Source organism: Pan paniscus, chromosome 16, assembly GCF_029289425.2.
Source record: "Pan paniscus chromosome 16, NHGRI_mPanPan1-v2.0_pri, whole genome shotgun sequence".
Lineage (NCBI taxonomy): Eukaryota > Metazoa > Chordata > Mammalia > Primates > Hominidae > Pan > Pan paniscus.
The window spans coordinates 68,407,595-68,651,387 of record NC_073265.2 but is presented as its reverse complement, the minus strand read 5'-3'; the positions used below and the strand labels follow the sequence as shown (position 1 = coordinate 68,651,387).

At 43.2% G+C, this 243,793-nt stretch overlaps 2 protein-coding genes, 1 long non-coding RNA gene and 1 pseudogene across 8 annotated transcripts; 1 reads left to right on the top strand and 3 right to left on the bottom strand.

Annotated features, from left to right (window-relative positions):
- Positions 1 to 10,381: 10,381 nt before the first annotated feature.
- TMED3 (transmembrane p24 trafficking protein 3) lies at positions 10,382 to 86,228 on the bottom strand. Of its 2 annotated transcripts, none has more exons than XM_057299941.2 (3): positions 85,880 to 86,212; positions 83,292 to 83,540; positions 10,382 to 12,155 (listed from the first exon to the last, which is right to left on the bottom strand). In XM_057299941.2, exons 1-3 carry the CDS (start codon positions 86,045 to 86,047, stop codon positions 12,105 to 12,107), a joined length of 468 nt encoding a protein of 155 aa, XP_057155924.1. In that variant the 5' UTR covers positions 86,048 to 86,212; the 3' UTR covers positions 10,382 to 12,104. The 2 variants fall into 2 exon arrangements, with proteins under 2 accessions (XP_057155924.1, XP_003810768.1); XM_003810720.5 differs by lacking the exon at positions 10,382 to 12,155 and adding an exon at positions 74,459 to 75,324 and having other exon boundaries at positions 85,880 to 86,228.
- Positions 86,229 to 99,024: 12,796 nt separating this feature from the next.
- ANKRD34C (ankyrin repeat domain 34C) lies at positions 99,025 to 120,847 on the bottom strand. The gene is made up of 2 exons (XM_003810719.6): positions 114,008 to 120,847; positions 99,025 to 104,023 (listed from the first exon to the last, which is right to left on the bottom strand). The coding sequence occupies exon 2, from the start codon at positions 103,977 to 103,979 to the stop codon at positions 102,372 to 102,374; it is 1,608 nt and encodes a 535-aa protein (XP_003810767.1). The 5' UTR covers positions 103,980 to 104,023; positions 114,008 to 120,847; the 3' UTR covers positions 99,025 to 102,371.
- LOC129394064 (uncharacterized) lies at positions 113,189 to 202,638 on the top strand. Of its 5 annotated transcripts, none has more exons than XR_008621256.2 (4): positions 113,189 to 113,587; positions 132,786 to 132,927; positions 133,332 to 133,404; positions 138,822 to 139,127. It is a non-coding gene; the product is annotated as an uncharacterized LOC129394064 (long non-coding RNA). The 5 variants fall into 5 exon arrangements; XR_008621258.2 differs by having other exon boundaries at positions 133,327 to 133,404; XR_008621259.2 differs by lacking the exon at positions 138,822 to 139,127 and adding an exon at positions 135,183 to 135,813.
- On the bottom strand, positions 156,041 to 157,762 carry LOC117976070 (heterogeneous nuclear ribonucleoproteins C1/C2-like; annotated as a pseudogene).
- Positions 202,639 to 243,793: the final 41,155 nt, after the last annotated feature.

Genomic DNA, 243,793 nt, shown 5'->3' with positions numbered 1-243,793 from the left:
AACGAAAACAGGAAATATTATCAGGCCAACAGAAGACAAAGAAGGAAAGAGAGTAGAAAAGAATGAAAAGATAGAGAGAAATAAGTCCAACTATATCAGCAACATTTTTCCACTTATATAGCTTGATAGCCTATAACACAGTGCTTTATCATATTTATGGATACATAAATAACATATATCAAAAGTATAAAACAACATGCACGGAAATGATGCTCTAATTTATGACAGTACTTACCTTTGGGGAAGAAGAGAGGGTACTAGCGTTAGGTACTATTACACAGGGGGTCTCAATTTCTCTGGAATATTTAATTTCTTTAAACAAAGTTCAAAAAAATAGGATACTGTGTTAAAACTGGATAAAACTGGAGTAGTCAGAACATAGGTATGATATTATTCTCTATTCTTAGTTGTGTGTTTGAAATAGTCTCTCAAAAATAAACGTAGCAGGAGAAAGAATGCAAGAACCTCTCCATTTGTAGCTGCTTCTTTGAGCCCAGAGAAGGCTGCATCTATGGGACCTATAAATAGTGGGGAAAACCCATTTCGCGGGCATTTCACAGCAAGAATGAAAACTCAGACTGGAATGCCAGCCTATGGATCTAAGAACTGCTGCTCCAGTAACAATTAGACTTCAAAATGCAAAATCTGTTTGCAAACTTCCCTCCCCATGTGTATTTTTTAGGAAACCTTGGGTTGCCAACAGAAGGATGAGTCAGTCTCTCAGCCTTCCTAGCCAGAGACACAACCAGAGCCAAAAGAAACTTGTCGCAGTAAACACATGGGAATGGTGGGCGTTCTGCAAAGTTAACATTCTATAAAGATCGGCAAGGCTGATTTTCTGACAGTCTATGGGGAAAATAAACCCTTTTAAAGTATGCCTTTTCGAATGAGCTTTTTAGAGACTTGGGACACCTTCATTAATTTATTATGTAAACGCCATTTGGTCCTAAATGTGCACTAGTCCACCCACCCCCCTATTCCCCAACTATGCAGACCCTCTTCAGCTCTCAGCATTTTAACAGCACAGTCATATACATTTTGGTGTGAATTCTCCCTCAGAATGAGGCCTACATCCATGACTTAAAAATTAGAGGTAGAAAGGAGAATATGAAATGTCTAAATGGGCCGGGCACTGTGTCTCATGCATGTAATCCCAACATTTGGGGAGGTGGAGATGGGAGGATCGCTTGAGCTCAGGAGTTTGAGACCATCCTGGGCAACATGGTGAAACCCTGTCTCTACAAAAAGTTTAAAAAATTAGTTGGGCAAGGTGGCATGCACCTGCGGTCCCAGATACTCAGGAGGCTGAGGTGGGAGTATGGCTTGAGCCTGGGAGGCAGAGGTTGCAGTGAGCTGAGATCACACCACTGCACTCCAGCCTGGGCAACATAGTAAGACCCTGTCTTAAAAAACAAAATTTTAAAAATGCTTAGATGAACCAAATGGGACTCCTCTGTATTTCTTCTAGGCATTTATCATTTGCTGACTATTGCCTTTTCTGTTTCTCCAATCTATAATATACCTATCATAACTACCCTTCAAAAATCTGGTTTAAAGAACACTTCCACTTGAAGTTTTCCCAAGTGTCACCAGGCAGAAGTGAGCTTCCACAGAACTTTGATCACATATATCTTTTATAACATCTTGCTTTTATAGGCAGCATAGTGCTCATGTGTCTACAATGTCTTTCAAACCCAGTCCCAAGTGCCTTGAGGAGAGGTACTCTGGTTGATTCATTTCTGTATCCTCTCCTGGCATTTAGCAGAGGTACTTACAGATAGTAGCTACTCAGTTTTTATTGTCTTATTAACAAAACTCGGCTCTAGTTCCTGCAAGCCTATCACCAGTTATGCTGTTTTATTTCCTGGAATCTAGGCCTAGAAATACTAATAGCTTCCAGTTCCAATAATTGCAGACTAGATGTTTTTGACCTTACCCTCCAAAAATTTTGGATAAAACTTCCCAAAAAGTTGTTCAAAATCCAAATAGCTTCTCTTTAAAGGATCAAAGAATAAAGAAGAAATGGAAAATAACTGAACTAAAACCTTGGGTGAAAATGAAAAGCCAGAGAGCTAAGTCTAGCTCTTTTGCTAGTGATAAGGGAGAAGGGAGAAAATTGCTTCAAAACTGAGTTTCACTTTTGGGGATCCCTGAAGCCAGAAGGATAAAGATTCCAATTTAAGTTGGGATGCCAAAGGTCTGCAACCTCACAGAAGGATGAATCAGAAGTGAACCAACTCTTGTACAGCCTTTAGCTTTGTGTCACTGGAAGGCTCAAGCTTTGCAGCCAGATAAGGGTGGTACTGAATGTGTAGTGTCATGTACCTTTTAGAAGAAAAGAAAATGTTACCTGAAGGCCTCAAATTACTTCTCCAAATAATTTTTCAAATATGAAGTCCAGAACAAAAATTAACTAAGCACATTATCAGACAAGACCACATGAGCAAAAAATCAGCTAAAATAATAAACAGTAGAAAGAGTTGCACAATTATTTGAAATTTTGGAATTAACACTAGCCTACTGTATTCAAAAAGTAGAAGCCTGGGCACGTCGTCATCAGATTATCTAAAGTTAAGATGAAGGAAAGGATCTTAAGAGCTGTGAGACAAAAGCACCAGGTAACCTATAAGGGAAAACCTACAACAGCAGATTTCTCAGCAGAAACCCTACAAGCTAGAAGGATTTGGGGCCCTATCCTCAGCCTCCTGAAACAAAAAATTATCTGCCAAGAATTTTGTATCCAGCAAAACTAAGCATCATATATGAAGGAAAGATACAGTCTTTTTCAGATGAACAAATGCTGAGAGAATTCACCACTCCCAGGCTACCACTACAAGAACTGCCAAAAGGAGCTCTAGGTCTTGAAACAAATCCTGGAAACACATCAAAACAGAACCTCTTTAAAGCATAAATCTCACAGGACCTATAAAACAAAAATACAATTTAAAAAGCAAAAACAAAACAAAAAAAACAAGGTACACAGGGAACAAATAGCACAATGAGTGGAATGGTACCTCACATCTCAATACTAACATTGCATGTAAATTGCCTAAATGCTCCACTTAAAATATACAGAACTGCGGAATGGATAAGAACTCACCAAACAACTATCTTCTGCCTTCAAGAGACACACCTAACACATAAGGACAAACATAAACTTAAACTGAAAGGGTGGAAAAAGGCATTTCATGCAAATGGACACCAAAAGTAAGCAGGGGTAGCAATTCTTACAACAGACAAAACAAACCTTAAAGCAACAGTAGTTAAAAAGGACAATGAGGGACATTATATAATGGTAAGAAGCCTTGTCCAACAGGAAAATATCACAATCCTAAACATATATGCACCAAACACCGGCGCTCCCAAATTTATAAAACAATTACTAATAGACCTAAGAAATGAGATAGGCAGCAACACAATAATAGTGGGGGGCTTCAATACTCCACTGACAGCACTAGATGCCATCAAGACAGGTCATCGAGACAGAAAGTCAACAAAGAAACAATGGATTTAAATTACACCTTTGAAAAAACGGACTTGACAAATATATGCAGAACATTTCATCCAACAATCACAGAATACACATTCTATTCAATAGCGCATGGAACTTTCTCCAAGATAGACCATATGATAGGCCACAAAACGAGCCTCAATAAATTTAAGAAAATTGAAATTGTATCAAGCATGCTCTCAGACCACAGTGGAATAAAACTGGAAATCAACTCCAAAAGGAACCTTCAAAATTATGAAAATACACATAAATCAGTTAACCTGCTCCTGAGTGATCACTGGGTCAAAAACAAAATCAAGATGGAAATTGAAAAATTCTTCAAACTGAACAACAATAATGACAAAACCTATCAAAGGTGTGGCTAAGAAGAAAGTTTGTGGCCCTAAACACCTACATCAAAAAGACTGAAAGGGCACAAACTGACATTCTAACTGACATCCAAACCTGAAGAAACTAGAGAAACAAGAACAAACCAAACTCAAACCCAGCAGAAGAAAGGAAATAACCAGGATCAGAGCAGAACTAAATGAAATTGAAACGAAAAAAAAATACAAAAGATAAATGAAATAAAAAGCTGGTTCTTTGAAAAGATGAATAGAATTGATAGACCATTAGCAAGATTAACCAAGAAAAGAGGAGAGAAAATCCAAATAACCTCAATAATAAATGAAATGGGAGACATTAGAACTGACACCACAGAAATATAAAAGATGGTTCAAGGCTACAATGAACACCTTTATGTACATAAACTAGAAAACCTAGAAGAGATGGATAAATTCCTGGAAAAATACAACCCTCCTAACTTAAATTAGGAAGAAATAGATACCCTGAACAGACCAATAACAAGCAGTGAAATTGAAATGGTAACTTAAAAATTAAAAACAAAGTCCACAACCACATGGATTCACAGCAGAATTCTACCAGACATTCAAAGAAGAATTGGTACCAATCCTTTTGACACTCTTCCACAACACAGAGAAAGAGGGAACCCTCCCTAATTCATTCTATGGAGCCGGTATCACCCGAATACCAAACCAGGAAAGGAAATAACCAAAAAAGGTAGCTACAGACTGATATCCCTGATGAACATAGATGCTAAAATCCTTAACAAAATACTAGCTAACGAATCCAACAACATATCAAAAAGATAATCCACCATGATCAAGTGGGTTTCATACCAGGGATGCAGGGATGGTTTAACATATGCAAGTCAATAAATGTGATACACCAGATAAACAGAATTAAAAACAAAAATCACATGATCATCTCAACAGATGCAGAAAAAAGCATTTGACAAAATCCATCATTGCTTCATGATTATAACTCTCAGCAAAATCAGCATACAAGTGACATAGCTCAATGTAATCAAAGCCATCCATGACAAATCCACAGCCAACATAATACTGAATAGGGAAAAGTTGAAAGCATTCCCTCTGAGAACTGGAACAAGACAGGGATGCCCACTCTCACCATTCTTCCCTAACGTAGTACTGGAAGTCCTAGCCAGAGCAAGCAGACAAGAGAAAGAAATAAGCACCCAAATCAGTAAAGAGGAAGTCAAACTGTCACTGTTTGCTGATTATATGATTGTTTACCTCAAAAACCCTAAAGACTCCTCCAGAAAGTTCCTAGAATGGATAAAGGAATTCAACAAAGGTTCTGGATACAAGATTAATGTACACAGATCAGTAGCTCTTCTATACACCAACGGCAACCAAGTGGAAAATCAAATCAAGAACTCACCCCCTTTTATGACAGTTGCAAAAACAAAATAAAACTTAGGAATATACCTAACTAAGGAGGCAAAAGACCTCTACAAGAAAAACTAAACACTGCTGAAAGACACCACAGATGACATCAAAAAATGGAAACACATCCCATGCTCATGGATGGGTGGAATCAATATTGTGAAAATGAGCATACTGCCAAAAACAATCTACAAATTCAACACAATCCCCATTAAAATACCACCATCATTCTTCACCGAATTAGAGAACACAATTCTAAAATTCATATGGAACCAAACAAGAGCCCACATAGCCAACGCAAGACTTAGCAAAAAGAAAAAGTCTGGAGGCATCACACTACCTGATTTCAAACTATACTATAAGCCCATAATCACCAAAAATAACATGGTACTGGTATAAAAATAGGCACATAGGCCAATGGAACAGAATAGAGAACCCGGAAATAAACCCAAATACTTACAGACAACAGACCTTCGACAAAGCAAACAAAAACTTAAAGTGGGGAAAGGACACCCTTTTCAACAAATGGTGCTGGAATAATTGGCTAGCCACATGTAGGAGAATGAAACTGGATCCTCACTTCTCACCATATACAAAAATCGACTCCAGATGGATTAAGGACTTCAATCTAAGACCTGAAACTATAAAAATTCTAGAAGACAACATTGGAAAAGCCCGTGTAGACATTGGCTTAGGCAAGGATTTTATGACCAAGAACCCAAAGGCAAATGCAATAAAAACAAAGATAAATAGCTGGGACCTAATTAAACTAAATAGCTTTTGCACAGCAAAAGGAACAGTCAGCAGAGTAAATAGACGACCCACAGAGTGGGAGAAATTCTTCACAATCTATACATCTAATGAAGGACTAATATCCAGAATCTACAACGAACTCAAACAAATCAGTAAGAAAAAAAACAATCTCATCAAAAAGTAGGCTAAGGACATGAATAGATAATTCTCAAAAGAAGATATACAAATGGCTTGCAAACATATGAAAAAATACTTAACATCACTAATGATCAGGGAACTGCAAATCGAAACCCAATGTGATACCACCTTACTCCTGCAAGAATGGCCATAATCAAAACACCAAAAAACAGTATATGTTGGTGGGGACGTGGTGATCAGGGAACACTTTTACACTGCTGGTAGGAAAGTAAACTAGTACAGCCACTATGGAAAACAGAGTGAAGATTACTTCATGAACTAAAACTAGAATTACATTTGATCCAGCAATCCTACTACTGAGTATCTACCCAGAGGAAAAGAAGTCATTATACAAAAAAGATACTTGCACATGCATATTAATAGCAGAACAATTTGCAATTGCAAAATCATGAAACCAACCCAAATGCCCATCAATCAACGAGTGGATAAAGAAACTGTGTTATATGTATATACAAAATTGAATACTACTCAGCCCGTCTTAAAAAAAAAACATAATTCTCCTTGTTAACAGATTAAGGGAGAAAAATAACATGATAATATGATCATCTCAAAAAATAGAATAAAACATTTATAAAATTCATCATTCATTAATGGTTAAAAATAAGCTCTTAGTATACTTGGAATAAAAGCAGACTTCCCTTTTATTACTTCCCTATTGTCTAAAGAGATAGACCAAAAAGAAAGAAAAGGCTACCGAAAACATCATAATTAATGGTAAAATACTGAAGGTTTTTCCTTCTGAGATTGGGAAAAAGACAAAAATATTCACTCACTATCACCAGTCCTATTCATCACTTTACTGGGCATCATGCCAGTTTAAAATGGTAAGATAAGAAATAAAATATATAAAGATTGGAATGGAAAAAAATCCTATATTTTCAGATATTATGATTGTGCTCACAGACTGCCCAGAAGTACCGTAGGTGAATCATTAAAAGTTAATTTTAATATTTTTAATAATTTAGAAAGATTAGCAAAATTGTCAGAAAACAAAATCAATTTTACTTCTATATGCCAGCAACAAACAGAAAATGAAAATTTAAAAAATTCTACTTATAATAGCATCAAGAAGTATCAGGTATGTAGGAATCCAGACAAGAAGAGATGTATAAAACTCACATGAACAGAAATATAAAACTTTATTGAGAGAAACTGAAGGAAGACTCAGGTAAATGGAAAGGAATGGATTGGAAAACTGTCTTGCAAAGATGTCATTTCTCCCCCAGTCAACCTATGGATTCAATGTAATCCCAGGGAAAATCTGAACAGGGTTATAATACTTGTGCGTGTGTATGTGTGTGTGTGTGTGTGCAGGTGCATGTGTGTGTGTATTTTAATTTCACTAGATGTTTCTAACATTTTCACGGAAATGCAAACAGCTAAGAATAGCCAAGACACCCATGAAAATGACAAAGTGAGAGGACTTGTCCCACCAAATGTCAACACTTATAAAGGTTCAATTATCACGTCACTGTAGTATTTGCACAGGGATTGACAAATAGGCTAATGAATGGAAATAAAGAGTCTAGAAACAGATTGACACATATGTAGATATTTGATTCATGACAAATATAAGACTGCAAAGCAGAGGGGGACATATAATCTTTTCAATAAGAAACTGAAATAATTGGGTAGTCATATGGAAAAATCAAATAAAATTGGACCCTTACTTTCTAAAACACTAAAAACAATCCAGGGGGATTATAGACTTAAATATAAAAGGCAAAATTGTAAAGCTTTTAGTGAAAATGCAAGAGACTCTCTTCCTAATTTGGGGGCAGAGAATGTTTGGCATTTTGTAGAAGCCATAATTAGCCAGGCATGGTGGCATGCAACTGTCATCTCAGCTACTCAGGGAGCTGTGGCATGAGAATTGCTTGAGCCCAGGATTCAAGGCTGCAGTGAGCCTGGGTGCCACTGCGCTCCAGCCTGGGTGACAGAACGAGACATTGTCTCAAAAAAAAAAAAAAAAATTAAAAGATTAAAAAGAAAGAAAGAAAAGTGTTAGCCATAAACGAAAAAGATTGATAAATTATATTACATTAAAATTTAAAGTCCAGGCACAGTGGCTCACAGCTGTAATCCCAGCACTTTGGGAGGCTGAGACGGGTGGATCATGAGGTCAGGAGATCAAGACCAGTCTAGCCAACATGGTGAAACCCCGTCTCTACTAAAAATACAAAAAAAAAAAAAAAAAATAGCCAGGCATGGTGGCCCACACCTGTAATCCCAGCTACTCGGGAGGCTGAGGCAGAGAATTGCTTGAACCTGGGAGGCGGAGGTTGCAATGAGCTGAGATCGCACCACTGCACTCCAGCCTGGGCAACAGTGAGACTCCATCTCGAAAATAAAAAAATTTAAAAACTGTTATTCATCAAAATACTCCTTTTAGAGAATGAAAAGCCAAACCTCCAAGCAGGAGGACATATAGTCAAAGAAGCAGCAGCATATACTCAATGAGGAACAATGTAGCATATAATAACATAAAATGATCAGACAAACTTTTTGCTGCAAAGCCCTAGTGAGGTAGAGATGAGGAGAGTGCTCTGAAAAGTGGCCCCTCACCTGCAGAGAGTGAATACAAGTTATTTTGTTTTGTTTATTATGGTCAAAAGCACATAACATTAAATTTACCCTCATAACCATTTTAAGTGTATAGTTCAGTGGTATTAAATGTATTCACATGGTTAGACAATAGATCTTCAGAACTTTTTCATCTTGCAAAACTGAAACTCCGTACCCATTAAAATCTAATTGCTCCTCCCTCCAGCCCCCAGCCCTTGGAAAATACAGGTTATCTGTAATTCATTCAGTCCTTTAAGCCTGTTTTCTCTGTCTACTTTCTCTGATTCCCAGCCTCCATTATTCATACTACTTTCTGTGCAAATTTCTCCCCTGGTCTAGTGTTGTAGAACATGGGGGTTAAATGAAGACTGTGGATTCTGGTGGACCTGGGCTGAAATCCAACAGTTGTTTTATCATTTGTAAAATCAAGATAATAAATAGTACCTAATGATGGCAGAGGCTGCTGCTATCACACTGGCTGCGGCTGGCACTGCACACTCCATGAAGCCAGTGGGAGCTCTGCCCCTTCTAAGTTGGGGGTTCAGCTCCCCAGGTGCCACTGTAGCTACCCAAAGTGTGGCTGCAGACCCAGGCCTCCTGCTCTAGGGAGCAGAATGGACCCCTGCCCAAACTGTGGCTGTGGATCTGAGCCTACCTGTGCTCTTCGAGGTTGCCAGGAACAGGCAGGATCTGCCCTCTTGGGTGCAGCTGCAGGCACCCAACCAGTGACTGCAGACCTGGGCCTTCCACTCCAGGGAGCAGGCAGGAGCCAGAGACAAGCAGGAGTCCTGCTCCTTCCAGGTGGGTGGGATGGGAACTCCCTAGGTGCAGCTGCAGCCACCTTCCCAGGTGCAGCACCTCACAAAGTAAGATCCACTGGCTTGACATTCCAGCCAGCCACCGGCAACTGGGTGGAGGCTGCTTGAGATGGGATGGAGCCCCAAGAATTTGTGAGGTGCTGTGGAAGTGGGACCCACAGAATGATGCTGCTCAGCTCCCTGGATTCTGCCCCCCTTCCTAGGGGTAGGTGCGGACCTCTCACCTTGCCTGAGTTAGACACATCTGATGGGGATCCCAGGGCCAGAGTATATAAAGCTGCTGGGTCTCTGTGTATGCCTGAGCAGTTACTCTGCCAAGACTCCACACAGTTCTGTGTGTCAGCCCCAGGGCCTGGTGGTGTGGGCTCACAAGGGCATCTCTTGATCCACAGGTTGCAAAGATCCGTGGGAGAAGCATGTTTTCCCAGGGTCACACAATCACTCACCACTTCCCTTAGCTCTGTGTCACTCCCAGGTGGGCCATCACCCAACATTGCTTTTCTTCATTCTCCATGGTTAAGTTGTTTCCCTAATCAGTCCCAATGTGAGAACCTGGATATTTCAGTTGAAGGTGCTGTATTCACTCACGCCTTTCATTCCTCTCCGTGAATGCCACGGACTGCAGCTGCTTCTAATTGGCCATCTTCGCCCCTCTGCTGTTCATTTCTTATACAGATGAGGTCTCACTATGTTACCCAGGTTGGTCTCGAACTCCTGGGCTCGAGTGATTCTCCCACCTCGGCCTCCCAAAGTGCTGGGATTACAAGCATGAGCCACCACACCCAGACTGGGTTTTTAAAAATATGTTTTATAAGGTAAAGGTTAAATTTTATTTGATTTTTCTATATGGCTACCCAATTATCTGCTATTATATCCTACCTTCTTCCTACAATCTCATCACCTACTTGAGTATACACATGGTAGACAAGAGGGGAACTTTGTTGAGTTTGATTTCTCTTTGTCCCACCAGCTATACTGCCAGGGAATCACAGCATAGTCTGTGCCTCTTGGCATCGCATATGAAGCCCTTCCCTATCTAGCCCTTGCACCATTTCCAGCCTCATGTCTGACCAATAGACTCCCCCAGCTGCATAAGGCCCCTCATCATTCCCAGATGTGCCACACTCTTTCCTATTCCCACAATGATGTATATATCTTTGCCTTTACTTGCGGCGTTTACACGTCTACTCATTTTTCAAGATCCTACTCAAATATTACCTCTTCCAAGAAAACTATACAAATATCCCACACTACTATTTATTTCTACCCTGTTCGGAATCCCTCCTATCCGTCAAGTCCTTTGTTTAGTATTAATCACTGCCTCAAGAGAGTTCTGGAGGTTTTGGACTGTTGAAGGAAAGGGAAGATGTACCTTATTGGGTAACTGTGACCTTGCCAATGTTTGGGAAGAAGCTTTTAGAACCTCTGAGCCAGCTCAGGTCACACCACCATCTCCATAGGAACACTGAATTTCCTCCCACAGGTTTGCTTGATGGAACATCCAGGAGCTCTTTGATGATGGGAGGTAGGTTTCTCCGATCTCTTCTCTGGGCTGAATCATGCCCCAGAAATAGGGCCATGAATTATTGGGGTCTTAGAGCTTATGCAGTAAAGGATTAACCCAAAGAAAGTTTTGGCTCTTTACTCCCAGTTTCTGGAAGGTAACATTTAAGCCCTTCGAATGCCCTGGCTTTTAAGAGTGTCTTTATATACCTAGGACCTTGGGTCATGCCAGATAGTCTGTACTAACCATAAGATTTATGGTGAAGTCCTTGGACAACACAACATCAGCTTTATCTCTGGAGGGGCTAGAGATCAAAGTCAGTCGTATGGGTGGCTAGCCATATCTATGTGACTGATTCCTCAATAAAATCTCTGGACACTGAGACTCAAGTGAACTTCCCTAGTTGGCAATACCCTAGGCATATTGTCACACATCGTTGCAGGGAGAGATAAGTGCAGTCTGTATGACTTCACTGGCGAGCGACAAGTGGGAAGCTCCATTCCTGGTCTCTCCTAGACTTTACCTTTTGTACCTTTTCTTATTGTTGATTTTCAAATGTATTCTTCTGCTCTAACAAACTGTAACCATGGGTAAATTGGCTTGCTGAGTTCTGTGACTTCATCTAGTGAAACTCTGAACCTGAGGATGGTGTGAGGGACCTTCCAAACTTTCAGAGCTTCTACTCAATACATTTCTTTTCTCCATCTAAGGGCACAAAGGATCAAATAGATATAATCTTCAACAGCCTTAAAACATTTTCCAAAACAAGATAGCAAAGGCAGCCACATTGGAAATCGGGTAGCTGGATGGTCCCTGAAGATCAATGACTATACTGATTACCACGTAAGCAATAACTGGTGCAGGTGAGAGTGGACAAGGCAGGAAGTGAAGTGCACCATGGCAGTAAAGCTGTGGGTACCTGGCAATCTACAGGCAAAGAGCCATGTCCCGTGGAGCATGCACAGGAGGTAAACAAGCAGTTGGAACAGGTAGATCCCAGATGGTGATCACACTGGAACCCTTAGTGGTGGTGTTGGTGTTGGTGAAGCATTGGGACCCTTGGAAAGGAAATAAATCGTGTTTATGCCCTTGTAATTGACTTTGTCAATGGGAATAAAGACTATATTGTGTTGGTAAGAACAATAGTATGAGATACCCATGAAAGATAATATAAAAGAAGCTTCCCTGCCCCTATATCTGAAAACACTACTTCACAAGTAGATGATCTGATTGAAATTCAGGATGAGGAGTGGCAGGAAGGATAGGTGGCTGAAAAAGCCATTAGCCATACTGGTAGAAGTTCAGAGTGAAGTGGAGGACATAGAGAAAGGGATTAAGGTTTCCAGCCAGGAGTTTAGTGGGTAGAGGTAGTGAACTTCTGAGCCAAAGGAGCTGAGCACCCAGAAGAATTGTGAAGGGCAGACACAGCTTCTGGTAGCCTGGGGAAGGCCAGAGGGCCACTGTGGGATAGGTGCTGCCAGTGCAGGCCAGGCATCACTGGAAGAATGACCTCTCCCTTTGCAACAGAACTTTAGCTATGCATTCTGGCATTGGGCTCGTGTGGGTATCAGCAAGTAGCAGCTCCAAGCAGGTACTACTGTCAGCCAAGAGAAGGTAGGGCTAGTCACAACTGTTTTGTTTTTCAGTGAGGCAGAACACAGAGCAGAGTCTGGGGGTCCAGCCAGCTTATAGCCTCCCTAGAAAGTTCCTTCCAGGAATAATGCCTGCTAAGCTATTCATTCCAGTTCAGTTCCTCAGTAAAGAGTCAAAACTCAACAGTACCATGAACCCATGACCTGCGCATGGCTTGCATTGTGGCCTTGATGTCTATCTCTTCCTAGGACAGGCCTGCCATTCATGTTGCTGAGGACTGCCGAGAGGATGCGGTGATCTTCATGTCCATAGCTGCAGAGCACAAAACCCAGAAGGGCAGAGACTTCTTCCTGCAAAGTCCAGAAAAATCTAAGCCCTGTTGAATAATGAAGCTCCGCTCAAGCAGCTACTTTGTACACAATGCACATGATTTTACTAATGGGGAAACTGGGGCCCCAAAAGCTTAAATTGCTTCTTCATTAGTGATAGAGCTGGTCACCTCTAGGCTGTGATGCAATATTTTTAAGTCCATATGGATACTTCTGACAGCATTAAGACCCCAGTGAGCTCTGGAAGGAAGAAGGAAGGTGCTTTGAGGACAGGAAGGGCAGCTCTGACATTGTTAAGTCAACAGTCTGAGTTGACTTTGCAATCACAGGACACACAGCCTTTTAAACCAGTGAAAGAATCAGGCAAATGCAACTGTTTATCACCCCAGGGGAGAGCAGGTAGCTCTAATAAGACCAAGCCAGGTGAGAGTGGCTGCAATATGACTTGTCTTCTTTTGTCCCTATTCTGATGAGATACCAGGTTAAACCTGCCCTCTCAGCCTGGGCACCACTGGGCAGGGGAACAAACCTCTGTGACATTTAGCACTTGTTCTAGACAAAAGTTACCCAAAAGTGCTAATGGTTCAGAGGAACAATTAGGAGTTTGACTACAGATCACCTGCTACCTCCTTACTGCTCCAGAGGACCTTTTAACCTTCATCCTGTTTTGCTAAGTGTGCATCTCTCAAGCTGTTCATGCTGAAGTGAGCAGAAAATGAGACTAAGAGACATTCACCTTAGCTTCTGTCTGTTGTGGGTTTGTCTCCTTTGGTTCATGGGGTCTGTGTGCACTCTGCCTTGGCTCAGGTTCATTTGTTCAAGGCTGTTAAGGTTACAGACTTAACTGGGTTTCTTTCCTGCCTTAGAGCCCACCAACAACTAGAGGATGCTGCCACCTGGTGGTAGCAATCGCCTTGCATGGGACTCTATACCAGTGAGCATCAAATTGCACTAAAAAGTTAAGATTTTGCAAGAATACCCCTTGCACAGAGACTTGGAAGGGAATCAATTTCCAGGTGCCTCGACTGTCATTCTTAAAATCTGCCTGAAAACAGATTGGAATGATCAGATACAGTCTCCTTACCCATCTTCTCTTTAAAATGGCATTTTTGGACAAAAAAGAAAGGCACATCCTTATCCATCCTGAATCTTACTATTGTGCATTGCCCTGAGCTGTAAAAAAACTGCAGGATGTCAAAGGGACAATTTAAAATACTGTCTTCAAGGACAACTCCATTAGTGATTAATCAAAGCATCATAGGCTTGTCTAGGATTTGTCTCTGTCTGCAGGTCTGGGAGATATTTCTGTGAGGCTAAGTGAGACATCGGAGCCTATGTTGGCCTGTGCTAGAGTGTTCTGAATTTGGATATATTGTAGAGTACCGCAGTGAAGGGTTTCACCTCTTCCATCCCCCAAATATTGCCAAGTAGAGCAGCACTCTTGAGGGAGAGTCCTCTGAAAACATAAAAATGAGCCCCAGAAAATATACCCTCTCTCTCTATATATATATATATAACTATATATATAACTACATATATATAACTATATATATAACTATATATAACTACATATATAACTATATATAACTATAACTATATATAACTATATATAACCATATATAACTATATATAACTATATATAACTATATATATAACTATATATAACTATATATATATTTGAGACTCTCTTTATATATATATGTGTATAACTCTCTCTATATATATATAGTTGAGACAGAGTCTCGCTCTGTCGCCCAGGCTGGAGTACAATGGCACAATCTAGGCTCACTGCAATCTCCACCTCCGGGTTCAAGCGATTCTCCTGCCTTAGCCTCCCGAGTAGCTGGGATTACAGGTGTGTGTCACCATGCCCAGCTAATTTTTGTATTTTTAGTACAGACGGGTTTTCACCATGTTGGTCAGGCTGGTCTCGAACTCCTGACCTCGTGATCCGGCCCCTCCCTCAATATTTAAGTGATTGCTTTTTGACATATGTATACCAAGGACCTGCACATCTTAGTGATGCTGATACTTTTAAGCATGATAAGAATGTTTTCTGAGCTACCAGAATTCTCCAGTGTACACTGACTCATTCCTGCAGATAAAAACCTTTTGTGATCTTTCAGATTTGGTGTGTTTCATTCAATAATATAGTTAAAACCTATCACATAACACATCATATTATGAAATATTTATTCCAATTATTCTGCCATTACCTTATTTCAGCTTATAAAATGTTTAATATTTTTCTCTCTTTTTAAGAAAAAACAAAATTATATGCTAGCTGTCAGACTGATTCATTTATACACTTTCATTAAATACATAAGGAAAGTTTGATCAGTATATCTAATGTGATTAATAATTTCTGATTTTATACATGGTTCTTATTTGTTAATTATTTCAAAAAGCTAGCCACCACTGTTTAATACACAAATACATACACATTTTTCAAATAAATGCCTCATATACCTAGCTTCTTAAAGAACAAATTTTAGCCACACTTTACATCGCAGTAATATTAGAGTAATTATTAGATATATATCACTTCATTATTGATTGCTCGTAGTAATATGTCTTACAAGATGTGCTTTTAAGTTATTCCTTAATTGTTCTTTTGAAAATACTATTTTTTGAAACACATATTGAAAAATAAAGTCAATCCTTTCTAGTTTTATTAAATAAAGAAAGTAAACCTAATGTGACTGAATACTTTGCCAACAAGAAATTGGCTTTGCTCATTAGGTTATATAGAAGATATTTTCCATCAACTGAATAAGCTAAATCTGCAGTTCTAAGATTTCAATAATGATAAAAATTATTTATAAAGCAGGCAAGACAATTAAGACATTTGATAATATTGGACTGACAAAGGCATACTGAAAGTAAAATTTTAATTTTCCCCACTCTTATTGATTAAATATGGTGCCTGTGAGTAAAGGGGCAACAGTATAATTAATAGTCACTTAATACATGTTGGTAAAGTTTTTTTGGTTATACGTTCCAGGAATATAAATAAGAAATCACTTTATGAATGGGAAACATCATTTGAAAATAAGGTGTTTTCCAACTATTTGATTTCAACAACAATGCAGAAAGACCTAATTAGGTCATCAACTGATAATGATAGATAAATATATCACTTTTGCCATATTACTTGGAATTCCAAGAATTGAGTCACAATTCTAAAACATAATTTCTATTCCCACCTCCATATTTCTGAGAACAAGGTTTCTCAGTATTTGTATCTATAAAAATGAAAAAATAGAATAGATGCTAAATCATGTTACATTTTGGCCTAAGTAAAATTAATCAATGGAATATGATAACGTTTTTCCAAGCATTCATCTCATTAAAAGAATGTATTTACAACAACCTTCCCCTTTCATGTTGTAGTTGGCTGCCTGCCCACCTGTGAGCTCCCATGCCTCATCCTGTAGTAGAAAGTCCTCCCTAGAAAGCAGCTGCTCACCCAGTGACCTTAGGCATGTCATATGGTCATGTGACTACTTCTCACCCATAGAAACGAAGCAGTCACAGTGGGTGGAACTTCCAGGCCAAGGCTCTTAAGAAGGTCTTCCCTATACAATCCTCTTCCTTCTCCAGCTGGATTCTGCTAAGATGACAAGGCGCTCAAGGATGGAGAAGCCATAAAATCAAAAGAGGCATGAGTCTCCGAATCACTGGACAGAGAGCCACATGCCAACTAGAACATCCACCTAAGACTGGAAAATGGGCCAGAGATAAACTTCCATTGTGTTAGGCCACTGGAATTGGGGATTTGTTTAAACAGCCATCCCTACCGTAAATAACACAATACTCAATAATGACTTATCAATATTTATAATACATCTCTGTTGCTTTTAATAAATATATGCTAGTAATGAATTGTATTAATAATTCAATCTGGAAGAATTTTTAACGCTTAGAGCCTTATGGTCATAGGAAATTGTCTAGAAGTTTAATTTCAATTTCCATTCGTAATTTTGATACAGGGAATTTTGATGGCATGATCAATAAATATTAAAATGTATTATAGCATAAGCTAAAATTATGTATTGGAAGGGATGTGGCAAAATAAATTCAAGCAAATAAAAGGATGATATAAAACTTTTTAACATTATAGAACAGTTTGTTCAGCCGGGCGCGGTGGCTCACGCCTGTAATCCCAGCACTTTGGGAGGCCAAGGCGGGCGGATCATGAGGTCAGGAGATCGAGACCATCCTGGCTAACACGGTGAAACCCCGTCTCTACTAAAAGTACAAAAAATTAGCCCGGCGCGGTGGCAGGCGCCTGTAGTCCCAGCTACTCGGGAGGCTGAGGCAGGAGAATGGGTGAACCCGGGAGGCGGAGCTTGCAGCGAGCCGAGATTGCGCCACTGCAGTCTGGCCTGGGCGAAAGAGCGAGACTCCGTCTCAAAAAAAAAAAAAAAAAAGAACGGTTTGTTCATATGCAATTTTTAAAGATGATAGTTTGCCTTAAGTTGCTACCAGAGTCCTTCACTACTTCTTTAAAAATATTTAAGACTAAAAATCTATGCACTATGGTAGATATTTTTTAAAGTTATTAAAGCATGAACTGGCAAGTGACAGATCTGTATCTGAAGTTAGAGACATCTTTATAATCATTCACTACATGTGCATTTATTGAATACTCTCCATACTTCAGACACTGTATTAGAGACTGTAAAAGTACAAAAATAAGACACACCTACACTCAAAACTCCCTCCCCACACCTACACTCGAAAATCCCTCCCCACATTCTCTCTCTCTCTCTCACACACACACACACACACACACACACACGCATACACTCTCCACTTAGGGTTTGCTATTTTGAATACCTAGGATGGCATATCCACCTCACCCTAGAAAGTAGGCCCAATGTAGAAAAGAAAATAGGCCCACGTGAGCAAGAAAATGGCTCAACCTAAAATTGCAAATAAAAGAGTGATCTTGTTCATTTAGATATTCTGTACTTTTTTATGACACCTGTAATACCTGTAATCTCTGCTCCCTGGTATCCCTCTAGTTCTTCCCAAAGTGGCAATGCCAACAGCTAATTCCAGGTTTTCTCAGCTTCATGAAGACCTACCAGTAAGTAGTCACAGTCTTGACCCCACCTCCCACTGACTGAAGGAGCCACTGAGCACATCACGTACCTGAACTGGCCTTGTTACCTGAGGCTATTTGAATGGAAGTCTTGGAGGTCTGCAAAAGCTACCAAACTGACCCAAATCTAGACCAGCTAGATGATTCCAGGAAGGGGGAACAAACTCGGAGCACCAACTAAAAACAATAAAACAAACGCCAACAATAAAAATGCTAAACAAAAGATATTTTGAGGTTATGATGGATAGTAACCCAATGTCAACAATTCAGTGAGACTGCCAAAAGGTTAATGCTATTTTAGAGACATTAATGAAAGCCTAGGTTCCAGAACAAAGGAGGGGTTGTTTTTCATCTATCTGAGCTAGTCAAATAACAATTGCAACAGTGTGTTCTGCTCTGGGTAACACACTCTGCAAGCAGCCCTGACAAATTAACACTTCCCCGTAAATTCTCTCCACCACCTCCACACAAAGAAATGAGTAGTTATGGGATTAAAGTGCGAAATAAGTGGGGTGGGACTGGGGTTGTTTTTGTAATTCTGGAGTTTGCACAATCTTCTGACATTGCATAACTCTCCTAAAATACAATATGCAAAATGACCAATAATATCTATCTCTAATGGCCTCTGCCTCTACTCTTATTTAAGTTACCCAAGAATGCCAAAAGCTATCGAACAGGGTTCTGATCTTCATAGCATGGTTTATACAAATTACAGAGTGTTATACTTTAACTTAAAGAAATCTTTCTCTTGCGTGAACCCGGGAGGCGGAGCTTGCAGTGAGCCGAGATCGCGCCACTGCACTCCAGCCTGGGCGACAGAGCGAGACTTCGTCTCAAAAAAAAAAAACAAAAAACCTTTCCCTAGAATAGATGAAGTAAGTTTTGATACGGTATGTCACCTGACTTGGAAGTGATAAGCAAAGGAGGCATAGTAGAAGAGTAAATCGCTAGGTTAAATAATCCCAACTCTAACCCTATGTAGCACAGGGCTGCCATATTTTTGCCCTTCACCTTGGATGCAGAGGATGACAGGACAACAGGTCTGACCATCACCACTCACCTTCCTTCTCTGAAAGGCTTCTGATGTCACATAAAATCATGCACCCTGAATAGTTCGGATGTGTGTCCCTGCCCAAGTCTCATGCTGAAATGTAATCCCCGGTGGTGGAGTGGAGGTGGGGCCTGGTGGGAGGTGACTGGCTCATGCGGATGGAGTTCTTATGAATGATTTAGCACCATCCTCTTGGTGCTGTCCTTATGATAGTAAGTGAGTTCTTGCAAGATCTGGTCATTTAAAAGTATGTGGCACCTCCTCCCTCTCTCTCTTGCTTCTGCTTTTGCCATGTGACATGCTTGCTCCCACTTTGCCTTCCACCATGAATGGTAACTTCCTGAGGCCTCCCCAGAAGCGGATACTCTATAGCCTGCAGAACCGTGAGCCAATTAAACCTATTTTCTTATAAATTACTCAGATTCAGGTATTTCTTTATAGCAATGTGAGAATGGATTAATGTAAACTCTAAGCTCTCCAGATGACAGTGGAATTTGGCCCCACACAATACTCATTTCCCAACCATCACAGAGGAAGTCCCTGGGAGTAACCAAGAAAGAGATAGGTAAACACAAGGAATGTTAGTTGTTATCCAGACAGAAGGAGACCAAGCAGAGGTGGGACATTGTGCTAATTGGTGGCCTGAGGAGCATGGGACAGACCAGACCCTCTCCTCCTTCCTGGTCAAGGCCCAGCATCAGAGAACTGGGAAGTTGCACCTGGCATGACAAGGATTAAAGGGCCAGAGGGATGCTGCTGATAAGGGCCCTTTATATGAGCCTTTTGAGGCTTTGGGGATGAGACATTTTTTCAGGACTCTATGGAATTCTGAAGGTTATGAGAAGCTACGAGTGTGTCTAGCATTGTGAAGACATAAGATTAGCAATTTAAGGATGGCTTTGTTGTGAAGTCTTTAGGGAGGAGAAAGACCTTCATGTATCTGCTTAGCAACCCAGGATACAGAATCAGAGAAAAAGCTTGCTCTAGGAATGAAGTACACTAGTCTATTTGAAGCATCTCCTAGACTGTGTTTCTTGGGGTCCAGAATCCAAGGGACAACTTGAAAAAGGAGTTACGTGATCCAAAGCAGAGTTAATGTGATCCACCTGTTTGCCCTGGTCCATTTGCAAATTAGCTTGAACAAGAAGGCCTTTATAATTAACCATGCTTCATCCAGAAATATCCCTAACCCCCCAAGTCCTTGTTAATCAGGTAGACAATTTGGCAGGCATTTGGCAGAGAGACATTGGGGATGGGAGAGAATGTACTTGCATTTCGTCAGTTTCCACCTTGATTTTATGCATTTTTTTCATGTGGGAATTTTTAACTGAATCCACCTAAAGTTTAAGCAATTTCCTGCCCAACAGATCCTAAAAAATAATCTTGCCTCAGGCAGAAAAGTTCTCAAACGTAAACCAAAAAATAAAATTCTAAGCCCCCCAACTGACTGAATGGACTCCTCTTGGCCAAGGGCATTCCAAAGTAAACCTAAAAAATTAGTTCAGGTCATGATAAGAAGAGGGGACATCCAATATGCCTCATTATACTTTCCTTCCTTTGGAATTCAGGCACAACTTACTAGCATTAACATGAAAACAGAGATCCTAAGACTGACAAAACAGTCTCTTTGCAGCAATAAGATACCAAATTCCAACCTGACTCTAGCATAGCATCACATGGCAGATAGCAGTCCCCAGAAGAAACTGAAGTATTTTACTCTAAAATATATTTATTTGACATATTTTGAAATAGCCCTGCAACGTTACAGGGCCATTGGGGAAAATTTACATTCTGAAGAAAGTCCCCTTCTTTTTCCAGGTCTTTCCCCTTGATCCAGGAGAGACTTAACTAAGAGATTTAACCTTTAAGAGTCTGATAAGAGACATTTACTGAACCTTGCTGCCTGGAGGCTTCATCTACATAACAAGAACCTTGGCTTCCACAACCTCCCTTATCTTAACTACAAACATCTATTCCTGCTGACTTCAACTCTTCAGGCAGACCTTAACCCTTTCAACCAATTGCCAATCAGGACATCTTTGAATCCGCCTATGACCTGTAAGCCCCTGCTTCGAGTTGTCGTGTCTTTCCAGACCAAACCAATGTGTACCTTACATGTATTGATTGTTGTATTATGTTTCCCCTGTATAAAACCAAGCTGTAACCCAACTACCTGGCATGCATGTTCTCAGGACCTCTTAAGACTGTGCCTCAGGCCTTGGTCACTCATATTTGGCACAGAATAAATCCCTTCAAATAGCTTACAGTGTTTGACTCTTTTGCATCAACACAAACCAACTATATAGACCATGAAACCCAAAGCCGCAGCATCTCAGAGAGGCTGTCCACTCTTGCTTTGTATGCTGAGTCTGTCCTCATACCAGTACTTAATCTTCTGTTCATTTGCAGGAATGAAAGGGATAGATGATAAACTACTGTTGGGAGGCGAGGGAAATTCACTGAAGGATGGGCTTGCTCACATTAAACCATATTTATAACCTTTTGCAGTTGAAGACAATTGAACAGCCAAAGAAAATAGCCCAAGAGGGAAACCAAAAAGATTTAAGATGCCTTGATGGAAGATTCTTGACAAAGTTCCCAGACTAGCATAATCCTGTTGAAAATGCAGCCCTTTCTATCCATTACCAAGAAGTTTCTATGAATAAAAGAGATAACAGCCTATGACTGGTCTTATCTGCATGATTAGTGGTGTTTATAAAACACCAATTCATTGCATGGCAAGAGAATAACTATTGCAAACTTGTTTGCAGGTATAAAAATAAAACAGAATCTGCTAAAACCAGAAACACAAGGGCTCCATTCTCTTCTATCTCTACTTATTTGATCAGTCTAGGCTACCAGTGACCTAGGCTCTGGAGAATCCCATACAGATAAATCAAAAAATTGTGGATCTGTTATTTAAAGCTGATCAGACAAACAAGGAGAAAGCTCATTTTTCAGACATTGCCTGAAATTTGACTTGAAAAGACAGGAACACATTACGGGTATAGAAGGGGCACTGATAAGAAAGGAGAATTCTAAAGGATTCTGTTCAATTCTAACTACCTAGCTGGGAACTGAACGGTAGAGTCAGGGTTGGGGAGTGATATGGTTTGGCTGTGTCCTCACTGAAATCCCATCAGGAATTGTAGCTCCCATAATCCCCATGTGTCATGGGAGGAACCCAGTGGGAGGTAATTGAATCATGGGGGCTAGTTTTCCCATGCTGTTCTGCTGATAGTGAATGAGTCTCACAAGATCTGGTGGTTTTATAAAAGGAAGTTCCCCTGTGCATGTTCTCTTGCCTGCCACCACATAAGATGTGCCTTTGTTCTTCCTTTGCCTCCGGCCATGATTTTGAGGCCTCCCCAGCCATGCTGAACTGTGAGTCAATTAAACCTCTTTTCTTTGTAAATTACCCAGCCTCAGATATGTCTTTATTAGCAGTGTGAGAACAGACTAATACAGGGAGGGAGAGGAGACGAGAAGTCTCAGATATGGAAGATTACAGAAAATTCTGCAGAGAAGGTGAGGACCTTAGAACAATAAAAGTTAATTTCATTCAATTCAACATACCTGTACTTCAACCTCTTTACCTGCATCATCCCACATTACAAATTCTCCACCCTGGCAAAGACATCCACCCCTGCCCATCTCCACCATTTCCTCTGGACCAATAAGCCTTCTACTTACTTTACAACTTCCCTACCTATCTTGGTGAAACTGCCACTGCAGAATTATAAGTAATGAGAGAAACCTAATGTGACTGACTCCATCTTGCTTTTAACCCACAGGCTAAGGTTTTTCTGTTTGTTTGTTTGTTTGTTTGTTTTTGCTTATTCTAGCATGGAGGCCAAGAAAACTATGAGAAGAATTTAGTTGATAGTTAAACTTTGAGACAAGGAAAACTGATACCCCTTCTTGTTCAGAGATTGATGCCACATTCACAAGAAAAGGTAGAATTATGGTAGAGGCTTGAACTTTGCTAAAGAATAGGCATAAACAATGACCTGCCACTGCCTATCTTGTTTTTCTGTAAGTTGCTTACTGTCCCCAGAGGTGCATAACCAGAGGTTGCAAAATTTATAACTTCCCCAACTACTCCTATAGATAACATCACTATTGTAAAACCTAAAGAACTGGTCTTGGAAATATTTTTCAGAGTTGGCATTTCAGCAGACCAAGAGATGCCTCTAGTCCTGCGACCCCCCTCCCAGGAACTAACTCAGTTGCATGAAGACAGTTTAGATACCCCTGTGGTTTCATCCCTGGCCCTTTGATGGTTGCAGTTCCCTAACACCCTGCCCACCAAAGTACCCTTAAAAACTCTAGCCTCTGAACTCTTGGAGAGTCAGATTTGAGAAATTTCTCCCATTCTCCTCACTTGGCTGGAGAGCAATTATTAAACTCTTTCTTTGCTGCAACATCTACTGTTTTCAGTGAGTTGGTTTTTTTCAGGGCAGCAGGCAATAAGAACCTGTTGGGCTGTGACACTGGGGCCCAGGAAGCTGCAGTTCTATCACGTCTCACTGTCACTCAAAAAGTCACCAGCCCCAACCCTCATCAACAAAAGACATTTTATATGGATTTTCTTAACATAGCCACATCTTTAGAGATTTAGATATAAAACTCATTGGTATACATCATGTCATCTAAACCTACTTAGGGACCTCAATTTTAAAATATGCATCCTAATCAATTCCTTTAAGAATACACATCTTTGTGTATTTGGTTTTCTTGAAGTAGGGCCTACTTGGCACACTATTTGGTAAACTAAAAGATACATTCTTGAGTATGTTAGAGTTCAAAACTTAAGGCAGTTTCAAGCATGGGCAGATGACTATTCTTTCAGTTTGATCACTGTCAGATTAGTAACAGTTCATCTGCCTCTCTGGAGAAGTTGGCTGGGAAGACTTTACAGATGCCTTTCACACAACCTGTGACTGAGATAAGCTCAGTGCAGAGCTGTTTGTGTATTCAGGCAATGGAAGTCAACCACAAAGGAGAAATGCCAGACATGACAAGTGAAGCAATATGAGCAGAAGATCCTCAGCGAATGACTGTTTCATTCACACAACCATCAGAAGCCAAAGGACTACACCAACATTCCCTCCCATTTAAGAACTCACAGAGTCAAAACTATATCCAAGGGTTCCAGCAGTATATCTTTGGATTTCAAGGTCTCCATGTAAAAACTACCCCATTAATAACCGAATTCTGTCACTTAGGAGGTCATAATATCAGACACAGACATTTGACATTGAATGGCAGAACTAGTTATGAAGAGACATTATCAATCAGTGCCCAGTTAGGAAAACAGAAACCACTCTAGGTGTTTCAGAGTGTTAGCAGTGATGGAGGAGCAAAAGGGGATGGTTGAGGTGAAACCCATGTGACCGGGGAAGCAAAAGGAAAATTGATATTCCCCGGAGCCCATCGCTGGGGCTGATGGAACCCCTACTCCTGCCTGCCCCAATCTGTGGGATGCCAGGAGTCTGCACTCCTGTGGAAGCTGCAGGAGCTCTGGAACCTACAGTCATCAGGGGCTGCTCCTGCTGGAGCCAGAGTCCAAGCTTTGAGCTGCTGCTGCTATTGCAAAAAAATACAAAAAAAAAAAAAAATTAGCTGGGCATGGTGGCCCATGCCTGTAATCCCAGCTACTTGAGAGCTGAGGCAGGAGAATCACTTGAACCTGGGAGGTGGAGGTTGCAGTGAGCCGAGATCACGCCATTACACTCCAGCCTGGGCAACAGAGTGAGACTCTGTCTCAAAAAAAAAAAAAAAACAAATGCATATATAGCCTTTTACCACTTCTTCACCAGACATTCCCTACAGGGCAAGTTCGTCTAACTGTGTTCTCCAAGACAGAACTCTCCTTGAGAATTAACAGTGGATTTATAAACCAAAGAATGCCCACTAGGAAACTCAACTTCTGCCCTGCTTGAGCAGAATCCAGGAAGCTGCCCTAGCAGGGACCTGCTATTGCCACTTGCTGGAGGTGACTTCAGATGCAGAAGGGGAAAAAAAGGATCTCCCTTCCTTCTGAGAAACAGCAAAGCAGCCCCTGACAGCCAGGAGCTGGCCTGGCACAGCAGGGCCTTGGTGTTCTGTTAGACATAAACCACTTCACAGAACATCAACGTCAAACAGGGTTACTCAGGGCCAATGACGGACCAAGACAAAAACAAGACGACTCCATAATTACGTGTGAACACAGATGAAACATGAGCACTGTTCAAACTATAAAAATGACCTAACATTCCCCCATTCTGGCTAATATTGTAACTGAAATGAGGGTTAGTTGCTTACCGCTTGCAGAGTCCAATTAGCAAGAGCAAGGTCTGGTATAAAGGGACTTATTTCCAAAGCCAGCTTAGGGGAAGAAGCACAGGCATCCCATCTTTAAATGTACCACTTTGCTTTGGGAACAGAAAGTGGGCACTTTTAAAAAGCAGGGGAGGAAGCCAGCAAGGTGGCAGTCTGCATGTTAGCTTGGTGCCTTACTTACCAGGCGGTCAAGCTAGTGATAGCTGGCATCTTCATGGGCAGGACTAAGCTGGAAACTACCCAGGTAGGAGAGAGTAGCAGGCATGTTTTTCAACTATTATCTCTCGAGGCAACCCCCTGGTGGGTGAGAGTTTCCTAGTGGGCATGCTTTTGTTTATAAATCCACTGTTAATTCTCAAAGAAAGTTCTGTCTTGGAGAACATAGTTAGACAAACTTGACCTGTAGGGAATGTCTGGTGAAGAAGAGGTAAAAGGCTATATTTGCATTTCTTTTTTTTTTTTGTGAGACAGAGTCTCACTCTGCCACCCAGGCTGGAGTACAGTGGTGCGATCTTGGCTCACTGCAACCTCCACCTCCGAGGTTCAAGTGATTCTCCTGCCTCAGCCTCTCGAGTAGCTGGGATTACAGGCGTGGGCCACCATGCCCAGCTAATTTTTTGTGTGTGTGTTTTTAGTAGAGATGGGGTTTCACCAAGTTGGCCAAGCTGAACTTAAACTCCTGACCTCATGTGATCTGCCCACCTTGGCCTCCCAAAGTGCTGGGATTGCAGATGTGAGCCACTGTGCCCAGCCTTATATTTGCATTTCTAAAGGGTTAAGTAGGAAGTGGAGAATCAGGGGAACAAGAAGAGAAAATAATAAAATGATTAAAAATAATTAAACTAACTCTTAAAAAAATGGAGGTGCTCAGTTACAATATGACTGACTACTGCTTCTTTACCAATTACAGTTTTGGCCTCACCTAGTTTTCTCTCCTTCTAGATTAGATTTATTAAGATACCCAAACATAGAATTAACCCCCAATTCCTGACATCATCTAACATCTCTTCCTTAATTAAACTTTCCCCAAAAACACAGAATACAAGCCCAAGTCCTATCATAGGCCCTTTCTAACACTATCTTACAGAGGTACCCCATAATTCCCACAGTGTGCAAGCTCCCTCACAGCAAGAAGCAAACCCCACCTTTTTCACTAAAGGAGTTCTCAGTGGTCTTTGGCTGGAGCATTAACACTTCCAACTTCCAATCTGCTGCCAGCAAAGTATGTTGGATTCTGACCATCCACTGGGAATGATGATCAAAAAAGCATGAAAGCTTGAAAGTAAGCTCTAAGCATGAAAGTAAAGGAAAATCTTGAGTTCCCTCAAGGGAAATTCCAGGCACCTAGCTGGCCCTCAGAAATAAATAAGCAACTTGATAAGCAAGAAGGTAATAGTAACTTAAAATAATAGCTAAAGAAGCCAGAATCACATGTTTGGTTCTCCTATAGAAACTAAAAACAACATCCTAACATACGTCCCTGAGTTGTTTTTCAGAAACCTGGGTCCCCACCAAATGGATCCACTGGCACTGAGACCCCAGGCAATGGGGAGCTGAGGACTGAGCTCTGACCACTATTCTTTCTTCTAAATTACTTCCTGAGGGGCCTGGATAAAGGTATACTCACAAACAGAGCTAATTCTTTTCTACTGACCTCAAATTTTTCAACAAAGCGTCTCTTCCTTAACAAACTGCAAATTGGAAAATCTTTGAATCTACCTTTGATCTGTAAGACCCTGTTTCAAGACATTTCACCCTTTGGGGCAAAACCAATGTGCAATTTCCATATATTGATTTATTACTTTACATGTAACTTCTACTTTTCTGAAATTTACCCCTGCCTTTAAAAATCCTGTACCTGCAACCCATCGGGTTGTCCAACGGCCTTTGCTGGCAGCATATTCGGAGATGAAACTGTCAACACCTCAGCCAAAGACCATCCAGAACACCTGTGGTGGAACAGGTGGGGTTTACTTCTTGCTCTGAGGGAGCTTGCACGCTCTGGGAACTGTGGGGTACCTCTGTAAGAGAGTGTTAGAAAAGACCTATGATAGGACTTGGGCTTGTGTTAGGTGTTTTAGGGGAGAGTTTAAGGAAGAGGTGTTAGATGCTGCCAGGATTTGGGTGTCAGGACTGAAGCATTAGCTTCCCAATCTTCCTTGCTTTGTGCCCTACAAATAAAAACCTCCCTTTCTCCCACTGCAAACCCAGTGTGGATCGCTGGTCCTACTGTACCAGGTGAGCAGACTTCAAGTTTGATTTGATAACACCACCTGAGTGCTGGAGTAATTTCCACTTCACTAATCCAATTTTCTATAGTATCCAGTAACCTGCTGACCAACTCTGTTTTAGTTCTGCATCATATTGGACTTTGTTAGGCACCACATGAGATGCATTTGGTTAAAGATGCCTTTAGGTCTCCACCTAAATCCTTCACCCGGAAAGAAGAATAAAAAGCTAATTCAGGACCCAGCAGCTGGGGTCAGGTGAAAATGAAACTTGGTTTATAATCAGCTCCACTTGATGTAAATCTGAATTGAGATTGTGCTGTGCTTTTTGAAAACAATGACCTAGCCATCATTATTCTCTGCAACTGACTTGGAAGTTTCCATCTGATGAGTCAAAACCAGTCACTTGTATATTAATGAAAGAAAAAAAAATGCACCTTAAAGTGCAGCACATTAAATACACAAAGGGCTGCTGGAATGCTGAAAAGTGAAAAAGAGTCCAACTCCTTCCTCAAAGTCACACAGCTAATAAGACATTCACCGTCACCTTGGAGCTTTAGATTTGTGAAGCCATCCCCAGGCTCCGTGCCTAACATTCAAGTAGCTGCCACCACGAGCTTAGCTTTAGGATCTAAATGGCCAGCCTTTCCAAAGATGTGGATAATGCTGAGATGGAGCAGGGACCCCTCTTAGGAGCCTGCTGGGCACTATCCCCGAACCAAGCATGGAAATAAAGGAAAATCTTTAGTTCCTTCAAGGGAAATTCCAGGCACCTAGCTCGCCCTGAGAAGTAAAGGAGCAACTTGATAAGCAAGAAGGTAATAGCTTATAACAACAGCCATGGAAGTTAATCATGAGATGTTTAGTTCTCTATAGAAAGTAAATGTTGCGGATGAGCAGTGACTATCTGGGCCAGTGGCTCAGGGGTATAAGAATTTACCAAGGCAATTGTGGATAAAGAAAGGCAGATTCATTAGGAACATATAAAAATAATGTTGCAAGAGAGCAATGGGCAGAATCAGCAAGAGAACAGCTGACTGCAAAGAAACAAAGGCTTCCCGGAGATTTTATAGGCTAGTTCTTGGGCTGCAGAGTGCTGTGTACAGTACTGATAACGCCAAGGTAGCAGGAAGGTAACTTGCATTCTTCTATCAACCTAGGTGTTTGATGATATTGTGAGCTATATACATTACCTACACAGGAGGGCCCTATGTGCTGGGTCATAAAGAAAGGCAGACCTATAGCTTATCTCACCCTCTTTTTGTTTATATGTCCTGAACCACGCAGAAAGGCAGATCTATAGCTTGTCTGCTTTATCTCTTTGCTTTCCTCTGGTCCTGCCAGCCTGACTCCTTTTCCCTAATTAGGACTCCACACAAGATAACATCTTAACATATGTCTCTGACTTGTTCTTCAGAAACTCGGACCCCACCAAATGGATCTGCTGGCACATAGACCTCAGATATGGAGGGACCAAGAGGACTGGATTCTTGCTGCTGTGAAAGGAAAATAAAAACTTGGAACCCCAAATCTCTGTGCCAAAAGGAAAAAATTAAGCTGAAAGCTGAGTCATGCAAGAAGCTGCCTTTTCTTTTGCTCCTAAGCAGAGAGCTACAGATAAAAGGTTAAATATCTCCACAGATAGCTACTCTACGTTCACCTTATCTTACGTAAAGTGCTGATTTACTGAGCACCAGACAGACACATAATTGACTGTTCCTCTACCTGCTCCTTTTCTCTTGCAACACGTGGATTCAGTAATGTGACCATACCCTCCCTCTTTCCCCTCCAGTCTGCTTTTCCCCTTTTAAATATTGAAGCCCTCAAAATTACCTTTGGAGAAAGGCACAGACTTGTCTCCTGGGTACATCCTTAACCTTGGCAAAATAAACTTTTGAATTAATTGAGACCTGTCTCAGATACTTTTTGGTTTGCACTGCCGTTCTTTGTTCTAAATTTCCTCCTGAGGGGCCTGGAGGAGGTGATGTCCACAAGCCAGACCTAACATTCTTTTCTGCTGACTCCAAGTCTTTAGACAAAGCTTCTCGTCTTTAATCAGTTACAAATCAGAAAATCTCTGAATTCACCTATGACCTGTGGGCCCCTGCTTTGAGCTGTCCTGTCTTTTTAGTTCAAACCAATGTGTAATCCCCATGTATTTGAAAGTGAAACAGGAGAGTTCCCTGATCCCCCTCTCAGGACATTCCGCAGGGGTGTGAATCGCCTGTTCCCTCGTCTCCGCTGCTCAAACCCCTGAGGGGAGGGGGAGCATGCAGAGGGACAGATGCAGGAGCCCAAGTGGGTATGCATTACAGTGTGCCCTTTTAGCCCTGCCATCCACAGACAGCTTAAGTGTTAATCAGCTCAATGGACCCTCTGCCTTTTTGCAAGGGCAGAGGGCTGGTGTGACACCTTTCTGTATCCCAAGCTCTTTCCCAGTGTCCTGGAAGAATCAAGTCACACATGGGCTTGAAGGATGAACGTGGGGTTTTACTGAGTGGTGGAGGTGGCTCTCAGAGGGATGGATGGGGAGCTGGGAGGATGGAGTGACAGGATGATCTGCCCCTAGAGTTTGGCCATCCAGTGGCCAAACTCCTCTCTGACAGCCCCCAGCTGAACTCCTCTCAGTGTTCAGACATTCCTCCTCTTCTCTCTTTCTCTGCTGTGTTGTTCCACCATTCATCTGCGTGTTTCATCTCCTCATCTGCTTGTCTGCTTCTGGAACCTGGGGTTCAGGGTTTATATGGGTACAGGATCGGGGCATGGCAGGCCAAAAGACAACTTTTTGGGAATGAAAACAGAAATGCCTATTCCCACTTAGGGCCATGGGGCTCCAGGCTCGAGGGGTGGGGCCTTTGCTGGGGAACCACCCTCTTCTACCCAGTATTTCTCTGTCTCCTATCCGTATCAAAAGGAGTTAGCCAGCTTGCTTTAGGCAGACAGTAAAGAAAAAGCCCCCGGAGAACCTCCGACCTGTCCCACAAGTGCTTACACCAGATATTTTATGCATATAAGGGAACTTGCACAGGGGGCTTGCTTAAACATGCCCGCAGGGGACTAAGGGCCCACATGCACACTGGGGGAATGGGGGTGGAGCCACCAGGAATTCGTGCCTTATACAAATAGGGAACCCAGTCCCATCAGCTTCTATATAAAAAGCCTTTGTATTCAACTGTGAAGGGCCAACCGGCAACCTGCTTTTCAGGACCCCTCTCTTTGCTGAGAGCTTTCCTTTTGCTTAATAAATACTACTCCACTCACTCTATGGTGTCCGCATGCCTAATTTTTCCTGGTTGTGAGACAAGAACCTGGACCTAGCTGAGCTAAAGGAGCAAAAATCCTGCATTATATTGATTTATGCCTTTGGCTGTAATCTCTGCCTCTCCGACTTAAAAAACCCTTACCTGTAAGACATTGGAGAGTTTGGATCTTAAGCATGAGCCTCCCGATTCTCCTTGCTTGGCACCCTGTAGTAAAGGCCGTACTTTGTCTTGCTGCGATCCCGGTGTCAGTGTTGAGCTTTGCTGCACTAGGTGGGTGGACCCAAGTTCGGTTTGGTAACAATGGAAAGGAGTTTAGAGTACAAAAATAATCAAATCTGCCTTTGCTTTATGTTAAAACTGGAGAAAATTAACAATTTCCTTTTAAAAGTATTGTTTTGCTGCTCAGTTGTAAACTGTAATTGTTTTAGTAAAAATATTATATATCATCAAATAGGGTGAAGTCACTTTCATATACTCATCAGCCATTTGTGTTTCCTTTGTGAATGACTTGTTTCTCTCTTTGGCTGTCATTTTTCACTTGGAGATTTTTTTTTTTTTTTTTGAGTCATTGTAGTTCTTTGTCACTTGGAGTTTTAAAAAGCAAATTATAAGCATTCCTTAAATATAAAGTCACTGGCCATTTCTTTGTGATACAGTATACAAGGATTTTTCCTGGTTTGCTGTTTGTCATTTTTTATATTTGACATACAGAAGTTTTACAAGTTTTTAGTCTGGTCTATTAATCTGTTCTTATAATTTCTACCTTTGTTGTATGATTAGAAAGTTCTTTCTGGTCCCTCTCCCTCTCCCGTCTCCCTCTCCCTCTCCCGTCTCCCTCTCCCTCTCCTGTCTCCCTCTCCCTCTCCCTCTCCCTCTCCCGTCTCCCTCTCCCTCTCCCTCTCCCGTCTCCCTCTCCCTCTCCTTTCCACGGTCTCCCTCTCATGCCGGGCCAAAGGTGGACTGTACTGCTGCCATCTCGGCTCGCTGCAGCCTCCCTGCCTGATTCTCCTGCCTCAGCCTGCCGAGTGCCTGCGATTGCAGGCACGCGCCGCCATGCCTGACTGGTTTTCGTGTTTTTTTGATGGGGACGGGGTTTCGCTGTGTTGGCCGGACTGGTCTCCAGCTCCTAGCCGCGAGTGATCCGCCAGCCTCGGCCTCCTGAGGTGCTGGGATTGCAGACGGAGTCTCATTCACTCAGTGCTCAATGGTGCCCAGGCTGCAGTGCAGTGGCATGATCTCGGCTCGCTACGGCCTCCACCTCCCAGCCGCCTGCCTTGGCCCCCCAAAGTGCCGAGATTGCAGCCTCTGCTCGGCCGCCACCCCGTCTGGGAAGTGAGGAGCCCCTCTGCCTGGCTGCCCAGTCTGGAAAGTGAGGAGCGTCTCTGCCCGGCAGCCCATCGTCTGAGATGTGGGGAGCGCCTCTGCCCCGCCGCCCCGTCTGGGACGTGAGGAGCGCCTCGGCTCGACCCCGTCTGGGAGGTGAGGACCGTCTCTGCCCGGCCGCCCCGTCTGAGAAGTGAGGAGCCCCTCTGCCTGGCTGCCACCCCATCTGGGAAATGAGGAGCGTCTCCGCCCGGCAGCCACCCCGTCCGGGAGGGAGGTGGGGGTCAGCCCCCCGCCCGGCCAGCCGCCCCGTCTGGGAGGTGAGGGGCGCCTCTGCCCGGCCGCCCCTACTGGGAAGTGAGGAGCCCCTCTGCCCAGCCAGGAGCCCCTCTGCCCAGCCAGCCGCCCCATCCGGGAGGGAGGTGGGGGGGTCAGCCCCCCACCCGGCCAGCCGTCCCGTCCGGGAGGGAGGTGGGGGGGTCAGTCCCCCACCCGGCCAGCCGCTCCGTCCGGGAGGGAGGTGGGGGGGGCCAGCGCCCCCTCCCAGCCAGCCGCCCCGTCCGGGAGGGAGGTGGGGGGCTCAGCCCCCCGCCTGGCCAGCCGCCCCGTCCGGGAAGGAGGTGGGGGGGTCAGCCCCACGCCCGGCCAGCCACCCCGTCCGGGAGGGAGGTGGGGGGGTCAGCCCCCCACCCGGCCAGCCGCCCCGTCCGGGAGGGAGATGGGGGGGTCAGCCCCCCGCCTGGCCAGCCACCGGGTCTGGGAGCTGAGGGGCGCCTCTGCCCGGCCGCCCCTACTGGGAAGTGAGGAGCCCCTCTGCCCAGCCAGGAGCCCCTCTGCCCAGCCAGCCGCTCCATCCGGGAGGGAGGTGGGGGGGTCAGCCCCCCACCCGGCCAGCCGTCCCGTCCGGGAAGGAGGTGGGGGGGTCAGTCCCCCGCCCGGCCAGCCGCTCCGTCTGGGAGGGAGGTGGGGGAGGGTCAGCCCCCCCGCCCGGCCAGCCGCCCCGTCCGGGAGGGAGGTGGGGGGCTCAGCCCCCCGCCCGGCCAGCCGCCCCGTCCGGGAGGTGAGGGGCGCCTCTGCCCGGCCGCCCCTACTGGGAAGTGAGGAGCCCCTCTGCCCGGCCAGCCGCCCCATCCGGGAGGGAGGTGGGGGGCTCAGCCCCCCGCCCGGCCAGCCGCTCCGTCCGGGAGGGAGGTGGGGGGGGTCAGCGCCCCCTCCCGGCCAGCCGCCCCGTCCGGGAGGGAGGTGGGGGACTCAGCCCCATGCCCGGCCAGCCGCCCCGTCCGGGAGGGAGGTGGGGGGGTCAGCCCCACGCCCGGCCATCCGCCCCGTCCGGGAGGGAGATGGGGGGGTCAGCCCCCTGCCTGGCCAGCCACCCGGTCCGGGAGCTGAGGGGCGCCTCTGCCCGGCCGCCCCTACTGGGAAGTGAGGAGCCCCTCTGCCCGGCCACCACCCCGTCTGGGAGGTGTACCCAACAGCTCATTGAGAATGGGCCATGATGACGATGGCGGTTTTCTGGAGTAGAAAGGGGGGCAAGGTGGGGAAAAGATTGAGAAATCGGATGGTTGCCGTGTCTGTGTAGAAAGAAGTAGACATGGGAGACTTTTCATTTTGTTCTGTACTAAGAAAAATTCTTCTGCCTTGGGATCCTGTTGATCTATGACCTTACCCCCAACCCTGTGCTCTCTGAAACATGTGCTGTGTCCACTCAGGGTTAAATGGATTAAGGGCGGTGCAAGATGTGCTTTGTTAAACAGATGCTTGAAGGCAGCATGCTCGTTAAGAGTCATCACCACTCCCTAATCTCAAGTACCCAGGGACACAAACACTCTGCCTAGGAAAACCAGAGACCTTTGTTCACTTGTTTGTCTGCTGACCTTCCCTCCACTAGTGTCCTACGACCCTGCCAAATCCCCCTCTGTGAGAAACACCCAAGAATGATCAATAAAAATAAAATTAAATTAAAAAAAAAAAAGTTCTTTCTGAAATAAAGGATGTGTAAATAATTACCTATATTTTCTGTTGTGTGCAGTTTTTTAAACATTCAAATCCACCTGGAATTTGTGTTCATATATGATACAAGACATAAAACTATTTTTTCAAATAGTTACCTAATTATTCCTAATCTATTTATTCACTAGTCCATTGTTTCCCTCTGACATAAACTTTTCTCATCTAATGAATTACTGTGTATACCTGCATCTGATTCTGGACTGCTGTGTTTTGTCAGTCAGTCTACCCCTAATCAAACAATTTTCATACTGTAACTTGGAAATGCTACATTATCTGATAGCACACATTATCTTATCCCTCTTTTTTGTTTTTAGAATGTTTGCAATTATTCTTGTATTAGTCTGTTCTCATGCTGCTAATAAAGATATACCTGAGACTGGGTAATTTAAAAAGAAAAGAGATTTAATGGACTCACAGTTCCACATGGCTGGGGAGGCCTCACAATCATGGCAGAAGACAGAGGAAGAGCAAAGTCACATCTTACATGGCAGCAGGCAGAGATAAGAGTGCATGTGCAGGGAACTCCCATTTATAAAACCATCAGATCTCATGAGACTTAATCACTATCATGAGGACAGCACAGGAAAAACCTGCCCCCATGATTCAATTACCTCCAACCAGGTCCCTCCCATGACACTTGGGGATTATTACAATTCAAGCTGAGATTTGGGTGAGTACACAGAGCCAAACCATATCAATTCTTATACATAAATAAATATTTTATATTAACTTTTAATTTTTATTTTAACTTTTTTTAGAGACAGAGTCCCACTCTGTCACCCAGGCTGGAGTGCAGTGGCATGATGAAGGCTCATACAGCCTCAACCTCCCAGGCTCAAGAAATCCTACCACCTCAGCCTCCTGAGTAGTTGGAACTCAGGAAGACTGAGTAGCTGGACAGGCATGCCACCACCTGGCTAATTTTTTTTTTTTTTTTTTTGTAGAGGCAAGATCACACTATATGCCCCAGGCTGTTCTCAAACTCCTTGATTCAAGCAATCCTCCCTCCTTGGCCTCCCAAAGTGCTGGAATTGTAGACATCAGCCACTGAACCCAACTATATTAACTTATACATAGTTTGGTTAAGTACCCCTGCAAAAAATCCCAGTGGGATTTTCATTAGTATTATATTAAATGTATTAACTGACTCTGATAAACTGACTGGTTTACAACATTGAGTTTGTTATCCAGGAACTAAAATGTCTTTCAAGTCATAGTTCATGACCTTAGCAAAGCTTTGTATTCTTCCTATAGACCCTAAAAAGTTTTGGGAATTCCTGTGATATTTTATTTTTCAATAATAAATTAGATCTTTTATTTTACTGTTCAAGTGATTAATACTTTCTTTAAAAAAGGAAAATAATTTTCTATATTTATTTTATAAATGGACACATTCCGAAATCTCTTGTTAATTCTAAGTTGCTTACTTGATTCTCTTGACATAATTTCAGGTCATTAATTTAGTAATTATTTGGGCAAAATATGTATTGGTCATAATATTGAATGTTTAAATATTTTTATTTTTTTTTAATTTTTTTATTTCCATAAGTTATTGGGGAACAGGTGGTGTTTGATTACATGAGTAAGTTCTTTAGTGGTGACTTGTGAGATTTTGATGCACCTCTCACCTGAGCACTGCACCCAATTTGTAGTCTTTTATTCCTCATCCCCTTCTCACCATTTCCTCCTGAGTTCCAAAAGTCCACTGTGTCATTCTATGCCTTTGCGTCCTCATAGCTTAGATCCCACTTATAAGTGAGAACATATGACGTTCGGTTTTCCATTCCTGGGTTACCCGGGTTGCTGTGAATGCCATTAATTCATTCCTTTTTATGGCTGAGTAGTGTTCCATCGTATATATTGAATGTTTAAATAGTTTTAAAATGTAAAATAAAATTCTTTTACCTGAGTTACCTCACTTAATCCTCACAAAAATCATATGAGATAAGTTTTCTCATTCTTATTTTACAAACGAAGAAACTTAGGCTACAGAAACCTAAGTCTTCTGTAATCCACACCACCAGCAAATGGCAGAATTGGAACTTCAACACTTGGAATTGGTTAAAAATATCAGTGACATATGGGCAGGCCCAGTGGCTCACACCTGTAATCCCAGTACTTTGGGAGGCCAAGGTGTGAGGATGGCTTGAGGCCAGAAGTACAAGACCAGCCTGGGCAATATAGCAAGACTCTCTCTCTACAAAAAATAAAAATAAAAATAAAACACAATTAGCCAGGCTGAGCCGTGTGCACTTGTAGTTGTAACTGCTTGGGAGGCTGAGGCAGGCAGATCATTTGAACCCAAGAGTTCAAGGCTGCAGTAGTTATGATCACAATAGTGCACTCCAGCCTGGGTGACAACATGAGACTCTGTCTCTAAAAATATAAAAATTAAAAAAATAAATTACATGGAATATTATGTATTCGTTTTAAGTGATTCTGTAGCATACTGTCTAAATCAATGTTCCACGATTGTTTTTCGTTTTATGGCACACACAGAAAATGATAGTATCATCATTGTCACGACACGTAGAGTGGACAGCCAGCCTGGGACTCTGATCACTTTTGGACACCTGCATCGCTGGACATATATAATCCACTTAAGGCACTGCTGTTGGGATGCCACGGTCTAATTATATGTAAAGATGTCTGTTTTACAGTGATACACTACAGTGTACTGTTGTAAGGAATACATGAGTAAATTTGTAACAATGCCTGCAACAGCAAAAGTCCTCAGTTAGTAGCTATTATTGCCCTTTCTCTTCTGCCCTTGGGTCTACACAAAACAAGTCTTTCTTATGCGTCAGGAATGTCCTTTTGATAGAAGACAGTAGCTATGTGACCCCTGAAGAGTGCTTCCCCACCTAAACACCCCTGGTTCCTCGATGGCATGACCAAGTCTATCCCACAGAAACCTGGGCCCTCTACTTTAATATCCATGTAAGATGGCTCAAGATTCCATCCCACATTCTGTGTGGAGCCCACCCCACACCCAGCTCAACCCTCAACAGTTGCGTGAATTTCTAGGTGGATTCAACATCTTGGGGTCCTCCTGCACCTGCGGCACTCTGTGCCATGCTCCTGGCTATTGTTCTCGGATCCCATGGCTACCTGCCCTCTCACTGACCCGCTGTGCCTGTCCATGGCCCCAGATCCTAACTTTTTCTTCCCACTGTCTCACTAACAATTGAGATTGGATTTATTACAGTTTTGCTAAAGGTTTTGGGTAACAGTGGAAGAGTATAATATAGTAAAGTACAGGCAAGACACTATATTTATCATTAGACTTTAATGTCCTAAAAATTTATCAGACATTCCTCCCAAGGGCATTCTTGAAGCATAAGAGCAAGACCTCTTCTGTGTAGACCCAAGGGCAGAAGAAGAAGGGAGATAATAGCTACTACCTAGGGCTTTCGCTATTCCAGGCATGTATAATGATAAGGGCTTTACTTGTATTTACTCACTTATTCCTTTTGCTTGGTGTGATCAGCTGATTGTTAACTTTTTGATACTATACGTGCTTTCTCTCCATTTTCTGAGACCTTGATCTCTCAATCTCTTCAGCTGTCAGAAACAACTCCCAAATTCTATACCATTTATTTGTGGAGCTGTTTATTCCTCTTTTTTTCTCCTTACCCTTAAAAAGGTCATGCCCTGGACAGGGAGACTCACCTCTCAGCTGATTTTTCTATATAAGGAGCCTTCCCCTTCAAATTGGCCGGGTATAGTGGCTCATGCCTGTAATCCCAGCACTTTGGGAGGCTGAGGTGGGCAGATCACTTGAGGTCAGGAGTTCGAGACTTGGTCAACATGGTGAAACCCTGTCTGTACTAAAAATACAAAAATTTGCCGGGCATGGTGTGGGTGCCTGTAATCCCAGCTACTTGGGAGGCTGAGGCAGGAGAATGGCTTGAACCTGGGAGGCGGAGGTTGCAGTGAGCTGAGATTGCGCCACTGCACTCCAGCCTGGGCAATAGAGCAAGACTCCATCTCAAAAAAAAAAAAAAACTGGGCCTTCTCCTTCAAATAAACTGTACCTCTCCTCTGGTATGCAAATAAGCACACAGTCCACTTTTGTTTTGAGTTGCAATTTTGTTCCTTCCGGCTACATAAGCCTCCTCACTTCCCTTGTCTTCCCCCGTGGGCAGAATCCAATTTGTCTGAGTGCCTCTCCTGGGATGCCCAGAGCTGTACTCCTGACAGATGAGGTGCTGCTGCACTCTCTCTTGTTCCAGCCACTGCACTCCCAATAGATGCAGGTTTGGCATGCAAAAAGCCCCTTCCCATCCCCACTCCCTTTCTTAGTTATCCTCAGACTGATGCAGACTGGAGGAATCAGGAACCCTGTCCAGGTCACGGCTCTCCTGTCCCTGCTATCCACCACCCACTTATCTGAGAAATTCACAACAAACTTTTCCTTCAAGGAGCAAATAGGCCCAGCCACTTCACCCCAGGGAAAGCTGCATGGAAGCTGCCTGCTTTCTATGAAATTTCGTTTTAAGCATCAGGCAAATAAGAAAATGTTGGGGTCTTAGAAAGCATTTTTTCTTTGCTGAATATCCACTGATGGAAATACTGTTAACTGGAAGGCAGTGGTCAGAGGTCCTAGGGTGGACCCGTGACCTCCTTTGGGACCAGCCTGGGGGATGCTTCTGTTAACCTCCTAATCTTGAAGTTGGATCCTACAGATGGCTGTCGTAAGAGACAGACTCCACCCCCACCATCCCCAGCTTCCATCCCAGCCAGGTACCAGTCACTCTCAACCTGCTCAGTCTAGACTGCAATCCACAGCCAAACATAATTTTCTTCTGTCAGCAGCATCCCTGAACCATTTGCCTAGACACACACGTAGGGTTGTTGTCTGAAACCTCAGAAATAAAAAGTGAGCCATTTAAAGTTTTATGCTTTGAAGTGGCAAAATGATGTCACACTTGAAGGTGCTGGCCTCAAGTCCTGACCTTGCAGCTGTCTGCTTCTCCTGGCTGTTCACAGGGTTGTGAGACAGCAGGCCCCCAGAAAATTCCTCGGACAGAGCCTCCTCCCAGCCTGGCTCTGCTCACTGCGCTCTCCAGTGCCTTGGGCCTCTGATGGAAGACAACGAGTAGGACTGACCTCCACACTCTGGTCTTCCCCTCATGACATAAACAGGCATGCTTCAGTGGCCCATCCCGTTAGGGTCAACTTGCTGATTTATCTGATGAATGAACGTATGCTCACAGAGAAGCCGAGACGGGTACATTAATAGTGTGTTACATCTCCCAAGAAGGATGTTGATACAGAATTTTCAAACAGAGCAATTGGAGACTTAGACTCACAAGACCAAAGAATCCTAGGGTATGATGGCATGCAGGGACTTAAACAATGGTAGAAACCAATGCGTTAACTTCCCAGATGGGAAAGCTGAGGCTCAGAAAAGGGAAGTGAGTTTTTCAGCCCTTTGCAACTACTAAGAAGTACAGCCATGCTTCCTGATTTCCCAGCCAGTGTTCTTCCAACTGCCTTTGCAATCAACTGAAATCAGAGTGGACTCAATACACAGAGCGGAGGGCCCCCAGCTCCCTCTACAGTGTCCCAGACTCCGAATGCCCCCAGCACGGCAGCCCTCCCAGGAGGAGATGAGCATACATTCACAGACCATAGGAACCCAAGGAGAAGGAGGTATAACACTAGTTCAAGAAGACGTGTTCTGCTTTAAAAAAAAAAAAAAAGTTTAAATTCTAAAATTAATAATGTAATAATGTGCTTGCTTTTTTTTTTTTTTTTTTTTGAGGCAGGGTGGAGTACAGTGGCACAATCACAGTTCACTGCAGCCTCAACCTCCCAGGCTCAAGCAATCCTACTGCCTCAGCGTCCCAAGTAGCTAGGACCACAGGCATGCACTGCCATGCTTGGCTATTTTTTTTTTTTTCTGTAGAAATGGGAGTCTCACTATGTTGCCCAGGCTGGTCTTGAATTCCTGGGATCAAGCGATCCTCCCACCTCAGTTTCCCAAAATGCCAGGATTATACACATGAGCCACCGTGCCCAGCCATGTGCTTGTTTTTTTAAAATATGAAAGAGTATAACATAGAAAATGGATCCTCTTCTCCAGAAGTATTAGCTATTAAGCTGGTGTATCCTTTCAAATGCTCATACACATATAAACATATGCATATTTGTATATGTTTATATGTTTGTTCATAACTGTGCATGTGTATATTCTTTTTATTTTAAATGGGCTCATACTACACATTCTGTTATTCAGTTTGCTTTCCCTTTTTTCCCGGAATAGATCAAGCACACTTGTCTATGTCTGCACATGTAAATGTCCCTCTTATTTTAATGCCTACATAATATTCCACAGTGTTGCATATCTTACCTTATTTAACTTACTGATGAATATTTGGATTGTTTTCAGTTTGGGGAGGTTATAAATAATGCTGCAGTGAATATCTCTACACAGATCTTGGAGCACTGCTGAGATGTGTGGGGTAAATTCCTAAAAAGAAAAATGCAAGTTAAAGGGGATGAATGCTTTCAACTGAATTTTTTAGAGTGAGCTGCTCTGACCCCCTTGCGTAGACCTTCCCCATCCCCTGACACTCTCCATCCTTTTGCCCTGCTCTTTGGACCTCCATCACAGCACTGCACTCATCACCATCTGAGAGAGTGCATACGAATGTATGTGTTTGCTGTTCATTTTCTTCTTCTGGAAATTTCATGACAGCAGGGGCTTTGGCTGTCTTTTCACTACTGGAGCTGTTCACTGCTGCCATCCGGGTCCTAGGACAGTGTCTAGCATGTGGTAGGTGCCAAAGGAACATTCTTAAATTCATTTATTCTTCCATTCATTCACCAAATATATATTGAGCACCTTTTATGTGCCAACATTGTTCTAAACTCTGAGGATACAGCACTAAAGAAAACAGACACAAACCCCACCCTGTCGCTAAATGAATGAAAGGGGTTGTTCTAATGGGGGGACATTTGGGACTGGGGAACACTTTAAACTCTTCAAAGCACACAGCTTTTCCCCGCCAATCTAACAAAATCCTGTTGAACCACTTCATCCCTGCAGAAAGTGTCACGTGGACACATATTGATGCTGGGTCCAGAGGCAGTCTCTTCCATGTACTTTGCCACCCAGGACATGTGCTGGGAGCTGGGCAAACAGACAATCAGAATGTCCCATTAAGCTCAGTTCCCCCAACTAATGAGGACAAGCTGGACCAGAAGACTGTTATGTTGCTGACATCTCTGACATTTAATTTATAATAATGATGTTTACTTGGGCTGAAACATCTAAAATTAAACCTCCCACTTAAACAGTAAACTACATTTTCTCGAACTTTCAGTCAATTCATCCATAAAAACTAGCTGTAATGTGGGCAGTAGATGCCACCCAGGAAACCACAAATGGAAAAGGCAATGGATGAGCTCAGAGAAAGGGAGGACAAGCCATTCAGTGGAGGGTCAGGCCGGCTCCTTGGAGCTTGGTTTCCTGATGGCTCACACCTGCTGGCGTGCTCACCCCAGATCCCGAGACTAGTCTGATCCAAGGGGTGAGGACTGGAGCCCCTTTTCCCACCCTCAAATCTGTCCTTTTGCTGAGGGTTGCAGTGTATTTGCCAAGCCAAGGATGGATGCTTAAAATTGTGAAGCCATGTCAGACAACTGGTTATTGTGGATGTCTGGCTTGAAATTGCAGCACCCCAGGACTGGAGCCCTGCTTTTGATAGCAAGCTGGTTTTCTGAGACTCTGAAAGTCTTCTTTCTGGCTGAGTCACTCTGTTGGGTGAGCTGGTGTGGCTTTCTTTCACATACAGTTCCTTCCCTCCAATCAGCCCAGCCACCTAACCTACGGGCTGGATCCGCTGTTGCAAGTGACCCTCCTGTGCTGGGCACTCCCACCACCTCCAGGTTTAGAAGTGAGTCTATAGGGCCCCTTCTGGCAGCTGTGATCATACAAGTGAGCTATGTTGTTTTTGGATACACACTGAATAACTCTACAGAGTGGGCTTTTTGGATGTCACAGCTGACTTCCTGGTCTAGTACACAGTGTTTTAGAGTTACTTAATTGGTGAATTGGTGTAATATCCTAGCTCATTTCAGAAGCATCTGGGGTTCTCGATAATGGGATATTAAGAGGAATAAAGGGCTTACTTCCTGTATTACTGGTACCAAGTGGGTATGTAAACCCAGTGGCAGGGATTGGCAAGGGTAGGCAAGACCTCTGATACTCAACTGATCCCCTCTCCTGATTCATCCTGGCCTTTGCTGCTTAAATAAGAGAAATAACTCATAGAGGGCATTATGGGGCTAAGGTCATGCCTGATGATGCTTCTCCACCCCAACATCTTCACCCCAGAGAAAGATCAGAATCAAGCTAAAAACGGAACTGGGGGCAGAGCTTGAAGGGGAACAGTTGAAATTTAGAGCTTGGGCCCCCACAGGGAATGACCCTATGTGGCTTCGGCCTCCTGGGATTGGCAGTATCTTTGCTCTGCTTCTATATTGCTCCATGTGATGGGAGGGGTAAGATGGGCTTGAGGCTTCCTGCAAAAAGCCCCCTTTTTTCCTTAGTGAATCTTTCCTTGAATTTTTCTTTTTTTTTTTTGCCTCTTCTATTCATTGGAGTGTTTTCACAGGGAGTCTGAACTTAGGCACAAGAGACCAAGAGTCCAAATGGTTTGCTCTTAGCAAAGGCTAAGAACCTGTCATCAGCAGACAGAATCCATAGAAGAAGACTACATGATCTGCACCACACAAGCCCAATGGCTGAGGGTTCTGGCTGTAGCAAAGCCTTGGGTGGTAAAGAAAGGAGAATTTCCTGAGCTTGTTCTCTGTGCAGAAAACTTCCCCCAGGATCTGTCTAGTTGAGGCTCACTGTACTTAAGGAAACTGTTGGTCAAGGACTTGGATGTTCTAGATTATGGCTCCTGGACATTTCTGTCTCCTCCTCTGCCCTCCATACTCCCCTCCTTACCCCACAGAGAACAGCCAAGCCTATAACTTTCATTTTCTGGAAAGAAATTAGTGACAAGAATACTGGGAACTTTGCATCAGGCAAAATGAAGTTTTACACATCCCTAGTTAATCTGAGAAACTACACACCTCAATTCTTCTTAAAATTTCAAAGAATACATCCCAACTACTCATGCAAAGTCCTTTTCCTGCAACTATGTTCTTTTCTTTAGGCTTGTGTGAGGGCAGTGAAGGGTTCAGTACACAATCTGTTGCATTTCAGTCCTGACTTTGTGATCCCAAACACAAGCTTCCAATTGGGGCTCATAATTGTCTAGACAAGGATTCTAGGGGAAGCTGGGGTCACTTGGTTCTCCCTGAGAGATCAACAGCTACACAATGGGAAGAAGCATATGACAAAGTGTGAATCTGGGGACAGGCAAAAATGAAGGAGTGGCATCCTTAGGCTTTGCTACAGAGAATGTGTTACTTCTTTCTTTTTAAGGTTTTTTTTAATAACACAATAATGTCTTCATTTTTTAAAACAGTGGAAAAATACAGAAAAGCAAAATACAACACAAAACCTACCAGTTACACTTGCTCTGCCATCGAGAAAAAAATCACGGTGATATTTTGATGATTATCTTTTAGAATTGTTATCTAGGCAACTGTGTGTGTGTGTGTGTGTGTATTTTTAACCCCCAGTGGTTAAAATCTGCACATTTAAAAAAGCTTTTTCCCTCTAGTGGGAAAATATATAAAATTTATAAAATATATAAAATATATAAAATTTTGTTGCCATAGTCATTGGGACCTTTTGTCCCACATTAAATTTTCTAACTAGCTATTGTTGGTTTGTAAGAAAATATTGATTTTTATATATATATATTTTTTGAAAGACACAAAATTTTATATATATATATTATATATATTATATATATTTTATATATTATATATATTATATATATTTTATATATATTATATATATTATATATATTTTATATAAAATATATATTATATATATTTTATATATTATATATATTATATATATTTTATATATTATATATATTATATATATTTTATATATTATATATATTATATATATATTTTATATATTATATATTTTATATATTATATATTATATATATTTTATATATAATATATATATTATATATTATATATATTAAATGTATATATTTATTTAATAAATATTTAAATATATATATTTAATATATAATATATATATATAAAATTTTGAAGGATACAAAATTATCTTTATTTGTGGCTAAGATTTCTCAAAGCGGAAAACCCAAGATCATTAAATAAAAATCTATTATAACTAGCAAGAGTACCATAAAAAGTTGGGTGAAATATGTATATATATTCAGTTATATATATATATATATTTTTTTTTTTTCTTAGTTAATGACCTTGGGTTTTCCGCTTTGAGAAACCTTAGTCACAAAGAAAGATAATTTTGTGTCTTTCAAAATTAAGACTTCTATTTTATTTTCTTTTAGGGGCTTAAGTGCAGGAAGAAAACACAGTTTCTAAGAGGTATGTGGCACATTAGTAAATCCTCTTAGCTCTCCCCAGCTTTGATGCATCTGAAATCCTGTTGACATCCTTGTTTGGGATTGAGCACATGACACCTGACATTCTGGTGCTGGGCAGTTTGTCTTCTGAAAAATGGCCATGGACTCATGACATGAGTTCAGAGGCTTCAATGTTCACCAGGGACCAGAGCATGATTCAAATGCTGACCTTTCATGGGTGCCTTCTGGGGATGAAGCCAGGTCAAGGGAAGTTCAGAAACAATGGTCTATGCCAAATAAGTGTGTGGCAAAGAGGTGGGTGTTTCTTTTCAATAGCTTTTTGGGGAACATGTGGTGTTTGGTTACATGAATAAGTTCTTCAGTGGTGATTTCTGATATTTTGGTGCACCCATCAGCCGTGCAGTGTACACTGTACCCAATGGGTAGGTTTATACCCCTCACCCCCCCTACTCTTTCCCCCGAGTCCCCAAAGCCCATTGTATCATTCTTATGCCTTTGCGTCCTCATAGCTTAGCTCTCACTTATGAATAAGAACATATAATGTTTGATTTTCCATTCCTGAGTTACTTCACTTTGAATAATGGTCTCCAATTCAATCCACGTTACTGCAAATGCCATTATTTTGTTCCTTTTATGGCTGAGTAGAATTCCATCATATACGTATATCACGTTATCCACTTGTTGATTGAGAGGCACTTGGGCTGGTTCTAAATTTTTGCAATTGTGAATTGTGCTGCTATAAACATGTTTGTGCAAGTATCTTTTTCATATAATGACTTCTTTTCCTATGGGTAGATGCCCCAGAGTAGGATTACTGGATCAAATGGTAGTGCTACTTATAGTTCTTTAAGGAATTTCCACACTGCTTTCCATAGCGGTTGTACTAGTTTACATTTCCACCAATAGTGTAAAAGTGTTCCCTTTTGACCACATCCACGCCAACATCTATTATTTTTGTATTTTTGTATTATGGCCATAAAAAGGTGGGTTTTTAAAAATCAGTATTTTCCCGTTTTATTTTACAAAGTATTTTATTGTGAAAGAAGAGGAAAAGAACTGACTTGGATGTGCTGGTAATTAAAGGTTTTTTCATCTTTTCAACAGGCAGAAACAGTACTGCCAACTAATTATAAAACTGATCATGTAATGGATTTGTGTCTAAACTGAGAATGTACTTATCTGGGCAAAAGTAACTTGAGAAGCCTCAGAATATCAGAGCCGTAGACTCTTGGAAATCATTCAGTTCTGGTTCAACATCCTCATAGCACAGCCTAGTAAACTGAAGCCCAGAATAGACAAGTGGCTTGCCCATGGTCACCTGACCAGTTAGTAGTCATTATGTCAAGTTATTTTGACTTAAAAATAATATTGAGCCTCCTATCATGATGGCAACTATTAAAGAATGATAGGACTTTTTAAATACTAGACAATAAATACAGTAACATCGAGGTCACTTAGCCATGACTCCTCATTTTATTGAGGAATAAACGGGGCTTACAGCACACTTGTCACACAGCAAGTTAGCAGCCAGAGTGGACAAAAGAGACCATAACCCAAATCTCTTCTAATTTGACCAGGTGCCTGCTGTGCCATCAAACATTTCTAAACACAGCTTCTGCTTTTCTGGTGAGAGGTGGTGGCAAAGGGAGCTGATGTACAGCAAAACCTGAGATCAGTGAAGTCTGACTTTGACTCCCCAGACTTCTTGCTTTTTGGCCAGCCATGCTCTCCCTCAGCAGTGTCCTCCATTCTCCCATTCATTGTGATGGTTAATATTGAGTGTCAACTTGACTGGATCGAAGGGTGCAAAGTATTGTTCCTGGGTGTGTCTGTGAGGGTGTTGCCAAAGGAGATTAACATTTGAGTCTGTGAACTGGGACAGGCAGACCCACCCTCAACCTGGGTGGGCACCATTTAATCAGCTCCCAGCACAGCTAGAATAAAGCAGACAGAAGAAGGTGGACAGAGAGCAGACTTGCTGAGCCTTCATTTTTCTCCCATGCTGGATGCTTCCTGCCCTCAAACATTAAACCCCAAGTTCTTCAGCTTTTGGACTCTTGAACTTACACCAGTGATTTGCCAGAGGCTCTTGGGCCTTCAGACATAGACTGAAGGCTGCACTGTTGGCTTCCCTACTTGTGAGGTTTTGGGACTCGGACTGGCTTCCTTGCTCCTCAGCTTGCAGACGGCTTATCATGAGACTTCACCTTGTGATTATGTGAGTCAATTCTCCTAATAAACTCGCTTTCATATATACATATATCCTGTTACTTCTGTTCCTTTGGAGAACCCTAACACATTCATAATCCATCTAACCGTCCAGCTATTCATCCATTTATCTATCCAACTATCCATCCGCACAGCCACCTATCCATCTATTCATCCTTCAACCCAGCCCTTCAACAAATATTCACTGAGCCTCCTCTGTGCTGGCCACTCCTCTAGGCACTGGGATACAGCCACAAACACAATAGCCAAGCTACTTATCCTGATGCAGTTTATGTTCTACTGGAAGGAAACAGAAAACAAACAGGAAGAAAATAGAGAGGGATGCATGTAAAACAGAGAATTAAAATGGATCCTGGATACAGAGTAAGTGAGTGGCATCTATGGATGAGTGGTCAGAGAAGCTTTCTGAAAGGTGAGTTTCAAACAGGGATTAATGTCCTCCAATAGGAGGATGTTGAAAGATGGAGCCACTGAAAAATCAGATAGAGCCTTCTAGGCGGAGGAACAGCTGTTGCCCCGGCCCTGAGGGAAGGATGAGTGCGGCTTGTTCTAGGAGCAGAAAGAAGCCAGGCGGCTGGAGCAGGGAGGCAGCTGGGGAGCTGGGAGGAGACAATGAGGCAGAAAAGGATCAGAACACGTGATACATGCACGTCCTTTTGTGTGCCCAGAAGAAGCATTCTGAATATGACAGAGGCCTAGGGAGGGTTGCAGTTATGGCAGTAGTGGTAGGTTTTTAGGAAGAGATGAATAGGATAAATAAATTAAATTTTATTTGCTTTTTTACTGCATAATGTAACACACAGGTGGTTCGAAATTCACAAGAAAAAGAGGGACATGAATGAGATGTAAATCTCCACCCACAGCCTGTCTTCCAACTACCCAGTTTCTCTTCCCAGATGCAATCTCCATTACCAGAGATGATAAAAAAGTATCTTATACTTTAAAAAAAAAAATTAAGTTGACAGATAACATTCTACATTTTTATCATGCACTATATGATGTTTTGAAGTATATAAGCATTGTGGAATAATTAAATCTAGTTAATTAACAAATATATTATCTCACAGTTATCATTTTTGTGGTGAGGACACATAAATCAAAAGTATAATGAGGTATCACCTCACTCCAGTTAGAATGGCTATCATCAAAAAGACAAATGAAGCCAGACACAGTGGCTCACACCTGTAACCCCAGCACTTTGGAAGGCAGAAGTGGGTGGATCACTTGAGCCCAGGAGTTCGAGACCACCCTGGGCAATATAGGGAGACCCTGTCTCTACAAAAAATCAAAAAACTAGTGGGCATGGTGGTGTGCACCTGTAGTGCCATCTACTGGGGGTGGGGGAGGGCCTGAGGTGGGAGGATCACCCACCTGGGAGTTCTAGGCTTCTATAAGCCATGATAGAGCCACTGTACTCCAGCCGGGCTGACAGAGTGAGAACCTGTCTCAAAACAAAACAAAAACACAAATCACAACAAGTATTGTGAGGATACGGAGAAAAAGGAACCCTTACACCCTGTTGTTGGGAATGTAAATTACTGCAGCCATTATAGAAAAGAGGTTCCATTTTAAAGGTTCCTCAAAAAATTAAAAACAGAACTACTGTATGATTCAGCAATCACACTACTGGGTACATGTATACTTTCTACCCAAATGGGAGAATTCCATACATTATGGTATGCACCTTTTGTTTTTCACCTAACAGTGTATTTTGGAGATTGATTTCTTCCATTACACAGAGCACTATCTAATTTTTAGTAATAGCTGCTTAAAATTTCATTGTTGAAATATACCATTGTTTGCTAATGAGGTTTCTATTGATTTGTCTCCCTATATGAGCATTTCCATCAGCATTCTTATGTGTAAATTCACTTTCGGTTTTTTACTATTGCAAACAACAGGGTAGTGACTATCTTTATATACATATATTTGACAAGCATGAACATGTAGCAATAAGAAAAATTCCTAGAATTGCTGGCTTAAAAAGTATATACATTTTCACATTGATAAGTGTCACCATTTTGCCCTTTGAAGGGTGCTGCAGGCCACCATCTGTGTGACAAGTGACCTGTCTTCTGTGTTAGGCAAGTGACTTAACTGGCAAGTTTCTTCAGAGGGCATTGTGCCCTCTTCAGGGGTTAGAGTGAGGGTTAATGATTTAATGCATGTAACTTATTGAAAATATTGCCTGGCAACAGGGTAAGTGCTTAATAATTGTTAGGTCTCATTTTTATTATAGAGCTCTTACCATCTTAATTTCCCACAAGCAATCTATGACTGGCATTATTCTCCACACTTTGGACAATCTAGTGTTTTTTCAAACATTTTGATCTGGGTAAAATCAGCTATTTTTGTTAACTTTCAAAATGATATGCTTTTTTGGGTATAAGAGTTTTCTCCCTTTTTCTGTGTCATCTCTGATTTCTTTGAGCAGTGTTTTGTAGTTATCCTTGTAGAGATCTTTTACCTCCCTGGCTAGCTGTATTCCTAGGTATTTATTCTTTTTGTGGCAATTGTGAATGAGATTGCATTCCTGGATTTGCCTCTCAGCTTGACTGTTGTTGGCGTATAAGGATGTTAGTAATTTTTGCACATTGATTTTGTATGCTGAAACTACGCTGAAGTTCTTTATCAGTATAAGGGGCTTTTGAGGTGAGACTATGGGGATGTTTAGATATAGTATCATGTCATCTGCAAACAAGGATAGTTTGACTTCCCCCCTTCTTATTTGGATGCACTGTATTTCTTTCCCTTGCCTGATTGCCCTGGCCGTGACTTCCAGTACAAATGTTGAATAGGAGTGGTGACAGAGGGCAGCCTCGTCTTGTGCCAGTTTTCACAAAGAATCCTTCCATCTTCTGCCCATTAAGTATAATGTTGGCTGTGGGTTTGTCATAGATGGCTCTTATTATTTTGAGGTATTTTCCTTCAATACCTAGTTTACTAAGAGTTTTTAACATGAAGCAGTGTTGAATTTTATTGAAAGCCTTTTCTGCATCTCTTGAGATAATCATGTGGGTTTTTTGTCTTTAGTTCTGTTTATGTAATGAATCATGTTTATTGATTTGCATATGTTGAACCAACCTTGCATCTTAGGGGTAAAGCCTACTTGATCATGGTGGGTAAGCTTTTTGATGTGCTGCTGGATTCAGTTTGCCAGTATTTTGTTGGGGATTTTTGCACTGATGTTCATCTAGGAAATTGACCTGAAGTTTTCTTTATCTGTTGTGTCTCTGCCGTGTTTTGGTATCAGGATGATGTTGGCCTCAGAATGAATTAGGAAGGAGTCCCTCCTCCTTAATTTTTTGGAGTAGTTTTAGCAGAAATGCTACCAGATCATCTTTGTACATCTGGTAGAATTCAGCTGTGGAATACTTCTGGTCCTGGGCTTTTTTGGTTAGTAGGCTATTTATTACTGGCTCAATTTCAGAGCTCATTATTGATGATGTTTCAAGTAAGGCCACACACATACAACTATCAGGTCTTCTACAAACCTGATAAAAACAAGCAATGAGGAAAGGATTCCCCATTCAATAAATGGTGCTGGGAGAATTCGCTAGCCATAGGCAGGAGACTGAAACTGGACCCCTTCCTTACACCATATACAAAAATCAATTCAAGATGGAATAAAGACTTAAATGTAAAACCCAAAACTATAAAAACCTGATTAGTTTTTTCTCATGCTGCTAATAAGGACGTACTCAAGACTGGGTAATTTATAAAGAAAAAGAGGTTTAATGAACTCACAGTTCCCATGGCTCAGGAGGCCTCACAATCATGGTGGAAGGTGAAAGAGGAGCAAAGGCACATATATATGGTGGCAGGTAAGAGAGCATGTGCAGGGGTACTGCCCTTTATAAAACCATCAGATCTTGTGAGACTTATTCACTGTCATGAGAACAGGATGGTGGGAACTGCCCCCATGATTCAATTATCTCCACCTGGTCCCTCCCACGACACATGGGAATTATGGGATCTACAATTTAAAATGAGATTTGGGTGGGGACACAAAGCCTAACCATATCAAAACCCTAGAAGACAACCTAGGCAATACCATTCTGGACGTAGGAACAGCAAAAACTTCATGACAGAGACACCAAAAGCAATTGTAACAAAAGCAAAAGCTGACAAATGGGATCTAATTAAACTAAAGAGCTTCTGCACAGCAGAGGAAACTATCAACAGAGTGAACAGCCAACCTACAGAATGGGAGAAAATTTTTGCAAACTATGCATCTGACAAAGGTCTAACTCCAGCATCTATAAGGAACTTAAACCAATTTACAAGAAAAAATACAAACAACTCCATTAATAAGCGGGAAAATGACATAAACAGATACTTTTCAAAAGAAGGCATACATGTGGCCAACAATCTTATAAAAAAGAGCTCAACATCACTGATGATTACAGAAATGCAAATCAAAACCATGAGAAGATGTCATCTTACACCAGTCAGAATGGCTATTAGTAAAAGGGAAAAAATAACAGATGCTAGTGAGGTTGTGGAGAAAAAGGAATGCTTATACACTGGTGGTGGGAATGTAAATTAGTTCAACCATTGTGGAAAACAGTGTGATGATTCCTCAAAGACCTATAAGCAGAAATATTATTTGACCCAGCAATCCCACTACTGGGTATATACCCAAAGGAATATAAATTGTTTCGTTATAAAGACACATGTATGTGTATATTCACTGCAGCACTACTCACAATAGCAAAGACATGAAATCAACAACCTAAATGCCCATCAATAATAGACTGGATAAAGAAAATGCGGTACATATACACCATGGAATACTATGCAGCCAGAAAAAGAACAAGATCATGTCATTTGCAGGAACACGGACGGAGCTGGAGGTCATTATCCTTAGCAAACTAATGCAGAAACAGAAAACCAAATACTGCATGTTCTCACTTATAAGTGAGAGCTAAATGATGAGAACACATGGACACATAAAGGGGAACAACACACTATGGCCTATCAGAGGGTAAAGGGTGGGAAGGGAGAGGATCAGGAAAAATAACTAATGGGTACTAGGCTTAATATCTGGGTGATGAAATAATCTGTACAACAAACCCCCATGACACAAGTGTACCTATGTAACAAACCTGCACATGTACCCCTGAACTTAAAAGTTAATAAAAAATAAAGTAAATAAATTTTTAAAAAGAGCTTTCTATTTTTCTTCCCTGTCTGGATCTTTGGCCCAGTCTTTCTATTGAGTTGGTGGTTCTCTTCTTCCTGATTGGTAGCTCTCTATATTTATATGTCTTTCATTGTCCCCCTGTTTTCTCTCTTTCCATGAGCATTTCCATTAAATTCCCATATGCTGCTCTGTCTCTCAAATCATAAAACAAAAACAGTCTCTTCCACATCTCCTTCTGGCTACTGCTCAAACACAGCAAAGCTTTACAGTTAAACTCCTATAAAACACTGTCTCCCTTTCACACTGCCTCATCTCACTGGGCTCACTACAGTGAAGTCTTTGCCTCCAATGTTTCGTAAAAATTACTCTTGTTAAGTCACCAACGACCTCGACCTTGCCAGATCCAAAGTTCAGTTACCAGTTCTCTTCTTGCTGGCCCTCTGGGTTGAATGAGGTTCCCCCAAATTCATGTCTTCCTGGAACCTGGGAATGTGACCTTAAAAGAAAAAGGGTTTTCTGCAGATGTAATTAAAGTAAGGATCTCAAAATAATGTCATCCTGCATTAGAGGACCCTAAATCCAATGGCAAATCCTTATAAGAGAAAAGAGAGAGACCAAGAAACCACCATGTGAAATGGAGTTGGGGGTTTGGTGGTGTGTCATGGAACCTAGTCATGTATCCTAGCCTGGGGCCACCAGAATCCTGGAGAGAGACATGGAATGAGCTCTCCCCCAGAGCATCTGGAAGGAGCCAACCCTGCCAATACCTTGACTTTAGAATTATGGTTTCCAAAGCTGTGAGAGGAAAAAATTATGTTGTTTTAAGCTTCCCAGTTTGTGGTCATTTGTTACAGCAATCCTAGGACGCCAACACCAGCTCTCAGCAGCAGCATTTGACACCGAGGCTCACTCCTCACTCCTGAAAAGGCATCTTCTGGTGCCTTGTGGGCCACCACACTCTGGGGGGTTCCTTCTGTCTTTCCAGCTGCTCCCTCTCACTTTCTATTTGACCCTCTCTTCTTCTCAACCTCTATAAGTTGGAGGCCCATGGGATCTAGACCTGCTTTTCTGTCTTTATTTACTTGGTAACCTATGTAGGCCGAGTGTTTTTATTTCACCTTCTATCTACATATTTATGGAATCTCAAAGTTTTCTCTCCAGCCCAACCTACACTCTGAATTCCAGACTCATATGGCTGTTGAATTGCTATCTCTGCAGGACATCTAATAGGGATCCCTAACTTAACATGGCCAAAACAGAGTGCTAGATCTGCCTCCACCAAAACTCCATCCCCAAACTCTCCTTCCCACAGTCAGGCTCATCTCAGTAAATGAGACTACCTTTCACCTGGTAGTTCAAATTCACAAAGTTGTCATTGACTCCTTTCTTTCTTTTGTGCCTCATATTCAACCCAAGAGCCTGTCCCACATCCTTCACCTCTCCAGCTGATTGAATCCATTGTCATGTCTGCCTGGACTATGGCAGTAGCTCCTCACTCCCTGCATCCACTCTTACCCCTGCAGTCTACTACCCACAAAGCAGCCATAGTGACCCTTTGAAATATAAATCAACACAAATTTGAAGATTCATAGAAGCCCGAATTGTAATAGTGAAAATTGGAAACAACCCAAATATCTTTCAGTGTATGGATGGCTAAATAAAATGTGATACATCCATAGCATAAAATACTACTCAGAAATAAAATGAAAGAGCATATATTATGCTGAGTGAAGACAGATGATCTCAACAGGCCACATGTTGCATGATTCCATCTACATGACATCTTCAAAGTGACAAAGGTACACAGATGGAGAACAGATTAGTTGTTAACAGGCACCAAGGGTGGTAGAAGGGAGGGCAGTGCGTGTGAGTATAAAGGACTGGCATGGAAGAGATCTCTGTAGTGATGGACAGAGTGTCTTGGTGATGGAGGTTGTATGCACCGTCCCATCATGGCCTGAAAGCTTTCTGTGAGCTGGCTCCTGGGTACCTTGAACTTCACTTTTTAACCACTATACCCCTTTCTCACTGCCACACCGATTCTTATCTCCATGCTGTTCCTCAAACAAACCCTTATATTCCCATCTCCAGACCTTTGCAATTGCTCTTCCCCCTACGCTGAAATGTCCCCTGCTCAAACAAAATCTCATCGATGAGAACTTCCTTACTACCCAATCTCAGTAATACCTATTCTCACTCCATCTCACTCTTTATACCCACACCTTTGTCTTTATAGCACTTATCAGTACCTAATATTACATACATTTACTACTTTATCTGTTTATTGTCTGGCTGTTCCATGAGATGTAAGTTTCACAAAGGCAGGAACTTTGTGTTTTATGTTATTATCTCCCCAGTGCTAAGCAGGGCCCAGTGTAACACAGACACTTAACAAATGGTTATTAACTACTTAATTAATTAAGATGACTAATCTTTTGTGATATGAGTTTTTCCTCAGTTTGCCTTTTGTCTTTTGGTTTTGTTTATACAGTGTATATGTGTGTGTTTGTGTGCATGCTTTACCATGCAACAATTTTAGATTCTAGGTAGTTAGATTTATCAACTTCTTTTATGATATTGTACTTCAAAGGACTCCCTTAAGGTAAATAATATTATTTTCAAAGATTTTCCTCTAGCATTTAAATTTTTTTTCTTTGTAATGTTTACAATTTTTATCTACCTGGAAGTTATTTTAGCATAAAGTATGAAGCAGAGATTAACCTTTTTGATATAAAAGTTGTGACACTGCTTTATTTTTCTTTTTGTTCACATAGTATATCTTTGCCAACCCTTCTTCAAATTTGCTGGACAACTTGGTCTTAATTGTGTTTCTTGTATACAACATCTTGTTTATGTTGCACACAACATAAAATTGGGTTTTGCTTTGTGATCCAACATTTTCTCTTCTGATAGATGAGTATCATTTTTCCTTATCTATATGTCAGATATGGTTGACGTAAGATCTTTTATCCTATCTTTATTGTTTATATCTCTGCTTCAAACTGTTGTTTTGTAACGGCAATTACTTATTTCTTAAACTGATAATGACGTATTTAGTCATAATTTTCATCTGCCCCCATCCACGTTTTTTAGTTTTTCTCATCTTTAATGTGTTTTTATGTGTCATTTTTATTTTGTCACATTTTTGTACCAACCAAGGTTTCTCAGCCTAGCACTGATGACACTCTGGGTCGTATACTTCTTCATCAGTGGAGGGCTGTCCTGTGCCTTGCAGGATGTTCAGCAGCATCCCTGGACTCTACCCAGTAAGCGCCTCCTCCTCCCCAGTTGTGACAGCTAAAAATATCTCCAGACATTGTCAAATGTCTCCTCAGGGGCAAAATCACTGGTAGTTGAAACTGCCGAAAGAGATCATGCGGTCCTTCCTTTTGATCCCTCATCTCTGCAAGAAGTGAATTCTTCCTGCTTGGGGATGAGCCCACACTCCAGTGAAGTAGGAATTTTTCTTATGGCACAGGGAAGGGGAATAAATGAATTCCTGTAAACTTTTCTGTTCCGCAGCCTACTGGGCTTGGCAGCTGTTCAGCAACTCACAGAGCAGTCTCTCTTCTCCATCTGCCTCGCTAACAGCAGCCACAGTGATCTAAAAACCTACGCCTGGCCATGGGCTCGCCTACCTAAAACCTGTCAAAGGATGAAGCTCAAGCTCCCTCTTATGGGATTTGTAGTATATTATGGCAATCTTTATATCATGGTAAGGCTCTTTTGCTGGCCCTTGCATCCTCTCCATCTTTACATATACCTATTCCCATCTTACCTTCTCTTCCTATGGTCCAGCCCAGCCAAAGTCCTTGCCTCCCCTGAGTACTCAAGACCACATGAAACTCTGTGCCTCTGCTCATGCTTCCTTCCATCATCTGCTGTCTTTCTTCCCTGCTGGCTTTCTTTCTTCACCTTTTTTTTTTTTTTGAGACAGGGTCTTGCTGCTGTGTCACTCAGGCTGAATGCAGTGGCATGATCGCAGCTCACTGAAGCCCCTGTCTCCCAGGCTGAAGCGATCCTCCCACCTCACTCTCCCAAGTAGCTGTGACTACAGGTACACACCACCACACCCAGCTAATTTTCTATTATTTTGTAGAGATGGGGCCTCAGTATGTTGCCTAGACTGGTCTCAAATGCCTGCATGCAAGTGATCTTCCTGCCTTAGCCTCCCAAAGTGCTGGGATTGCAGGCATGAATCACTATGCCCAGCAAATTACCTTTTATCTGACCCCTCTCACTCAATTGGCCACACTCTACCTTAAGCTAGTACCTCTGTCACAATTCATACTTGATAAGTGAATGGATGTATGAATTAGTGAATGGATACATGAAGGAATGATGTATTTTTCTTATTGATGTCATTCTGGCCAGTAGTTTGGCTTATTGGAAAATTAATGAATGAATGCATCAATGATACCACTTCCAAGTTACATCATAATTGACATAATGAGAAAATGCTGGAAAAATAACCTCCTTGCATTTAATAGTCCTGAATAACAATTATGGCTAAATTCATTAACTGTTGACTACACGCCAGGTGTATTAGTGATCTTTTGCTGCAAAACAAATTATCTCAAAATTTTTTGGCACTTCACGACTGCAAACACTGCTTATCACCATCTCAATGGATCAGGAATTTAAGAGAGATTTAGTGGGGTGACTCTGGCTCAGGGTCTCTCAAGAAATTGCAGTCCAGATAGATGCTGGCTGGGGCTGAGGAGGTTGAACTAGATGGTTTCCAACAGCTCAAACTCCATGACACTCTGTGATATGTTGACTGGCCCCGAAATTCCCACAACCTGATCTCTTGCAGAGACCCACAGTTCTCCCTGCTGAGGAGCAGCTTCTTGAGTGGAGACCATGGCTTGTGCCTGCCCAATCCTTGAGGTAAAGTTGAACTTTATTGATGTTTCTCTACTGTCCTCTTGTGGTCATTTCTCATATTGCTGCAGTTCTTCAAAAAGATGAAATTCAAGTATTTCTAGTAAAAGCTAATTACCGTGCTCAATACAGTACTTTAAACAGTATTTACTAGGAGCAATGGGAGATACACATTCATGTAATTTGGCTTTGGAGGGTTTAGTCTTACTAGCAGTGAGACACACAGCCCTAGAAGTGTATGATATTATGCAGTAGTGTGTGTGTGGTGTGGCTCAGAGCTAGATCAGAGGTCTAACACTGCTCTCTACACACATCACCTCCACCACCACCACCATCCTAATCACCACCATCATCACCACCATCACCACTACCATCATCACCACCATCATCCTAATCACCCCATCATCACCATCACCACTACCATCACATTCACACCATCACCACCACCACCATCAACACCACCATAATCACCACTATCACCATCATGTCATCACCACCACAACACCATTGCCACCACCATTACTACCATCACCACCATAATCACCATCACTACCACTCCTCTGTCATCACCACCCGCTAGCAGCTGCACTGTCACCACCATCACTGCCACCCTCATCATGACCACTACCATGATCACTGCCAACGCCACCCCAAATTTGGAGCTATCCGACACTGTGCACTTTTGCAATGGAAGTTAATAGAATCGACAGCAAATGAAACAGATTAGCTTAAAATTTAATATTTGTACAGTGTAGGGACCAGCCCCACAGGGTCGGAGGGTCTCTCCCCGTGTGCGGAGATGAGAGAGTGTAGAAATAAAGACACAAGACAAAGAGATAAAAGAAAAGACAGCTGGGCCCGGGGGACCACTACCACTAAGTCGCAGAGACCGGTAGAGGCCCCGAATGCCAGGCTGCACTGATATTTATTGGATACAAGACAAAGGGGCAGGATAAGGAGAGTGAGCCATCTCCAATGATAGGTAAGGCCATGTGGGTCACATGTCCACTGGATAGGGGGCCCTTCCCTGCCTGGCAGCTGAGGCAGAGAGAGAGAGAGGAGACAAAGAGAGAAACAACTTACACCATTATTAGAGACTTTTAGTACTTTCACTAATTTGCTACTGCTATCTAGAAGGCAGAGCCAGGAGTACAGGATGGAACATGAAGGCAGACTAGGAGCGTGACCACTGAAGCACAGCATCACAGGGAGACGGTTAGGCCTCTGGATAACTGCGGGTGAGCCTGACTAATGTCAGGCCCTCTACAAGAGGTGGAGGAGTACAGTCTTCTCTAAACTCCCCCGGGGAAAGGGAGAATCCCTTTCCCGGTGCTAAGTAGCGGGTGTTTTTCCTTGACACTTACGCTACCGCTAGACCACGGTCCGCCTGGCAACGGGTGTCTTCCCAGATGCTGGTGTTACCGCTAGACCAAGGAGCCCTCTGGTGGCCCTGTCTGGGCATAACAGAAGGCTCGCACTCTGTCTTCTGGTCACTCCTCACTATGTCCCCTCAGCTCTTATCTCTGTATGGCCTGGTTTTTCCTAGGTTATGATTATAGAGCAAGGATTATTATAATATTGGAATAAAGAGTAATTGCTACCAACTAATGATTAATGATATTCATATATAATCATATCTAAGATCTATATCTGGTATAACTATTCTTATTTTATATTTTATTATACTGGAACAGCTCGTGTCCTCGGTCTCTTGCCTCGGCACCTGGGTGGCTTGCCGCCCACAGTACAGAGCTTTTAATTGTACAAGGAACTTTCACAAATATTTTATTATTGAAACCTTGCAATAGCCCTAAGAGGTGAAGCCAGGGCAATTACCATCCTTCTATTTACTTTGCCTTTGAGATGTTTAATGCAGAAAATACTAATGGTAACATAACAAACACCCACATATCTGCCACTCAGGACTAACAAATGCTAATATTTTGTTATACATTCTTCAGATTTTTTAAAGAAAAAAATACTGCACAGATAAAATGGAAATCTCCTTTGTACCCCATCCCAATTTCTATCTTCAATTCCCAGAGGTAACCTTTTCTTTACAATCCGTGTTTTTATAATTTTACTATATATTATACATGAACACATTTATTTTTCCCATGAGCTATACAGAATAGTGTTTAATGTGTGTTTTTACTGATATATAAGTGATACCACATTGGGTGGTTTTCCTTTTTCACTGTACACTCTGGTGTGTCTTCAATATTATTTCATGTTGCTTTATTGGGAGCTATTTTATTCATTTCCAACTGTTATAAAGTATCCCCATATACAAGCATGCAACATTTTGTTTATTCATTCCCCTGTCCATGTGCATTTGAGTTATATTGTAATGTTTTATTACCATACACAATGCTGTAGTGAATATCATTGTACATTTCCCTTAATACCACATTTTGTTACAAACGAGGAAACTGAGGGTCAGAGGGGAGAGACCATGTGGTCTGTTCATCCTCACACAGCTCCCAGAAGCAGAGTCAGGATTTGATCACTACTGAACTGTTCCATACTCCAGGAATCTTCTGTGCACGTTCCTGCTGATGCGAGTGTGTGATCAATATCTTATAAAAGAGATCAGGAAAAAGGGAAGTAATTCAAGCTATGAAATTCACCTAGTCTTGATAAAATAGTGGTTCTAGTAGAATATAATTTAATTTTTTAAAAGCAGCATAGATTGAAAGACTTGGATGGAATTTATCTAACACTGCCTATTATTGGCTGAACTGTGTCCTCCCCTTTCTCCCAAATTATTCTATTTTTGTTTTTTGTTTTTACCCCAAATTCTTATGTTGAATTCCGAACCCACAGTGTCTCAGAATGTTACTGTATTTGGAGATAAGGCTTAAAGAAGTAATTAAATTAACTACAGTGAGCCCTAACCCAACATAACTGTTGTCCTTATATAAAGGGGAAATTAGGACACAGACATGCACAGGGAAGGGACCGTGTGAGGACAGAGAAGACAGCCATCTGCAAGCCAAGGAGAGAGGTCTCAGGAGAAACCAACCCTGTTGACACCTTGATCTCTGACTTCCTGCCTCCAGAACGGTGAGAAAATTAATTTCTGTTCTTTAAGCCACCCAGACTGTTGGACACTTTGTTATGGCAGCCCCAGCGGACTATGACACTTTGCAACTGATAGCAGCTAAAGCAGATAGATCCAATAGATTCTGGTCAGTTCACATACAGGCTTGGTAGTAGTGAGGCCTGTTCCACCAGGGTCCACCACAGCCCAGAGCTTTCAAGCCCCTTGCTCTGGTGACAGATGCACAAAGCATTTGTTGTCTGTTATTATTATAACTACTTTGACACTTGGAAGTTGTGACATGGTAAGTGTCCTGAGTGTTTCATGTACTGGAAATATCTATGTCCCTCTATTTTATAAGTCAATCGACCAACTCTAGTGGGTGTAGTGGGTGTAGTTTGCTGGGTTGGATCCACCTAGAGTAAAAATATTAGCTAGGGTGCTAACGTGTTTTTTTCTTTGTTTGTTTTTTGTGTTTGTTTTGAGACAGAGTCTTGCTCTGTCTCCCAGGCTGGAGTACAGTGGTGTGTGATCTTGGCTCACTGCAACCTCTGCTCACTGCAACCTCTGCTCACTGCAACCTCCATCTCCTGGGTTCAAGTCATTCTCCGGCCTCAGCCTCCCAAGTAGCTGGGACTACAAGCACCTGCCACCACACCTGGCTGATTTTTGTATTTTTAGTAGAGGCAGGGTTTCACCATGTTGGCCAGGCTGGTCTCGAACTGCTGACCTCAAATGATCCACTCACCTCGGCCTCCCAAAGTGCTGGGATTACAGGCATGAGCCACTGTGCCCAGCCCTAATGTAGTTTGTTTTTGGCTCTATCAAGACACCCCCAGATCCAGCTCCACTAGCCAGCCAGTGGGGGCCTAGCTTTTTGATGTTTTAATATCTGCCTGCCAGAGCCACAGAGGTTCAGAGAAGGGAAGATTTACAACCTCATGTATAAGAAATGCCCCACCTCCGTGGCACCAGAATAAGAAAGGAGTGAATCTGTAGCTCCAGACTCCACAGCCACACTTCAGCTGCCTCCCTTATCCCTGACCAATTATTCCTTTATCAAAATTTTTCATCAGGAATGGCTTGTATTGATCTTACAAACTTAGTTTTCAGGGCCTCTTGAGATGACCAAATGGCTTTCCTTATTTTCCTTACTAGCTGCATAGCCTTGGGAAAAGATTAAATTCTCTGTGTCTCAGTTTCCTCATCTGTAAGATGGGAGTATTAATGGTTCCTATGCTGCTGAGCTGTTGTGAGAGATTAATGAAATGCCACACAAAAAAGCACTAAGAACTGTGGTTGGTGCCTAGCAAGAACTCAATGTAATTTCTTTTGTAGTCATTAATGTTCTGTCAGGAAAAGTTAGAAAGCTAGCGTTTACATTTTCTCTTACCTTCCCTCACCTCCTAATTCTCAATTTCAATTTGCTGTATTGCAATTTTTAAATAATTAGACTTCATAAAATTTATAGTCCCTAGATTGTTCATAGTTGTCTAGCCTCAGCTGTATATTTTAATGGATGAAATGATTGCTTACCACCTGCCCTTTTTGTGATGGCCCCTTTCCTTTCCTTACTCAGTAGAGTTTTTCCTGGGGTAGCTGATTCAAGAGTGGTTCAAAGGTGCTCTGTGCCCTGAATTCCTTCTAGTTTTAGAAAGGCCACCTGTGGCCTTTGTAACTGAATGACAAATTAGCAGTGTATCATTTCCCTGGGTCCACACTGTCTCTCCCAGCGTTCCCTGAGGACAGTATTCCAGGGTCTTATCCCAGTAAATGTCAAGAAATAGTTTGAGGTCACATGATTTCTCCCTCTGACAGGTTACTTGCTTTTTTTGTCTTTGTTGTTTGTTTGATGAAACTTCAATGTTGTTTGTTTGTTTATTTTTCCTAGAAGCCCAGGAATATCACCAGAATCTGTCTGTGTTAATCATTTTGCTTTATTTTTTCCTGAAACGCAAGGTACCTTTTTAAACTGAGGATTTAGGTCTTCCTTGACTTTTATTAAGGCTTTCTTTTTTTATGTCTTTGAAATTGTTCTGTTTTCTTCTTCAGGAACACCAATTACCTGCATGATGGATATCCTTGTTGTACAAAGCTGTCTGGCTCTCCCTAATAACTTTCAGCTTTTTGTTCTTTTTGTTTTCCATTTGTTTTTCAGACAGTCTTCTCAAGCCTTTCTTTAGTGTCCCTCCCTTGATTTCAGCAGTGCAGTGCCTGTTCTCATTTTGGCATCTTAAAGTTAACTATCATTTCTGAAATGATGTTTCCTCTTCCACATATTCCCTGAGACTGGACAGCTCCTTTTCATCTCTTTTGTTGTATTATAACCCCTTCTACAATTTCTTGTAACCTTCTCTGAAGTCTTGTTGCCTTTTTTAATTTTTTTCCTTTTTCTAAGACTATGAGGAAAAAAATGTGTGCAGTTTGACTTCCTGGAGTAATTCTTCTGAAATACATTTCCTGTGTGCCTTCTATTTGTTACTTTGCCGTGATCCTGGTCTTGAATTGTCACTTTTCCTTTTGTGATCCAGGTCACTGATTTGCTGAAGAGTCACACTGTGTGGGGAGAAGTTGAGGCAGAAGCAAGCTGCGAGTCAGAGGTGCCTTCTCCACATCCTTTCTCATCGGTTCTCCTGAGATTTGGGGCTATAAAGCTCCCCCCGACCCTTCCTTCACCTGCCACATCTCCTGCACACCTGCCTGAAAAGCTTCTCCTCTGACCCCACCTGCCCTGCCACTCTGAAATGAGGAAAAGAGAAGGGGTCACCCCTGCTGCTCACACATGGCCCCTAGATGCTGCCATTCCAAGCTCCACCATTTGGCCATTCAGGACCAAAACCTTCTTCTTTTAGGAAAGTCTTAACCCTCTAGGACTGTTCTAGTCCTCTCCTTCCCTTTAGTTCAAATATCACTGCATTTGACAGCCACTCTTCATAGCTAGTGATTTTTGACTATGGCTCTTTCCTGGTTTCAGTAATTTAAATTCTATTTTACTCTTATTTGCTTGGGTTGATTTTAAGGAACTGGATGTCGGGGGAAGACAGGGATCTTCCTTTTTACATCAAAGCCCAAGATAATTAGTTTAGAACAGTTACTCTTAAGCTATTAGTTCTATTAATTTGCTATTAGCTAATAGAAAATTAAGTTCTACTAATTTGTTATTGTCTGTGAGGCTACTCTGGATTTGTGATAATCTTATCTAACCACAAATGCTTAGGAGGAAATTTTCCCCAATTTCTTAGAGCTGAGGTGAGTGCATATATATTAATAAAATTAGTTTTGATTCAAACCATGTTTGAAGGAGAATCTGCCTGAGTACAGCCCTGTTTTACTTAGTTTGAAATATTATATTGTCATTTGAGGACTCTTTCCTACTAATTCTAATTCTCACAGTAGCTTTAAACAAAGGGTGTGGGGGCCTCAGCCACCAGGAGTCTATATTGAACAAAGGTAGCCAAGCCATTACTGTTTCCTGTGCACTACTGAAAGCTGAAAATAGCCCAACAAAACATGTGGAACTCTTATCAAGTTCTTGAACGATTTCTCCAGGATGTGATCAAAAGTATAAAAGTAGTTACTGGTGCAGAAGCCATATCTGAAGACTATTTCTTCCTATGGTCAAATATTGAACTGAAAAACACAAACCTGCGGAAGGAAAATAGCCTTAAACTATGTTAGCATCTCCAGAATTATAATGGCTGAGTAGTTTTGAGGGCATACAAAGGCTTATGTCTAGAGTTATATTAGGAAAAAGACAGTTGCTTTCTACATAACCTAAAAGTTCCAGTTTGCAGTTTGGTGGTGAGCAGGGAGGAGTTAACAACATTCTAGTCTGTCACTGCCACCAGAGCTGGAAAAACAGGTTCTCCCCAAACTTGCTCCATATCCTGTCATTCAACTGTGTTAGATTTTGCTTGCCTATGAGTTTGACCAAGAATGTTCTATCAGCATTCTTACAATTTTGCTTAAATAAATGTCACAGGGGAATGGTCTCCCCAGTAGACCTGTACCAGGTAAAGTCCTAGCACAGATGCACTCCGACTTTTGGTTCTTTGGAGATGAATGTCCTAGAATACACAGAGTTTAAAGACTGTCCCACTGCAGGCAGGCAGTCAGAATGGAGTGCAAGAGAAGGATTTATGCAAATGTCAAAGCACAGAGGAAGCAAACCAGGCGAGATGGAACACTGGGCAGTCAGGGGCCATTCATTCCTGCACAGACTGGGAATAAAGTGGCCACAGGCTTCACCTCAGCTATGTTTTTCCCTAAGGCTGGAGAGGAGGTGAGCCTGAAAGTTTGGAAATGACGAAGTTAAATTGCTAGACTCCATGTCCCACATCATACAATATAGAAGCCCAGAATACATCATAAACACTAGATCAGATGACTTTTGTTCAGAATGTCACCCAGCTGTGCTCCAGGAGGGAGATATTAATCCATGGGAAATCACAACCAGGTAGGTCCGTGGGCCTGGAAGGAGGCCACCATGAGACACTTACAGCTGAATGATAAGCGAGAATGGGCCTGCCGGTTTTACCTTGTCTGGAAAGCAGCCCGCCTTGCCCCAGCATACTGGCCAAGCCTCTCAGACGGCAACATCTTCCTGATGGCAATAAACTATGGGACTATTGCTGGAGGGTTGCCCTTAAGAGAAAAACCAAGTCTTTAACATGTCTTAGTGGGAGGAAGATTCTGGTAAAATAATAGCTTGAATGTGCCCCAATTGCCCTCTACTCCCACTTTTAACTCATCCACCTCACCAGGCTGAAGAGTTTCGCATTGGCCAGATGGCCTGTGTGAGCGAGGCATCACCACATCTGAGAGTTTTGAAGCAGCTGTACAGGATTGTCTCCCTTGGAGCCTGATGGACAATCCTGTCTGCTGCTCTCAGTTAGTACAGTTATTAATTCTATCCATTGATGATGGCGGTATCTACCTGCTCTATCATTCCCTCCATTGGTTCCTTTAACATCAGTATGTAATCTTCCTGTTCAGTACGATAGTTTGCCTTGAATTCTATTTTGTCAGATGCTATGGCTATTGCCTCACTTTTCATTTGGTTATTTCCCTGGAAAGTCTTTTTCATCCTTTTCTTTCTTATTTATGTATTTATTTATTTTTGAGACAAGGTCTTGCTCTCTTACCCAGGCTGGAGTGCAGTGGCACAATCATAGCACACAGCAGCCTCTGTCTCCCAGATTCAAGCAATCCTCCCACCTCAGCTTCCACAGTGTGTAAGAGTTCCCTTTTCTCTGCATCCTCACCAGCATTTGTTATTTTTTGTCTTTTTGATAATAGCCATCCTAACTGGGGTGAGATGATACCTTGTTGTGGTTTTGACTTGCATTTCTCTGATAATTAGTGATGTTGAGCATATTTTCATATATTTTGTCGGCCATTTATATGTCTTCTTTTGAGAAATATTCATTCAGATTGTTTGTCCATTGTTTAATTGGATTTATTTTTTATCTTTGATATGTTTGAGTTCCTTGTACCGTCTGGATATTAATCCTTTATCTGATGAATACTTTGAAAATATTTTCTCCTGTTCTTCAGATTGTCTCTTCACTCTGTTTCTTTTGCTGTGTAGACTTTTTAGTTTGATATTATCCTTTATTTATTTATTTATTTTTTTTGCTTCTTTTGCCTGTTCTTTTGAGGTCTTATTTATAAAATCATTTCCCAGACCAATGTCCTGAAGTGTTTTTCCTTTGTTTTCTTCTAATAGTTTTAACATTTGTGGTCTTACATTTAGGTCTTTGATCCATTTTGAGTGGATTTTTGTGTTGGGTGAAAGATAAGGGTCTACTTTCATTCTTCTGCATGTGGATTTTCAGTTTTTTCAGCACCATTTATTGAAAAGACTGTCCTCCCAATGAAGGTTCTCAGCATTTTTGTCAAAAATCAGTTCACTGTGTTATGGTTTGGGTTTATGTCCCCACCAAATCTCATGTCAAACTGTAATCCCCAATGTTGGAGGTGGGGCCTGCTGGGAAGTGATTAGATCATGGGGGCAGATTTATCATGAATGGTTTAGCACCTCTTGGTGCTGTCCTCACAATCTGGTTGTTTAAAAGTGTGTGGCACCTCCCCTCTTGGTCTCATACTCCTGCTTTCACCATGTGAAGTGTTGGCTTCATGAGTAAAAGCTCCCTTAGGCCTCCCCAGAAACAGATGCTACTATGCTTCCTGTACAGCCTACAGAACTGTGAGCCAATTAAACCTTTTTTCTTATGAATTACCAAGTATTGGGTATTTATTTGTATCAATGTGAGAATGTACTAATATAGCTATAGATATGTAGATTAATTTCTGGGCTTTCTATTGTGTTCTCTTGATCTATGTGTCTGTTTTTATGCCAGTACCATGCTGTTTTGGTTACTACAGCTTTGCAGTATACTTTGAGGTCTGGTAGTGTGATACCTCCAGGCTTTGTTCCTTTTGCTCAGGATTGTGTTGGCTATTTGGGGTCTTTTGTGGTTCCATATAAATTTTAGGATTTTAAAAATATTTCTGAGAAAAATATAATGAGTATTTTGATGGGGATTGCCTTTAATCCACAGATTGCTTTGGGTAGTATGGTCCTTTTAACAATATTAATTTTTTGATCCATGAGCATGGGAATTTTTTCCAATTATTTTATCCTCTTCAATTTCTTTCATCAGTGATTTGCAGTTTTCCTTGTAGAGATTTTTCACATCCTTGGTTAAATTTATACCTAGGTATTTTATTTATTTTATAGATATTATAAATGGGATTGCCTTCTTGACTTCTTTTTCAGCTAGGTTGTAGTTTGTATATATAAATGTTACTGTGTTTTGTATGTTGATTTTGCATCCTGCAACTTTACTGAATTTGTCAATTTTAATAGTTTTCTGGTGGAGTCTTTAGGTTTTGCTAGGAATAAGACCATGTCATTTACAAACAAGGACAATTTGAATTGCTCCTTGAATGACCTTTATTTCTTTATGTTATCTAATTGCTCTGGCTAGGACTTCCAGTACTATGTTGAATAAGAGTGGTTAAGAGTGGGCATCCTTGTCCTGTTTCAGTTCTTAGAGAAAAAGCGTTCAGCTTTTCACTGTTCAATATGTTAGTTAAACCTTAGCTGTTTAGTCATTGCCTTTCTTGGGGTGTGGTGAGGCAAGGAGGTGGGGAATGAGCACCGGGCATCTCTAAATAGCCATCCTGTTGCTGTCATTTTTAACATTCTACTTTTATATTTTTCATATATAGCATTTCTACTTGGTTCTTTTTATGACTTCTTGTTACAGCAAAATATTATTAAAATATTCTCTTGTAGAGTATATTTATCATGCTGCTTAAAAAAATTGTGGTCCACATGTGTCACACCAAGTGTCAGGTTCCAGCCCATGCTGAGGTCCAAGGGGAGTGGGTGGATGGGTGGCGGACAGCAGGAAGAACATTCGGGGGCTGTAGACAGGTGAAATATGGTTTTATTCAGCAGCTCTCTCATGCTGTCTGCTTTTATCTCCGCTACCTGCTCCGGCTCTGAGGCTCCTGCAGCTCCTGCGGCTCCCACACTTACAGCTGCATTCCCTGGCCTGCCAGGCCACCTCTGCCTTACAGGGTCAACAGCTTCACACTCTCTCCCTCTCCGGGCACAAGCTGTATGTGCAATGTCAGCAGGGCAGTTATACCTTTTACAAACAATAGTGGCTCTGAGCCAAGTACGAGCTTACACAAACAGGCTATATAACAAGTGGAGTTATGCGCCTGTGTGCTAAACTTGCTGAGTCACTCTGGCCAGGATGTCTGCCTCCGCCTATTCCTGACCAAAGCACATCCATTTACCTTACAACATGTTCCAGTGATTCTGGTATAACGATATTTTGTATCCATTTGTTGTATCTCCTGCAGTCTAGCTGTTTGGGGCTGTGAGTCATGCTCCCATGAGGTCTGGTGATGTGTATTGAGAAGGGCTAAAGGCCAGGCCCTGGTTGTTGTCTCTTTAGAGAGTTTAAGGGAAGGAAGGGAACCCCTGGACAGAGAAAATCACAGTGGAAAATCTCCATTTGCTAATACTTGACAACTTCATTCAAAGTTCACTTTAAACTCTCAGAAACAACCACTTTGGAATAAAATGGTGGCCTTAGTTTTTAATCCACCACCCCTAGGTATTAGAAAGGGGGGGATAAGGAGGACTGGATTCCACCCAGACAGGGGCTTTGATCTACCTGCTATCGTCCCATACGGCCACCAGCAACCTGGGCTGTGCCACTGAATTCATGGCAAAGGGGGCGGCTGTGGGTGCCTTAAGGCAACACATGGGAGAGGCAGGCACAGAATGGAAATGTTTTTCCTCCAACTTTGCTTCTCAGTGCTCTCCAGGGGCCTCTGCCCCCAGGCTACAGTGTCCTCCCACCCCTCTCCACAGACCCCTCTTCTAGTTTCTCACAGCTGTGTGTGAGAGACTTCCTCAGATGCAGGCTTCTCTCTTGCTTCTGTGGTTTCTCCAGGCTTGATGTGGAGGATGGTCACCTTGCCAGGTCACTACCTGAAGATGATATGGGGTCTTTGTAACTTCTCCTTGTCCCCAACCCCATCCAACACATACACTTACTCCACTGTTTTGCAGCTTCCAGATGTCTGTCCACCAGGTGCAATGCAAACCCAGCCCATTTTGGGGGGCTGGCTGTGAGCATGGCTAAACCAAAGGTCGTGTCCCAGGTGCAGCCCACCCAGGCTTTAGACCTGCTTAAGGCCCAGTTTTTTTGCATAGAAGTCAGGGGAATAGATAAATTTTAGTTAATATTTAAATTGCCTGAAAGATTACTTTATAAATTAAAAGGAGAATGGGGTTAATTTTTTTTTACAATTAAAAATGCAACTCAAATATATTTTCTTTTCGAAGGCAAGTGATACGAGAAGCCAGATTATCATCAAAAGACTGCTTGGTGATGCTAAGAGGATCAGCTGTGACTTTTTCTTCCTCCTATATCACACAACCCACTGGCTCCCTTGTGCTTCTTTCCTTTTGCGATGAATACAGTTACCAAGAAAGGTGACTTTTTTAAACCAATGTTGAATCAAAGTCCAAGAGAAAGTAACATGCTTTGGCATTCACTAGAGAGCTTGAGCAGAAGCAGCTTCATTTTCTATGAAGAGCAGAACAGTCTCCAACAGTTATATGTCATTTGGGAGTTCATAACTATATTATATTTACTTTCGTAGCTCTTAGAATTCTTACACAAGCCCCCAAACACATAGAAAAAGATATGGCCATTGGCTGAGTGCTGCCACCCTAACTAACCCCAAGGAAGCAACTATTTTCTATTTTATTTTAGAAGGGTTGTGATCAGATAAAATGAACCATCCCTCAAATGACTATAGCACATAACACTGAAACTCCAGGGAGAAGCAAATAAAAGCTGTCGAATTGCCAGTTCCAACAAGAAGTAGCAAGAATGTCTGACAATACTTTCTCATAGATAGATCTAGATGGTCAGACTCTCCCAGATACCATCACATCAAGTTTATTTAGTAGTGTTTCTTTGGGTGCGTGTGAGTAGAAAGAAGGAAATTAGTATTTGTCTCAGACCAGTATTGCGCTAGGCACATTTGCATACAGGATCAAACAGCAGGGCTGGAAGAAATACACTGAATACACAGGTCTCTGTGCTCGAACATTTGTACATTTAAAAGAACATCCAGCCTTTTCCCAGAATTTTCCAACCCAGGGGTGATTATATGTGTATTTGCAGTTTTGTTCTAATCATCCCGTTTTCTAGAGTTTTAGTTCATTTAGGCTACTATGACAGAATACCACAGATTGGGTGACATATAAATAACAGAAATTTATTTCTCACAGTTCTGGAGACTGGGATGTCCAAGATTAAGGCATTGGCAGATTTAGTGTTTGGTGAGATCCCATTTCTGGTTCATAAATGGCTGTCTTCTCACTGCATCCTCACGTGGCAGAAGGGGCTAGGGACCCACTATAGTTTGGATGTTTGTCCTACCAACCTCATATTAAAATTTGATACCAGTGTTGGAGATGGGGCCTAGTGGAAGGTGTTTGGGCCATGGGGGCAGATCCCTCATGGATGGCTTGATGCTGTCCTTGCTGTAGTGAGTGAGCTCTTACTCTATTAGTTCCCACAAGAGCTGGTTCCTAAACAAGGCCTGGCAACTCACCGCTCTCTCTTGCTGTCTCACCCTGTGATCTCTGTACACTGGCTTCCCTTTGCCTTCTGCCATGAGTGGAAGCACCCTGAGGCCCTCACCAGATGCCCCCACCTGCAAAACAGTGAGCCAAATAAACCATTTTTTCTTTATAAGTTACTCAGACTTGGGTATTCCTTTATCGCAACACTAAGCAGACTAAATAGGCCTTCCCTCAGGCCTCTTTTATAAGAGCACTAATCTCATTCAGGAGGGCTCCACCCACAGGACTCTGTCACTTCCCAAATGTCCCACCTCCTAATACCATCACCTTGTGGGGAAGAATTTCAACATATTAACTGGGGAGAAACAGAATATTCTGTCTATAGCACCTAGAATCTGCAACAAGTGATTGTTCCTTCCTTCTTCCCGCCCTCCTCCCTATTTTAAGTTGAGGAGAGTTTAAAGGAGGAAATATTTACAAAGGTTGGGCAGGGTTAAGGTAAAGCCCCAAGACTAGCAATAGCTAAAAGTTGTTCCCATCCCAGACATAAAGAGGCCAAGGGATGAGTCCTTACAGAACCAGAGAGAACATGGAACAGGTGGTCTTGCTATTAATTAAACTAGAAATCAATGCCGCTCCCCAGGGGCTGTGACAGCTCAGGAGCCCCTTTTGAAGTTATAGGAAAAAATGGTTTTAATAAAATAAACTACGCATTTCTGGACACCCCTCCGGGCTATTTGATTCTAAGCTTCCTCTTTGAGCTATTTTTGCAACTTTGTGTTTTCTCCACATAGCATATCCTTTTGGATTACTGATTCTAGCCTGGTTCAGTGTCTTCAAGCTGTTTTACAACTCTGTATAAATGCGTCTGTTCTTTGAATTATCTTTTGAATCATTATGATGTTTGTCTGGTTCCTTCATTGATTAGTACATAAAATAAAACCTCTAACGTGCTATGATGGTTAATATGAGGTGTCAACTTGATTGGATTGAAAGATGCCTAGATAGCTAGTATTGTTTCTGGGTGTGTCTGTGAAGGTGCTGCTAGAGGAGATTAACATTTGACTCAATGGACTGGGAGAGGATGACCCACCTACCCTCAGTGTGGGTGGGCACCATTCAATCGGCTGCCAGCAGTGCTAGAACAAAGCAAGTGGAAGAAGGTGGGATAAGATGGCTTGCTGAGTCTTCCGGCTTTCATCTTTCTCCCATGCTGGATGTTTCCTGCCCTTGGACATCAGACTGCAGGTTCTTTGGCCTTTGGATTCTTGGACTTATACCAGTGGTCTGCTGGGGGCGCTCTTGGGCCTCTGGCCACAGACTGAAGGCTGCACTGTTGGCCTCCCTACATTTGAGGTTTTTGGACTCGGACTGAGCCTCTACTGGCTTCCTTGCTCCTCAGCTTGCAGAGGACCTATCGGGGGACTTCACCTTGTGATCGTGTGAGTCAATTCTCCTTAATAAACTCCCTTTCATATATACATCTATCCTATTAGTTCTGTCCCTCTGGAGAACCCTAATACACGTGTTCATTTTATATAACACTTAATGATTTTATCCTTTTTTGGAAAATTATCTTTCAACAAAGAAAACATCACCTCCCCGCTAAAGTTATCCTGCAGAGAATGCCCTGCAGTAAAGTTGTCTAGGCCTCGAGGATTAAAGCTTTCTTACCATACAAAGCCATTTTACTTCCAGACAGTTGCATCGCAAGGGTTCAGAATCAGCACCACAAACCAACTCTTGGTCTTTGGAGCCAAGACCAGCTTGCCAGTGCAGATCCGTAATTATTTTATGAGGGAATCTCATCGCAGAAGCTCTACTGTCTCTTAAAATCTATGGTATGGAGCAAACCAACACCATTGGACCATTTTTGAAAATCTCTCATAATAATCCAGAACCTCAATTAGAGTCAGAGGTCCTATGTCTTTTCCCTGGGAGATTCCGTTTCCTATGTGAGCTAGCAGATGTGCCTTCAAACTCCACCTGTCAGTTCCACCCAGGCCTCAAATTTAAAGGGATTTTACTGAAAACAGGGTGAATCCTAATTCTGTTTACCAATGCATAAGCCTGAAGTTCCTGGCCAGTAAAAATACTCCCTTCTGCCCATTTTACAGATGAGGAAATGAAGGTTCAGAGAGGTTCAGTACCTTACCCAAGATGGCACAAGTAGCACATAGCAGACCTGGATTCAAATCCTGAAAGGTCAGCCCCAACCCAGTCCTCTTTCTACTAAAATGCCAGTGCTGACACCCTTTTCCACCAAGCTGCCCAGATGTCAACGAGTCTCTCCAGAAAATCCAGATGCAAATAGCCTCTCCTATTTCTTTTGCTTAAATATCCTCTAAAAGAACTTGAGAAACTCTAAAGCCTCATACATTTTTAAAGCTGACATCTAAAATATTTCATCATGAATTTAAATAGTTACAAGGGAGGTAATTTCTACCATATATTAAACATTACTTTTTAAAAAATTACATCACTATTTTAATTATATTCAGTGGATTCTAATTACTAAGATGATTTGATACCCATCATCATCCATAAATAAATGCTCAGAAATTTTCCATCTTTCCCCTTCCTTCTTAGAGTCATACTTCCATTTCATCTTTCTTATGGAATTGTATTACTCTGTTTGAAATTATATAGAGTACCCTATTGTATTTCTCTATAACAAAAAATCTTCAATTTCAAAATGTTTCATATGCTGTTTAACTGTAAAGCTGTAAGTGTTAAAAATATTTCTTCTGGGGCCGGGTGCAGTGGCTCACGCCTGTAATCCCAGCACTTTGGGAGGCCGAGGCAGGTGGATCACGAGGTCAGGAGATCGAGACCATCCTGGCTAACACGGTGAAACCCCGTCTCTACTAAAAATACAAAAAAATTAGCCAGGCGTAGTGGCGGGTGCCTGTAGTCCCAGCTACTTGGGAGGCTGAAGCAGGAGAATGGTGTAAACCCAGGAGGGGGAGGTTGCTGTGAGCCGAGACTGCACCACTGCACTCCAGCCTGGGCGACAGAGTGAGACTCTGTCTCAAAAGAAAAAAAAAATTTCTTCTGGATTGGGAAGTTATTTCAACTGTTATTAGTACCTAATTGATCAAAACATAAACACTGCATAAGCAGTACATTTTATTGCCAACATTATTTCCTAAATCAGCCAGTGGGGCAGGGTTTTTGTCCCCTCAATGAATCTACATATTTATGGATAAATGATTACAAGGTTATATAAATAAAACAGGTATCACCAGCAATCCTATTTTTTTTAAGGTTGAAAGAACCTAGTTTCCATAAAAAAGTGGAAGACAACGTGAGTTTTAGTAAAGCTGTGTCCTTCAATTCTTTAAACTCCTTTCTCAGTGCTTGATAAGCATTACATTCAGGCTGGTGGTTCCCTCAGAGGGTGAAGGAGAAGGGCAGGTAGAGAACATTCCAGAAGCAATGGGTCATGTTGCAGTGCTTAATCTAGGTAGCAGGAGCATAGGATTTTTGTATTGTTTTTCACTTTAGACATATTTCACCTTAGACATATTTCATAAGTAACCTTTTATATATACCCAGTACTTAATTCTAAAATAAGAGAAAAGAAATATCAAAAACATATGAAAGATAAGCAACATTTATCCTTCAATCAAGCTAAATAAGTGAGGCTTATGGGGTATCCTTTTAAAGAGATTATTTCGCTTCCTTTCCTACAATGCATTAACGCCTGTCAGACGGTGCAGGATTTCAGATTTGATAGGTTTCCTTCAGCGGAGACACTGTATCTTCCCTCCAGACCTACTGCACAGATATCTGATTGGTATGCATTCATTTCTTACTAATGGGCAAGGAGGACTAAGGGCAAGTGAGACCGTACCATCTTGAAGAGTGGTTGGGAGGGACTTCACTGATAATGTGCCTTTGGGTCGGAAGGAAATGATGGAGCAGGGCATGCAGATACCCGGGAGAAGGTATTATCAGAGGAAACAGCATTTGCAAAGTTCCGTTGTACAACATGGTGTGAGCATGCGAGGAGACTTCCTATTTTGTTTTCAGTCACCTGGGAGGGGTCATTTCTTGCCCACTCTATACATCTCTGCACAGCACCCCATGCACCTCTCCAGGTACTCTATGTCACATTCTAATTATTTATGCACACACCCATGCTCTGCAGTAAGCTCTGGAGTCCTTTAGGGCAAAGAAATAAAGGCACAAGTCTCCAGGATGCTCACACTTAGTTTTTATTAGCCACAGTTGCCCACAGTTTTCTACCTCCTAGGAAATACACAGCTCACCAAGGGCACCCAGTCACCATTCTGTCCTGCTTGCATGGCTGACACTGTTGCTCACCGAGGGTGAGCAGATCTGCAAAGTCACCCAGGGCCTGGTTTCCTCAGGTACAGAGAACCCCAAAGAAAGAAGAGCCAGAACTTAGAGCCCCTTTCTTCTCCATATGGGATAGGACACCCAAGACAAATGACCCATGCATCATGAAACAGAGGCAGGGCCCTAAGCTGCCCAAGAGGCCTGGGCACTTGGAGTTCCTGCTACCAGCCAGGCCACTGAACCATTGCCTGCCCACCCTCCCACAGTGGCTAATCCCTGGCCTAGTTGTAAATATCTTTTCAGCTGCACACTTAATGAAGTCGGATGCCTTCTGATTACTGGTCTCTGAGACCTTCAGCTGCTGAGGTGCAAGAATCAAGCATGGGCATGAAAGGCAAAGGGCTACCACAGCAGCATCGTTCTGCCTCCACCCTGGGCTACGCGACCCAGCCCAGCAGGCTGTGACCTAGGAGAGCTGCTCCAGCCTGGGGCATGAGGGGCCCTAGAGCAGGATGCCGGGGCTAGGAGTGGACTGCCCTGCTGATGGGTCGTTTTTCTGTGAAGAAGCTTTTCAACAGTAGCACCTGACTGAAGCTGACCACGAACAGGGCAATCGTCTCGCCAACAGACCAGTAAGAGACTCGGCTATTAAGGTCTTCCGCTCGGGCCCGGTCCTGGGCCTCCCGCAGCCGGTAATGCGTCTGGGAGTCAATCACCGTTTTCAGAGCCTCATGGATGGTCACGCAGGCGGACTCCATCTGGGCAGGAAGAGAAAAGCAGTCACACTGCTAACCCATAGACAAATGTGGGATCCAGCAAACAGCAAGTGCTGTTGTCAACATCCTAGGTGATATCCACTGAATGCTAACTATGAGTCTGTGCTAAGGGTTTTACGTGGTTTTATTTAATCCTCACAACAAGCCTAATTGAAGCTCAGAGAGGTTAAGTAACTTGCCCAGAGTCACACAGTTAGTATGTGGCTGAGTTAGAGTCTGAGTCCTGAGCCTATGCTTTCAAGCCCTATACTCTCTTATCCAATCCTTACAATACTCCTGATAGGCACGGATCATTACCCTCACTGTTAACGAGGGCTTATCCCACACACAGATGAGGAAACTGAGGCTCCAAGAGGCTACACGAAATGCCCAAAGTCATACAACTAATAAACAGCAAAGTGTGAACTAGACCACAGTTGTGTTTGGACTCTGAATCCACTGCTCATGCTCATTCTATTATGTAATTGCTGCCTATAGTTTTATGTATAAACATAAACACATGAAGACACACGCTTCATGTATGTAAGCACATGCACACACATGCAAAGACACATATATATAAACAGGCACTACATAGACACATACGCTCATGTGTAACACATACTACATCATAACTTTCTTTACCTGCAAAAATATTCAGTGTGGTAGGCAGAAGTCTGAAAATGTCCTTCCTACCACCACCAAGGTCCCCCGCCCTAATTCCAGAAAGCTGTGAATATGATGAGCCGTCACCTCTGTGACTGCATCATGTTAATATGACACAGCTGACCTGAAGATGGGGAGGTTATCCAGGCCTGATCCCATCACAGGAGCCCTCAGACACCAGGAGCTTTCTCCAGCTAGTTGCAGAAGAAGTCAAGACAGTTCTGAAGCATGAGAAAAATTCAATGTGCCACGCTGGCTTTGAAGGTGGAAGTGACCACTTGCCAGGACCAGAAAAAGGCCTCCAGGCGCTGAGGGTACAACAGTCAGCAAGGAAATGGGGACCTCAGTCCTACAACCACAAAGAACTGAACTCCACCAACAACCTGAATGAGCATGAAAGCAGATCCTTCCCCAGAGCTTCCAGGTAGGAGCCCAACCTGCCACCACCTCGACATCAGGCTTGGGAGACCCCAAAGAATCTGGCCAACCTGCCCAGGCTCACAGCATACAGAGCTGTGCGGTAATAAGTGAGTATTGCATTAAGACACTATGTTTGTAGTAATTAGTTACTCAGCAATAGACAACACATTATGCCTGTGGGAAAACGTTGAGTTCTTATTCACAGGCAGCCTCTAAACCACCATGTATCCAAGACCTAGAAAATTCTATCCTATCAGTGAGTTCTCAGGCTAGAGGAATTCACAAAGCATGCACCAGACACTCACTTCAGTTCCCAAACTCCGAAGGCAAACTATTTGTAAAGTACAGTACAATAAACTAGAAAAAACTAAGTCACTCTGTGACCTCCCTTCCTGTGGGCGGCAAGCCACCCAGGTGCCGAGGCAAGAGACCGAGGGCACGAGCTGTTCCAGTATAATAAAATATATAAAATAAGAATAGTGATACTAGCTATAGATCATAGATAGGATTATATATGAATATCATTAATCATTAGTTTGTGGCAATTACTCTTTATTCCAATATTATAATAATCCTTGCTCTACAATCATAACCTAGGAAAAACCAGGCCACACAGAGATAGTTGCTGAGGGGACATAGTGAGAAGTGACCAGAAGACAAGAGTGCGAGCCTTCCCTTTATGCCTGGACAGGGCCACCAGAGGGCTCCTTGGTCTAGCGGTAATGCCAGTGTCTGGGAAGACGCCCACTGCCAAGTGGACCGTGGTCTAGCGGTAGCGTCAGTGTCAAGGAAAAACACCCGCTACTTAGCAGACTGGGAAAGGGGGTCTCCCTTGTCCCAGTGGAGTTTAGAGAAGACTCTACTCCTCCACCTCTTGTGGAGGGCCTGACATCAGTCAGGCCCACCCGCAGTTATCCGGGGACCTAACTGTCTCCCTGTGATGCTGTGCTTCAGTGGTCACACTCCTAGTCTGCTTTCATGTTCCATCCTGTGTACCTGGCCTTTTAGATAGCAGTAGCAAATTAGTGAAAGTACTAAAAGTCTCTGATATGCAGAAATAATGGCATAAGCTGTCTCTCTCTCTCCTCTCTCTCTCTGCCTCGGCTGCCAGGCAGGGAAGGGCCCCCTGTCCAGTGGACACGTGACCTTACCAATCATTGGAGATGGCTCACACTCCTTAGCCTGCCCCTTTGTCTTGTATCCAATAAATATCAGCGCAGCCTGGCATTCGGGGCCACTACCAGTCTCTGCGTCTTGGTGGTAGTGGTCCCCTGGGCCCAGCTGTCTTTTTTTTAATCTCTTTGTCTTATGTCTTTATTTCTACAATCTCTCGTCTCCGCACATAGGGAGAAAACCCATCCACCCTGTGGGGCTGGACCCTACACCTCCCCAAAACCCTTGTTTCTCTCTCACATTAAACCACTTCCAGAAGACAAAAAGGAAACCACTGCCAAACAATGGTGTTACCCTTACTTGCCTCATTGGGTATCCTTAATTCTGGGCCATTCTAGGAGCTGAACTAGACTATGTAAGGAAGAACAAAAGCTTCCCTTCTGCCTCTGCATTACAGGGCAGCAGCTTCCCTCTTTCTGGCAACAGGTCTACCTCCCAAGGCTATGGGACTCTCCTGCACACAGTGGCTGGCCCTCTCATCCAGGTCCATGTGTAAGAAGTGGTGAAATGTCACACGTAGAAAGGTGGTATGATCACTGTGTATCAGATGGAACTGATAGAGTTAGACTGGGTACACCAGCTCAAGGAGCAATAGCAAGTGAAGAACAAGCCTATTTGTCCCCCATGAGTACCTCTGTCCTGTTTTCTCAGTGACATCCTCTATCCTCTATTATTTTGGGCTACATATCATCTTTCACAACTGGAGTGTAGTCGGCATTGGACTTCTTCACTTCCCTGCATTTGGTAGGTGGGCTATACCTGCAGACATTTGATATTGAAAAAGGAACAAATGATCCTAAGAAGGGTTCCAGACATCAGGAAGTTGACTCCAAAGGGAACTTCCAAAGCCAACTGGCTTCAAAGGCCAACCACCAGAAAAGAAAGCTCAGGTGTAGGCCTCTGCACTGGGGACAATGGTCGCATTTGTGGTTGCTCCTCCTAGCTCTCCGGGGAATGCTTCCAAAGCTCACTAAAGCATGTCAGCTGTCACAGATGGAACAGGACACTAAACTGGGAAGGAAGCAGGAAAGAGGTCCATGTGGAGTCGGGCTTAACCTATGTGAACCTGTGTCAAAGCTAGCTCAAGATATGCCATTTCTAGAAGCCTCCCTAGTGCTCCCTGCCAGGCACTACCTATACAGGCAGACTTGGTAACACAAATCCGTTCTGTATTTACATCACCCTGGTGATCCCTGGAAAATCACAAAGGATTGAAGGTGGGGCTGGGGGACTCAGGATAGACACTTGTAGGATGAGGTTACAAGGATTTCAAATCATGGCTGAGTTTGAATAGCTCACACTTCCACTAATTCCTTCATTCAAACATTTACTCAATGCTTACTTTTCTTCCAGGCACTGTGCTAGGCCCAGGGAATTAAGAATCAGAGCCAGACACAGTCCTGGGTCTCAGAAAGTTCACAATTTAAAGAAAAAATTACTCAACTAGAATGCAGTATAAACAGCCAACAACAGAAGGGTATGCAGAGCGGCGGGAACACCCAGGAGAAAGATGCTGAGCCTGCCAGAGAAGATGGAGTACTTGACATGGGACACGACAAGCTGAGCCCTGATGGATGGGCAGGACGTCACCAGGCTGAGAACACATCCCAAGCAGCAGAAGCACAGGCAAAGAACTGTACAGGGCCTGGTCTGGGATCAGGGACTGACATGGTGATGGGGATGCGTGGAGAAGCAGCTGTGGGGAGGTGGAAGCTCACAGTAAAGGGCCTCGAGGTCCAAGACTTTATCGTGTGGCTCTGTGAGCAGAAGATTGGCAAGATCGGAATCTCACTTTACGAGAATCTGCCTCTGGCAGCTATGATGCAGAAAGGGATGTATGCGAACCAGTTTAGAGGCAGGGAAACCACTTAGGTGGCTGCAATTCTACTGGGAAGAGAAGATGCAGGCCTCGGTTAAAAGGGTCGCCATGTCAGGGAAGAGTGGACTGGAGGGAAATTGATGGCACTGAAATCACAGGACTTCATAACAAAGTGGATCATTCTTGAAATCAGTGGGAGGGATGGAGACACACACATAAGTGTATACATGTATGTATCATGGTCATAGGTAGTATATGTGTATATGTATGTGTGGCACACACACACATATGTATTCATATGTACACATATGCATACATGTTTGTATGTACAAATCCGCAGAGAACACTGTGGAAGGGCTCATTTGATTTTCCAGGCTATAATTCCATTCTCCAAGTTTATGTGTCACAAACTCATTCAGAAACAAAGTGTACAACTAGACTCACTTGACTGGGGACTCCTTGGACCATAGGCCCTGGCCTGGGAATTCAGCAGCACTGGTCAGCATCTCCAGCCTTCTCCCAGGACCCAGAGTCACTGGAGAGGAAGGAGGAAGGGAAAAAGAAGAGGGAGGACACAGAAATCACAGGTGTAGACACCAAGACAGAGGATGAGTCAGATATTTATGTGAAGCATCACTTTAAAGGCCTAGATCCAGTGACACAGGCCAGAAACCGGCACGGAGACTGCATGAAGAGGCCTCGGTGGCCTTTAAAGGAACAATCTCAGATCAGATCAGTGATAGCAAAGGGACCAGTTCCAAGAGGGTAACGGAGCAACAGGTGATACTCTACAGCTTTCTTGGCAACTAACACCTGCAGACGCCTTCAGGACCTTGCACAGATGCTGCAAGAGACCCCAGAGCAATACATCCCCAAGAATCATCCCCAAGAATCACAGCTACCTGGATGCTCACCCTCACCACAAAAACATGCTACTTCCCCATCCGCTGAGATCTTCAGTTAGTGCTCATCTAAAGCAAACCTGTTCAGCCTGTTACCACAAAATTTCAGTTAGGCAGTCCCTCAGCCAGCTTCCCACCCAGCAGAAAACCAACAGAACCCCTCTGTTTTCAGGGTCCTGTTTTTCCAGGCCACAAGTCCCCAGGTCTCCTCGTGTGTGACCTTCCGCCCTGCTAAGACCACCAGTCCTGGCTGGCTTCCAGTGTCCTGGAGCCTCACAGGGATTATAGTTGCCACTTCAAGGTGACAGTCGGTCTCTAGGACACCCTGACCCATCCCACCTCTGGCACCATCCCTTTCCTCCATCTCCACGCTGACATCCCATCCTGTCCCAGCCACCAGCGGATGCCGAGGTCTTCAGTCTGTAACCACTGACAAATTCCTGCAGCCCTCACCTCATCAGGCCTCCCCTGACCCAAGTATCTGCTTCTTCAAATTCTTCAAGAACTCAAAGACAGGGAAGTAGAAGCTGGCCTCAGAGCACTTAAGAAAACCTTTAATCCTTCCTAGATCACCAGGGGGGTAGCTCTTGGCCTTTGACCTCTGTCAGAAACCTTCAGCTCTGACCAGGATCTTCCCAGATTCTCAGGAAGCCTGGAAGCCCCTCGAGCTTGGCTTTCCTGAAGTCGCATTCTCCTGGCCCAGGTCCTCTCCTAGGAGCCTGGTTTTCCTGAACTCCGGCCTGAAACAAGTCCTTCGGACCTGAATCCCTGGCCTGGGCCCTGGTCACTATGGAACCTGTTCTTTCACCTAATACTTACTTTCTTGCCAGAAACCATGGCCTCTGGCTCACCACTGTGCTGCAAGAAGTCTGGGGAGAGGCGAGACAGCAGCTGCTGGGTAAAGGGGGACCCATGCCAAGCAAGATAAAAAGCCCTGGCGAGAAGAATGAAAGTTACACTCCATAAATCTCACCTGTTCTCTTCACCTAGAAGGCCAAGCTTCTACATTTTCCAGTGAAGCCTTCCTGACTCCTGGAAGAATTCATCAGTGCCTCCTCAAGACTCCTGGCGCTTCAATTACAGCTCTGACCACAGTGCCCCATAGCCAACTGGCTTGCAGGGCTGCGCTCCTTGCAGGGTGCCCAGTACCAGGCACAGAGCCATCCACTGCTGGCACAATGTGTAGACTGAGTGAATTCTGGCATAAAAGCAAGTACTCTCAAAGGCAGGCACAGATGGTTCAAGGTGGCGGGGTCAGAGAAGTGGAAGGAAACGGCTCTTTTGAGGCTAAGCAGGAGCAAAGAAGAGGTTCTAAGATATAAGAAAAGGGAAGCATAAATCACCCTTTCCTGCAACAAAATCAAACTACTGCTCAGGCTCCAGGAAAGAATGTCTCTGTTGACCTAATTCTTTAAGGCTTTTCCTACCAATTTGTTTTCTACTGGTTAAGGGGGAAGTTCTTCAGCTCAGCTTTTGGAGACTTACAGAATCTTCCCAATAGAGGCTGTCTCAACAGTGGCCAACAGAACTCTCATGAGTATTGGTTGCAAAAGATCTTACACACAATACACACCCTCGGCTGGATCTTCTAACAGAAGTCATGTTGCCAAAAGCCCAAAGATCAAACCCAGTTTTGGACAATGGAACTTTCTATGCATGGCCACTAGCCACCTGTGACTACTGAGTACCTGGAGTATTGCTATGGTGCAGATGAGGAAGTGACTTTTTAATTTAATTTTAATTAATTTAAATAGCCAAATTTAGACACTGGCTACTGTACTAAACAGTGCAGCTCTAGCCTCCAACTGCTTAGGGAAGGTGGAAGACTGGGCAAGTGAATCCACAGGCACTCGTGAGTGTGCCCAGAGCCACAGAGGAAGGGAGCCACCTTGGAGGGCGGCCCAGAAGATCATCTGGCCTCCTTGAAAGTTCAAGACACTGTGGCTTTGGTTCTGGCACACGTGCTGCTATCGATGGTTACTCCTGTCTTACAGGTTTCCCTGGGCCCTGACAGTCATTTCACAAGTATTTGGTGAGCTCCTTCCTGTGCCCTACCTTATGAACTGAAGCACTGAGGATACAAAAGTAAATCATTCAGGGTCCTAGCCCTCAGGAAGCCCCCAGCCTGCATATGAAAGGGAAGGAGGAGCTTAAATAGCAGAAGGGAAGACAGATGAAGGAGGATGGGATCAGAGAATAATGAACCTTGACAGCCATGGGCGACAGACATGACTATCCCCCCAAAATGTCACCGTTTCTCCTCCATAGTGTGGAGCTGTTGCTAAGGCTCTACTTGCCAGCCTTCCTTTCATCCAGCTTTGCCACATGACTAAGTTCTCACCCATGGGACATGAGCAGGTGATACATATTCCCACTGGGCCCGGGCTTTTAAGAAGTAGATGGGCTTTTCTCATTCTCTCTTCCTTTGGCAGCTACAGGCAGAAGACCCTGAAGCCCTAAGTGAAGACAGAAAGATGACAAGAAAGAATGAGCCTGGATTCCTGAGTCACACCATGGAGGAAAGCTCCCCACCAACCTTTTCTAGATTATGCATGAGAATAAACTTCTATTCTGTTAAGCCATTGATGTTTGGTGTTTATTTTGTTACAGCACCTTGTGTTACCTTAACTAATACACCACACAAAGTAGGACTTTGGTCTTTATGATACAGGCACACATATAAGCAGAGACACATGACACAGGTACTTCGAAAGTGGTACTGTGCAAAAGACTGAGTGGGAATGAAAGAGTAGAGACAGGAATATCAGAGGAAAGTACTGCAGGGATCTGGTTAGAGAGTGGAAAGGAAGATCGAAAGAAGAGCATGGCATCCTTTAGGACTAGGTATGAAGAAAGAGACAAAACCAACCCTGAGACTTCCAGACTGGGAGCTGGATGGATGATGACTCCCACCACCAGCCTAGACAGAGGCCAATGAAGAGGAACACGCTAGGGGGTTCAGCAGCCTTGAACTGCTAATGTTCACTCACCTGGGTGAGAGCTGTGACCCTGTTCCCCATGTCTGGGAGAATGGGAGGCTCATCGCCCACTTGAAAGTCAAAGTAGACGGTCTTGTGAGAGAAGGTGGAAAACTCATTACTGAAGCAAAACTGATAAACGCCCTTGACTTCAGCCCGGTACGTGAAGCTGTCGTACTGCTTCTTGGTTTCTCTGTAGATGGTGTTCCCCTGGGGGTCCTCCACATAGCAGTCAACATCGTAGTGGCCTCCAGTGATGACCTGAAAACCATAAAAAATTTGCTGTTATCAAAGGAGCAACCACCACTTACCAAATGCCAACCAGACACTGTGATCAGACTCTACAAACATTTCTGTCATTTCATCTTCAAAACTTTCTAAGGCAGGTGCTACGCCACTTCTCATTTTACTGAGGCTGAGCAAGGTTAAATAAATTGGCTGTGGTCACACTGCTTGAAAGTGAAAGGGCTAAGATTTGAATCTATGCCTGCCTGACTCCAAAGTTTGCTCTGCAGGGGTTCAATGAGCCTAATCCTTTCCATTTTACAGAAGAAGAAACTGAGGTTCCAAGGTTAAGTAAATTCCCTAAGGTTACACAAGAGAAAGTGGTGAGATGAGATCTGCCTTGAGAACTTTTGGTTCCAGTGCCCAAACATTTACCTATTCCACTATTCTGAAGCATGAATGAACATACCCCAGGATAACTGCTCTTCATGAGATGGTGCTGATAAAGCTTCCCGAAATCAAGAGCAAGATGAGGAGGGATGCCCAAGAAACTATTCCAATGCAACTAGATGCCACCGATTCTTTATCTTTGTTCAATACTTAACACAAGACACGCAGCAAATCACTGATTTAGGGCACTGCCACTCATTAGCCATGTGACCCTAGACAAGTTACTTTACTCTCTGAGGATATGTCTTTATCCATGAAGTGAGGAGTCAATAAGTTATCACACCTAAAGTGTTTAGCACAGTGTCCAACATAAATTTAGCAAGGGCCCCAAAAGTGCCAGCCAATTACTGGACAATCGTCAGACTGCAAACTAACCCCCTGGGGTTGCAGTGGAGATGCGGGATCTGATTTGGGGGCCACCCTAGAGCATGCATGCTGCACCTCCTGCTTCTCCGTTCCAATAACAGACAGGTGTTCCCCCTCCCCCCACCAGCAAGGGTCATTCTTGGCTTGCTGAATGGGTCAAGTAGCTATTAACAATATATTATTAATGACTGAATGCAAGGAGAAGAAAAATATTGATCGAAGTATTCATGGAATTTCTGAGTGTCAGCGGTGGAAGAGTCCTTGGGAATCATTTAGTTCAAACTCTCCTTGTAACATAAGAAAAATAAGACCCACATAAGGCAAAATCTCACAGGTAGGCAATGGCTATAACCAAGATCCATCAAAGGACAAGGTCAATGGCCTCCATCTGCTTCCAAATTTAAATGGCCTCTTTGTCCGGACAAAAGTTACCAGTCCTGCTCAGCAAGCTTTGCAAAAAGCAGTGAGTATCCTGTTGCTAAGTGTGTTTAAACCCAGGCTGGACACACTTTGACACGGGATTTCCGCCCTGGCAGTGACCAGATGACATCTGAGGTCCCTGCAACCACAGAATTATCATTCTTTTTGTCATTGCACCTAGGTTGCCCATGTTAACCCAGTCACAATTTGCATGTTGTCCACAAAGACCTGAAAGTGGACAAATCAGTGACTGAGACTACCACATAGAAGTTGTCTCCAAGCGTAAGCTTCCTTCAGTGCCTCTAACCACAGAGGAGCTGGTCAAATAGCTTGCCCCCATTCCTGCTGCCCGTGGCCCCTCATTTCTGAAGTGCCTATCAGCATGCGTCCACAAGCAGATAGCTGTCTGAGTATGATGCCCACTTGGCCCCCAACCCTAGACCTGCTCACTAAATATCGGGGCAGACTACTCACTCAAGACCTGCTCCTGTCACCTGTGGGCCACGGGATCTCTCAAAGGAGACAGGAATACAGGAACTGAGCTTTTCTAAGCCATATGGCAAGAGCCAAGTCTTGCAGCCACACCGCTCCTTGTAAACACCGCCAGGCCTCAATGGCTGCACTGATCCCTCCTTTCCAAAGTGCCCATTCTCACTTCTGCTGCCCTCGCCTCACTCCAACTTTAAACGCTGGAGAGGGGAGGAATAAACTAAAACTATGAACCCACTTCCTCTTACTGCCATTTTTCAGTACTCGAAGGCACAAGGCGGTCCAAGAGACTGGGGTTAGAGAGCCTGTGTGCAGCCGATCAGAACTGCCGTTGGTTAGTGTCTCGGGGGCCTGCGGATATCTCTTTGGCCAGCTCCCCAGGCTGCGGGATCCGCCCTGGCGTCCCCATCCCGGGCTCGCACCTGTGGCGCTGACTACCTCCTCGCTGGCCAGGCTCGTCTCGGGTGGGCCCTGATGACCCAAACCTTCCTCCTCACGGGGAAGTCAACTGGTCTCCAGGGACTCCCACCCCATGCAGCCTCCCTGTAGCCTGTGGCTAATTCGAGCGCCTCCAGTCAGGGGCGAGCCAGTGTCCAGGTGAGACCTGGGAGTGGAGGGAGAAGGGAGCGCTGCCGGGCGCCCGGCCTCACCTGGTAATCCAGGGAGAACTTCACGCCCTGCTCCACCTCCTCGTGGAAGCACTGCTTGGCGTTGTCCGGCAGCTCGAAGGTGAGCTCGGCCCCGCGGGGCTGCTCGGCCCGGAGCAGGAGCAGCAGCAGAAGCAGCACGGAGGCGGAGCGCGGGACAGTGCTGCCCATGATGCTCTCGGTCCCGTCTCGAGGGCCGCGGCTCGGGCGCTGCGCCCCCGGCGGGCTGGGGCGGCGACTACCAGGTCCTAGGAGGATGTAAAGGGATAGACGTGGCACGAGCGGAACTCTGCGCTTCCGGGAGGGCCGGCGGCGCAGTGCGCAGCCGCGCGCTCAAAGTGGGCCCGGGCCCCTTCCGCCCGCTGCGCGTGCGCGCTGGCCGCGCTGGGCCAGGGGACACGCCCCCCCCCCCACGACTCTCCCGGCTCGGAGGGTGGGTCTCCCCGGAGGGGAGGTGGGGCTCCACCTAGCGCGCCCCTACCCAGAAGAGGGAGAAGCCCTACCCGCTGTTCTGCGCGCTCCCGGACCCGCAGGGCTGAGCATCCCCCCAGGTCGACCCAGGTCCACCCTCCAGCTGCTGCAGCAGGAAGCACGTGGGATTTTACTCCCTCTATAAGGCTCCGCTTTTGACAGGCTCTGTAACTTCAGTCTCACACTTCCCTCGAGAACCAGTCTCCTTGTTTTGAAATGGGTGTGCCCAAACCTAACATCCACAGTAGTTAGGGAGCTAGGTGAAAGATAAGGGAACGCTGGGAACCCGATTAACACTCCTTTCTTCATTCCCATACCCTTCCCAAGGTGAAAGAGTGTGCGAAGGGGGTGGGGGGTGGGGAGAGTAAGTAAAGACCCATCATTATACCTGCTCTGGGAAAAACACGAGCGTGCTCACACACAAACGATCTCATGAAAATCCAAGTAAAGTCTCGCAGCGACTTCAGGTATATTTTGGCTGTCAGGCTCGTTGAAAATTATTTTTGCACAGAACTGTCATTTTTGCACTTTGACTTCTTAAAAGCTCTGAAAGCAGATAAATTGGTTTACTGTCTTACCCATGACCACTGACTTAAGTTTCTTTTGTATAATCGTAACTATAGGTATAGTTTTATATTCACTGTGATCCAATAAACAAAGAGAAAAGACACAGATTGTGATGTCGATACTCAATAAATAACTTATTCAGGAGAGCATTACTAGACGTGGTATATCTTGACTTCAGGAAAGAATGTTACTGCCCATATAGATTTCCGCTGGCCACATTCACTATGGATGAACACGCTAATGTGTGAAAGCAATCTGTAGGCTTGGAAATAACATGCATGCATAACATAGTTAATAATATTGACTGGCTCAGTGACAGGCATGGAAGAGGTGTTTAGTAGTGTCCCTTAAGCTTCCTTCCCTGGCACTGTCCTATTTCACGTTTTTTTTTTTTTTTTAGGAACTGATAGAAAACATGGAAGTAATAATCATCTGATCTAGATGAACTTAGTGGAGAAATAAATGACAGATATAAAACCACGATTGGCCGGGAGTGGTGGCTCACGCCTGTAATCCCAGCACTTTGGGAGGCTGAGGCGGGTGGATCACGAGGTCAAGAGATCGAGATCACCCTGGCCAATGTGGTGAAACCCTTCTCGACTAAAAATACAAAAATTAGCTGGGGGTGGTGGTGCGTGCCTGTAGTCCCAGCTACTCGGGAGGCTGAGGCAGGGAGGCAGGGGTATTGCTTGAACCTGGGAGGTGGAGGTTGCAACCTGGCGACAGAGCAAGACTGCGTCTCAAAAAAACAAAACAAACAAACAAAAAAAACACGATTGCCCTGGCACAGGTGGAGTGTGCTCTGCTAAGACTAACAAAAAGAAATTTTGTGCTGGGCACCATAGCTCATGCCTGTATCCCAGTATTTGGGGAGGCTGAGGCAGGAGGATTGCTTGAAGCCAGGAGTTCGAATCTAGCCTGGGCAACATAGTGAAACCTCGTTTCTACAAAAACAAACAAACAAAAATTAACCAGGCATGGTGGTGTGGGTCTGTAGTCCCAGCTACTTGGGATGCTGAGGTGGGAGGATTGCTTGACACCAGGTGTCTGAGGCTACAGTGAACTGTGATTGCACTACTGCACTCCAGCATGGACGACAAAGGGAGACCCCATCTCTAAAAATCAAAATAAATTCCTCCGGATTAAATGTTAAGTCTTACATTTAAGTTCCAAGAAAACACCTGCATAAGTTCAGGGGAGGAGCTGACATTGAAGTAGCTCAAGTCAGAGCATGCAGGCTGTTGGCTGGGACACCTCAGTTCTCCTCCAAGCATCCTCTTACATCTAATAGGCTAGATTACTTCCTTATATGGCAGGTTCAGGGCAGCATCCCAAGAGGAACTAGGCAGGAGGAGCAAGGTCCCTGAGACCTAAGCTTCAGACCTTTTCCTATGACTTTCTCCACATTCTGTTGACCAAAGCAAGTTCAAAGGCCAGCCCAGATTCAAGGAGGTGGAAAAATGGAATCTACCTCTGGATTTGAGGAGTTGCAAAGTCACATTGCAAAGGAGGGTCATACTGGGATGGAAGGAATTATGGCTGTTAAGCCATCTTCTATAGTATCCAGACTCACTCAGCTTGTCAATGGCTAAGCCAGAAAGTGAACCCAGATCTGCTTAATTCTGAAGACTACCAGCTTCCCACTAAACACACTGCCTCTACCCATACCTCAGGGAACACTTGTCCTACATGTTCCATAGGGCAAACCTTGGACCAAAGCATGAATCTGACACTGAGGCACATTTCAGCTCACACAATAAATGATTTTCTGGAACCAGAGATTTCCAAAAATAGAATGGACAAGGATAGTACATTTTTCATACCCGAAAATATTCGAACAGATGCAGGTGAACAACCAACCACTTAGCAACAACAGAGATGATTCATGAGCCTGGGTGACAGATTATCGTGGTGTATGACCTCTACGGTTCCTTCCAACCTTGATATTGCATGATATATGGCAAATATTGCGTGATATATGGTACTAAAGGTAGGATAACTTGAAAGAAAAACCAAAAATGTTTTCTATCCACTTTAGTCCTGGGGTGACTTCTGTGAAGTCCTTTTAAAACAGTAAATAAAAGAAACACACACATAAAAATAGTAAATAATAAATATTAAAACAGTAAATAAAAATGAGGATCTTAACAGATGCAGGAAAAAAAGCATGTGACAAATTCAACATCCATTCATGATAAAAACTCTTAGCAAAACAAATAATAGACAACTTCCTTAATGCCATAAAATGTAACAAATTTAGAGCAGACATCATGATTAATGATAAACATGTCTTTTCCTTCAAATGTGGGAATAAGACATAAATGCCTGCTATCACAACTGCTATTTAACATTGTCCCAGAAATTCTAGCAGGAAAGGTTAGGCAAGAAAAAGAAATAAAAGGACAAGAATTGGATATATAAACACCCAAATAGTGCTTATATCTAAGGGGAAGGAGAATGCAGAAGTCCAGAAGTGGCACCCAAGAGAGACTCATGAATGTTCACATTCTGACTTTCATTAACTGAACATTTATGTTTTACTTCTCTAAGTATGTACAGATGCTCCTCGGCTTACAATGGGGTTATGTCTGAATAAACCTATCATGAATTGAAAACATCGTAAGTTACGTGTGTTATGATGAGATGGGCAGTATAAGGTGGACCCATCTATGCCCTAAAGCAGAACTTTATCATTGCTTCATGCAACAGGAGCACTCCCTAGCATGCTATTAGTATGTTGAAACAAAATCAAAGTTTATCCATGCCTCATGCAGGTAATTGATGGTGAAGGAAAAAAGCAATACAATCACTGTGTGGATTGACTAAAGCAAATGGAAACTTTGCAAACCGCTTAATGTTGCCATGGAGCTATAACCAATACCAGATTTTCCCTGAACAAACCAGTCAGAGACAGGTGACACACACTGCCCTCCTGAGACTCACAAACTTCCCCAGAACAACTGTTTTTGTGGCTGTCAAGCATTTAACTATCCTTCCTATGGGGAAATCCCAAACTAGGTGAGAAACCAGCCTCCCTCTCATCACAGAGCAAAAGAGGGGCAGATAGTCCCTCTCCCTCTGCTCCCAGGTCCCAAGGTATGTGGGCATGGGACCCAGGCTCTGCCAACTGGGTGCCCTTGTATCTGACTCGGCGGGGGTTGTCTAGAGAGGTAGAAGCAGAGAGTATAATGGTGGTTACCAGGGGCTAGGGGGTGGGGGGCTTGGGGAAATGGCCAATGATTACAAAATTTCAGTTAGATAAGAGGAATAAATTCAAGAGATCTATTGTACAACATGGCATCTATGGTTAATAATGTAGTCTATACTTGAAAATCACTGAGAGTACCTTTTAAGTGTTCTTGCCACAAAAAAATGATATATGCAGTAATATATATGTTAATTACCTCAATGTAGCCTTTCTACAATGTATGCATATTTTAAAACATTATGTTGTATACTTCAAATATACATAATTTTTATGTGAATTAAACAAACAAATTTAAATTTGAAAAAGAAGAAGAATGCTTCAATCTTTAAGCTTTGGACAGGAAAATATTGTGACTAAATGACTACAGAATGATCTTTAAAAATTGAAAAGCTTTTTGCAATTCACACATTATGTTGGATTCATGGAAATGACTCATATTCTCCCTTGAGTGTGAGGTAAAGAAACATTAATATCTTAAATATAGGAAGAGAATAATCCATGTGCCCACTCACCATGCATGAATTATATTTTCCTTGTGCTAAAAATTCAAACTTCTTCTTACCCCATTGGGTCTTTGTTTCTATATAAATAAGTATAATTTCTTCTGCTCTTAAAAAGAGAAAAAGAAAAAAAATCATATAACTTATTATCTTTGCTATAACATGGTGGAATGGAAAGAAAATGAAATTCAAGACCCAAAACCCTGGCATTAATGTTTTGACATTCTGTCCTTGTCTGGGAGTCCACGTCTGAAACTTTAAAATAGAGGTTGAGGTTGGGGATTGGGTGAGTTGATACCAAAGGTTTTCTTCTTCCAATTATTAAGACTTTTAATAATTTCAAACAGTGATCTTGGGCTTCTTTTCTTCAATTTAAAAGAAAAACATAAAGAAAATAAGAAAAATTAAGGGAGGAAGGGAAGAAGGGAGGGAGAAAGAATGGAAGGGAGGAAGGGAAGGCAAGGAAAGGAAGAGTAGCCTCATACGGTCTATGTATTAGTGAGGATAAGATATTCTGCAGTAAAAATCAACCCCCAGATTAAAGAGAGAGCTGTTTTCCTTTCTCTTTCTTTCTCTTTCTTTTCTCTATTAAACCTCCACTCCTAAACTCCTAAACTCCTAAAAAAAAAAAAAAATCAACCCCCAAATATCAGGACTCAGCAAAAGTTTATTTCTTATCCCTTCTATGTTTTTCACAGGTTCAAAGGCAGAGATCTCTTCCATGTAGTCCTTCAGGGAACCTGACTGACAGAGATCCCCATAATCTTGAAATTGTTGCACCTGAAACACACTTCTCCTCCGCCACAGCAACAGGGGAAGAGAATGTGAGAAGATCTCTTATCAGCAATTACATGCATCAGCTTAGAAGAGACACACACATTGCTTTCACTTGTAACCTATCATCTTAAATTGATCTCATGGCCCTGCTAAATCCCAAGGTGAATGAGATTTGTCTTCCATGTGTCCAGAAGGAGAGGAAAACTGAATGGTGGTGAATACTGGTTCTGTTTGCCACATCGCAGTAAAATGAGTAATAATAAAGACATAAAAAAGACTTGCAGTTTCTGGTAAAGACAAGTTAGATTATTTGAACATAAATTTCCCCTAAAAACAACTAAAAATACAACTTTAAAAATGTTTTCTGGGAGGCATCAAAAAGCTGGCAAGGGAGTAAAGAATTACCCCGCCAAAATTGAAGGGAAAACAATAATCTAGAAAGAGAAGCATTCTCAAAAGTTACTTTTCCCATGAGGGCATTGGCCAATCCTGAACATTTTTGAATTTTCATTTTTTACAGTCTCACAGGGAGAGTGGACAAAAACCAGAGCCTTAAGGAAGTTGAGGGCTCATCATTTCACTTTCGTGCTCAGAAACTGTTACCATCACTTGCTACATTAAATTCAAACTCCTGCCTTCACAGAAACAGCACATCCTCTCTCATCCTGACCATTTCAACTCATCCCAACCATCATCTCTATTCTACAAGGTCCAGTCTCCATTTGGGCCCCACATGCTATGGCAACCATGGTCATCTCCAACTCCGTGGCTGTGCTTGTGTTATTTATATGTCCAGAAGGATCTGCCAGATCCATTTGGGAACCCCATCCCACTCACACTCTCTACAAAACCTCTCTCTCCTAGAGCCTATGATGCCCTCCCCTCTACCTTTATATAATCATTCTTTGATTCTTCCTACTGTTTCAGGGGAATTCCTTATGGTACTTTGGTAAAAATTGAGGTTTGACATACAATACCTTGCATATATTTAAAGTGTACAATTACGTAAGTTTTCACATACACCTGTGCAGCCATCATCTCAAGCATGAAATAAACAAATCTATTTCCCACTAAGGCTTTCTCGTTCTTTTGTAATTCCTTCTTCTGTTGCTCTGCATCCTTGTCCTCTGTTCCTGAAACCATTGATCAGCTTTCTATCACTATACAATAGTTAGCATGTTCTAGAATTCTGCATAAATGGAATCATAAAATAGCACTTTTTTAGTATGACTCTTTAATCTTTGCATAGTTATTTTAAGATTCATCCATGTTGTAGCAGATGCCAAAATTCATTCCTTTTTATTGCTGAGTAAAATTCCATTGTCCATATATGTATGAGTTTACTTCTGGTCTCTCTAATCTATTCATTGATCTGTTTGTCTATCTTTATGTCAATACCATACTGTCTTGATTACTGTAGCTTTATAATAAATCTTGAAATCATGTAGAGCTAGTCCTCCAACTTCATTCTTTTTTAAAGCTGTAGTGGCTATTGTAGGTCCTTTGCATTTCCAAGTGAATTTTATAATCAATTTTTTAATTTATAGAAAAATACCTGCATAAATAAAACAAACATATATATGTACAACTGGTTTTTCATAAAGGCACAAAAGACAACTCATTCAACAAATAGTGCCAGCAAAATTAGATATATATATGCAAAAAAGATGAACTTGGACCAATATCTCACACCACATACAAAAATCAATCCAAATGGATCATAGACCTAAATGTAAAACCAAAAGATATAAAGCTTTTAGAAGAAAAATTGACAACATATTTATGACCTTGAATTAGGCAAATATTTCTTAGATAAGACACCAAAAACACAATCTGTGTAAAAGAACAAATTGATAAATTAGATTTTTAAAAATTCAAAATTTTTGCTTTTTAAAATATTATCTTAAGAGAATAAAAGGACAAACCACAAACTGGAACAAAATCTTTGCAAAGCATACACTGTTAAAGGATGATCCAAAAGATATAATGAACGCCCAAAACTCAACAATAAAAACAAATAGCATAATTGTTTAAATGAGCAAAAGATTTGAACAGACACTTCCTCAAAGATATATGGATATCAAGAAGCACATGAAAAGATGCTCAACATTATTAGTCATTAAAGAAATCAAAATTAAAATCATAATGAGATACTACTACACACCTAGAAGAATAGTTCAAATTAAAATGACTATAGCAAGTGCTGGTAAAGATATGAAGGAACTGGAACTCTCATACACTGCTGGTAGGAATGTAAAATGATACAATCATTTTGGAAAACAATTTTGTAGTTTCTTAAAAATTAAATATATATCTACCATTTGATTCAACCATCCCACTCCTAAGTGTTTACAAAATAAAAAAAAGGAAGCATGTATCTGTTCAGAAACTTGTATATGAATTGTAGCAGCTTTATTTGTAAAATCCCCAAACTGGAAACAACCCAACTGATCATCAGAAAGTGAGTGGATAAACAAATTGTATTACAATGTAATACTGCTCAGCAATAAAAAGGAATGAACTAGGGATACATGAAACCACATGGGTGAATCTCTAAATGATTATGGTAAGTGAAAGGGCCAGATGCAACAGAGTACATGCTATAGATTTTCACTTATATAAGACTCTAGAAAATGCAAGTTAACATGAAGTGACAAGAAGCAAATCAGTAGGTGCTGGGGATAAGATTCAAAGGGGATGTGCAGACTTTTGGTGGCAATGAAAATGTTCATTATCAGTGAGAACACATGGACGCAGAGAGGGGAACAACACACACCAGGGCCTGTTGGGGGGTAGGGGATGAGGGGAGTGAATTTAGAGGATGGGTCAATAGGCGCAGCAAACCACACTGGCACATGTATACCTATGTAACAAACCTCCATGTTCCGCACATGTATCCCAAAACTTAAAGTAAAATAAATTTGAAAGAAAAAGAAAAATATGAAAATGTTCATTATCTTAATTGTGATGATGGTTCACAGTGTATACATATGTCAAAAGGATCAAATTGTACATTATATTCACATTATTGTATGTCAATTATACCTCAACAATGCTGCTCAAAATAATATGTAAATAATTTTATTCCAAAACACGTATTAATTTAGAAACAATGGATAATTTCTTAGAATAATGTATCCCTCCAAATCTGACTCAAGAAGAAATATAACACCCGAATAGCTAGGAGTGGTAGATGCTGTTTGGGTGCCCTGTACAGATTCCCTTTACCAGATAGCTCACTCATCCCCAGCTGCTCTGTTAACTGCTAAGTTTTTACAGCTTCCCCCTTCTCCCAAGAATTACCCTAAATCTGGGTCAGAAAAAAATAGCATCTGCTCCTCAGCCCACAGTCTATGACTGACTAAAGCAAGAATAAAAATGGGAGCCCCCTTGCACTAAAGAAGGACAATTCTGCAGCGAGATGCATTCTCTCTACACTCCTCCTCTGGGAATCCAGCCAAAGCTAGACCTTACCTGAGATCACCTCTTTCTGGGCCTTTCCCTCTTCTCAATCCTGCTTCCCTACCTTCCTTAGAGGTTTTTCCTGAAGATCACTCCCTCAATACAACACAGCAGCCCAAATCACTGTCCCAGGTGTTGGTTTACCAAACCCAACTTAACCCCTATAACCATTAAGTAAATACAATTAGTATTTAAAATCGGAAGCTCAGGTACTTGATAAAAGAGAGGGCTCTGGACATAGATTGCCAGACTGGGGAGTTCCAATCCCAGACTACCACTTCCCAGCTCTATGACCTTGGGCGGGTCATTTAATCTCCCTAAGCCTTGGTTTCCTCATTTGTGAATGAAGACAATAATCATACCTACACACTATGAACATGTATGTATGAAGGTGTATGGATGAATGCACACACACACACACACACACACACACTCCCCCACCTGGTCCAGATGGTTTTACCAGCAAGATCTACTTACAAGAAAAACCTGTGCGTACGCAATCAAGAAACATTTCATTCCAAACTTAAACTTTTTGAGAGAATATAAAATGAGGGATCACCCCCCAGTTCATTTTATGAGACTGGTATAAACCTGATATCAAGTCAGACAATGAATATGAAATGGCAAAACTCTAGGCTAATCTCATTTATAAGCACAAATCCAAAAAATCATAATCAAAAGATTAGTTTTGCTTTATTCATTTTGGTTTTGTGCGTATAAGGGCCAAATTTCATTTTTGTTTCATATGGAAAACAAATTGTCTCATCACCATTTATTGACCTGCAGTGCCACCTCTATCATATCTAAATTTTCCACCTATTCAAGGTCGTGTTCTAGCCCTCTGTTCTGTTTTTGTGGGTCAGTTTATCTATTCCTGCGTCTTATCACAGTATTTTAATTACTGTAACTTTTTAAATCTTGTCATCTAGTACCATCATCTTCCAAATATCGTTACTATTCTTCAAAATTGTCTCAGCTATTTTCAGTTCTTTGCTCTTCTGTATGAATTATAGAATCATTTGTCATTTTTAATGAAAAATCTCGTGGATATTTTCATTGTAATCACATTAGAGGAAACCAAGTTATGCTATCCCAGCAATATCTGATGGTGTGGGAAAAAGTATCATATTCACAATAATGCTTGCTACCTAGTAATAGGATGAAAAAGAAATGTATATGATCTCTATGAAGAAAACTAAACACTTTAATGAGGGATTAAAAAATGAAGATGAACTTTTTAGAGTAACAATTTCTGTTTCTGGATTGGAAGATTTGATCTTTTAAAAATGTTAATTAGTACCAAATAACTAAATGATATCATAGAATCCCAATTATAATCCCAGTACAATTTTAATACTTAATAAAATGATTTTAAGAAATAATTTGTCCAGTGAAGAGAATTGAGAATGGACTTGACCCACAATTTGTGAAAGCAAATTGAAACTCTACAATAATTTAAATGATGTGCTGTGATGCTGGTACAGAAAGGAAAATACATCAATGGAATGTCACAGAATGAAACAGAGTGGGATGGGTGAGTTCAATAATTTTAAAATAAAGAATTTAGCATATGATATCATATTATAAAGATGGCATTTCAAATCAGTGAGTGATATAAGGATGCTTTTGGCTTTAAGTAAACTAAAAACCAACTACAGCTATATTAAATGATACAAGAATATATTATCTCACATAACAGGAAGCTCAGAGGTGGTGTGGGCTCCAGGCATTACATCATCAGGATCCCTTTCTCTGCTCTCCTCTTGGCTCTGCTTTCCTTTTCTTTATCCTTAGACTCTATTCTCCTATTGTTACAAGAAGATTGTCAAACCAAACTGCCGAACAAACAAGCAAATAAACAAATAACGTGTCTGTTTGGTCGTGTCCAGTAAAAGGGTGTCCTTCAGTCATGGGATGAATGTCCTTTTGTTCCCTCAATTGGCCTGACTTAGATCCTGTACCCATCTCTGGATCCAAGGCATTGATAAGGGGAAAGCCATGTGCTGACTGGCTTATACTGGAGCCCTTAACCAATCACTGGTAAGGAGAATGGAATTGCCATGACTAATTTGGAACAATCATGACTTCTCTTTGAGCTGAGGATGGGATCGACTTCCCTTGAGTCAAAAAGGCTGCAAAGATAGAGGGTGGCTACATGAACAAAGTCAGGATCTGATAGGAAGGAGAAGGAGGAATCAAACTGGGGAGGCAACCAATAGTGCCTACTGCAGCAAAAACAGGATTAACCGCTATTAAATTGTAATAGAGTAAGAAAAATTAACTTAGACCCTTAACTTTCAGGCATCCTTTGTGTCTAAGACCAGGAGTGTCTGTGATGCTGCCAGAGGAGACAGATGGCTCTAGAAGGGAAATCCAGGTGGTCTTATTTCATCAGGCTGATATTTGGATAGGTTCACATTGTCAGGACTTCGACCTCTCCTATCTTTTAATCACCTCTTTCCCTTCTCTTCCACTTTCCTCCAATCCTCATGCATAAGGATTATATTTTCCTTCATTGAGGACCACTAGATTTTCGTACTATGATTTCAAAAGGTACCCTTGCACAATCTCTGCTAGAATGGACCACAAAATCGCTTTAGTTTAGAAGTCTGGGTGAGAATTGTCAGACTATTTTCCTGTGTTGCAGTAATGAGATATTGTTATAGCTATAAAACACTGGCCTCCTCTTTTGATTTCCTGAGGTCCATTCCCTATTTTTAGCATTCATTGCCAGGCAAATTATGTGATGCAGATCCTGTCCTTCCCACTATGTGCATGCCATTTTGTAACTCAGACTAGAAGACACGGAATGCTATGAATTTCTCTGTATATTACCTTTGGATGTAGAAATACCCAACTTTTTTAGTTTTCCTTAGTAAAAGTAAAATTGATCCTAGGTTCATCTCCTTCTAACAAAGATGACAAGAAAGTCATCTCAGTCATCGTGGACCTCTCCCCGCTCTGTTCTGTGGAAGTCTTCAACAGTTCATAGCATTCAATTTCAGGGAGCCCGTTGATCTTCATGCTCATTAATAACCATGCTGATGTGTTCATTATCCAAGCAGCAGGGTTTCTTCAAGGCAGGTGACTCAGATGCCTTCCTGCCATGCTTAACACAGCCCTGCCTAGGAAGATGCACCATATGCCACTCCTCTCTAAGGTTTTCCTCTGAAAAGGAGCAAGTTCCACTCAAAAAACCCCAAACTTCTAAGCCTTTAGACAGACAACTCCAAGTTTGTTTTGTTTGATCATCAATACTTTTGTTTGGAATATTCAGATAAATTTCTAGCAATTGTAATTATAGAAATGGTATAATATGTAGAGCTTATGTGACAGAACTGTTTACTTTACAAATGAGTTTAGAGATCAATATTTATAAAAATAACTGGGGATCTCAAGGAGATACTTGAGAAAGAATGAGTGACAAGGTCAAAGTGGCTGACCTTGGAGGAGGGAGTGCATTCAATCTTGGGCATAATCTGAATTAGACTGTTCAGTGCCTCATAATCTCTCCTCAAAGGATCTAGAAACAATATGGGTCTCTTGCCTAAAGTTAGAAGTAGGGGAACAAACATCCTAAAACTAGTCCCTTTTTTTACTTAACTTAGTTTATTTCAGTAGTCTAGGAGCTAACCTAAGGGTAATCTCCAGAGTACCTGTTCTGGATTGGAACAGTCCAGAGAATCAGCGAGTCTGAATAAAATTTGAAGTACAGAGTACAAGAATTTAAGAGACCGCAGAGACTGTTGAGCTAATTCACTTTATACTCGCTGTCCTGCCCTTGAATAAGAGCTCATGGAAATCAGCTTACATTAACACTTATGAACATTAGAAATAGGGCCCAAGGAGGGATATCCACTGACGATAAGTCTCTGCCATTAGCAGATGGCAGGTGCAGCCCTGGGGGGGTTGAGCAGCAGGGGCCAAGTAAAGAAACTCACCCCTCAGAGTGGCAATGCACCTTCTCATTCATTGGGCTGTGCTCTTTTTTTAACCAGGAAAGATACCATAATACTTGTGTGATTAAAATCTAATTTTGTAAATTATGTGTTCCTAAAATATTGGGTGTGTGGTTGATGTTACTAGGCAGTCACGTCAATTCATCTTAAGGAAAAGGTAATACTTATAATTGAGATTTCACTGAGAAAAAGTGGAAAATACTATTGAAGGATTGCAATATATCATTTATTGACATATTAGAAACATCTAAAAGGTGTCATTACATGGATTTTGATACATCTTTGAGCACATCATCAGCTTGAGACTAGGAAGGAACACTGTAGAGAACCAGTTCAAGCAGCACATGATACATCTGAGGCACCAACACACAAAAAGAAGGAAGGTCAGACACAACCTACATTTGCAAGGTACAATTTGCTTGATGAAGTTCTAAGAGAGTTGACAATGGGCTTTTTAAAAAGAAAAAAAAAAGCTTTGGAATGTCTAGAAATTAAACCAAAGGTCCAGACTTTAAACTTTAGTCTCACATTCTGTAATATATTTTGATAAACAGTCCAGAAATGCTTAAGCAGTTGAATTACCGAAACTACAGTTTGCAGCTAACTTATAAGTGACTCCAGGATTTCAAAAAGACAAGTTAACCTCTGATCTAGAAAGCATGTTTGAATCTAAAATATACTTTTAAAAAGCATTCTTGTTAGGTTCATTGACATGGACAAAATTGCGTATTTATGCATAATCTATGAGAAAGTATTTTGGTTGTTGTACTGGTATAGAACAGTCTAATTCGGCGAACTCATCGTCAAGTAGTGATGAGATAAGATACTAGCCTGATGACTGTCTATTGAAAGGCTGATGCAAAGGTCATGACTGACTGATGCAGGCAATGAGTGGCATGAGAGTACCTGATATTACACATGTGTGCAATGGACCGGCTATCCTGAATGAGCAACTCATCATGTTTGGTGTGTCACCTAAGCTAATTACTATAAATAGACCACACTCACTACTTAGGAAATATTGGGTTTCCAAATCTTAGCTAAAGGTTTAGAAAAAAAATGCTCCTATGCAGTGTCTTACTATACTCACAACTGGATACTACCAGCAGAGATCAGTTTTAAGTGACACTAACAACAGCTGGAAAAGTATGTAAAATGTGTTCTCTCTCTCTCTTTGCGTGTGTGTATTTGCATTTAATGAGCTGCTGAGAATGATGGTTGTCTGTATGATTCTCTCTTGAATGCATTGGAAAGTTGTTTCTTTGCCTGGGATCACTTCTACTTGGTAAGAACTATTAATGATTAAATAGTTCTGAAAAGAACAGGGTTGTCCACACTAAACCAAGTTCATGAGCTATAGATTTTTGCTAGTTTATGTGCTTTCCTTATTTTCTTCCCTTCCTACAAAGTATGAGACCATTAGCACACATGTTGGAGTGTGTTTGCCGAGAATCCTGAAGGCCCAACACTAGTATTGATTAGTCCTCTTACTAAAGCACAATTTGAATTGTCTTAAGTTAACAGGAGGGCCTAGCTGTCCAGTCAGCACTCACATTTCCATACAGCTTTGTTGTTCTTGACATATACGATAGGTCTAGCAGTAGAGATCAACCAAGGTGATGCACCCAGGAGACATCTGGCCACGTCTAGAGACATTTTTGGTTGTCACAACTGGGGAGAGGGTGTAACTGCCATCTAGTGAGTGGAGGCCAGAGATGCTGCTAAACATCCTACAACACACAGGACAGACAGCCCTCCGAACAACACCGAGTTTTTTTGTTTAACCATCATTAACACTTTCGTTTGGAATATTCAGATAAATTTCTAGCAAAGGTAGTTATAGAAAAATTATATAATATGTAGAGTTTATATGGCAGAATTTTTTACTTTACACATGAGTTTAGAGATCAGTACTTATAAAAATAACTGGGGATCTCATGGAGATACTTGAACTTTTCCAGAGAAACTTTATTCCATTTTGTGTAGCGTATGTATTATTTGAGATATTGCTTCAGCAGTCTCAAGAAATACATTAAAATTAGCTACTTCTTATCCAGTGACTTCTACCTGTGCCAGGCACAATGGCAGCACTTTCATACATTGTGTCATTTAATTCTCACCACAACCTTGTAAGGTGCAGCACTACTAATCCTATTTTACAGATGAGGGAACAGAGACTAAGAGAAGTTAAGCTGCCTCCTCAAGGTCACGCAGCTGGTAAATGATAAGACTGGTATGCAAACCCAAATATGTCAGACTCAAAGCCCTCTTTCCTCTATATGATGCTGTCCTCAGGAACTATTGAACTTTTTAACCATAGAGCAAATAGATCTCAGCAGCACGAGAGGAAACATAAATGGAAATAACCAAAAATATATTCATCTAAGATGTGGCTACATTATACCAAATGTGCTAAGTCTCTGCTTTCCTTCTTGGATTTGCTCAAAGCAGCCTAAAAGGGTTGTGCAGGTTATTTCTACAAATCTCTTCTCACCTAGATAGTTCAGGAAGAGAAGAAACCAGATTTTTCTTCAATTATTTACATAACTGAAGGGGAAATGACAGTTTGCATCCCCTAAAATTTTTAGGCTGCAAAATGAATGGTCCTCACTGCTTCTCACCTGAGAACCACCCACTTTACCATTTAATCTATGCACATCTCATCCTCAGTTGTCATTCTGGTTTGGGAAGATCTCATCAACTTTTAAGAATAATCTGGAAATGCTTCTGATATTTCTAATCTATAATTGTATCACATTCAACTCCCAGTTAGTTAACCTTGACTGTTTTTCGCAAGATTTCAACACAAGAGCCTGTGTCAGGGGAGGGGTCTGGGGAAAGTTTCATTTCTGGAGCAAGATTTATCTCTAAGGCATCAGCTACTATGACATATCATAATTCAGGGGCCACATAGATGGGATATTTGGGTACTCAGAGCACATACAAATTAGTATGTGAACAAAATATATTACTGGATTACTGAACGAGTTCAACCACACCATGATTTACAGTGCCCTGACAGAGTCAGAGCCAGGACCCACAGGCCAGAGCCTCTTCCGTGGGGGAATTCTGCTTCTACTCCATCAGATAGAACCCAGACACCCAGATTTAGTCACTGAGGGGTTGGTTTGGGGCTTTTGTACATTCTAACAAATGTTAAAGCCTCGTTTTCTATGTAGGCACTTTATAGATTTATTACAAATGACATACTCCAAATACTACCTCCTGATTTAAATTCTTTTCTGTTTGTCTGATAGAAAACTACTGATGTCCCCAGCTTACATCATTGTACTTGCTGTGTTACCTTCGAATTCCAAAGGCTTTCTTCCTTTGCAGAATTTTTAAAAATTTATCTTCAAAACCCAATTATCCTGAGCTCTTTTCAAGTAGGCCTATAAAAACCCAGGGATTATTCTCAGAAGTGAAGCAGCATCCTGCTTTTATATCTTCTGAAGTGGCCACAGTTCAACATTAAGGAATGATCAGGAAGCAGTCTCATCCATAGTCCCTTCCATAAACTATATTGACTATTTTAAGCCTTTCTAAAGCTTCTAGGTCATGATTTCTTCAAAATCAGACAGCTGTTTCATTTGTTCAATTTGCATAGAATGCCTTCTGAGGAGCTTCTTTTTACTTCTTAAGTCAACTCTCTTTGGTGAACTTGGAGCAACAGGAACCATAGATTTTAAGCCACTAGCAAGAGGGCAAGAAGGTTTGCTGCTAGATCTAATATCCGGAATAGGCGGGTTCAGATTCACATTTAAAGGCGGCAGGAAGCCAGGCCTAGTGTGAGAAATGCGATCAAGGAGCAGAGTTCCAGAACCTCGTCGTTCTAGAAGATGTGGCGGCCTGCGGCGTGCTGAGCTGGGGGATGTGCTAGGTACAGTGTCCAGGGACTCCCGAGAGCCATGGAAAAGAGACAAGTGAGAGCTGTTGAGCTTCTTTCTATCTAAAGGTCCTTTGCCGGATTCAAGGGAAATGGAGTTGGGAGGGTCAGGCCCTGGCTGTATATCTAAGTCATAGAGGTCATTTTCCAGCCATTTGAGGGATGCAGGCTCTCTGAGAGCAGAGGGTCCTGATGGACCCATACCACATTTCTCTTGGTCAACAGGGAGAGTTCCTCTCCTGGCCAGACGTGGGTGGGGAGCCTGACCTTTCTCATAGGCTGCTTTCCAAGATGCCGATGCTGAAGAGACTGGAATCTTCAGAACCTGCTCTGTGACTGTGTGAAAGAGGGTGGGGTCTTTGCTATCGATACTGTTGGTTCTGGAGAGGGGCCCCCTTTTAGGGAAGGATATATCACTGATGCTCTTGATGACCTCGTTGTCTGTGCTGGCACCATGGGTCTCATCCTGACGCGTCGAGGCTGCCAGCACCGAGGGCGCTATCAGGCCCCAAGGTTCAGACTGGAGCCTCTTCAGTTGGGGCAAACGGGCCCTTTTGAGATTACTGACTTTCCTGGTGGGTGACCCAGGCTCATTAACAGCCTTGGAGGTGTTACAACTGCTTGGATGCCCTGCTTGGAGGCTGAAGAAGTCATCTTCCTTCTCAGTGAGTGGAGAGTCCAGGCCTAGAGCCTTCAGCTCTATGTCAGAGGGAGATGCACACAGTGGAGGTGAATGCCTGTCTTCTACTTTGGGTGAAGGAGGGACATTAAGATACTGTTTGGTGGTTTTGGTGCCTGAAGACGATTTATCTGTTGTTATAATAATCACCTCCTTCCCTTTGGCTTTGCAGGCATCAAGGAGATGTTTCAATGCATCCTTGTCATCTGCATTTATTGCATAAACCAGAGCCGAAGCCCCAGTGCGATCTTCAAGGCTGGGGTCTGCTCCATTCTCCAGTAATAAGGAGACCACTTCTCCCCCAGCTCTTCTGATACAGGCATGGATGAGGGCAGTCTTGCCAGACTTATCTTGGATATTGGGGTCTGCCCTGTTGTCCAGCAGGTACTTCACCATCTTGGACTTGCTGATGCTTTGCTGGTCCACATGTTTGGTGATGCAGGCCACCATGAGAGCTGTCTCGCCTTTGTCATTGCTTTCATTGATATAAGCTCCCCCTTCCAAGAGCAGCCTGGTCAACCTGAGCCTCCCCAGCCACACAGCCTTTAACAAAGAGTTTCCATCAGTCCTTAATTCAGTGTCATCATCCATCATATTGGCTACAGTTTAGAGGACCTGAGCCACAGTAGCAATCAAACCTAGCAAAGGAAGAAGAGGGAACAAATGTTATATGTTTTATAACAGATCTGTGCAGCATGGTTATTACGGGGTCTGGGTACAGTCATATCCCAACCTGATCCCAACTTACATTGACTTGGCCAACTTATCTAACATTGCTGAGTTAGTTTCTGCATCTGTAATAGTGTGTCATGACGTGGGGGGGTGATAGTAGTAACCTACCTCATAGGGTCATTGTAAAGACTGCATAAGAGAGTGTGTATAAAACATCCACATGAAAAGCAGTTAACATAAAGCCTAGCATAGAGTAAACATTTGTTTAAATGCAAGATGTTATTGTGTTGACTGCACAGCACTTATCACAAATGTAGAACTCCACATTCCTTAGAAAAAGGTTTGCGATTATTTTCTTCACTGCTATATCTTCAGCATTTGGCAGTGATTCACATGTAGTGAATAGGTGGCCTCATAAATAATTGTTTAATGTGTTGTTGTTGGTGCGCATCAAAAAGACTATTAGGAAACACACCAAAATGTCAATCCTTATTCTGGGCAGTAGGATTATGAGTGGTTCCGTATTCTTCTTTTTGCAGTTTTCCCAAAATAAATATGTATGATTATTGTAATGGGGGTTGATGAGGGAGGGACAGTGAAAACAACTGTAAAACCAAATCAATCTAGTTATCCCTTTCCAGGTTGTAGTCTTCACTTTTCCAGCAGATGTCAGAATTCATATTCTCCGTATTCAGAATAAAGCCATGCTATTCTCTTCCCTCTGGTTGAACTGATAGGAGGCAGAGAATGGAGAAGAGGATTGCATTTTTGTTCACAAATGTTAGGAAATAAAGCTCAGACCAAAGCTTTCTCAGCTGAGGTTGGTCAAACCTGAGTGTTCTGTTTTGATTCTTTTGTAAGTTCCCTAATTCCTGGACTCAAAATCTTCAATGTATGTGTTGCTTGAGAGGCCCTTCACAAATAAGAAGAGATGGGTGTCCCAGTCTTGATGCCCTGCCAGCCCACGGGTACCACACTGGCCATGTCTCTGCCAGCACAGCACCTTCACACAGGCTTTTTGTGCCTCCAGGTTCCTAATGAGCAGATGGCTCATGTGGCCTACCTGCCACAATGCCTGAGTTTCCTCCTCATCTGATTCACATCATTCTTTCTCTTATGCTATTTGCCTGAGCAGTTATTTATTTATTTATATTACTCTATTTAGTTGGAAGGCAAAAGCTTTTCTTGGTTGAAATTGAGAAATGGCTATATATATCCCTCTGAAAAAACTAATACATGAATAGATACTTGTTATTTAAAACAAAAACCAAACTACATGTAAGTATATAAAGAGGAAGAGGTCTCCTTTATTCATCCCCCACTCCTCCTTGAAAACACTGTCCTCTTCAGAAGTAACCATGGTTAAGAGTCTAGTGTGTATCTTTCTGCTTCCTCAAATGCATTGTTCTGATAACTACATGAGTCTGATGTTGTTGTGTTTATGTGTTCTGCTAGATTTCCAGGAAAACTACCACCATTCAAGGGCACTGTGTGTTTATTAAATACATTGACAACAAGTCTCCGTTTCTGTCTCTCCATCCCCTTCCTCTTTTCTCCTTAATTCTCCTACTGATCTCTCTCTCTCTCTCTCTCTCTCTCTCTCTGTGTGTGTGTGTGTGTGTGTGTGTGTGTGTGTGTGTGTGTGAATGGTCTTTCTCTCCTCTCTTTCTGTCAATTTTAATTATTTTTATTCCTCTGTGGTCCTACACAGCATTGTTGTGTTAAAGCCCTATGCATCAATAAGCTTTTCAGTCTCTGAACTCTGGAGATTTGAAGCAGAATTTCCAAAGACTAGATGAATGAGTGGAATGTCTGGAGAAAACATGCTTCTTTCCATTTCATCGAAGGGGTCCTTCTTCTCCTGGCCTCAGCCTACCTCTCTAGAATCATTCCCTGCCACTCCAGTCTTCTTCACATTCTATCTTCAAATCTCATTTCTCAAATGCACGATTCTTCATGTGTTTTTCCTCTTGGCACTGTTCATGTTTCTAACTATAAGGCGTCCTTGCTCTTCTTTAATTATTCATCATCCCCCAAACTTCAGTTCAAATGTTACTTCCTTTGTACTCAAGAGGAAAATCACTCAAGATCAAAGAGGGAGGGTTGAGTGAAATTACAGTGACTCATCATCAGACTATATAAAGAACTCCTACAAATCACTTCCTCCAAAAGAGGATACACAAATGACCAATAAGCACATAAAAAGATACCCAGCCTTATTAGTACTCAAGGAAAATCAAATTAAAGCAAAACAAAATACCATTTTAGCATGGCTAAAATTAGACAGACTGACAATACCAAGAGGCGTGCAGACAGGAAGCAACAGGAACCTGTTGGTAGTATAAATAAATTGAACTAGACTGAACCAAAGCCCACACTCTGACACAGTAATTCCATGCCTAGGTTTATACCTGTGGTAGTTTGCAAATGATGGCCATGAGGTCCTCCCGTCCTCGTATGTACACTAGGAGTCAGCCTTGTGTCTCGCTTTCAGCCATAAAATGTAACTGTGTGACTTCCAAGGCAAAGCCTAAGTAGTTCTTGCAGCTTCCAAGTTTGCTGTCTTAGAACCCAGCTGCTGTGTAAAGAAGTCTGGAATACCTACCAGGAAGGGCACATGAAGTTTTAGCTGGTAGCCCCAACTAACTGCAACAATGTGAGTGAGACAATCTCAGCCCAGCCAGCCCCAGCCAGCCCCTAGAGGATTGCAATTGCATTAGAGAACCCAGGTGAGACTAGTGGAAGAAACACCCACGGCCTGGGCCAAGTGTAGCAATATTAGAGAATAAACTAATATGTGTACCAAAAGACATCGGCAGCACTATTCATTAAAGACAAAAACTGGAAACAACCCATCAAGAAGAAAATAGGCTGGGCATGATGGCTCACAACTGCAATCCCAGCAATTTGGGAAGCCAAGGAGGACCACTTGAGACCAGGAGTTTGAGACCAGCCAAGGCAACATAGTGAGACTCTGCCTCTACCAAAAAAAAAAAAAAAAAAGCTGGGTGTCGTGGCTTGCACATATGGGCCTAGCTTCTGAGGAGGCTGAGGCAGGTGGATCACTTGAGCCCAGGAGTTCAAGGCTGCAGTGAGCTATGATCACACCACTGCACTCCAGCCTGGGTGAGAGAGTGAGACTCCATCTCTTAAAAAAGAAAAAGAAGAAGAAGAAGGAAATAGATAAAGAAAATGCAGTATCTTCATACTCTGGAATACCATACATCATATTTGTATATTCTCTCTCTTTTTCTTTTGCACACGTGCATGCACACACACACACAAAAACACACACATACATATACAAAACTAGATGCCACATCCCCTGTGTTACTTAATACTTTGCAACTTTCTTTGAGTATCAGTCTCGTTAATCACCTGGGTCAGACCCCTCCACAGAGCCCTGCACCCCTCAAGCTAGAAATACTGTCTTTGCTCCCTTCTCAGCTGTGTGATAATTAGAAAGTAGGATAAAGGAAAAGATGGAGGAAAGGAGAAAAAGGAGAAGGAAAAGAAGGTGGGAAGGAGGGTGGATGGATAATCGGGTTACCTTTTATGTTGTGTGCAGTGCAAATCACGTACCTCTAGTCTAGCTCAAAGTCAAGAGAGGGAGGAAGAGAGGCAGGAAAGGAGGCAAAGAAGAAAGAAATGGAGGAAAGATGGCGTATGTAGGAGAATCCTTCTCTCCTTTCAGTTGGAATCAGCGGCCTCCTCCTCCCCTATGCTCAGATCTTGTCCCCATTTTAACTCTTCCCCTTCAGCACCTAAGGAGGCAGCAGGTTGCAGACAAGGCATACAGGTTCTTTTCTGTGGTCTGGAATATTTATATCTAGCCCACCAATAGGCATAACATTCTGTGTGGTCAGTTCTTTTGCAAGTTGTCTATAGCCATTTTTTTACTGTGGGCCTCCCATCTGAAGTTCCTTAAGTGATGAAATGCAACAGCTTTGTCTGAGGACAGAATCAGGTGCTTACCTCACTCTTGTAGCCCAGATAAAATGTGCCAGGCTAACATTAACTATTAGCATGCTGCAATAATCGTACACTTTTCATTTTAAGAATATGGGGCTTGTCCAGGCATGGTGGCTCACGCCTGTAATCCCAGCACGTTGGGAGGCCAAGGCGGGTGGATCACCTGAGGTCAGGAGTTCGAGACCAGCTGGCCAACATGGTGAAACCCCATCTCTACTAAAAATACAAAAATTAGCCAGGCGTGGTGGCACACGCTTGCAATCCCAGCTACTCGGAAGACTGAGGCAGGAGAATCACTTGAACCCAGGAGGCAGAGGTTGCAGTTAGCCAAGATCGTACCATTGCACTCCAGCCTGGGCAACAAGAGCAAAACTCCAACTCAAAAAAAAAAAAAAAAAAAAAAAAGAATACTGGGCTTAAAAGACTGCTGTTTACATGGTCGCAGTTGACAATAGCCTTACAAATTACCACAGACTAAATTCATGCACCATCCCAGATATGCATAGCCACCATGCCTACTTTCCCTGTCTCTGGTGTTACACACTCACCTTGCTTTCTTGCCTGAGTGGTCTTAACAAAGTTCAAACCTTTCCCACAGACTTAGTGTCAGGTCACTACTGCTGTTGTCTGCTACAAATGGTGAACCCCCACACCTGGTTTCTGCTGACTAGAAGAAACTGACCCTGGCCTGACTTTCTCCAGGTTACTCAACCAAGAAGTATGAGGGAGTTAACCCTTTGTAGAACAGATGTTGACCAATAGAAAATAGAGGATGGGAAAGAGATATTACATAAATGCTTCTCCCTCTCCTCACCCAATTTCCTGTTCCAAGATGCAATAGATTATACAATTTCCATATGACAGAATAATCAGTGCATTTGCCATGAAGCTGTGGCTAGCTCAATAACGTATCCCCTATATTTGCTCTTCCTCCTCCCTTGCGTCACTTTTCATTTTCCTTCATTCCTACTCCCCAGGGATTATAGCCCAACAAACTGTTAATATGTATGTTTTTGCTCCAGACTGATGATAACTGCCTCCCATGAACCATGAAATGCCCTTTCAGGAAGGTTTTTCTACCATTTCACAGATGAGGGAACTGAAGCCAAGAGTGAAGAAGTGGCTTGCCCATGGTCATTTAGGGATCAATGAGCGACTCTGACTCTCACAAGCTACAGTGACTCTTTCTTTCTGATATTATTCCTGCCTTCCCCGCACACAGAGTGAGGCTGATGGTTTATATTATTTGACCGGCCCCATGTGCAGGGCTGACTCAACCTTGGGTGGATTTTGAAATTGAGGCTGAGAAACACCAGTTATGCTGGGCTGTTTGTAGAGAACTCTGGATGTAAGAGCTGCGTTCATGGGTTAGCCACAAGTGCACAGAAGCAGAAAAGGTGACGTGCAGAGGAAGAAGAATGAAGTAAACACACTGAGAAGCTGAGATGAGAGGCAGGGAGAGAGTACTTTTCCTCCTTCCTCTGAAGTTTCAACTGACTTTGGAGTTCATGAACGACTTAGAAACCTCCCAATAAGTCAGCATGTTTTTGTTTATGGTGGCTTGAATTAACTTCTGTTACTTATAAGCAAGTAAACCTTGACTAAACACTGGCATTACTTGCTCATTCATTCATGATCAAACATATATTAACTATCTACTTGCTCATTCATTCATGATCAAACATATATTGATTATCTACTCCAGGCTAGGTGTTAAGGATAAAGAGATGTATAAAATTCAGGAATGGCTGCTAAGTATTTACAATTTAGAAAGAAGGTGGATGTATATTTTAATGATAGTAATAAACATTTACGGTATGCTCGCCATGTGCCAAGCAATGTGCTGAACACTTTATATGCATTGTGTCATTTAATCTTTATAGTAATACTATGAGGTGGGTACTATTATTATCCCCATTTTATCAAAAATGAAACTGAGTCTCAGGAAGGTAAAGTCACTTACCTCAAATCACCCAGGCAATATGCTGTGGAGCTGGAATTCAGATCCAGGCAGTCTAACCCCAAAGTCCACATTCTTAGCCTCTACATGACATAACTGTAGTGCAAAGTAATTAATAAGTCCCAGAATGGAAGACAAATATAAAACAAGGAGACATGAGTGCCAGGAGGGACTCGGGGTGCAGATTAGGAAAGGGCTCACAAAGAGAATAAAATTGAGCTAGTACTTGAAAAACATGAGTGGAAAGTTGTTGAATCAAAAGGAGGAAGTCATTACACTTAGGAGTAAGTACAAGTTCAAAGGCAAAAGGTAGCAGAACATGGACATTTCAAGAACTTGATGGTTAGTGCACGGTGGTGGTGGGAAGTGCACTGACGGAGCAAGCAAATAAGGGGAGGTCTACAGAGATCAGATTCAAAGTTCCTTGTAGCCTTGTCCTGAAGTTTGATGTTTGCTGTGTGGACATAGGGAACCAGTAAAGAATTTTAAGGAAGAGAGTGACATGATCATTGGCCACAGTGTGGGAGATGGATTGGGAGGCTTGGGGGTCATCTCGGAGCCCCTGAGAGATGAAGAGGATCAGAAACAGCACAGCAGGGAGATAGAGAAAGACTCAAGCTGGAGAGATGTTTGAAAGTTAAAACTGAATAGTGGTCCACTCGATGAAAGTGTCAACCAAAATCTAATTTACCTTCATTTGAAAATTTATCTCCTGTTGTGCATCACAGTGAATAAATATTAAGAACACCTAATACTGGAAATATTAAATGATTTACAAGATCTCTAAGCTCGTTGGAGAGAAAAGAAACAATCTGGATTGAAAAAAGCTGAAGCATTCCTAGAATGTTGAGATCCCATCCACTTTGGCTGCTCTGGCCAGAATATTTTTGTCTTTAAAAATTAGCAACCATAAAGTGGGTTTTTTTCATGTCTTTCATAAGAAGAGTAAACTGAGAAGTGGGCAAAGTTTGCCTGGTTCCTCCCTTGCTGTACTCCCTGTCTCTACCAGCCAACCCCTCACCCCCACTCCACCCCCACCATCACTTTCACCTCTCTGGTCTGTTTTCTGTTGGACTCATTTCCACTATAATGGTGGCCACTATATCTTCCAATGGCACAGGGGCTGGAGAGGAAATACTGAAGATTAAAATATCACCAGTGTCAGAAAATTAAAATGATGCCTTCTTTCATGGAGGCAATAAGTAGATGCAAGTGTTTGCTATCTTTGTCCTGATGTCCTTTGATTATTTTATTGTCCCCAAAAGTAAAGATGTCTTATATTTTTTAAGCTGAGAGGAGCCATCTTGTTCAATCTTCCATGTTTAGAAACAGGAAACTTAAATACAGGGATTGAAACTTTTCTCTCTCTGAATCCAGGGTCTTTCACTCCCATGCCTTCTCAGATCCTTGGCCTGAGTAGTTTAGACCAAGATTACATATTAAAGGTCTGACAGCCAATGTAGCCCACAGTCATGTCTTGCTTGGCTGGCACTGTGCTTTAAATTTTCTTTGAATGTTTTAAGATGGATTATTCACTGTTCAGTTTGAAAAGGCCCTGTCATTCTCCATAGTCTTACAATTGGCCCGATTCACACATTCAGGTTACTTAACTGGCCTGTATAGGGATGCGGGTTTGTGTATGAAAGTAAAATATATAAAATCGCGATGCTAGGATTTTGTCCTTCCTGTCATTTTGTAGCTGCTTATCTCTTCAGAGTTGTTAGAAGGCCTAAATAAGCTAACGGATGTAAACCTTTATATAAACTTTAAAGTATGGTTTGCTCATGTGAACCATTATAAATTATGTAACTAACACTTAATTACCTGAGTGCAGATACAATGTCATACACTTTATTTCCCCTTCTTCAAGTCACACTGACACTGGATTTCCAGTTAAACATCCCTTGTTTGGCACAGTGAAGATCTCACAGAGGGCAAGGGATGGAATTATACAAAAGAGAAGAGTCTATGGACTTTTGCAAACATCTTCAAAGTTCCTAGACCTCCAAGAAAGTGCTTGGTTATACACTTTCTAGTACTTAGAGACCAGAGCAAGTTTCTAGGACTTTATAATATACATACTTTGTATTCCTTTTATCTGTGGCTATAGCCTTAATCTTGTTTCACCTCTGTTTTCTCGACTACTTCGAATACGTGCAAACCTGACATCTTGTGGAGCCTTATAAATTGCTTTAAATTCTTTGTGGAACAAAATAGAATATAATCAATAAACATTTATGAGATTAATCCATATGAAACTGCTGTTTCAAAATGGTTTAAAAACCATTAATGTCACATATTTATAGTACTTGTCTAAATACACTTTAGTGCTTAACTGCCCCAGAATTCAAGCTCCTGAGGATGTGCCAGTCCATGTGGAAGGATTATAAGCTAGAGAGGTGGGAGATCTGGATTCTAATCCCAGCTCTGCTACTAAGTACCTGAGTAATTTTGGGCAAGCATCATTTTGCCAAACAAGTAGAATAACCCCAGTCCTGCCTACTTATCAACATTGTTATAAGGATCAAATGATAGGCAATATGTCCACACTCTCTATAAAGTCCTGTTAAAAAATCTAAGAGGCTATTACACACTGAACTAAGCTCATCCAGAATTCCTCCCACTGAGCCCCGCTCTGTGCCCAGTCCCTTTGGAGTGTGCTGAGGGAAGTGTTCACCACCAATTCTCCTTCTCTTCTAATTACCTGCTCCTTCCTTTCAGCCCCTAACACCCAACCACAATTCCCAGTTTGCCAGTCTTTCCACACATATGATCTCCTTGGCCACCCTCCCCTGACACTTCTGCAAGGAAAGCATTACCAAGTATTTACAGATAGTTAAAATCTGAGGTTCAGACACATTTAGTAATTTTGTCTAAGGGCACACGTTTTTAAGTGCTACAGCTTTGATTTAAACTCTGTTCCTCTGATCCCAAGTTCAGAGCTATTTCACGCAGGGAATTCCACTCAAGCACATCCTCCCACCACTGCAATCTGGCAGTGTTTAAGAGCGCAGCCATACCATTTGCTAGTTCCATAAACCTGGACAAGTTACTCGGCCTCTCTTGCTTCAGTTTTCTCACCTGTAAAATGGGGATAATCATAGGACACAAATTTGTGGTGCACTGGCTTAGCACGGGGCCTTGGCACATGGTAAGCGCTTAATAAATGCTAGATTTTTAAAGAAGTTTGGGTACACCTTCCGAAACCCGGGGAGGCCACACCGTTTGGCTGTAGTTTCGCGGAAGCTTGGGAGATATCTTTACACTCCGCCTCTTCCTTCTGCAGTCACGGGAAGCAGTTAGAAGCAGATCAGAAATCGAACACGTTTGCTTTTGCGATTCGAGAGCCCTTTCTGGCGCGGAGCTAGGGGCGGTGTTACGTAGCTGCCCTGAACTGAGAGCAGCGTTGGCCGGGGGCTAGGGAGCCGGGCTGTTCCACGCTCACTGTGCGCCTCGGGCGGCGGGGCTCGGGCTCTGTCCGAGGTGCTGAACTCCGGGGCTCCGGCCGCGCCGGCAGAGTGTGCCAGCGTCCATTATTGCCAGTGTCTGTGGGCATCTTCCAGAAGGCCGAGCATGGGGGTCAGGTGAAACCAGGGCGGTAAGTGCTTCTCCCATCATTTCTCAGAAATGCTTAGGTGCCTACTTTTTACAATTTCGTGCACATTTTCAGGATCATAACCTCTCACCGCCAGTTCCTCACAGGTTTCTGCAAAAACTGACGACCTTTCTTCCCCTTCAGTCCCTGCAAAAATCCAGACACCTATCACCCAGCCCCGCTCCGCAACCATTTCCTACAAGAATCCAGGCCCCTACGCATCTCATCCCCACGCGTCAATGCAAAAATAAAAAATGTTAAATCCGCCTTCCATTCCCGTCTCCCACAATTTCCTGTGATAAAAGCAAGCTCTCTCCTACCAGTTCCCCACTCCTGCCTGTGGCTAAACAGCATGGACCGACTTCTCGGGAGCTCGAGGTCCCCACCCGGGTGACCAATGCAGACCCCTGGGGGTGCGCTTACCTGGTGGGGACAATCGCCGAGCGAGGCCACCTGGGTCCAGGCTATAGGTAGTGTCATTATTATTCCCAAAACAAAATCAGGGGGCGTCCAGCACCCCTACCTGCAGCTGCGGGTTGGCTGCCAGAGGGCACTGCCAGACTGAACCAGCGCCGGGAGCTGGGGCTACCCCGGGCCCCGCGGGTCCTGTTGAGTCACTTGCCCAGAACTTCTTCAAGGTTCGTGAATAAAACCTCTGCGTCAGTTCCTTCAAATCGGTCCACCGCTCCTCCAAGTTGCGGTGGGAGCAGGGGAGTTTTGGGTTTGGTTTAGTTTGGTTTGGTTTTAAGAAAAAGAAAGAAGCATGAAAGAAAGATAGGAATCGCCCCCGGTTCCGCGCTGCGGGTGTGCAGGTCTCTGCGCAGCCCCAGCCCTCCGGCTTGGTCTTCGGCCGGCTGTGCTGGCTGACGACGCGCTGCTGCCCGCTGGCGCCGAGAGCAGCTCTCCAGCCGCGACGGGCGAGGGTTGTGTGGGTGTGCGAGCTGCGAGGAATGAGGAAGGAGGGGGCCGCGGGGGTGGGGAAGTGCCTACCTGCAGCCTCGGCAGAGGCGCCTGCTGCCCCACCCCCTCGACCCTAGCTCTTGGGGCTCCGACTCGCTCAGCAACTTAGCAGGGGGCTCCTAGACTCCCCGAGGGTGAGCGCGGAGCAGGCGCGGCCACTCCTGGGGTCCGGAGAAGTGAGGGGACGCTCCTAAAGTCTGACGTTGCAGGTCTCAGACCGTGGCAGGAATTTGAACTCGTGTCCCCTTTGTTCTTTCTGCGGCCCTGCCCTCCTCGGCTTTCCTTCACACACGCCCTGGAATCTCAGACTGTCTGTCCAAGGTGTAGGAAAGAGAGGGATAGAGGAGGGTGCAGTGCGATCCTCAAAACTGGGAATAATTTGATGATCAGGGCTGGTTCCACGGCCGTTGGATTTCATTCCAAATCCATGTTTTAGCCCACCCGCTACCTATTCCCAGGGCCTCCTGTGGAGTCGTTCGCGGACAATCTTCGTTTCCTTTTTACAAAGTAGTTAATAGTTGCTGCATATGATTGAAAGCATAAGGCATTGTATTTAGAAAGTAAGTGGCTCATGCTTGTAATCCTAGCGCTTTGGGAGACCAAGGTAGGAGGACCGCTTGAGGCCAGGAGTTCAAAACCAGCCTAGGCAACATATTGAGACTTACCAAAAAAAAAAAAAAAAAAAAAAAAAAGTCTCTACAAAAAAAAAAAAAACTAAAATGCTTTCCAAAAAAAATAGAAAGTGAGTGCCCCCTCCTCCCCTACCCTGCAGTGTCCTTCCCCCACTAATCAGTTCCCCAGAGGTAACCAGCATTTTCGTCTAGATACATGTATATGCACACAGGGGTTCTATTTGCCCTATGTTTTTTAAATCCCTACTTCTTCAGTCATTTTTAGTAATTTATATTTTCCTAGGATATTGTCCATCTCATTTACATTTTCAAATTTTCTGGCACAAAGTTACAAATAGTGTCACCTTATATTTATTTTCATCTCTAATACTGTTCTGGGCCTCCTTATTGCTGATATTATTTATTTCTGTTTTCTACTGCTCCATTCCCAATTTTTTAAATCAAGCTTGCTGGAGGATTATCAATTTTATCTTTTAAGGGCAAAAATATTATTCCATAAGTTGCCTTTATCACTTAGTGTGTCTATAGTATCACTTAGAGAAACGTACTCTCTTAGTACCCAATATTTATAATGACTGCCTACTGTTTGTGGAGTTTTTCTCTCTAAAGCAGTTTCAAGGTTTATGTAGTCAAACACATGTCTTATCTTGCATGGTTTCTAGATTTCCCATCTTGCCTAGGGAGGCTTCGTACCCCAGAATCACCATACAGTTCCCTAAATGTTCTAGTAATGTATAGCTCTGTTGTTTAGATTACCATTTCATCTGGAAACTGTATTTGTGCACAGGGTAAGGTAAGGATCTGACAAAGATGAGAACCCAATTGTCCCAACACCAATTCAAAAAGTCCATTCTTCACTCACTGATGTGAATGCCACCTTTATAACACTTTATATTTCTCAAAACAAACTCTACTTGGTTAATGTATGTTATTTTATACAAATACACTGCTAGATTGCAATAATTTACTTATGTTAAAGTTTATTCCATCTATATTAATAAATAAAAATTGTGTTCTTTTTCCTTTTTAGGGGATGAGGGTTCTCATTCAGCTTTGGTGCAAGGTTATGGTAACCTTATAGAATGATTTTGGAAGCATTCTGTTTTTTCCTACACTCTGGAATATTTAAATTATCAAGTTAACTATCAGTTCATTGAGGGTTTAATAGAACATACCCATGAAACTGTCTGGACTTGATGGATTTTAGAAGGATAGATCTTAGATTATCTTCTCAAATCATTGATGCTTGTTGGCATATTCATCATCTGACCCTTCTTGAGTCAATTTTGGGTAATTTATATTTACCTGGAAAAAAGTTCATTTCATCTACCTTTTTTAATGTATTGGCATAATGTTACAAATTATGCTCCTTTATAATTTTTCATCTCCTTTAAATCTATTCCTATATCCCTTTTTTTATTCCTGATGTTGTGTTCTCCCCCACTATTTTTCATTAATGTTATTTTGCTGTGGTTGAATTATATGATTTACATCATTTCCATGTTGTGGTCTATTATATGACAAATAAAAAATACTCCACAAGCATTTTCCCTCATACTTAATGTAGAAAAAAATGTACATTCTGTGTTTTGGGGCACAAACAATACAAGTACACCTGTAAAGTTAATTGTACATTAGTACCTGTATTAGTCCTCTCTCACACTGCTAATAAAGACATACATGAGACTGGGTAATTCATAGAGGAAAGAAGTTTAATGGATTCACAGTTCCACATGGCTGGGGAGGCCTCACAATAATGATGGAAGTCAAAGGAGAAGGAAAGTCACATCTTACATGGTGGCAGGCAAGAGAGCTTGTGCAGGGGAACTCCCATTTACAAAACTGTCAGATCTCATGAGACTTATTCACTACCATGAGAACAGTATGGGGGAAACCGCCTTCGTGATTCAATTATCTCCACCTGGCTCTGCCCTTGACATGTGGGGGTTATGGGAGCTACAATTCATGAGATTTGGGTGGGACCACAGCTAAACCATATCAGCAACCTTTACATCTTTACTTTGGACTACAGGCAGTATAGTGTATTGATTAAGAGCACAGACTCAGGGGTCAGACTGCCTGTATTTAAATCCCAATTCCAGCACTCACCAGCTGCATAGTCTCTGATGAGACACCAAATGTCTTTGTGTCTCCGATGAGACACCAAATGCCTTTGTGTCCATAAAATTGGGTTAATATTAGTATCTACTTTCTAGAACTGGGATGAGAGGCAGCTAAGGTAAAATATGTAAAATGTTTAGCACAGTGTCTGATAGGGACTAAGCACCCTGTATGTGTTAACTACGTTTATCTGCCTGATCTATCAGTATTTAAATTAAACTGTTAAGGTCTCCCAGGAGGCTTGAATTCATTTTGGTTTTCAGCCAAAATCTACTATTGAGTCTGTGCTATGTGACCTGATCTGCCTTCTTTTGGAGTGCTGTATATTTAGAATAAGGCAGGCACGTTCTCTGCCTTTGCAAAGGAGCATTCTAAAGACTTGTCAGCATCTCTTTGGAGATGTGTGTGTATGTATGTGTGTAAGTGAATCAACTCACACTGTTCCATGAAGCAAAAGGACTTTTGCAACCTATTCCAAGTCTGCTTTCTTATGGATACATCAGCTACTTCCTCAGAGATGCACCTTACATGCTGGGCCTACTTGATTAAAAACAACAACAGCAATAGTACTTTTTTTTAAAAAAATTGCTAATAATAGTAATAAAAGCTTTGAATATCTACTACTATCAATTCCCTCCAGCTTAAGACCACCAGGGACTCAAGTATAGTTGAACAAATTGGCTGTATCACTTGTTGCAGTGAGGAAGGACACATACCATGGGTAATCGTGGGGTGTCTCACTTAAGAGGGTGCTAGAAAGAATGTGTGATGGAATTTGGGCTGTGGTTGAGAGATTTGGGGGAGGGTTGACCCACTCTTACACAGGCAGTTGGATCAGAAGAGAATCACATCAAATGTTATTTTACCACCTACAAGAAAATGATGACGTGATCCCAGGTGCCATGGTTCCCTGTGCACTCTGTTTTAAGTCAGTGAAAGTAAAGTCTTTATTGACCTCTTGAGCAGTTTCCCTCTCCAGAGTATATTACCAGTCAGTCATCATCCATAGGGAAGAGAAAGTCAGATTCAGAGGTGAGCACTGAGCTCCTTAGAGCTGTCAGCAAGAGTCATCTGATTCACTGAATTCACAGAGATTGGGAGGCTAAGTTCTAGGAGGAGGAGGTGCGTCCCTAGAATCACATGACAAATTCAATACAAGGCCTGCCTGGTCTCTTGAGACCAGCACTGTGTGATTAGATGTGTGCCAGAATATTGTAAATTTTAACATAACTTTTACTAGATTTTTATCACAATGTATTACAGGTATGTTCTAGAAAACACACATAAAATATGGACTTCTTTTTACCATCCTTCTATTCCACTTTTTAATTTTAAAAATTAGTTCCAAATATTTGTATTGCACATTTAAACTGGCTCACAACTGATGCAAATAACATAAAGCCACATCTTAAACAAAGAGGTGTTTCTTTTCTTTTTTTAATTGTAGTAAAAACACTGACCCTGAGATCTACCCTCTTAAGAAATTAAGTGTACGATACAGTATTGTTAACTACAGACACAATGTTATGTAACAGATCTCTAGAGGGCTTGTTTTCTCTGCATAACTAAAAGTCTGAAGGTAGGCAGTTGGAGATGATGGTTCAGAGGCTTAGAACTTTAAGGCCAGCAGGGCTGCTCATGGCCTTTCCCCTTGAGATTGCTAGAAGGCTGCTGATAGCTCCAAGTGTAGCATCCACTTTCCAGATAGGAAGAATGGAAGGGGCGGACACAGTCACAGCAGTCCCTTTTATCAGAAGAGCAAAACTTTCCCAGCAGTACATCTCCCAGTTGACTTCTTCTTGAATCTTTTGATTAGAAATGGGTCATTAACCCTTAATAGTTTAAGGTTAAAAAAAAGAAAAAGAAAAAGAAAAGAAAAGAAAGAAAGAAGGAAAGAAAGAAAGAAAGGAAGGAAGGAAGAAAGGAAAGAAGGAAGGAAGGAAGGAAAGAAGGAAGGAAGGAAGGAAGGGAGGGGTCATATGCAAGAGATGTTGGGAAAATGGAGAGCAAGCTTGTTATGATTGACTGAGACCAAGAAATGATTCCTATCCTTGGTCTGGTCTAATGCCATCTCAGATAAAACAGAGTTCTGTCAGAAAGACAACAAATGGGAAATGGATAATGTGACCATCACAGTGCTTTTTATGAAAAATTTGGAAAACCCTGATGAGCAAGAAAAAGAGACTATATATATATACATATATAACATACAATAAACATTAATTTACTCAAATAGAATTAAATAATGCAGCACATTATATTCATTTTATTCGTTTGTATCTCCCTTTTCTTCCTTAAAAATAAGCTATAAAGCTATCAATTTAGATTATAATTTTTTACTATCTTTCCAGTCATTACATGCTATTCTTCTACTTTATTGTTTTTTGTTTGTTTGATTGTTTGTTTGTTTGAGATGGAGTCTCGCTCTGTCACCCAGGCTGGAGTGCAATGGTGCGATCTCAGCTCACTGCAATCTCTCTCTCCCGAGTTCAAGTGATTCTCCTGCCTCAGCCTCCTGAGCAGCTGGGATTACAGGCACGTGCCACCACGCACAGCAAATTGTTGTATTTTTAGTAGAGACGGGGTTTCACCATTTTGGCATGGCTGGTCTTGAACTCCTGACCTCAGGTGATCCACCCCCCTCAGCCTCCCAAAGTGCTAGGATTACTGGCTTGGGCCACTGAGCCCAGTCGCTTCTACTTTATTGTTAATGGCTACATTATATTTTAGTGTATGCATGAATCATAATTTCTTTAACCAATTATCTGTTTAATGTTAGGGTTTCACATAGTTTCTATTTTAAATAACATGGCAATGAATAAATCTCAGTTAATCTTTTTCAAAATTCTGAGTTATTTCCTTAGAGCAAAACATTTGAAGTTTTGGACACAAAGTCTTAATACTTTTGATATAGATTGAAAAATTACTCTCCAGAAAGATTGTACCAATTTTCATTAATTTTTTATCATATTTGGAATGCATCCTCAACCACACTTGATCTAATCATTAAAGAAAGTTGGCAATTTGATAGATAAAAATAAAAGTATCAGGTCATTGTTTTATTTATTACTAGTCAGATTCAATTTTTAAAATGTTTACTGGCTCTCTTTCTGTAAATTGCCTATTCTTATCTTCTACTTATTTTTCTGCTTGTATTTGTGATTAATAGTTTATTATAAAATGTAAAGTAAATAATATTATTCATAATTTCCCTATCCAGAGAGAAGATAATCACTATTACTCATCTATAATTCATACAAATTCCCTCCCTCTCACCCACTATCTCTCTCTCTTTTTCTCTCCTCCCCTGCTCCCCTACCTATATCTATCTATCTATCTGTCTGTCTGTCTGTCTATCTATCTATCTATCTATCTATCTATCTATCTATCTATCTATCTTATAATTATTTCCTTTGGCTAGATTTCCAAAACAGGTAACAAAATGTTTAGGCTTTGGTTAAGAATGGTCAAACTGCTCTCTGAAATGTACCATGATAGACTCTCATGAGCACTACGGTAATACTATGTTTTAAAATATTTGCTAATTTGAGAGGCAAATTGGAAAGTCTTCTTGTCTGTGATTATGTCCTCATTTTGCTATTCCTAATGTTGGCTATTTGGGGTCTCTTTTCTCTTAATAAGACTTGGTCAGGGCTTATCTATTTTGTTATTTTCTTTCCAAGACAGACCTTTCATGCTTGATAATTATAATATTTTTCTATTTATAATTCATTTTGTATTACTTTTATCTCTATTAATTTCATATTCCCATTTTCCTTCCTTGGCTGTTTCTTTCCTAGCTTTCTGAGTTGAATACACACTTAATTCAGATTTACTCTTCCTTGTACACAGTTGAATTCTTTTAAGGATTCAAATAATCCCCAAGGTACAGCTTTGCCAAATCCATCCCTCCCCGCTTTTTTTCCCCAACAAAAAATAACTTTTTGTAAAAAAAAACAAAATGGTACTCTATCATAAGAAAAATTTCAAACAAGTCAAAGAAATATAAAGATAAAGGAAAATCACCTGACAGTCTATAATTCAGAGCTGACTACTATTGTCATTTTGGGGATCATCTTTCCAGAAATTTCTGTTTTATAAATGTACCTAAAAATTACGTGAAAATGGTGTCATACTATACTTTTAACAATATACTGTGTACTGAAAACCTTTTCCTGCCAGTGAACATAGTATACATAATAGTTTTTAATGGCTAAGTCATAGTCTATTGTATAAATGTATTATAGTTTATTTAACAATCCACAAGAGACGTACATTTTGGCTGTTTCCAATTTTTCACGATTTTAAACAAGAATTATATCTTGTATTTGTCCAACTATGCTCTTAGAGTAAGTACCTACAAAAGAAATGGCTAAGTAAATATAGAAACAATATTTAACTTTTTTTTTTTTGAGACGAAGTCTCTCTCTGTCACCCAGGCTGAAGTGCAGTGGCACGATCTCAGCTCACTGCAACCTCCGCCTCCCAGATTCAAGTGATTCTCCTGCCTCAGCCTCCCGAGTAGCTGGGATTACAGTTGCACGCCACCACGCCTGGCTAATTTTTGTATTTTAATAGATGGGATTTCACCATGCTGGCCAGGCTGGTCTCAAACTCCTGACCTCAAATGATCCACCGGCCTTGGCCTCCCAAAGTGCTGGGATTACAGGCATGAGCCACTGTGTCTGGCCACAATATTTAACATTTTAATAAATATTTTTACCCCATCCTCCTGAAAGGTTATAAAAATTTACACTCCACCAACAAAAGATGGTACTAAACATATTCATATACCCTCAGCAATTCTGGACGTTATCAAGCTTTTTAATCCCTAACAATCTGATAAGGGGGAGAAAGGGCCTTATTTTTACTTTCATTTCTTCAAAAATGAATATATTGATGAAATCTGTATCTATTTACAGATTGTTTGTATTGTGTGTGTATGTATATGTGTGGATTGGTTGTCCATATCTTTTTCCTATTTTTATTTCTCTTATTAACTTTTAAAGCTTTCTCCATATTTTACATTTTATCCTTAATCTGTCATACATATTTAAAATATTTTCCCAGTTTTTATTTGTATTTTAGTTTTATTATCTTGTCTTTTGCCATAAATAAGTTTTAGAAATTTTTTAACCTAAAGATTATGAGAAAATTCCAACCTTCTTTTGACTTTCTTATAATTTGATATTTTACAGATAGTATTTTGCTCCATCTGGTATTTATTTTGTGCAATTAACTAGATATGCACTGAGATCAGTTGTGTTCCAACAGACAAGTAATTTCCCCAATACAATTTTTTCCCAATATAATTTTTTAGGAAAATATTTTCCTACTGTTTTTGAATGTTACTCTTATCACACAATAAATTGCCAGAAAAACTGGAATTTATTTGTGAACATTCCTTCCTATTCTATTGATCTATTTTTCTCTCTATTTGTGTCACCTCATTCTGATTAGTATAAGTTTATGATACACTTCACATGTAGTGGGAGAGCTTCTCCTTAAACTCCCTCTCCAAACAATCTGAATTTTATCACAGATTTACTCTTTCAGATTAACTTTAGAATCATCAAGTAAAGTTATAAAAAGACAACATTGGGATTTTATTGGGATTATGTTGAATTTTTTATTTGATGAAATATCAGTTCACCCTTAATAAAGCCATCTTGCTTAATAACGTTATCTTTTTTCATATTAGAACTTTATATTTCTTGCTAAATGGATTCTGCTGTGATATTTTAAATTTTCTCCCAAATGTAAATGACTTTTCTTCTATTCTATTTTCTAACTTAATACAATTGAAAGATAAGACAGTTATTGATTTTTATATACTCATTTTGTAATTTGCCAATTTACTGGGCTCCCTAAATGTTTCAATTGGCCCCCTTTGTTTTCTAGGTATACAATCTTGTAATACGCAAATAATTATTTTTTCTGTCTTTACAATGAGTATATTTTCATACATCATTTCTTATCTAATAGCATTGCTTAGCACTTCAGAAATTATATTAAATAAAGGAGATGATAGTCCAAATCTATTCTCCATTTCTGACTTTACTGAGAAAATTGGTTACATAGATGTTCTAACATTGCCATCTTGGACTGGAAGACACCCCTAGAATTTACTGGTGATGTTCATGATCCTTTAAGGGTGTTCTGCAAGATTAATATGTGATGTGACAACTTTATGCATGAAGCCAGATGTTCTCAAAACAGATATAAGATTCATATCAGGAGTAAAAATCTGATAACACACACCATCTGTCACTATCCTAAAGTAAAAGATTACAGTTTTGATCTAATAGTGTTTTCCTTTCTAATCATCATGATACTGTTCAGTAATCTTCTTACTGTTGAGGATCAATTTGAGGTCTATATTTCCAGTGAAAAATCTTACATTGTTTTAAAGAATTATCAGCTCCAGGCTGGCATAAAACCTCAGTCTTTCTCAAGGTGATTGGTGACTACAGCCTGTAGATTTCCACAGAAAAGCCTATGTCTCCCTGACCACAAGTCTCCAAGGCTCAATCTACAAACACTTGACAGTAAGGCTTCTGAGCTCAATCATCTGAGTCAATTCATAGACGACTCTCTCCCCATGATGTGTACTTAGTCTATTTATTTGGATGAGGTCCCCAGGAGTACAAGAAATATTTTCTGACAATAACTACTAGCCTCCTTTTATCTCTTTGAGTCTATGTTATAAGATGGAAACATTTAGCAAGATTGGTTGGATTACCTATGCTGGTTCACTCAGCCAGTAATGGGAGTAAGTCACCCAATGAACATTATATTTTGAAGCAACCAACATGAGTAGCATCATGGAACATGGTTTTCTAAGCAGTGAGAACTTCCTGAAACCACTCAATACCTTGGGCATCAGCCTATGTAAAGTGATGACATTGATTTAAGATAGTTCTCATAGAAGCATATGTCAAACAATAATAAATATTGTGAGCAGAGAGTAAGAATTTGCCAACAAGGAAATTATGTTTTTTTTAGGTTTAGACAGAACAGGTCAGAGTGGCCAGAACCCAAAATTCCTTTTCATCTGTGCATCTCCCTAACCAGCTACTTGTGAGCAAGTTACTCATGAATAGAACTCCCCAAAGCCTTGGCATTATGAAGCTACTCAGTGAGAGTGTGTTGAATGGATATGCAAATACTGCAGACGCCACAGCTTAGATGACAGATGAAGGATATAACATCAGAGACCTTCAGGCCTGATGTGCAGCCCATTTTCAAGAACACTGGAAGGGAAGATATGTAGAATTTCTTTCCAGAAGGATATTTAAAATCAACTCTGTCTTTCTGCCTTTGATTTCTACAAATGATTGGGCAATGTTTCTCAATCCCAGACTCAGGAGCAGTTTCCTCTGGAAAGACATTTTGTATTTGGGCCCCCAAGTCTCTGGAGCCTGGTGCTGTCACCTATCACCTGGCTCAATGTAAAGGCTCTGGCATCAACCCTAGTCACCACAGTGTGAATTTGGGAACAGACTACCATGTGCAGGGATTTTTGCCTCTGAAAATGTATCTTGAATTGTCTGTTCAAACATATCGTTACCTGGGAAGCAATTTGAAAAGATACTTTAGAAAATTGGAATGTTCACATCTAGTGGTATGCTGGTAAATGCAACTGGTTCTCTGGTGGGAAAAATGGATGTATATGTGTATACATATATGTGTATGTGTATCTGTCTATCTATCATCTATCTATCTATCTATCTATCTATCTATCTATCTATCTATCTATCTATCTATGTTTGTGTGTCTACATATAGATACCCATATATTTAAGTTTAAACTTTACTAATATAAAGGATTATAGTACCTTATTTATAAATAATAAGAACATATACAATGGTCTTTTTCATAAATTCTCTATAATCAATTGATTATCACAGAATGGTTTCATTGAATGTTGACAAACTCTTGTATCTCTGGTCAACCTATGAAGCAATTCAACCATGATTTGACAGATGGAGTTGCATCCCAATCCACTAACTCTTTTGCTAGTAAATCTACTGTCATCACAGTCGACATATGACCTGGTGTTAAACTATTTCTCACTCTCATGCAAATTATACTCATTAACTAAATCCTGTTTCAGCTTTAGCATTAATTTTAAGCTTAATCTGCATTATTAACATTTTTCTCCATTGCTTACTTTCTTAAGGATAGGCTGATTCCCTAGCGTAGATTCATCTGTCATGGATGATTACAAGCTACCAATGGAATATTAGTAAATGCAGAGTTGGAAAGAGTTGCAAACCATTATACACTATTTCCACCATATGAACAAAACACACCTAAAGAGCTTCAAGAACATATACAATCGTAAAATGTACTCAATAATGTGGAAGGAGTGAATTTTGAGTACTTATTACTGTGTTTTTAATAAAATGTATTTAGTTGTAAGTTTGCATCAACTGTAAATAATGGTTGTGTTTTACAACAGGCAGGCAAAATTCCAGGAAACTTAATCAGTTCTCACAAGCTGTTAAAAGCCAGGTCCAACATACAGCTGTCCAAAATCCCCCAAATCTCAGAAAGGCCAAGCTTGAAGTGCCATTAGCAATGACTGGGTCCAATTTATTTATTTATTTATGTATTTGAGACAGGGTCTCACTCTGTTGCACAAGCTGAAGTGCAGTGGTGCAATCAAATCTCACTACAGCCTCGCCCTCCCAGGCTCAAGCAATCCTCCCACTTCAGCCTCCTGGGTAGCTGGAACTGCACATACCCCCCACCACACCTGGCCTTTTTTTTCCTTTTTTCTTTTTTTAGAGATACGGATCACTTTGTTGCTCAGGCTAGTCTCGAATTCCTGGCCTCAAGCGACCTTCCTGCCTCAGCTACTCAAAATGCTGGGATTATAGGTGTGGGCCACTGCACCCAGCCCCAATTTATATTTTGCATAGATGCAGCAACTGCAGCCATAGGCCTACCTAAGATTGCAGTTAACAGTTATTGACAATGAAAGGATCCCTCAGGTTCCTAGCAACTAGTCAGTATGCTCTACTCTACATCTTGCTACTCAAAGTGTGAGCTTGTCAGAAACATAAAATCTTATGTCCTACCCCAGACCTGTGGAATCAGGATAACATAATCTCCAGATAATTCATATGCACATTGAAGTTTGAAGGGCTCTGAATATCAAAGCAGTGATTCTGATACAGGTTGCCCATTACAATTACTTAGGATATTTTTTTAAATATCCATACCTGGGCCCCACCCTCAGAAACTGTTTAATTGAATGGGATGGAGCCCAAGCATGGATGGTTGTTAAAAGATCCCCAGACGACTTTCATGTGGCGACTGGAATAAAGATCTTGGCTGCACCGCATTTCCTCCCTAATGCTAGAAGCTGCTGAGGCCGACTTTTCCAGAGGAGCAGGATGAAAGTGTCCACACCCAGAGGTGGTACAGGGACAATGGTCTGGGTGGCTGGAAACCATCTTGGGCAAGCTGCCTGAAAACAAGATTGCAAGATCTGAATGCATTCACAGCTCCCAAAAGCCTCTTTTCCTCCCTAACAGAATGGGGCATGACCCCCTTGGAACTTCTTTACCATCACCCCTTCCAGTTGAGAAAATGAAAGCTATGGGAAACCAGCAGAGGCAGAGAGCTGACAATATTCTCTTTATGCCAAATGTGTGCTGCCATCTCCACTTGGGCTCTTTATCTCTTCACTCTAAAGAGACTGTATCGAAGGTGTCATTGCAACATAAACGCAACAATATTATGACTGCCCTCTTCTTCCCACCCTCTGCTAAAGGCTCCTACAGAAATTGCTTTTGTCTTTTCAGAATTAAATTTCTTTATAAAAATAGTCAGCAAATATTTCAGCAAAAATAAATGTCCCTAAATAGCCACTCTATCCAGTATAAGTCATCATCACCAGTGCTCCTCCAAAATGCCTAAAATAGAGTCCATGCTCGCAGTTCCCTCCAAGGAACGTCCTTGTTTAGCTAACCTAGTTAGAAGCTGTGAGCTTGTGCTTTTGGGTCCTGTGAGAGCCTTGTGTTTTTAAAATAATCTTGTCTAAAAACCCTCTCTTCTCCCAAAGGAGGTTCAGGATATGCAAATTTCCAAGAACTGGGAGCACAGAGTGGCCCTGTTTGTGTAGATACAGGCCTTGTTTGCAGGCCCCAGTGGGAGTGCTGTGTGAGCTTATACCAGGGGCAGTGTCTGAACAGAGGCCCCTCTGAAGCCCCTCCAGGATGCTTCCTTTGGGCTATGAGTCTCTGCTGGCGGCATGGGCAGGATGGGGTCAGCTGTACCAGTATACTCCAAGGACCCTTGTCCCTGCCCTGCATTCTTGTCACTCCCTTTAGAGCAAGAGCTGTGGAAGACAGTTCCTGCACTTTAGGCTGATTTCTGCCATGATCCAGGAAAGAAACGGGCATGTCTTTCACCTGTTGTGGAAAGCGCACCCTTGCAACAGAGGGAGGAGAGTGTCCTTCTTGTGGCTGAACTCAGCAGATGACTAAAACTCCTGGAGCGGCAGCAGTGATCCACTCACCCTGATTTGCTGGGCACTTTCACAGTTTTAGCACCAAAAAGCATCATTCCCCAAGAACCCTCCCAGTCCTGAGTAAACACAAAAATCGGTCACCTGAGGTGACAGCCCAGAGCTACCTCTCCTGAGGCCTGGAAGAGTAGCCTCAGCTGAGGTATCATGATGAAATTTTATAAAATTAAAATTAAAAACAAAACAAAGATTTCATGTGCATGAATCAGATGGATACAGTTATTAACCAAACCCCATTAGGGGGTGGGGGTAGATCCAGCTGCTGTTTCAAGACCAAAGGGCCAGAGCTAGGGCGAGGGACCCTACCCAAGGTAGCCAGCTATTGAGAGCACTGGGGAGTTGAAGCAGGCACAGAACAGAGCCAGCCTGAGTGAGAGTGGAGGTGAAAGGGAAAGGAGCCTTGCGATGGTCATGAGTTGGGCGTGACTGCAACCTTGCGGCTTACTTTCCTGGCCCAGCTGGCTGCGCATGGATGAGTCAGGCACCTACCTACCGACTGCTGTGCAGAGGCTCTTTAAACAACTAAAGGGAATGAAAACTGTTAAAGCATGTTCTCCTTTATTTTAAAAGTAATACATTCGTAATGAAAAAAATGGGAAAAGTATAGGAAAAAAATAGAAGAAAATTAAAATATCACATAAAACCACTGCTCTGAACAAACCATTTTAAATATTGCTATATATTTATTTCTCCCCTAAAAAAAGACAGGAATCCCTGTGGTCCAGTCCTGGAACAGTTTAGGAAAAAAAAATCTGTCTCCAAAAGTGATCAAAAGCAATTGAGCTCTTCACTGGAGATTCTCAAAGAAAATCCAAGGGAATACAATTTATAATCTATAGAAACACTTACAGATTTTTTTTGCCTGTTCTCATTCTCTTGCCACCTCCCGTTCCCTGCAGCTTCCCCAAAGTGCTCATAACACTTCACTCTCAACTACCACCAAAAACCATCCTAAATCCTGCCACTTTGGTGTTTCTCTCTTTTCCCCCCTCCTTTCCTTTTTTCAAGCTTCTCTTCTTCCTCTAAGAGACTCTGTTCTCATTCCCAATACTAAATTATTTTAACTTCTTTCACTCCTTGCAATTCATCTTTTCTTTCTACCTATTTTCTCAATTTTGCTTGGAAGATTCTGAACTTGGGGATCTATTCCTTCCCCTGGAAATTGTAGGAGAAGAGGCCATGCAATTAATGACAGAATATTCTTTCATGGGTGAGGGAAGGAAAAAATATTACCAAGTGCTCATAATGTAACATGTTTTATAAAAAACAATCTATAAATACTTTATGTGCATGTTTTACAAAACTAATACTGTAAATGCTATTTTATGTTGTGGTCTATAAACTTTATATTCCTTCATTTATTCATTCATTAATTCACTTAGAAAATGTTTATTGTGGGCTTATTATGTGCCAGACACTCTCACTGGGGAAACAACAATGGAAAAAAATAAAAATCAATGCCCTCATGAAGCTTAGTTAAGTGGAAAGAGACAGACAATATAAAAGGAAGGAAATTAGATATTATGCTAAAAGGTAATGAATACCCTGTAATTTTTTTAAGTAAAGTGAAAATGGGTCAGAAGCGCTGGGTAGAGGGCTGTTTAGTTCTCAGCAAGGTGAAATATGGACAGAGACTTGGACAAGAAGAGGGAGAAGCACGCAGATTTGGGGGAAGGGCCTTCTTGGCAGGACAGCACAGGCAGTACAAAGCAATAAGACCAGAATGTGCTTGGCATTTCCCAGGAATAACAAGAAAGCCAGTGTGGCCAGAGTTGGATGCACTGGGTGAAGGACAGAAGTTAAGGATAACTCCAAGTGTTTTGGCCTGAACAGTTACAAGAACAGAGTTGCCGTTAACTGATATGAGAAAAATGGCAGATGGAACAGATTCTTGGGGAAGTATCTGGAGTTTAGTTTTAGACAGGTTAAGTTTTAGATGCCTCTTAGTCATCCAAGTGGAGAAGTAGGAAATATAGTTGAGAAAAATATTTCTGCATGTCATTAAATATTATTTGAAAAATCTAACTTTTAGACAGGTAACACTTTTCTTATAAATTCAAAAAGTATGAAAGGGTATATAATGAAAATTAAGCTTATTTCCCTTTCCCTATCCAACCACCCATTTCTCCTCCCCAGATGCATTCTCTCTTACAAGTTTCTCATATATCCTTCCAGAAACAGTCTACACATTTCATAGGTATACATCCTATTTTTCTCCCCCATAAAATTTTTAGCATAATATGCACGCAATTTTCCACCATGCTTTTTTCACTTAATCAAATATTTTGCAGTATTTCTATATCAATAAGGATAAAGCATTGACATCTATACAGTTGTATAATTTTTAGATTTTCATTGTATAATATATACAATATTTTAACAAGGCCCTGTTGACAGACTTTCAAGTTTTGTTGCCAATCTTTGGCTATTATAAGCAGTATTGAAATATACAATGACCTTGTATATATTTCATTTAAATGTGCAACTACATTTCTAAAATAAGTATTTAAAAGTGAATTTTTGTTGAGTCCAAGATTATGTGAATTTTTATTTAGTTAGATATTGCAAATTTCAATTTGGCAATATATAAGATGATGTTTTCCCACACCCTCCTTGTGGGGAGGAGGTGCAATCACATTTTTGATAATTTTCTATCTGATATAGTAAGATTGAAAAACTTAAAAATGCATGTTATCCTATAGTCATATTGTTTATGACTTCTATATCATACTTTAAAGGGCTTTCCAATCTCTGAGCTTATTGTTTAACTCCTCTATCTTTTAAAGTAAGTTATAGTTTTATTTTTTCATTTAAATCTTTGATATGGAATTAATTTGGAGGAAGGTGTGAGGTAGGGATTCATTTTTCTTTTCAATTAGCTACCCAGGTGTCCTAACACTGTTTATTCAATAATAAATATATCTTTATCCCTGATGAGAAGTGCTACCTATAAGACATAATAAATTACCACATGGTTTGGGATTTATTGCTGAACTTTCTATTCTTTTCCATTTTTCTAACAAGACACATGTTCTACATTAATTACTCTGACTTTATATTTTATTTTAATATTTGGTAGGATTAATCAACCCTCATTTTTTTCACAAGTTTTCTGGCTATTCCTGCTTAAAAATATAATTTTAATGGTATATATTATTCCACATATGGTATCATAATTCTGTCATTTCGTTATAATTCACAAGCCATTTCCCTCTTGTTGGACACTTATTTAGAATTTTTTGCCATAATAAATCCAGAACTCTTTCTGTAGCTCAATTATTATATAACAACAGGTTCTAGGAAATTGGGGTGATTGGCTTTGAATGATTGGAAAAGTCTTGGCATATCAACAATTTTCTAATCAAGTGACGGGGGTGCTAATTTACTTTCCAACTGGTACTGTAATAATGTGCCTATATTGCTACACTTCTGTAAGTACTAAATATTTTACGGTTTTAAAAAAATTTCATTTTGTATTTGAAAAGTGATGAATATTTAATTTTTCATATGTTCATGGAACTCTGGTATTCCTACTGTGAATCATCAAGCCAGGACTTTTGCCCATTGTCATATTATATGCCCATCTTTTTCTTAAGTTTTTAAAAGATGATCACATAGCAAGGCTACAAAAGGAAACTTAGAAAGAAAAATACTCTCATTTATTCATAATACTTTCACTTTAAAGTAGGGATTGGCAAACTGGCCCAAGGGCCAAATCCAGCCTGCAACCTGTTTTTGTAAATAAAGTTTTATTAAAACACATTCATTAATGTACTCTTTATGGTTGCTTCCACACTACAGCAGCAGAATTGACTGGTTGTTAACAAAGACCATCTGCTCTGCAAAGCCTAAAACATTTACTCTCTGCCCTTTTACCGAAAAGTTTGCCAAGCTTCACTTTAAAGTGTTATCTAAAATTGTATTCAAATGTGTGTGTATTATAGCCCTGTAATAATCGTTGAGAATCTATTTCAAATTTTCTCTTTTCATTTGGTCATATAGCATTTCCGATTTTACCCCCTAGTCGTTGTTCTTATTATTTCAATGTCTGATTAATAACCTATCAAGAGGTGATCTCATAAGTGGCTTGACCATTAATTATTTGTCTCCACGCTGCCTTATTCCTAAAAGTGTTAAATCGGTGTATCCTCCTATTGTATAATTGTTTATAAATAACACTGCAATTATAAAGAATGTCTTCACACATAAAGTTTTGTCACGTTTTGAGAGACATCCATTGGAAAAAATATCCAGAAATAGTATTTGAAAATGAATTAACAATAAATATGAAAGATCATCAAAGTGACCATATCCTTTGACCCAGTTATCCTGCTTCTGGAAGTGTTTTCCAATTCAACAGAGCATAAAAAGGCTTTTATTCTAGGAATAAACATGCATTAATACATGCAAAGTACCTAAAGAGAGGGTAAGAGAAAGGATCTAGCACTGCTAGGGGCATATTCCATGCCTGGTAATTTATCAGCAATTTATACATTTCCTCCTACTTAATCCTTACAAAATCTTTTAGAATAGGTATTGCTATGCCCACTTCTCATATAAGAGACCGAAGGATAAGAGAATTTGGGAAATTTGCCCATGATTACACAGCCAGCAAGTAGCAGACCCACGATTCAAACTTAACCTTCCTGTCTCCAAAAACAAGTACTCTTTTCAGTACAGTTTTTAAAGATATACATGGAAGTGTCTAAAATAGCGTCAAGTGGACCATTAACAGCTGAGAAGACAACAGATACAGACAGAGATGACAGTGTCCTCTGTCGAGGGCCTCAGCACAGCCCCAGCCTCTCCCCAGTCCTTCCTTTCTCACTCTCCTCCCCTGAGCTAGCTGAGCATCAGTTTGGCTCCTTTTTCTCTCCCTGCCCTCATCCCTCCCAGGTTCCTGGCATGTCTTGGACCTGAGGTCCCTTCTCACTGCTCTCTCATGCAGCTCCCAAGCACCTTGCCCAGTAGAGCCCCCTTGCACCCTGCTTGGTTGGTCAGCACCCCATGGACATGCAGCCTTGACCTTGGCATGGGGAGCTTCCACTGTGTCAAGCCCAACATCCAGGCCTCTGAAGACAGTCATTCAGGTAGGACGAAGGGAGAATGGGGCCAGAGAAGGCAGGAGAACGTTGGGTGGCCCTGGGGTGCTTGTCATTTAATAAATGGGATAGACAGTGTGTGCATGTGTATGTATATGTGCATGTTTTAATGATTGTGAGTTATGGTGGGATGTGTGGCTGTGTATGTATGTGTGGCTTAGTAAATATGAGTATCAGCATGTATGCATGTGTGGGCAGCATGTACACTTATCTGCATGTGTGTGTTTACATGTATATTGGGGATGCCTTTTATGAATGCAAATGTTATTTTGTGTAAGCATATCTATATATGCTATCATGTAGGCAGGGATGATTAAGTTAGATGTAATGTCTTTTGCTTCTGAGAGTGAGAGGATACCAACAAATATATACTTTTTTTTTACTAAGTCTAGAAGCTGAGATTCTTGAGTATGACTGTTTCCCGGGGCAAGGGTATCTCAACTTTGGCACTACTGACATCTCCATGTAGGTAATCCTTTGTTGTTGGGGGCTATTCTGTATGTTTAGCAGCATCCCTGGCTTCTCCCCACTAGATGCCTGTAGCAGCCACCACCGCCTCTTCCCCAACCATTGTGATAACTAAAAATATCTCCAGATTTTGCCAAGCATCGCTTGGGCTACAAAATCATTCCCTGAGAACCACTGTCCTAAACCATCATTTTCATCTCCCGCTGCACATTAAAATCATCGCTCGGGCTCAAAAAGATCAGTGGTTTCAGGCAATAGTGGGGAGGGAGGGATGACTAGGCATACATAGCACAGAGGATTTTCAGGGCGGAAAACCACTCTATATGATACAATAATAGCAGATGCATGTCACTCTACATTTGTCTAAACCCACAGAATGCACAACACCAAGAGTGAACTCTAATGTAAACTGTGGTCTTGGGTGATAATGATTTGTCACTACAGCTTTATCATTTATACATTTTATTTTTAAAAATATCATTTTAAATTTACCCTCTGGGCAGGCGGTGCTGATAATGGGGAGGCTGTACACCTGTAAGGATGGGAGTATACAGGATATCTCTGTACCATCTGCTTAATTTTGCAGTGAACCTAAAACTTCTCTAAAAACTAGAGTCTATAAAATAAATACATAAACAAATAAAACACACATATGCAAAAAAATGCCTAGGCTCCCCTGGATCAATTAAACCAGAATCTCCTGAGCATTGCCAATTTTTAAAAGGTCCTAGGGACTTTTCTAACAATATTCTCATGGGCAGACTGGGTTGAGAACCCTTGCCTTAATCCAGTGGTTCTCACACTTGAATGTGCATCGGAATCCCCTGGAGGCTTCTCAAAACTCAGAATGCTGGGCCTCAAACCCAGAGTTGTTAACTCAGGAGGTTGATGAGGCCTAACAATTTCCATTTCTAACAAGTTCCCAGGTGATGCTGATGCAGGGACCACACTTTGAGAACCACTGCCTTTAAAAAAAGCGATTTGCAAACTTAATGCCCACAAGAATAACCTGGATAGCTTACTGAAAATGTACATTTCTGTGTCTAAATATTCTGATTCTGTGTATCCTGGGTAGGGTCCAGGAATTAACTTTTTAACCTTAACAAGTCATATCCCGGATTATTTTGAAATAACAGAAAAACCGAATCTATGCAGGGTTTCTAGAAAACCCCTTTTGGGAAATGCTGCAACATGTCAGACAGATCAACAACAGTGTGATGGATGAGGCCCTTTTTCTGGAAACAGGCTCAGTTGGGGGTGCTGCTGAGGCTGGGGCACTAGGAGAGCCATCTCTGCAGCAGGAGCCTAGGGCCCAAGAACTTCTCTCACAGATTTAGTGAAGGCGGGGGACGTTCACAGGACCAGGTCGAGCATGGAGGCACCAAAGCCAAACTCTAAAATTAAAGAAGCTCTTGGAACACTAAATGAAGAGGACCTGATGGCCAGTCCCCATTGCCTCCTGCTTTGCTCCCTGGACACTGCCTAACTGATAACTGACCTTCATTTCCCAAGGCCTTTACTCACACTTTCTTTCATTTACAGTAGTGTCAAGGCAGGCACAAAAATGGCCCATGTGTAGTCATGATGTCTCAGCCAGGCGTGGCCAGGCACACATACAAGAGAGAAACCCTCACCTTTCACATTATCAGGTTCTTACCCACCTCACGTATACCTGTTTACCCATTGGTCACATCCATTCTTTCTTGTTTACAAGCCCTCTGGTCTCCATCCTTGCTGTTTACTTTCCTGTTTCCATCCTTACTTGGGTTTCTTAGATTTGACACAGCAGTCTCCTGGCTTCACATATGGCTTCACTGAACAGTAATAGAGACTGATGTAGCCTTGGGCCAGCCTGGGTGTGGCCCTCCCCGTGGGATCCAAACACAAGACCCACTGCTTCTGAACCATTGCCTACAGTGGTCCCCATGACCTGACAGATGACAGTGCATGCATAAGACACCGAAGTTACTTGCCTTCAAGATGCTGTAATCTGGATCTGAAAACTAAGATGGAATGAGCAAGGCAAGAAAAAGGAAAGACATGAATATTAAAATGTTAGAGATTATGAATATTTGCAGATAATGTTATTACCCACCTTGAAAACCCAACACACTCCATGGAAAAGCAACTAAAAGATATATCAATAATTTTACACAATAAATGCACAAAAATGAGTACTTATTCCATATGCCACTGAAGTGGCATCATTGTCTGGGGTAAATACCTGGAGTTCGTCATCTCATGCCGAGAAGATTAACGAGACGACACAGAAACACACACATGGAGTGGGTTAAAGAGCAGAAAGTTTAATAGGCAAAAGAAAAGAGAGAGGAGAGCAGCTATATCTCGTGCGAGAGAGAGAGAGACTTCTGAAAGGGGGAAAAGTGGCAGACTGCAGCAGATTTTATAGGCAGGCTTGAGAAGGCAGTGTCTGATTTACATAGGGCCCACAGATTGGTTTGACCAGGTGTGACGTTTACATGGTGTGTGGGTAAGGCTGGTCGCCCCCACAATCTTATTATGCAAATGGACTTTCTACTTAGTCAACTGCCATCTTGTCTGCTCCTTGCTGTACACGTGGTTGGCAAGGAAAAGAGAAGATGGAGCCGCCATTTTGATCATGCCTATTCCCAGGTAGTTTCTTCCTATTGGCACAACTGTGGGCATTCACCTGTGCAAGCTTCTAGCTTGCTTGTCTATGTCTGCAGCTTGATTTTACAGGCTGTTCTTTCTTAAAAAGAAAATGATTTGGGGGCTGCTTTTCATTAAAAGGAAAACCTTACCAAGGACTCCCATACCCTCACTATCTTCCTAATTTCTTTTTAATTCCTATATCACCACCAGTAAGAATTAGCATGAGAAAGGGAGCCTATTCACAATAGCAATGGTTAGAAAAAAACTTTAAAAGGAATAGACAGGTTTTTGTGGGTTTTTTCCCCTCCTGACACCAACCAGTTCCAGCACCAATTGGGTGTCTAACATGGAATTCAGTTCTGACACTAACTACCCAGAGTTAGTACCAGACTCCACAGGTTTAAAGGCTCAGTCCCACAAGACCGTTCTCACTTCAGATGCCACCACAAGTATCAGGTCCCCAGAGTCCCCACACTTCTGTCTGACTTGGCTACAAGGTCAAGGAGTCCCACTTCCCTATGCCCCCACTCCAGGTTCAATAATTTGCTAGAATGTCTCACAAAACTTGGAAAAACATGTGATATGGTTTGGCTATGTCCCCACCCAAATTTCATCTTGAATTGTAGCTTCCATAATCCCTATGTGTCACGGGAGGGACGCAGTGAGAGCTAATTGAATCATGCGGGTGGGTTTTTACCATGCTGTTCTTGTGATAGTGAATAAGTCTCATGAGATCTGATGGTTTTATAAAGAACGGTTCCCTTGCACATGCTCTCTTGCCTGCCGCCATGTAAGATGTGCCTTTGCTCCTCCTTCACCTTCCACCATGATTGTGAAGCCTCCCCAGCCATGTGGAACTGTGAGTCCACTAAATCTCTTTGTCTTTATAAATTACCGAGTTTCAGGTATATGTTTTTTAGCAGTGTGAGAACAGACTTATACAACACATAAGTTACATGTGCCATTTCTGGAAGAGTTACACAGGGCAAGGTGTGGGTGGGGTTGGGGAGGAGCTTCCCTGACCTCTCTGAGTGCACCACCCTCTCAGTACTTTGATGTATTCACCAACCCAAAGCTCTCCGAACTACATTGTTTAGAAGTTTTTATGGAGGTTTCATGACATAGGCATGTTGATTAAACCATTAGCCATTGAGGAGTTGCTTATTCTCCTCCTCGGAGGTTGGGGAGGAGCACTGAAAGTTCCAAGCTTCTAATCAAGTCTAGTTCTTTATGGAGATCAGCCCTAACCTAAAGGTATCTGGAAGCCCACCAGGAGTCACCTCATTAGAACAAAAGATGCTTCTATCACCCTTATCATTCAGGAAATTCCAAAGATTTTAGAAGCTCTATGACAGGAACTAAGGACAAAGACCAAATATTACTCTACTATCCCACAACAAATCACAAATCACTATTTGAAGTGCATTAAAAAGACTTCAATAAATAAAAGAACACATTGTGTACTTGGATTAAAAGCCTTAATCTATGAACACATCAATACTCTAAGAATTAATCTAGAAATTTAACACAATTACAAAATCTCAAAAATAAATTTTTTGAAACTTGACACCAAGCTTTGTTAAGAAAGATACGTAAAATATTGAAAAAGAAGATAATGTAAAAGAAAGAGGTCCAGTATTTTTGTTGTACTAGAAATTTGCTACATAGATAATTAGAAGTAATATCTTACTGGCAAAGAAGTAGACTCATGAATAATAAAACTAAGTATATATAGAAAGTCAATGCATGATGAATATGTAATCATAAACTATTGGTGGTAGAATAGATATTCAAGACATGCATAAGTCACTTCGGGGAATGAATTAATTCTTCATTTCTGACACCAAATGCTAGATGGTTTAAAGTTTACACTGTAAAATAAAATCATAAATGTGTTACCAAAAAAATTAGAAAAAATTTTGTAATCTTGCTAGCAGGAAGAACTTTTAAAGCATAAAATAAAAGTTAGATGCTATAAAAGACATGATTGATAGATCTTCAACTAAAGACACCATAAATAAAATGAAATGACAGATGATGTACTGGGGGAAATATTCCCAACTTATATGACAAATGGTTGAATTAAAAAAAGATGAACACTCTAGTAGGAAAATAAACAAAGGACATAAGTAGACAAGTCACAAAAGAAGAAATACAAATGGACAATAAATGTATAACTCAATGCTTAATTCTATTAGTAATCAGAGAAATGAGTGTCAAATCAACAAAGGAACATTTTTACCCAAGGGATAAGCAAAATATAAAATTCAATGATTCAGTTGACCTGAAGGCTATTTGTGACCTATGTTGTCCAGATTTAAGGGATGAGGAGGGGGATGAGGGAAAGATGAAGGCCTTGGGACTTTAGTTGGCAATAAGATGAGAGCAGGGGCCTCTGTTAGGGTTGAGCAGGAGCAGTAACAACCAGCATCCACCTTGATGGAGCAGAGCACCCTACTAAGCTCTTCAACAGGCATTTGCTTTTTAATCCTCACAGAAACCCTATGAAATGGGAGCTGTTATTATTTCCATTTCAAGGATCAGGAAACTAAAGTATTGTATTCATTTCCCATTGCTGCTTGATATGGTTTGGCTCTGTGTCCCCACCCAAATCTCATGTTCAATTGTAATCCCCAGCGTTGGAGGTGGGGCCTGGTGGGAGGTGATTGGATCATGGGGGTGGTTTCTAATGGCTTACATATCCCTAGTGCTGTCTTGTGATGGAGATCTAGTTGTTTAAAAGTGTGTGGCACTTCCCCGCTTCTCTTCCTCCTTTCCAGCCATGTAAGACATTCCTGCTTCCACTATGCCTTCCACCATGACTGTAAGTTTCCTGAGACCTCCCCAGCCATGCTTCCTGTTCAGTCTGTGGAACTGTGAGTGAATTAAGCCTCTTTTCTTTATAAAATACCCAGTGTTAGGTATTTCTTTATAGCAGTGCAAGAACAGACTAATACACTGCTATAACAAATCATCACAAATTTAGTGGCTTAAAACAACACAGATTTATTATCTTATAATTCTAGAGGTCAGAAGTCAGCAATGGGCCTCACTGGGCTAAAATCAACAGTACAGCAGGGCCATATTCTTCTGGAGGCCCCATGGGAGAAGCCCTTTCCTGGCCTTTTCCAGCGCCCACAGGCCACCCACATTCTTTGGCTCCTGGCTAGTCACTCAGACCTCTGCATCTCTAACTCCGACTCTCTTTCTGCTGTCTTATAAGGATGCTGTGAATTACATCAGCCCCTGTTCTATTCCCCAATAACCCAAGATAATTTCCCCATCTCAAGATCCTTAACCACATTTCCAAAGTCCCTTTTGCCATGTAAAGTCACATCTTCATAGGTTTCAGGGATTAGGATGTGGACATCTTTGGGGGCCCATGATACACCTATGCAGAGGAGAAGTAAAGTGCCTAAGATCACAAGCCACCAGGTCCCAGGAACTGTGTAAACACTGAAAATAGGACAAGAAGAGGCTTGTTCCAAAGAGGCCCTCGCTACTTCACAGTCCCACCAGGAGGGCAGTGCTCTGTGCCCAGGGGCAGCCTGAGCTGCTCTCCCTGTGGGGCTGCCAGCTACCCTGACTCGTCTTCCCAGGCCCTGCGCATCCTTCCCTGACCCCTCATCAACCTGAGGAAAGCTCTGGAATGCCTTCTTCTAGGCTCTCACTGTAGTATGAGGGCATTTTTCTTACTGTGTGGCTTAATTCCATGTCTTTCTCCCGCATTGGACCGTGAACAGAGACCACATCTGCTCCTCTCTGTTCCCAGGACCCAGTACAGGAGTGTCAGCTTGTGCCTTCTGCTCTGTGTGACCTATCAGAACCCACACACTTTCTCTGGTCATCTTAACAAAGACTCTTTCTACATCTTACCCAGGAGCACCCTAACCCTTTGTCTAGAGCCCGGGCTCGGTAAATAAATGAATGGATGTCATCCACTGATCTACCCCATCACCCTCTTTCAGTTCTCATCATAGTACTTACCACCATGTGAACATGTTCTAACTTAGCAAGTGTATTATTTGTCTTTCCTTACCAAAATATAAGGTCCAACATGGCAGGAATACGTCCTGCCTTGTTGAGAGCTGGTACTGAACCTGGCACTTATGACAATAGTAATAGCAATAAGAGTAACCTATGGGGTGCTGCCTCTTGGTGGTATGGGATGGATGAATGAATGAGTGAAAAAAGTATAAATCAGAAAAGAAAGCATTTCTAATTAGAAAGTCATGAGATAACCTTTCTTACCTATTCATGAAAATATAAAAGTTGTGTGATAGATGCTGATGCCAAGACTGTGGAAAACCACTTTCATAGATTTCTGGTGGAGATACAGAATGACGTTACCCCTATGGAGAGAATTTGGCAATATCTAGCTAAACGTGTATGTGATTACCATTTGACCCACCAAACCCATTTCTAAGAATCTGTCAAACTGATACTCTGAAAAAAGGAATGAATTACATATGCATAAGTTATCCATTGCAGCACTATTTGTAATAGCCTAAAGGAAAAGTGAAACAGTATGCAACAGAGTTCTATGCAGTGGTAAAATGAATGAGAGTGACCAGAAATTCCATTTCTAAGAATCCATCCAATAGAAATAAAAATACGTGTTCATACAAAGGCATATAGGTCAGGCACAGTGGCTCATGCCTGTAATCCCAGCACTTTGGGAGGCTGAGGTGGGATGATTGCTTGAGCCAAAGAGTTTGAGACCAGCCTGGGCAACATGGTGAGACCTCATCTCTATAAAAACTTAAAAAAAAATGGCCAGGCATGATAGCATGCACCTGTAGTCCCAGCTACTTGAGAGGATGAGGTGGGAGGATCACTTGAGCCCAGGAGTTGGAAATTATAGTAAGCCATGATCACACTGCTGTACTCCAGCCTGAGTGACAGAGCGAAACTGTCAAAAAAAAAAAAAAATGACATATGCATGGATGTTGATAGGAGCATTATTCATAATAATCAAAGACTGGAAGTAATCCAAATAGCCATCAACTGGTTAACAAATAACAGATAAACAAAATGTGGTATTGTCATACAATGGAGTACAATTAGGCAATTAAAATTGACAAAGTACGAATACATGCGACAACATGAATGAAGCTTAACGAACGTGGTAAGTGAGAGAAACCAGCCACAAAATACCATATGACTGCCTGAAATGTTTAGAAAAAGCAAACGTCTAGAGACAGAAAGCAGATCAGTGGTTGCCTGGGGCTGATTTGGGAGTGGGGATTGACTGCAAATGGACACAAGGGGACTTTTTGGAGTGATGGAAATGTTCTGAAACTAGACGGTGGTGGTGATTGCATAACTCTATACATCTACTAAAATCATTGAATTATACACTTGCAATGGGTAAATTTTATGATATATAAATTATGCCTCAGTGAAGCTATTAAGCAAAAATGATTGAGGAAGACTTCTGTAGAAGTTCAGCTATGGAGTCATCTGCAGGCTATAATATCAAGTTTTAAAAAATTAAACAAGGCATAGAACAGTGTACTGAGTGAGCAAACAATTGAAGTATAAACCAAAAAATAATAAAAATTATTTATCTATAGGGAGAGAGAAGAAACAGAATGGAAGAAACATGGAAGGAAGCAAGATTCCTCTGAATTCTAAAAGCTAGACTTCTCTTGGTTTTAGTTTTGAATTTGGAAACAAGAAAATGTTTCATGTAATTAAAAATACAAAATAAAGCAAATTTCCAATTTCCTAAACTGGAAACAAACTGAAACAAAGTATATATCAAGTTTGTTATACAACTATAAGAGGAGTATTTCAACTGACTTTGAAACTTACTATTTGGAGTATGCATGTCCGGTAAAATAGATACTAAAACACCCATGCATAGCAGAAGAAGCAGTACAGCAAGCCTGACATGGGAGTTGAGGCTAAACACGGTGAGGAGGGTGTTTGGGGGTGGAGGGGGATGGTGGCAGTGGTAGCTACTCAGTGCAGGGTGTCAGGCAATGGCTGTTCATAGCAGATACACACTATGGTCCTTGTGCATAGCAGATACACGCTAAAGCATGGAGGAATGAAAGGGCATCATGTCAGCAACTCACTCTAAGATGGTTCAGCGGGGAAAAGCTTTTTGAACTATTCCTATAGTTTTTCTGTAAGTCTGAAATTATTTCAAAGTAGAAAGAAAAAATAATGGAAGAATGAACGGGGCACAAACTTATTTTTCTGAGAATTAGTAAATAAAGGAAAAGAACCAAGCACTTATCCTACTTTGTTCTGATTTCAAAGTAATCAAGTAGTTGATCAGGGAAAGTTATTCTTTAGAGAAGTAGACCGGCTAATTAAGACAGAAGCAAATTATTTAAATAGAAAAAAAAATCACCACTTTGCAACCCCTAATGATATAATGGATCCAGGCTACAATCATCAATGGGTGCTAAAACTTTCAGAAGGGTTGTAAGAGATCTTTAAAGTTGATGGGTTCATTTGACAACACTTGAACTCAGGGATCAATTTTAACATATGAAAGTTGGGGCAATCAGACATCAGGTCAATGTCATAAGAAATACTCAGCACAACCTATGACTTGTTCCTGCCAAAATGAAAGCTGAGCCAGAATCTAATGGAGTTTCTAGAGCAGTGGTTCTCAACCAACTGGGGGCGATTTTGCCTCCCAGACATTTGGCAATGCCTGGTGACATTTTAGGCTGTTAGAACTCGCAGCCAGGAATGTGCTACTGACATCCAGTGTCTGGAGGCCAGGGATGCTGCTAAACATCCCTCTGTGCACAGGGCAGCCCCCACGACAAACAATTATCTCCAAAATATCAACAGTGTGGCGTTGAGAAACCCTCCTCCAGATCTAACTCCCATATACATGGGAGACCAAAAAACACGTTAAATAACACCACAAGGATGAAATCAGCCAAACCTAAAATACTGGAAATGGTATAGCACAAATGATCCACTTTCTCCAACAAATACAGTAAATGGAATGAAAATGGGGAGAAGAGGGGGCACTGAAATAGATTTCTTAGAGACATAAAAAAATGCAATGTGTGGACATAATTTGGATTCTAAATTCAAACAAAGCAACCGTAAAAAAAATTCGAGGCAGTATGGGGACACACAGGCTGTGTTATTAGATGATATAAAGAACATATTATTAATTGTGTTCAAAGTGATATTAGTAGAGTGGTTACGTTTTGTAAGCTCTTGTTAGAGAGGCATATTAATTATTTATAGGTGAGTGATGTGATGGCTGGGATTTGCTTAAAAACAGCACTTTTCAAAGTGCAGGCCATAGATATCTGAGGGAATCCCCAAGATTATTTCAGGGATCTTCAGAATCAAAACTATTTTAATAACGATATTACAATGTCCCTTACCTTTTTCACTGCCTTGACATTTGCACTGATGATGCAAAAGCGATAATGAATAAAACTGCCGATGCTCCAGCAGGAATCAAGGCAGTGGTATAGAACAGTTCTAGCAGTCACTGTATTCTTTTTTTTTTTTCTTTTTTTTTTTTTAAGACAGAGTCTTGCTCTGTTGCCCAGGCTAGATGCAGTGACACAATCTTGGCTCACTGCAACCTCTGCCTCCTGGGTTCAAGTGATTCTCCTGCCTTAGCCTCCCGAGTAGCTGGGATTACAGGTGCCTGCCACCACGCCTACTAATTTTTGTATTTTTTTAGTAGAGATGGGGTTTCACCATCTTGGCCATGCTGGTCTTGAACTCTTGACCTCATGATCCACCAGCCTCTGCCTCCCAAAGTGCTGGGATTACAGGCCCGAGCCACCGCACCTGGCCTCAGTCACTGTATTCTTTATAGCTACCTATTCAAAGAAAAAAAAAGATAAAAATTAAAAAGGTCAATTTAACTTAAGAAGGTACTGGGCCAGGAGCAGTGGCTCATGCCTGTAATCCTAGCACTTTGGGAGGCCAAGGCGGGTGGATCACCTGAGGTCAGGAGTTGGAGACCAGCCTGGCCAACATAGTGAAACCCCGTCTCTACTAAAAATACAAAAAATTAGCTGGGTGTGGTGGCTCAGGCCTGTAATCCCAGCTACTCGGGAGGCTGAGGGAGGAGAATCGCTTGAACCTGGGAGGTGGAGGTTGCAGTGAGCCGAGATCATGCCACTGCACTCCAGCCTCGGCAACAAGAGCAAAACTTTGTCTCAAAAAAAAAAAAAAAAAAGGTACTACATGAAGCAATAGAAATTATTAATTTTGTTAAATCTTGACCTTTCAGAATACATCTGTTAAGTATTTCATGTCACAAAATGGGAAGTACTCATCAAGCACTATTAAAAGGTGCCTTCATTTTCCATCTATGGCTGTACGTGGGGCCAAATTTTCTTCACACATTTCAATCAAACAACAAATTGTAACCGATTGAATGTAGAAGCAGACACAAGAATCCAGCTTCTGGCCAGGCGCGGTGGCTCATGCCTGTAATCCCACCACTTTGGGAGGCAGAGGTGGGTGGGTCACTTCAGGTCAGGAGTTTGAGACCAGCCTGGCCAACATGGCAAAACCCTATCTCTTCAAAAAATACAAAAAGTAGCTGGGCGTGTGGTGGTGGGCGTCTGTAATCCCAGTTACTTGGGAGGCTGAGGCAGGAGAATCGATTGAACCTGAAAGGCAGAGGTTGCAGCGAGCCAAGATCGCACCACTGTACTCTGTCCTTGGGGACAGAGCGAGTCTCTGTCTCAAAAAAAAAAAAGATTTTCTCTATAGAGAATCCAGTTATCTTCCATTAAGCCAGACATAAAAGAGATTTGTAAAAATGTAAAATAATGCCACTCTTCTTTCTAGTTATTGTTTGTTTTGCAAAATATAATTTTTTCACTTAAAATATGTCATTTATATTAACATGTAATAAGTATTACTATTATTTTTAAATGAATTAATAAGTAAACATTTTAAAGTTTCTTTGTTTTAATATCTAATGTAAATATAAAAAATTTAACTGACAAAAGCTGTTTGGGGTCCTCAATATTTTTTAAAAGTGTAAAGGAGTCTTGAGACCAAAGAATCTGACAAATATTGCTTTAAAATTATCTAGAAATGAAATGAAACAAAACCAAACAAAAACTGTGGTGGAGAGAATGGGACAGATTTGATGGGATTGAATGGAATTTGAGTAATGAATGCACGGGATTCCTTGCACTCTTCTCTCTCTTCTTGGTATGTTTTGAATTTTCTGTAATAAATAACTTTTCCAGAGAGAGCATTTCCTTCATAGGATGTTAGTAACTACATCCGCATGTGACTTCAGGGCCTGGGAACCCAGTCAGAGTTAAGAAAATCCTCTGCAAAAAATATGGAACCCCACTCTTTTCTAAGGATGTCTAAGGTGGGGGACATGGGTGGTGAAAAGAAAGCAACGTCAGGTCAAAGCCCCCACCTGGGCCCATGCCTCTCAGGTAATGGCAGAGATGTCCCTGATGGCCACGTCTAGGGCCCCAGGAAAAATGACACTGTTTGGGAAGTGGGGAGGTCTGGGGTCTTTTCTCTGCACCACAAGAAATGTGCTAAGAAGCACAAACCCTTATGTGGGCCACAGTTGGACTAGATGATCTTTGAGAGCCCTTCCAGCTAAAGCATTTTGTGCAAAGCAATTATTCTTGGCCTCATGAGTTTTCATTCATTTAGTAATTTTAAGTGTTTGTTTTCTGTCAAGCACAGGGTCTGCCTTGTTCAGGAGAAGAATATGAAGCAGAGCAGCATCTGTGACTTCTGTGATATTAGGAAGGCCCAGCTGCCCCTCCACACCCCTGCCCCCATCTTCTCATTCCAAAAATTCAACCATTAACGTAACTACTGCCTTGATTCCTTTTGACAGAGTCATCACTGACACCTTAATAAAGATGTGATTCTGACCCTTTCCAAAGATAGAAACCAAAAAGAGGGGTGGGTCTGTATGGAAGGCACTGAACTCAGTTTGAGACACACTGATTTGATGGCTCTGCAGGTTGTCTTAATGGAGGTGTCCAGTTGGGTGTATCAGTCTGGAGCTCAGAAGAGTGGTCCCAATGAAAGACGGAGACCTGGGGACTGTCCACATTGACAAGGCAATGGAGATATGGATGTGGGTGACTTCAGCTAGGGTCTCAGCAAACAGAAGGAACCAGGAGACAAGACTGAGAAAAAGCACTCTCAGGGAAAGAAATGTATGAAAGAGATCAGGAAGGAATGGAAAGAGTAGGGAGAGGGATACCAGGAAGAAGGAGAGTGTGTGGAAAGTTTAACAAAGAGAGGAGCTCCCCACATTCAGCAAGGAGTTTTGCTTAATTTTTTAAATAGGAGAGATCTGAGTAGGTTTAAAACCAACATTGTAATCAGTATTATTGATTGGTAGAAGGAAGCCAATACATACAGAGAAGTTGATGAGACAACAAAGATGGTGAATTATCAAAGGATGGAGAGGTAGAAGAAGCAGATTACAAGAAACACAAATGACCAATAAAGAACTGCAAATTCAGGCAACAATGAGATACTATTTTGCACCAGCCAATTTGGCTATTTATGGATAAGGAAACTGAGGCACAGCTAGGTTAAAGATCAAGACCATGTCAGCAGTAAATAACAGAGCCAGGATTAGAGCCCAGGCAGTCGGGCTCCTGAGCCTGAGTTCTCAACCAGGATACTATGCCTTTTCTCTAAAAGTAGTCATTGCTTAATCATGCATTTCTATAAATACGTGTAAATAAGTACATGTAGACATACATATATGTGCATGTGTAATACACATTAATGTTCATGGAGAAAAGACTAGATGCCAAATTATGAAGAGTGGTTATTTCTGGGTAATTGGATTATAGCTGGTTTTCACTTTCTTTGCACTTTTCTATATGTCTGTGTTTCCTATAAAGGGTAAATTACTGTGGTAGAAGAAAAAGAGAAGTTATTTTTAAAAACAAGCCTGGGGAGGAGACTAGGATGAAGGCAGGGACCAGACCCCTTTGTTCCAGTCTGTTCTTTTGTGAAAGCTTGCAGGGAAGGGAGGTCAAAGTCTGAAGGGATGAGCCAGTGTCTTTCAGCAGCACAGACGGGACCAACAGGATGTCTCTTTGGTTTTCCTGCAAGTTGGCCCTACTGCTTAGCATCTGCAAAAGCCGGGAGCATTTTCCCTGAGGACTGCTGTCTCCTGTCTCCAGCAAAACTCCTCTGGTCTGAGGGGACCATCACACAGGATCTTAGCCTCTCCAGTAAGACTGGTCCCCATGCCCTCCCCAGGAAGAAATCATTAAGCTGCATTCCCTCTGAACCTGCTCCTTCCCTTGGTTGAAGGTGTGCTTTCCTGGCTCTCTGAAGAACCAAGACCAGGTCAAAGGCCTCCCCAGGCCCCTCTGCAAGGCTCAGGCCCCATGGTCAGGCTTCCAGGTGAACAGGTTCTCCATGACACCCATGCAAGCAGCCATTCCACTGACTCCATCTCAGGAGACCCCATTCCCTCCCCTTGGCAGCAGCTTTTCCTCAGGAAGACATCACTACCTACTAAGACAGGTACAACTTCTCCCTGGTGGCAGACACCCTGCCGTACTTCCTCCTCTCTCTGCTGCCTTCTCTTTGAACCCCCGTGGGAGAGAGTCCATGTCCAGGCAGTGCTTCCTCCATTTCCCATCTATCACCTCAGCAGCCATTATTTTTTTAAGCTGTGAAGTTTGGTATGAGCTACTTACAGCTACTGAATTCTGTAAGCTTCTGCTTGTGCTCAAATACTTTTTTTCTTAATGAAAGCATCTAAGAGAATAATTCCACACCAAAAAAAAAAAATTGAAAACAAGAAAATTTTGCTTGTCTTCTGAGAGTAGAAGAAACCAATCCACACAGACATGTGCACCACAGGATGGGGACCGTGACCCAAAGGAGGTGGGTTGAGTTCCAGGTCTGAAGGAAAGAAAGTTCAGTGTGAAGGGTGAGGGAGATGGGAAAAGCAAAAACTGGAGGTACAGGGCAGGGATGTCCTGAACACAGGGTGGCTGTGTGGATGGACGCGAGAGCCAGGGCACGTTCACGTCGCTCCTTTCTATCCCTTGTTCTGCTCTGGCCTCTAGTAGGTTTCCCATGAGGTCCCGCCCACACAGTGAGGGAGCATCCCTAGGCCCAAGGATGCTTTAAAGAATCTGGCAGATGTTGTAATGTGGTACATATCTCCCCTTGGAAGATTCAAATCCCTGCACGCACACCCACGATTTTGCACCCATGCCAGGGGTTTCCAGGCCAACTTGTGGTACTGTGAGCAGGGAGGGTTCCTGCCCTCAAGGCTATATTCACCAGGCCACTTCTTTCAATGGAAACACACCCCAGACTCTGTTCCTCTTCCCAGAGGGCCTATCAGAGAGGAAAGAACCAATGCTTCCGAGCCAGCCCTCAAGGCATGTGCATCTCATCCCAGCCACTCACCAACCAGCTGCTGTAGGGCCCCTCGCTCATCCACTCTGTGCCTCAGCATCCCCTTCCATGAAACAGGGACAACAAATGTGAGGATTAAATCGGAGGTGCTCTAGAAGCATCACTTCCTTTTCCAGCCACCCATGCCTTGACTCAAGACCATCCTCACCCATGAAGCCTCACTCTTTCCAACCCTCTGAGATAGCCTCATTGGCTTACACTCGCCATTGGCCTTGTATTCATTCCTCCTTCATTCAACAAATATTAACTAAGTGTCTATCTATCCTCAGGACCTGGTGCCAGATGCTGGGGTACAAAGGTGAAAAGACACACAGTCCCCACCCTAAAGGATGTAAAGGCAAGGCAGGGATGCAGGACATAACAGCCATGTGGTAAGAAATCTGAGAGAGCTCCTGTACATGTGTGAGCACCCACCTCCTAGGGGCAGCCAGTGCTAGTGCTTGGGGGTTCCTGGAAACATGGGCACATGCGGGTAATACCATCAAGAACATCAGCAATCTGTAAAAAAGTAAATGATATTGTCTATGTCTTCAGACTTTGTAGACATCCAAGGAATGCTAATAGGAAACAAACTGGAGGTGGAGAAGGGCAGAGGTGGGGTGTGGGATTGATGTTGCCGTGTGAGCTAAGACACTGATAACAGAAAGTAATGTTGGGACATGCAGAATACTTTCCTGTTCCTTAATAACTTAGTTTGGACCCCCACAGCAGACTCACAAAAGGAGTTGTTTTTGTGTTTTCTGTGTGTGTGTGTGTGTGTGTGCGTGTGTGTGTGTGTTTTAATTAAAAGCCCTACTTTCCTACTTTGCAGATGAGAAAGCATATAGAGAAGTCCTAACTCCGTCTCTGTCAATAGAAGGTGGGGATTTAATACAGATTATTTTGGCCTTGGTGCAGATAAGTGAGATAAGAGGGCAGCCAGCATCTTGAATGCTGTCAGAAAGGCCACATCTTTCCCAGTGGTTCTCACGCTGCCATGGCGACAGTCAGTTAAAAATAGTTCAGTCACAAGATGAGGAGTCAATGTGCACTGACACTCGGCGGTCTGGAATGATGAGCGGCAGGCCGCATTCCATCCCGGGGTAGAGTCCTCCTTACAGGGCGGGTGGGTGCAGATTGCAGATTTCCTTTTTTTCTTTTTTTTCTGAGATGGAGTCTTGCTATTTCGCCCAGGCTGGAGTGCAGCGACGCGATCTTGGCTCACTGCAGCCTCCACTTCCTGGGTCCAAGTGATTCTCCTGCCTCAGCCTCCCGACCCTAGCTGGTATTACAGGTGCCCGCCACCATGCCCAGCTACCTTTTGTATTTTTAGTAGAGACGGGGTTTCACCCTGTCGGCCAGGCTGGTCTCAAACTCCTGACCTCAAGCGATTTGCCTGCCTCAGCCTCCCAAATAGCTGGGATTATAGATTTTCTTATGGAAGTAGAGATGGGCTAGGCCCAGCCTGCAGGAAGGTTGTGAGCAAGTTTAGGGAGCCAGGACTAGTGCAGCTGCCTCCTTGCTGGCTTCCCTCTCCCTTGGCCTCTCTCACACCTGTAGCTGCTGCTTCAGTGGGTTCCTCTCACTGGACTCTTAAGAGGGGCCAGTGTTTGCTCCCTAGTGCTCTACCCATAGCCAGCAGCATGTCTGATCTTTAGTGAGTATTCCATACTTATTTATTGAGTGAATAAATAAGATGGTAAAATTACCATTTTAACTCCCTGTTTTGAAATACATTTTAATATTTCTGCTTCATGCACTGGCTAGCCATGATCTGTTTTTGTTGACTAGAATCACATACTCAGCATGTCTGAACTGGGTCTTGATGGCTCAGCTAGCTCAACTCCCTCATTTTACAGGAATTCAAAGGGAGCTTGGTCCTAAGTCTCCTGAGTCCCAGTGATATTGCTCTTCTTACCAGCTTTTTCTATCTGAATATAGAAATTGACCTTGATTGAACATCCTCACACCCAGAATGGTTTTAAGACAATTCTGATCATTAAGATCATTGCTTTAAAGAGATGCTGACATACAAGCTTTCATATACCTGCAGGAAGACAAGGGCTATGAGTTGGCAGCTGCAGACAATTCCAGAATACTGGGAGAGGACAGGAATGTGGGAATGATCTGCCTGCCCTGTCTGTGCCACAGAACAGGTTATTTGCATAATGAGCCCTGTGCATTCACTATCCTGAGAAGTCAATGGGTATTATTAGTGTCATATTATCTAGGTCATGCAAGAAAGGACAGAGTTTCCAGACGGTTCAGGAGGACTGGACGTTGCACATGTACCTTGAAGACACTAGCAAAAGCCACTAAACTATTCAGGCCAGTTCAACTGTCAACCCTCCCCTCACTCCTTGGGCTGAAGCCTCTTAACATTTTCATTCCTATCCTCCATTTGTTGCTTGTCCATTTCAATTGCCTTGGACTTGGAAGGTGGATGACACCCAAATATTTATCTCCAGCCCATGTTTCTCTCCTAAGTTCCAGACATTTAAATCTGCGGTGGTCCCAGGGCCCAAACAACACATCCAAAATCAATTGCAGCATCTCCCTCTGAAGCTGTTTTCCTGATTAAATTCCTGTCTTGGTGGTTGAAAATGCCTCACCACCCAGAGCCCAAGTGAGTCACCTCCTCAACCAATGAACCAATCACCAAATCCTGTCTATTTTCGCCTACTAAAGGTGCCTTTCTCTCCGTATCTATAGAACTGTACCTGCATGATACAGCGGCCCTCATAATGGTTCCCTGCCTCTGATCTTGGCCTCTACACCCCCTACCCTAATCAGTTCTCCAAAATTGCATCCACATGGAATTTCTGGTCCCACCACGACATTTTTCTGCATGACATCTTTTTTGGCTTCTTAAGGCTATGAGATGGAATCATTGGCCTGGCCCATGGGGCCCTGTGACCACTGCCCACCCCTTCAGGGTCCCCTCCACAACCCTTCCCGCACAAAGGCATGTCCCCTGGGCCTTGATATTCCCACTATTTGCAGGCCCCCAAATACACCCTGCCATCTCTCACCTCATCCTCTGCCCATAGCCAGAGCCTCTCAAAGACTGAAGCATTCAGTACTTTTAAAATATAAAGAAATCCTCATACAAGTTTTCAAAAATGGTAGCAGGGACCAGGCACAGTGGCTCATGCCTGTAATCCCAGCACTTTAGGAGGCCAAGGTGAGTGGATCACTTGAAGCCAGGAGTTCAAGACCAGCCTGACCAACATGGTGAAATCCTGTCTCTACTAAAAATACAAAAATTAGCCAGGCGTGGTGGTGCACAACTATAGTCCCAGCTACCTGGGAGGCTGAGGCACAAGAATCACTTGAACTTGGGAGGTGGAGGTTGCAGTGAGCTGAGATCATGCCACTGCACTCCAGCCTGGGTGACAGAGAGAGATCCTGTCTCAAAAAAAAAAAAGGCTGGGCGGTGGGGGGCAAAAATTTTAAATGTTTGCAACTAACCCACTAATGCCATTGGCACAAAAATATTATGATACAATTTAATTATGCTGGTCTGAAGATAATTAAAGGATTTATAGCATATAATAATTTATACTACCATTCCAGACTTAGTGACTAAGTGACCATCCACCCTGATCTGCTTGGGATTGAAGGGACTTTGGTGCTAAAATCAGAAAAGTTCTGAGTGAATGAGGCCAAGCTGGTCACCCTAAGTATGGAACAGTAGTTTATAGTCATATGATGATGACCTTCTTTCAAAACTGTCCATGTATCTCTGTGGCTGTCTAACAATTGGAGATAAAAGGCCACCTTTGAGGCACTTGGTGAATGGGAAGCCTGAGCTCTCCAGCCTGCTCCCTGCTGCTACTGGTTCGTATGCCATGTTGATGAGCTACTCCTGCCCCTCTTTCCAGGCTCAGCTTTTCTGGGCCCAGCCCACCCTAGCACTGGTCTGCTGATTGTTTGTTCCTATGTTCCTGCAGCATTCTCTATAGGCCTCCTTTCTAGCGAGGTTGCACTGTATTTTGATTTTCTGCTTGCACGTCAGTTTCCTCCTTTAGGTGGTGAGCAACTTAAAGTCCAGGTTGACCCATGGATACTCAGTGGGCAATGAGCAAATGGGGCCATTTTCACAACCCACCCCTTCAGTTCCATGTTGAAATGTTGGGAGATGGACAAGATGTTGGGCCCAGACAATTGTGTAGGCTTTCTTGAAACCTCCTCTGTGCTAAGTGGGAGGAGTAAAGAGATGGCTGGAGCAAAGCCCCAGCCTCAGGGAGTTCTGAACTGCTTGGGAAGATAAGGCAGGTGTCAAGAGAGGGAAGGAAAAAGTTAGCAACACTTGTTTCATGTCACTAGATGATGAAACACCATCTAATTACTATGGCACAGGGGACCAGAGAGGGACCAAGTGCCTGGGGAGGGCTGCCTGGATATGTGGAGGTGGCACAGACAGCACCTGCACCAGACATAAGTAGCAAGGAGGCAGATTTCTAATCTAAAGAAATGTTTTAGAAGAACCAGAAATACGAAGTCCCAGGAGTGGTTGCTCCAAGAAGCAAGACAAGAAAGCCAACTCCAGATAGCCCCTTCTCTGGATGGAGAGTTGAGCATCACGGCCTCTAAGGCTCTTGCCAGGTTCTCCAATTTAACCCTCAGCATTGCCAGCAGAAGGGTGCCACAGATGTTGTAATTGAGTGGGGCATTCAGGGTGTTGTGCAAGAGCAGACTAGGCAGGTCAGAGCATGGGGGAGAGGAGCCTAGAGAGGTAGGTTGGGGCCTCAATCCAGGTGTGCCAGGTGCCCTGGGATCTATAAACATTGAGGGCTTGGAGAGCAGGGGAGCAAGTAGCAAAGTATCTCAGGAGTGTCCATCCTGTTGAGAAACAACATCTCAGTAGTTTCTGGGACAGCAGAAACAACTACATTGTGAAGGCATGCTGGTATGCCCCCTCTGGTTACTTCTCTCCTCACCCATATTCCCCACATTAGCATTTCAGGGCAACCACTGAGATGGAAATCAATCCATCCTCTTTCCCCAATGGGCTCCATGCAATATGACAAAGCAGTCACCAAAGAGTCTTCCTCATAGCAGGTAAAGCTAAACTGGCAAAGGCACCTTGGATCTGCAGCTGCAATCGGGTTCCCCAATACATTTCCCTGAATTGGGTTTACCCACCCAAAACTACAGGCTTGTCCCTAACAGGGCACAGCATCAGAGAGGGAGAGGACAGGAGGAAAACTTGTGCTCACATGCATGAAGGCCAAAGGGGAAAGCACTTGGGAGGGGCTGATGGGTCCAACCTCAGGCTCTTTTTTCAATCTCATCAATTTTATCAGACCCTCCCTTCCCCCAGGGAGGAAGAGAAAGGAGTGAGCCAGGTAAGTGTGGCAGCCTTTAGGGAAGAAGAAGACCATAACCCCCGGCCCCAGAGGCAGCAGGTGCTGAGTCTTATGCAGAGTCCCCAGGTGATCTTTACAGCTACTGGTGCTCCAGACTCCAGCCTGGTTCCCCCTGTCAGGCCTCTCCTCCTGCACATGCACAGGGTCAGGGAGGAAGGCCCTGTTCCATCAGCACAGACACTCTGTGGGAATCCAATAGTTGAGTATAATTCAATTACTGGATCCAAACAGAGCATTGTGCTTAATTCCTACCTTCCCAGTAGCAGTAGTGATCAAAGTCTGTGACTGAGCTTTCCCCAGGAAGAGGACACTAGAGTTAGCCTTGTTACAGGAGCCCCTTAGTCCCCTTGATGAGAAAAGTATGGGATCATAGTACACAGACCTGGATTTGAACGGTTGGACCACTGCCAGCTTTGAGATGCTGTGTAAGATGTCACTCTCCAATCTTCTGTTCCATCATCAATACAAAGGGAATAATAGTAATAGTATCGCAAGATGCCATGGGGATTATGGATAATGCAGGGGCAGCACATAGGAGGCACTGAATAAATAGTAGGGGGTTTTTTTTGTTTGTTTTTTGTTTTTCCTAAGTATCCAGTTTATTTTCTAGTCACGGGTTACTTACTAAAAGTTTGTGTAACATGAGATCACATCAGATCAGAAAACATCAAGTGGGTAGTATTATTAACCAATTAACATACAAAAGAAAGTGCCTTGATATCATGTATCTGGGCTCCAAGGGTAGTCCATAGTTCAGCCTCTTCTTTCTATTCTGCTTTTTTCACCTGTTATATAAAATGATCTATAAAATCCTTATAAATAAGACATGAGTTTTGCCTGTAACGCGGTAGGATGAAAAAATACCAGTGCTGCATGCTATGAAACAATGGAAACTTTATAGGGGAATCCAAGGTTTGTGTGCACAAAAATTATAAATGCCATTTTCTGCTGTGCTGGAAAAACTGAAGTATAAAACACAAATGAATTAGGCCTTTCAAGGATGAGGTATCACAACACTGGTAGCTATTTAATGTATTCATCTTAAGAAGACTGGATGCTAAAAATGCAATCACTGCAATTAATAAAGTTGAGAGAAAACACAAAGATTAGCTAATATGAGTAAAAGATTATTTAGGGTAAAATAAATGTGTAACATTCTCTATGTTCTCAATCACCCGGGAAGGCAGACTATGGAATATCAGGAAATAAGAATTTTCTTGTTTTCAGTAACATTGAGGTAACACTTCAGAATTCAGAAGGTAACTGGGGCTATAAATAGTAATTAAAAAGACAAAATAGAAGAAAGCAGGGGTTCCATTTTCCAGCTGTTGCAGTTTTCCTGAAATCTTAATGTTTTTGAGCCTCTCCTATTTAAGGACAAAACAATTTAGCACACAACAAAAACTTCAAAAAGGGTGCCAGCTGGACCACAAAGCACTGATGAAAAGGCAGAGAGGATATACTTCCCAAACTTTCATTAGGATGTAAAAGCCATTTTGAAAAACAATCTCCACTCTCTGTCAAGTTATTTGACTCCTCAATGCAACATGCATCTCAATGAAATAGAATTTGAGTAGTGTTATGTTGGCATGCGTAATGATTATGACTTCAAGAAAAATATATCTAGTACATTCTGGGGTTTTTGTGGAGGACTCTGTAAAACAAAGAGTTTGAAGTAAACAATAATAAAATACAAAAATTTAAAAAACAGGGGTTTTTTTTTTCCTCCAAATTCCTGGTTTAATAAGGACCTGTTTATTTTGAGGAAAAAAAGTTCCCAAACATCAAGCTGTTCACAAAAATAACACACAGTATCAACTTTAGAAAACAAATCTTAAGAGTATAACACTCATTATTTTTCTAGAGGATGCATTTGACATGCCAACTCTCATTCACAAAAATACATTCTTACATTTGTGTTGAACTGCCCCACACAGCACACTAATGTAGGGGTGTAACACACATACTTCTAATCAAAGCTGCTTTCAGGAGCTACTCAACTAAATAAGATTGTCTTTGCAGTCAGGGAAGCAACTACTGAACTTATGTATGAATGAAAAAAAACTGTCCTCCCTGCATAACAAGAGATTATTTTGGAGACAGATGATAAAAACCATATATCCTTTTTATTAAGTCATAAAGAGGTATCAAAATTAAAAGCAAAAATTACAAGATAAGACTTAACAAAACTACTAAGAGTGCCAAAGGAAGTGAAAATGGGACTAGACACAGGGCAATATGAATTAATAAACATGGGAAGGACAAGGATGGGAAGGACAGTGAGCATGTGCCAAAGATACTAGGTGAGAGGATCTGGTGAAAAATTTGATCTTAGACAAGTGCCTAGGTAAAGAAATAATGGAATAAGATTTCTAAACCCCACTATGTGCTTAAGAGTCATCCTCGCCATTGGTGCTGTCTCTGTCATCCTCTCCTTCCTCAGCCTCTTTTTCATCATCCTTGATCAACTCCAGCTGGTCATCCCCCATCCTCATTATCATCATCATCCAGTAGGTCTGCCTTCTCAGCACAGTCATCTGCACCCCCCTCAGACTCCATCTTCACATTAGTCTCATCTTTTTCACGGAGCTGCTGCTCTGCTACTCTTCTGACTTATCATTCCTCATCTCTACTGCGTGTTTGCTCTGTTCCTTTTCAATTTTTTCCAGGTTTCCCAGGAGAGAATCCACTTTTTGTTTTATCTGGGTCAACTCCTTCATAATGGCCTGAAGGTCATCTCCTTTCAACTTTCCAGACTTGGAAGATCCCTGCTGTCCACTCTTAGAATTGAGGCCACTTTTGCCCCTTCGTGAGTTGTTTCCTGATACACGCTGACGTTTTGAGAGCACTACAGCCCAAGCAATAGGAGGAGGAGGAGGCACACGTGCTGAGTAACTGTACATCATGTCATCATAATCACCTTGATAGTCATAGCCCAAGTGAAAAGAGGAGCTATACATCTCCACTGCAGATCGTTTCACGCCTGCTTTTCCACGGTTCACTTTTGGCTCTGAGGCCAGGTTAATATCTAAAACCTGGCCAGCAATCATTCTACCATCCTCTCCTGCTCCAGCAGCCCGGGCATTTCTCTCTTTAAAATATTGAACAAAGGCAAAGCCCTTATGAACAGCACAGCCCACAATTTTGCCATACTTCGAAAAGATTGCCTCCACATCAGATTTCTTGACCACAAGAGTGTTGAGATTCCCAATGAACACACGTGAGTTCATGGAGCAAGGATTTGTCTTGTTGGTAACGTTGCTGGCCATTGTGTTTGTTGATAAGGTTTCTCACAAAGCTGAAAACAGGAGCGGAGAGGGAGAAGAGATTCGACTCTGAGTCTCCTACCCCTGGGTTCTACATGGAGAAGCCAACTGCTGCTCAAGGTCACCAACACGGCCATAACCACTCAGTCTTTGTCTCTTCACAAAAAAAATCAATAGTAGGGTTTTTTCCTCACCTGTGTAACATCTTGTCACTCCAGATAAACACCACCATCCCTGAGCTGGACTTGACCCAAGTTCCCTGGCCACATCTCCATGGCTTCCAAGTAGATGACAGCATCCTGGCTGGGCTATCAGGTCCCAGGATGCAATGATATTACGGAAATAGTTCCTGTGGCCCCATAAGTCTATAGGATTGAGGCTGCTTCTCTCCTCTGTCTCCTTCCAAATTGGCTCTGGAACAGGGATAGGCTGTAATATATAGATGGGACCCTCAGAACCTCTACCTGAGGGGTTCAGGGGAGCCAGAGGCAGGTAACACCAGGCAGGATCCTCCTTGAATTCATCCTTTATGCCTTTAACAAAGTAACCAAGCACATGCTGTAGCGATAATCAATTTAGGCACATCGCACAGATTCCAGCTTCTCTGCCACCAACCACCAGGCATGATCTAAGCAAGTTCTTTCACCTCTTGGAGCCTTAATTTTCTCATCTACAAAATGGAATAATGCGATCATCCTTGAAGGTGAGTTACGTGTGATCATGGGTGTGAGCAGCTCTTTGTAAGCAATGAAGGCCCAAGCAATTGGAAGGGGTAGTGATCATGGAACTGTCAAAGGTGGGTTTGTTGCTGTGAAAAACTGAAGGTACTGGACCATTTTCTCATCTTTCTACAGGTTGCTGGAATCACAACTTATAATTAATGCACAGTGATATGGCTTGACCCAGTTTCCTAAATTGGAATGTTTCAGCTAAAACTGATGAAAAATTCTTGTCTTCCAAGCAGAACTAGCTAGATGAACCCCCTCCAGAGCTAGTGAGTAAATATATACAGTGAAATATATATATATAAATGCATTCACTTATTCAACAAATATTGATTGAATGTCTACTCTGCACCATTTATTAAGCTTGGTGTTCTTCCTGACTTGTCTCATGTAATCTCCACATGAATTCTGTGAGGTAGACATTGTTATCCTGATGTACAACTGAGGAAACTAACAGGGATTTGATTATTGGATCAAAGCCATACACCTAGAAAGTGGGAGACAAACAGTGAAACCCATTTCCTTGACCCAGTGAACCTGCTCTTTTGTGACACCAGATGACTTCTGCAGGCCCCTCATAAAAGGGGTGCCAGGGTTATGTCTGGGCAGATGGGATTGTGTATTAGTCCATTCTCCCGCTGCTGTAAGGACATACCCGAGACTGGGTAATTTATAAAGGAAAGAGATTTAATTGACTCACAGTTCCACAGGGCTGGGGAGGCCTCAGGAAACTTACAATCACGGTGGAAGGTGAAGAAAACACATTCTTCTTCACATGGTGGCAGCAAGAAGAAGTGCTGGGCAAAAAGGGGGAAAAAAACCCCTTATAAAACCATCAGATCTATGAGAACTAACTCACTATCACGAGAACAGGATGGGGGAAAACTGTCCCCATGATTCAATTATTTCCACCTGGTCCCTCCCACAACACATGGGGATTATGGGAATTACAATTCAAGATGAGATTTGGGTAGGGACACAGTTAAACCATATGAGATTGGATGTTTAAGGAGCAAGTCAGGTGGATGACAAATTCTGGCTCATATGTGCCCCCCAGTTCTCCATCAAATATCCAGCCTTCCCTGGGACCCAGCAGCTCATCCTCCCTCTGCTTCAGCCAGCTCCCTGGGTGCCCCCATGGCCCCTGGAATGTATTTACTGCCTTTCACCCTTGCTAGGCTCACCAAGTTCATACCACTGGGTTGCTGCCTCGCCCTCAACCTTGGTTCTATCTTGTTCCTCTTCCCACCATCCCAGGCCCCTCTGGGACTGGACTGGCACTGGGGCTTCATCTTCTGAACTGGGCAGCCACGCCTCCCCTGCACCCTGACTCGTTGGCAGTCATTGGGCAGCCCAGGATGAGAGTCAGACAGATTGAGGCTCTTCTGATTGCTCCCTATTTGAATTTGAGAAAATAACTTGATTTTTCAAGCCACAGTTTCCATATCTGAGAGTAGAGAGTAATGGCTGTCTCACAGGGCTGCTGTAGGGATGAAATGAGAAAGATACTAACGTTTTTGACGTCTGGGAGTCACTCCCCAAGCGCTCTCTTTCACTTCTCCTACACTTCCAAAGAAGTATGGCAAATGGTAAATTGTGTACTATGTAACCTTTTTTCCCTATGATTTATCATCTTTATTTATCTTTAATTTCGGTGAGCAGAATTAGATTCGGTGAATCTAATTCCTTTTTCAAATTCAATCCTCAGTATTTCAACATGATTTATTAAATTTTCCTTCCATATTGCTTACTGACGTTCAGCTCTTCACACGTTATAGCCACCTTTCATATAATTTGATCTACTTCTGGGTCCTTTTTGTATGATTTATATACAGTTTTCTCTTTATGACTGCATTTCAGCTGTTTTTATCACTATTGCTTTAAAACAGGTTTTTGTGAAAGGCAGATAAATCTTCCCTACCTCTCCTCCCCCAACCCCTGTCAGAATTGTTTCTTATTCTTGGCCATTTATTCTTCCAGGCATACTATTCTGTCAAGTTTCAAGAGAGGTATTGGAGATTTAGATTAGGATTTACTGGGCTACATAGAGGATATAAAGGCTAGCACTTACTTTCAGGAATTTGTGTCTAAATCCCATGAGCCTTGAAATCTCAAGTGCTTGGCCACACACACACACACACACACGCACAGCCGACTCTGCTGCCTTCTTGCTCTTCCAATACTTCCCCACTGACAAAGTATAGAAAGAAGGCAGTAAAAAATGACAGTCACCTGCCAGGCCTGGCTCCTATTGAAAGTTACTGCGATTAAGCTGGAAATTTGTCTAGATTTAAAGGGGATCCCAAGAGCCTCGGAGTCCAGACTGCTCTGCCCATTCCGCATTACATTGACATTTGACTAATCCCGTGGTTCTCTAAGTCGAGTTCGCCAACCAGCAGCATTAACAGCACCTGGGAACTTGTTAGAACTACAACTTATTGGGTACCACTCAGGCCTACTGAATCAGAAATTCTGGGTATACGGCTCAGTAATCTGAGTTTTAACAAGCCTCCAGGTGATTCTGGTGCATGCTCAAATTTGAGAACCACTGGATTAAACAAGCAGAGATTTACTCAAAGGCTACCTCCACCTGGAATTACCAGACCTGGTAGTCTGGTCAGCTGCATAGAAGTAACTTGGAACCGTGCTGCAAATGTACAACAGTGCTGCAAAACCAGACACACGGCAATAGGACCACACGTGACCTATAAATGGATGTGAGGAGAATCAGTATCTTAACACTATTGTTCCCCCTTGCCAGGAGACTACAATTCTCTATTTATTTTGGTCTCCTTTAGGAATCAAAAGTAGTACGGCTTTCTCTACCTGGGTCACAAACATCCTGCACTGGGTTTATTCCAAAGTAGTTAATACACTTTGTTACTGTGAATGCAATCTCTTTAGCTGTAAATTTCCTAATTGATTATGCCTGGTGTTCATCCTGTATCCTGGACATTTGTGGGCAATTAGTCATTTTTCTAACCTCTTTATTTCTTGTCTTTTTTTTTTTTTTTGAGACAGAGTCTCGCTCTGTTGCCCAGGATGGACTGCAGTGACGTGATCTCAGCTCACTGTCAGCTCCACCTCCCAGGTTCATGCCATTCTCCTGCCTCAGCCTCCCGAGTAGCTGGGACTACAGGCACCCACCACCACACCTGGCTATTTTTTTTGTATTTTTAGTAGAGACGGGGTTTCACTGTGTTGTACTGTGTTAGCCAGGATGGTCTCGATCTCCTGACCTCGTGATCTGCCCGCCTCGGCCTCCCAAAGTACTGGGATTACAGGCATGAGCCACTGTGCCTGGCCTCTTGTCATTTTTAACAGCCAATTTGTCTGTCTTTTCAGGTTGTCTTTTAGCAGTATTAGTACTTGCTAACTATTTGTGCCTACTATTTACTACATGCATGTCTGCTTCAGGGAATAGCTGGGAAAGCGGATCTTGCTTAACAAAGGATGATGGGGAAGGGTATTTTAGGGGCCAGCTTGTGCTGGAACACATTCCCACCTGTCTACCTACCTGGCCTCAACTCAGCCTTCATGATTCACCTGGCAGGCCTTCTTTCGGCCCACAGTCCCCTGGGAGGATATGTCTCCTAGTGTTTTTTATCATACTCTTAAGGCTGTAAAAATTCACCTTTGTTCTTATCCAAGTTTTAAAATTTGTTTGCAGAGTTATGCGAACTACTCTGTAATCATTCTTTTAATTTAGCTTTAATGGTTTCATTTTTATATTTAACTCTTGGATCCATATGGAATTTATTTGCACATGAAGAATGAGGTAAGAAATCCAATTTTTCCCCCTTCAAATAACTAACCAGTTTTCTCAACACCGTTTATGGAATAACCCATCCTTGCTGATAAATTTAACGATGCCATTTTAATCAAATACTCAATTCCCATATGTGCTTGAATTCATTTTTGGACTCTCTATTTTCTTACACTGGTCTCTTAGTTTATTTCTGCCCTAAAATTATATTGTATTAAATATCTGTAGCTTTAAACAATGTTTTTGTTTTGACTTTGTTTTTGTATTTTGTTGTGTGGGTTATGACAATGTTTTGATACCTGATAGTATCATAGTCATGTTCATTATTCTTATTTTTTAATTTTTTTTCTGATTCCAATTATGTGTTCATTCTACCAGATAAAATTTAGTTTAACTTACCAAATTTCAAACAAAATTCTCTTGGTAATTGGATTGGAAACACACTGAATTTAGAGATTACATTCAGAAATTGAAACTGCTCTATTGAGTACTCTTCTAAAGAAAATCAAGGGAGGTTTTCACTGACTGAAATATTTTTTCTGGCTTTTAATAGGAATTTAAAGTTTTTAGCATAGGGCCCTAACATTGATTATTAGATTTGTCCCTAAATATTTAGTTTGTTTCTATTGTAAAAGGCATCTTTTCTTCTGATATGGTTTGTGTGTTTGTCCCTTCCGAATCTCATGTTGAAATGTAATACCTAAGTGTTGGAGGAGGGTCCTGGTGAGAGGTAATTGTATTATGTGGGTAAATCCTCACGAATGGCTTAGCACCCACCATCCCCTTGGCGATGAGTGAGTGAGTTCTTCCTCTGAGTTCATGTGAGATCCAGTTGTTTAGAAGTGTATGGCCCCCCCCTCTCTCTCTCTTGCTTCTGCTCTCACCATGTGACACCACTGGCTCCCCTTCACCATCAGCCATGATGTAAGCTCCCTGAGGCTTGCCCAAAAGACAAGCAGATGCTGGTGCCAGGCTTCTTGTACAGCCTGCAGAACTGTGAGACAATTAAACCTCTTTTCTTTATAACTTCCCAGCTTCCGGTATTTCTTTATAGTAATGCAAGAATGGACTAACACATCTTTTGTTAAATTTTCTAACTGGTTACTAATAATGAAGGTTTGATTTTTGATATAAATTTATAACCAGGTGCTTTTTCCTTTCTAAATTTTTTACCTCTTATGTCTTTCTCATGTATGATAATAGGAGTTCTTATTTCTGACTTTAATGGGAATGCTTTTGGCTTTTTACATTAAGTTGTGATTGTTTGGGGTGGAGGATTATAAATTTTTGTAATGCTAAGGAAGTATCTATTTTATTAATTTTTTTAAAAACCTAAAATGAAGATTGAGCAATGGCAAATGAGTTCTTTGGCATCAGATTTTCTAGTATTGAGCCATGCTTACATTCTTGGGCTTTATTTATCTTTGTGTATCCTTCTTTTAGTGTCTTATGCTTTCTCTCTGCTGATATTTTATTTAGGATTTTTGCATTGGTTGTCATAATTGAGATTAATCTGTAAATTCTTCTTTTTTCTATCTTTCATTTGTATCAGAGTTTGGTATAGTGTGGTGTAAGATTCTCCCATCTCTGGAAACAGTTTAAGAAGCACCATAGAGCTTGGTACTGTGGCTCATGCCTGTGATCCCAGTACTTTGGGAGGCTTGATGGGGGTGGATCACTTGAGGTCAGGAGTTCAAGACCAGCCTGGCCAACATGGAGAAAGCCTGTCCCTACTAAAAATACAAAAATTAGCAGGCTGTAAATATGGAGGCTGTGAAGTTTAAGATCAAGAAGCTGGCATTGGTTTCTGGTGAGGGCTGCTGTCTGTTTCCAAGATGGCGCCTGTTGCTGTGTCCTCATATGGCAGAAGGCAGAAAGGCAAGGGGATGTTCCCTTCAACCTCAAGCCCTTTTATAAGGGTCCTAATCTCATTCATGAGGACAAAGCCCTCATGACTCAATCACTTCCCAAAGGCCACAGGTCTTAATATTATTGGTATTGGGAATTCAGTTTCTGTATGACTTTTAGAGGGCTCAAACCATAACAGGACACAAGAATTATGAAGAATCGGGGAATCATGACACATCCAGAAAGCCCTACTAAAGCTGTAACAATGGACCCCAGAGAAATGAAGATCTATAAAATGACTGAAAAATAATTCAGAATAACCCTCTTAAAGAGGGTCAGGGAACTAAAAGAATATATACAGAGAAAATTAAATGAAATTTGGAAAAGAATACACAGACAAAATGAGAAATTTAACAGAGAAATTGAAACAATAAAAAATAGAAATTATAGAGATAAAAAATATAATAACTGAACTGAAAATTTTAATAGAAAGCTTCAACAGAAATTTTGATAAATAGAAGAAAGAACCAAGTGAGCTTGAAGATAGGACATTTGAAATTATCCAGTCAAAGAATAAAAAAAGAATGAAGAAAGCCTCCAGGAATTATGGGATACCATCGAGAGACCCAACATTCACATAATAAAAGTTGCTGAAGGAGAAAAGAGAGAAAAAGAGCCAGAAAGCATGTTTTAAAAAATAACAGCTGAAAACTTTCCAAATATAGGAAAAGACGCCAACATCCAGGTACAGGAAGCACAGAGATCTCCAATTAAATCCAACCCAGAAAGGAGTTCACCGAGATATATAATAACCAAACTATCAAAAATCAAAGACAAAGAAAAATTTCCGATAGCTGGGTTTTGACTCAGTTGGTATATAGTGTTCAAATAGCCAGTTAAACATAGAGTAAATAGTCATAAAAAAACAAAATGGTTCCTCGTCTCCTAGTAAATACAGTTTATCTGCAGAATGAAGATAAGGGCTTCTACATCTAAGGCGGGATCTTTACCTTGACACTATTGACATTTGGGACTGAATAATTCTTTGTTGTGGAGCACTGTCTGTCCTGTGCATTGCAGGATGTCTAGCAGCATCCCTGTCCTCTATCCACCAGATGCCAGTAGCACCCTCCATACCTCCAGTTGTGACAACCAAGAATGTCTCCAGACATTGCCAAATGTCTTCCCTTGTTGAGAAGCATTGACCTAGAAGAAACACTCCACACCTTTCTCCTAGGCTTCCCACTCACCTATTCCCATCAGTTGCCTTCAAATAGAAGTTTCAGAGTGAGATGTGTGGCAGAAGTGCTGCTTTGTAACAGTGGAGAAAGCCTCTGCTTTGACTTCTAGAAGCTTCTATCTCTGATGATACCTTTCAAATTTATGGTAAAAGCTTGTAATCCTTTATTTAGTTGAATGCTACCAATTTATTCCTTGCTGGCGTGTCTTCTATTTCAGTTTTTTTTATTAATTTTATGGAGAGGGAATTTACGTGTTCCTCTATACTCCACCATCTTTCCACACCTGTCTCCTCTCTCGGTCCCAGCTCCGAGTTCTTTTCACTGCATGTCTGACAGAGAAATGTCAGGTTACAGTAAAATTATAATTAAATCTATAGTCAGCTCTTATCAGATGGCATTAAACAGAGGAACCTGGAATAAAGTACAATGTTCTCTAAAGGGAGAAATATTTTTACATGAATATTTTGGTATTTGTTAATGTACTGGAGTTAATAGAGAGGTGTAGGAGGTGCTGAATAGACATCCAATTTGTAGTGATGATTGCCAAATTAAGATTAGCACAGAAACCTGTCTGGAGTGGGAGGTAAAGTCTGCTGTTCCAAAGAAGAGGTTTTAAAGGTGTAGGTGGGGAGAGTGAGAAAAACGGAACGTAAATGCTCTTGTGACAGGAATGAGAAAAGAGCCTGCAGGTCTCCTGAGAGCCAGGAGTATTAATTTAGAAGTAGGTGTGACAGCCAGCCCAGAGATGACCAGCAATGGCCATTCCTTAATCCTGACCTTGTTGACATCCTTTAAAAGCATCGGATAACTTACAGCTTGCAAAGAAATTTCATATATTTAGCATTTTAAGTAAAATGGGTAAATGCATGTGATGGCCTAATAAAAGGATTTGTAATGGGATCCCTAAATAGACAAGGGCATAATTATGATTAGCCAAGGACAATCACTGGGAAGAGGGACTTAGCTGAAAGCTGCTAACATTCAACATTCCCTGTAGCCAGAAGACTTAAGTGCTTCAGTCTCAAAGGTGGAAGAAATCTGGGTGGCAAATGACAGCATCCACTACAGTCTACCCGTTGTGCCACTCAGATCCACTTGTTTTGTAAAAGTCTTGAGAGCAGCTCCTTCAGGATTCTGGTGGGCCTCTTTTCCTGGGGGAAAGGCACAAAAATAAAGTAATTGGCTGGACTGTAGCTTTGCCATTGCCACTGGTCTCAAGATCATGACATGACTGGTCCTTATTATCTTCTTTCTCTATTATGCATCTGAGAGTCCCCTTACTCTTGGTGAGCACTTCTGATCTAGGTATTTTGCCTTTTGTGGGTTACTTGTGGTCTAAACCCCAAGTCATTATGTCTTTCTCAAGCTGTGGCAGCAATACTTGACCATTTCCCATGAAGATTGGACAGGGGAGTACTGACAGAAGCCCCAGTGGATCACTTTGGTCTCAAACACATTTTTCTCTGCTCCCCTTTGGATGACAGCAGCCTTAGTTTTGCCTAATCAAAGTCAATTACCACAGCTAGAATGGTGACTCCTTTCTTTTTCTGTCAGCACAAGTTGCCCACAGTGACCATGCAGCAGCCATAATATGAAATTTAATGGGACTTGTATAGCCGTTGATGGAATCATTTCCCCAACCTGAGATCAAGACCTCCAGACTCACAGACTCCAAACTTGTGGGAACAGGATGCAGACATTCCCTAACTGGGAGTAATGTAAGTAGGACCACTTCTCCCTCCACCTCTTAGTTCCCAGACCCACGTAACAAAGAACCACTGAAGTCCTCTGAGTAGAGAAATGGCAATTGCACTGCACTAATGTTGAGGATAGGCCATAAGGAATGTATCTGAAGCAGGAAGACCAGTGAGGAAGCTGTTAGAATTGTCCAGGCAGGAAATTATGTGGGCCTAATAATGGAATATTATTAGAGCCTGACATTTTCTTCAGCAGGAAAGCAAGCTCTTGGCATCCAATTAGTGGTTCTGGGTACATCAGGAGGCATACTGTAGGTTAGGAAAGACATTTTTTAAGCTTTCCCTGCACTCATATAAGCAAAACTATTACAGGACCATTCCAAAAATAACTGAGCCAAACTGGTGAGCTGCAGCTTGGCTGTACGTCAGCTTGATCAGCAGAGACGCAGAAATACTGTCACTCCAAAAAAAAAAAAAAAAAAAAAGATAGACAGGTAGACTCTCTGTATCAGCCCCACCCAGAGTGGGGCCAGGGATTCTGCCCCCAGCCCTTGTTCTCTGTTTATTCCTCTGTCCCAGAACGTTTATTACCATCCACCTGGAATTCAAGATATTTACCTGTGTAGTTATCACCTGCTCTAGACCCTGTGATCCCATAGAGCAAGAAGCTTGTCCTATACTATTCTCCACTCTGACCATGCCTATTACAGTCCCTGGCCCAGAGATCAAGCTCAGTAACTGTTAAATGGAATTTAAAAATCTTGCAAGTGAGATCATGAAACTACTATCAGTAACCAGTAATAACAACAATAATCATCATAATAGGTAACATTTACTAGGCCCTTCCTATGGGCCAGGCACATTGCTAAGGGATTTTGATGGATTCTCTTAGTTAGTTCTTCCAAAAACGCTATGAAGTAGGTGTTATGACCATCTCCATTTTACACAGAAAGAAACTTTAGCACACAGAGTTTAGTAACTTGCCCAAAGCCACCCTGCTACTAAGTGGTCGTCCCATTTGTCAAAAAAAAAAAAAAAAAAAAGACTTAGGAGGGTGCTACCACTATGGCCCTGCAAATGTGATACCCATTTCAGCAAGATTCCAGACCTATCTGTGAGATTAATAGCTACTAGGCACTTTTGGTGATTACTAGGAACCAGTGCATGTTCGTCAGGAACAAGCCATGCTAGCTTAACCTCGTTTCTCTTCCCGTTATTCATTCCACCCCAGCATCCCTGAAAACACCCTTCATCAATGGCCATGTATTCCAAATCCTGCCCCACGCCCCCAACCCTGCTGCACAACCTCCAGCCATATGCTCCTTTGAGAGTTTCACACATGCCTTTTACGTAGGCATTTATTTTCAAGGAATCAAAGGTGTCATTGCAGTTTCTCTGTCATTCCTCCTCCACAGCTGCCGCCCTGTCCCTGCACAGCTTCCAATAGTTCAGCCTTGGGTAGACTGCACTTGGAAAGAGGAAACCCAGCTGTCTGGGATCACGTGCACAGCAATATCGACTGGAGCCCTAGGACCAGAACAGCCTCACCCCACCCTCCTCACCCTGTGCCCAGCCTCTAGGTTTCTCGGCTTGCCCATTAGAAGGACAAGTTTGCTCACAATGGCCTGGGCTTTAATAAGAAGGAGGTGGAACTCCACCCCTACTGCTGGCCATGCGATTTGGCCATCACCTCAATCTCTCACTTCCCTCAGGAGTGAAAAGGTTGCTTCAGGGAGGTAGCAGTAAAGTACAAACATGGATATAAGGAACTCCTACAGCTCAACAGCCAAAAACCAAATAACCTGATTTAAAAAATGGGCAGAGGACTTGAATAGACATTTCTCCAAAGAAGACATACAAATGACCAACAGGTATATGAACTCACCTAATTATCACTAAGCATCAGGAAAATGCAAATCAACACCACAGTAAGACATCATCTCACACCCATTAGGACAGTCATTATCAAATAATTAGTGATCAAATAATGAATAATTAGAAAATAATGAGTGTTGTTGAGAATGTAGAGAAATTTGAATCCCTGTGCACTGTTGGTGGGAATGTAAATTGGTACAGCCGTGGTGGTAAACAGTATGGAGGTCCCTCAAAGAGTTGAAAATAGAACTACCATATGATCCAGCAATACTACTTCCGAGTATTTATTTAAAGAATTGAAAACAGGATCTTGAAAGAGCTATTTGCACTCCCATGTTCACTGCAGCATTATTCACTGTAACCAAGAGGTGGAAACTACCTAAATGTTCATCAAGGGATAAATAGATAAACAAAATGTGGTATATACATACGATGGAATGTTATTCAGTCTTAAAAGAAGGATATCCTGCCACATGCAACAACATGGATGAACCTGGAGGAATTATGCTAAATGAATCAAGTCAGTTACAGAAAGATAATACTGGAGGATTCCACTTACATGAGGTCTCTAAAGTAGGCAAACACATAGAAGCAGAAAGTAGAGTCGTGACTGCCAAAGGGGAAGCAGAATGGGAGTTGTTGCTCAGTGAGTGCAGAGTTTAGTTATGCAAGAAAAAAAGTTCTAGAGGCCAGGCATGGTGGCTCATGCCTGTAATCCCAACACTTTGGGAGTCTGAGGCGGGAGGATTGCTTGAGCCCAGGAGTTTGAGACCAGCCTGGGCAATATAGTGAGAGCTTGTCTCTAAAAAACAAAACAGGCCAGGCATGTTGGTTCATGCCTGTAATCCCAGCACTTTGGGAGGCTGAGGTGGGTGGATCATTTGAGGTCAGGAGGTCGAGACCAGCCTGGCCAACATGGTGAAACCCCGCCTCTACTAAAAATACAAAAATTAGCCGGGCGTGGTGGCGCATGCCTGTAATCACAGCTACTTGAGAAGCTGAGGCACGAGAATCACTTGAACCCGGGAGGTGGAGTTTGCAGTGAGCCGAGATTGGGCCATTGCACTCCAGCCTGGGTGACAGAGCAAGACTCTGTCTAAAAAAAAATAACAATTATTTTAAAAAAGAAAAAGTTCTAGAGATCTGCTATATAACATTGGGCTTATAGTTAACTACACTGTACACTTAAAAATCTGAGGGTAGATTTCATGTTATGTCTTTACCACATTTTTTACAGGAAAAAATGTGAAACGAATCCAGAATAAGCATCATCTGTTCCTAACCACATCATTTTTAGACTTAATTGAAAGGCAGGGGGAAGGACAGCATATAATCTAGAGCCATTTCACTCTGTCCCTCAAAATTTATCTTGACCTGGGCGGCAGCTATATGGGCACGTGTGTGTGTAAGAATTGGGGTTTATACAAAGAACAAATTCATAAGCTGTGTACAGCTTATAACATTTATATATTAGTGCAATTTCTGTGTAATGGTATACTAAAATAAAAATGGAAACTAAAGGGTAAAAAAACAACTCAATGCTTGAAGAAACTTGATTGACACGGTGAGGAGTTTAGACTGTCTCATGATCAGTGAACGTCATGGAATATTCTAAGCAGGGGAGGGTCCCACTAGGAGCTATGCTTTTTCTGGAAGCTTCTTGAAGTTTTTGGCCTTCTGTGCAGGCCATGGAGTCATGCCCTCACTCTCCCACTGCCCTAAGCCCCTTGAGGGCGGGATTCCTGCCTGCTTTATTGCAGCCCCCGCTTCAGTGCCTGGTGTAGTCACTGGCATCTAGCTGGCTGACTAATTAAGGGTGGGGACACCCTAATCGCTTCTGGGAAATCAATGGAGAAGGCAGGCTAGTGCTCAAGGCCAGCCCACTCAAGTCAACCAGCATCAATAGGGCACCTGCTGTGTGCAGAGTCATGAAATGTTGCCTAGAGAAGCTGCTTCGACAACAGAAATGTTCCCAAATTTCCCTCCCCCAAAATAAGGGCCCTCTGTCTAGGTGGATTTTCTTAGAAGCTCTGGCTGATGGTTTTCAATTTCGAGTCCCACCCAAAGACACTCTTTGATGTTATAGGACTTGCCTAAAGATGCAGCTTGCAGACTCCAGCTCAAGCAGGTTCCAAATGAAGCTTAATGAAGACAATTTTGGGGTTAAAACAATCTCTTGTTGCCATGGCAACACTGCAGGTCATTAAAGAGAAGGCATTTAGGGCTGGCTGGGCTCCTGCAGGTCCGAGGGCTGGTGGGAATCACAGTCCGTGGGGCAGGGGGAAGGGGGACCAGAGAGAAGACTAGTCAGAGAGGCAGAGGTTGCCAAAGTGCCCCATCCTCCTGCTAGGATGCAGAATGGAAAGGACTAAATATACGTGGCACACTCACACAGAATAATCCACCTCTCCGGACTGGTGATGTTTGCAGAGGGGTTGAGAAAAACACTCCTTACTCAGGGCTGATTCAGGAGGCTCCCTTAGCAGGCCCCCGCATCTGGACACTGCAGGATATCTGAAACTGCAACCAAAGAATAGGGAATGGGAAGCTGGAATATACACTCTCCTGGGTAGGTACCCCATCCTAGAGAGAGCTGAGGAAAGAGGGGAAAAAAGTGATAGAAAGAGGAAAGGATGATGGGAAGTCTTAAGACAATGAACACAGCCCTCTCTGCCTGGAGCCCCCAGGTAAATGCAGGAGAATCACAAGCCAGTGTGGCTCCGTAAGACTTTGTTGACCTCAAAACGGTCGCCAGCATTATGAGCAGAGTCAAAGAGAAATTTTGAACCCAGCTCAGAGGCAAAAGCTTTCCCAAGACATTTCAGCATCCATTCATCATCCCTGCCCAATTCAGGGCCTTTCCCGTCACCCTAACAACCTACATCTCATAATAATCAGCAGGACTCTTTATCAGGAGGGATGAACAAAGTCAGCCTGCAAAGGTAATTTACCCCCAGTTCAGAAGGATTTGTCGTCTGGGTTCTTCTAGAAAATCAGACATGCTGCTGAGAGTCCCAGCTCCAGGCAATCAGAACCAAAGGCTCTCGAACTTGGTACAAGGGACTCTGCTAGAGGGCAGGTGCCCATTGAGCAGGCACATCAATAGATAAGGAAAACTCCAATGCTCTATAGCCCCTAATAACACAAATGAGGAGGCTGAAGAATTTCAGCTCTAACTGCAGTTAATCACAAAGGGAACTACAGGATATTCTGCAATGAGAGGTTCTACAGGATGTCATCAAGAATGTGAGCTATCACAGAATGGTAAATGTACAATCCCATGACACAGAAGGGCACGGGAATGTAGGCCAAGCTGCTGGACCAGTTTGAAAGAGCCACTGCATGTGTTAGCCTCAAGCTGAGCACCCAATACAGCTCCCTGCAATGCTGTGAGTGGCCCTGCCCCATCATGGGCTTCTGCAGGAAAATAGACCTGCTTCAGGGCTAGAGGTTAGGGCCACAGATAGTGGCCTGGAGGTTGGATGGCCACAAAACTCCAGAGGTCACCAGCTAAAGGTGTCCCAGAGTCAGGCTTGGACATGGAGCACATGAAGAGGAAGAAGGGGCTGATCTGCTAAGCCTGGTCTTAGAGGGCATCTAAGTAACTCTAGGCAGAATGTCTGGGGGGTGAGGGTACCACAGACAGGGGGGACACCAGGCCACAGGCGCACTCAATGCAGCTGGTTCTGGAGGTAAATGGGGGCCGAAGCAGCCCCCAGGGGAGAGAGGACCGAGGTCTGGGGCAGGGTCCGGGGCCCAGACGTGGAGGCTGTAGTTAAGGGCAGGGAAACCAAGAGAGAGGCCCAGAGTTTGAGGGCCTCAGGGCTTTGGCTGTAAGTTTTCAGGAATCACCCAGCTGTTTTTTGGATGGGGAAGCAGAGACCCTGAGATCACACAAAGAGCCCCTTCTAGCCCCAGATCAAGTCCAAAGTCCAAGGTTCCAATGGACAGGAGCCTTCAGAACGTCTAAGAGGCCCCTGCAAAGTGTGGGGCTGGGGTGCCTTGCCATCTTGTAATAAACAGCAGAACTCAAGCATACCCCACTTTTACCCCAGGCTGTCAGGAACCTGAGAGTGTTCCAACAGCAGGAGATTGCCCTCCAAGGACAAGGTGCATTTTGCTAGTGAGGCTTATGCAGATTTAAAGCATGAAATACAAGAGAGATGAGGCTGTGCCACAGACCATCCTTCTTCTCTGCCCTTCCTTGTCAAAACACAGCCTCTCCTCTAAGTAACTTTGAGAAAAGTAGCGAAGACTAGTGTTTTAAAGGGGCCCAAATTGTTAGCATAATGGTAATGACCACATGCCCAGTCCAGCCCTGCTCACACACCTTGTTCCTGCAGCACCACAGTGGTTGAGTTACAAACATCCCAGAGAGATGGTTGGCCTGGAGCAAGAGCACCGTGCCTTGACTCGGGAGGCCTGGGATGATGTCCTGGCTTCTTCATAAATGGCCCCTGAGGACCCCTTCACAAAAGGATGTTCCAGTGTAACAGGGTGCCTGGTTGGAGTTTTCTTGTCGCTCTGAAATGCCAACTAAAAGAGACATTTGGGAACAAATGGTGGCACCTACCCCACTTTGGAAGTCCAGAGCACCACCAGCAATGGGGTCAGCCACTGGGTAAGAGGGTCAATTTAGAGATGCCATTTTGGAGACTAAGCCCTATAATTCCCCCTACCTTGCCCCCTGGACAGAGAGGAGGACAGGACATGGGGACAGGCACTATTCAGGAAACACTATATTTGTGAGAAGAGAGACTTTCATCCTCCTCTTCCCTGTGGGGGTGGGAAACAGGGTGTCTCTCCCAAGAAAACATTTAAATCTGGGGGAGTGCTTTCAAAATGAAAAGATTAGATTTGGTTCCCTGGTTAGGTATCTGCTTGGTCTCCAGACTTTCGTCTACCCCTGTATGACCAGAGCTGGGAGGAACTCTCTGGAAAAAGGGATGCCATGGGGACTACAGCCAGGAAGACAGAAGGTCAAGGTCACCACCTCCAACCACCAATCTCTAAGAGGGTAGAAAATGGATCCTACCTGGCTGTAGCTGGTGGCTTGGCAGTGCTGGCCAGGAAAGAATCAACTGCAATCAGGATGTGAAGAAAACCTGTCCTCCTCTCTCTCCTCCTGCATCTACTCCAGAGAAAGAGTGCCAGGATGGGGAGAGGAGGGGGCAGTAAGAGCAAACCATGCCCCTGCCCTTCACCCCAACCCAGCTGCCAGACTCCAACCCAAACAATGAGTGCTCCCAATCTCACCTGCTCTGAGGAGAAAAGCTTTAAATAGATGTGAGATCAACATTTAAAAATGACCAGGGCTGAGTACTTCAGAATTGCAAGTGACTGGACTTTCTGGAAGTAGGCTGTACCATTATTAGGGCAGCTGCCACCCGGAGAAACAGCATAACAACAGTCAGGGCAGTTGTGGGGAATGGGGCAGGGGACAGAACAACTCATTTCATGTTCATATCCTAATAAGTTGCAACTGCTTAATAAACCACTTATGCTAACAGCAACTTGTTGGCTCAGTTTTCTAAAGCCTGGAGGCAGGAAGGTGAGGCTCACGCTCAGGGACCCCAGATGTGACCAGAGATGAGGCTGCAGAGCAGAGCAGGGAGAGGTCCTGCTGCTAAGGCCAGCTGGAGTCACAGTGGGGAGGGACAGGAATGCCAGGCAGAGGGCCTAGATTTGAGTCCAGGCAATGGAGAGGGGAGGGAGAGGAACCGGGTGCCTACAGATTGAAGGGGCATTCTCACTGTGGAAGTTCATTCCCAAGGGTTGCCTGACCACCTGCATGTGCCCCAGGGATTGGGTCCCACTGTGTAGGATTCAGGCAGAACGATCTGGAGACGGTGGGCCATCCACACATCATAACACCTTTGGTGCAGCCACCAGCCCTTGGCCAGTGCCCTCCTCTGAGTTCACACAATCCCAGAGTTTCTGTCTTCCCACAGTGGGCATCACACTCTGTGGTGCTTGCTGTTATACTTATGAGACATCTCTTATCCCAAACTGTGAAAGTCTCAGTGACAGGGAGGGTTCTTATCATTTTTCTCTCCTCCCACCAGCAAGGACCCTGATTACAGTAGCTGTTCAGTGAATGTTTCTTGAATGAATGTCTGGATAGGTAATAGAATGACTGAACAAACAGATGAATGAATGAATGAGTGGATGGATGAATTAACCCTTTAGAATATAAAAAATATTTTACTCTATCACATTCCTACCATACAAATGTGTCCAGGCTCTCAACTGAGGCCTCGAAGAATAGGAGACATCTTTGTATGAAGTATCTGTGATCTTTAATATATGACTGAGCTAATGACAGGCCTGACTAAAGTAAACTGTGCCCTCCAGAATATCACAAAATGAAAGTTTCAAGTGTCCACCCTCTAGTGTCCAATTGCTAGACTGCACCACTGCTTTTTAAGTTTTATAAGCACAGCTGTTTTCCAGAAAGATGACGCAGGGCTTTAGGGACACAAGGAATTTGCTTGGAGTCGTTCCACTTTTCTGTCCCTGGAGGAAAAGACATTGATTTGCACGTCCTATGTCCCCAGCAAGGGGCTTGTGTGGCATTCCAGCTATCTTCAGGGTGACTGTTCTACCAAGGTATAACATTTGCAAAGTAGAGCCTTATGATTATTTTCTAAAACTTGATAAAGAAAAGTTGACTGGATTCAAAATTCATTCACAATATCCAAAGAAATATCAACATTGCAAGTGCCAAAGAAAGAAAAGAAAGGGCCATCTGATTCCTCAAGCATAATTTCAAATGATGAACATTGTTCTTAATTTTTTATCATTTACTGGGGTGGGAAAATTTCTAGTCAGTATGTATTGAATTTAAAAATCATAATCAGGGATTGCATAGAGACATTTCAGGTATAAAATCTAATTTTTTTTAAAAAGGTAGATGCAAACTCAAGTTTCTCATTAAGAAATTTGATAATTTTTATTGATAAGTTTCATATAAATTCAATATTTAGTATTTTTTGTGATATTTTCTATTATTTCACTCATCCTAATTATATATTATGGAGAAAATATAACGAATTTATTCACCTAGCCCCTTAAATGTTCCAAAATTCCCTCCAGTTTACCTTTATGTGCAAGGCAAATGTTTTCTGTGTGTGCCATGATAGGAAAGAATGTTGGAAAGCACTTGGATAGAGGTTGCCTATTTTAACTTAGAACTGCTAAAATTCTTTAAAGTCCTTGTTAAAAGTATAAAATTCTGGCATAGGCTTAGATTTTAATAACTCAAAGCTCATTTAACTGAAAAAAATAAGAGGTCAGCCTCTTTAGAAGCTGTAAAACTTGGCTGCCACGATTAATGTATGGCAGATTATGTTTTCCAAGGATGACTGCAACAACATCTCCCCTCCCACGTGGTCTTCTTACTCTGTGATTTTGGCATCCCTCCCATAATAAAATGGGGTCTGTGTTTTCTTTCTCTTAAATCTGGATTTGTGACAAAAATGGAAGATGCGCTGTTTGACTTCCAAACCTACATGATAGAAAGTAATACATATTCTTGCTGGTACTCCCGGTACACTGGTTTTTTGGAATTCAGCCACCATGCTGTGAGGAAGCCCAAGTAGCCCCATGAGGAAGTCATGTTAAATGTTCCAGCCAACAGTCCCAGCTGAATTTCCAGCTGATGGCCAGCACCAACTTGTCAACCATGTGAATGAGACATCTTGAAAATTCATCCTTTAGTCCCAGGTTGAGCCACCCCAGCTGACACTGCACAGAGTAGAGACAAGCTATTTCCAAGCCCTGCTGAAATTTCAGCTTTGTGAACAAAATAAATGAGTATTGGCATTTAAGCCACTAAATTTTACAATAGTTAGTTACACAGAAACAGCGAGAACAATGAAGAAACAAAACTCAGCTAAAATAGGTCAGAGAAGGATAAATTAGCAATACTTATGAAAAGCTCTCAAAGATATACATGCCCTTATATGCAACTATTCCACTTTTGGGAATTGAATCCTAAAGAATAAATTAAAGATATGCATCCAAGATTTCCCTACAAAAGTATTCTTCAAAACAGCAAAAAGCCGAAAAACAACCTAAATGTTCAATAGAGAATTGAGTAATTCAATTATGGTACACCTAATTCTGTTGGTCTAAAACCTGACCATCAGAATCACTTGAGGATCTTTCTAAAGAAAAGGAAAATGAATAGTCCCTCCTCGAGTTACTTTATTGATGAATATTAAGACTGTTTCCAGTTTGGGGCTATTACAGTCTTGTAATGTATTATACTTCTATTCTTAAGTACTGTTGCTTTTATTCTCATTCCTAGAAGTGGGCTAGCTGCATCAAAGGTAGGCACAACTTCAATTGTAATAATTTTCCACTAAATCTATAGCAATTTATATTCAATTCATATGACTTCCCATTTCTCCACACCCTCGCCAAACCTGGGTGTGACTGACTTCTTAGATTTTATCAATGAGATGTACAAACAATGGCTTTGTCTTAATCTGCACTTCCCTGATTACTGGTAGAGTTGAGCAGAAGTTTATTTTTCACTTACATTTCCTCTTCTAGGAGTTGCCTCTTTATGTCCTTTATCCATTTTTTTTTCTTTCTGGGCTGTTTGTCTTTTTCTTACCAATTTGGAGGAGTTTGATCATTAGGGATATTGCCCTTTGTCAGTCATATGGGTTTTAGGTATTTCCTCTCAGGCCTGTGTTGGCCAATATGGCAGCCATCAACCACCTGTGGCTACACACATCTAAACTAACTTAAATTAAATGAAATCTAAAATTCTCTTCCTCCATCACACTAGCTTCACTGCAAGGATCCAGTAGCTACATATGGCTAATGGCTACTGTATTGGACAGTGCAGAATAGAAAAGTTATACTCCAACTACCATTCATCTTTCTTCTATGTTTATGTTACCTTTGGCCATACCTAATTTGAAATTTTTAAATAATTAAATCGACAATCTTTTCTGTATGGCTACTAGGTATGTCTTTCTGCATTAAGAAGGCCAACCCTGGCTGGGTGCAGAGACTTGCACCTGTAATCACAACATTTTGGGAAGACGAAGTAGGAGGATTGCTTGAGTCCAGGAGTTTGAGATCAGCCTGGGCAACATAGGGAGATCCCTATCTCTACAAAAAAAAAAAAAAAAAAATTAATTAGCCAAATGTAGTGGCACACACCTGTAGTCCCAGCTACTCTGAAGGCTGAGGCAGGAAAATCAGTTGAGCCCAGGAATTTGAGGCTGCAGTGAGCTATGATCGCACCACTGAACTCCAGCCTGGGCAACAGAGCAAGACTCTATTTCTAAAAAAAAAAAAGCCAAACTATCCCAAGATTATTTCTTAAGGCTTCTAGTTTTTACTTCTAATATTTTTACAGTACTTTTTTATTTAGATCTTTAATCCAGAAAGAATTAATATTTGCATATGGTAAGGCTGTACATCTAGCTTTATTTTCTTCCAGATGTATAGCATGTGTATTTGTTAAATAACTCATTCTTTTAGTTATGTAGTTTGTATTTAATGTTCAGATGAGTAATGTCTGTGTAATCAAACTGTTTTTTTTTAGTGAATTGTGCTTTGCTCTTATGCTTAGACAGTTCTGCCCCACTGTTGGTCAGGTGAGCACTCAGTTGCATTTTCATCCAGGTACTGAGTGCCAACGTTCCTTCTGCAATTAAAGATGGGGAAACCGAAGCCAGAAGTTGAAGAGCAGCCTGGGTAACATAGCAAGATCTCATCTCTAAAACAAACAAAAATGATGGGGAAACTGAGTCCTGGGAATGGTAAGATGACAAGAACAAAGGGACAAGGCTATGGTAACGAGATGCATTTTGAGGGCCGCCAACTTCCAGGCTGGAGGATCTCTCAGTATCCACAGCACTATATCCATTTCCTGTACATCTGCTGTGTAGCTCTTGTACCTGGCTCAGTACCTGGATCAGCTACAGAAGCACACAGATGGTTTCGTCTTAAACTTGAAGCCCCAGTTTCCTCACCAGCATCCCTTCTCACAGGCAAAGCCTCCACCCTAGTGCTATTCCTAGTGCCCAGGCATTCTCCATGGCCATCCTCTGGGCTCAGCCTCTGCAAATACAGCCAGCCTGGATACAAAACAAACATGTGGTTAGCATAAGGAAACCACGAAGCTGATTCAGATGAAAGATCCAGTGAAGAGGCCTCCCTGAGAGGGAGGATAGGCTACATAATTGGTGCAAAATGAAAATGCAGGTCCCCTTGTTAAAAATTATTGCATGTTTCAAGATGGTAACAGCAGAGAGTTTAGCCAAGCCCAGGGCCTTCCTATACATGAGGCCATGAAGCCATCCCTGCTTCTGGAGGTACCAGACCCAGGGAACTGGGACCCCGCCAAAGCTCCTTCAGTATTCAAATTGAGGCAACTTCATCCTCCTGCAAAAGAGCCTCAGAGCCTGGACTGCAGGGTTCAGTGATGACCCAGCCTCCCACCACTCCCATTGTGCCCCTGAATTAGGGCTCTGCCTTAACTCTCCTAATTCAGAAACTTCAGCTCCACAAAGACCTCAGGCCCCACCCCATCTTCACCCTAGCACATCTGAGCCTCAGCCAAGGGGTGTGATCTGGAGTGGTGGACACAGCCCTGGACCACTGCGAAACAAGCAAGAAGTATGCTCAAGGCCATAGGAAGGAAAGATTCTGTACTCTGGAATCATACAGACTTGGGTTTAAATTCCACTCTACTACTCACCACCTATGTGACTGTCACTTAGAGATGCTCATATGAGACCATCATGAGGATTAATTGAAGTGAGTCCCACTGCCTGGCACAGAACAGTCACTTTTAAGGAGAGCAGTGTAGCCGAGTGGTAACAGCATACACTGCCTGAAAAATCCCAGCTCTGGCACTTAGCAGTATTCAGCCTAAGTCATACTCCTGAATGTCTGCCTGCCTCAGTTTCCAAGGAAGTGACACGGGGATGATGCTAGTTGTACATTCTTCATTGTGTCATTTTAAAGATTAGACAGGTTAATGTTTGCAACTCAGTTTGGAACACTGTCTGGCACATAATGAGCTATATGAGTATGTGTTTTATTGATTAGGAATGCTTTATGAATGTTATGTGAGCATTTGGGATTTGGAGTTAGACGGGTTGGGTTTGAGGTTTTTCTCCACCTTGTGGACCTTGAAAAAGAGGCTTGAGCAAGCCCTGTAGCTTATGTGAGCTTCAGTCTTCTGGTCCACTTAGTGGAAATAAAAGTTGGCACCTTTGGTTGTTGCAAAATATGCCCCTGGTGCCAAAGTGCTGATAAGCGAGATGCAAATATTGGCTGTGGTTGTTGTGATTGTCATTGTGATTATCTGTCTGGTCATCAGAATTCCTGGTCTTGTGGGGCCATGGAAAGAGCACAGGATCCATTCATTTTTTCTGTGATGTTTACTGTTAACCTGCTCTGGGCCCTACATTATGCTGAGAGCTAAGTCTATGGAGATGAGTAAATTGGAGCCCCTGCCCTCCAGAAGCTCACATCCTCCTACTCATGGCAGACAAATAAACGTGAATTACACTGCAGGGAGGTAAGTGTGGCAGCAGATGTAGTATGCAGTGCAGAGGTGGCCATGGTTGCGGGGGCAAGGAGGGCTTCCTAGCATGGGCGTTATTTGACCAGAGGTCTGGCGGTGGCTTTTGCTAGCAGTGTGATCTGAGCCAGGGACAGATACCTCTGTGAGCCTTTGTTTCCTCATCTGTAAAGTGGTTAAAGACTGAATAAAGCAAAATATGTGCAAACAGTCTGTGAATGGGGAAGTAACAGATGTTGCTTTCTATTATGTTCTCTCCTAGCCATGAATATCAATTATTACAGAAATGAAAAGGGATCCTGCACCCAAATTCAAATCAAGCAAGTTCACCTAGAGGTTGCAGTGGGGTGGAGGGCCCAGATCTGGGCTGTTTGGGTCTCTCTGCAGGATGAAAGGGATTTCCTGGACCTGGCTTTGCTGTCCCTTGTTCCTTTTGTAAGCATCTGACTCTTCCTCTATCCATAAAGATGAAGACATTCTTTCGCAGGGATTTAATATTGGGGCTGCGTGCCTGGCCCCTGAGAAAGCCCAAGCTTCCTCCTCCTTTTGAATCGAACCCAGTGCAGCTTTATGCGCTCCAGACGAGCCTGCATTCCCCTTAATGCCCCTGGAATTGCTTACTCACACCAAAATCCGCTGCCTCAGGCGTTTCCAGCCAGAGGTAAGCCTTCTTTTCATGGGCAATCAGGCAGCAGCCTGGAGCACAGAGGGGAAGGGGGGCACCTGCACGCCCGGCTGGGTCTCTGTAGACAGTGGATCATGCGAGGCCTCCCCTCTCCTTGACCCTGTGTGATGAGCCCTGGGAGGAGGCACCCAGGCCAGGGGAGGAGCTGTGTAGTGACAGAAAGGGCATCTACATCTCTACCACGTAAGTGGGGAAACTGAGGCTGGGCCTAGCACCAGATCACTCATGTTGAAACCTAGGTTTGAACTGGGTCTCTGAATCCCCATCCAGAGCTCACTGCCTTAAGGCTGAGGTGCCTGTGAGTATCTGAGGACCCTTACTATGAGACAGTGTTATCGCTGACTTACAGTCTGGGTAAAGAAGGTGAATGCAGTCAGAGGAGTAGATTCAGGTGTCAGACATTTGCATAAAATACCAATTGCTCCTCATGTTGGGGAGGTAATTCACAAGCTTGAATCTCTAAAAGGCTGCATCTGGTGGAGGGCGGGGCTATGTGTCTGTGCACGTCTGGTCTTTGAGTTCTTATTCAGCAAATATTGATTGCAGGCCCACCATGTGCCAGGCATCATGCCTGGGGCTTGGGATCCAGAGATGAAGAGACAGTCAACCAAGTCCATCAGGCTCTGCCAACCCCTGTAGTGTGAGTGGTGGTTGGAGCACGTGTTATACCCCCAAAAGGTGGGCTTGGCCAAGCCCTTCCACTTACCAGCCATGTGTCCTTCTGGATGGCAGTTTCCTCATCTGCAAAATGTGTGTAGCCCTAAGACCTGTCACCCAGGACCATTTGGGAGGTCAGCTGTTGTTTTGCAGGTGAAAAGATCCATCTGGTCTCTGGGCCTGGCACTCTATCTATAAAGTGAGGCTCTACTCCAACATGTACCCACGGTGTGCTCTGGGTAGTAAACTGTGGTGGTTTAGCACTTTGCCTTTGGGTCTGACAGTCCTGGATTCAAATCCAGACTCTGCCCTCTACTGTGTAACCTGGTGCATGTCACTTAACCTCTGTGGAACCCAGTATTCTCAACTATTAAATGAGGATGATAATAGTAGAAATCATAGTAGTACCTAGCTCAGACTGTTGGTGTAAAAATTAAATGAGCTAATTAAAATTAAAAAGTAAAGTGTTTTGCACAGAGACACTCCTAGTAAGCCCTGAAGAAATGAGAGCTATGCTTTTGATTATTAATATTCTTATAATCCAAAGGATGATGCAGGATTTTTTAAATCTTTCCACATGTATGTTTTTGGACCAGTCCAAAAAAGAATTGGAAACATACTTATGCCGCATAAAGACAGAGTTATGAGGAACTATAAAAACAAAATAAAACCTTTGGAGAATCAACTGCAAAGACATGTATTCTGTTTTTATTATAGTTCTGAGCCCAACAGTGTCTCACCAGGTGACTACCTGAGATATCCAACATCATATGTCCACCAGAGGATGGGGAACACTCAGCCCCTTTTTATCAACACCTTCACTGTCCAGCCAGCCCCTAACTGGCCCCTTTCTGTCTGAAGGAGGTGGCTGAGTCTCTGGGCTGGACTCTCCGCTCCTCCCAGCCGCCTCTGCCTATCCATCCCACGGCCACCTGAGCCGTTCTCCACACTCTTGAACCCAGAGCCAAGACACACAAGTGCTGAGTCTCATCAGTAACTGCAATCTCATGAAAGCACTCTTGGGCCTCAGTCACCTTGAAGAGCAGGAAAGGCTCTGAGGGGACATTCATTCCACCCATCATCTCAGGTTCCAGTTTGCTTTAAAGGAAACTGAGGCATCGCAAAGGTTAAAGACATGTGGAGGATCATACCAGAAGTTGAGAGCCCAGCCAATCCAAGTGCTGGGACTTTCACAGTTGTCAGGGGGCATTACAGCTGTATATTCAAAGCCTCAACTGTATCTTGCAATCACCTGGCACAGCTACAGTGCCCAGGCCACACCCTGGACCAATTAAATCAGAATCTCTGGGAATGAGATCCAGGCATCAGTATCAGATAGCCAAGCTTACATACTCCTGCATTAAAGTGAGAAGGCCCCCATGTGAACACTAAATGCCTTAATTCACATTATTTTTGCACGGTTCTCAAACCTACTCTTGCCCAGCCACATCCTGAAGATTCTGATGTAATTTGCCATGCATCAGGACCCTTCAAAACTCCCAGGTGACTCCAACAAGCAGCTAAGGCTGAGAACCACTGTGTTCATCTACCACCTTCATTTAACTTTAAAACTGTATTTACTCTTTAAGTAAAATCATAATATTTAATTACAGAAAAGAAAAGAAAAAAGTACCTGTTCAGCTGAGATGCAATCCATTGCATGTTAATCTGTATTCACATTCCAGGAAATAGAAGCATTTGTAGTTACAGGAATTTTTATCTGTGGTTTTACATCTTTACACACAGGTGTATAGACTTGCTTATGTGTCAGTCCGTTACTGCAATGTGCCAATTAAGACATTTATTGAGTTTGATTTGGTATAAGTAATTATGAGTTATAAAAGATCATTCTGAATCAACAACGTAATAAATAACCATCTTTAATATAATAGAATATAAGTTTAGTTAGAGTCATGAAACCTTCTGTCTCAGCACATGGTTCCTATAAACCGAAAAAGACAAAAGCATTTGGTGAGTATCTGTCAGCTGAAGAAAAATGTCTGGAAAGGGACTTTCCCTCAAATCAGACGGAAATTCCTGCTCTCCCTTTTTTCTTTTTTTTAAGCAAAAGTACCTAAAATTCCAAAAAGTCCTATACCCCTTTATTCACCTTATAAAGAAGTCTGTGGAATAAGCCCCATTCCCTCACCAACCACCCAACTGCTTTTCTCAAGGGGAGACCCTAAACCCAGTCGCAGAGAGAACATTTTGAATAAGCAAAGTGGAGATCTCACTGACAAAACACAAAGGCTACCCCAGCATCCTCAGGCAGGGGGCGCATACCTGGGCCCCCTATGCCCAAGGTCTCCTCCTGGAATCCCCTGCGGTCCTCGGGCACCCAGAGCGGGAGCGCCAGGTTTTCCCCATCACGCAGGTGCAGGCGGCGCGGGGGTTCCGGAGGCTGTGAGTGTCAATCACCTACCCTTATCAGTTCTCCGTCCAACACTTACAGTCACAAAGCTGGGCTGGAAAAGTGATAAGGGGACGTGACTGGCCGGCAAAGAAGTTTTGATGAAGCTTTGCAGGACAAGATGTAAATGGACGTTTGATTTCCCGGCGAGCCCTCCCCGCCCCCTCTCTGCAGTTCCTCCTCTGCCTCAAATTCAAAGCCCCTCTGTGCCCTTCTACTTTGCTCTGGCCTCTCGCCCCAGTCTCTCCCTCTGACACCTGGAGAGTCACTTATGTTTCTGCACACAGAAATTCAGACATGCAGCTCTGGACAGCTATGGAAAGTAATAGGTTCTTTGCATTAAAAAAAAATCAATTAAAAATAGAAATTAATTTAAATTTTAAAATTAATAAATAAGCCGAAGTGAGTGAAGTCTTTACCCAGTGGCTCTTGCAGGTCTGAGGCCCCGGCCCAGCAGGTCCTGCTCCTCCCCAGGGCTCTGGGCTAAGCCCACACCCACATGCCATTCATAAAGTCCCTACAGCAAGTCTCCTCCTCCAACCAGGATTGGTCCTCCAGAGAGGCTGGCCCCAGGCCAGGACCCATCAGCCGCAAATCTGCGAGCTGGATGTGTCCACTGCGCTGCGTGGCCTTGATGGGATTAGGCCAGGGTGGAGTTTGGTTCCAAAGGTAAGCGCGTTCTCATGTATCCAAGCTCACTGCCCCATCATGTCAGATTCTTCCGTCTTGACTGTTTGACCTTCCACGCTGATTCATACAGAGTCTTTGAAAACCAAAAACTATTGACATGGCTTCAAATGTGGAGGTCTTAACATGATTCTGTGTATCGGAATGAAACCAAAGAAAACCCATCCAGATTTCAGAAATGGATTTCTGTATAGTATTACACTGTGGGACAACCACCAACTTTGGATCCCATCTGCTTGCCACTTCCTGGTTGTGTAACTCTGAGAAAATTACTGAAACTCTCTGAGCCTTGATTTCCTGATATACTAAACAGAGATAGTACCTCCTTAACTCCCAGGATTGCTGTGGGAATTAAGCGAGAAAACGGATGGAAAGAGCTTGTGCTCACCCCTAGGTTTAAATCCCAGGTCAGCCACCTCCTGGTTACATAGCTTCAGCAGGTCTTTTAAACTCTCCAAATCTCAGTGATTTAATCGGCAAAATGTGGGTTATAAAAGCTACCTCAAAGGGTTGTTTTGAGGATTAAAATATTCAGTATAAGGTTAAGAGCTTGGTCTTTATAGTAAAATTGGTCTGGATTTAAATCCTGAATTTGTCATTTGCTGGTTCATTGACAGAGAATCATTCAGCCTCTCAGATCCGTTTCCAGATCTGCAAAATGGCTGTGATCACCCAAATTTACAGGGTTGTGGTAAAAGTTCAATTAGATGAGCTATAAAAAGCCCTTAGCATGGAGACTTTAAAAGATGTGTAGCTGATATCATTAACAAGAAAATACCACCATGGACAGTGGCATTGACCCAGAAGATGCCACCAGGTGGCAGTTATTTTAGCAAATATTCTAAAAGGTGCATTACTTGGGTGGGCCACGTGGATGGATCCCCGAGGGTCAGGTCAGTCAAGTCTTGTGAGTGAGCTCCAACTCCATCTGCCTCCTGTACAGAAGGCACTGATTACTCACAGGGTAGGCACCAATTACTTTGGAAATCAGCTCCTCAATCAGGACCAAGAGCTTATGCAGCTCCTGCCCTCTGTTTCTTGAAAGTGGAGTGTCAAGGGACCAAGTGTCCAGGGCCCAGGGGGACAAATGGAATCAGGAACTCCGGCCCATGGAGCGGTCAAGCCAATCTCAGATCATGAGGAAGTGAGTGCTTTGATGTTCAAAGAGTCCAGCTGTGTGGGAGAAGGGAAGACCCTGGTCTGTAGTCTGTGGGCTGAACTCCTCAGAGACCTAAGGATGACCCCTTGGGGAAGCTGAAGCTGTACAGTGACAGTACATTTAGCCCAGCCCCCTTGTTTTACTGAAGGGAAATCAGAGCCCTGGTAGAAACTCAGCCAAGGTCCCAAGGAGGCAGCTCTCTGTCTCTGACCCTAGACCAGAGCAGGTTTATAATACAGATCAAAAAGTCAGGTGTTTTCAGGAGGACATGGGAGGCCTCTGAACAGTGGGACAAGGGGAAACTGGTGCCTGGCTAACTGCTGGACTGCCAGGCCCAAGGGCCCAAATTACGCCGGAGAGAAAATGCAGTGGTTCATATCTTCTTCCATGAAAGCAACTGTACTGTCTATCTCAGGGCTCCTATAGTCCTCATCTTTACAACATGGGCCTCACTCTCTGTAAATACATACAGGAGCTTGGAAGTGGGAAAAGTACTCTGGGATGTTCAAACCTACAGAGTGTCTGTCCTCCACATCCAATCTAAAAGCAAATGCTTTGGCAGGCAGAAGGAGCTCAATTTCAAAGCCTGCTTTCCTGTCATCTTGCTTCCCTAGCCCAAATGATGTTCATATTTAGGTTTTTAAATAAGGTCAATTGCTTAATCTGTATATTTCTTATAACGATTCCATTGAATTCGTTTTCATGGGGCTTTTAAAAACTTGATTCAATTCAGTCAACAGGCATTGAAGAGACCACTTATTGCCAGGGACTGCTGTAGACATTGAGGGGAGAGGGCTGAATTCAGTCTCCACACTCAAGGAAATGAGCAGCTCCTGGCTGATAATGACCCACATGCCCTGGAGTGGAGAGGAGGGAAGGAACCCTAAGGCAGAGGGAGGAGCTTATGCAAAGGTGTGGAGCTGGGAAAGAGGCCTGACCAGGGAGCAGCAAACAGCCCAGGGTGGAGTGACGCTGTGAAATGAGGCTGGAGACATAAGGTCAGGGCCAAGCACCACACCATGGACATCAGGTTAATTTGGGTCTTACCTGGCAGGCAAGAGGAAGCTCTGGGCTTCTGAGAAAAATCACATCTATTTTGAGCTGCTAAGACACGGGAAGGTTTGGAAAAAGATGGGCAGTGGAGGAACTGCTGCTCAAGGCAGGTAGGAGGTGGTAAGAGTTGGAATTAATGCTGTGGCAATGGGGACAGTGATCTTTAATTTAATTTTAAATTCAATATATTCTGGAAATAATGAAAGAATGCAAGTAATGATACTTCTATTTGAGTAGCATCTTCATGCCCCATGCTGGGCTCAGCTCGTCTCTCTATAGTATTTCATTTAATACTCTCAGGAACCCTGAGCAGTGTGTATTTGGGGTGGTCTTGACCCTTCTTAGGAGCAGCAGGTGTCATGGAAACAATCAAAGCAAAAGGAAGGATTTCAACTCGTAACACTTCTGCAAGAGAATGAGCTCCATCATTCCGCATTCCAACATATCGTCCAGATGGCAGTCAATCAAATGGCGACCTTTGGGGCATTTGCACAGCATGTGCCACACCCAGTACACCCACGGGCTGCAAGCTCATGCTAGCCCTCTGATTGACCACCTAAGCGTTTACCCCATTTACTTTGTCCCCAACATTCCCTCCAAAACTCACTCCAACCCCTCTTTCATGGCTGGGTCATAAGACAATGTGCTGATCCACCTTAATTCAGGCTATTCATGGGCACCTGGCTTTTGTTTCTAAAATGTCATCAACACAAGGGGGGAGCCCCATGGCCAGGGCAGTCTGGAGGGGCTGCCCACACAGTTTCATCCTAGCTGGACCCTCTGCCCTCCGTGGTCAAGCACCAGTTTTTCCCTTAGCTCACTCACTCTGTGGTCCCAGAGCTGTGACACTCTCCAGCGTCCCTCTCCTCCTTTTGTTATGTCTTCATGGATTTTTACTAAAGGATGTTCTAACACGACTCACGTATATATCATTGAAGCTTAAAAACCCTCTAAAATAAACCTTTATATGTTACATTATTTGACCTGAATTTTCCCACATCCAGCACAATAATTTTTTTAGGGACCAGTTCTACTCAGCGTGTCACCATCCTCTTCTTTTTACAGAATAGAAAACAGATTCAGAGATGTTCAGCAACTTTGTCCAAGGCTTTACAGCTCATCTGAATTAGAACCCATCTGATTTCTCTTGCATTATCTTCTCTCTCTCTCTCTAAATGCACAAGCAAATGAATGAGCATAACATTCAACATCTCTCACTAAGATTCCAAGTCATGCATGCCTTTTAAAATAATTTACTATTCATTAGCTCCAAAACCAAAGGACAGTCATGGTCAAGGAGGCAGGCTTGAAGGTGAAGCAAAATAATTGCTAAGCCACACCCTGTCCATCTTTCATGGGCACCTCGTCCAAAGAGTTACCATGAGGATCATCCCCTGTGCTTTCCCTAACTCCTTTGGCCTTGATTGACTCTGCGTGGGTTATGAAATCCCACCCTTCCAGTTCTCCGGCTGGGTGGTCTGTCACATTAGCTTTGCATCTCACATAATCCTTTCCTGCCGACTGACTGGTTCCACCACAGCCTGTCTGCCTGCCCGCTGGTAAGTTCCTTCTGGGCAGCGCTGAGGGTGACCTCAACCCTCCAAATCTCCGTCCCCCAAAGCTGGTGCAGTCCTGCTTCCCCATGGTTGGGGGACATAACGGGCTGTGGAAAGGACTGACTCAGGACAGGGAGAGGGAGGGAAGAGGACCGAGTGCTGAGCCCCTTTCCAGAGTAGACGCTGCTGCCTGGCCCCAGCTGTGTTCAGGGGCTATGACCGTCTGTCTCCTCCCTGGTCTCCATCCGGCTGGGCTCACTTCGCCCAGTTTAATGAGCTCAGGAATGTGCTCAGTTGAGACACTCAGTGTTTGATTTGGCCCTTTTGAGCTGAAACGTGCCCCAGGCTCTGCTCATCCACCTGCAGGATTGCACAGTTCAGTCATCAGAGAGCCAGTGGCAAGAGGCGAGCTATGCCCGGAACGGAGCTCAGAGCCTGCATTTAATATATTCTTAAGTATAATAAACATCTACCAGGCCTGGCCTGCAGAGATGCCACAGACCCACATTGGAAGCCGGGGAAGGCACATTTCTTTGAAGTTGGTTCCAGCTCAGCTACCAGCCTTCCCTGCTGTCTTCACTGCAGAGCTGGAGGCAACAGCTCAAGAACCGCCACTCCCCTCTCTGGATATTGCTTGGTTCCAAGGGTCGTGGGCAGATCTGCCTCCACATGAAGCCCACATGCCAGTCTGACACTTGTCTAGAAAGCACTTTCTGAGTACCAGCATGTGCTGAGCTCTGAGCTATGTCCCTGCAGACACAGAGCTGGACCAGAGCTCTCGAGCTCAAGGGAGGTGGGCACATTCACTAGACAATCCCCACTAAAAGTGATAGGACAAACAGTAGAGGCATGGAAATATGAACATAATTTCTAAGACAAACTCGGGATCTGGTTATGATTTTTGCCTAACTTGAGGCTTAAGTATATAAGAGAAGAAAAAAAAATTTATATTGAGATGGTTCCAGAAGATCTGGGTTGTAAAGCATAAAGTGGAAGAAGAGATCAGAGCTCGGGAAGATAACTATGCCCCCACCTGGACCTAGTTATCATCTCTGGCTCTGATCTCTTGTTCTACTTTATACTTACATTTGAAGTGGAAGCTGGGCAGAAGTGGCTGGAGAGGTGGATGGGCACCGATTTGGAAGGGTCTTGAAGGCCAGGCACAGGAAAAGGTTTCCTCTCCTAGAAGCCATGAGCCTGGAAGGATGAAGGATGTGAGATAGCATCTCCTGCACCTCCTTGTCCTTTGTTTACTCTCTGTGTCTTCCACTAGAACACAAACTCTGGGAGGGCGGGAAACTTGTCTACCTGTTCATTCCTGCTTTCAAAGTGCCTAGAGCAAAGACTGCAGATAGTAGATGCTCAACAAATATTTGGTAAGTGAGTGAATAAGCAGGGAAATTATTTCCTTGCTGGGTCAAGAAGTGAAGGAGGCTGCTTGGGAATTTAAGTTTTTGTTAATACTGGCCCTGGTGCCAATAAATACACTTAAATTTTTTAAAAACCCTCAAAATCCAGTTTCCTATCCTTTTCTTCCAACGCGTGCCAGGAAGTAGGTCTCCCCACATGAGCCAGTCATCCTGGAGAAACCTGATTCTGTCCTCTGTCTCAGACAGCCCACAGTTCTTGGGATTTCAATTCTCAGATTAATCCTTAGCCGGCCCGCTCTGCAAACCCAGAGTGGGCTGGCTTGTGAGATGGAAGTGGGTATGGAAATTAGACAGAAGCAATCCAGAAAGGTAGACTCTCCCACCAGGAAAAACAGCCCCCATAAGATGGAGGCAGGTGGTTACTGAGGGGTTAGAAGACCAATGTTCAAGTCCCAGGTCTGTGCCTTATTCTCCAGAAGAAAGAAAACCAAAGGTAGAGATTTCTTTTCAGAAACCTCCATGCACCAGAAACCACCTCACTTCCACCATACCAGACACTCTGCTTCTATACTGGGTGCTTCTGAGTCATGGGTAACTCTCATAGCCTTGTTCTTTAAAGGCCCACCCCTCCATGCCTTGCTCTGGACACCTCAGTGGCTCCCATTGCCCCCACAGCTCCCTCCTGTCTCCTCTTTCCAACCCAGGGCTCTATACAGCCTGGCCCCTCCTCCTTTTTCCATATGTTGTCCATGATATCCTTGCATGAAGCCGAGGCCTCAGTCACATCAGACCATCCAGTGAAACCCAGATACACCCTCAACTTTCCCTTCCCCATACCTTTGACTATTCCAGTTCTATTCATATAAAGGTGCCTGCTCCATTCAAATTCAAAGCACTGCTCAGTTGCCATGTCCTCTAAGACACCTGCCTGGATCTTGACAGTCAGAAAGAAGGCCCTCTGCTCTGTTCTGCCTAGCAGTGCATTCATACCTCTCTCCTGATCCTTATTCCTCTGCCTCTCACTGTAATTATATTTCACTCTGTCTTCCCTTAAAGGACAGGGATGTCCCACTTTAAAAAAACAAAACAAAACAGGGTCTTGCTGTGTTGCCCAGGCTGGAGTGCAGTAATGTGATCACAGTTCACTGCAGCCTTGAACTCCTGGGCTCAAGCGATCCTCCCGCCTCAGCCTCCTGAGAAGCTGGGACTAGTGCCTCACTCTGAGTACCCCAAATGTTGAGTGTCCTGTCTGCCATAGTAGATGCTCACAAACACTAATCAAAGTGGGTGGTGTTGGTTCCTCTTCCTTGCACCCTTTTAAGATTTCCTTCCCCACAACAATGGTGCAGGCAGAATGGAGGAGAAAAGGTGAACCAATGGATCCTTGGCTAATTTACTCTGGCTAGCAGCATGTCAGTGGGAAAAGCAGCAGGCCGTCCTCATTTACACAATGTCTACATGATGCTCCTGGCATCTAAGTTCCATGCATGCCCTGATTTCCACACCTGAACCCCTTCCTTATAGGATTTCCATCATTGTTCTCATCACAAACTCTGTAAGTTTATTCAATGTCATATGATTTCAACATAGACCTTTATATATCCTTCCCATGTCTCCAGCCTCTTGCTGAATGAGACATTTCCTTCTAATTCAATACAGTCTCTGTTTACCTGACAAAATGGAACATCAAAAGACTCCTAAACTTGTTAAGCCCATGCAGAATCTTGTGCAAAGTATATTTCGTATGCACTTTAATACAGTGAGCAACCAGGAAAATCGGAACAACGTGCCACATGGCATTAGCAGTAGCAGACGTTGTCAAAGCCCCACCCATATCCTCTGCACATCCTGTGCATGCCCACTGCAAACATCAGCAATGCTCCACCCAAGAGCTTTTCCTTGGCTTGTGCAAGGCAGGGCCGGGGGGTGGTTAGCACCCCTTGGGGGATAGATACCCCAGCTATCTCATCCTCAGGTGGACAACTCTGAGGTGTTTTTCCAGAAGCCTTCAGCAGGATTACAGCCCAGCTGCCCACAGTGATGGCCTGCTCACCAGCACTGTCTGTGTTAGCCTCCTTCTCTGCCCCATCTCACTCCCCCCCTCAACCTCCTGAATAAACCACTTCAAGTCCTTGTCTACAGATCTGCTTCTGGGAGATCCCAGCTTAAGACAATCTCTCTGTCATTTTAAATTCCTCCTATGGTCTGAATGTTTGTGCTCCTGCCTGCCTCCATTTCATATGTTGAAATTCTAACTTCCAAGATGATGGTATTAGGAGATGGGTAGGACCTTTAGGAGGTGACTAGGTCGTGAAGGCAAAGCCCACATGATTGGGATTCGTGTCCTTATAAAAAAGATCCCAGAAAGCTATTTTGTCCCTTCTACCATGGGAGGATGCAGCAAGAAGGCACTGTCTGTGAGGAAGTGGGCTCTCACCAGACAGCAAATCTGCTTGCATCTTGATCTTGGGCTTCCCAGCCTCCAAAACTGTGAAAAATAAACTTCTGTTGTTTATAAACCACCCAGTTTATAGTATTTTGTTATAACAGACAAGACAACCCCTTTTGCCAAGAATATAGTACCTGCTTCTCCTCCAGGCCCTAACCCTTGTGTTTATCTGGAGCTGGCCAGAGGAAGATGGAAGGAATTCTAAAAGGATTCTCGGAGTAAAGACACTCAGGGCTGGCTTTCACAAATTATCAAATTTTAGACTTGGGATGACTGTAGGAGTTGGCCAAGTTCAAGTCCATACTTCTCAAGTGGGGCATCTGAAGATATTAAGGAAGTGATTTGTCCAAAGTCACCCACCAGGTTAATGACAGAGCTGGAGCTAAGACGCTAGTCTTGTGACTCTCAAGTTCAGGGCTGGGCTCTCTCTGCCATGTTGCTGTGAAAGGATTTAACCAAGTGACAAGTCCCTCCTAAGGTTACTGGCTAAATTTACTTTAAAAAAACAAGCAAACAAACAAACAAAAACAAAGTTCTAACATTCCAACTCTCTCCCATAAACCCAGCTAAAACTTAAAATAGAAAGTACCTAGCATGTGTCGTTTGACTTCAAAGCCATAGACAGTAAAGAGAAGCCAATTCTAGAAGCAATTATCTAGATCCCTGCCCAGAGGAGGTTTGCCCTAATAATAATCATTGAAATGGTAGTCATAGCTCCAGATCTCTTCTTAGTCTTCGTCAAGGAGACACAGAGCTTATGAGCAGAGAGCAGCCCAACCTCCAGTTGAGGAGCCCTGGAGGGAAGAAAAAGATATGGCTTGAGAAGATCTTATTCAAATGCTTGCATAGAGCACACTACCCAAAATAATGCAACTTCTGGGCTCATCCAGAAGATCAAGGAAGAAAGCTTTAGAGGAAATGTGGGCTTACATTTCTAAAAGGCTGAGAAACATTACTCAGAGTAAGTGTGGGCCTGTAACTCCACTAACTGCCTACAGATCAGGGTCCCTCCATGTCCCCTCTGCTTTGTCCTGTCCCCAGTTGGACACATCAGAATTTCACAAAAGGATAACCTTCCCCTGCAGCACACAGGAGCTGTTTTTAGGTTTTGAACCTATCTGTGTTCAAGCAAAAGCATTTTGATTATGCATTGTGAAGGCGAAAAGTAAGCAAGCAAAAATCACATTCGGCCCAGGCCCCAAAATACGCACACAGCCCATGTACACACACAGCCAAGGTGTGGAAAGTGTGATTCAGCCTGGGAGGCTTCTCACCATGTCTTCAAAGATGCTTGAAAACTGAAGAGTGGATTAAAATGTTCCTACCCTTTGATCCTGCAATCTCCCTTCTTGGCAGCCCCATGCAAATAGCAGAAGATAGAAAAGAAAAAACTATACACAGAGATGTTCCCTTCACCATTATGTATAACGGCCAAAACACTGGAATAACGAAAATGGCTGCTTTTAGAAATGAGGTGAAATAGGCCAGGTGTGGTGGCTCATGCTGTAATCCCAGCACTTTGGAAGGCTGAGGCAGGCGGATCACCTGAGGTCGGGAGTTTGAGACCAGCCTGACCAACATGGAGAAATCCCGTCTCTACTAAAAAATAAAAATAAAAATAATACAAAAGAAATTAGCTGGGTGTGGTGGTGCAAATAAATAAATAAATACAAAAGAAATTAGCTGGGCGTGGTGGTGCATGCCTGTAATCCCAGCTAGTCGGGAGGCTGAGGCAGGAGAATTGCTTGAACCCGGGGGGGTGGAGGTTGCTGTGAGCCAAGATATTTTTATTGCACTCCCGCCTGGGCAACAAGAGTGAAACTCTATCAAAAAAGAAAGAGAGAAAGAAAGAGAGAGACAGAGAGAGAAAGAAAGAAAGAAAGAAAGAAAGAAAGAAAGAAAGAAAGAAAGAAAGAAAGAAAAGAGAAATCAGGTGAAATAAACTGTGGTGCTTCCATTCTATGGGAAGTGGTAATATTGGCCCCATTTACTGGATAATGTAGTGGTTTTAAAACATGTGTACACTTGGAAACAACCTAAGTGTCCATCAACAGATGAGTGGATAAAGAAAACATGGTAGGTACACACAATGGAGTACTATTCTGCCATCAAAAAGGATGAGATCCTGCCATTTGCAATACCGTGGATGAAAGTAGAGGTCACTATGTTAAGTGAAATAATGCAGGCACAGGAAGACAAGCACATCACATGTTCTCTCTGATTTGTGGGAGCTAAAAATCAAAACAATTGAACTCATGGAGATAGACAGTAGAAGAATGGTTACCAGAGGCTGGGAAGGGTAGTGAAGGGGCTGGGGGGAGTTGGAGATGGTGAATTGGTACAAAAAATAAAAAGAATGAATAAGATCTACTATTCCATAGCAAAACAGGGTGACCATAGCCAACGATAATTTAATGGTACATTTTAAAATCACTAAAAAAGTATAACTGGACTGTTTATAATACAAAGGATCAATGCTTGAGGAGAAGGATACCCCATTCTCCATGATGTCATTATTACGCATTGCATGCCTTATCAAAACATCTCATGTAACCCATAAATATATACACTTACTATGTACCCTCAAAAACTAAAAATTAAAAAAAAAAGAGCCCACAGATTCTTTGACACTCACTCCATTAAGAGGTGGAGTCCATGTCCCCTCTCCTTGAGTCTGGATGAGCCTCTGTGGATGCCTCAATGAATAAAATGAGGTGGAAGTCATACTGTGTGACTCCCAGGGCTGGGATAAAAAAGGCCACAGAGCTTCTGCCAGGCTCTCTTGGGACACTTGCTCTGGGAACCCTGGGCCGCCACGTCAGGAGTCAGCTGCCTGGAGGCCACCAGGCAGAGAGACCATGTGGAAAAAGGGATGCTTGAGGAGCCCCAGCTATTCCAGCCCCAGCTGTGTGAATCTCCCCAGCTCAGGAGCCAGACATGTGGGTGAAGATGACATTGAGAACACCCCAGCCCAGTCCCAGCCACTGACTGACTGCAACCACCTGAGAGATCCTGAGAACCGCTGAGCTGAGCTCACTTAACTCCTGATGAAGAAAAATAAATTATTGTTATTCATTTAAGACACTGTTTGGGGATGGGTTGTTACACAGCAATGAATAGCTGAAACAGAGAAATGGAGATTTACAAAGTTTTAGAATCATGCTCAAGGTCACATAACTAATAAGTGGGGAAGCCTGAGCCAGCATCTAAACTCAGGTCTTCAGCAGGGGAACTGGGACAAGAGTATAGTCTACTCGGCTGCAACGTAAGATAGCTCATACTAACTGGTGAGCAGAACCAGTGAGTGGAAGAAAGTTGTTGCTCTATTGCAGAGCTCGGGTTCCTACTCAGCTTTTCCTGACATATCGATGTTTTGCACTGACAAGTTTGCAAAATGCACTAAAGCAGCCGAATGCTGCAGGCTGCAGAGGGAAGCAGGGCTGTGTGCAATGCCCATTATGGTGATCACTTTCTCTTGGCTCAGTTTGCCACATGGGCTCTTTTTGAAATTTTATTGCCTAATCCTCCCTGGCATTTGTGTATTTTGCCTTTGACTCCTTACCTCAGCAGCCTCAACCCCTCCTAACATCAGATCAGAAGTGCCTGTACAATGATGCCTGCCCTCAAAGACAGGGCTGACACTCCCCAGTGTCCCACAGTCCCTGTCTGGTCACTATGGTCCCTGTCATCCCCACTACTTGTCTGGCCCCTGTAGACATTTCCATTTGCAACCCTTGGCTTAAGATACCAAGAAGTTCTTCACGATGGAAATGCATTCATCTTTGCTTAACTCTAGTGTTCTCTGCTGGTTTGATCACATAATTAACTCTTCCCCCATCCCCTCTCCTATTTAATGCCTGCTGCAACATTCTTAGTCCTTGGCAGGCACAGTTTAGGAAAAGCTGGACTGTGTGACCATGGCAGCCTCTTCTAATTCTACTATCAGCACCTGGTCATTAACGGATTCAAGCCTTGGTGAGCTAGAGCCATCCTAAGGCATTCGCGGAATCTTTGGCTTCCCCCTTCCAGCTCCCAGTCTGCTGCCTTTACAATGCGGGAGTTAACGACCACTGTTACCCCTGCTGCTCCTCTTCCATGAGGATTTAGTGTCTCATACCCTTCTGTTTATGACATGAACTATCCTTCTGATGGTTAGGGCGCCCCTGTCCACCCAGTTCACCCTGCAAGCCACTCCAAGTGTCCTTTAAAAGTATGTGTATAACAAGAATGGATATCGGACTCGAGTGTTCAGTGTAATTTAGTTGTCTCTGGGGATCAAAGAGCAAGACCATGTACTTGTAGCTGATATAGGAATAATAGCCCTTCATCCTAGAAAATGCCCACCCTGAAATAGGAAAAAAGGACTCTGTGGTGAGTTGAATTGTGGCCTCAGAAAATATAAATATGTCCAAGTCTTGACCCTTGGTACCTGTGAACGTGACCTTATTTGGAAATAGAGTCTTTGCAGATGTAAGTAAGTTAAGGCTCTTGCGATGAGATCATCCTTTATTTAGGGTAGGCCCTAAATCCAATAACTGTTGTCCTTACAAGAATAAGGAGAGGGAGATTTAAGACACACAGAGAAAAGGACCATGTGAAGATGGAGGCAGAGGTTGGAGTGGTGCCTCAACAAGCCAAGGGAGCCCCAAGCATGGCCCCAGCTGCCACAAGCTAGGAGAGAAACAAGGGACAGTTTCTCCCTCAGAGCCTCCGGAGGGAACCAATCCTGCCAACCCTTCAATCCTGAACGTCTGGCCTCCAGAACTGGGTGAATAAATTTCTATTGTTTTAAGCCACCAGATTTATGGTCATTTGTTACGGCAGTCATGGGAGACGAATACAGACTCCAGCGGCGGGTCTCAGAGGAAGAAAAATGGCCTCATCTCAGGGGCCACATGGCTGTGGGGAATAAGGGAGGAGTAGAGGGGGGCGCTGCTGAATGCCTGCAGGGTGGGGGCCAGGCTGGGAGGTCCCCAGGGAAGGACCTTAAAGATTAGCATCTTTGTAAGTGACGTCCTAGGCTGTGCTTCTTTTTTTTTTTTTTTTCATTCATGCATTCATTTTATTTTTTTCTCTTCTTTATCCATTCATCTATTTTTTTAAATTTTTTTAATTTTATTTTTTTTAATTTTATTATTATTACACTTTAAGTTTTAGGGTATATGTGCACAATGTGCAGGTTTGTTACATGTGTATACGTGTGCCATGTTGGTGTGCTGCACCCACTAACTCGTCATTTAACATTAGGTATATCTCCTAATTTTTATTCATTCTCACTCAACTCTCAGGAAAGCCTCATCAGTAATTAGGGCCTGGAGCCAGCTGTGCAGTTCGGGAAGTTGAGAGGAGAGCCTGAGGAGTGAAGAGGGAACACAGTCCCTCTCCCCTGAGTTCAGGGTGGCGGGTGCAGGGGAATCACTGGAATGGTGGAGGCTTCCAAGAAGAGGACCTCCCAGGGTCACAACCCCAGAGGCAGCCCCGAGCACAGGAAGAGGGACCAGGGTGCAAAGCCTTGACCAGCACCACCCTCTGAGCAAACAGGGAACTGCACCCCAAGGAACCCCCAGAAATAGGGCCATCGGACCTCTTCAGGGGAGTCTAACATCACAGGCAGTAGAGCTTTTATCCTATTTTCATTTGACTAGTTAAAAGGAATGTGACCTTATTTTGCAATCATAGGCTGGTGAAGCCCAAAACGTTCAAGATAAGTGAATATGCCTGCAAAGTTTCCCCAAATAGCCAGGAAATTAGCACCCCCCAAAATAGCTGTGTGAGAGCGACGAGCAGGGCATAGCCTTGCTCTGAGGCAGCCACTGCCTCCTTTCCTCCTCCTCCATTTCTCTCTTCTTCTCTCCCTCTTTCCCTCATCTGCCATTTTCTTCTCTTTTCTCTTGCTCCATTCCTCTTTTTTGTTCTTTCTGTTCTCCTACTTCCCTTCCTTCCACCTTCCAGACCCTCTCCTCTCCTCTCTCCCCATTTCGCAGGCTCCAAGCCCACAGCATACATTTCCCAATGGCCCCAGCAATTTCCCTGCAGGAGTCCCTTCCTGTCTTCACTTCTCTGTGGGTGCTGGCTGAGCAGCTAGCAGCATGGCCTAGGGCTACCCATCAGGAAAGCTTCTGTGGGCACATGCTGAGGAGGGAGGTGCCCTGCAAGGAGAGCTCCTCTTATTTTAAAAATGAGGTTGTAACATTCTTTCATTCCACTAACACCCCTGGCTAGGGCTTAGAGCGCCTACTGTGTGCCAGCTCACTGCTGCTGGGGAGCAGAAAGCTATGGTGAAAATATGTCCAGGAAGGTATGCTGTGCAGAAGGGAGACATCCAACCCTTTGGGGGTTGAGAGCAGGGACAATTTATCCTAGGAGAGGGTGACCATATATTGTCATTCATTGTCCAGCTTAGGACACATTTGAGAGTGGTGATTTCACAGGGGCATCACCCTAGAAGATTGTTCAGGGGGTCCCCATTTGGAAGATAATGATACTGCAATTCAGACAGAGTGAACAGCATGAGGGGCTGCAAAACACTTTACAGGTTTTGGGTCATGCCTGTCATCAGGTGCAGCTGATGTGAGTTTGGAGAGATGATGGGATGGGAGACTGGACAAGTCAGTTTGGAGTCCATCTTTAAAAAGTCTTGAATGTGAAGCCAAGAGTTGTCTTTATTCCTCAAGGATTAAATACAATGATTTTTTTTTTATTTTTACTATTACATCAACCGGACCATAAAAAGGATATAAAAGAAAAAGGCAAAAAAAAAAGCACATATCATATCAATAGATGGCAAAAAGTATTTCATAAAATCTAATATTTACTACTAATGATGAAAAAAATACTGTGGGGACTAAGATTAGAAGAATACTTTCTTGAGATACTAAAATATCTATCCAAAAATAGCAATCAACAGGAAACACTGCAGCTGTTACCATTAAAATAAGGACTAAGACAAGAACACAGCTGGTCCTATTGTTGTGAAACATTGTTCTGAAGGGCTTGGTCAATGCCATAAGGCCTGGTAACAAATCGGATGCAAAATTATAAGAGAGAAGATGACAAAACTATACTCATTTTCAGGCAATATGATTTTCTACCTGGAAAAAAAATCCATTCAAGTTTAATAAAGTTGATTGTTCTATAAAGAATATATAAATATCAATAACATTCCTAAATATCATCTATAATTAGAAAATATGATGGGAAAATATGCTATACACATTTCATATGAATATATGTATATATAGGTATGTGAATGTGTATATATGAAAATAAACTTAGTAAGAAATATGTAAGTCCTATAAGAAAAAAATGCTAACATTCATTGAGAAAGTCAGGGGAAGACTTTATTTATTTATTTAGAGACAGGGTCTCGCTCTGTAACCCAGGCTAGAGTGCAGTGGCACCATCATAGCTCACTGCAGCCTCAAACTCCTGGCCTCAAATGATCCACCTGCCTCAACCTCCCAAAGTGCTGGGATTACAGGCATGAGCCACTGTGCCCAGCCAGAAGATTTTAATAATTAGAAATATAGGGCATTTCCTTGAGGCAGAAGATTATATTATAAAGATGTCTAATCCCAATAGAAATCATAACCAAATTTTATAACACTTATTTTTAAAGTCTGTACAATGAAAAATGCGTAAAGAAAAAAAACAAGATAATATCCGAAATACAAAAGCACTGAGAGGTAACTGAGCTTATAATGTATCAATATGCCCTGCAAAGCTTCAATACTTAAAACAGTGCACTGTCAATGTGAGAAACGACAAATCAATGGAAAGTCCTGAAATGGCTGACTGTGCACATAAGTAACAAAGCAAAATATCTACATTTTCTGTCAAACTCTGGTGGGATTTTTGGAAGCTACAAAAATGCCAAAATGGCAGGCAGCTCCAAGTGATGGAGACTTAAACCTGACCACTATGTTAAGGCTGGCTGGTTTTTCCTTCTGGCATAATTTCCTGAAATGACCCTTCAGTCAAGTAAGCACCAAGTCAATACTGGGGGACGAGATGTGTAAAACAGCAGTGTGGCAGAAACAGTGGCATCCATCAAACATCCGTCAGCCTCCTGCTCATCCCCACCACCACCTCCTTGCCAGCTGCCTTATTGCCGGCCAGAGCCATGTGACCAGCTATGGGCTATGGCAGAGAGTGACAGGTGCTACTTTCAGCCTAAAACCTAGAAGAGCCTGGTGTGACCTTCCAGATGTCTCTTCCCCTGCCATGGCAACCAAGGAAGCAAGTATTTAAGAGAATGCCGTCCGTCACACAGTAACAAAGCCTCCGTGACTCGCTCCCTGTGTGGAGTGGAGTCTCCTGCTGACCCTTAATGGACAGGCAGTGTGAAGGAAAAATGAACCCTTGTTGTGATAAGCCACGAAAATACTGGGATTTATGAGTGCCTGTAGGAGAACCCAGCTTATTCTAGAATCCAGCTTATTCTGACTAACACCACCAGTCATCTGGATGTTGGCATTTCAGAGCACAGGTTCCAGCACATGCTGCACAACAGAATCATCTGGGAGCTTTTTGAAAATGCCAGTTCCTGGGCCAACCCTTTAAGAGCTTCTGACTCTGTCGCTCTGAGTGTGGCTCGGACATCAGTCATTTCAAGTGTTCCCCAGGTGATTAATTGTACTGTGCAGCCGCAGTTGAAAAACCGCAGCTGCCTTTCTTAAGAAGCTCTGTGTCGTGTCGGGTAATGTTACATGTGGTTCGTGTTTGAGTGAGCATCTGCTCTGCAGACTTGGTTCTTCCCAGGCACCAAGAAGCATTCCTGTGTTTTCCACTGGATTGGCACTGTCCTGGGCTTGCATACAGTTGCTGGTGCTTGAGAAGCTGTGTGTGTGCCTTTACGAAGCTTAGATAACAGGCATTCTGAGGCTGGGGAAATGCCATCTCTGCCCTGTGTTAGAGGCACTTCTATAAATAGGCAAGCAGAGCCTGCAGGTGGGAAATTCAACCTGGAATGTGCAGTCAATGTCCTGCACACCAAGCATTCAAAACTAAGACCCTCTTGGCTTTTGGAGGCAGGCTGATCTCACATTCCTGTATTCTGATGCCACGTCCCTACTGGGGTCAGGAGAGGAGCCGACACTGTGGGCGGGGTTTCTGTTGAAGACAGTGACCGTTTCTGCTGTCACCATCAGCCTGGGACCAGGGTGTCAGGCATGGAGTCTGGATTCTAGGGACTGCAGACAGGCTTATGATGCTCTCACACTGCGAAGTGAGGCCCACGGCCTGAGAGAGGCCCAGTGCTAGGCAAGGAGACCATCACATCAAATCACAACTCTCTGTCGTGAAACTTGATCCTGAAAGTTTTGTATAGTCTCATCAAAATTTACAAGCTGGTTTCTGCGCCACTTTGGAAATTAAGGGGCCCTGTGCTTGTGATGGAATCATAAAGGATGTCTCCTCTCTTGTCCCCACCCCAGGCCTGCACAGTGGCAGCAGCTGTGGCCAGAGGGACACAGTGGACACAGAGGCCCAGGGAGAGGAGCAGAGGCCAGCAGGAAACAGCAAATGCAGAGGCCCAAAGTGACCAGGACACCGTCCTTGTGCACACCCTGGGAGGAGCCGATGTCTAAAGAAGGGCTGAAGCCTGAAAATCTGGCAGGACTAGAGCTCAAAGTCATGGCCGCTTGGGGCACTGTTAGAAATGTGCCTCCTTGTGTTCTCCCAGTGATGTGATAAAGGTGGCATCTCACTGAAAAGGACCAGGGTTAGGAGGGCTCAGGAGCTATGGGGTGGCCCAGGGACAGAGAGCTGCTCATCAAAATCAGTGTCAAAGCTGCATGTGCAGCCCTGGTGCTCGGGGGGCTCTGGTGCAGGGTGTGCTGTGGCGTTCCTCGACGACGATGTTGCTTTACTGGGGGAAGTATCCTGGTACTGGCAGGGTCAGAAGAGGGTAGTGAGGAGTGTGGTGCTTCTGGGAGCCATGTGAATTGAAGTGGAATAATTAGCCAGGCATGGTGGAGGGTGCCTGTAATCCTAGCTACTCAGGAGGCTGAGGCAGGAGAATCACTTAAACCTGCGCAGAGGCTGCAGTGAGCTGAGATCACACCGCTGCACTCCAGCCTGAGCGACAAGAGTGAAACTCGGTCTCAAAAAAGATATAGATAGATATAGATAGATACAGATGATAGATAGATAGATATCTGGAAGATTCACAGAGAGTAAATGACAGTGTCCAAACAAAAAGTGTCCTTTCCGCCCTTGCACAGTGCCGCCCCCATTCCAAAAACTCCCTTTCCACTGACCTGCTGCCTGTGTGCATTGTAATCCAGCTCACTCTCTCCCACCCAGGGCTGCCAGGCAGGGCTACAAACACAGGGCACGAAGCTGCCGTCCTCCCTACCTGGCCAGTGGCAAACATCACTAAACCCAGCCACCCTTCCCACCAAACCTGCCCGAGGCCTTGGGCTTCTTCTCATCACAGCGGTCCACACAGCCACCGCCTGCCAGTCAGCATTAGTTACAGCCACCTGACGCTTGTCTTCAAATCCAAGAGAGAGGTGCAGGTCAACTGTGACCCCGGGGCCGAGGCCAAGTCAACCACACCCATTTGTTTGGGTATCACCTATGCTGTGCTCATACTGCAAAGGCCAAGTTGAGCAGTTGAGACAGAGACTGTGTGGCCCACAAAGCCTAAGATATTGACCACCTGGCCCTTTACAGGAAAAGCCTGCCAACCCCAGTTAGAAGCAAAGCATGCTCAAATTTGTATTTTTTTTCCCAGAATAAGATTGTCATTAAACTTATAAATAGGGTTTCTTAACCTATTCACAAAATGAAATGCAGAGAGCCAGAGAGTTGTTATCTAAACTAAAAAAGAAGAGAATGAGAAAACCTAATTATCATGGATGTCACATGCTGACTCCAGGGGTGACTATACTTTAGTTGACTCAACCTTGGTTTGGAAACTTGCTTTCACTCCCTCCCTGGAGTCAGAAGCCTTCCCAGACAGCATGTTCTCTGGTCTTGGTCTTCGAAGCTACGGGGAGTTGTGCCAAGGAAGCTCACCCTCCACAGGCCTAGAGCACGACGATGCCAGGGTCGGGTGTTGCTAACAGCCCTTCCCTGTCTTCCACCTCCTCAAGCCCCCTCCCCAGGAACAGTGGAGGGAGAATGAAAGAAGGCACAGTTTCACCTTCTCCATCTGCCTTGGAGGCCGCAACATCTGCCTTCCAATTAGGATGGAGCTACTGGGGTGACGGGGTTGGCTAGCAGGCCCCTCGGCTCCTGACTCCTCTGGGGCGGCCCCCTGTTCTAATGAAGAGCTAATTAACATGAAAAGCATTGATTTAGCCAACTGCTGCTTGTATAATCACAAGGCACTCTCAGCAGCAGCTTCAAAGCTGTCTCTCCCTTCAGAACACAGGATTCGCATAAAGCGTGGGACTAAACCCTCCCCGTGTTTTTAAACAGTGATTCCCCACACTCCTGAAGCGAAAACACCAGCTCTGTAAGTCGACCACGTAGGCGCCCCTCTCGCTGCCTTCAAGGGGGAACTCTGGTGGGTTTGGTAAATGTTAGTACTTGCCCGCGTGACCCAGAGATTGGGTTAGGAATCAGGTTCCATCTTCTCTCCTGGCTCACAAACGTGTGTGTTGCCAAGAACTAGTAGGAGGCCATGGCTGTGCTCTAGCTGTCTCAACAGAGAAGTAGCTTAAACCCTTACAGTGAGGGGTGGGTTGCCTTAACTATAAGGAACAAAGGCATGAGAGGCCTCTAAGACAACATGTGCATGGATTTGTTTGACTCCCTCATCCCAAATGATGATCATTCATCTCCCTGATCATCCATGTGGGAAAGTTTGAGGCCAGATACCAGCTCGAAGCAAGACCAAGAAATTCAGGCTCTGGCTTGGTAGACTTCTGAGGTAGAGTGCCGTATGAACCATACTTTTACTGTCTGAAAATTGATCTTTAACATCCACAGGATGGCTACTAGCTGCTCCCATGTAAACCCTGCAGTACCCGAAAACATCCAGAGACTTTAGATAGCCCCCAAACCAGCCACAATGGATGGGATTTTGCAGGGGCACCACTTCCAAACATAGCGGGCCAGTCTGCCTTATGGCCAACCCTTGTGTTCCAGTGGCCCAGCTTGGTGTGCCATATTCTCACCAAAGGACCATCAGTGTAATAAAACTGTGAAACTCTTTCTAGTTTCTCTCTTGACCTGTATCTGACCTCAGCAGACTTCACCCAAGGTAGCACTGGTTAGAAGAAAGCAAGTGGAGCCCATGATTCTAAAACTGTGACGACGAAAGGGTCATTCATCAAAGGTTTTGACTGAAGGAAGTGAATTGGAAGCCAAGGGAAAATTCCAAGAAAGAAAAGGACTTAACTGAAAAAAGGTCATTATAGACTCAATCCCTTTCCTTTATTTATAAGTTTAATAGATTAGTTTGGAATTTGTTGTTGAAGATACTTTTCATCCAGATTTCAGGGAGGTACATAGCATGGTAACCCTGTGAAGACATTGGAGCAATGGATAGTTATACATCCAGGTAGATTGGAAACCAGTTCAACAACTCTAGCCAAAGGCTATTGATAAAAGACAGCTGACATCTAGAAGGAGGTCAGAGCCACTAACTAGATGGTAGCTGTGCCTTGGATGAAGCTTATCTAATTTGCAGCTGTCATGAAGTTGAGTACTATACTGAACAAGTCGATGACAGAGTCAGCATCCATGAGACTCCTCTGTACAGCAGCATCACTTTGTCATTAAGCACACAGACTCTGAGCTGAATCTGCCCAGGATCGGATCCCAGCTCCAGCACTTACTAGCTAGTTATGTTTGGCAAATTACTTAGGCTCTGAGTATTAGTTCCATCACTCAACTGAGCCTCTCCCTCATTAAACCAACAAGAGAATTAAAAGGGATTGTATAGGCCAGGTAAGGTGGCTCACACCTGTAATCCCAATACTTTAGGGAGCCAAGGTGGCAGAGTCGCAGGAGTCCAGGAGTTTGATGCCAGCCTAGGAAACATAGTGAGACCATGTCTCTAGTAAAAATAAAAATAAAATAAAAATGTAATTAGCTAGGCATGACGGCACACCCTTATAGTCCCAGCTACTCAGGAGGCTGAGGAAGGAGGATCAAGGATGCAGTGAGCCGTGTTCATGCCACTGCACTCCAGCATGAGTGACAGAGCAAGACCCCATCTCTTAAAAAAATAAGAAAGAGGGCTGGGCATAGTGGCTCACACCTATAATCGCAACATTTTGGGAGGCTGAGGCAGGCAGATCATTTGAGGTCAGGAGTTCAAGACCAGCCTGGCCAACATGATGAAACCCTGTCTCTACTAAAAATACAAAAAAATTAGCTGGGTGTGGTGGCACAGCTACTGGGAAGGCTGAGGCAGGAGAATCACTTGAACCCAGGAGATGGAGGTTGCAGTGAGCTGAGATCCAACCACTGCACTCCAGCCTGAGCAACAGAGTGAGACTCTGTCTCAAAAAAATGTAAAAATATAAAGAAAAGAATAAAAAGGATAGTATCTATAAAGTGCCTGGAACAGAGTTAGTGTTCAACAACTGTCAGCAGTGTTGTTAGCTGAGGCTGGTCACTGGGTGACTGTAATAATATCAGTCAGGGTCTCAGTGATAACAGAAAATACACTCAAATTGGGATAATGTGAGGATGGATTGCTTTCTAAAGGGACTATTTACAAAGGTGTGGTTAAGATTTAAAGAATCTGAAGATAGTGCTATAACCCAGGGTAGCAATTGCAAAGCCATTACCACTCCTAAGCCTAAGGGCGGAGGGGAGGAAGCAGTTGTTAAAACCCAGAGGGAGAGAGAAGCATAGAAAGGAGGCCACCAAGGGAAACAGTGTCCTTTGGTTGAAGGACACAGGTGACCACCCTGGGAGGAAGTGAGAGGAGTAAACACCCCCACCCTCTCTCTGATTCCAGCTGGAGCACCCATTGGCCAAACCCAACAAGAAGCGCAAGAACGGGTGAGCCTGGCCATACAGGTCAGTTTCTGGGGCAGAAAGCGGGGTGGAAAAAGGTGACAGTGGGTCTGGAGGGACAGAAAGACACCTGGTATGAGCATGTTACATTTGTTGGGGACAAAGTTAAAATCCTGCCTGTCATTTCAATGAAGCGACTACAACAATATTCGGGATGGCAGATATTTAAGAGCAGCATCTGGAAACAATGATTAAAAGGGTTCAGTTGGCTACAAGTCCAATATTCAGCCATTCATTCATTTACTCAGCAAATGCAGGGAATGCACACTGTGTGTCCAGACCTGCACTAAGCATGACAATACAAAAATAAACAGAACAAGAATGTATGCTGAGCAGAGGACATACTGGCATACAGTCGGTGCTCAGTGAATATATGTTGAACATGTGAATGAATCAACTTCATCGTAATGGACTGTCTTCATAGTCCAATGTGGACATAAGATGATTTGGTGGCAGCAGTGACTAGGGGAGGGGAGGCGGAGGGCAGGGACAGGTAGTATCAGACCCAGTCACAATGCTTGTTGAAGTGGTGGAAAGAGGATTGGGAGACTCTCTTCTAGACAGAAATGTGGGGCATCTCCAGGGCCCTGGCTCCCTCAGGTCCCATCTGCAAAAAGAAGCATGACATCCAAAAGCACGATGGTTTCTCAAATGCCCAGGGAAGCCCCAAGTGCGAAGGCTGGCAGGGAGGGCAAGCCAGGTGAGTGGCGGCAGCTAACCTCCCCTCAGCTGCCATGGCCGGTGGGCCCGGAGCACAGGGAGGGCAGGCACCAGGCTTGTGCAAACTCCAGCTCTCAGGCAGGTGTGATCCTGTTGTACCGTGTAGGGAGGGGTCCCTGAAAACTGTCAGTCTGAAGGCCCTGGAGGGGAGGTGTGGACTTCTGCATGGGTGATTCCCAAGCCCAGCAACAGAGCAGAGCAGGGTGTGGTCCAGGGAGTGTCAGGGTCAGATTCTGGGTCACCATCACCACCCCAGGAAAAGAGAAATCCAAATAGCAAAAATAAAGAAGAAATGGGCAATTTTAGCTGATAGGGGGCAAATGGAGGTTTCTTGGGGGAAGACAAAGAGGCTGTCTTCAGACCTCCAAACCGAGTCTGAAGGCCAGCCCAGGAGCTGGGACAATCGCTAAATCCGCCTGCTTGGAAGCAGCATCAGCATCCGAGAGCTACCGTGCCTCCAGCCCAGGTCTGAGGTGTGAGGGCCTCCTGAAGCCCTGAGAGCCACTTTTGGGAAACCTCTCCAAATCCTGCACATGCTGCAAGACATGATTAAAACCCAGCCCAGCCATCTACAGGTTTTATGATTTGGGGCAAGTCAGTAAATGTCTCTGAGCCTCAAAGTCTGCAAATATCTAATGGGAGTAATCCTACTTCCCAGGGTTATTGTGAGGATCAGATGAACTTGTTATGGTAAAATACTTAGCACAGTACCTGGCACAGATTAGAGACCCAAGGGCTAATGCCTTCCTCCTCCTCCTTTACCTACTGCTTGATGCTTTGCAGAAAGCAGTGGTTCCGAAAGCAAATGGGGCTTTAAGAGTGAGGGTGGGACAACAAGACCATCTCTGTGGCCTAGAAGAGGCCGCATCATGGGGACTAGCGTCCTCCCAGTTCTGCCAGTTGTTCTTCCTGTCTTTGAAGTTCCCCAGGGACCATGGTGAGCCTATCCAGGCAAGAAAGCCCAGGCAGACTGGGCTCAGTGGCTCACACTTGTAATTCCAGCATTTTGGAAGGCCAAGGCAGGGGGATCACTGAAGCCCAGGAGTTTGAGGCCAGCCTGGGCAACATAGGGAGACCGCTGTCTCTACAAAAAAAAAAATTTTTTTTAATTAGCTGGGCATGATGGTACATGCCTGTAGTCCCAGCTACTTGGGAGGCTGAAGTGGGAGGATCATTTGAGCCTGGGAGGTGGAGGCTGCAGTGAGCCATGGTCATGCCCCTGTACTACAGCCTAGGCGACAGAGCAAGGCCCTGTTGAAAGAAAGAAAGAAGAAAGAGAGAAAGAGGGAGGGAGGGAAGGAGAGAAAGAAGGAGAGAAAGAGAAAGAAAGAGAGAGAGAAGGAGAGAGAGAGGAAGGAAGGAAGGAAGGAAGGAAGGAAGGAAGGAAGGAAGGAAGGCCGGCCCAGACAGCACCCTCAGCTGGTGGAGGTTTGCGGAGTTCCAGGGCTCAGCTACCAACTTCTGGTCCCTACCTGACTCAGGGCTGCTGGGGACTGAGGAGCATCTCCTTGGCCATCAAATGCATGTATCTGGGGAGCTTTTGCTTTTCATTTTTCTTTGGCTCTCTTAGCATGTCTCCACACCACTGTCAAGCTGGATGCATCTGCCAAATGTAAATCCTCTGGGTTGTCAGAGTGAACAAGCATTCCAAAGGGGAAGCTCCTAGAATTCCTGAGCCCTGGTTGCCCTCAGAGCTCATCTAGACCAGAGAACACTTTCAGAGGAAAAGCCCTCTCTAAGAAGGCAATTAAAGCTCTACTCTTCCCCTCCAAAACTGCATAATTATACCTTGTACAAACACACACAAAAAAAATTCTTAAAATTTCAAGTGTTTCACAAAATCCCCAGCCATGGATCCATAGATCTCAAGTTAAGAACCCTGGATTCACCTAACCCCCTCAGGTTGCGGATGTAGGAGCTGAGGCCCAGAGAGGGGAAAGGACTTGGATGGCCAAGATCACACAGGAGTTAGTGGCAGAGCCGGGGTAATATTTTCAAGCTGCCTCTGATACCTCTGTTGGGCTTCTTGATGCTCCTTTCAGTGTGAGAGCATGAGGAATAGGAGAAGGAGCCTGAATGCCCTATAATCCTGAGAGGCATCACTCTGGCCAAAGGTGGGATCATTTGCGTAAAAGCTCACATTTGCCTAAACCTGGAGAAATAATAGCAGGGTTTCTCTCCAGCTGCCAGGGCCCTTTCTCACCACCAGGTGGCGCTTGCATCATGCATTAGACTGGAGTTACAGCCAGAAAGCACTTGAAAATAGGGGAGATCTCAGTGCGTCTCCTGATTACAGATGGGGAAACTGAGTCCAAGAGAAAGCAAAGGACTTCTTGAGTTATCCTGGGCAATTATCTTCCTTGTCCATGATCCTGTTTCCCTTGTCCAACCACAAGTAAGGCATTTAGACTAGAATCAGTTTCCAACAATGGAACTTTGGGTGTAGTGGAAGTTTCTTGGGGAAGTTTCTTGGGGAAGACACAGAGGCTGTCTTCAGGCCTCCGAGTGAGCAGAGCCTCTGAGCCCCTCACTCTGTGCTGCCATGAGCCCAGCCCCATTTTACCTGTTTGACACACTAAGCTTCAATGTATAATTTCATTCAAACAAAGGGTTATGTGCCTAAAATACTTTGAAAATCCCTGATCAGGAATTCCACACAACTCTACTCTAGGTATCTTTGTGGCTTCAAACACTCAAGTGTTTCCAAACTGGCAAAGGCACATGGTGCTGATAAGCTGGAGAGAGGCTGGAGAGACCCCCAGCCAGCAGGGCAGAGCTGGGATTCAAGCCCAGCTGGGATTCAAGCACATCTGACTTCAGATGTGGGTTCCTTCACAGTGTCAGCCATGCACACTAATGGAGCACCTACGTTGCACCAGGGATTAGCCCTGTGTATGTTCAGTGCAGTCACATCTGTTATTTAATCTGCCTCTCCCAACTTTGTCACTGTGTGTAAGGATTACCTCCCCATTTTACAGATGAGAAAACTGAGGCTCAAATGATCTGTTTAAGAGAGAAAAATGAACCAGATTTTCTCAGAGATAAGATTATCTTGGTCTTCCAGTCTCTCCAGGGGAATCTAGAAATAAGCAGGAAAACTATGGGTACCCCCAGAGCACCCCTGACCCAGGCCTCTCCTTGTGGTCCACTCACTGCCTCTGTCTCTTGGGTACATCTCTCCATCCCTTCATTCATACTCAGCTCCTCCCTCCCTCTTTCCCACTATGGACTCCCTGGACATCCCCAGCCTGCTCTCCTTGACACCAGTCAACCTTCCACAGACCCCAGGAAGCCTGACACCTGGATTAGGCAGGAGGCTGCCTGGGACCCAAACCCCTCCCCAATTCACCATGTCTGCAAGCCCACCACTAAGAGTGTCAATATTTTGGGCTGAAGACTTTTCCCATGGTAAAACTAAAACCTCTGGGAAGCCACATATTTTAATCTAAAATTAGACATTTGAATCCCAGAGCGAGTGAGTATCTGATCTTTTCCAGAGAGCAAGGAGAGAACAAAAAAATTACATAAAGTCTGGGAATTGCGGCTTACACCTTCAATCCCAGTACTTTGGGAGATGAGGTGGGAGGATTGCTTGAGCCCAGGAGCTTGAGACCAGCCTGGGCAACATAGTGAGACCCCATCTTTACAAAAAAATTTTTGAAAAATATCCTGGCATGGTGGCCTACACCTGTAGTCTCAGCCACTCGGGAAGCTGAAGTGGGTGGATCACCTGAGCCCAGGAATTTGAGGTAGCAGTGAGCTATAATCATGCTACTGCACTCCAGGCTGGACAACAGAGCAAGACCTTGTCTCTGAAAAAGAAGGAAGGAAAGAAAGAAAAGAAAGAAAGAGAGAGAGAGAAAGGAAGGAAGGAAAGAAAGAAAGAGGGAGGAAGGGAGGGAGGGAGAAAAAGAAAGAAAGAGAGAAAGAAAGAAAGAAAGAAAAGAAAGAGAGAGAGAAAGAAAGAAAGGAAAGAAAGAAAGAGAAAGGAAGGAAGAGGGAGGGAGGAAAAGAAAGGAAAAGAAAGAAAGAACGAAAAAAGAAAGAAAGAAAAGAAAGAAAGAAAGGAAGGAAGGAAGAAAAGACAGAAAGAGGAAGGGAGGGAGGGAAGGAGGCAGGAAGGAAGGAAGGAAGGAAGGAATGGAAGGAGCGAGGGAGGGAGGGAGGGAAAAAGAAAAGCAAAGAAAAATTACATGAAGATTCCTGGAAGTCAGAGGGGTGGAGGCTGAAGGGAGGCAGAGTGCACAGTGCGGATGCCATGGGCACCAAGGATTGTCATCATTTACCCATGGGGCTCTCTCCCCCAAGACTCTCACATTCTTAAATGTGTGTGTTCAAGGCCAGCCCCCAAGCTGGGTACAGCTAAAGAGATTCACCAGGTAAAGTCCTTGCCCTTGGGGAAGGCAGAAACGAATACACACAATACCACGTGAGCGAGCAATGAGAGAGTTGCCTCGTTGTCGTGTGGGAGCCCAGAGCTGAGGACACTATCCTCTACCAGGGAGTCAGGGAAGACCCAAGGAAGTGACAGTGGCCTAGAATCAGAAAGGGTGAGCTTGGGCAGTTCCAGTTTCTTTGGAAACTGAAGCTTACACAGTGGTGTGCATGTGTGCATGTGTGCACGTGCGCTGGCAAGAGGAGGTAGAAGCCTCTCTAAGCAAAAGGATACAAAACCAAAATTGAGCACAAAATCTAATATTAATTTACAATGAGAAAAGAAATAACAACAAATTACTTTTTTTTTTTTTTTTTTTTTTGAGACAGAGTCTCACTCTGTCGCCCAGGCTGGAATGCAATGGTGGGATCTTGGCTCACTGCAGCCTCCGCCTCCCGGGTTCAAGCAATTCTCCTGCCCCAGCCTCTGAGTAGCTGGGATTACAGGTGCGGACCACCATGCCCAGGTAATTTTTCTGTATTTTTAGTAGACACATGGTTTCACCATGTTGGCCAAGCTGGTTTCGAACTCCTGACCTCAAGTGATCCGCCTGCCTTGGCCTCCCAAAGTGCTGGGATTACAGGCGTAAGCCACCATGCCCAGCCCAAATTACAATTTTTAAAACTGAAAATATTACCAAGCTCGAGAAAGTCAGAAAAATAACGTTTTTATTAATACTCCTGAATTGCCTCTAAAATGCTTTTCTACCATATGTATTTTTGTTTGTTTAATCTTTGATAGCCTCTGATATGATAATAATTTGTAATGCCACCTTTTCTTGTAAATACAACATTAAAATAAGTCTTTCCTTTCACAGGTAGATCAGTAAAAAATATTTATTGATCATTTCACAATTTATTATTTGTAGAAACAATTTTTAGGATTGTTATCAATTTGGGAAAACCTCAAATCAAGGATCAAGGATCTTTTATATAAAAACTGCAAGATTTCAAGGCATTTCAGGTTTTCTTTTGCAATAATTTCTCTTTAAATTGATGGCACTCACTAAACACCTGGTCACCAATGTACTTGCGGTAGCAGCATATTGTAGGTTTCATGTTAGCTTTGTCAATGTTGATTCATTCCAGATCAGCAAGAAATATAAATCTTTTATAAATATATTCATACGATTTTCTCCTCTTCATTAATTGGATAAGCAAACCATCCAAGAACCAACCCATTACTTATATTTAAAGTTCATCTCCTCTTAATAAATTATATACAGTATATGTGTAATTCACTCCTTGATGACAGAATAATTTTGTTGCTTATCTTTATAGCTTTTGTTTCAAATTTCATTAATTTGTATTTGAATATTCTCTCAGTTCTTTAATAAATAAATTAAAGATATCCAAAAAAAGGTTTCCATCAAGTATGTCCAAACCAGGAGTCTGTGATTTCTCTCTTGTTTTACAGAAACATTGCAACATGTCTTCCCAAACTGTAGTTATAATGACATGTTTGAGCTCATTCACCTTTTTTAAATAAAGTTTTTGTATCTTGTACTTGAATTTCTCTTCTAAATCTTTAAAAAAAGAAAATGTGTCTAGGCTCCTTAAAATGCCATGAGCCCACGTGGCAAGGCTTGACCTGTGCATTTTGGGTTCTAGCCAAGGAGAACTTGAGTTGGGGGAACATTTAGCTTGTGTTAGTGAGGCTCACCATCAATTCGATTTAGAGTTAAGTTATTGTGAGCCTTTTCGAGTGTAGAAGGGGCTTCTAGGAATACTCTCTCCACACCCCGCTCCTTGCCAGACCGCTGGTGTCAGGGCCCTGAAGTGCTAGGCCAGCCATCGTACCACAGTATGAATGTTACTGACTCCTCCAGTGCCACAGACATGAGAGCAGGTGTGACGAAGGGGACGATGGAGTAGAAAGAGCCAGTGGGCATAGCCAACTGTAGTCAAAATACAGTATCTTACTTTAGCACTTTTTTTTAAATTTCAAAAATTAATGTCTTTGGGAGGCTGAGGTGGAAGGATCACCTGAGGTCAGGAGTTCAACACCAGCCTGACCAACATGGCACAACCTTGTCTCTATTAAAAATACAAAATTAGCCGGACATGGTGGCACACGCCTATAATCCCAGCTACTTGGGAGGCTGAGGCAGGAGAATCACTTGACCCAGAAGCATGTGAGGTTGCAGTGAACCGAGATCACGCCATTGCAGTCCAGCCTGGGTGACGGAGCGAAACTCCATCTCAAAAAAAAAAAAAAAAAAAAAATTAATGCCAAATGAACACATTGTTAAAGCCTCTCCTGGGCCTTGGGCTGTGCACTGACATTTCCTTAGCTTCGTATATATTTACCTCTGAAGGTAAGAAGGGTAAGTCACAGAGAGAAAAGGGAATTCCAAGTAAAGGCAATGAGCACGAACAAAAACACAGTGGCCACTCATTCAAAAATATATAACCAGTAATAAGCCCCGAGCAACTAGAGGGACATGAGGCTGGTGAGATAGACCCGGGCCAGATGACAAAAGGCCCATGTTCCCAGCCAAGGAGGTTAGACCACAACTGGATCAAGAGGCCAGCACAGTGTTCCCAGATTACAGACATTGCTTCCCTTCCTCTTCACTTCCTGAGGTTCCTCCAAACACACACACACTTTTTCTTTCCCTCATAACAGTTTTTGTTTGTTTTACGTTCTAATCAAATGTCCAAGGAGGGAGGTCGAGGAGGACTTGAGGGTAGCTGCTATTTCATAGCAGAATTTTAGAAATGTGCAGAGTCCGATGTCATCTCAAGTGACTTCACCTCTCCCTGTCTTTAGCCACTGTGCCCATCACCCCCTTGGACAGTTTTGTTCTCAACCGCAATGGCTCCAAGAGCGAGAAGCAGAGAATGTGCTGGCTGCACAGAGCGATGCCTCGTAACCTGTGGTAGGTGCTTTACGGGTGGCCACCTTTGGCTCATTTTGCTGTGGATTTCACATCCCTGTGAGGCGGCTGGGGCAGTTACTATTATTCCTATTTTACAGCTGAGGGAACAAGGCCCGGAGGGGCTCCGATGACTCTCTGTAAACAGGTTAACAAGGCCCCGCTGCTGTGAGTCATCCTCCCAGGCCGAGGCCAGCTGGGCCCCAGCACCATCTAGATTGTCTTATTAGCTGTCACAGGACAACCTGCCTTCAGAGTCATCTCGGAGGTGATCCACATTGTCTCTGAGAGCCACCGTTGACGGCAGGACCGCGGAGCCATCGTCCTTCCCACGCACCCACCACCCACTCCCCGCCGGTGTTCTCAGAACTTCAGGCTGCAGGGCTGAACACTGTGAGAGACTGATCAAAAAATATCCTGACCTCTAATTCTCTGCTAAACCCAAGCAGACCTCGCCTTCTAGAAACTGCTATTGTCGCACAACGAGTAAGAACTCAGTGTTAAAGAAAATGGAAAGTGATAAGACACTTCAAATCGTTTACATCGAGCCCATTCAGCCCACGCATTCACAATCATCTGAGGGCCGTGAACAGAGCAGCATAATTCATCTGTAGCGGCCATCCCCTTTGACATCTCCAAGCTTGAGAGCAACTGCCTTTCAGAGTGCAGGGCTGGAAAAAGAGTAGGGGATGGGGCTAGCATTTCCTTGTGAAAGTACACATCAAAAGCTGTATCAGCCATGAAATCTGATGTGCGCGGCCTCACATGAGCTCAGCTGCCAGGGACCTCATCCCAGAAGCTTCCATCCCTCCCCCCTGAGAAGGTACAGAGAGAGAAGTAACACCAATTAATTTCCTGGTAACCACTGGAGGGTCACTCTTTGATGCTCAGCCAAGAAGGGCATCTCCAGCTTAGGGGTCTGGAGTAGAGAACTGAGTGTGTCAGATCACAGGGCAGATGAGGCCAAAGATAGCCTTGAATGAGGCCGTCTGATCCAGGGCCCAAGATCCTTGAAGTCGAGGTCCCTGTGTGAAGTTCCTGTTGCCCTGATCTCTGCCCGTTTGCACCAAGAGAGCACAGAATTCATTGCAAGTGATGGACTTCTTTGGGTCATTTTCCCCCCTGCTTCTCACATTGTAATGTGCATACAAATCCCCCTAGGGATCTTCTTAAAACAGATTCTAACTCAGTACATCCGGGGCAGCCCGAGAGTCTGCATTTCTAACAAGCTTCCAGGTGATGCTGAAGCTGTTCTGGTCCACAGACCACCCTCTGGGTCTCGAGGCCCTCATTTAGTTTCCACCCAAGGCCAAGTAGGCGGGTGAGAGGGTCAGAGGTCAGGACAGACAGGTATTATGTGCAGCCACAGCATCAGTGACAGCAGCAAGTGGGGCTCCTTCTCTTTAAAGAGCCTCCCATCCCAGTATTGAAAGGTGGCCCATGGTGTCCCCAAAATAGTCTGATCTTTCCAGCATCCCCTGAAGGCATTTAATCAGCACTTACTGTCTTCCTTCCTCTGCTCACCTAGTGCCCACACTATTAGAACCAGGTAACCTGAGAGCTCCTGAAGATGGCCACGATCATCCGACAGGAGCTGCTCACCCAACAACTTCATCGCTTTGCAGGCAGCACGTACAATGGCTAAAAACCAGCAAAACCAGCATTCATGCCAGGCTTCTTGGGGTTTATCTGGATTTTGCCTCTTACAAGTTGTAAGGCCTTAGAGAGCTTCAGTTTCTTCATCAATAAAATGGGGGTAATAATAGGGTTGAAGTAAAGAGTACGGACCTCTCATTGCACTAGCTATAAAGTGCTAGTGCATAGTAAGTACCTAATAAATGTTAGTTACCATAAACAGCATTATAATCTATTATTATTCAGAATTAGAAGCTATACCAAAGCTCAATCTGCCATGAAACTGATCGGCCAGCTACCAGAAGCCGCTTGGAGCCCAGGGTTTATTGCATCCCCCAAATCTCCCTCTCCTCTAAGAGTGTTTACCCATTGATAAATGATGGAAGATAGTCCTTTGAGAGAGACACTGGAGGTCTCCCATTTCCAACCTTTGTCACCCAAATGATAAATCTCAGGAAGCTTGACAAGCAAGTCTAGGATTAGATATTTGTGTCAGGGTATGTCTGCTTTAAACACAGGGGGCTGTATCAGATCCTAGGGCTGCCATAACAAATTATTAAAAGCCAGGTGGCTTAAAACAATAGAAACTTATTCTCTCAGTTCTGGAGGCTAGAAGTCTCAAATCAATTGTCAGCAGGGCCGTGCTTCCTCTGAAGGCTCTAGGGGAGGATCCTCCCTCCCCTCTTCCAGGTTCTGCTGGCTCTGAGCATTCCTTGGCTTGTGGCAGCACAACTCCAGACTCTGTCTTCACAAGAACTTAGTTCTATGTCTCTCTGTCCTCTCTTCTTATAAGAACACCAGTCATTGGATTTAGAGTCTACCCTAAACCTAGGATGATCTCATCTCAAGATCACTAACTACATCTGCAAAAGCCCTATTTCCAAATCAGGTCACATTCTGAGGTTCTGGGTGGACATGAATTTTGAAAGAACAATATTCAACCCACTTCAGGGACAATCACCAGAAAATGGCCCAAGCCCCGTTCTCAGCTACCTTGCAGTACGCACCCTTTATGTACATATGTAGACTGTGCGGGACAGAGGGGCACTTGGGGGCGAGAAGCATGCCTTTCTTCCCATCCTTCCCTCCAATGCCAAAGGACCACACCTAGAGGAGCAGAGCTTGGAGCACCAGGAGTCTGGAAGACGTCACTCACAAACAACTCAAGGCTCAGGAGATATTCAGCCTTGAGGGGTAAGGTCTGAGTGCTGGACAGCAAGAATGAATCATTACTGTCTGCAATGCCTGGAGATGCAGGATGGTTGGGACATTATAGATGTTATAAAAGCATGGGCTGAAGGAAGACAATACCTAGCTTCATACAAAGACCTTTCCAAAGCACAGTCTCCTCCCTTTCCTCCTGTCCCTGGAGTGTGGCTGCTCCCTGAGGCTCCACTCTCAGCCCCAGTTCTCACTCAGCACCCTCCACAGGAGTCCAGGGCAGCCACTGGGTGGTCTGGATACAGAGATGGGGGGATGCCCAGTTGCTTATCACTGCCCCACTCCTCTTTCCTGAGCTCCAGATGTGACATTTGCTGTCTACTGGGGATTTCCACCAACCACTCTCAGAAGAACTGAAAGCACAATTCATTCCACTTTTATTCATTGTCTTTGTCACTGCACCCAGACTGATCTCCTGCCTTTATCCCACAGAACAGGGTTTCTCAGCCTCTGCACTATTGACATTGTAGGCTTGATAACTCTTCATTCTAGGGGACTGTCCTGTGATTTATGGGATATTTACCAGCCTCTACTTCATCCCTGGTCTCTACCCGTGAGATGCCAGTAAACCCTCAACCACCTGAGTTGCAATCATCAAAAATATCTCCAGGTGTGGTCAAATGTCCCCTGGGAGGGAAATCACCTGGGTTGGGAACCATTGCCACAGAGGAATCTCCTGGTAACTGATCCAAAATATGAGCAGCAACCTATACTGACCCTCCTTCTTCAACCCCCATCCAACTGGGCCTGTTTATCCTGCAGTGCCTCTTCTTCTCACCCTTCTCAAATCTATCTCAACCTCTCCAGCCCAGTATTGAGGCTCTAGTTCAGGGCTTTGCTGTCCAGCTGGACTATCAGAACAGTTCTCTAATAATTCCCTCTGCTGTTAGTCTTGCTAGCATCAGATCCGTTGGATCCATTTCTGTACGGCCCCTGAATCCTCTTTCTAAAGCAAAACCTTGGCCACATCACTCCCCTCTTAAAACCCTTAAGTGGCATCTCACTGCCTACCAGATAAAGTCTACATCAATCTGGCCCAAGAGAACTTTCTGAGGTGAAGAGAAATGCTTTCTATCTGTGCTGTCCAATATGGCAGCCACTCGTGATTACCGAATGTTTGACACACGGCTTGTGTGACTGAAGACCTGAATTTTTTTTATTTTACCTCAAGTATATTAATTTACTGTACAGTGCAGGTCTACTTGCTTAATATAATCTACATATCCTTAAATGATCTCTAGAACATTGGGTCTCAGCTGGTATTTGAATCAACTAGGAAGCTTTAAAAAATCCCAATACTCAGTCACCTCTGGGGGTGGGACACAGGCAGTGGCATTTTTAAAGCTCCTCAGGTGATTCTTTGGTGCATGTAAGGTTGGGAACCATTGCTCTAGACCCTGCCTACCTCCCAGCCACACACCTCCAGGGTCCCCCAACACATACCTCCTGCCCAGCTCCAGCCGTGCAGTCATTTGCATTTTGCTAAGAATTTAATGCCATTTTATGCCTTCATGTCCTTATCCACATTCTGCTCCCTCTGCCCAGAATGCTGTCATCTACCCTGTTTAGGTTGGCACCCAAATATGGGATGAGGTTTGGATGGGGAGCACTCCTGGGCAGGACAGGACTGAGTCCTCCAAGAGTGCCAGGAGGGATGCTGAGCCTTTATGTGCCCAGAAAGGACAAGATGCCACGGTGGCCTCCACCCAAGGAAGAATGTGCTGAGGAGCAAAACAGTTCTGGGTGGCCAGGCCTCTCCAGAAAAGCTACCTGCTTTGGTTAGTTTTCCAGATAATTTCTTCAAGTTCGGCTTCACTTGGTCACCAAACACTAGCCCTCAGTCTCCTCATCCATAAAGCAGGGATAATTATGGTATCTACTTCAATAGGGTGGTTAGGGGAATTAAAGGAGCTGATACCCATTAAGAGCTTAGAAAGGCGCCTAGCACATGAGAAACATTCCACAAATGTCACTATTGCTGCTAGTATCATGGACAGAGCTGGGACCTTATAAACATTTCATACTAGAGTGTTGTATAGGTAAATTATATTGAATGTTGCAATGTCCCATATGCTGTATGTGCTTAACACTTTATTATCTCATTTAATCCTCACAGTAATAATAATGTATTATAGAAACTGTTATTATCATCCTTATTTTACAGAGGATGGCATTGAAGCTCAGAGTGGTTGATGACTTGCCCCAAGGTCACACAGCTAATATGCGATAGTGCCAAAATTTGAGTTGGGTCCAAAGTCCATCTCCTTCTCACATCTGTCACTTCATTGGCTCTTCACAAGCTCTGTAAATTGGGACTTCTCCCCATTTTACAGATGAGGACACAGGCTCAGGAAAGTTACAGCAAGTTGCCCAAGATGACCCAGCAAAGAAGTGGCAAGTAGAGTGGTGTTCAGACTGAAGGCTGACTCCAAAGCCACTGGAGACCTGCAGCTCCTTGCATCTTCACAAAGCTTGTGCAAGTTATTTACAGAGACTTGGAGCCTTTTGGAGCACTTCCTACAAAAGGAAGCAAGGTTTCTGCCTTTGTCATCCAACTGTTGCCATGGTCTCTGCATGCTTTTAGCAATCAATTACCACTATTAATTTCCACTATTACCCAGCTCATTACATTTCTTCTTTCATGTCAATCGCTGGCCCTGGAGCAGCCTGTAGTTTTGAAAAGGGGCAGCTAAACCCACTGCAAAGGTGTGCCCCAGCACAGTCACCAGCAGTCCAACCTGGTGTCACAGGAAACCACCCAGGGCAGGCACTAAGACTGCTCAGTGAGTTTAAATGCCTGCATCTCCTAGCAGCCACACCTGGGGTGACTTGACGAAGAGACACCCAATTCATAGAGCCAGCTGTCAGTCACTTAGAAACACCTAGAGACCCAGGGTATGGGAGAGCCCTGGACAGGGAGTCAGGAGACCTTTGTCCATTCTCTACTGCTGATGACACTGTGTTCTCACCACAGACTCCCCGCAGGCTCCTGATGACATTGTGTTCTCACCACTAACTCTCAGCCCCTGCCACTGCCCTGTGCTGCCCACCTTGGGGCTTAGCATCCACATGCTCAAATGCAGCTTTGTGGGGGGGGGGGGGGGTGGGAAGCAGGCAAAGGGATGTTTTACACCCTTTTTATTGGGTATGTAAGGGCTCACCTTTGAGCCAGTCATGCTGCCCTCAGCACACCCTAAGAAGCAGTCCTCATCCCCATCCCGTGTCCTGGCCTCCAGGCTGTGTGATGCCATATGGGCTTGGATGCAAACCCTAGCAGAAAATGTGGCCTCTGAGCCACCTCGCATTCCTGCTGACCTCCTGATGTTGTGGGGATGAGCTGGAGCTGCAGAAGCACTGGCGGTGTAGACAGTTGGAAGTACGTTCTTGGTACCGGAGCTGGACCTGGAGGGTGGCTCCCAATCCTGAAGAGCTGCAGGGATGCATGTGGAGGGCAAATCTGTGTGACTAAGGCCAGCCTGGAGTGAAGGGGAGTGCAGCCAAGCCAAGGACAGCGGCTAGGAGAGGGGCCAGTGGATTCTTGTGTCGCCACGTCTGTGCTGTGCAGCACTGCAGGCTCTGGGTCAGGGTGCAACTTAGGGGAAAGGCAAGTAAAGCCCATAGCACCGCAGAGCCAGTGGGATGTGGGGGCAGGGGAGACTCATCTTTAGAAAGGGAACAGCTGATCCACTCCACGGCAGTGCCTAGAGAGGGGCCACCTGCCAGTCCAGGGTGGTGTCAGGGGAAGCATAATCATCTCTGCCTTGCTCCAGAAGAAATTGCTGGGATGTCCCCAGGAGCCCAGCAGAGGGCTGGTAGAAGAGGGTGGGCGCTTTGGGGTCCAGAGCCAGATGTAATCCCAGAAGAGCCAGGCATGATGATCCAAACTGAAACAGGGGCTTCTAACCAGGGCCTAAAGCCTGTGAGAGTGCACATGGCACGGGACCTGGGAATCTGAGGTCCCTGTGATCCCAGGGAAGACTCAAGTCTGGGGCAGCCAGGGAGCTCAGCAAGGCAACAAGCAGGGCGATGGGATGAGAGGTTTGGGTCAGAAATGCAGCAGTCTGGTGTGCACAGGCAGCCCCTTCAAGGAGTGGAGGAGAAAGAGTGGCAGCAACTGCCCCCTGCCAACCACTGACTAACCCTCTGGACACAACATTCGTTCTACACAAGGAGAGAAGGGTCAGCAGGGAGGGGCCTGATGAGGAAGACCTTGTAACACCATGGATGTGGGGACCCTGCAGGGTCAGCATCTCCTTTGGGGTTGAAAAGGAGCATGGTTTTGGCCCAGTTCAGCTCTGGAGTCTGGAAAAGGGAAAGGCTCACCCAAGGTCACCCTGCAGGTAGGCAGCGGAGGCAGGAGCAGATGCCAGATCACATGGTGCCTCCACAGCCCCTGGTGGCCTCCCCTATAACAACACAGAATTGAGAGTGCTGTTTTTTCTCTCACACATGCGCAGCAGCATTCCTAAGCACCCACGTGCCCTGGGCTGCCCTGCGCAGAACGTTTTCCTGTCACATGGCTGGAGATTTGTCTTGTAATCATTACTATTAATTTTAACTTTGGAGGGCATCCAACATACTCAATCTCACGTAACAGAGCCCTCTTCTGATTCTGCAAGGTCTTCTGAATTCCCCTTTTGCAAATAAGGAAACTGAGGTTCAGATAGGCTAGGTAACTTACTCAAGGTCACACAACTAATTAGTGGCAGAGCCTGGATTCAGACCCTTTGCCGAAACCCCACCAGAGCGAGTCAGCATGTCCACACACTTTCACCCACCTCTGACAGTCTATGGCTGTATGTTCCTCTCTGGCCCCCTCCTAGACATGTAGAAAACCAGAGAACAGGCTTTCAATTTCTCCTTTTAAAATTTGCTCACCTTAGTCTTAAAAGACAAATGCCCTTATGCTGACCCAAGGGAAGGCTGAAAATCGCAGATGGAGAGGCAAGGCCTTCTGCTCTGGAGGCCCCCTGCTAAAACGAATCAACACCGGCTAGACCTCCCTCAGGTTCAAGATGAGATCATCCCCTGAAACAGGAAGCATTGCCTCCCACCAGACCAGTCCTCGCGTTTTCTCTGGAACAGGGATGGGGGTGGCCAGCGCAGGGGTCTGCATTGCACAGCATCTTTCCCCAAGGGAGCTACAGATATTGCAGGTGCTTAAGTCTTCATGAAGCCTGCGTTCAGCCTGGCCTTCACAAGGAGACAGGTCCACAGAGCCACAGTACAAATCTCATGCAGAGTGTACAATAACAAAAGAATGCCCCCCCTTCCAGAACTGAAACGTGCATGAACTAAGAGGATTCGTGTAAAGAACCCAGGTCAGAGGCTGTACCATCTCATCTGTGAAATGAGAAGAATAAACAAGAAAAACATTCACCTCCATGGGGAGTTTGAATAGACACATTAATCCCTGGGCATAGGTGCCCAGTACAGATTAGCCCAATTTAAACAAACAAAAAAAATGATGATGTTTCTTCTGCTAAAAAGTGTTTTTATCATTTGTCTCTTTACATTTTGAGATTTTATGTCTAATTCTAAAGCAATCCATATTATTTAACTTTTCTAAAAATTTTTAAACAGAAAAACAAATTTTTAACATAAAATATACCGAGCAGCATTCATTCAAACCAAAATTAAGCACCTTTGCTAATCCCACCATTTTGTTTAGTCTATAAAGAAGTGAATGCTTCACCCCTCTCCCAACCCCTCTCCCCACTGGCAACAACTATTAACTCTCTGGTGGTTCCTTCCAGGCCTTTATCTCTGTTTAAATAAATACATGTTGACATATGCAATAGATAAATAATGATCAAAGGCATTCTAAGTATCCTCCTTATGTAAGAAAGAATAATAAGCATGTTAAATAAGAAGAAAAAATTATAATGTTTTACAATATAAATAGAAAGGGCACCCTATCAGTGGACTGACCCTGCACAGCTGCCTCCTGCCCTGTGCCCTGGGTCAGTGGGCAGCCAGGGCTGCAGGGAGTGGCTGTGACTCAGTCTGACCACTGACCCAGGCAGACAGGGGAATGCAGGCAGGAAATGTCAGGCGCCCATCAGGGGAATGGGGCTTATCGATGTGGCATCGGCACCTGCCTCTGGGGAGCTTCAAGAAGTGCTCTGCATGGAGCTGACAGGTCCATTCGTTGTCAGTTCTGGCCATATCTTACTGGACTGGCAATGCAGCCCACAGCCAGCTGGAAGACACGCCCAGATAACACGATCCTGCAGGGTGTAACAGGACATCGTGCCTTTGCTGGCAGACATAATAAATACCAATTGCTGAGTAATGACAACACAGGGCGTTTTTTGCTGGTATTCCTATTTAACCCCCTCACAACACTCCTGAAAGATAGCTTTGATTGACTCCACTTGTAAATGGGGAAACCGAGGCTCAGAGGAGTGAAGTTACCAGCCCAAGATCACAGGAGGAGGGAGAAAGCCCACATTTTCATCACATTCCCTATGGTCAGAGGAGCAGTTCGTGGTCTCATACTCTTCATGTTACCCCACATGAAAGATAATTTTCTCCCCACTTGACAGAGGAGGAAATTGAGACTGAGAGAAGTCAAAATCTGCATCCTTCCAATCAGAAAAGCCCTATTCTTCCCTTCTGGGGCCCAGCGTGGAGGTGGTGCTGGGAAATTCTGAGAAGGGCAGGTTGCATAACATCCTCGTTCTCCGCCAAAAGCTGCAAACACCCACTTACCCCATTCACGAATCTGGGCAATGAGTAGTGGGAGTCAGGGAAAGATATTTTAAAAAATTATCTTCAGTCAGGGAATTTCACAGTATAATTATATAGTGAGGACACCAAATTAGCAGAAAGAAGGGACTGCCAGATGCAGCAGCCACACACCACTGCCTACATCCCCATGTTCACAGCCGGCTCACAGCCTCTGGGGTGGGCTGGGGAACTCTCCCTCTAGATCCTAAATACACATGACTCTTTAACTGATAGAAAGATATCACTGGAAGACTCCACAAAGACCATCGACCCCAATCCCCTCACCTTACACTTAGGGAAACTGAGGTCCCATAAGAGAAGCTGTGTGTTTGAAGTCACTCCCTGATGGGCTCAGGACTAAGGGCCAGTCCCCTAGCTCCAGCCCCTGCCTCCAGACCCACCCAGCTCCTCTGGAGCCAAGAGACAGAAATAAACCATGCTTGGGCTTTTAGAGTCCAAAATAAATGCATGTACAGCTCTTTGCATTGTTACCATGGTTATAGATAACAAGGGCTGTGGCAAAGCACAGCAAATTAGTTAATGATGAGAGAGAAACTTCCAACAGTGACACGTTCTGCATGAACAAACTGCTTTCCTGGTTCAGTGGCAGGCTGGACCCCAGTGGCAGGGCAAGTGTCTGTGGTGAGCAGGAGAGTAATTACGGTGGAGGTGAGAGCAGGCATAGCATGTTATTCATGGCCTGTCTCCGCCTTCCCCCCTCCCTCTGTCACCAAACAGAATGTGCACAATGGAAGGCTCACATGATCTGTTTCAGCCTTGCCTCCCAGGCCGTCAAGAGAGGCGGTGGTTGTGTTCCCTCTGAGACCCACAGGGAGGCAGCCACTGGCTCTTGGCAGGATGGGAGGTTAGCACTTGAGCTCAGGAGTTCGAGACCAGCCTAGGCAACATAGTGAGACCCTATCACTACCAAAAATAATTTTAAAAATTAGCCTGGCATGGTAGCATGTGCCTGTATTCTCAGCTACTAAAGAGGCTGAGTTGGGAGGATTGCTTGAGTCCAGGAAGTTGAGGCTGCAGCAGTGAGCCATGATCATGTCTTTGCATTCCAGCCTAGCAGACAGAGCAAGTACCTGTCTCAAAATAACAACAGCAAAAAGGAATTTGGCAAGGCTAAACACTTAAGTCTTCCATAAGCCTTGCTTGATCACTCAGTGAATTTCCTCTTTGTCCTCAAGCTCCTGAGGCATCTGGCTCCAGTCCTTACCTGTGGTGGTTTGAAAAACTGGCTGCAGTTCTTCTCCCCATTATATCCACACCTCTTTGCAATGTGACTTTGCTGCTTCCCCCATGAAGAGAAAGAGTCCATTTGCCCTCCTCTTGACTCTGGACTGTCCTATTAACTCACTTTGACCAACAGGATGTGTGGCTGTGCTATAAGTACTGAGTTCTTTGTCTCTGACCCAGGAGTCTCATGTCTTCTGCCAGAATCTATGAAACAGTTACACACTAACCTATTAGCATATGAATAGGGTAAAAATCAAAACTCAGATCTAATACCAACCGGCCATGCTCTTGCCCTAAGACCATCGCAGTCTCTGTTCCCTCAGCCTGGAATACATTTCCCTCACCAATCCACATGGCTTACTCTCTAACTTCCTTCAAATCTGCATTAGTCCTTCCTCTGAGAAGCAGATGCTGCAATGGATTAATCATGCAAGGCTTTTATTAGGGGAAATGCCTTGCAAAAGGAATTAGGGATGGAGCAGAGGAAGGCGGGGGTTGTAGTGGGATCATGATGCAAGTCTGACCCCAGGGGAAGGAGAAAAGAGAGAAGGTAGAGTGGAAGCCTCCTCTAGTGCTGGGCAGGCTAAGGAAGTTTTGACAAAACCTTCAGGGAGTCCCTGAGCTAAAGCGTGCTGATGAGGAAGTCCCAAGTCTCCCAGGAGACATAGCCTTCATACAAAAGCAGCAATGAATTTCAAAATGAAATAGCCGTGGCCTTCTGTCAGTTATGCTCCCTGCAGTAGAAGGTCTCGCAAGACACTTTATCATGGCCACCATAAGACCTCTGCTGAGATGCCCCATTCTTCCCTGACCACTCCATATGAAAGAGCAAGTCCCCCTCAGTGCCCTTTCATTCTTCCCTGCTTTATGCTTTTTAATTGCTCTTATCACCACTGATTATGTAATTACTTGCTTACTTGCCTCATGGCAGCAGAAATTTTTGTCTGTTTTGTTCTCTGCTATATCCTAGGACATTGAATAGTCTCTGGCACTCAAAATAAAAAATGGCTAAATGAATGAATGAACAAATAAATGGATAAAATAAGAAATGTTTCCTGATAAGTGCTGAAGGGCCACTTTCAAACTGTATAAACCCCATGTTATAGGCTGAATATTTGTGTCCTCTTAAAATTCATATGCTGAAGCCCGAACTCCCAATGTGATGATATTTGGAGATAGGGCCTTTGGGAGGTAATTAAAGCCAGATGAGATCATGAGGGTGGGCCCTCATGATGGAATTAGTGCCCTTCTAAGAATAGACCAGAGTGTTTACTCTCTCTCTCTCCACGAACAGAGGAAAGGCCATAGGAGCACACGGCAAGAAGGCAGCCACCAGCAAGCCAGGAAGAGAGTCCTTAACAGGAACCAAATCAGCCAGCTCCTTGATCTTGGACCTTCCCACCTCCAGAACAGTGAGAAATAAATGTCTGTTATTTAAGCCACCTGGTCTGTAGTATGTATTTTATTATAGCAGTCTAAGCTGACTAAGACACCCTAAGTTCAATGTTAGGTAACACTTATCAGTAAGTTTTCGGAACACTCCAAGTAATGTTCCGAAATAATCATGTCTTATTCTACATAACTTCGACTGTCAGCAGGAAGTAGGACCACCTTTCTTGCAGCTGCTACTAGTTGACAAGGAGACAGGAAACTGTATATTTGTAGCTGGTAGTGACAAGTATATATAGGGAGGGGAAGGGGACAATATCTTTGGTTGAGCATCTAATTTTCCATCCACTTAAATTTTCTGTCTCAGAAAATTCCCATCTCATTCTGGACGCTTACACACAGCAGTGCCCCAGAAGACATGGTGTCAGGCGACAATGGGCTGGCCTTGAGGTCTAATCAGCCCCTGAGCTCTGGGGCAGTTTTCCCTACCTTGTTACCATGGCAATACGGAACCCAGCTGCAGGTGCCCACCTGTCACCAACACCAGGGCCAGACTCTGATTGCATCTGAACATGCCTGTCAGTGTGGGAAAGGAGGAAGCAAATGTGAAAAGGCCTTGCGTAGCCCCAGGAAATTGTAGGTGGTAGTTAGGAAGCAAGTCTGGGATGCAGATCTCTTGACTTTCTCAGCTGGTTGCCTGAGTCCCCTTGGTGTGTGCACAAAATCCCAAGGCTGCCCTCTTTCTGTGGCAGGCCAGCTGTGAGCATACTAGGTACCTCAACTCCTGTAGGCAAGCACTGGTGGGTTCAAAATTCAGGAGAGGCAGCCACCATAATTCCTGCTTCCACCAGAAATTCTTAATCTGCTTATACCTGAGGGTCATCCCCCATATCTGTTACTTGTTCCCATGTTCACCTCCAAACCAAGGGTGGGAGTCCAGGCTCCATCCTGTTCTCCTATCTGTTGGTCCCTGCTTACCCATGTGACCCTCTCCCCACAACCTACTCTGTCCCCAGCAGCAGTGGTATCTCCAAGGAGACATAAGGCATGCCAAGATGTGTCAGTCCCAGATTGCCAGGCTGGAACTCCAGATTCTGTGATCACTCTCACTGCTGAGGCCTTTAGGGAGCTCTTCTCTCCTTATCCATCCCCCAGAGAAAGCTGTTGGTCACTTCACCATGCCATACCACCTTCCTGGACCAGGACCCTTCTTCCTCTTTACTTGGGCCATTGCATCAGCCTCCTAAACCATCCCCTGCTGTCACTCTTCCCTGCCTGCTGGGCCCTGAAGTGATGTGGACTCAGGATCTCACAACATTTTTATGAATGCCACTCTTCTGACTCCTGGCCCAAACCTCTCTCCATCAGGGCTCAAAGCTGATTCACATGGTTTGTCTCTGCGTCTCCACCCAAATCTCTTGTCAAATTATAATCCCCAGTGTTGGAGGAGGGGCCTGGTGGGAGGTGATTGGATCATGGGGATGGTTTCTAATTGTTTAGCACCATCCTCCTAGTGCTATCTCCTGATAGAGTTCTCACGAGATCTGGTTGTTTGAAAGTGTACATCAATACCCCCTTCGCTCTCTCTCTTCCTCCTGCTCAGCCATGTGAGACTCGTCTGCTTCTCCTTTGCCTCCCACCATGATTGTAAGTTTCCTGCGACCTCCCCAGCCATGCTTCCTGTACAGCCTGCAGAACTGTAAGTCAATTAAACCTCTTTTCTTCATAAATTACCCAGTCTCAGGTAGTTCTTTATAGCAGCATGAGAACAGACTAATCATTGATCCTCAGGGCAGACCAATGGTAACGGTCTTGAGGGGAAGAAAGGACAATCACTGACATCCCCCCATTCTCCTCATTTCCCCATCTTTGCATATACCCCTAACCCTCCCTCCTTCCCTAGACCAAAACAAAAGCCTCACACATATTAACACAAGCAACCAGATCCCTGGAGAACAAGATGTCCTCCATGCCAGATGTACGCACATGGCAGCTCTGCTCCAGTCAGGATGCCCTGTTATGTCCATAGATGTGGTAGTAGTATTTTCAGCTATAGGACTACTCACAGCTGCAAGTAACAGAAACCCAGCACAGCATTCCACACATTGATTCTGCCCTGTAAGAAGCCCAGAGCAGGGCAATTCCAGGTTTGATCGGTTCCGCAGGTCAGCATTATTAGGGTTCTTTCCATTTGCCCTTTCTACCATCATCAGGTTAAGAAGCCTCATTTCCCCTTCATGGTCTCAAAATGTTCACAGTTTCAGGCATCACATGCAGACCAACAGGAAGCAGCAGTATGAAATTACTTCAGAGCCAGATAATCTTTCCCAAAATGCTGGGTGCAGTGGCTCATTCCTGTCATCCCAGCTACTTGGGAGACTGAGGCAGGAGAATCACTTGAGCCCAGAAGTTTCAGGTTAGTCTGGGCAACATAGCAAGACCCCCATTTCTAAAAAAATGGAAAAAAAAAAAACAAGAAAAATATTTCCCAGAATTCCCCTATAGTCTTCACATCACATCTCCTTGGCCAGAATTGTGCCCCACATCCATTCCTATGCCAGTCACTGGCAAGGGGAATGGAACTCCCATGATTAGCTTAAAATAATAGAGTCACACCGCCTTGGGCTAGAGCAGGGTCTTATTCACCTGACACTGAACTAAACTGGGCTGGCTGCTGAGGAGACAAATGATCAGCTGGTCTGCCTAGATATTCATACTTAACTGGCTCCAACCAGTTATGGCCAGTCCCTCTTCAAGGACAGGCCCAGGCCTGGGCCTGGGAGCAGAAGATTTGGGAAAGCAAAGGACCAGTGGCAGATGGACACTGAGGACATTTCTGCAATGGTCCAACCAAGAAAAGATGGATGCAGAACAATGGCAGTGGTGGTGAAAGTAGAAAAGAGAAGACAGACGCAAGAAAAATATTAGCATTAGAATCAGTGAATTGTGGCAACTCCCTAGATATGGAGGATACGGGAAGAAGGGGCAAAAAATGACTTGGAGTTTTCCAACCAGGGTAATTTTGAGGATGGTGTAGGCATTGGTATTGATTGGGCTGGACATATTTACTCTGGCTCACTGGGAAGGGCAACATGCATGTGTACAAAACTTGACAGTTGTCAAGGCTTTTCCATTCTCATTGGCCTCATTGGTCCCTCACAGCAACTTTTGCAAGGCAGGCAAGGTGGGACAGGTAATGGCATTCCCATTTTACAGGTGAGGGAAATTGGCTTGTTGGCATGGGTCTCAGGCCCTCGGGGTGACACAGCCTGGAACTAGGACACAATTGGGCACCAGGACCCGGGATCAGGCCAATCTGAGTTGGGGTCTCCTTAATTGCTGCATTCATTCAGTCTTTGCCCAGGAGAAACTGCATCTGCCTCCATTTTCTGGCTTGAAAAGTTGAAATTTCGTCTTTCTCTGTGGTTCATACCAGAAGTCCTTTTATTGGTCAGTCTCAAAGGGATCAACTTCCTTGTACTCTATTTAACTGATATTTTTAAAGCATCATAATTGGATGTTTATATTATTATATCAGACTAGGGAAGGACTTTTCAAATATTACTTAAACCCAGAAGCTGAGAAAGAGAAAGAGAGAGAGAGAGAAAAGGAAGGAAGGAAGGAGAGAGAGAAAAGGAAGGAAGGAAGGAAAGAAGGAAGGAAGGAAGGAAAGAAGAGAAGGAAGGAAGGAAGGAGAGAGGAGAAAGGGGGAAAGAGGAAAGTAGGGAGGAGAGAGGGGAAGAGAGGAAAGAAGGAAGGGAGGGAGAGAGAAGGAAGGAGAGAGAACAGAGAGAGAAAAAGAAGATAAAAAAGGAAAAGACTAATAAATTTAAATTTTTAGAAATAAACATTGCAAAGACCATAATGAATAAAATCAAAATGCAACCTAGGAAAATACAGTATTTGCAAATAATATTACGAAGGGCTAATTATCCTAATAGATAATTAGCTCTAATTATCTAAACTATCTAATTAAGTAGATAATAAAGAGCTCTACATATCAATCTTTAAAAAAGAAAAAAGACCAACAAACAAATAAGAAAGTGGTAAAGGAAATGAACAGAATTCAGAAAAGAAAATACATATATTTGTTGAACCCATGAAAATATACTCAGCTGCAAATTAAATGCACTGATAAATCATTTTCCACCTGACAGTTTATCAAGAAGCAAAAAGATTGAACCTGTCTTTGTGAGGTGTAAGAGAAACAGGGATTCTCACACATTGTGGCAGAAGAATGAACTATTATGAATTTTATGGAACAGAAGCAATATCTATCATTATTATAAAAATATATGTCCTTTCACCCTGAAATTCCACTTCTAGAAATTTCTTGTCTAGAAATACTTGCACTTGTACCATATTACAAATGTACAAACTATGTTACAATATTATTTGTAAAAACAAAACACTGAACACTACCTAAAAGTCTATGAATTGCAGACTGGTTATTAAATCATGACATGCCATCTTAAAAATCAAGAACTTTGACTGGACTGATACAGAATAATCTTTAAGAAATATTAACTGAAAAACAAAGTGCAGTATATATATAGTATAGTTCCATTCATGCAAAATTAATGTATTTATTTAGTGGTAATTGCACATACAAGTATGGAACATCCCTGGAAGGATAAACAAGAAACTGGTTACACAAGTTGCCCCTGGGGAAGGAAACTGAGTAACTGGGAACAGGAAAACAAGAGAAGACTTTTTACTATAAATGCTTTCATAGTTTTAAATTTTGGTACCATATGAATTTATTATCTCTGAATAAATTAGATACAAAACAAAATTGAAATGAAAAGCATACTGAAAGGATAAAAACTTTAATTAGCATGTGCTGGTTTAGAGTGTTAGAAATGGATATTGTATTAGTTCTCTATGCTTCATAATGAGTTATCACAAACTTAGCAGTTTAAAACAACACATATTTATCATTTCACAGTTTCCATGGGTCAGAAGTCCAGGCACAGCCTAGCTGGGTCATGTGCTCAGGGTCTCTCAAGGGTACAATCAATGTATCAGCTGGGCTGCAGTCTCATCTGGAAGTTTGATTGGGGAAGAATTCAATTCAAGGTTGTTCAGGTTGTTGGCAGAATTCATTTCCATGCAGCTACATAGCTGAGGGTCCTGGCTGTTTGCTGGCTACTGACAGGACACCTCTCTTAGAGTCTAGAGGCTTCTTGCACTTCCCTGCCATGTGGGATTCTCCAGCATGGCTGCTCACTTCATCAAACCCAAAAAGGGCATCTCTCCCCCCGTCTGCTAAGATGAAGTCTTACATGACAAAACATAATCACAGAGTGAGGTCTCATCACCTTTGCCACACTCCATTAGTGAGAAGCAAGTTGCAGTTTCCACTCACATTCAAGGACAGGGATTACACAAAGTGCAAACACCAGGAGGTGGAGATTGTTGGGGAACACCTTAGAGTCTGTTTGCTGCAGATAAGATTTTTGAGGAAACAACTCTGTGTGCTTACATGTTTTTCTTAATGGATATTTTTTGTGCAATTCCTATATACCAAGGACCATATTTGGCAGTAAAGTGGCAGCAGGAAATAATATAAATAGGCTATATGTGTTCCCAGACTTGTCTCTCTCCCCTCCTGCCTCCGAACTCAAGGTTTTGGAGGCGCATTCTGAACTAATCCTGCCTGTCCCCTGCTCCTCTGAGGAATCAGGGTGGAGAGGTCCAGTTAAAAAGCTCAAGGCAAGAGCCAACATTGAGAAAAATGCAAAACCTAATGTGTGTTGTGCTAAGGATTGTGAAGGAAAGATATAGACAACCAGTAACACACACGGGCTGCTGAGCTGTCAGTGTTCCCCACTGCCACCACCAGCCTCCAGTTGGCTATGGGAGATGCTCACTGTGAAGGTGACAGGCATCTAGGGCCTACTGAGACTGGGGAGGGGAGGGGTCTTCAGACACCCCAAGTTCTTTTTGGCCAATCCCCTCCAAAGCACCATCTTTGTCCTGGGAGCCCTCTTACTACTGGGGTTTCCTACCCTGGGTCAGAGTTTTCCCCACACTAAGAAATGAGAGCTTCTTTTGACCAGCACCCTTAGGGATCCTCCAAGCAAGGCCAATCTGGTTGAACCCACCATGACCTCCTGTCTCCTCTGGCCACACCTGTCATTTCCAAGGTCCCCACTCAGAAGATCAGTCATGCATTTTCTCCCAGGCCCCTTTGTAATTAAACTTTTGTGACAGAAGTTCCTTGGGTAGCTCCAGGCCTACACATTTCATACTAGACTTACAAGAGTAACATGTGCCTTAATGTGGCTGGGCGCGGTGGCTCATGCCTGTAATCCCAGCACTTTGGGAGGCCAAGGTGGGGGGATCATCTGAGGTCAGGAGTTCGAGACCAGCCTGGCCAACATGGTGAAACCCCGTCTCTACTAAAAATACAAAAATTAGCCAGGCATGGTGGCAGGTGCCTGTAATCCCAGCTACTCAGGAGGCTGAGGCAGGAGAATCACTTGAACCCAGGAGGCGGAGTTTGCAGTGAGCCAAGATCATGCCATTTGCACTCCAGCTTGGGGGACAAGAGCGAGACTTTGAGACTTCGTCTCAAAAAAAAAAAAAAGAGCAAAAGAGTAACACATACCTTAATGTGTCACGAGTGTCATCATCATAGCTACTATGTATTGACTGTTACATGTCTCTGGGCTATAGTCCTGCTAGATTAGTGTTGTGAATTCCCACTTGGTACATGTGTAACCTCAGACCCAGAGAGTTTTGGATTGCCTGAGGTCACCTGGCTCATGAATGAAGAAGCAGATTCAAACCCAAGCCTGTGGGACTGAAAGTCCCTTTTCTTCCTCTCCATGTGGCTGCTCGTTGCTCAATAACTCCAGGTCATGCAGTCAGCATTTCAGTGCAGCCACTATGCAGTGACTCACGGGGTCTCGGACTCCTTGGATGGGGCCTCTCACTCCCATGGGAAGACAACCCTTCACTGACTTCCTTCTGGCAACTCTGCAGAGAGGCCTGGGAATGTCCTGTGCTCAAAGCTCAGAGCCCCCTTCTCTACCGTATTTAAGAGACTCTTCAGCAGCTGATCCAGGCACTCAGGCCTCCTCTCCTCACCCCACCATATGGGAAGAGAAAAACTATTTCTGGGACACCCTTAGGACTCCCCTCTCCTGCCACATAAGGCAGCAGCATCAGACCCGGAGCTGACAGGCCCTCCAAAGTCATTTGCTCCACATGTGTCTTTCAGTGCTTAACTACTTCTCCATCATATCCCCCCAAGAGATATATCAGCTTCTGCTTGCATTCCTCCAATGATGTGATGGTGAGTTCACCACTGGGCTCAGATAGTCCATGCCAAACAAACCCAGGTCTCCTCCCTAAAGGGCTGAATTTAATGGCCCAGCCAATGAGGGGACCTCTCATGAAGTTAAGACACTGGAAGGCACTTTCAGGTGGAGAGATTTTTTTTTAAATTATGGGAACAAGCCCGCATATCCTGCGCATGTACTCCAGAACCTAAAATAAAATAAAATTTAAAAAAAAACTAATTATGGGGAAAAAAGCATTACGGAATGAGAAGCTAAACCCCAAGGCAAATCTGATTACCCCCCTCCCCCCATTGGGTACCTGCCTTTGTCCATTCTGTGCTGCTATAACAGAATACCTGAGACTGGGTAATTTATAAACAACAGAAATTGATCGCCCACAGCTCTGGAGTCTGCAAAGCCCAAAATCAAGGCATCGGCGTCCAGTGTTTGGTAAGGGCCTTCTTGTCGCATCTTCACACGGCAGGAGGCAGAAGATCAAGTGAATGAATGCTGCGTGGAGCCTTTTTTTATAAGGGTCTGAATCCCATTCACAACACAGGAACCTTCATGGCCTAATCACCTCTTAATGACCCCAGTTCTTGATACCATCACATTGACCACTAAGTTTTAACACCTGAATTTTGGGGGGGACACACTCAAGCCATAGCAGTCCCTGCACCCCCAGGACAGTGCTCAATCTCTCCCGTGTGTCATGCAAAGACCTTCACCTTGAAAGGGCCCCAACATGACAACCCAGGCCCATTGCCTGCCATGCCCTGCTTCCTACTCACTCTACACTCCCACCAGCCCAACCGTGTAGCTGCTCCCTGAAAAAAAAGGCCCTTTTGCACTCCCCACCTTGAGAGATGACGGTTCCCCCTCCCAGACTGCCCCATCCCCTCCACTCTTCTTCGCATGCCCTTATGCATTGTCTGAGCCTCCGTTCAGTGGTCAGCTCTTCTGTGAAGGCTCTGCCAGCCCCCCAGGAGTTAATCCCTCCCTTGCCTCCAGATCTCTTGCAGTGCTTATAACAACGTAAATAGCTTCCATGGCCTGAACACCTAATAGGGTGCCAGGCACTGCGCTAGCACCTGAGCATGCCTCAGCTCTAACTTTCATTAAGAACTCTTTGTAGAAGGCATTATCATCCTTAAAAATAAAAGCAGTCAGTGAGAATAGACAGAGATACTGTCTAGACCAGGATCACATGGCTAGCTGTGGATCCAGGATTTAAATCCAGGTCTCTCCTCTTTCCACACCTACAATTACATTGTGTTGGGATACTTCCCTCCCACTCTGGGCCAGGGTTTCTTAAACTCTTCTAGACTTTGGCCCTTATTAACAAATACATTGTATATTACAATCTAGTACTCACCTACACACATAAATTTTCAGAAAATAATATCTACCCTTTCTACTTTCAGTCCCTCTGATCTTCTCTATTTTGTTTCATTTTCTTATATGCTGGTCATGATCCACTAAATTGATTTTGTGATGGGGTGGGATTCCCAGTTTTAAAATACTGCTGTGGATTGGCAGCTCCTGCATTTACAGGCCTCGCACAGGGCTTGGCACACAATAAGTACTCACTCAGTCCCCAAGCCTGACTTCCATTGAGCCAGCCCTCTGCCCTGGCCTTGGGAAATAACTGATCCCTGAAAGCCAATAGGCAAGATCCCTGGGGCCTCACAACCTTGGTGCTGAATCCATTTCTCCCAGTGTTAAATTCAGAAAGCAGCAGAAGCTTTCAGAAGAACAGCTGGAGATTTAGCCTAGCTAGGAGAACGCGGCTAGTCAGCAGGTCCAAGGCAGCAGAACCGTGTGAGGCTCTCTGGTCCCAAGGGCCAGGGTCAGGGACCTGCCCTGGTGGTCGCAGAGCAGGAGTGGCAAGGGTCAGAAGCACAGACTTGGATACTGTCAGCTTCCTATGCCACCCTCCATGGGTGGTGGCACATGCCAGCCGGGCAGTGACAGGCAGGTGAGTTTCATCAGCCGTGGATTTCGCTTCTGACTAAACAGTGATTGAGCTCACTAGGACGATGGGTTCTAAATTTAGCACCAAACTCTGGGAAACTGGTGCATTTGCCCCCACTGCCTGCGGCAAAGCAGGCTGCGAGGGCTCTGCTTCATTCCTCCCACTCCACCTGGGCTGTCCTGCAGCCCGGGAGTCCCGCTGACTCACCCGGGGCTGCCAGGGTGGCAGGAAGAACACCTTACCCACCTCCTCTGAAAGGCTTCTGTTCAGCTGGGGGAAGTGGGTACAGGTGAAACTTTCAGGGAGCTCTCAGTTTCAAAGGCCTTACAGGTGCCTCCCCCACCCCTCCACCCCACTGACTCCATCAGTATCTGCCTCTGCAGCCCTCCTAATGCCTCACTCCACAGCCTGAGCTGAGCCTAGTCCCAACTAGCTCTATGCAGGGGGGCCTCAGGTCTCTGTCCTACTCTTCTTCTGTACTTTGGAGCTGAGGGGAGTCTCCTAGGGTTAGGCAATGATAGCTCCTGCTCTGTCATCCAGCCCTAAGAGCTTTTACACAGCTCTTGAATTACAGGTTGCAACTGGGCTCTCTGAATCCTTGGGTCATCTCCCTTCAACCTCACTAAAACCCCTGTGAGATAGGGACTATGATGAACTCATTTCACATAGTGGAAAACTCAGGCTTGCAGAGGTTCACTAACTTGCGGGACATTATACAGCTTGGCCAATGCAATACCAGACCCCTGCTTTTAATGGTCTCAACTCCACTTGCTTCTGTGCCTGGGAACCTGCCCTAAACTTTGTCCTGGAACTTTGCCCAGCTGTTGGTATCACTGACCTCCCAGAGCATGTGAAATAGAGCCTGGGTTAGGATGAGACTCTACAGCTAGAGTCCCTTGCTAGCTGTGTGGGCCCAGGTGTGTTAATTAGCCTCTCTGAGGCTGTTTCCGCATCTGTAAAGGAGGGGTGGCTTCGTAATCTGTCCAGTTGGCTAGGCTGAGCTCCATTTTTCAGAATTCCCTTCCCAGTGTATTTCTGGCTAGGATGGCTCACAGGAAACCTTCGGGCAACAGCTTTGCAGGGCGGAAGTGAAGCTGGCAGCCATTTTGTAGCTCACACAGCTTGTTGCTTACCTGCTGGCCTACGTCTTTGGTGTGGGGCCTGCGACTTTTCTACCTTCCCTGAGATCTGTGTTCAGCCTCTTCAACCTCTGAGTCAGGCCTGTGTATTCAGCTCTATGACAGGGCACCAGCCTCCCCTAAGGATGCCCAAACTGCCAAGGCTGGAGGTGCAAGAACTGATGTGGCTCGCAGGCTGTCCTCGTGGTTTCCACCTCCCCCTAGTTTGCTTGGGTCTTTCCCAATTTTAAAACTGAAAGTCTTGAATCTCTGGAAACCCCTTCAGTCCTGGAAATACAGGAGAGTTGGTCCCCTTGTTCCAGTTTGTGCTCATGGGATCCAGCTGGTTCTTGCCCTCTCCTGCTCATTCATCTCCCTTCCCAGCTGCCTGCCCTGTGGAATTCAAGGTTCCACATTAGACGCAATGAACCTGCCTCACAGAGATTGCTTAACCAGCCCCCACATTGTGAAGGTCAAACTTCTATGATAAATCCTGATAGATAGATAAGATAGAGAGGAGGGGAGACAGAGAGATGAGGGGAGAGAAAGAGGAGAGAGTTATCAGGTGGTAACAGTGTTTGCCTCATGGAGCTGTCAGCGTTAAATGAGATACACACATGCACAGTGCCTGGCACAGAGGTAGCAGTCCACCCATATTAGATGTTATTGTTGTTATGTAGCCTTTTCTACTTAACGAAGGTCACAAATTGCTCATGTGTAAGATGGCAGTAGCAGTAGCTGATCCTCAGAGCCATAGATTGTGGGTGAAACTAATCTAGGATGATAGCACTTGACTTTGGCAAAGATGTTAACTGGGAGGTGCATCAGAGAACCTGCTGGGGTGCTGGCCAAGTTCTGCCTTGATGATGGTGGTGGTTACATGGTGTACACATATACGAAGCTTCACTGAGCTATACATGTAAGATGTGCACACTTCACTGCAATATGTTATAACTCAACAAAACATTAAATTTAAAAATAATGTTGTAGTGGATAAACCAGGAGAACTCATTCCCCTCTGCCATCAATTTGCTGTATGACCTCATGTAACTTCTTTGGATCACAGTTATCACATCCATAAAATGCATAAGCCTTATCAGAGGTCAGGAAACTGGTCCACATGATCTCCTTGTCTCCAAATTCTCTGGATTTGTTTCAAAATAAACAGAAGAGAAGAAGTAGCTAAAGAGGAGGCCCCTGAAGAATTGAGGCACAACCAGTCAACAGGAACTGGGCTACCCTTTATGGGGTGCCTAGTACTTGCATTTCTAGGCACTGTCCTTTGGACAAAGACAGTTGTCGCCTTGTGTCTACACAGGAAACACCTATATGAAGATGCTTCGGAATGCCAGAGATGCTGTGGATCCACAGTAGATCTGAATGCCTGGGTTTGGTAGCAGTCACTGGGGAATGGCAAGGGAAGGCGTATGCCCGAGACCTTGTCACCTGGAGAAGGAAGGATGAAATGCTCATGCCTATAGACCCACTATGTGCTGGGCTCAGCACCAGGTGATTCACACACACACTGTCCCATTTTACCCAACAGTGGCTTAATGTGCAGTCACAAAAAAACAACAGATATGTGTGAACTTAGATTGTATATTCTTCATTCATTTGCATTTCCTAATTTTTTACTATATTTATACAGCAAAAAAACCTATAGAAATTAGAAATTGAAAAATATGCAACTGTCAAAGAAGTTATTTTTCTCTCCGTGGCAAGGGGTGACTACGTTCAGATTTCAGGAATCAGTTGCACATAATCCTAAACAGTCCTAAATTAAGGCAAAGTTAGGCGGTTATTATACCAGCTGTATCATCCAGGGACTGTGATTGTCCCAATCGCCACGTGTTTGATTTCAACTTTGATTAACTGAAAACAGGCTCGGTTGGAGGCAGAGAGACTAGTCGCGAGGCTCTGGCAATAGGAAACAGTCAAAGCGCTACTGAACCCTGTTGCTATAGCAACAGCACAGCAAAGCTATTTAGTTGTTAACTCCTGAGAGAAAAAGCAGGAGAAAAATTAGTGTAAAGTTATAGCACAATTTGGACTGCAGGTATTTAACCTCCTTCCCCCTAATGCTCCTGTGAGTATATTCAGCATGTTCCCAACTAGCTAAAGCTGTGCTCTCTCTCTCTTCTAGGCCAGAAACCATATCTGAACCAGCCAGACTAGAGTTATTTGAGGATGATCCCTAGAATGGAGATTTCAAATCACACTGTGCAAATGAATCCCCTGGGGACTTTGTTAAAATGCAGAATCTGACTTGCAAGCTCTCAGGTGATGTGGATGCTGCTGGTCCACAAACCACACTTGGAGTAGAAAAGCCCTAGTCTAGACTGCTAAACTTTTATGAAGGAAGGTACTGGAACAGGCATGTCTTGTTCTCTGCTCTATCCTCCAGGTCTAGCATGGTACCTGATACAGAAGTGTGGAGGGGGAGGGCAAGGAGGCTCAATATATGCTGTATGAATAAATGAGTGAATGAATAATAAATATTGGATCCATTCACATGCTTATACTGGCCTTTTTAACCAGAAAAGTGATGCACGTCCAAGGTAACATCATGAAAAGCAAGCCTTCCCTCCTCTCTGGGCTTCTGGACACCTTTTGACAGGTCTTCACTTATTTTGTTTTATCCTTTCAGAAATTATTGTTAATATACATCTTTTTTCCTGACACAAATGGCAATATATTACAGGCATTACTCCATGTCTTGTGGCTTTTTTCATAATATCTATACTGGGGATTGCGGAGTCTGAATCTTTGTGTCTGCCCCAAAGTTTAGATGTTGAAACCTAACCTCCAAGGTGACAGTGTTAAGACGCAAGGCTTCGGGAGGTGATTGGGTCATGGGGTGGAGCCCTCATGAATGAGGCTAGTGCCCTTAAAAAAGAGTCCTGAGGGAGCTTGTTAGCCCTTTCACCTTTCCAGCCGTATGAGGACACAGAGAAAGCACCATCTCTAAGGAACAGGCCCTCAACAGACACTGAACTTGCTGGCCTCTTGATATTGGACTTCCCAGCCTCTGGAACTGTGAGCGATAAATTTCTGCTGTTTATTAATTCCCCCATCTCAGATATTTTGTTATAGTGTTTGTTATAGTGGCCCAAAGGGACTAAAACAGAGATTGTTTCATATCTGCACATATAGATTTACTTCATTCCTTTAAATAGCCATATAGGAGTCTATTCCAAATGCCTTTACTCATTCCCCTTTTGCTGGACATTTCCCATTTTACAAGTCTTTTGCTGTTTCAAACTATGCTACAATAAACACCCTTGTATATATATCTTTGTGCACATGAAAGTAATCTGTTGAATAAGTTCCTGAGTCAAAGGGTGCCTGTACTTTTTATGATGCTAGATAATGTTTAATTGCCTACCAAAGAAGTTGCACCAATTTTGCAGACTCATTAACATTTTATAAGAATGTCTGGTTCTGTTTAAATTCTATATACTGTCGGTTTTTAACCTAATCAACTTGATAAGTGAAAAGGAGTCCTTGTTTTCATTTGATCTTATTAAATATGAATGAAATTGGATATCTTTTCACACGTTTCTATACCATCGTATTAACTAGTAAAGTGTTATTTAGGAACATTATCAATGTTGCACATTGATTTGGGAACCAGAAGCCTGAATTCTCTTACTGTTTTGTTTGTTTGTTCGTATGAGACAGTTTCACTCTGTCACTCAGGCTGGAGTGCAGCAGTGAGGTCTCGGCTCACCACTACCTCCACCTCCCAGGCTCAAGCGATTCTTGTGCCTCAGCCGCCTAAGTAGCTGGGACTACAGGCACGTGCCACCATGCCTGGCTAACTTTTGTTGTTGTTGTATTTTTAGTAGAGATGGGGTTTCGCTATGTTGGCCAGGCTGTTCTCAAACTCCTGGCCTCAAGTGATTCACTTGCCTTGACCTCCCAAAATGCTGGGAATACAGGCATGAGCCACTGTGCCTGGCCTCTCCTACTGTTTCTAATAGTGTTTTTTCAGTTTGTTTGTTGGGTTTTCCAGTTATACAATCACAGCATTTGGAAATAATAATTTTGTCTTTTCCTTTATGATTTTTATTCTTTTTAAAAAATGTATTATAGTAAAAAGACACATGAGATCAACGCTCTTAATAAACGTGTACAGTAAAGTATATTTAACTACAAGCATAATTTTGTACAGGAGATCTCTAGAACTTTTTATCCTGCATAACCAAAACTTTTTATGCCCATTGAATAGCAAGTCCCAATTTCCCTCTCCTCTAAACTCACCATTCTACTTTCTGCTTCTATGGTTGACTACTTTAGATATGTCATAGAGGTGGAATCATGCAGTATTACTCTTCCACAACTGGCTTGTTTCACTTAGCATAATGCCCTCCAGGTTCATCCATGTTGTCGAATATGACAGGATTTCCTTCTTCTAAGACCAAATAACATGCCCATGTACACCACATCTTCTTCATCAATTCATCCATTAATGGACATTTAGGTTGCTTCTCACTCTTGGCTTACAATTTTTATACCTTTATTTCTTTCTCTTATTGTTTAGTGCTCTAGAAAAACTATCAGATAACAGTGGTGAGAGTGAGCATCCTTATCTTCTTGATTTTAACAGTATTAATAGGTTTTCATCATGAAGAATAGTGCTTACTTTTGGTTTAAGATATGTTTTTTGAACCAGGCATGGTGGTGCATGCCTGTAGTCCCAGCTACTCGGAAGGCCTAGGCAGGAGGATCCCTTTATCCCAGGAGGGCAGTGAGCTATGATTGCACCACTGAACTACAGCCTGGGTGAGAGAGAGAGAGAGATCCTGTCTAAAAAAAAAAAATATATATATATATATATACACACACACATACATATACACACACATATATATACACATATATGTATATATACACACACGCACATATATATTTGACTACAAGCACAATTTTGTACAGCAGTACAACATATATATATATATTCTTGTTTTATTAAGAAAATACCTGTTTTGTTATGAGTTTCCCTAATTCATATTTTACTAAACATAACATTTTATTTTTATTCCATTTATTATTCCATTTTATTCAATTTATTATTATTCCATGTATTATTTTATTCCGTTATTTATTTTTTATTCCATTTATTTTCATCAGATTTATTATTATTCCATTAAACATTTGTAATGTTTAATAAAATAGGAATGATAGCACATGAAGTGTAAAAAAATTTTCTAATATTGAACCATCTTTAACTCCTGGATTGAGCCCCACTTGGTTATAGGCCTTTCTCTTTCTTTTAGCGTGCTACTGGTTTTCATTTGCTATTATCTTATTAGGATTTTGTATTGATCATCATAAGTGAAGTTCATCACTATTATTCTCTTTTATGCTTTGCTGGATTTGAAATCCATATCACACTGGTTTAAGGCAAAACTTGTAGTGTTTCTTTTGCAGTCCTCTAATGCAATTTAAGGGGTTTTGCAACTCTGTTTTCCTTCACATTTTATAGAATTTCATTTTTTTCTTTTTCTAAATTTCATTTCATTTTTAATTGACATAATAATTGTACATATTTATGGGAAACAATTTGATGTTGTGATGCTTATAAACATTGTGAATCATCAAATCAGGGTAGTTAGCAAATCTGTCATCTTAAATGTCTATTATTTCTTTTTGGTAAGAACATTCAAAATCTTCTCTTCTAGCTATTTTGAAACAAACAATACATTATTGTTAACTATAGTCATACAGAATTCAATTTTTGTTTGAAAAAAAAAAGGCTTGTAAAGTCAAAAATAGCCCAGCAATGGGGAAATGATTAAATATATTTGGAATGAAATACTACATAGCTGTTTAAAGGAAGGGGGTAACTCTTTGGCAAATTTCTCATTTTATTCCACAACAATCCATCAGGCGGATTTAGGTCTTCTGTCTGTAACACAATTAATTTGGGAACTTTATATTTTCCAAGAAAGTAATTCAGTTTCTTCAAAATTTTTTACATAGAAATAAGTATTTTCTTAAATCTTAATTTTCTTTGTTTCTATGATTATTTTTCCATTCTCATTTCAAATTTTTTATATTTTATATATTTTTGTTTTCTCCCTTTTTGTCTTGTGTATCTTAACTAGTGAGTGACTAATCTCATTATATATTATGTTTATAATATATAACTTCTCCTTGCTGCCTCCATGTAAAGAAGGATGTATTTGCTTCTCCTTCCACCATGATTATAAGTTTCCTAAGGCCTCCCCAGCCCTACGGAACTGAGTCAGTTAAACCTCTTTCCCTTATAAATTACCCAGTCTTGAGTATTTCTTCATAGCAGTGTGAAAACAAACTAATACAGTAAATTGGTAGGGGGCAGAGAGTAGGGTGCTGCTATAAAGATACCTGAAAATGTGGATGTAACTTTGGAAATGGGTAACACGCAGAAGTTGGAACAGTTTGGAGGGCTCAGAAGAAGACAGGAAAATGTGGAAAAGTTTGGAACTTCCCAGAGACTTATTGAATGGTTTTGACCAAAATGCTGATAGTGATATGGACAGTGAGGTCCAGGCTGAGGTGGTCTCAGATGGAGACGAGGAACTTATTGGGAACTGGAGCAAAAGTGACTCTTGCTATGTTTTAGCAAAGAGACTGGTGTCATTTTGCCCTGCCCTAGAAATCTGTGGAATTTTGAACTTGAGAGAGATGATTCAGGGTATCTGATGGAAGAAAATTCTAGGCATCAAGGCATTCAAGAGGAAGCAGAACATAAGAGTTTGGAAAATTTGCAGCCTAACAATGCGATAGGAAAGAAAATCCCATTTTCTGGGGAGAAATTCAAGCCAGCTGCAGAAATTTGCATAAGTAACAAGGAACTGAATGGTAATCACCAAGACAATGGGGAAAATGTCTCTAGCATATGCCAGAGACCTCTAGAGCAGCCCCTCCCATTGCAGGCCCAGAAGCCCAGGAGGGAAAAAAGTGGTTTCAGAGGTTAGGCCCAGACTACCTCCCCTCCCCCACCACCACACCCCACCTAGGGCATCCTCAAGACATGGTGCCCTGTGTCCCAGCTGCTTTAGTTCCAGCCATGGCTAAAAGGAGCCAAAGTACAGCTTGGGCTGTTGCTTCAGAGGGTGCAAGCCCCAAGCCTCGATGGTTTACACATGGTGTTGGGCCTGCGGGTGCACAGAAGTCAAGAATTGAGGTTTGGAAACCTCCACCTAGATTTCAGAGGATGTGTGGAAATGCCTGAATGTCCAGGCAGAAGTTTGCTGCAGGGGTGGAGCCCTCATGGAAAATATCTGCTAGGGCAGTGTGGGAGGGAAATGTGGGGTTGGAGCCCCCACATAGAGTCCCCACTGGGGCACTGCTTGGTGGAGCTGTGAGAAGGGGGCCACTGTACTCC

Bases quoted from the DNA above. Each gene is read 5' to 3' on its own strand.
- ANKRD34C (XM_003810719.6), bottom strand. From the start codon at position 103,979: ATGATGGATGATGACACTGAATTAAGGACTGATGGAAACTCTTTGTTA.
- TMED3 (XM_003810720.5), bottom strand. From the start codon at position 86,047: ATGGGCAGCACTGTCCCGCGCTCCGCCTCCGTGCTGCTTCTGCTGCTG. The intron at 83,541-85,879 runs GTGAGGCCGGGC...TATGGTTTTCAG, and splicing joins AGTTCTCCCTGGATTACCAG to GTCATCACTGGAGGCCACTA. The intron at 75,325-83,291 runs GTGAGTGAACAT...CTTCCTGCCCAG, and splicing joins GGGTCACAGCTCTCACCCAG to ATGGAGTCCGCCTGCGTGAC.